Raw genomic sequence first — 288,358 nt, forward strand, 5'->3', positions numbered from 1 at the left:
GCCTTGGTGGGGCCGAAGTGCCGCCGATCAAGATCAAGTGTAGTATGCCTGGCCTTGCTTTCACCTATGTATGTCAAGCATTGTATTGCATTCAATATGCAATTAATTAATCAGTCAGTCAGTCAATCAATCAATTTGTCTTTACTGGTTGCAACAGGTGTGTTAAGATGTAGGCCTGTATTAGGCCTTTGTTACAGTGTTGCACATATACTGTGCCATCTACAAAATTAGGCCCCGTACTGTCAGCACTTGGTATTTAAATGGAAGTATCCAAAGAGTTGTTCTGTTCCAGCATACATACCACATTTGTGACCACATGAATTATTTTGTAAAACATTGTCTCCCTCTTGTGGACCACTGACTTTTAAATGTGTTGTATTATATGTATTTTTTTTTAAAAAAAGGAAAAATGGTGCCTATGCTGATGTAGAATATGCTTGTCTTGTCCATCTACACCTGTTTGAGTTTTCTAATGCTTTTGACCAATCAGGTGCGCTGCCTGCAGTAGATAGAATCTGGGCACGGAACCTTCACTTGCAGTCACAATGGGCTCCGGAACTCTCATGTGTCACAATGGGCCGGAACTCTCACGTCTCACAATGGGATCCGGAACTCTCCCATGTCACAATGGGCTCTTGGCCTATATCAGGCAGTGCAAAATGGCGCTGTCTTCAGTCTGCTGCTGGAGCAGCAGCAGACCACATGGTAGGGGGGGGTCTGTGCCCAGCTTCAGGAGAGCCAGGAAGACAACTGCTCGCCTGTCTGTTTTTTGAATTTCCCTCTCTTTCTAGCAGTCAATTGCACACTTTAGAGCAAAAGGGGGATGGAGGGTGTGTTAAAATAGGTGGCGATATGCAGATTCAAAACACGTTGTGCACAGCTTGAACGCACACACACAGCAGAACTGTCATTGTGAATGCACCCAGAGTTCCTAGAAATGTCTTCCCCATGGCAATCTTTTGCTCTGTCTCCACAATAGGTGTCGGTTTTTGGCCTTGGTGGGGCCGAAGTGCCGCCGATCAAGATCAAGTGTAGTATGCCTGGCCTTGCTTTCACCTATGTATGTCAAGCATTGTATTGCATTCAATATGCAATTAATTAATCAGTCAGTTAGTCAGTCAATCAATCAATTTGTCTTTACTGGTTGCAACAGGTGTGTTAAGATGTAGGCCTGTATTAGGCCTTTGTTACAGTGTTGCAAATATACTGTGCCATCTACAAAATTAGGCCCCGTACTGTCAGCACTTGGTATTTAAATGGAAGTATCCAAAGAGTTGTTCTGTTCTACCATTCATACCACATTTGTGACCACATGAATTATTTTGTAAAACATTGTCTCCCTCTTGTGGACCACTGACTTTTAAATGTGTTGTATTATATGTATTTTTTTTTTAAAAGAAGGAAAAATGGTGCCTATGCTGATGTAGAATATGCTTGTCTTGTCCATCTACACCTGTTTGAGTATTCTAATGCTTTTGACCAATCAGGTGCGCTGCCTGCAGTAGATAGAATCTGGGCACAGAACCTTCACGTGCAGTCACAATGGGCTCCGGAACTCTCATGTGTCACAATGGGCCGGAACTCTCACGTCTCACAATGGGATCCGGAACTCCCACATGTCACAATGGGCTCTTGGCCTATATCAGGCAGTGTAAAATGGCGCTGTCTTCAGTCTGCTGCTGGAGCAGCAGCAGACCACATGGTAGGGGGGGTCTGTGCCCAGCTTCAGGAGAGCCAGGAAGACAACTGCTCGCCTGTCTGTTTTTTGAATTTCCCTCTCTTTCTAGCAGTCAATTGCACACTTTAGAGCAAAAGGGGGATGGAGGGTGTGTTAAAATAGGTGGAGATATGCAGATTCAAAACACGTTGTGCACAGCTTCAACGCACACACACAGCAGAACTGTCATTGCGAATGCACCCAGAGTTCCTAGAAATGTCTTCCCCATGGCAATCTTTTGCTCTGTCTCCACAATAGGTGTCGATTTTTGGCCTTGGTGGGGCCGAAGTGCCGCCGATCAAGATCAAGTGTAGTATGCCTGGCCTTGCTTTCACCTATGTATGCCAAGCATTGTATTGCATTCAATATGCAATTAATCAGTCAGTCAGTCAATCAATCAATTTGTCTTTACTGGTTGCAACAGGTGTGTTAAGATGTAGGCCTGTATTAGGCCTTTGTTACAGTGTTGCAAATATACTGTGCCATCTACAAAATTAGGCCCCGTACTGTCAGCACTTGGTATTTAAATGGAAGTATCCAAAGAGTTGTTCTGTTCTACCATACATACCACATTTGTGACCACATGAATTATTTTGTAAAACATTGTCTCCCTCTTGTGGACCACTGACTTTTAAATGTGTTGTATTATATGTATTTTTTTAAAAAAAAAAGGAAAAATGGTGCCTATGCTGATGTAGAATATGCTTGTCTTGTCCATCTACACCTGTTTGAGTATTCTAATGCTTTTGACCAATCAGGAGCGCTGCCTGCAGTAGATAGAATCTGGGCACGGAACCTTCACGTGCAGTCACAATGGGCTCCGGAACTCTAATGTGTCACAATGGGCCGGAACTCTCACGTCTCACAATGGGATCCGGAACTCTCCCATGTCACAATGGGCTCTTGGCCTATATCAGGCAGTGCAAAATGGCGCTGTCTTCAGTCTGCCACATGGTAGGGGGGGCTCTGTGCCCAGCTTCAGGAGAGAAAGGAAGACAACTGCTCGCCTGTCTGTTTTTTGAATTTCCGTCTCTTTCTAGCAGTCAATTGCACACTTTAGAGCAAAAGGGGGATGGAGGGTGTGTTAAAATAGGTGGAGATATGCAGATTCAAAACACGTTGTGCACAGCTTGAACGAACACACACAGCAGAACTGTCATTGCGAATGCACCCAGAGTTCCTAGAAATGTCTTCCCCATGGCAATCTTTTGCTCTGTCTCCACAATAGGTGTCGGTTTTTGGCCTTGGTGGGGCCGAAGTGCCGCCGATCAAGATCAAGTGTAGTATGCCTGGCCTTGCTTTCACCTATGTATGCCAAGCATTGTATTGCATTCAATATGCAATTAATCAGTCAGTCAGTCTGTCAATCAATCAATTTGTCTTTACTGGTTGCAACAGGTGTGTTAAGATGTAGGCCTGTATTAGGCCTTTGTTACAGTGTTGCAAATATACTGTGCCATCTACAAAATTAGGCCCCGTACTGTCAGCACTTGGTATTTAAATGGAAGTATCCAAAGAGTTGTTCTGTTCTACCATACATACCACATTTGTGACCACATGAATTATTTTGTAAAACATTGTCTCCCTCTTGTGGACCACTGACTTTTAAATGTGTTGTATTATATGTATTTTTTTTTAAAAAAAGGAAAAATGGTGCCTATGCTGATGTAGAATATGCTTGTCTTGTCCATCTACACCTGTTTGAGTATTCTAATGCTTTTGACCAATCGGGTGCGCTGCCTGCAGTAGATAGAATCTGGGCACGGAACCTTCACGTGCAGTCACAATGGGCTCCGGAACTCTCACGTCTCACAATGGGATCCGGAACTCTCCCATGTCACAATGGGCTCTTGGTCTATATCAGGCAGTGTAAAATGGCGCTGTCTTCAGTCTGCTGCTGGAGCAGCAGCAGACCACATGGTAGTGGGGGGGGGTCTGTGACCAGCTTCAGGAGAGCCAGGAAGACAACTGCTCGCCTGTCTGTTTTTTGAATTTCCCTCTCTTTCTAGCAGTCAATTGCACACTTTAGAGCAAAAGGGGGATGGAGGGTGTGTTAAAATAGGTGGAGATATGCAGATTCAAAACACGTTGTGCACAGCTTGAACGCACACACACAGCAGAACTGTCATTGCGAATGCACCCAGAGTTCCTAGAAATGTCTTCCCCATGGCAATATTTTGCTCTGTCTCCACAATAAGTGTCGGTTTTTGGCCTTGGTGGGGCCGAAGTGCCGCCGATCAAGATCAAGTGTAGTATGCCTGGCCTTGCTTTCACCTATGTATGTCAAGCATTGTATTGCATTCAATATGCAATTAATTAATCAGTCAGTCAGTCAGTCAATCAATCAATTTGTCTTTACTGGTTGCAACAGGTGTGTTAAGATGTAGGCCTGTATTAGGCCTTTGTTACAGTGTTGCAAATATACTGTGCCATCTACAAAATTAGGCCCCGTACTGTCAGCACTTGGTATTTAAATGGAAGTATCCAAAGAGTTGTTCTGTTCTACCATACATACCACATTTGTGACCACATGAATTATTTTGTAAAACATTGTCTCCCTCTTGTGGACCACTGACTTTTAAATGTGTTGTATTATATGTATTTTTTAAAAAAAAAAGGAAAAATGGTGCCTATGCTGATGTAGAATATGCTTGTCTTGTCCATCTACACCTGTTTGAGTATTCTAATGCTTTTGACCAATCAGGAGCGCTGCCTGCAGTAGATAGAATCTGGGCACGGAACCTTCACGTGCAATCACAATGGGCTCCGGAACTCTCATGTGTCACAATGGGCCGGAACTCTCACGTCTCACAATGGGATCCGGAACTCTCCCATGTCACAATGAGCTCTTGGTCTATATCAGGCAGTGTAAAATGGCGCTGTCTTCAGTCTGCTGCTGGAGCAGCAGCAGACCACATGGTAGGGGGGGTCTGTGCCCAGCTTCAGGAGAGCCAGGAAGACAACTGCTCGCCTGTCTGTTTTTTGAATTTCCCTCTCTTTCTAGCAGTCAATTGCACACTTTAGAGCAAAAGGGGGATGGAGGGTGTGTTAAAATAGGTGGAGATATGCAGATTCAAAACACGTTGTGCACAGCTTGAACGCACACACACAGCAGAACCGTCATTGCGAATGCACCCAGAGTTCCTAGAAATGTCTTCCCCATGGCAATCTTTTGCTCTGTCTCCACAATAGGTGTCGGTTTTTGGCCTTGGTGGGGCCGAAGTGCCGCCGCTCAAGATCAAGTGTAGTATGCCTGGCCTTGCTTTCACCTATGTATGTCAAGCATTGTATTGCATTCAATATGCAATCAATCAATCAATCACAGTCGGTCAATCAATCAATCAATTTGTCTTTAGTGGTTGCAACAGGTGTGTTAAGATGTAGGCCTGTATTAGGCCTTTGTTACAGTGTTGCAAATATACTGTGCCATCTACAAAATTAGGCCTTGTGCTGTCAGCACTTGGTATTTAAATGGAAGTATCCAAAGAGTTGTTCTGTTCTACCATACATACAACATTTGTGACCACATGAATTATTTTGTAAAACATTGTCTCCCTCTTGTGGACCACTGACTTTTAAATATGTTGTATTATATGTATTTTTTTTAAAAGAAAAAAGGAAAAATGGTGCCTGTGCTGATGTAGAATATGCTTGTCTTGTCCATCTACACCTGTTTGAGTATTCTAATGCTTTTGACCAATCAGGTGCGCTGCCTGCAGTAGATAGAATCTGGGCACGGAACCTTCACGTGCAGTCACAATGGGCTCCGGAACTCTCATGTGTCACAATGGGCTCTGAAACTCTCACATGTCTCAATGGGCTCTTGGCCTATATCAGGCAGTGTAAAATGGCGCTGTCTTCAGTCTGCTGCTGGAGCAGCAGCAGACCACATGATAGGGGGGTGGTCTGTGCCCAGCTTCAGGAGAGCCAGGAAGACAACTGCTCGCCTGTCTGTTTTTTGACTTTCCCTCTCTTTCTCGCAGTCACTTGCACATTTTAGAGCAAAAGGGGGATGGAGGGTGTGTTAAAATTGGTGGAGATATGCAGATTCAAAACACGTTGTGCACAGCTTGAACACACACACACACAGCAGAACTGTCATTGCGAATGCACCCAGAGTTCCTAGAAATGTCTTCCCCATGGCAATCTTTTGCTCTGTCTCCACAATGGGTATCGGTTTAAGGCCTTGGTGCGGCCGAAGTGCCGCCGCTCAAGATCAAGTGTAGTATGCCTGGACTTGCTTTCACCTATGTATGTCAAGCATTGTATTGCATTCAATATGCAATCAATCAATCAATCAATCAGTCAATCAGTCAGTCAATCAATTTGTCTTTACTGGTTGCAACAGGTGTGTTAAGATGTAGGCCTGTATTAGGCCTTTGTTACAGTGTTGCAAATATACTGGGCCATCTACAAAATTAGGCCCCGTGCTGTCAGCACTTGGTATTTAAATGGAAGTATCCAAAGAGTTGTTCTGTTCTACCATGCACACAACATTTGTGACCACATGAATTATTTTGTAAAACATGGTCTCCCTCTTTTGGACCACTGACTTTTAAATGTGTTGTATTATATGTATTTAAAAAAAAAAAAAAAAAAAAAAAGGAAAAATGGTGCCTGTGCTGATGTAGAATATGCTTGTCTTGTCCATCTACACCTGTTTGAGTATTCTCATGCTTTTGACCAATCAGGTGCGCTGCCTGCAGTTGATAGAATCTGGGCACGGAACCTTCACGTGCAGTCACAATGGGCTCCGGAACTCTCATGTGTCAAAATCGGCCGGAACTCTCACATGTCACAATGGGCTCTTGGCCTATATCAGGCAGTGTAAAATGGCGCTGTCTTCAGTCTGCTGCTGGAGCAGCAGCAGACCACATGGTAGGGGGGGGGGTCTGTGCCCAGCTTCAGGAGAGCCAGGAAGACAACTGCTCGCCTGTCTGTATTTTTAATTTCCCTCTCTTTCTCGCAGTCACTTGCCAAGCAAATTACAGCCCAATACAACTCTAGCGCTCCAACTAATGCACAACTCGTCATTCCAAAGCACAGATGGGCTAGACAGAGCAACTGATGGCCAGTTTGGCTCTCAAACAGGACAGTAAAACTACAATGATTAAGTTACCAGCTGTGTCTGCCGCAGGGGCACCAGGTATCAAACCCTCACCTATGCGATATCGAGGACCTATGGATAAATGACAAACCCCTTTAATCTTTCCTGTCATGTTTTCAATACTGCTATTCAGTCTTCCCTGTGTTGAGGAGAGCCATAAGATTAAATACTTAATTAACCTCAAGACATAACAGATTGAGAGAAGCAACCCATAACGTGTATTGTTTAACCTTACATAAGCTTTCTCAGATCAAAAGTGAGACCCTAAAGATGGCTGCCATTTCCTGTTTCAGCACACCATGTGCTGGTATTCATGACGACGCTCACCCTGATGACCTAATGGATCCACCCACAGTGACGCCCACCTTGATGACCTCGTGAACCAACCCACCCTGATGACCTCATGGATCCGCCCACGGACTTGCTCATTGCCCAACCCACTAACCAATGGAATACATCCGATCATTCCCATTTTAGAGCTAACTGAGCCCCGCTTACAGGGGTTATATAAACATGTGTTCTGACTAAATAAAGCCCTTGGAGCGGAGCCATAGATTGATCAAGGAGAGTTTACATCTGACTGTGTGTCTGTCTGATGTTATTTCTTTAGTGCGCACCTGATCAATATCCATTAGGCCAGGAGTAGGCAACTGGAGTGAACATTTGTTAATTGTTCAACCTAAGATATTTGGTGCCCAACGTGGGGCCAGCAGAGGAAGAGCCCTGAACTCTGAGGACCGGCAGGACGTGCTGAATACCCTAAACAAGGAGACTGATCACCTCCTTATCAGAATACGGTAAGTCTGCTGATTTATTATAATCTGTAGTCTTTACCTGTGTCCTTCGGCGTATCCTGTGCAGATTGCCTGACCGTGTCCGGTTTTCTTGGTATCTGTAAGACATCAGAAGGGTCTCTCCGCTGCTGGTCATTTAATTGCAAGAACCGTCACATGTTTTAGTTGCCTACTGCCTTTTACGTGTTGTGAAGAAGGGAGATGACTGGTAGTTAAGAGAGGAAGTGGATTTTTCAGCATTTAAAAAAAAAAAATAAAAAAAAATAATATTGTCTGTGGTACAGTACCCGGTTGTCGCCTGTGATACGATTTTCAGTTCTGTATAGGGGACACTAGGACCTGGAGTGAATTGAGTCGGCCTAGTAGGGGCCCGTTAACTGGGAGTGAGATGACTCAGTTCGGCGCCTAATAAATTGTGTAGCGGCCCATTAACTTGGAGTGAGGTGACTCGGTTTGAGCCTAATAAATTTAGTTTTGCCTTGTGACTTGGGGTGAATTGACTCAGCACGGGGCCTGGCAATTTAGGAGTAATTTGATTAAGTAGGGAATAATTGGTTTGTAAAGTACGGAAAACGGAAGTCAGACAGGGACCACGTGACAAGAAGGAATAGGAGGTGTGTGCTGCAGACTCGGTTCTCTTTAGAATCTCAGGTTTGAGTCATCTCCCCCGTCCTATTGTTTGTTTGGTGTCTGTTATCTTGATAGAGAAATATATATATATATAATCTCTAGAAAGATGGAGAAATTAATGCAGTTCTGCCATATTGGCACTAAGCCAAATTCAGATGGCAAGTTAGACCCGTGTACATTAGTGGCGATTGGTGAAGGGAAGAGTCATGTTAAATAATGCAAAAAGTTTATGAAGTTGTGTGGAATGCCAGAAGGGGGGAGGTTACAGCCCCTGGAGTGGACGGTTGTCTTGGAAAAAAAAAAGGTACCCTAGAAGATAATGGATTGTTGTCTACTGCTAGGACATGGGAAAGCAGCAGCCATTTTGTAGATGGGCCATGTGCTTATTCTGATGGCAGCAGCCATTTTGTGGATGGCAAATTTAATTCTGGCAGCAGCCATTTTGTGGATGGCAAATGTAATTCTGACGGCAGCCATTTTGTGGATGGCAAATGTAATTCTGACGGCAGCCATTCTGTGGATGGCAAATGTGCTAATTCTGGCAGCAGCCATTTTGTGGATGGTAAATGTGCTGCTCCTGGTGGTGAACATCTTAGACTAAGGCTACACACCACATCACCAAATCCTTGTTACCCAGTAATGACCACTAACGGCCAATACTATATTCCTTTGGGAAGTGAACAGGCTTTACCCATGTTTCCCGTCTCAGTGGTTTCCAATGGGGCACCGACCCTTTCCCCTATCTAGCAATCCTTCCACCTGGATCATCCATGGCACCGACCCTTTCTACTGTCACTTCCACTGCCAATTTAGCCGCACACCCACACGAGATGCTTCAAGCAACGGCCTCTCCTCTCAACACTTCCGCTACAACAGCACTCTCACACAGTCTACCTAACCCTATACCTGGTACCTCACAGGCTCTCTCGCAGCAAAGCGCTCACCTGTATTGGAAGGTGGCAACTGTACCAAGGGGGGGCTCAATTGGGGAGGGGGATACCAATAGCACAGGAAGCACAAAGGGGAGGGAATGTTGGCAACCTATTTTTGAACAAGAACTTCCTGAGGGACCCTTATTAGTGGTGAGAAAGGGTGACATAATGGAAACAGACGCAATTGTTAATGGCGCCAATTCTCAGTTAGAGCACAATGGAGGTGTAGCTAGAGCTATAGCAGAAGCAGGAGGAGCGACTATTCAAGCTGACAGTCGAATCATTGTTGAGTCACGTGGTCCGATAGTTGTTGGGGACATAGCGGTGACTAAATCTGGCAATATTCCGTGTAGAATGATCATACGTGCTGTGACCCCTACTTTTGACCCTATTCATCCAGACGTTAGTACTCAACAACTTCGTGCAGCAATAACTCGCATTTTAGAGTATGCGAATATTAGTGAGCAGATTGAGACATTGACAATTCCCGCTCCCAGTGCCATCTCTACTACCGCCTCAGGTGCCACCACCAACAGTGCCAATGCTTATGTCTGAGCCCACCCTCTATGTCAAGTTTACACCCCAGCAAGCTGCTACTTTGTTGAACCAAGTTCCAGATCCATAAAAACAGCCTTTCTACAGAAGCATGCTTCAAATTCAAAGTAATTACCCAGCCACGTGGCAACATCTCATTTCCCTGGCAAATCTTAATTCAGGCGATGCATATTGGCCTGTTATGGAAATCGCGTTCAATGATGCCTCACTTGCCAGTGACACTACAAGGGATTCTGGTGTTGAGTTCTGCCAACAACTTATGACATGGGCCTCTGATGAGTTGGCTGACCTATCACATATTGTCGCCAATGGATTCCAGATGCCTCCAAGCTGATGCAGCCATTGTACGATGACCTCAAGACGTCAGCGTTTCCATTATGTACCAAATCCGTGGAAGCTTTCTACGCTCTTAAACAGGCCATACAGTCTGCACCAGCTTTTGGAATCCCAAATTCTGATATCATCTTAAGACATCCAGTTCTCTTAATGGCTCCACACAACATAAAAGCTATTTTTGAAACCTAAACGTCAGTCGCTGCAGCATCATTTGAGACTCCAATGTTCCCTCTGGGTCCGGATAATGTCACTCTTGTCAGCTGCACCATCCTCAACCAGTCCATTCTGCTTCCTCTTTCCAGGGATGTGGATGATGATGCTGATGCTCTCGGTGAAGAAGCTTCTACACACTCAGAGGAGGATCATGACTGTCTTGAACAAATGCAGGAAGAAGTAGCCTCCAAAAAAAACGTGTCTGAAGACCCATTCCCACATGCTGACCTGACGTTCTTCACTGATGGTTCCAGATTTGCAGATGAAACAGGAAGGTTCCATACGGGATATGCCATGGTTACACATGACCAGGTCATCTCAGCTGGATCCCTACCACCGCACATGTCTGCAAAAGAAGCGGAACTTAAGGCTTTGATGTTGGCTTGTCAGGAAGCGAGGGAGAAGGTGGTCAACATCTACACGGATTCAAGATATGCTTTCGGAGTGCCTCATGACTTCAGCAGTATCTGGGCAGCCAGAGGATACCTAACGTCCAGTGGAACTCCTGTAAAACATGCTGCTACCATACAAGAACTTGTGGCCGCTCTAGATCTACTTTCGGAGGTTGCAGTGATCAAGATCAAAGCTCATGGGAGATTGGATTCTCCAGAAGCAAGGGGGAACTTCTTTGCTGACAAAACAGCAAAAACTTATGCTGTGGATCCATTTGGGAAAGAGAAAGCAGTGATGTACGTGTCATAAGACACTGAAGGACCTCAAAGCTCTTATGAGGTTTATCCATCTACCTCAAGACACCAGATGATGAAAAGAAGTCATGGCAAGAAGGAGGAGCTAAAAACGATGAAGATGGAGTCTGGAGGATAAACAAAGAGGTCTGTTTACCCAGTAATCTGTACCCCTCGGTGACAGAATGGGCACACGGTATCACCCACAGAGGCAAGAAAAAGATGAATGACCTGATTTGGAAGACTTATATGGCACCTGGGATCTCTACGGTCACCCAAAAATATTGCAAGTCCTGCCTTGTGTGTGCAACATGCAATCCAGCACCGCCTCAGAAAGTTACTCAGAAACATTTGGCTAAACTACTCTATCCCTTTCAGAGAGTTCAGATTGATCACATTCAAATGCCAAAAGTAGGGAAGTACGAGTACGTACAGGTAGCGACTGACATGTTCTCAGGATGGCCCGAAGCCTATCCAGTAACAAACATGACTGCCAGAGTGACTTAAGAGACTGATGACTGAAGTAGTATGCAGATATGGGGTCCCAGAGGTAATTGAGAGTGACCAAGGACCTGCGTTCATTGCAGCATTAAGGAACTATGGACATTGGTCAGAGCTGATTTTGGTTGACATACTCCCACACAGAGCAGTGGGAAAGTAGAAAGATTGAATGGCACCTTGAAAAATAATACTGAAAGCCAGTCAGGAAGTCAGACTTCCTTGGACAGATATTTTGCCCATTGCCTTATTCTGTCAGAAACACTCCAAGGGGTCCCATTAAACTCACACCATTCGAGATTCTTTTTGGGGGGCCTCCAAGGTTGGGTCAATATTTTCCACAACAGCTAGCCTTAGGAAGTGATACTCTTGTAAATTATGTAATTGTCCTTACTAAAGAACTGTCAGTAACACATGTACAAGTTTTATCATTCATTCCAGGTCCAGATTCCAGTGAAGGTACCCATGCTTTCCAACCTGGTGACTATGTGCTGGTAAAGAAGTTCATCAGAAAGACATCCCTGGAGTCGAGATTTGAGGGTCCCTACCAAGTACTCCTGACTACTCCTACTATGGTCAGGGTTGCTGAGCGGTTCCTGGATCCATCTCTCACATTGTAAACGTGTTAGACAGTTAGGGACAGAGTAGGATCTGACCTGCTTGTCAAAGTCCAGCTACAAATAGGTTTTTCACAAGGGAAAACTTGTCTCAAACTGGTGAAAACTCCAATTCCCCCCCCTCCTGGGCGAGACGGTCAGATCTAGGATGTGTACATCAGGGTGAGTCACATGTGTATTTTATGTAACCATGGAGATGGGAGATTGGAGAGTAATAGATTCAGCAGGTAGGAAAGTCCCAAGGACATGGGTAATGCGCTCCGATATACCCATAATTGGTCACACATTCTCTGGTGTCAATAGCATCCGTATTGTCATGAAGCCTCTGATGTCATAGTGACACTTAACTCTGGTGAGTTAGGGAACCACGGTGGGATCAAGAAAAAAAAAAAGGTTAATAAAGTATTTGGGGGGGGGACTGTTGAGGAGAGCCATAAGATCAAATACTTAATTAACCTCAAGACATAACCGATTGAGAGAAGCAACCCATAACGTGTATTGTTTAACCTTACATAAGCTTTCTCAGATCAAAAGTGAGACCCTAAAGATGGCTGCCATTTCCTGTTTCAGCACACCATGTGCTGGTATCCAAGATGACGTCCACCCTGATGACCTCATGGATCCACCCACAGTGACGCCCACCTTGATGACCTCGTGGACCAACCCACCCTGATGACCTCGGATCCGCCCACAGACTTGCTCATTGCCCAACCCAGTAACCCATGGAATACATCTGATCACCCCCATTTTAGAGCTAACCGAGCCCCCCTTACAGGGGTTATATAAACCTGTGTTCTGACTAAATAAAGCCCTTGGAGCTGGGCCATAGATTGATCAAGGAGAGTTTACATCTGACTGTGTGTCTGTCTGATGTCATTTCCTTAGTGCGCACCTGATCAATCAATATCCATTAGGCCAGGAGTAGGCAACTGGAGTGAACATTTAATAATTGTTCAACCTAACACCTGTATAGCTACAGGCAGCGATAGCCGTCAGTCACCGAATAGCGCCGCCTACTGGACTCATATGCATGAATAAAACAAGTTATACGGAATATGTTCCCATAAACCTATATAACATACCGCTCAGCGTCTCCTTCTCTCACCATGCTGTCCACAGATTGAACTGCATGGACAAAGTGACAGGTTCCCTTTAATAAACGGGGAATGAAGTGACTGTTCACAGGATGTCAGTACCCAGGGGTGTAACTACAACAGGTGCAGGGGTTGCAATCGCACCCGGGCCCTGGAGCCATAGTCCCTTTAGCCTATTAAAAAAAAAGTTTAAAATATTTGGGGGCCCCGTTGGAGCTTTCGCATCGGGACCCATGAGTTTCAAGTTATGCCACTATCAGTACCTCCATCTAATTTGAGACAACTGTAGGCAGCGCTAATGTCTGAATGGACAGATAATCCTGCAGAACCATTTTAACATCTCGTGAAATTTGTGCCATGACAAATCTCTGCAATTCTGAGAGCCAAAAGATATTATAAATGCCCATCTAGTAGCACAATAGTGTGGCAGGCGAGTGTATTTGTGACCAAGACGCTATGTCAGAGCCCTGTGTTTAGTGGGTGTGCTGGGAAAGCTCCTAGTGAGTATCTTCAAGAGAGCTGATGAGCAGTTTTCACCCAAGAGGCCAAAAGATTATTCTTTTGCGCAAAGTTGGAGTGGCACATGTCAGATTAATTATTTTTCAACTGTAAAATAAATTATATTATGATATATACATTTACCATGAGATTTATTTGTGCAATGTTTGCAAATGCACGCCTAAACAGTGGCATACACTGGAAGGTTTATCTTTTAAGTATACTGCCAATAAAATTTTTAGGATGCAGTGTTCAGAGATTAAAGGGGTGGTCCAGTACCTAAAATGTCCTTTCTAAATACCCATCTTTACACCCTAATCACTTTATTTTACCCTACACTTTTCCCTATCTATTTGAATACCTAAATTTGTTTTCTTCTTTACTTTACTACCTGTGACTTATCGTTTGAGAGGAGTCTCAAACAAGACGTTATATGAGGCTGGGGGTGGCATTCAATTCTCTGCAGCTTCGATCAGCCCTTCTAGAACACAACATCATCAGGAAGCAGAGCTGCAGTTACTCATTACAGTTTCTTGTGTCGCTGTCCCCTGAAGATGTCCTGGTTCCATGGTAATGGTGATAGAAGCTGTAGGAGAGGTGAGTGCAGCACTCGCTCTATGCTTGTATTTCTGCTGCTTCTACCTGTGAAAGAAGAAGATGTCGCCAAGTGGCAGAGATAGAAGCAGTGAAGGATCACTCCACAGCTTCTAGCTACACCCTCAAATAAATTATCATCGGGGGGCAGTGATAGAAGCAATGAAGGACACCAGGGCTGCCCCCTGATGGATCCTGTAAATTTATTTTGAGATATAGTCCTGAATCTAGTGCTACTATTATACCCTCTTTGTCTACCGGACATATAACTTCATTTTTTTTTTAAAGTTTCCCAATTAGAAATATTATTAGTTATATATTCTGATTTGTACTCATCTAATGTTAGTTTTCTACTAGTTTTAAAAATTGGTCCAATACTGCAGGTCATGACTAAAGTGTGTAGAAATAAGGGTTTCCAGTAATGAAACTGTAATTTAAAGAAGCGCATCAACAATTTGTATCACCTTAATATACTGCAATCATATTATATGGCACTGTGTACTTACAATTGCTCATTTTGCCTTTCTATGCATCTAGTTCTTATGTTTTCCATATGACATCACTTGATTAAAAATTGAGTAAATGAATCCTTCTGAGCTTTATGTAGAAACAGGAGGTCAATTTGTGTGACTTATCAATCACTGCAAAAGTCAATGGCAGGGCAGAGCAGCTGGGTCAGGAGTTGAAGACAGGAATGCTAAATGCGGGGACAAGAGACTTCCTGTTTCTATATAGAGCTGAGAACACAGAAGAATTAACTGGGTAGAAAGGCAAAATGAGCAATTGTAAGTGCATGGTGCTATATAATGTGATTGCAGTATAATAAGATAAAAACTGATGGGAGTGCTTCGTTAAGTTAGTTTCTGTTGGACATGGGGCAACAGGGACATGCTGCAAACCAACCTTCATGTATGTTAGCATTGTATGAAAATTTCTTTACTCCCGACTTGTACGATATAGATTTCATTTAAGGAACATTTACCCGGTACAATTAGCATATCTATCATGCGGTTCACGCTCTTGATAAATACATGAATTTGATCCAGTTTTCCCATATAATGATTCAGTTATTGCATAACACCTTATTACCGTTTTATATTTTATGATGTACTAGTTTTATCACTAAAGTATTTATGGGCATGCATAATATACTTGTTTTCCTGGGCTTTTTTATGTTTCATATGTTATTTTGAGTTTGATAGCCCTCTGGATCACTTAGTGATTTTTATGGTGAGACTATTTTTGTATTATTTAGGGAAGATCAGTAGATAGCAAAATTGTCAAAGTAATATACGAGATATACGGTACTTGGTGTGCTTGTCAATGAAATGCCATGTTTCTCTCTGATGCACTATTTTGGCCATCAGAATTCACTGGGATTTATCAGCTGTCATTGCTACAAAATGACCAGCATACTGTGCTACTGGGAACAGATCCATGGTATGTTAATATGGAGGTAACATGTCGTGCAAGAAAATCATCTCTCCTAATAACGAGGATGAAGTGTTGATTCTTATAAATGTGAAGAAGGTTTTATATAACAAAGAACAATTACACATATCCATAGGATAAATGGTACATGTCTGATCACGGGGGGGAGCCAACGATTGCTAGATCCAGTTTCTATTCACTGAATGATCACAGTGAGGATTCTGAAAGCAGCAGAGGTTGTGTATCCCCCTGCTGAACTACCACTACAGATAAGCCTTTTAAAATATTACTACACCCTTAGCAATTCTAATATTTGTAATGTGAAGAATATTTGATTTACAATTTCTTACATTTCATCTTCTGAGGAATATCGCGCAGCGCTCCCCGTATACTTACCTACTGCTGGCGCGGTCCCTGCTTCTTCCACCGCTGCATCTTCTTCCTGTATTGAGCGGTCACAGTTACTGATCATTACAGTCATGAATATGCGGCTCCACCTCTATGGGAGGTGGAGCCGCATATTCATGACTGTAATGAGCGGTACCATGTGACCGCTCAATACAGGAAGAATCTGCATCGCTGGAAGAAGCAGGGACCGCAGGGACCGCGCCGGAAGTAGGTAAGTATAACTAGACAGCGCAAAAAAAGGGGAGAAGCCAGCGCAGCCTAAGGTTAAGGGCTGCTGTATGTGAACAGGAGGCCTTTATGGCACAGCGAATATAAAAAACGTAGTGTAGGACTGCCCCAATATGAGATTGCCATGAAGAGGCGGGGTGGCTCAAAGAATTGATCAATTGTTTGCTAAATGTCTCATTTTGAAAATACAGTTAGAAATTAATATGTGCATTTGCACTTTATGTATTGCGTCTTAACCTTAGGCTGCGCTGGCTTCTCCCCTTTTTTTGCTCTGTTATTGGTAAGTGGCTGACCACCACTGTTGCCGTGCGCCGCGCCTGGTTATGTGCGCCATTCTTTCTGTGTCTCAGTGATTGATAGGCTGCTGTTCACACACAGCAGCCCTGCCCTGCACCAGGCTTTGTATAATTATGCACCTGTGCCTCAGCCTGTTTCACTCTTCATCTGTGGCTCTAGATGGGCAGTGTGGAGGTTGGATCCGAAATGTCTGTCTGGACCTGGTCAACCTTTATCCTCGCTTGCCTACTCTGGCGCCATGGGGGTGACTCAGTATATGCTCCAGGTACAGCATGTTTTTAATGTGGTCTTGCATTTAGTTCATTTAGGAGGCCTTTATGGCACAGCGAATATAAAAAACGTAGTGTAGGACTGCCCCAATATGAGATTGCCGTGAAGAGGCGGGGTGGCTCAAAGAATTGATCAATTGTTTGCTAAATGTCTCATTTTGAAAATACAGTTAGAAATTAATATGTGCATTTGCACTTCATGTATTGCGTCTTAACCTTAGGCTGCGCTGGCTTCTCCCCTTTTTTTGCTCTATAACTAGACAGCCCCCGCTCCGCTTCCGACCGCCGGGTATGACTCGAGTATAAGCCGAGAGGGGGACTTTCAGCCTAAAAAAATGGGCTGAAAATCTCGGCTTATACTCGAGTATATACGGTAAATCAGTAAATAAAACAGAACATATCCTCAAAAAAATTTATTTATTAAGTTAATACAGCCTTTTTAGCCAATTACAAATGTATCCATGGAAAGCCAGGTACAGAATTCTCAATATAAGAAAACTCACTTAAGAACATACATATTACATGAACAATAAATATGTACTGGATTATTAATACATTATATGAATAGAAAGAATTTAATCACCTCTTAATTTGGAGAGAATATGTATATTTACATTCATCCATTCTTACATCTACTATACAATTAATAGGCAACAGTCACGTTCATATACATATTCTGAGAAATTCCCTGTCCAATTTATTAAGTTAACAACGTACTCTATAAACAAACTTTACACAGTTATATAACAAGGTGTCAAGTACAACATTGGTAGAATGAATTTTGAGAATTTCATCTTCTTACAAGTTGGGAAGGGGCAGGGGATGAGGGTTAAAATTAATTCAAGAATAAGCAGGCACAGGAAAGGGAAATACTGAAGTCATCTCTACTATTCCAGGGACGCTTACAATACAAAATGCAATCCTCATTGGTGAATGTTAAAATTAGATCCTGGAATATTTGTAAAGATGTTAGAGGCACAAAATGAACCAGATTGAGGGTTTTATTATCTTATAGACAGTGTCAGCTGTTTTACCCTGTAATAATTCCCTAGCAGGTTGGACTGCAGTCACAGGCCGGCATATCTGTGATGCTCTAATAAAAGTCATGGCTTGAATATTTTGGGAAAATATATGTAAAAAGATTCTCCACCTAATCTTTTTCCCTAAAAAAGTCTGAGATGGGGCTTTTTTATTTTTATTTTTTAAAGAAAATAAATGGGAGAATTGGAAGGCAATGCATTAAAACAACCATTACTTACCTGCTGAATCCATTTGCCGCTCAAGCATCACCTCCCCACTGGTCTTCTTTACAGGACTATAGTAGTGACATCCAATCTACAACATGTGACCACTACAGCCAATCACTGGCCTCAGTGGTCATACAGAGATGGACATCACAAGATTGCGGAGGTCAGTGACTGGCTACAGAGGTTAAGTTTTGTGAATGGGCTGTACCGGATATAATTCTGTGAAAATGGTCCACCAAGGAGTGGCTGCAGTGGAGAAACAGCGGCATCAATAGAACGTTCATTTGTCATTTTAAAACATTACATTCCCGTTTTACAATTTTGTTGAACTCAGACAACGCCGAATATACGAGCTAGACTGTTTACGATACACTGTGTTAATACATTTTTAATGGATTTCTTAGGTAGCACATTACTATCAACAAGTCTGACTCAACTAAATTATAGAGGTTATCCAGGATTCCGATAAACAGGTCATCCAAGATTGTGTGGGTTGTTTTTTTTTTTTTTTAATAAAACTTGTCCCCCCCCCATAAACGGCTCCACTTTTTCAATGGCTGTATCTGGTATTGCACCTCATTTCTATTCAAGTAAATCGGGTTGAGCTGCAACACCAGTCGCATCTCACAGACAGAAGTGGCATTGGCAATGGGCAGAAACCAAGCCCATTTTTCTAATTTTGGACTAACTTTGTTCTCTCCTCTATTCTTAGCTCAATAGCAATTCTAGGAAAGGGGGGACATCGGCTAGCCAGGCCCAACATTGTTTTCTTTACCTTCGGATATGGGCAGGCATGGTTGTCAAGGGTCAAAATGTTCTAACGTTTTACACTAAAAGAAAAATTAGGTGGAGAATCTCTTGTGCTCCAAATTCATTTGCATGTTTCAGCTAAGAGTACTGTACCTTTGTAATGCACACTCTCTATCAAATATCACCTGGAGGGCTACACTGTATAGACGCATGTATGTTTCGTTATACATACATGCAAATCATAATCTATGGATTGGTTGCAAACACAGTACCAGAATATATGTGTTGCATGCATAGATTTCTGTGATGTGTAGAGCAGCATGTAGGACTCCACCGTACAGTACAGACCCCATGGTATTAAAGACACACAGTGTGCATTAGTACGCAACATATTGAACCAAAAGCAGCTTGTAGTCTGATCTATATTACTATAAAGAAACACGACAGAAGAATGAACAACCTACCTTCACCTCTAGGGTCATAATCTATGAAGATACAGTATATAGTAGGTGCGGAGATAGAATCCCCAGTGGTTAGCTCCACAGTTACCTGGCTGAGAAAGGTCAGCAGCACATGATGTTAACATGAAAAAGTTGACACATCAAAGTAGCCTGATCGAATAAAATGCAGTAAAATACAATAAAACTATTGATATTTGTTTTCAGACCCTGAATGCAGCAGTCATATCTCATACAGGTGGTAGAGATCTCACACAGGACAAAGGTATATAGCACTTGTTGTTACCAAACATAACGTGACAGCGATGTTTCCACAATCCCTGGGGGGGAATATGTGAAAGTCACTTAACTGATCTGAAGCAGTAAAACCAACATGTTCCTCATCTGTGTATGGAGTCTTCAGTATAGATGATCCCACTAAATCCTACACCCTTGAATAAAAGTTTACAAAACAGTTTTAACAGCTCACCATACCTGCAAGTCTTCATCATCTGGAGCCTGGTAGCTAAAGCCATAGCCACAAATCCAAATGGTAAAAAAAGCCGGCATGTGATCCTCCTGGATCTATTTCTTCACAAAAATCATTAAAAGATCATAGAAATCCATTAGATCTTTTAAAGATTTATTGGCAGAAATAAAGTGGCTATTTTGTGTTCTTTTTTTAACAAGGAAGATAGAGTGGAAGCTTTTTACATAATATCTGAATAAAAGCGGAGCTAGGAAAGAGGACAGACAAGCGCTATTCTCACCTTAACATACACGCTCACCCATTCAGGTTATATGTGCAACTGTCGGCATTTTCAGTACTGGTAATCACAGAAAACCAGTGTTATCTTTCATCTGTTCACCATACTTGAGACTGGTGAAAGAAAAGTCCGATATGTAGTTTACATCCAGTGTCACGTTAAAGGCATTAAAAATGTTCAAATGTAGATACGATAGTGCAAATATGAAAACAAAAGCTTCCGATAAATGTAATGACATATGGTGAATGTTAGAACACGCATAGATTACATGAGGTCTTATTCTCATTAGCTCTAATACCTTTGCAAGCCCTTAAATGGTATAATGAAGCAATGATTTCATTGGTAGACAATAGCAGCCCCTTTTCAGCCAGTGCAGGGAAGCGATATGCATAATTGTAACTGAAAAAGTAATAACGTTCTTCTGCAGACAGTTCCCAGAAGCCTGTGCACATGAATGCTGGTGCGGTCGGTATACTTCCAAGGATAAAGTGAATATTTCCAAGGATACAATGAGGCAGAGGTGTCCTATTAAAAAGTCTCATCGTCATTGCAGCTGCTTGTCCAGTGGCCAAAAACCTCACAGATATCGCAATATGGACGCTCTTCTTTTCTGTTACCGTGGAAGTTGGAATGAGGTGGAGAGTCAGGCATCTGAGTCTGTGTAGGACAGTCTTCCGTGTCATGGAGATCAAAACAGTCACAAATATCGCAGAACAGACGAGGGGGAACTTTCTTTTTGGCTTGGGTACCATTCAAACTGAAAGACAGCAAGACAAAATATGTACTTTCAGTAAATAGAGAGATGGGAATTTGTAACAAATGCTCAAGCATGTTGAAATCCAACGTGTACTTCTGGTCTCACTGATTTCTGCAGGTTCGGACATCTAATGTCACCTCAAGGCTGGAGCTAGACGGCAACTTTAGCCACAACATCAGTTTCACAGCCAAAGATTGCCAGGTGTCGCCGCTACATCTCAGCAAATGGGATCGCATTGCAATCCTGGTGTTTTCACGTCAGTTTCCACCAGTTAAGCTAAAACGGGTAGAGGGAGGAAGTGACGCCACAGCTTGTAAAATTCTTGACGAGCTGTGGCATTCCTTACACCAAAAATCTTATTCCAATCCCTGACTGGAGTAAGATTTGTTGCGAGATGCATTCATGAACCTCCTAATGAATCAGGAGCTTCCTACCTCAAAACACCCCTCATCAAGACTGACGGGAACAAGATATTGATAAAGGGCCAAAGTGACTAAGAGAACTAGCCAAGGTGGCACGTCAACAACCAGGTTTTGCTTGACTGACAGGTATCTCCCTGTGTATGTATATGGAGAGACTGGTCAGTGAATTGATACCAAAGGAGGAAGCAAGCAGGACCTGCCCTTCTTTAAGTAGTCGTCTTAGTCATCTTGTGCCAGGCTTCAAAGTACAGTTGTGCTCAAAGGTTTACATACCCCGGCAGAATTTTTGCTTTCTTGGTTAGTGGTTGGGTGAAGCCATTTATTATCAAACTACTGTGTTTTCTTTTTTTTAAATAATAATGACAACCCAAAACATCCAAATGACCCTGATCAAAAGTTCATATACCCTGGTGATTTGGGCCTGATAATATAAACAGAAGTTGACACAAGTGGGTTTGAATGGCTACTAAAGGTAACATCCTCACCTGTGACCTGTTTGCTTGTAATCAGTGTGTGCATAAAAACTAAGTGAGTTTCTCGGATCCAGACAGACTCTTGCATCTTTCATCCAGCCACTGACGTTTCTGGATTGTGAGTCATGGGGAAAGCAAAAGAATTGTCAATGGATCTACGGGAAAAGGTAGTTGAACTGTATAAAACAGGAAAGGGATACAAAAAGATATCCAAGGAATTTATAATGCCAGTCAGCAGAGTTCAAACTGTGATTAACAAATGGAAAATCAGGGGCTCTGTAAAAACAGAACCACGGTCAGGTAGACCAACAAAAATGTCGTCCACAACTGCCAGGAAAATTGTTCGGGATGCAAAGAAAAACCCACAAATAACATCAGCTGAAACTAGCGGCGTGGCTGTTTCAAGATGTACAATAAGGAGGCACTTGAAGAAAAATGGACTGCATGGTCGAGTTGCCAGAAGAGAGCCATTACTGAGCAAATGCCACAAAGCATCTCGCCTACAATACGCAAAACAGCAGAGACCAGCCTCAAAACGTCTGGAACAAGGTAATTTGGAGTGATAAGACCAACATTGAACTTTTTGGCCACAACCATAAACGTTACATTTGGAGAGAGGTCAACAAGGCCTACAATGAAAGGAACACCATTCCTACTGTAAAGCACAGAGGTGGATCGCTGATGTTTTGGGGATATGTGAGCTACAAAGGCACAGGAAACTTGGTCAAAGTTTAAGGAAAGATGAATGTTATCAGCAAACACTGGATGCAAATTTGCACTCATCAGCCCGGAAGCTGCGCATGGGACGTACTTGGTAGTTCCAACATGAAAACGATCCAAAACACAAGGCCAAGTCGACATGTCATTGGCTACAGCAGAACAAAGTAAAGGTTCTGGAGTGGCCAGGTCAGTCTCCTGACCTCAATAACATTGAGTCACTCTGGGGAGATCTCAAGCGCACAGTTCATGCTTGACAGCCCAGGAATTTACAGGAACTGGAGGCTTTTTGCAGAGGAGAGTGGGCAGCTTTACCATCTCAGAAAATAAAGAACCTCATCCACAACTACCACGAAAGACTTCAAGCTGTTATTGATGTTAGAGGGGGCAATACATGGTATTAATAAATGGGGCATGTGAACTTTTGATCATGGTCATTTGGATGTTTTGGGCTGTCATTATGATTTAAAAAGAAAACACAGTAGTTTGACAATAAATGGCTTCACCCAACTACTAACCAAGAGTGGAGAAAAAGTTTTGGTGTCATCATTCATATTCTCTGAAAAAAGGTGAAGAAAGCAAAAATTCTGCCGGGGTATGCAAACTTTTGAGCACAACTGTATGTTTTCTATAAAACTCTGCATCACTTCAGATCAAAACATAGATATTTGTAATGATGAAACCTGTCTCCGATTCTTGTGGACTGTGGTTAGGGCAGCTGGAGTTACCTGGCAGAATCTTTTTATCCTCCAATATTCACTTTTTATGCAATCCTAAAAATACTAACCGAAGAGTTAAAGACCCTTTCACACTGCGGGGCTTATGTCTGAACCCCCCATTCCCTTGCCCCCAGCAAAAAACGATTTGGGCATATGTGCTGACAGGGCCATAAACTGTAATGGTGCCAACAGAGTCAACGCGTGCTCTTTAATGTTTAATTTTCCTGCCTATACCCCTACCAGAGGCGGACACTCAGTCAGACATACTAGACTGAGTGTGGGGATGAACGCAATGTAAAAGGGGCCCTTACTAGTCAAGGTATTAAAAACTACGGATACCTGTCATGGTTATCCATATCTTCCACATTGTTTCCATTCAGCGACGCTTCGACCATTTTGTCAATCTTTTGTTTTAGATCATCATTTTTTCTTTGAAGTTCAATGATGACAGAATTGAGAAAATCGATCTTGGAGGAAAAAAACAAGCACATCAAAATACAAATTTCATGCTCTCTCACACATACCGTAATACAAATACTTCAGGATCATAAAATAATGCAATATTTTAATCTAATGGTTAATAAATCCTAAAAATTATACACAAGATTATTGTTTAAATATCTCTTCTCAGTTGATAGTGTCAGTGTTTGAAAGCGCACCATCGATACAACGATTAATAGTCCCTTGTGATCACTGTACACAATAAGTTCCAATTGGGCTGTGAAAAGTACTATTGTGATTCAAGAGAACAAGCACAGGCAACTCCTCTGCAGATCCGGCAGCATCTCCTGTGAGTACATACACTTTATCAATATACACTATTGGATAAGCATGATTATGGGGTACCATCTATGCAGTTAAATGAATTCTGGATCCCCACTCTTATGACAGTATGATTGAATCTCTAGTTGGAGTATTACGGATGCAGTATTCATAGGAATGCTGCGGGTATCAAGGACTTTTCTTGTATATGAGGATGTTAGCACTGGTAACAGTAATTGCAACTGCTTTTAGAAGAACCATCTGAAATATCTACACAGTTTGGTGCATCTGTAAAAGCAACTCAATTGCTTTCTTGACCCTAATATTCAGCAAAAAAAAATATTTTTACAACTACAAACCATTTTTATGGCTCTAATCTCTCACAACTATGTGCGGCTCTGCAACTCTTTCAGTGCAATCCAGATAGGAGACGTCTCTGTAAAGTAACCCATCGTGCTCCTGAGCCCGGGTTACTTATTGAATCCTGCATCCACAGATGTAAGAGACATCAATTTGCCAATATCACATACCTGGCTTTCCATGGATGACTTCTCTTCCAGGTATTGGCTATTGAATGAGGCATCACCTAATTTACATAGAAAATAAGGATTAATAAATTAAAACAAGGAAATGGAAAAATGACATCAGATGGCAAATACATTTCTTCTTTTCTGATGAAAAATCCTAAACAGAGGTTTGAATCGAAAAATAAAAGTCCCTAAAATATAAATTCACAGCAATATTATAATGTCTCTCCGCAGTGGGAGGAGGGGGCAATTCTTCTTTGTTTTGAGAATGAATTTAAAGTTTCACGCTTTCACGCTGTGTTACATGTTGTCATGTGTTTATAAAACATAAAAGGTTTAAGGAAAAAAAAAAGGCATAAACAAAATTATTTTCTTAGTAACAAAAATCAAAATCGATATTAAGAAATTATCTATCCATAACAGGAGTAGCCAGGCTCTTTGTGATGTGTTCATACAAATTAGATGAATATCAGCAGAACCACCCGACCATCTAATGTGTATTAGTGTGATCCATGTGACTCAGACAGCAGATGTCGAGGGAAAAAGATGGGGCATGTTGTATTTCAACATGCTTGACCTTTACTTCTCAGGGGGTGTAAGCTACCACCAGCAGGGCCTGACAGCAGCTTGCGCCTCTCTCCACATTGATAACTTGTGCATATACGGATTTGTATAGGGTGTGAATTGTTTGAGTAATAGCAGCAGCTACAGACTCATGCTGGAGGGACTGTGGAACAGAGAGTGCTGCTAACGGTTAGGTTTTTTTCATGTTTGCACTTTCTCTAGATTGTAGTGTATGACCTTAGGTTTGTGCATGCCAGTTCTCTCCGGTTATTAAACATGTGATGATGAATATAATTATGGTTGCTATATGTCCCAATTAAAGAGTAACCATCATTTTATTTCATAAATCTATAATACACATAAAATAAGAAACTGTGTAATATAGATTATTCGAGAAATGTGCTTCTTTCTCCTCCTGGATTGATCTTTCACTCTCAATTCAAGAGTACACAGACTTTACCAATACTTTTTTTTTTTTTTTTTTTCAACAGCAGAAAAAAAGGCAGCAACACTAAACCTGCCCAGATCTTCGAACAAATGCACTGCAGGGTGCAGCCAGCCCATAAAGCAAGATGTTCGCAACACAGGTGCAAAACACCAGATCAACAGCCACTCTCCACAAGACTTTACCAATACCCAGATATGAGAAGACCGTTAGTGCTTATAAAATTCCATGGAGGGGGCAGGGTGAGGAGAGAGGAGCTAGAGGCAGACACACATTCTGCTGCAAATTCTCCTGAAACATCAGTTATACTTCTCCACAGAACTTTATGAGCACCACCTGTCATCTATCTCAGTAATGGGGAAAGTCACTGAAGACAGACTTTGCCCATGAATTGAGAATTTTGAGAAAGAAACAGCAGTTCAGGAGGGGGAAAAAAGCAGAATTCTCTGATAAAGATATATTACAAAGCTTTTTATTTTCAAGTGTGCTAAATATAAATTAAAATGATGGTTACTCTTAATGGTTGAAATTTCTCTTGCAGAGACTCGCGTCTCCGCAAGAGAAATTGACTTGTTGTGGTCTGGAGAGACGCGCCGCATGTCTTTCCGCGGGTGTGTCTGTACGCATAGTAGGCATGGGATTTCTTAACATCACATCCACTATGCTGTAACATCTGGACGCTGCGGGTTGGACGTTGCACAACCTGAAGCGTTTACGGATCATCTGCACATACCCTTATTCTTCCCAAATTCCTGAAGCCTGAATAATTCTGCTGAAATGAGATGTCTCACCAATGCGGCTTCCCCTCATGGTATGTCACAATCACTCAGTGAGAAGTAGCATTCTCCTGCTCCTCATCTTTACAAAAAGGCTGTAAACACTAACAAACCATAGACTTTCGGAACATGAGGAAAACACATAACATCTATTATCAAGCTCCAGAGATTCACACGTGCTAAGGATTTTTGAAAAAGGCTTTGGTCTGAATCCCTTTGACAGAGTATCGTACATCAGGCGACCACATAGTTGTAGCAATGGGAGTAACAATGCCGAAACCATATCATTAAAGGTTTCTACTACCAGAAGTTCAGAGAAGGAATAAAGCAATTAAAGTTATACTTTAACCCCTTCATGACCCAGCCTATTTTGACCTTAAAGACCTTGCCGTTTTTTGCAATTCTGACCAGTGTCCCTTTATGAGGTAATAACTCAGGAACGCTTCAACGGATCCTAGCGGTTCTGAGATTGTTTTTTCATGACATATTGGGCTTCATGTTAGTGGTAAATTTAGGTCAATAAATTATGCGTTTATTTGTGATAAAAACGGAAATTTGGCGAAAATTTTGAAAATTTCGCAATTTTCACATTTTGAATTTTTATTCTGTTAAACCAGAGAGTTATGTGACACAAAATAGTTAATAAATAACATTTCCCACATGTTTACTTTACATCAGCACAATTTTGGAAACAAAATTTTTTTTTGCTAGGAAGTTATAAGGGTTAAAATTTGACCAGCGATTTCTCATTTTTACAACGAAATTTACAAAACCATTTTTCTAGGGACCACCTCACATTTGAAGTCAGTTTGAGGGGTCTATATGGCTGAATATACCCAAAAGTGACACCATTCTAAAAACTGCACCCCTCAAGGTACTCAAAACCACATTCCAGAAGTTTATTAACCCTTCAGGTGCTTCACAGCAGCAGAAGCAACATGGAAGGAAAAAATGAACATTTAACTTTTTAGTCACAAAAATTATCTTTTAGCAACAATTTTTTTATTTTCCCAATGGTAAAAGGAGAAACTGAACCATGTAAGTTGTTGTCCAATTTGTCCTGAGTACGCTGATATCTCACATGTGGGAGTAAACCACTGTTTGGGCGCACGGCAGGGCTTGGAAGGGAAGGAGCGCCATTTGACTTTTTGAATCAAAAATTGGCTCCACTTTTTAGCGGACACCATGTCACGTTTGGAGAGCCCCCGTGTGCCTCAAAATTGGATCTCCCCCACAAGTGACCATATTTTGGAAACTAGACGCCCCAGGGAACTTATCTAGATGCATAGTGAGCACTTTGAACCCCCAGATGCTTCACAAATTGATCCGTAAAAATGGAAAAGTACTTTTTTTTCACAAAAAAATTCTTTTCGCCTCTATTTTTTAATTATCACATGGGCAATAGGATAAAATGGATCATAAAATTTGTTGGGCAATTTCTCCCGAGTACGCCGATACCTCATATGTGGGGGTAAACCACTGTTTGGGTACTCGGCAGGGCTCGGAAGGGAAGGCGTGCCATTTGACTTTTTGAATGGAAAATTAGCTCCAATTGTTAGCGGACACCATGTCGCGTTTGGAGAGCCCCTGTGTGCCTAAACATTGGAGCTCCCCCACAAGTGACCCCATTTTGGAAACTAGACCCCCCAAGGAACTTATCTAGATGAATATTGAGCACTTTAAACCCCCAGGTGCTTCACAGAAGTTTATAACGCAGAGCCATGAAAATAAAAAATAATTTTTCTTTCCTCAAAAATGATTTTTTAGCCTGGAATTTCCTATTTTGCCAAGGGTAATAGGAGAAATTGGACCCCAAATGTTGTTGTCCAGTTTGTCCTGAGTACGCTGATACCCCATATGTGGGGGTAAACCACTGTTTGGGCGCACGGCAGGGCTCGGAAGGGAAGGCACGCCATTTGGCTTTTTAAATGGAAAATTAGCTCCAATCATTAGCGGACACCATGTCACGTTTGGAGAGCCCCTGTGTGCCTAAACATTGGAGATCCCCCAGAAATGACCCCATTTTGGAAACTAGTCCACAAAAGGAACTAATCTAGATGTGTGGTGAGGACTTTGAACCCCCAAGTGCTTCACAGAAGTTTATAACGCAGAGCCATGAAAATAAAAAAAAAAATTATTTTCTCAAAAATGATCTTTTAGCCTGCAATTTTTTATTTTCCCAAGGGTATCAGGAGAAATTTGACCCCAATATTTGTTGTCCAGTTTCTCCTGAGTATGGTGATACCCCATATGTGGGGGTAAACTACTGTTTGGGCACATGCCGGGCCTCGGAATTGAAGTAGTGACGTTTTGAAATGCAGACTTTGATGGAATGCTCTGCGGGCGTCACGTTGCGTTTGCAGAGCCCCTGATGTGGCTAAACAGTAGAAACCCCCCACAAGTGACCCCATTTTGGAAACTAGACCCCGAAAGGAACTTATCTAGATGTGTGGTGAGCACTTTGAACCCCCAAGTGCTTCACAGAAGTTTATAATGCAGAGCCGTGAAAATAATAAATACGTTTTCTTTCCTCAAAAATAATTATTTAGCCCAGAATTTTTTAATTTTCCCAAGGGTAACAGGAGAAATTTGACCCCAATATTTGTTGTCCAGTTTCTCCTGAGTACGCTGATACCCCATGTGTGGAGGTAAACCACTGTTTGGGCACACGTCGGGGCTCAGAAGGGAAGTAGTGACTTTTGAAATGCAGACTTTGATGGAATGGTCTGCGGGCGTCGCGTTGCGTTTGCAGAGCCCCTGGTGTGCCTAAACAGTAGAAACCCCCCACAAGTGACCCCATTTTAGAAACTAGACCCCCCAAGAAACTTATCTAGATATGTGGTGAGCACTTTGAACCCCCAGGTGCTTCACAGACGTTTACAACGTAGAGCCGTGAAAATAATAAATCATTTTTCTTTCCTCAAAAATGATGTTTTAGCAAGCATTTTTTTATTTTCACAAGGGTAACAGGAGAAATTGGACCCCAGTAATTGTTGCGCAGTTTATCCTGAGTATGCTGGTACCCCATATGTGGGGGTAAACCACTGTTTGGGCACACGTCGGGGCTCGGAAGTGAGGGAGCACCATTTGACTTTTTGAATACGAGATTCGCTGGAATCAATGGTGGCGCCATGTTGCGTTTGGAGACCCCTGATGTGCCTAAACAGTGGTAACCCCTCAATTCTACCTCCAACACTAACCCCCCCACACCCCTAACCCTAATCCCAACTGTAGCCATAACCCTAATCACAACCCTAACCGCAACACACCCCTAACCACAACCCTAACCACAACACACCCCTAACCACAACCCTAATTCCAACCCTAACCCTAAGGCTATGTGCCCACGTTGCGGATTCGTGTGAGATTTTTCAGCATCATTTTTGAAAAATCCGCGGGTAAAAGGCACTGCGTTTTACCTGCGGATTTTCCGCGGATTTCCAGTATTTTTTGTGCGGATTTCACCTGCGGATTCCTATTGAGGAACAGGTGTAAAACGCTGCGGAATCCGCACAAAGAATTGACATGCTGCGGAAAATACAATGCAGCGTTTCCGCGCGGTATTTTCCGCACCATGGGCACAGCGGATTTGGTTTCCATATGTTTACATGGTACTGTAAACCTGATGGAACACTGCTGCGAATCCGCAGCCAAATCCGCACCGTGTGCACATAGCCTAATTCTAAAGGTATGTGCACACGCTGCGGAAAACGCTGCGGATCCGCAGCAGTTTCCCATGAGTTTACAGTTCAATGTAAACCTATGGGAAACAAAAATCGCTGTACACATGCTGCGGAAGAACTGCACGGAAACGCAGCGGTTTACATTCCGCAGCATGTCACTTCTTTGTGCGGATTCCGCAGCGGTTTTACAACTGCTCCAATAGAAAATCGCAGTTGTAAAACCGCAGTGAAATGCGCAGAAAAAACGCGGTAAATCCGCGATAAATCCGCAGTGGTTTAGCACTGCGGATTTATCAAATCCGCTGCGGAAAAATCCACAGAGGACCAGAATACGTGTGCACATACCGAAACCCTAACCCTACCCCTAACCCTAACCCTACCCCTAACCCTACCCCTAACCCTAACCCTACCCCTAACCCTATTCTAACATTAGTGGAAAAAAAAATTTCTTTATTTTTTTATTGTCCCTACCTATGGGGGTGACAAAGGGGGGGGGAGGGTCATTTATTATTTTTTTTATTTTGATCACTGAGATAGATTATATCTCAGTGATCAAAATGCACTTTGGAACGAATCTGCCGGCCGGCAGATTCGGCCGGCGCACTGCGCATGCGCCCGCCATTTTGGAAGATGGCGGTGCCCGGGAGAAGACGGACGGACCCCGGCAGGATCGGTAAGTATGATGGGGTGGGGGGGAAGCACGGGGGGGGGGGGGATCGGAGCATGGGGGGTGAATCGGAGCGCGGGAGGGGTGGAACGGAGCACGGGAGGGGTGGAACGGAGCACGGGAGGGGTGGAACGGAGCACGGGGGGAGCGGACAAGAGCACGGGGGGGAGCGGAGCACAGGACGGAGGGGAGCCGGAGCAGTGTACCGGACAGATCGGGGGGCTGGGGGGGCGATCGGTGGGGTGGGGGCACATTAGTATTTCCAGCCATGGCCGATGATATTGCAGCATCGGCCATGGCTGGATTGTAATATTTCACCAGTTATAATAGGTGAAATATTACAAATCGCTCTGATTGGCTGTTGAAAGTGAAACTGCCAATCAGAGCGATCGTAGCCACGGGGGGGGGGGGGGTGAAGCCACCTCCCCTGGGCTAAACTACCACTCCCCCTGTCCCTGCAGATCGGGTGAAATGGGAGTTAACCCTTTCACCCGATCTGCAGGGACGCGATCTTTCTGTGATACAGCATATGCGTCACAGGTCGGATTGGCACCGACTTTCATGACGCATACGCTGTGTCACAGGTCGGGAAGGGGTTAAGTCATAACAAACCAAGGTAACATGCTTCCCATTGCTAAATGCAGCATGTTGATATGACTGAAGGATTTGGGGACAATAGTGTCATAAACCAACAACCCCATTTCGCTCTCACCGGATGAGTTTGACAGGTTGCTGAGTTGTGTTTTGTTCTCATCCAGTTCTTTCTCCAGGCTTTGCACTTTTTTCTCCAGCTTGACTTTTTCAGACTCCAGTGACTTTACTGCTGACTGTAAGGTTTTTGTAGATTCATTCTCTCCCCGAAGCAATATAATCTAGAATAAAATACAATAAAATATGGAATGAGTCCTTATGCATTTTAATGGTACAACTGTTTAATTAGACACAACGATATACAAATATTGCCACCACGTGAATATTTGAAGTCTTCAGTAGAATATTTGACGTAGTCGGACACTCATTTTCAAGTGCAAAACACAAAATTAACACCACAATAGTAATTATGCCACGTTCCAATAAAGCCAGAAGAGAAAAAAAAAAAAAAAAAAGATCTATATTGGCTAACCCATTATATAACAAAACTTACAATTCTCAGGATACTAACCTTTGCGTTCATAGTACTGAAAGACTGAAATATTAGGGCTACAAAGCTTGAATCCTTCTTTCTCTCTATGCAGTACTTCAATAGTCTGCAATCACTGCTGTATATGGTGCCGCCTACAGCTCCTAATGATGGGTCTCTATTGATTCAAGCATAAAAAAGCTATTGTGCCATTGGCATGTCAGCTGCACTGATGGCTTCAGACACACTATTCTCTTTTTCCAAAATGACAACTCTATATTTACTCAGACTCTGAATATCAAGCTCACAAGTCTGCACTTGTTAATTTTGGGCCTGGTAGGAGTAAAAATATTTTTCTACAGTTTATTTATTAAGAAGCCACCACAATTATACAGTGTTAGGCAACAGTATTTTCATACGTGTTTTAACATGGCTTTTCAGGATTGTATGGCAAAAAAAAAATGCCTATCCTATTGTCTGCTTCTGCGGATGAGGCTCCGGACCAAGCAAAACACAAAGTAGAGGTAGAGTATAAAAATAAAAAAACCTGTGTGTACATGGTAGCACAATGAGGTGAACAGCAAAGGATAAAGTAAGAGAATCTGTCTGTATATTGGGGTACGGATAAGATTTAAATTCTAATGACCGTAGTAAAATCGCAGTGGCTTCAAATGTATAAGGCACGAAAGGTGATCTCCAGTATCTACGATCTAGGAATTTATAAATAAAATAAATTGGATGCCGAATTTGGAAAGATGTATTTATTTTGAGAGAAATGTAATAGCTAAATTTCAGAAACCATGGGCATCTCAATTTACAAATGGAGCATGGCTTCAAGAGAATTGTTAAGATACCACTTGGAGCTGTTTGAGGAAGAAGGAGTGAAATTATTTTAGCTGGACTTCAGTGTTGGCACTGTGTTTTATGGTATAGGAGTCTAAAATGAGTGTGGGGAGGGCTGGAAGGAGCAGTGTATCTGTCAGAAGACTCGCCGTATTTGTTGTCTGAAGTAAATACTGAACAGGTCCTAATTAGTGATGAGCGAATATACTCGTTACTCGGGATTTCCCGAGCACGCTCGGGGGTCCTCCGAGTATTTTTTAGTGCTCGGCGATTTAGTTTTTCTTGCCGCAGCTGAATGATTTACATCTGTTAGCCAGCATAAGTACATGTGGGGGTTGCCTGGTTGCTAGGGAATCCCCACATGTACTTATGCTGGCTAACAGATGTAAATCATTCAGCTGCAGCAAGAAAAACTAAATTGCCGAGCACTAAAAAATACTCGGAGGACCACCGAGCGTGCTCGGGAAATCTCGAGTAACGAGTATATTCGCTCATCACTAGTCCTAATTTTTACCTTTGGCATGTTTTCTTCTTTCTGTACCTGTCATTATACGGATTTGCATTGGGGAAGAAGGTAAAGGGCTTGCTTTTTTATGTTTGTATGGTTCTAGGTAACAAAAAAATATATAAAAAAAGCCACCTGATGTAAACGTAAATAAATAATGTAAAAATATTAGTAGAAACTGAAGATGAAGGAACAGGATATTGCATGTAGTGCAGTAGGAAAGAGGCTGGAGAGAGCTGTACAAAGGACCTGAAAACAGATTTTTACCCCAGAATTGGGAATTTTGATAATGACTAGTGATAAGCGAGTGTCCTCGTTGCTCAGGTTTTCCCGAGCACACTCGGGTGACCTCCGAGTATTTTTTAGTGCTCGGAGATTTAGTTTTCATCCCCGGCAGCTGAATGATTTACAGCTGTTAGACAGCTTGATTACATGTGGGGATTCCCTAGCAACCAGGCAGCACCCACATGTACTCAGCCTGGCTAACAGGTGTAAATCATTCAGCTGCGGCGATGAAAACAATCTCCGAGCAGTCATAAATACTCGGAGGTCACCCGAGCCTAAATCAATAGTACACATGAAAGTAAGGAACTAATAAAATATATATATATATATATATATATATATATATATATATATATTTGTCTAAGGGGTACTTCTGTATCTGTCCTTCTGTCACGGTTATTCATTCGCTCATTGGTCTCGGTAGCTGCCTGTCATGGCTGCCGCGACCAATCAGCAACAGCCACAGTCCGATTAGTCCCTCCCCTACTCCTCTGCACTCAATGCCCGGCGCCCGCTCCGTAATCCCCTCCACTCACACAGGGTTAATGGCAGCAGTAACGGCCCGCGGTGTAACGCACTCCGTTACCGCTGCTATTAACCCTGTGTATCCCCAACTATTTACTAGTGATGCTGCCTACGCGGCATCAATAGTAAAAATATGTCATGTTAAAAATAATAAAAAAAACAAAAAACCTGCTATACTCACCCTCCGCTGCCTTTCTCGCTCCTCGCCACGCTCCCGGGACCGCTCCATTGCAAGCGGCAGCTTCCGCTCCCATCCCAGGGCTGGTGTGCGACAAGGACCTGCCGTGACGTTGCTGCCTCTTGCAATGGAGCGAACCCAGGAGCATGGCGAGAAGCGGGAAAAGCGGCGGATGGTAAGCATAGCAGGACTTCAACGGGCCTTCGGAAGGTGAGTATATGTTTATTTTTAAGTCTCTATACTACGTGGCTCTGTGCTGGCCAATATACTACGTGACTGGGCAATATACTACGTGGCTCTGCTATATACTACGTGGCTGGGCAATATACTACGTGGACATGCATATTCTAGAACAGAGGTCCCCAACTCCAGTCCTCAAGGCCCACCAACAGGTCATGTTTTCAGGATTTCCTTTGCATTGCACAGGTGATGCAATTATTACCTGGGCAAGACTAAGGAAATCCTGAAAACATGACATGTTGGTGGGCCTTGAGGACTGGAGTTGGGGACCCCTGTTCTAGAATACCCGATGCGTTAGAATCGGGCCACCATCTAGTGTGTGTGTGTGTGTGTGTGTGTGTGTGTGTGTGTGTGTGTGTGTGTGTGTGTGTGTGTATGTATGTGTGTGTATGTATATATATATATATATATATATATATATATATATATCCTTACTTTCAGGTGTACCATTGATTTATTAAATAAGAATTAAAAGATGGTTACACTAAGTATTTTTCATTTTTTTTTTTACTCTGCCTTTATTATACTCTGTGGTATAGAAAGATAAACATTCTATTTGCGTCATATAAATTTGATGGAAATTGAATTTTCAGACCAAAATTAAGTAAGCTGCTGAATTCAAGTTTCAGCAGGTTCACTCATTACTAATGTAAATCTATTGAGTACCGTAAATTATATTAGAAGTTCTGAAAGTTAGGGAATGTGAAAAGTAGGGTATGAAGATGAAAAAGATTATGGGCTTCAGAAAATGTAAATAAATAAAACTATAGCAAAAGTACATTCACAAGAAAGTGTAAATCCACATTTACCTCTTTTCTAAGTTTTTCAAGTTCTTTGTCCTTCTCTGTGACCAAGGCACTGGTACTGGTGAGAGATTTCTGTATAGAGGTTTTCTCTTCATCAAACTCTTTCTTAAGAATAGATTCCCTGCACAAAATAAAAGTCAGAAACCAAACAAGGAGGAAATAACTAGAGAAAACATATAGGGTTTACTTGTAGTTATTTGAAACATAGGATTGTTAACTTCCATTATAAGGGTATCCTCATCTGTGAATGTAATTTTACAGCTACATAACATATACCTGCATTACTTATTTTGCCCTGATCATTAGTAAATACTGGGATCACACAGCTTGGGTGTCAGAAGACAAAAGGAATAGAAAATACAGGACACACACAAAAGTATTGGGACACACCTCTTGACGATTGAATTTAGGTTTTTCATTCAGTCCCGTTGCCACAGGTTTATAAAATGCAGTTAATGACCATGCCGCCTTTACTAACATTTGTGAAAGAATGACTTGTTCTAAAGATCAATGATTAGGAGAATGGTCCTGTAATAGGACGCTATCGTTGTAACAAGTCCGTTAATTAAATTTCTTCCCTCCTAAATATTCCAGAGTCAACTGTAACAAATGTTATGGAAATGTGGAAGCATTTATGATCCTCAGCAACTCAGTGTTAGAGCGGTGTTACCGAGTGCTGAAGTGCATAAAAATCACCACCTCTCTGCAAACGCTCTCCCCTGTGTTGTGACAAAATACTCTTCGCTCTCTGGCAGTCTGATGGACGAGTTTGGTTTGGCTAATGCCAAGAGAACGTAACCAGTCTGACATCATTCACCAACTATAAAGATTGGTGGATGATGGATAATGCTATGGGGTTGGTTTTCAAGGGTCAGCATACGCCCTTTAGTTCTAATGAAGGGAAATGTTAATGTTTGAGCATACCAAGATATAATGGACAATTGTATGCTTCCAACTTAGTGGGAACAGCCTAGGGAAAGACCTTTTCTTTTCCAGTATGACTTTGCCCCATTGCACAAAGCAAGATCCATAAAGGCATGGTCGGGAGAGTTTGATGTGAAAAAGGTAGATAGGGTTGATGTCACGGCTCTGTGCAACCAATCAAACACTTTTGGGAGGAGTTAGAAAAAAAAAAAACATTGCATACCAGGCCATATCTTTTAATATCAGTGTCTGACCTCACAAATGCTCTTCTGGATGAATGGGTACACATTCGTAAAATCTTGTAGAAAGCTTTCCCAGAAAAGTGGAAGTTGTTAAACTGGCAGAAGGGGGACCAACTCTATATAAAGATCTATGGATTTCGAATATGATGCCATAAAAGCTCCTATAAGTGTAATGTGTAAGTGTCCCAATACTTTTATTTATAAATAAAGGACTGATATGTTCCCTTTCTGCTGGATCCACTTGCTTTGCAACAGATTACTGCATGGTGCCTGGTATATATACTACACCACTAAGATTCAGATTTCCAAAGCAAACTGTGAGCAGACATTGAGCCAGCAAGGAATCCTGGAAAATCACAGCTGCATTCATAATTCTGCAAACTGTAGAGCTGAAGAGGAGTTTCCATGCGGTTACTCAGGATCAGTACAATATCAGTAATGCAGGGTATTTATCAAGTGATTCAAATATTATATCTATGTAAAGTGAAGTTCAAAGGTGAACATACCCGTTAAATATTGGATTGTGGGAAGAATTTTGGTAAGATTTTCCATTAAATGGAATATAAATCCTAGCAAATATTAAATACAGGCATCCTATACAACCTCTGGACTGTTTTAGAAAGCATATGAAATAGTTCCATGACAGACAAATTACCAGGTAAATGGCACAGCATTATATAGCATATTTGGTCCTCCTTGGGAATAAGGTATTATAAACCCATTAGTTTAAAATTAGAAGTGATTCAGTCAGGCAGTATGTTTCATTAGTGTGGCTAACGTAACACAGCATATTTAATTTAAAGGGGTTTTCTGGGACTATTTAAAGGGAACCTGTCACCCTGTTTTTTCAGTAGGAGATAAAAATACCGTTAAATAGGGCCTGAGCTGTGCTTTACAATTGGGTATTTTTTTGTCCCCTGATTCCCTACCTATGCTGCCGAAATAACTTACAAAAGTATCCTTTTTCGCCTGTCAATCAGGCTGGTCAGGTCAGATGGGCGTGGTCACAGCGCTGTTTCTCCCCCACATCTTGCTTATGTTCCCGTTGGTGGCGTAGTGCTTCTCGCATGCGCAAGTGCCGAATGCACTGCGCAGCTATAGAAAAAGATTCGAACTGGGTTTCAAGAAAATGGCCGCCGCGATGTCCATCTGCGCATGCGCGGCATCCCGCGGCCATTTTCCTGAAGCCCCGGGAAGCAGGAGACTCCATCTGCGCACGCGCGGCCTCAGGAAGATGGCCGCGCCCACCGAGAAACCGCTGAATAGCGGCGAGCGTGCTCTTTTTCTACAGCTGCGCAGTGCATTCGGCACTTGCGCATGCGAGAAGCACTACGCCACCAACGGGAACATAAGCAAGATGTGGGGGAGAAACAGCGCTGTGACCACGCCCATCTGACCTGACCAGCCTGATTGACAAGCGAAAAAGGACACTTTTGTAAGGTATTTCGGCAGCATAGGTAGGGAATCAGGTGACAAAAAATACCCTATTGTAAAGCACAGCTCAGGCCCTATTTAACGGTATTTTTATCTCCTACTGAAAAAACGGGGTGACAGGTTCCCTTTAATATTTCTACTATGGGTCCCAGAACTAAAAAGTAGGTAGTTGCTAACTACCTGCCTGTTGTGCCCGGCACCAGTATCTATAGTCACAGACCGCTCCTGCTGGTGATACAGCGGCTTCTGCTAACATAACGGTGACAGGGCAGTGGCTTCTCTTCCTCTCTGCTCTGTGCACTGTGCGTGACGGCTGTCAATCATCATAGCATTGGAAGTCATGCCCCATCAACAAAGATGACCAGAAGAAGAAGAGCTGCTGTTAACATGGAGCACATGTATCGCCGGCAGGAGCTTGTGACCACTGAGCCAGAGCTGGGTAGAACAGGCAGATAGTTGCATCTGTTAGCAACTAACTTGCTGTTCGGTTTTAAGACCATAATAAAAAAAAAGTCCTGGACAACCCCTTTAAAGAGATCTTGGCTCCAGGATAAAAAGAATCCAGTTTCTGCTCTCGCTTTATTCCCACTACTCCTTCGAGTATTCAATTATTTTTTCTTTACACCACATGGTTCCAGAGATGTGGGCCTCTTTATTTAGTGCTGATTTTTAGTCTTTTCCAAAGGGGTGTAAGCTCTCAGGATTCTCTGGGAACGTACCCTTTGGTTGCTCTTCATTATAACACCGTTAGCACCACCCACTTTTAAAGACCATAAAAATTAGCCCTACATAAAAAGGCTAACGTCTGGAACTGTATGATGCATTAAAAAAAAAAAAAAAAGAAGAAGAAGATGGAATATACCAGGAAGCAGGGGGAGTAAAAGAAGCCAAAATATACCCACTTTTGACCTGGAGAAATATCCTTTTTAAGTTGTCAATGATACAGCACTGCTGCCATCCAGAATAGTGCTGCAAAGTGCTGGACTGAAAATTAGATGCTAGCAAAGACCTTCTGCTGATGTTCATTGGTACAACAATTAAAGGGATTTTCAGGTAATAAGATACTTCACTCCTGTACTATGAACAGCTGATTCTCTCCCATCTCCTCCTCCCCTATGTACAGGACATTTCTCTCATCTCCACTGTCTATGAAGGGATTGGGTTTCACATGCTGGGCAGCAGATAGTGCAGTGTCTCATGAGCAACAGAAAAGTAGAAAGGTCTCCTTAAGGCCCCGTCACACATAGCGACGCTTGAGCGATTCAGACAACGATACGACCTGTCTGGGATCGCTCAAGCGTCGCTATGTGGTCGCTGGTGAGATGTCAAACAGTGAGATCTCACCAACGACGCAGCAGCGATGCAGCCACCTGTACAACGATGCTATTTCATGACTATTCAATGGGACGTCCTGTCAGCGAGGTCGTTGGTATGGTGTCAAACACAGCGATGTGTGCTACCCAGCGGGACCTCAACGATCAAAAAATGGCCCAGGCCATTCCGACACGACCAGCGATCTCACAGCAGGGGCCTGGTCGCTGCTACGTGTCACACATAGCGAGATCGCTACTGAGATCGCTGTTGCGTCACAAAACTTGTGACTCAGCAGCGATCTCGCTAGCGATCTCGCTGTGTGTGACGGGGGCTTTAGAAGCAGATCGGTGTTGTCTGAAGACAGTAATTCCAACAATAAATTAGATCTCACAACTGAGGAACATGAAGGCAGATGTAAATAGGGACAGTCTGTAAGAGAGAACAGGAATCTCATTGGTTGTCACCCACTTTTCAGCTCTAATCATTTAGGGAGATTTCAGAAAAACGTATGTACATTTCTGGGGCTCATAAAATCCCTTTAAAAATTGTAATCAATATAGTAGCCCATGAAATAATGAGATTCCTGATTTGTCAGGAAAATCACAAGTCTGAAGGGTGGCAACAGCATTAATGAATATGACACCACAGCCAAGTCACATTGTCACAAGTAATGCTATACTGCTTGATTAGAGATTGGGATTACGGTCTCCGGGTAATACTCAATAACGGGAATAGGTCTATTTCATATAGCTCGAGAACAGCCCATGCATTCTACAGAATGCCTTGTTTATGTAAAAAATGCCTGAATTTTAAAACATTTACTTTTTTTTTTGACTCAGCTTTGTTTTGGTGGAAGTCTATCAGAAGTTACCAGGCCACATTTAACATGCACAGCTTTACGGCACAATAGGCATGCAAAGCATTGGGTATGATGATGGAAGGATCTGATGGTCCTATACAGTGGTGTAATAAACCACTGCACCCTACAACAGTCACAGGTTACAAGTCTACAACAACATGTTTTACTAAGTAATTCCCAAGTATCTTATTGTCAGAGGAAGGTCTCTGTTTGGCTAGTTATATGGCATACATTTATTTTAATTATACTATCTGCTACTTGAAAAGAAAATTCAGCATGATGAGAACATGAACATTTACTAATTGTGCATAAGAAGAGTCTGATCTTCACAATTTTTCCTCTAGAAACTATAAATTAGGATTCTTCATGTGCCTAGATGCCTTTACTATTGGGATTACCAAATCTGAACAGACATCTCAAGACCTTCGGCTTCCAACACAGAAACACAATGCCGTTTCAAACAAAGCTAAAAGAAGCAGAACATACTAATGACTCGTTAACACACAAAACCAAGGGCAGTATCTAAAACTAAAACGGAAGAAAAGAGTGAAGCACTACGCAGTGTTTTATGCGAATATAGGATACAGCGCACTTCCCAGGGAAAGGCGCACACAACTATTAATATGCGCATCTGGTTAATTCGATTTTTGAAGGTTTTCTGTCACCAGATAAAACCTTTCACTTTATAAAATCTGTAAGGTAAAACTAACAAGGAAATGACTGGTGCCTGCGGATGCCAACTGAGGTCTCTGATTATAGGATCCCAAAACATGTTGCCATAAACCACAGACTTTATAAGGAGAGGCAGTACGCTTCAAACTGCAAACCGTGGTTGTGCGGTGAGAAGGAATAGAAGACTTGGGGGACCCCATTTTAGTGGTGCAATCCCTATCAACTATCCGTTAATCACCTATGGATAATTAATAAAGGTCTTTTGCTAGGAAACCCCTTTAAATGAATCCATACACAACATTAGCCACTTGGGGTCCCTAAGGCATCTATTAAGGTGGTCCACAAACCACCACATCCATGAGGAAATTGAATGCGGAGATGTCCGAATAGCTCTCCAGTCTAGTGTAGGGCTGTTGCAGAAATAACCAATACATATTGCATAGTATTTTCCATAATTCCTGTAGACAGGAAAGGCTAGAGACAGACACCATCTCACTAGGTGGATTGAAGGATTTTTCCAATATGCAAGTGTCCCAGAAGATCTTATAGATGTGCCATAAAACGTCTTTAACAGACAAAACATTAAGCATATAAAAATTATATATTATATACACATATATATTATTTTAACTACTGTTGATAAATTTCCTTCATTATGTTCTATGTTTTGCCATTTTGCTTAAGAGGAGGTAGCTCAGTAGCTTATTGCAGCTGAGTAATTCTCAAAATGTGACTTTTTACCATGGCTATAATCCCTCAAGGACTCTTATAATTACTTAATTTCCACTATATTAATGACAGCATCTTTGAGGGAACTCATAGGGTCTTACGATCGCTCCCCTGCTGTCAGCTTGCCTATTGGTGGTGCATTCCAGATAATTGTCACAGATTAGACCAGTGGCATGGCTGAACCACTGGCCTGAACTGGGTGGACCAGGTGGCAAGCTGAGGTTCTTTTTGCCTCTTCAGTACAAGAGGAGTACAAGGAAACTGAAGCTGGCAGAATACAGATAGTTTCAGAACAGCATTAGCAAGACTGCAGATGTGGCCAATAACCTGGGCAATGGGCAGTATACTACAGAATTACAAAATCTACATATTCTAGATGCACTAAAGGTAAAGTGTTTATCTGGTGATAGATACAATCAGCTTTCCAAGAGACTCAGTTTACTCTGTTTTTATATTTGGCTGTAATAAAAAAAACACGTTTGCCTTAAGGAGAAAATTATTGTATATACGCCGGTATTCCTAAGAAAATTAAGGGCTTATATGAAAAGAATTTTCAAGTAGAAAGCATTCACATGGTTTTCATAAATTTATATTTTAAATTTTACATTGCAGTGTAGTCAAACATCTTATCACTATTTAAAGGGTCATTCCCATCTTCATAAATGTGTATTGCCAGACAGTGCTTCTAAATACAAGAAATTTACTGGTTATTAACATTTTCAGAAGTTTTTGAAAATTTTCTTTTCTTTACAACTTGTTGCCTTGGAGACCGACCAACACTGCCAGGCAGTAAAACATGCACTGTGCTGACAACTATTGGTTATTAAGCATGTAAGCACTGTTGTGAAGCTGACCAGCTATAGTGTGTCGTTACCTCCTGATCTTGGTCAGCTTACAAGCTAGAGAGCAGTGGTGGTCGGTCTCCTAGATAGCTGTAATCAAAAGAAGAGTGTTCAATATACAGGTGTATCTCACAAAATTAGAATATCATCAAAAAGTTTAACCCTAAACCATCACTGATTGTGGAAACTTCACACTAGACCTCAAGCAGCTTGGATTGTGGCCTCTCCACTCTTAATCCAGACTCTGGGACCTTGATTTCCAAGGTCTAATGTGAAGTATCCACATTCAATGATGATTTCAGGAGCCATGTCATCTGCTGGTGTAGGTCCACTGTGCTGGTGTAGGTCCACTGTGTTTTATCAAGACCAAAGTCAGCGCTGCCGTCTATCAGGAAATTTCAGAGCACTTCATGCTTCCCTCTGCCGTCAAGCTTTTTGGAGATGGAAATTTCATTCTCCAGCAGGACTTGGCACCTGTCCACACTGCCGAATGTACCAATACCTGGTTTAAAAACAACAGTATCACTGTGCTTGATTGGCCAGCAAACTCGTCTGACCTTAATCCCATAGAGAATCTATGGGGTATTGTCAAGAAGAACATGAGAGACAACCATCAATGCAAACAACCTCAAGGCTGCTATCAAAACAACCTGGGCTTCCATAACACATCAGTAGTGCCACAGGCTGATCACGTCCATGCCGCACTGATGAAGTAATTGATGCAAAAGGAGCCCCGACCAAGTATTGAGGGCATTTACTGAACGTACATATCAGCAGGCAAACATTTTAAAATCCCCTTTCAAGCTGGTGTTATGAAGTATTATAATTTACTGAGATAATGACTTTTGGGTTTTCATTGGCTGTAAGCCATAATCATCAACTAACAGAAATAAATACTTGAAATAGATCACTCTTTGTAATGACTTTATATAATATGAGTTTCACTTTTTGTATGGAAGAACTGAAATAAATTAAATTGATAATTTTGTGAGATGCACCTGTATATAAAAAGGCTGCAAAGTTCAATTAGGCATTAAATTGCAAAATACTTGGTTTTACAAGCACCCGCTCACAAGTTCTATGAAGGGTAACCCTTTAAGTATGCAACTTAGTCTTAAGACTACAACATGCTTTCAATAGCATAAACCTACTCTAATAGATCACGGATCCTTCTCATTTTACTCAAACATTCAGTATTGAAACATGTACCTTACTACTGTATTACTGGGTAAGCTTAAAAATGCAAGATAACAAAGACCACGTGTTAGAAACATGAAAGTAGAAAAAAAATGTGATATACAGGAAGAAAAAGTGAAATTTTCCCATTTTGTTGAAAAAATAATTTAAGTTTAATTTTCTTTTTACAAAAACAAAAGCAAGACACTTTAGGACATATGCAGCCAAAATACGTACAACAATGCTGTACTAAAAAAAAAAATATATGAAATTAAAAAAAATTCAAAATAAGACTATTTGTTGTAACGTGGATAGACTTTCTTCAGTCTTACCATTAAAGACACACAGATATAGCAAAGGAAGCAAAAGTAGAAAGGGAGAAAGGAATGGGATGAGCATTGATTAGCAGCGCAAGCTGGAACACAGCAGGACAGTTTGCAATCCACAAAGATTTAATTTCAGGAATAGGAAAGACTTGGCAAGAGGAGGATATCTGCGCCACAAAACGTGAGAATTCATATGTTTAAAGGAATCATACATAGCTTTACATTGATCGGTAAATACTCCGTTACACATCAATACACACCATTTACAAATCCCTAAATGAGGGTATAAGTGTAATGCCACAATACAGATATACTGGTAAGTGTAACTGCATAATTTTTCATTTTATTTATATTTTTATTTATTTTTAAGACAACCTGCCACTGGATTCATGCTGCCCAAACCACCAACAAAAAAGAATCAGAAATGGGCTGCATGATTCCAGCCAGGCATGTTGACAGGGTGCAGCCTTCCAGAATAAAACAGATTTTATTGTCCATGTATCTTGGCGGATTAATCCAATGTTGTCCACGGTTGGCTTCCCGCTGCAGTTGACTGACCAGTCTCGCCCTTTGTGTGTACATATGGAAAGACCCATTAGCCACAGGGAGCAAAACGAGAAGCTGGCTAGGGACTGAGTCGGACTAATCAGCCAAGATACATTGTCCCCGGATGAAACGTGCCTGGATGTAATCATGCAGCCAGACAGATGCGCTCTGCCAGTGGTTTGGGCAGCATGAATCTGATGATCGATTCTCTTTAGAGCATACTTGTTTACTTTTAGGACTCACCCTCAGGGAGACATACATTGGGGTGCCCATAAGTATAGGCTATGTCACCATAATGACAGCATCATCACAATCACCCCACTAACAAAATGGTCCACTAAAGTTGTGCTCCCAACAATATTGCCAAACAAAAGCCTGAAATAACAATACTGCAAGCGCGGCGCTTTCCTTCACATACCCAGGTTTCATTACAAAATTCTGCTTCCTGTGGGAGACTTGCAAAACACATTGAAGTTAATGTGAAATATTAGTACTTAGTTTGCATTCTGGGTAAGGGATTTGTCTGTTCTGCAGAGTCCAAGAGACCACTCCAATTGTGTGTTACTCTTGGACAATCCAGGATAGCAGGCAAGGATGATTTAAACAGTTATCAGTATTTTATTAAAGCTGATAGACCAGCAGGTTAAACAATTACGTTAAATAGATCTCCTAGGCCAGATGACAATCCATCTCAGAATAACCGTAGAATCCTGATATTCAGATGAGCCTTTTAGGAGTCTAGCTGTACCCAGCCTGACTGACAGCTGCAGCTTGTACATTATGTGCTGTGAAATCTGCTGACAGATCTGCTTTGAAGAGGACTTACAATTCTCCGAGTGCAGGCCAACAGTGAAAAGAAGGCATAGCAGGGGTTACTTGGAAGTGCCGATAGTGGTGTAAGAGCAACACATGATCTATATGGCTTCTCTTTTATTATTATTATTATTATTATATGAAGGGCTGGTAGCTGAAACAGGAGCAGTATCCTCTTTATATTTTAATAGGAATGGCTCTGAACTATTAGTAAAGGTTTTGCCTAGTATTAAAAGTTAAGTCCGTTGCACGTAAATGAGAGAGGAAAACAATTTAGGAAACAGTGCTCACTAGAGACCCGAGGCCCCTTCAATCGGCTGATTGGTAGGTGCCTCCCATGTTTCACCTCCCACTAATATAGTAATGGCCATCCAAAACATGGAACAAATATTTAAAGGTAAAATAAAGAGATTTTTTTTTCTCTAGCAAATACTTCCTTTTCACCACTGTACAACCTGTGTATCTAGAGGCATTGGTTCATATAGAAACTCTGACTTAATGGGAGTATTTACAAGTTATAAATTAGTGAGCCACTGATTGTTCCCTTTTCTCATGGACTGGAAGGATCGGCATCTATAAGCATGCTTCCGTGTAACTGGCATCTGGTCAAGTGTGACCAACTTATAAGTGTTGTCTTACTATTGCTGCTCTGCACCACCCCGTTCCCTTGAATCCCGATTTCTGGCTTGCCGGGGGTTGGTGTGCTCTTGAGTGGCAGTTTGGAAGAGCAGCATTCTCACGGTGATCTCGCCCATCCTGCATGCAGAGCCATCCTCGCCTCTACAGCATAGTTGGAACGTAGAGGAAGTATAGCTTCAGAGCAGCGCTTACAAGCGCTATACCACAAAGCTTGTAAGCACTATGTGCCTTGCCTAGGATAAACTGCAGAGGTGGCCACTAACCTAGACAACAGTACTTCTTGAGAATGGAGGGGATTTTTAATAAGTATATTGCAAAGTTTCTTGTTTCAGCAAACACTTTGCAATCTTAGCAGTAATCATCTTGAGAATACCCAAGAGAACAAGGTACAGTAAAGGGCATCTGTCAGTAAGCTTTTGCTACCTCATCTGAGAGCAGCAAGATGTAGCCAAAGAAACCCTGAATCCAACAATGTATTAATTAAATGACTGGGTTCAGCAGTTCTGACACAGAGTTTTTAGACTTAGCAATGCCGTAGAGTGGAGAAAGCTGACCCTGCCACACCAGGATATGTACATTGTCTATAGACAGGAAGCAGCTTATCACAGGAGAGGGCTGAATTGGACGAGTGCCTGTGTGCCAGATAGTCACAGCAATGATAATCTCCTAGTGATAAAACCTTCACTGTAAGTAAACAAGAGCACACAACTTTGAATTCTGTATTTTAACTCCTATCTCCTGCTGTCCTCAGATTACATAGCAAAAACCAGCTGACATATTCCCTTTAATAGAACAAGGTAAAGCAGAGTTCAGGAAAAAACGTTGACTATAGGGACAAGAATTCTATGCACTAGGAATAAACTAGACTGTTTGAAACATATTTTTTAACTTCAAACGTCAAACTACTGAAGGGTTTAAGGTCCATTTCAACTTGCCACACTATAAAGTTAACCGGTTATTCCAACAGTGGTTAATTCATGGATATGCCAACTGTAAAATGAAGCTGGCATTATCCATCATAACTGAGGCTTATTAAGGTAGCTTACACTCAGCCTTCGCTCTTCTTGATTGGAGACATAAGAAAATATGGGCCAGCTACAATAGAGGTAGAGCATGAAGGGAATTTTACACCTATAGCAAGAGCATTGGTATTATTTCAATAGAGATTAGCTGCATAAGTGTTGCCTCTGCTTTGCTGGATGACAACAGCCCCATTCCTGGGGTACCTCAAAAGCAGCAGCAAGGAACCAACAAAGCCAAACCACGTGGATGGTGTGGTGTTTGGAAGTGCTGCAATGTTTTTAAGGGAGCCCATCGAAACCTCATCTTTCCTATTGAAAGGCCATTGATCATAAAATCTAGAAAACATTTTCAATAACGGTTGAAGTGAAAACAATGACTTGAGGCAAATCTGAATATTTTAAGCAAATCCAAAATATTTAAAGGGGTTGTACCACATTAACAAATAGGGATCTACTGTAAAGCACAGTACCATACCATGGGCCGTTTCAGTGATTGGAAGTTGACAAAGGTATCAAGAAGCCTTTATTCAATGATAGCAAGCTACAGAAATCAAAGTCAATCTTCCGCCTGAGCTTGCTGTATTTCTATTCCAAATGTGCCATGGAAAAAGGATTATATTTAGTGTAAGGCTATTCAATGAAAATGAAAGCGCAAACAAATTTAAAATGTAAAAAAAAAAAAAAAAGAATTAGCAGCTAACAAAACAGCAAAATCGGTGTCTCAGTACGTTCAACATATTGAGCTCGGCTGATTTATGTACTTAGCCAATTTACCATGCACAGTTTTCTATTCAGTAGATTCTGAATGTAAAGGTTTGTGTCTCACTGGCAAGGTGCACCAGAAACAGTAAAAATCTGACATTTTGTCATTCGGCAAAATGATTGTCACTAGGTAATTTTCACTTTGATGCAAAATTTCTAGTGGCCGTTTCCCCTTGTATCTTCAGGACAATTGGAGTGAACGTACACAGTAGTTTAAATGAAGTTTTTAAAAGGGGTTTTCCAAGCACAGAGCCATTAAAAGAAGAAAAAAGTCTTCTGAATTTACTTGCAGTCAGAATTTTTCTGAGCCGTCACAGACCATCATGTAGCCTCAATCTTCCCACTTCTGTTTCCGTACAAGCGCAGAGTACAGCTGTTTACTGCAGTCTGATCGGGACAGGACTTATCAATCATGCACAGCCCTGACTGCAGGAGGCAGGACTCAACCACAACTGATAGCTAGAAGGCTTATGCTGACTAAACTGGTTGATAACCCCCAGCAGGACTAAAGATGCTGCAAGAGGGGCGTGGGAGGTATGACTAAAGTATCCGACCAAAAGCCACCTTAAGGGGTTGTGCGGTTTAGTAAGCTCATTTTCAGATACCCTTTAATGGAATTCTGAGTTAACACTCCTGGCACTTTTAGACAGTGGTTATGAAGCTGGCCTCTTAATCTGGAGCATCTATACTATTTATTCTACATTACACAGGAGACCTATTAAAAACAGACACCTTACAAAGCGTCTTCACTTTCCCTGTGGTGGCACTGTAGGGAAATAAACACTTCCTGGCTGATTTTCCTGCACATTACAGGTGATCACTGCGAGTCTAGGTTTGGCAGTACTTTGTGATCAGTTTAACGTTAAGGGATCCTTCTGAGGCCGGTTTCACACGTCAGTGGCTCCGGTACGTGAGGTGACAGTTTTCTCACGTACCGGAGACACTGACACACGTAGACACATTGAAATCAATGTGTCTCTGCACGTCAGCGTATTTTCACGGACCGTGTGTCCGTTTGGAAAACACGGAGACATGTCAGTGTTCGTGGGAGCGCACGTATTACACGGACCCATTAAAGTCAATGGGTCCATGTAAAACACGTACCGCACACGGATGTTGTCAGTGTGCAGTCCGTGTGCCGTGCAGGAGACAGCGCTACAGTAAGCGCTGTCCTCCCAGCGTGGTGCTGAAGCCGCTGTTCATTTCTTCCCTCCAGCATCGTTCGCTGGAGATAAGATATGATTTTTTTTTTGTTTGGGGGGGGGGGGAGGGACTTAAAAAAAAAAATAGAATTATTCTTACCGTTAATTCGGTTTCTAGGAACCTTCCACGACGGCATATGGAGGTTGTCTCTTTGCCCTAATGGGGAACAGGAAACACAGAGAGGTTTAAAAGGACCTCCCACCTCCCAGTGACTTACAACTGAAACCATAGCACCGGTTTACCTTCTGAATCCCAGAACTAGTCCAGGAATATGTATCGGGTGGGAAATTAGTGCCGTCGTGGAAGGTTCCTAGAAACCGAATTAACGGTAAGAATAATTCTATTTTCTCTAGTCACCTTCCACGACGGCATATGGAGGAATACCAACTAATTTGGCACTAGGGAGGGACAACGGCCTGCAGAACTTTACGGCCGAAGACTAAGTCCTTATTGGACAATACATCTAATCTGTAATGTTTAGAGAAAGTATGAAGTGAAGACCACGTTGCTGCCCTGCAGATCTGCTCTGGGGATGCACCTGCTCTTTCTGCCCAGGAGACTGACGTAGATCTTGTTGAATGGGCCTTGATCCCTACTGGAGGTATTTTGTTTTGAGCAAGGTAGGCTTCCGTTATAGCCTTTTTGATCCATGTAGCAATGGTACTTTTAGCTACTTTTTTACCCTTATTTTGCCCAGAGGGATGGACAAAGAGGTTATGATCGATTCTGAAAGCACGGGTCTGATCTAAGTATTGCAGCACAATACGTCGGACGTCCAGAGTGTTGAATCTTCTTTCTTCCGAATTTGCAGGATTATGGCAAAAGGTTGGTAGAACAATCTCTTGGGAACGATGAAAATCAGAGACTACCTTCGGAAGAAAAGAAGGATCTAGACGAAGTACTATTGAGTCATCTCTCACTAGAAGATACGGCTCTCTTATAGATAAGGCTTGTAGTTCACCCACTCTTCTAGCCGAAGTTATGGCTACCAAAAACACAGTTTTATAGGCAAGATTTTGAAGAGAGCAGGAGGACAAAGGTTCAAAAGGCGGGCCTGTAAGACCTTGAAGCACCACATTAAGATCCCATGGGGGAACTATTATCTGTTTTCTAGGATTCATCCTAGTTGCTGATGTTAAGAATCTTTTGATCCAGCGATGACCTGCTAGATCTTGATCAAAAAAGGAGCTAAGTGCCGAGACCTGGACTTTGAGAGTACTGGGCCTAAGACCCATTTCTAAGCCTTTTTGTAAAAAATCTAAGATGTTAGGTATATTAGGCTTGAGAGGGTCTGGAAGGTTAGGTAAACAAAAAGACGATAACTTTTTCCATATTTTGTTGTATATAGCGTTGGTTACTGGCTTTCTCGACTTTTAGAGAGTAGCTATGATGGGGTCCGATAGACCTTTTGCTTTCAACACGTGGGCTTCAGTAACCACGCTGCTAAGTTCCATTTCTGAGGGTCTGCGTGGAGAATAGGACCCTGAGAGAGGAGATTGTTCTTTTGAGGTAATATTACCGGTCCATCCACTTGTAGTTGGATGACCAAGTTGAACCAACTTCTCTTGGGCCAAAAAGGAGCTATCAAGATAGTCGGAGTCCCTTCTGATCGTATCTTCCTTAGAACCTTTGCCAGGATTGGGATTGGCGGAAATGCGTAGGCAAGCTGGAAGTGCCAATCTTGGACTAGGGCATCCAGACCTCTGGGATTGCCTCTTGGGTTCAAGGAAAAGAAGGTTTTGACTTTTGTGTTCTGGTAAGAGGCAAAGAGGTCGACCTCTGGAAGACCCCACTTTTGAACTAGCATATTGAACGTCTGAAGATCCAGGCTCCATTCGCCAGGATGAATGTCCTGGCGACTCAGGTAATCTGCTTGAATATTTGCAGTCCCTTTTAGGTGAATTGCCGTCAGGGACAGCAAGTGTTTTTCGGCCCAATAAAAAATTCGAGCGGAGATCTTTTTCAGACTGAGGATTTTTGTACTGCCCTGGTGCTTGATATGAGCCACCGTGGTCATATTGTCTGAATAGATCTGGACATGTTGACCAGAAATCTGACGGCTTGCTGCCAACAGGGCCTCTTCCACAGCTTTGAGTTCTCTGAAATTTGACGATTTGTTGCTGATTGACTGGTTCCAAAGACCTTGGTAAGGAACATGATTTATTATGGCTCCCCAGCCCCTCCTGCTGGCATCTGTCTTGATTGTGACTAGCGGAAGCTGAATCCAACTTACACCTTTCAGGAGGTTTGTGGAATTCATCCACCATGTTAAGGATGCTTTCACTCGACCGGGTGTGTGAATCCTTTTTATTAGAGTGCCAGGACGACCATCCCATCTGTCTAGAATGTGGGTTTGAAGAATTCTCGAGTGAGCTTGAGCCCAAGCCACTGATTGTATGCAGGCTGTCATGGAGCCTAAGAGAGACATTCCCTCCCGAAGAGTAGGAAATCTCGTCTCCTTGAATCTTCTGACTTTTGCTACTAATGGTAGCCTGTGATCGTCTGGGAGAAAGGACATCTGTTTTGCTGAGTCCAGAACCACACCCAAGAACTTTCTGGTTTTTGAGGGTTGAAGCTGTGATTTCTTCATATTTGGAATCCAACCCAGAGACTTCAATATCTCCAAAGTGGTTGACACATGGGACATCAGGGTCGTCTCGGTGGGGGCTACTATCAGGAGATCGTCCAGGTAGGGCACTATGCAGACACCTTGACTCCGGATAAATGACACTGCTTCTGCCATGATTTTAGAGAATACTCTTGGTGCTGAGGAAATGCCGAAGGGAAGGACTCCAAACTGATAGTGCTCCACACGATGACTCCCCTGTACCGCAAACCTGAGGTATTTTCTGTGTCTCGGGTGGATAGGGATGTGAAAATATGCATCCTTTAGGTCGATGGTTGCCATACAGGAGTGATGTCCTATCAGAGGAATTGCAGATCTTACAGACTCCATCTTGAACTTGCGATATTTCACATGTTGGTTTAGACCCTTTAGGTTTATAATAATTCTTACATCCCCTGAGGGTTTGGGTACTAAGAACAGCCGGGAATAATGTCCTTTTCCCTGTTCCAAAAGTGGAACTGGGGAGATCACATTTGATTTCATAAGATCCCTGAGACCTAGAGTCAATAAACTGTGATCTCTTGAAGTCGGCAGAGTAGTAATTTTTAGACCCTGAGGGGGGGAAGAAATTAACTCTATTAATAGGCCCTCCTTGATGACATTGAGGACCCAGTGGGAACTGGTGATATTTTCCCACTGACCCACATATTTCGAGAGTCTCCCCCCTACCGGGTCGGAGTCATTGCTTGTCCTGTTGGGACTGTTGCTGCTGCTGCTGGGGACAAAAATATTTTTCCCTCTACCTTTTGCGTAACTCCACCTGCCGATTTTGCCTTTCCCTCTTTGAGGGGGCTGAGACTGTGGGGCACGAAAAAACCGTTTTCTCGGTTGTTTTTGCTCCGGGAGTGCCTTTTTCTTGTCAGTAGCCTTGTCAAGAATATCGTCTAAGGCCGGACCGAAAACATAATCTCCCTTAAAGGGTATAGCACACAACTTGGCCTTTGAGGTGATATCACCGCTCCATATTTTAAGCCAGAGGGCTCTTCTAGCAGAGTTGGAGAGTACGAGAGATCTGGCAGCCACTCTAACAGATTCTAGAGAAGCGTCAGCCAGAAACCCAGAGGCTCTATGCAGGATGGGAAGTGAATCTAATAACTCACCTCTCGGGGTACCCTGAGATATATGAGACTCTAATTTCTCCAACCAGCAGGAGAGGGCCCTGGCAACACAAGTGGAAGCGACATTGGCCTTAAGGATAGACGTAGAAGTTTCCCAAGATTTCTTTAGGAGACTTTCAATCTTTCTGTCCATAGGATCCTTTAATTGTGAAGAATCCTCAAAAGGGAGTGCTGTTCTTTTGGCGACTCTAGCCACCTGCACATCAACCTTTGGAATGTCCAATTTGATTACTTCACCCTCTAGAGGAAATCTATGCTTCATTTCTGCAGGGGTAGTGAGGCGTTTCTCAGGCTGTTCCCATTCCTGATTAATCATACTAACGATGTTAGCGTGCACCGGGAACCCCACTCTCTTCTCCGATCTGAGTCCACCAAACATCTGATCCTGTACGGACTGTGGTTCATATTCCTCTTCTAGGCCCATAGTATTACGGACAGCAGATACTAAATCCTCAATATAATCTGAGGAAAAGAGGTATTTCCTGACCTCAGCTTTAGGTGATACAGGATCTTCCCAGCCCACAGATGAAGTATGGGAGAGGTCTGAATCAGAGTCCGATTCGACCACCTGAATTTTTCTCTTTTTAGCTGGGGAATGTGGTGGCGGAGGTGGAGGAGTAGTAAAAGCTGCTAACGAAGATTGCACCTCCTGTTTTACTAAGGAGCGAATTTCATCCAGCAGAGATGGTTGCTCAGCTTTTACAATCTTGTCAGTACATGGCTGGCAGAGTCTTTTGTCCCAGTTAAGAGGGAATTTAGTAGAACAGACTGGGCACTTCTTTTTAATAGCGGCTTTAGGGGCAGACTTCTCTCCCTGAAATGACAAGGGAGAGGGGAGTGAGGACATTAAACCCCCTATAGGTACTACCTCCCGGATCCTATCCCTGCAAAACACTTACTGTAGCAGGGGTAGCGCTGGGCTCCGCAGATGCAGGGCACAAGGAACCATCCATACTGGGAAAAATAGTCTTACCTCAGTGGTGGTTCAGCAGGGTTTAAGAACGTTGTCCGCACCTGCCTCCAGCAATCAACAGTTCCCCCTCCCCCTCCGGGATCCATGTGAGGGGACGCCATCAGTCCGACACGCCGGCCGGCGAACCCGGAAGAAGCGGCCTCCAGGAGAACGAAGGACCGGAAGTGACGCGCGAGACCGCCGACGTCACATCCGGAACGCCGAGCCGGCAATGGAGGGGGAGAACGCCGAGCAGCTCATGGAGGAGCCCGGCGAGGGATCCCAGGCCTGCTTTGCCCTCGTGGGGGAGCGGGAAGGCCGGGAGGGGGTCCCTGAGGCACCTGCATAGCAGGACGACGGGAGCAGCAGGGGAGGAGGCGGAGCGCGACCATCAGCTGCCCGGCTATAACAGGCAGAGCCTGCACAAAGGTACCGCAGTCGCCGGCCACAACAGCACCTGGAGACCTCTCCCTGTCCCATGGGGAACAGGAAAGACACTGGCAGGTGGGAGGTGGGAGGTCCTTTTAAACCTCTCTGTGTTTCCTGTTCCCCATTAGGGCAAAGAGACAACCTCCATATGCCGTCGTGGAAGGTGACTAGAGAAAAAAAAGATCCCGGCCCCCAACACCCTCCCATCCCCTGTGCGCCCCCTATGGGAGGTGGAGCCGCATATTCATCACTGTAATAGGCGGCACCACGTGACCGCGCATACAGGAGAAGCTGCGGCGAGGACAGGAAGCAGCGAGGGAGCCGGGTAAGTATTCTACTAACAGCAGGGGGGAGCGCACAGGGGGTGGGAGGGGGTTGTGGACAGGGATCTTTTTTTTTTTTTTAACCCCCTTTCCCCCTCTCCCCCCCCCCCAAAAAAAAAAAAAAAGATTTTTCATTTCCTCTCTCCAGCGAACGATGCTGGAGAGAAGAAATGAATGGCGGCTTCAGCACCAGATGCAGGGGACAGCGCTTAACTGTAGCGCTGTCTCCTGCACAGTGCGTGTGGTCCTCAGTCGGCACACGGATGCCGCACGTGTGCCACACTGATGTGCCACATAAACGCACGGACACGGATAATTCCGGTACCGGAATTATCTGGACGTGTGAGACTGGCCTAACAAGTAGGCGCTTGGCAAACCAGAGAACCTATTTAACAAAAAGAGCAGGATTTAGAGTAATGAGAGACGACAGACATGATTAATCGGTTCCGATTTTTAGTGATCTGTAATGACCTCGCTGTTATGATCCATTCCTTGTTCCCCATCTCTCTTATTTTGGATTGTATAGCTTTTCATGAATATGATAGCACTACGATACTCTGTATGTAGAAAAAAGTCATTTAATGGAACCGGTCGCATGAAAAAACGCTATTATCTAGCACATGGGCATAAAACTCATCTGAACAAGCCCTTACACAATTTTCTCCTTTAATACAGCACCTGCATACAATTTACCTAAAAAAGAAAACAGATAATTTCTAAAAGGCCTGTAAAGTGGTTAACATTTGCCAGTGAGACAGTTTCCACCCACCCGAAGATATGGATGTGCACCCTCATTCTGTCACAATTTTATTCAGGCAAGCTGTACAGGATAATCTGACATAACTAGAATAATGGGAACATTAAAAATACCTTTTTTTCATCTCTAGCAGCTGATTATTTAATACGGATCTCTCCTCTTCAAGCTGAAAAAAACAAAAACAAATTAGTATCCCACTCACCTTTCTCTATCGCTTTATTGGGGGACACAGGAAGTTATCAAAGTTTCAGGACATTTGCCATTAAGTGTATGAAATAAAATTTCGTCACACATAATGAGGGAATATTTTCATGTGCATATAGCGACTGCTGTATATATCAATAAATCTGGAACAAATTACATCACAGAAAAGCAGAAAACCATTTTTTTTAACAAACCCTTAAAAGTGGGGAGACTTTGTTGCTAACACCAGAGGCATATTTGCAGATTTATTCCTCATACAGGAGGCTTTTATGTGCCTCACCGTACAGTCAGGCGGTGGTATAGGTTATAAAAGGGATCTCATTTTAAGAATATATTACTTTTTTATGGAATAAGTCTACTACTACTACACTACTTCATGGTGTGCCAAATAGTTAGGAATGGTGCCACTGCAGACTCAAAAAGTATGTAAAAGTAGCCCAACACACCAGTGTGGACAAAGCTTAAAGTATTTGTTATTTGTCCCAAGTGTTGAAGTTCTTCCCAATCCAGAAGATAGAGGATAACTTTGTGATAGCTAGGACCCCAGTAATCTAGAGACCGGAGATGGGAAGAGCCTTGTCTGACAGGAGTGTAGGTCAGGCAAGTCATCATATGACTCCTTCAGGCAGGGTTTTGAGAGTTCTGTTCTCCTGATTGCTGGGGGGGGGGTTTCAATCACTATGGACAGGAGTTAACTTCTAAACCTGCCACTAACACCAAGATTCAATAGCTATCTTGTCCATATTCTTAAAAATAAAAGCAGTAATAATATATACTTTATACTGATGTGTATTTAATGGGGTTTACAGAGAATGATTTTTACAATATGTTAAATCTGTCATAAATGCAAGTCTGGTGGGTGTTTTTCTAGAGGGCCCCTTCTAATCTGGAGAGTGAGATGGTTGCATTCTTCATTCTCAATGGACTGTCCACACTCAACCAAAATGTATGTACCATATTTTTCGGATTATAAGACGCATCCCAAATTTTGAGGAGAAAAAAAGATTTTTTTTTTTTAAATAAAACGGTGGTGCTTATTATAATCCATGCATCTTATTGCTTGCCGGGGGTGGTGGCTGCACTTAGACGGGGTCCCAGGGTTGCTGTTGGAGGAGGCAGGAGTGGGGTGATGCTGCAGGCCGCAGGATGGGATGAGGGGGTGTTCCGATGTGTAGCACACCGTTGTGGGTGTCCGGTGCTGCTGCGAGTGCCTGGCGGTGCTGTAGGGGTGTTCGGCGCTGCAGCGCATGACTCTGGTGCTGCAGTTCCATGGTTTCCTGTGCGGTGGACTCTGGGAAAATGGCCGCCGGGGGGAAAGCGCATGCGCAGATTGAGATCTCGGCACCAAGATCTCGGGAGATGAGCACTGACACCCCATCATCCCAGCCTGCAGCAGCGGTACCGGTAAGGTAACCAAATTTGGGGGGGGGGGGAGGAGGGGTGCATCTTATAATCCAAAAAACGCGATATATTATAAAAACCTACAATTTAGGAACAGGACTATATCAGGTGTTCAATATCAGCCTGGCTCTTATGATAAGAGTTTATTTTTATGAATTCTGATTGACAATAAGTGTCTGCTGTTGGAAGCCGTGCAGAAAGAAAACATGAATGTATGTGGGCCAACAAAACAAACATGAAAAACCTTTGCAAAGCCATCAAGCTTTTCACAGTGAGCCGAGTTAGAGCTGACAAAGCTCAATTATCCCAAAAATGTATTTCACTTAATTTTTATAAAATACAAAATTTAATGACTGCCTGCATTTTATGAAAACTAATAGTCTGGTGGTGGGACCAATATGCAAAAAGACCTGATGGCTGCACCCTAATCCTGCCCTGTCTGGCTTAATGTCCCTGAGAATAGGGCACATCCTCCCCAACCCTCTCATTAGTGTGATTAGGCCATGGCTATCGTGACTTCCTTGAACAGCTTCTTCCCCTCCTTCACTGCAGACAGGTAAATGTTGTATACTATGCAAGCATAATTTGAGAATTAGACATCTTTTTGAGATACTGTACACAGCTTTAGAAAGTACCAGCATGGCAGTGGTGGCAGCTTGAGGGTAAAAACCATCTGACAGATTTGGTTATAAATAAATAAATAAATAAATCACATTAATTTATGAAAGAAATCCTGAAAATGTTTTTTTGTAAAACACTCAGATCTGTGCAAATTGCTGTTGTCACCTTTGTAGAACCTATAATACACTAAAAATAGCAATCCCATTCTACACGCCAACTGCAGACGCCCACACACAGGCACACTGTTCCTTCAGAGATCAGAAGAAGCAGATCACAGTTAGGAAGGAATAGAAGTCTCTGAATATCACATTTGCAATGTGTGATGCCATGCATTTCTTTGTCGCTGACCGTTTGCATTAACCAGTAATGACCCGTATATCACCTGTGCTATTAGGCACAGTCATTTTCTAGCAGCACTTGCAATACTACAACTTTAGATAAAAATACATAGTACTTATTGCTGGACGACCTAACGTTTGCAGAATTTTTTTTTTTTTTTTTAGAGAACTATTCTCTATGTCACTAGTTCAGATATGTTTAACAATGCAAGGCCTGCTGGAGACGCCATTGCTGAGCGCCTCAATGTGTGACTGACAGCGTCATGGAATATAATGATGTGTATTCCGCCACATATATAAGGCACTTCAAAAAGGAATTCTATGTACTTTGGAGCAATCGAGTGACAGTTTCCATAGTGACAAATCACTATACTTTGAAATCTCTACCTGTTATACATAAATAACACAAACATCTATTCAACCGCAGAAGCTACATTTCATTTTCCAGCAAAACCACAAGAAATATTTAGAAAATGAAAACTATTTGAGGGTTTTAAGTAAAAATCCATAACTGAAAATTAAAGGCGATGTCCAAAATTCATAGATTTCTACCTTCCAACAAGGTCTTCTTAAAACCCAACTTTCAACCCCTTTAATACAACAATGTGATAATAGCAAATATTTGGGTAGCATTAATAATACTATACAGAAAGTAATTTCCTATTAGAAACAATTAACATGGTTAAAGGAGACGCAGCATTTCAGGCATGAAGACAAAGCTAGAATACATAGGTCTTTACCAACCTTCTGGTTACTGGATACTTCTTCTTTGCTTCTTCCAAGCTCCTCTGTAAGTTTGAGGTTCTCCTCCTGCAGAGTCGCCAACTGCTGGGACTTGTGCTCAGCCGCCTGCCTTAGCGCTTCCCTGCAAGGACAATGAGAGCATGGTTACCATGGAAACACGACAGGCAAGGAAACTGTGGGATCGAGTCATGTTCACAGCTCACAGTACACCCTTATCATGTGATTTATATCATCTAGAACATATTACAGAGGCATTAAATACCATCCGCAACGTTACAGAGCCAGGCCTAGAATAATAAAGGAGTACAAGGCCAAAATCACAAACGATGGTGTAGCCCGGCTTGACTTGTCATTAAATTATCGTCGATTATAGATAATTAGTGTCTCATGGTTTGTCGTTTCATATGTTGTTGTATCAGGACATCTTCAGCCACTACAAAAAATATTTCAGCATTATATTCTCCCTCTCTCTATATATGCGCAATTTAAAAGACAACCTCTGACTATCAGTTTTCACCACCGAGTCTACAGAGAAGTTCCAACTATGAACCAGTTGGCTTGAAACGTGTAAGGCCATGAGTTTCCAGGGTTACTTGCCTTTTTTTCTAAATTAATGGATTTATGCCATAATTTTAACCTGGTTACATATGAAAGATTTTTGTTTTTAAATAATTTTTCACCGATGGATCTGCTGCCTTGATACCTTTCCTTCTTAGGGCAAGTGCACACGTTGCGGATTTGGCTGCATTTCCGCAGCGCATTTGGCCCTGCGGATCTGTAGCAGTTTTCCATGCGTTTTACATTAGCATGTTAACCTATGGAAAACCAAATCCGCTGTTCACATGCTGCGGAAAATTCTGCGCAGAAACGCTGCGGTTTATTTTTCGCAGCATGTCAATTCTTTGTGCGGATTCCGCAGCATTTTACACCTATTTCTTAATAAGAATCCGCAGGTGTAAAAATGCAGGTGAAATCCGCACAAAAACTGCACTAAATCCGCAGGTAAAACGCCCTGCAGAATCCGCGCAGAAAAATCTGCAATGGAATTCACAACGTGTGCACATACCCTTAGAGAAGTTCCAAGGTATACGCCCAGTTGGTCGAAGTGTGAGTTTTCCCATCTGAGAGAAACGGACAGATTTTTCTCCCAGGAGTCTTTTTAGTTGCTTCACAGGTGGACTGTCTGGACTTTTATATATCCACTGACAATGTATCAGTTAGAAACGAACAAAAAAAAATGTGATGTAGCACAACAGTATGAAGACTATTTCCCAGTTACATAAGTGTCTCATGGATTCCCATAGACTTGAAGGACAGTCTGATCTGCAAAACGGACGAAAATAGGACATGCTCGGAGTATCACAGACAGGACAGCGCTGGGACGTGAATATAGACCAAGGCGCTATTTACATCACTGTGTAATGTAGCACTATGGACATGATAAATGTACATTACAACCGAGGCCAGTACACATTTGACTACATTTCACTTTACATTTGATTGTTGAGGTTTTAAACCAAAAAATTAAAATGACTAAAGTTTTCTATCTGTAAGGTGTCTTTTTTTTTTATTATTATTTTTTTTAGCAAGGAACAATCTTGAAAAAAAAAAAGTGTATGTTATATTCTGGAGGCAGCTTTCTCTGATGAAGAGTTCAAGGACAGAACTATGACGAGGCACAATTCTATCTGATCAGGGAAGACAGAAGAAGAAGCTGAACAGGACCTGCACATGACTGAAGCTGGACTGCATACTCCTAACCATGCTGCAGGTTAGGACTGGACTCCACTGAACACTGGAGCTGAAGGACCTTCAGGAATATTAGTCCCATGCTTTGAGGAAGCTAGAAACTTTATAAGCCTATAAACTACTTAAAATCTGTGTAGATTGCCTGTAGTGGAGAGGTGTGTGTATGCAGCAATGTTACGTGTGCTGCAGAGTTGCGTGTATCATTGCTGCTCGTGCAGCAGAGATATGTGTGCATGTAGCAGAGCTGTGTGCATGTAGCAGAGTTGTGAGCATAATGTGAATGCTTCAGATTGACACTAACAGGAGCTGACTGCTAACCTAATAAACTTACCTCCCTATAGCGCTTTTTAAACCCCTAGTGGCATTGACAGCCATATTTACACCACCAGAGAAGTAGGAAATATATTTTCCTATTTTACAATTTCTCTTATAGCAAACGTAATCATGGAGAAAAAAACAGCTCACCCATGGAGTAAGTGCATGGACAAGGAGTTGCATTTCATATATTAAAGTACAAGGAGGTCCAGTACTCTCCTGAATATAAAAGATTTTAGGTTTTAGCGTGCACAAATCCAGGTCAGACCAGCAAGACATTCATCTCACGTGTTTCGAACAAATGACCTTTATCATAAGATTAAGATGCTATGATTAAGATTATTTGATTGAAATGCATCAGATGAATCTTAAGCTGGCCTGAGCTGGATTTTAAATACTGGTTAATAAAGCCATAAATCTCATCTTCGCAAGAGTGCTGGCCCTCCTTTTCTTGTGGTACAAGGTAACACGGTGCAGTAATTGAAGAGCTACGCCTACAGTTTTGCCATTATACAGTAATAAAATTTGGAGCATATCTGGTATCTCCCTGGGTGAGGCCAGTGTTTGGTGATATGGGTCTTAAGACAGTGTTTTAGTTATCAGTATGGTGGTAATGCATGGTCACATGTGGTGTGGGTGTATTACTTGTCCCTTATATTGCAATAAGTAAGCAACAAGCAGGTGCAGGTGGGTAGGCTGGCCAATGTCGGAAAGTTGCCATGGGGGCTTACCTGGGGTTACACCCCTGCTCTCAGCTTAATGCAGGAGAAAAGTGGAGGAAACAAAGCTGCATATGGGTGCATTTTGTGTATCGCAGGATGAGGTGATCAACAGAGAGGATGATGAAAATCTGCTCCCTCCGCTGCACAGAAAAAGTAGGTTTAAGTAGTTCAGACCCCTCACTCCAGTGTTGGATCGGTTATCCCTTGCTCATATAATTCAGCACCAAGGGTCAGCTGGCACTTAGTTACCATAACTCATTTTACGGTCATGAAAACACTACTGCAAATCATTATCCTATCCTGTACTACTATGGAAGAAGAGGGAACTGTAGGGACAAAGCCCAAATCATTTAAACTTAAATCACACTATATAACATTGCCAGTCATGTATGTAGTGATATACACAGGAGCATGTGTCACAGCAGGAGGTCACAATCATCTGTCCGTATATAACCCCTTCAAGCACGGATTTTGCCATCTCCCATCTGTGAGGTCTTTATGACCTTTATGATCTCCCTGGTTCCCACCTGTCATTCTGGCACCTCAAATAATGTACCTGCAGAAATTATCCACCTTGCACAACTGTCTGTATGCTACAGAGACACTATGAAGCTATGTATAAGCGATTCAGTGCAGCAGTGAAGCCTAACTTATTGCAAGCCCCATCCATTAACTGAACTTTTCACTAAAGATCAAGCTCATACGACTGTATTTTCGGTCCAAGTGCTGTCCGCGTAGACAGTCATGTGAACTTAGCCCAAGAAAGATTGGGATGCTGCTGACTGGAGAAGAACAGCTCGCGGACAGGACCCAGCTAACACAGCGCTACCCAGCCACTTAATTAGATGAATAGTGGATGCTCTGCACAGTACTGTTCCCCTTAAAATTTCAGGTTTATATTTTGAGTGGAATTTATTAGACTAGTGTACATTAATATGAAACAAAAATTCTCTCTAGGAATAGAGGTTTCATCTGTATCTACAAATGAAAGTATGGTGACCCAGTGGTTAGGATTGCTGCCCAGTGTACTAACTTCTTGCATTCACTGATGGGATGATTGGTTTCTTATGAAAATTGCCTAGTGGGCCACAGATCGGCACAATAAGTTTGCAAGTGCCACTGGGTACAAGGACTAGTGTGTAACCATGATTGACACGAGGGCGCTAAATAAACAACATGAAATTATGAAGTGAACTGTGCATACCCAATATATGTGTAACTTGTACATGTAAAAAATATATATATTAGTACGAAAAATACTTACAGTTCTTTCTTGAGAGACTCTGTTTTCTTGCATTCACCTTTCAACTGTTCGTTAGTCTTTGTCGTTTGTTCTGCAGCGGATTTATGCTGCTCTTTCAGGCTACTCAACTAAGAGAAATATAATTCCATTAAAACAAATTCATTCCAAGAGCACGAAACACAGAAGTGACTTAAAATGTGAAAGAAAGGTAGGGTACTACTCTTCACTTGTGGGGACTGTACAGGAATATATGCTGCTTTTGTTTTTGTGTGTTTATCAGCCTGAAGATTTATTCTTTGGGTTAATCCCTGGGTAATGCAGAGGATTACTACGTAACCGTTAATCCTACAGTATTTTAATGTTATTACTGTGTTTGGTATGCACTTTGGTGAGCCTAAAATTTCTGAATAGCACTTACATTATTTAAACTACCCTGGTAGCAACTAGGATCACAAGGCATTATTCATAAAAAATGTCTGGTATTTAATCTGCAGCTGCTCGATATTTCCACAATGTAACGATAGGATGTACAACAAGTGCAAATGTTTGAGATTAACTTGAGACAGGAAGCAAACAATGGGATTTGAATTTAAAAATTAGGTACTCACTTCTTTCTCTAGTTCGCCGAGATGTTTCTTCAGCTCTTCCATCGCACTTATAGTTTCGGCTCTTTCTTTGAGCAGTGCATTTTTTTCTACAGTCATCTGTTCAACTTTTTGACAGGCTTCTTCTGCAAGCTGAGAAGTCTGTATTTAATGATAGAGGGTTAATTATAATATTTGGAAATACTGTTTTACTAACCACGAATGACTACTGGAATGAAATATTACGTAAAACAACATTTTCATAAGTGAAAAACAAAAAAAGTATCACATGGTCACTCAAGGCACTTGGAAAATTTGGGGCTTTAATTTTTTTCCCTCCATCTGTTAACAAAATGCAGTAGGGCTGCAGATCAATCTATAACCTGTGAGCCTATAATCTCCCCTGCAATGATTAACCATTTCAGAGATAGAGCTTTGTTGCCTAAAACAGGATTTTTGGAATCCCTTCAATCTGGTGTTCCAAAAAACGTAACCTATAAAGTAGTACATTACTTTCAATGTACTGATATATTTTTTTCTCATTTCATATATACATGTACATTCATACACACACACACACTATAGTCCATGTACAGCTTGTATAACTGTAAATTTGGTGTGCCTCTTAATGATTCATCAGAATGGCATTAATGTCTAGACCACAAATAAATAATCTTTATTTTGATATAGCGCTAACATATTCCGCAGCGCTTTACATTTTGCACACATTATCATCACTGTCCCTGTTGGGGCTCACAATCTAAATTCCCTATCAGTATGTCTTTGGAATGTGGGAGGAAACCGGAGTACCCGGAGGAAACCCACGCAAACACGGAGAGAACATACAAACTCTTTGCAGATGTTGTCCTTCGTTAGATTTGAACCAGGACTCCAGCGCTGCAAGGCTGCTATGCTAACCACTGCGCCACCGTGCTGCCCTGGCAACAAAAGGCGAGTACACCCCTAGAGAATATGGCCAATTTAGCCATTTTTCCTCCTGGTGTCAAGTGACTCTTACTGTTACAAGGTCTCAGGTGTGAATTGGGACCAGGTGTGTTTAATTTGATGTCACCCTCACACTCTCTCATACTGGTCACTGAAGTTTATCATGACACCTCGTGGCAAAGTAGTCTCTGAAAAAAAAAATCATTGCTGCTCTACATAAAAATGGCCTAGTCTATAAGAAAATTGCCAAGACCATGAAACTGACCTGCAGTACAGTGAAGACCATACAGCGGTTTAACAAGACAGGTTCCACACAGCACAGGTCTCACCATGGTCGATCAAAGCAGTTGAGTGCACGTGCTCAGCGTCATATCCAGAGGTTGTCTTTTCAGAATAGCCGTATGAGTGGTGCCAGCATTACGGAAGATGTTAAAGGGTTGGGGGTCAGCCTGTCACTGCTCAGACCATACGCCGTATACTGCATCAAATTGGTCTGTATTGCTGTCGTCTATGAATGAGGCCTCTTCTAAAGATGATGCACAAGAAAGCCGGCAAACAGTTTGGTGACCACAAGCAGACTAAAAGCATGGCTTACTGGAATCATGTCCTGTGATCTGATGAGACCAAGACAAACATATATGGTTCAGAAGGTGTCAAACGTGTGTGGCGGCAACCAAGTGAGGAGTATAAAGAAAGTGTGTTTTGCCTACAGTCAAGCATGGTGGTAGGAGAATCATGGTTTGGGGCTGGATGAGTGAGGCCAGCTGTGGGGAGCTACAGTTCATTGAGGGAACCATGAATACCAACATACACTGTGACATATAGAAGCAAAGCATGATCCCCTTCCTTCAGAAACTGGGCCAGAGGGCAGTATAACAACATGATAACCCCGAACACACCTCCAAGACGACCACTACCTTGCTAAAGAAACTGAGGATAAAGGTGCTGGATAGGCCAAGCATGTCTCCAGACTTAAACCCTACTGCACTTCTGTGGGGCATCATCAAAACGCAAGATGGAGGTGCACAAGGTCTCCAACATCCACCAGCTCAGTGACAACATCGTCATGAAAGAGGATTCCAGTGGCAACTTGTGAAGCTCTAGTGACCTTCATGCCCAAGAAAGTTAAGACAGTACTGGAAAAGAATGGTGGCCATACAACAAATTTACACTATTATACAAGCTATACACTGACAATTTTACATCGCAGAAAATTATATCCTAAGTGAGGTCCAATAAAAGCATAATAAAAAGGTAGAATACAATATTTACCATAATAAAAAAAATATATATATATATCTTTAAATGAGAAGGTGTGTCCAAACTTTTGGTCTGTACTGTATACACATACATACATACATACACACATTGTTTCACAGATTTGACGAGGGGACAAATTGGCTATAAACTTTTGATTGGCCCTAAACCATGCTCGAAGCCAATTTCAGGTAGGTTATTCGGGGTTGTGAAAAACATTTACAGTCAAAAGGGAAGTGTGAATAAAAATTGCATCTCTAAAAATATACTCCGTTTGAAAACACAGCTCTATATGTCTACAATGCTATTTCAAATGTGTTCAGCTAAAAAAATATATATATATATATATAATTTTTTTTATATTATATATATCTCGAGAAAACCAGACAACTGGCGTAATTAAAGCATAAGCATATGGTATTTAATTTTTATTTTTTCATTTTAATGCTGGATATGTAATTTGCATAAAGAAAAATTGTAATAGGGTTTTGGTTATCTTATTTTGCTGCCTTCTTACAGGAAACGTGCTGAACTGTGCTGTTACAACTGCTTAGATCTTTACGCCATATCTGGTGTATGGATCCACCATCATGGAGTGTCGGAGGAGCATAGCATGTGTGCTCTGCCCCCTAGCAGGCTGAATGGCAGGAGTGCAGGAGCGGAGTTTGCAATCATAGTAAAAGAGAGCGCTTTGCATAAGTGGCCCCAATGACAGGGACACTGAGTTGTGTTGACAGTTCTCACAGTGTGGGCTGCCTTCTTTATAGCAGGCACAGAGTGCAGAAGCGGAGCCTGCACAACGTTCTCACGGTCACTATAATGACTATAGTGACACTGCTGCTATTAAGAAGGTAGAGCACATTGTGAGAACGCTCAACCTCCACTCCCTTTCTGTGCACCTGTGACTGCACTCACCATTTCCCTATAGTTTTGGTATCATTCTAAATCAGAGTGTTGTGCAGACTCCATTCTTGCACTCGTCACTGAGCCTGCTACTTGGCAGCTAGCACTGTGCTCCCCAGTACTCAAAGTTGGTATATTCATACAACTGATATTGCATACGTATCTACGCAGTTGTTATCGCATAGTTCAACGCCTGTTTTCTGCTGCAAGGGCACAAAATAGGGTAATTAACCTGTTAGAATATTTTTGCAGATTACTCTTCAGCATTTATTAAAAAAAAAATAATAATTACTCTGTAAAAGCTACTTGTTGAACTACTTATTCAAGCAATGCTTTAAGGTTTAGTTCTCCTTAGCAGCAATTTCTTTTACTGATCCAACGCAACTGAATTAAAAAATTAAAGCAATCTTGCAAATAATCTTGATTTCTGGGGCCTATGTTCCATGGTTACAGACTACAAACAAATCCTGTGTAATCTGTTTCCGCAGGCATAAGCCTTTGATCATTGCAAGATGAAGTGGATAGACAGAAGGCATTAGGACTTCAGGAACAGAACGACCTTGAAAAGTGCCTATTAGAGTCAATTCACTCCTCCTTACTGTCTGATTTTGAACATTTATAGATTGCAATGGGAAAACGAAATACATATATAGACCAATTTTTATTCACAGTTTCCTTCAAAATAAAACAAGGGAAAAATTAACAAAAATTACCGTTCCTCCGAAATTTATACTTAAGTGATGTGAAACATGCATGTGCAGGTGAATAACTAGATTTCCCTTTTAAATAGTGCTCGAAGTGTTAGTAGTTTTAGTTCACTTAACATGTCGGGTACCTCATTTATTTTTGCTTCTTTCTTGTTCTGTTGACCTTGAAGTTCGTTAAATCTGAACATTAATTCTTCTTTTTCATTCATCAACGACCGGCATTGAATTTCCAACTGCTCGGCGAGGCATGTAGCTTGAGATTTGCTCTTAGTTAGTGCTGCCATTTCCCCTGACATTTTATTACAGTTGTTTATGGTGGCCTCCTTTTCAGCTAACACAGTTACATTTGCTTTCTCCAAGGATTCTTGGGCCAGCAAAAGGCGAGACTTTTCTTCTTGTAAATTTACAATTTCTCTTTCTTTAATACCAAGTTGATCATGGAGCTCTTCCAATGTTTTTGAGAGATTACGATACAGGTCTTGAAGTTCTTCTTTTGAGTTTTTCAAGGAAGCTAAATCTTCATTGAGCTCGTTCAACTTGGAACACAGGCTATTTTTCTCCAGTTCTAAGCTCTCTTTTTCCTGTAGAAGGGTGTTTACTGAATTATCTACATTTTCTTTCTGCTCCAGAAGTGCCTCATACTTACACTGAAGCTCTTTACTCAATAGAATTATCTGCTCCTTTTCTTCAGTTACATCAACTAAGCTCTTCTGAAAGTCTACACACTTTAGCTCTAAAGAATCCTTCTCATTTCTAAAAGTTTCTTTTTCTTCGGCTAACCTTTGCTCAAAGCTTTTAAAACCTGACTCAAGTTCAAGTATTTGTTTTTGTAATTCATCTCTATGTTTTATCAACAAATCTTTGTCCAGGCAACATTTATTATAATCCTCAAGCAAAGACTGTTTTTCTACTAAGGTACAACCATGTTGTTCTTCTAGAGCAGACTTGTCTCTTTGAGTTTGCTCCTGTATCAGCTTTAGACTTTCAATAGTTTGCTTCAAATTATCACTCAGTTTTTCTGCATCAACAATTCTAAAATTTAAGGATTCAGTGTCTTGTAATAGTCTGCCCTTCTCCTGAGACAACAGAAGATTTGATGCTTCTGCATCTTCTAACCTGGTCTTAAAACATTCTAGTTCTGCAATAACCAATTGCTCTCTGGACTGCAATTCTATATTCAAGGACTGTAATTCCATTTTTTCTTTAGATACAGATTCAAGCTGCTTTTCCACATCATTCAGCTGAAAAGAAATATGATCTTTTGTATTCTTTAAGTTATTAATCTCATCTATCATTTGATCCTGCACACATTTTGCCTCTTTTACAGCAGTCTGATATTTCCCTGCAAGTTCTTCTTTTTGTTTTAGAAGATTATCTCTTTCAGTAGTAAGCTTCCGCTCAGATGAAAGAAGACTCTCCTTTTCTTGAAGCAAATTAAAACGTTCTGAGTCAGATACACTATTACTGGTCTTTATCTCTTCAAGCAACTTGGTTAAACTTTCATTGGTGATCTGAAGCTCCACTTTGGCTTTTTCTGAATGGTCAAGCGCATTCTCCATCACTGCGACTTTAGTTGTCATCTCACTGTGATCTGCAGCCAACTTATTTTTTTCTTTTGTCAGTTCCATAACTTTTATATTTAATTCATTTTCTTGTGAAGCAAAATTATTTCTTTCTGAAGACAATGCATCTGTTGTCTTCAGTAACTCGTCGTGTTTACCAACTATCTGGGACAGCTTATCCTCAAGTTCAAGGTTCCTAACTAGAGCGGTCTCATTTTCTGCCTTGAGTCCAGACATTTCCTTGACCAGATCAGTGTATTTTCCTTCTACATCATCTTTTGAACCTTTGAGATTGTGAATTATTTCATCATTTTCCTTGATAATAGAGACTTTTTCATCTATTATTTTGCTCTGACATTCTTGCAACTTCTGCTTGTCCTCTTCAAGGATAGCAAGTGCTTCAAGCAGTTCATCTCTTCTTCCTGCAAGTGTCACATTTTCTTGGACCGAAGCATCCAGTTGTGATTTTATACTAGTCAGTTCAGCTGCAATAGAGCAATGTTCTTTGGCCAAGCTTTCTTTTTCTTTAAACAGATTCTCAATTTCTGTATTTAACTGATTTTGCTTTACAACAAGATCTTCTCTCTCAGATGTGACCTCTGCAATAGTTTTGGTCAACATTTTCTTCTCTTCCATTATGGCATCCATCTTCTTCTCCAGATCCACACATTTATTGGAAAACAGAGCTTTGTCAGCTTCTAAACTATCCACTTCTTTTTCTAGAGCTGTGTGTCTGACCATCAAATCCTCTGTATTTTTCTTGAGCATATCAATAATTTCATCTTTTTCCCTACTAAGATGTACCTTCTCTTCTCCAAGCCTCATCTGTTCTTCCATAATTACCTGATTGTTGTTTTGTAGTTCTGTGTAATTTGTAAGTAGGGCATCTTTGCCTAACTGAAGTTCTTTCATAGCAGCATCCATAGCTGTAATAGAAGTCTGCAAGTCTTCACACACCAAACTGATTTTTAGAAGTTCCTGTTTGGCATTATTAAGTTCAGCTATCAATTTTTCTTTGTCAGAGGCCAGTGCTTGAGAGGAACTATTTAATATGTTATATTGTTTTTCCAGCTCCTGCTTTTCATGCACAATGTTGCCTTTTTCAGCTTTTACTTCGTCAAAGAGAGCTAAATGCTCCATTTTCTCTTGCTGAAGCACATTAATACAAGATTCAAGCTCTATAATCTTTGAAAGTAGAGATTCCTTTCCTAGCTTTAAAGCATCGGCCTCCTTGAACAGTGTGTCTTTTTCCACTTTCAAACCCCTCATCTCTTCTGTCATAAGTTCAACCTCTTTGTTTTTGGATTCTAACACACAGGTTAAAGACTAAAGGGATAAAGTTGGGGAAAAGGAAGAAAAAAAATGAAAATAAAGCAAGCTAATGGGAGTCATGAAGTAAGCAGCTTGTATGTATGAAGTGACACACTAAAATATTAAATATCAGGGTAATTTCACCATCTTAACGTTTTATCTGTTTCATTACCTTTATAAAAAGGCTGCATGTTTTTAATCGACAACAGATCCCTTATGTACACAACCATAGGGAAAGAGCCAATGGGGAGAGACCTGATTAGAGTCTGTCCCAATTTACATACATGGGAGAGACCAGTCTGTCCACTGGAGCAAAGCGGCGAGAAGCTGGCCAGGGACTCCATCGGACTACTCCGGTCTCTCCCTATGGTCCTGATCATGTTTTCTCTAAAAACAGCATTCCGGAGTAAACATACATGGCTGCAATTGTGCAGTCAGGCTCTGATTCATGCTGCCCATGGATCAGGCAGCAAGAATGTAAGCACAGGTTCCCCTTAAGTACTCGATATCACATTTTTTCAGCAATGATGCTGGTGATGGTGTCTCACTTTATGCATACAGTTATTAAAGCATTGCAAAAAATGTAAATCTTGTTCGAAGCACCAAAAGAAAAGTCAAATGAAAACAATGAAGTTATGGAAATGAGTAAAATAAAAGGTTAGAATTGCTGTAATAGAAAAGTTATTTTTCTGTGAACATGCCAGATGTTTAGAAGCATTATTAAAAAGTATATAAAAAGGAAGCCCAGTACATATCAAATCAAATTTAACAGAAGCCCTGAACGTTAGCTCCTTACCACCCAACAGAACAGACTGTGCAGGGAAAACTTTACATGTAGGAGCAGAATTGCCAACACAGGACTTCTTCTGTGATGTGGACACCAATTTAAACTTCCTTCCATAGAAGGTGACATTAGCTAAGCCCTGGAGGCTAGAAGGGTAAGTGCGCACTTATGTTTGTTTTTTTAGGAGAGTTTTTCAATTGTAAGCAACTTCAGGAAATGAACTTTGTATTTGGAGTTCTCTGAGTGGGTTTTTGTTTTGAAGCTTTTTTTTGGGAGCATTTTGCTTCCAGAAGGGTTTTGTTTTCTTGTAATATTTTCTGTAAATGTTTTGTAAACGTTTCTTAAGCTTTTTGTGTGAGCTATTTTTGCATGTTTTTTTCAATCCATTAAACAATGAATAAAAAAAGCCAGCACAGAGGCCTCAAAACCACTTGGTGCTCAAAAAGATACCCAGGTGTTTTTGTAGCTTTCCTATTGACTTCTATTGAAATGTATGGCGCAGCTTTATAGTGCTAAATGTCTAAACTTCAAAGAATGGTCAGGTCATCTGTTTTATGTGTGGTTTTGTATTAAAAAATGAAGCAAAAGCAAAACAAATACAAAAAAAAAGAAAATAAATAAGAAGAGTTACTTAACAGTGATTCAGAGCAGATCTATACCTAAAATGACTCCTCAAAAAACTGTGTAAATACAGTTTACGCTTAGTTCACACGGCAGTATTTTGGTTAGTATTTTACATAAGTATGAGGGGAAAACATAACTATGTCCGGCCCAACAAATTGACATCAGAAATTGGCATAAATTAAGGTGCAAATCTATAACAATCCCTAACAGGGGTAGAATTGCCCTACTGGTGCACAAAAAGGCCTAAGCATTTTAATATATTTGTTGCCTTTGACTCTAGTGCATTTATCATTAAAACAGATTATAAATGCCAATCTTAAAGTTAACCTGTCAGCAGGATTGTGCAGTCAACTAGAGAAAGTGTCAGGTCGGCGCTGTTATCTTTATTTTCAATTTTCAGTTAATTATATGCCTGTGCTCCGGGGCGGCCTGTGGGGGTCTTCATGTGGTGTTCTGATTAGCTATTCATAATGCAGACTGCTGACAGGTCACTGATCCCTCACTGACCTGCCCCCTAGTTTGCATAATGAATATCTATACATCCGTAAAATAAAAAAAAAAAATCTTCTGCAAGCAGGTGCTGGCTGTGGCACCTGCTCTGCAGCAAAATTGCATGTTTTATGTTCCAATAATACGTTTTATTCAAGTTATTCAGCTAGAGGAAAGGGAAAAAAAAACAAACTCAATTTGAAAATGGTGCCCACCGTGCCTGCACAGTGGCAGCTATCGGTGTAGCTGTGATCCGAGAGTTGCTACTGCACATGCGCCAGCGGCATCTTACTTGAGAAGAAAAAAAAATCCTCTTCCAAGATGGCGCTGCCCACGCCTGCACAGTAGCAGCTCTCGGCTATCTCCAAGAGCTGCTACTGCACCGTCGGCGCCATCTTGGAAGAGGAATTATTTTTCTTCTCCAGAAAGATAGCGCCGCCGGCGCATGCGCAGTAGCAGGCGGCACCATCTTGGAGAATTTTTTTTGTTCTCCAGTAAGATGGAGCTCATCTTACTAAATGGGTAAAATTGCAACTTTACAACTTAAAGGGAACCTGTCACCCCCCTCAGGCGTTTGTAACTAAAAGAGCCACCTTGTGCAGCACAAATACTGCATTCTGACAAGGTGGCTCTTTAGTTACAAATACCTGCACACGCTAAAATAAACCCTTTATAAAATTTGCCCCCACATACCCTGAATCCGTCTGGGAGGCGGGACTTTCCTTTCTAATGAGACGCAGCACAGCCGTCACTCCTGGCTTGTGCGCACCGGGCGCCGCCTCCTCTACCTGCATTATAGTTCCTGACGCCTGCGCTGTAAGTACGAAGGGCAGCGCAACTGCGCATGCCCGGAAAAAAAACTTACAGAGCAGGCGCCAGGAACGATAATGCAGGAAGAGGCGGCGCCCGGCGCGCACAAGCCAGGAGTGACGGCTATGCTGCGTCGCATTAGAAAGGAAAGTCCCGCCTTTCGGACGGATTCAGGGTATGTGGGGGCAAATTATATAAAGGGTTTATTTTAGCGTGTGCAGGCGTTTGTAACTAAAGAGCCACCTTGTCAGAATGCAGCATTAGTGCTGCACAAGGTGGCTCTTTTAGTTACAAACGCCTGAGGGGGGGTGACAGGTTCCCTTTAACTCTTATTAAAAATGCTTAATATTCTCAAGAAAAGAGTGATATATCATTCTGTAACGACTGCTGGTTGCCAAAGTTATCGACCACCTCAAAGGTTGCCAGTGTCCTAGGCAAAATGCACAAGCTTGCAAGCGGTTTGCTAAATTGCTTATAATCGCTGACTTGAAGCTGGCCAGATAGATAGATCGGGCTAGTCTCAGTTTACTCGTGCTTCTCCATTGCTGCACAGGAGTGAACAATTTGGACCGACAGCTCAACCATGCTGTCGGCTCAAACTATCTCTAACATTGCACAAATCCCCAACAAGCAGGAAGCAAGGAGCCAGGAGTGGTGCACCCCGACGATAGGAAAATTAGTCAACACCTTTAGGTAAATGAATATTTCAAAACCAGTTTTTAAGTTCCCTAGATGTGTTCTGCAATGTGCAAATATATATTTCCTTTACAGCTTACGTTGCCCTATAATGGAAGCTGGTTTTGCGTTTAAATAGTTCTGGATTCCCCGATAAGTTCAGCTTTAAAAATAAATACTTTAAAACTTTATCTTCTCAACTCATACATAAAATAAAGCCAAATAAGATTAGAGATAGATTAGGTGATAGTGAGGTTTCTAAGCAAATCGGTTAATAGTATTAATTACAAAAGCAATTTGTACATATTAAATTCTATATGAAGACAGGTGTGTGACGAACCAATAGGAAATAATGAATCATTAGTAATGCCTCTGGGTTTCCTTGTGTCTGATGTGCCAGAAGTCATATAGAAATGATGTACAGTAATATTAGCAAACCGCAGTAGCACATATGTGAAGGTATTAGTCTTAGTAATTACTGTTGACTATATGATTCTGTGACCACCTTGGATTGATGTATTTATAGCATCTCATATGTGCATCTGTGATGGAGTTACGGTAATGTACGTTCCATCACAGTAAAGAATGGAGTGCGATTTTGCTTGCATAGAGAATTTCTTAAGAGCAAAAAACCTTGAATAAAACTTTATAAAGAGCCACAGAAAATATTTAACACTATGTAAACTTCCCAGAACCACAGAGAAAAATACCTTGGCCTTTTCCACTTGCTGTTGGAGCTCTTCTGTTTGTTTGACCTGGGCCACCTTCCACATTTCCTCTTTAACCTGTAGATTTTGCTTCAGCTCATTGATTGTAGATTGATGTTGGGAAACTAAATCAGAGATACATTTTTCTTTCAAAGCTTGCAGCTCTTTATTCTCAAGGTGAAGATTTTCAATTGTAAGTTTCTAAGGGAAACCAAAGAAAAGTTTTCAATACAAATTACCTAAGTCTACCAATAGTAAAATGTATTCCCAGAGTCTGGGTGTCATTTGTCACATCACATAATATGATTCGATGCATAAATGGTGGACCTTAATGAGGTATTTTGAATTCAATTTTTTTGCATTGATGGGAATCAACAGGTTTATGTTCTACAATCTGAAGGCAGTAGAAAATAGTCAGAGACCCCGATTCCAGCTCTGTGTCACTTTGTGGACTTCTGGAAGTACGGTAGTTTTGATAAAAACGTTGTTATATTTGCTGCAGCTCTTCTTGTCCTCATCTTATGAGGTGTGCCTAACTACACCACTGCCATTGATTGACTGTTTTCTACTCATTCGCAATGTAGGCAGAAAACGGTCATACCGTAGTGAGGGCAAGGGTAGTTGAAGGTTTTGAATATCCTTTACTATATAGCAGGAAATCCTCACCGAGTGGACTATTAGAGCTCAAGCAAATGATCAGGGGATTTACATTACTTTACATTATTTTCTGACTGGTGATATTCTCTTTAAACAGAGGATATTGCTTTAAATGTCTGACAGGTGGAAGTCTGTATTCCACACCTCCTAGGAGCACATGGGGTGCGTTGGGCTAACCTCCATTGTACCATACCATCAAGTAAACGGATTGGAGAGGTGTCTGCGCCTTTTAAGTGTTATATTCAAGTTCTTGTTTAGTTAAAATTGCAAAGTGCTCGTAAAAACAGCAACTTTGCAACTTACATTTTAGTAATAATCCATTCTGTACTCAAGAATGATGCTTAGGTTATCAGCCAAAGTATTAGAGATGGCAGATATCTTAGGCAAGGAGGGCAGTGCTTACAAGCTGCTTGCTGTAGAGCTTGTAAGCATGCCACTGCACTCCTCTAATTCTGCGTCTGCTTCCAGCATGGTAGAGGCGCTCAGTTTGGGACAGCTGGAGCTGTCAGTTAAACAGGAATCGGGAGGCAGGTGAGCGATGAACTCCTGTTCATGTAACATGAGACAGCTTTTTTTTTTTTTTTTTTTTTTTTAAACTTATAGTAGTTAAGAAAATACTCCCTATCTTCCAATATTTTGGGGTCCAAGAGGTTGTAAATAGTGATGAGCGAATATACTCGTTACACGAGATTTCCCGAGCACACTCGGGGGTCCTCCGAGTATTTTTTAGTGCTCGGAGTTTTAGTTTTTAGCGCCGCAGCTGAATGATTTACATCTGTTAGCCAGCATAAGTACATGTGGGGATTCCCTAGCAACCAGGCAACCCCCATATGTATTTATGCTGGCTATCAGATGTAAATCATTCAGCTGCGGCGCTAAAAACTAAAACTCCGAGCACTAAAAAACACTCGGAGGACACCCAAATGTGCTCGGGAAATCTCGAGTAACGAGTATATTCACTCATCACTAGTTGTAAACCTCAAGCTACACCATGTTCCAATTATGCAAATTACATTTTTCTCGGATTTTCCTAAATGGTCGGTGCAAATGACAGTCTAATAAAGGTCATCACCCATTAGAGTATACATCGAATTTTATTGACGAAACCTCCCAATGATAACAGTATAATCTCCAAAATGAATAAAACCTCAAAATGGAACTGTTCCAAATTATTAGGCACAGTAGAATTTCTAAACATTTGATGTTTAAAAGAAATGAAAATACTCATTTGTGGAATTTACAGCATTAGGAGGTCACATTCACTGAACAAGAAAGCTATTTAACACCAAAACATCCTAACAGGCCAAGTTACATGTTAACATAGGGGCCCTTCTTTGATATCACCTTCACAATTCTTGCATCCATTGAACTTGTGGGTTTTTGGAGAGTTTCTGCTTGTATTTCTTTGCATGAAGTCAGAATAGCCTTCCAGAGCTGCTGTTTTGATGTGAACTGCCTCCCACCCTCATAGATCTTTTGCTGGATGATACTTCAAAGGTTCTCTATAGGGTTGAGGTCAGTGGAAGATGGTGGCCACACCATGAGTTTATCTCCTTTTATGCCCATAGCAGCCAATGACTCAGAGGTATTCTTTGCAGCATGAGATGGTGCATTGTCATGCATGAAGATGATTTTGCTCCTGAAGGCATGTTTCTGCTTTTTATACCATGAAAGAAAGTTCTCAGTCAAAAATTTTATATACTTTGCAGAGGTCATTTTCACACCTTCTGGAACATTAAAGGGCCCTACCAGCTGTTTCCCCATGATTCCGACCCAAAACATGACTCCTCCACCTCCTTGCTGACGTCGCAGCCTTGTTGGGACATGGTGGCCATCCACCAACCATCCACTACTCCATCCATCTGGACCATCCAGGGTTGCTCGACACTCATCAGTAAACAAGACTGTTTGAAAATTAGTCTTCATGTATGTCTGGGCCCACTGCAACCATTTCTGCTTGTGAACACTGTTTAAGGGTGGCCGAATAGTAGGTTTATGCACCACAGCAAGCCTTTGAAGGATCCTACACCTTGAGGTTCGAGGGACTCCAGAGGCACCAGCAGCTTCAAATAACTGTTTGCTGCTTTGTAACGGTATTTTGGCAGCTGCTCTCTAAGGCTATGTGCCCACGTTGCGGATTAAGCTTAGGAATTTTTGGTGCGAATTCTGCATCTCTTGACAGAAAACGCAGGTGCGGATTTGACATGGTTTTTGTGCGGATTTGCTGCAGATTTACTGCGTTTTTTACCCCTGCGGATTTCTATAATGGAATGGGTACAAACACTGCAGATCCGCAAAAAGAAGTGACATGCTCCTTCTTTTAATCCGCAGCATTTTGACATGGAATTTTCCGCACCATGAGCACAGCATTTTTTTCCCTATTGATTTACATTGTACTGTAAATCACTTGCAGAGCTGCAGCGTTTCCGCAGGAAATCCGCAACGTAGATCCAATCCAATGTTGATCCAATGTCGGTGCTCTGTTTCAGTCACAAATCTCTTCACAGTATGATGATCTCTCTTAAGTTTTCGTGAAATATCTAATGTTTTCATACCTTGTCCAAGGCATTGCACTATTTAACGCTTTTCAGCAGCAGAGAGATCCTTTTTATTTCCCACTAGATGGTGGCCCGATTCGAACGCATCGCGTATTCTAGAATATGTATGTAGTTTATTTATGAAGATTTAAGAATAATGCAATGAATACACAAGATTTTCCGGGTAAAATATATATATTATCAGTGAAGCGGTGTTTATTCTCTCCCTCACAGACTGTTCTCCATGTTATTCTCTCCCTCACACACTGTCCTTCATGTTATTCTCGTTCTAGTATATGTATATAGTTTATTTATGAACACTGATTGGTCGAGGCCGGCCGGGCACAACCAATCAGCGACGTGGGATTTCGGTTACAGACAAACAGACCCTTAGGCAAATAAAAAAAAAATATATATATATTGGAGCCTGTGGCCTGCTTAATAATGTATAACATTTTTTAAGTAGTTTTCCTTTAATTAGAATCACCTGGAAAACTAATTATATGTGTTTAAGATTGATTTCAGTGATCCATTGAGCCCTGAGACACAATACCATCCACGAATTTATTTGAAAAAAAAAAAAAAAAAAAAAAAAACACAATTAAATCTTTAATCTTTATGACACGAATCCAATTTGCATAATAAATTGGAACACAGTGTATACATGTTCTATAAATATCGGAGATCTGAAAACCATTTAAAGAGTTTTTCCCAAAATATATAGGGGTTCTCATATTTACAATGTCTCAGTAAGTTTTCAAAATGTAAAACACTTTTCTTACCAAGCTGTCTATTTCAGAAGTCATTGCCTTTATTGCTTGGCGATGTGACTCTTGTGCTTCTTCAGTGCAACGCTTAGCTTCAGATGTTAACAGCTCAATATTGTCTTGCAGTTGTTTTACAGTCTGTCCTGATTTTGACAATTCTGTTTGGAGATCAGCTAAATTCCTGCAATGCGTAAGGAGTAAAATGCATGATAAATTGGCTTCAAAATTACAAAGATATATAGAGCAAAAAATAATTTTAACTATATATATATATAAAAAAAAATCAAATATTATGTAAGGTAATTAAAAAATTGTTGCTGCGAATTACTAACACTTTCAAAACGTTGGGGTTCAAGCGCTTGGACCCTGACAGATATTGTGAATAAATAAAGTTGTAGTTGCTGATTAGGTGGCGCATCTCTTTCATAGAATATTCCCTGTATATTGACACTGACACTTCTGGCCACACACTGTATGGGCAACTGCAGCAGAGCGTCATTTAATGCCACAGTGCAAGAAAAAACAGGGAGCCAGTGCTCCCATTACAGAATACCAAGCAAAAACCAATCAGACAGCGCCAAACCAATATGGATCTGTCTTCACACTCTGGATGAAAGGGGGGTAAAGTTAGTCGGATTCCACCAATCAAAAAAGATGTCAGATCTGAGCAACACTTTACGAGATTGGAAAAACATTTAAGGCCATTTTCATGCAATGAATTTTGTGTCACAATTTTCTGATGTTGTGATAAGTATGTGACAATTTCACAGGAACTTTGCAAAATTAAGGGGAAAAAACTGCACAATTGCATCGTATGAATATGGCCTAAGAGATGTAGGTCATAGGAACTACCTCATTTTTCGGACTATAAGACGTACTTTTTCCCCCAAAATTTCTTTGGGGGAAAATAGTGGTGCGTCTTAAAATCCGAATGTACTTACCAGGAGTGTGGCGCGCGGCAGCAGGAGTCGGGTGATTCTGCCAGCGACGGGCTGGGGAGAGGGGGTGTTTGGTAGTCCGACACTGCAGGGTGATGATCTGACTCCCATACCAGGCTGGTGCGGCAGTATTTGGTGGTGCTCCGGGGGCTCCACCAACATTTTGTGAGAGCCCGGAGCCCCCACACTTCCATTTCTGCAATGAGGCCACCGCACTGAAGCAATGAATGTGCGGAAGCTCCAGGCTTTCACAAAATCAAAAAAGTCCCCGCACCTTTGAGCAACATCAAACCTGACGCACCAGCCTGGGATGGGAGTCAGATCATCGCCGGGCCACCAAACACCTCCTGCGCTGCTGCTTTCCCCCTGGTAAGCTGAATTAGGACTGTAGGACGGACCCCTATTTGACGCATTAATTTTTTTCCCCATTTTCCTTCTGAAAATTTGGGGTGCATCTTATAGTCTGAAAAATACGGTACATATGCTCCTAAAGCATGAGTGCATAAGATAAAACTGTAAGCAGCTTTTCTGATAAGGATTTTATGTGTACCTTTCCCTAGACTGTAGTTCCTCATTCAGAGTTGAGAGTTGAGCAGAGCTGTCACCTGATGACTTAATCATTTCCGCTATTTGATTTTCTAGTTTTTCTTTTGCCCTCAGCAAGCTCTCCTTCTTCTCTTCCCCTTCTTTTACCTTCCTTTCAAACTCTGAAAAGGATAAAACATAGTATGAGGGCCACAAAGCTGATGAAGTAAAAGAAAGCTTGGTAGGTTATTAGGGGACTACTTACCAGCACACTGGGGTTGCAACAATTCCAATTTTTTGGTTATTTCTACACATTGTAGTTCTCGCTCATTTAATTTACCCATGGTTTCTAAAGGGGAGAAAGAAAACCACCTTTGATTTTTGGATACTTTTATCACTATACACTTGCTAATAGTTAATGCTATTCTTTCCATCAGAAATGTAGCTATTTTACACATATTAAGCCACAACACATCACATTTCTTATATCTGTGGTAGAGAACAGTCCTAAATGACACCTACATTTAAAGGTTATGGTCACCTTTAGCACAAAATAAAATTATGTATTCGACTGAATGGCAATGCCTTCTTCTCTTAGGACATAAAGAACCCAGAGAGGTAAAACCCTGACCTTTTCTCCCATCTCCACAGCATAATGATAAAACACCAGAAGAATGGTTACTGCAAACTCAACTATTTCTTCAAAATACTAGAGGGTTATAATGGGTGGAAAAACAAAGGCGTTGCCATGGAGATTTTGGAGAGCTGCTCTTTTAAAATACCCAATATCTTCTCTTGATTACTTTTGGGTTTGGCATACAAAGAAGGCCCAATGGGCTAGTGGAATGAAGACACTAATCTGGATAGAAAGCATGTCCTAGCACAGATTTTAGTTCCAATTCCCCTTCTACAGACCATGTGCTGACAAACACTGATGCTACACGTACTCAAATTCAAAACAATTTGACCGATCCCTCCCCCAAAAAGTGGTTAACCGCACAGGAAATCGTATGTGCAAACACTTGCTGACGCAATACACAATTGACTGTTATTGCCCAACAGGACACATGAACAATACCAGCAGATAACCGATCAGCTAGTCTTGCCATTGTGCGTTTGGTCCTGTGCTCAACACAGTGCAGGGTTATTTGGGTAAGCATTTGACTGGAGAAGTGAGTAAAGGGGGCAGTTGACTGCCAAGTTTAATAGGTAAACTAGGTTCCTAGCTCAGCATAAGCATCTGAAGAGACGGTCAAAGTAGCCATCAAAATATGCGGCCACCAGACCCACCTTCACCTATTGCCCCAGTCATGTTTAAACACTGACACAGGAAACGTTGCTCTATGTAAAATGACAAAGGCAGAAGGACAGTAACAGGACCTATGACCTAGGAACAGGGCCCTGGAGCCAATAGAAATATATTAGTAAGTTATCTAACTTACTGATGTTTATTTAGCCAACATTTTTATACGCTAGAAAAACCCTTTAACGGGAATCTGTCACCCCTAGACGCTTTCAAGCTATTAGTATGGGCATGCAGATAATAGAATGGCTAAAATAGTGTTACCTGTATGCCTCATAGCTGCGGTCTATTTGTGGAGAAATAGAGTTTTAAATGTTTTATGTTAATGATTTATTCCAGGCTCCGATGCCTGGAAGAAATCTCTGCCTCCTGACTTCATTATAACACCACCCCCCTCCGATGCACATCACACTGCCCTGTGACGTGCAGTTGCAGCGCCGTAATCCTGCGCATGCGCCATGCACTCACGCAGTTCTGGGTACTTTACCTGCCCTTCTATGGGCAGTGTTTTCATCCTGCTTCTGCGTAGGTGACAGAGTCCAAATGGGACATGTTGAAAGGGATTGATACAGCAGATGATACTCTTACCTTGCATAGCTATGTGAAGGACTTTAGTTTCTTCAGAAGAGGTGTTCAATAATTTTTTCTAGAAACCCCGCAAATAAAGGAAAATTATAAATTGTGAATACTCAAAAGTTTATAATACAATGATGTTAAATAAGCTAACAATTATGGTTTGTGGAATTATAGGTGGTCACTCTAGCTCGGTTGTCTCCTTAAAATCAAAGAACTGTATTCTCTGTAAGCTCTGTCACTCCTAGTTAAAGCGGTTGTTCAGTCAAAACAGATAAGTCTGTAGTCTCTCTGTGCGACTGCAGACATATGAATCCCCACATTGCCCATATACATCTAGTGACGTGGATGGTCAGTAGGTGCGCCTGACTAGAGGGGACGGTCTCGCTCCACACAAGTGTATGCAGCTCTGTATAAAACCCTAATTGATTTTATAGGGATGATCTTATAGGGATTTTCAGAGTATGCTTGAAATATAAGTCCTACTCCAAAAGAAGTCCTAGTTACAGTCAGGGCCGGTGTTGGGGGCAGTCAAACTGGGCAAGTCTCTAAGGGGCCCCCAGCATTTCAATTTAGAGGTTAAGACTGCTTCAGGACCTTTGGTGACATCACAGTCATGCAAACACAATGTCACCAAAGGTCTCTTAACTGTAAGAGTCTAGAGGAACTGAAAAGGAGACAAGCTGGTATGCACGGCCAGCGTTAGTGGGTAGGGAAAGAAAACTGGGCAATTTCTCAGGGGCTCCCAGTGTTTCTATACCAAGGTCAAGACTGCTTAAGGACCTTTGGTGACATTACAGTCATGTGACCATGATGTCACCAAAGGTTTCTTAACTGTAGAATTCTAAAGCTGAAGAGGAGAGTGTGTGTGTGTGTGTGTGTGTGTGTGTGCGCGCGTGCGTGCGTGCGTGCGCGTGCGTGCATTTCTATCATATGAGCAAGACACCTGTAAGATTCCTAATTTATTAAGTGGTGTGCGCCTTTTGATGAATTACGGTAAGTGCATCTTACGCCAATTGTCCCATTCATTAAGACTGGCCTGAACAATACCAGTCTTAATGCCTCATAGCTATTCTTGTTAGCACATTGCCTGGTGTAAATAAAAGATGCGCTGCTGATAACAAATGTGGGACAGAATGATCTATTAGTGATCGTTCTAACCCATTATTGGTCAGCATTTGTAAAGAGTAGATTGTTGTAGATGGAAAAAGGAAATAGAAATGCACAAATTGCATGGTGGAATTCAGGGTTTGTTGAAGTTTCAGGATGTGATTACATGATTATTTGAATAAGCTTTCTTTTTTTTTGTTCAAGAATAAATGTGGATTGTTGTGCATGGAAAAAAAATACGACATCCCCTGAACAGAAGCCATAAGCCATCATTCGGAGCCACAAACATAAGACCCGGTATTATTTTTGAAGAAACATGGTACTTAATTAAGAGAGCAAGAAAAAGCACAATGCAAAGAAATCTCTTATCTACTATAAAAAACAAACAAACTTCATTTTACCAAATCTTCAATTTCCTTTTCAAAACTTTCTTTGACCTGAACCAGTGACTGCATTTTGCTGTCAAGGGTAGTAAACTTTTCATTACGCTCCACCAAATCTCTTTGTAAGTCATTGGCCTAGCAGAGTTGAATGGGGAAAAAAATGAATGGATACAAGACAAAAAAATTAAAAGCAAAAGTAACAAATAACAAAATTTTGAAAATACAAAAATAAAGAAAAAACAAAAAGAAATGAACAGATTTTAACTACATTATCTCATATATTGAAGTCAAATTGTGGTCATTAAATCCCAATTAATATCAGCGTAAATATAATATTTCTATTTTTATAAGGTGGCTTTGGTGTCTGCACACATGTAACATGATAATTTAATTACCTATTTGTATCAAAGAGTTGACACACTTATAATTAATTTGCAGTACAATAATGGTTTAGAGGAAGGAACGGTGTTAAAAGGAGTTTAAGGCTTAAACAGGTTGTTCCCTACTGATGTAACTCGGACATCAGCCACTGATTGTTATACCATGTGAGCGATTAAGCCAATGTCCCACTGGCAGATCTCGTGCCATTAAATAGCTGGAACGATGACTGTGCTGGATATATTATTTTTAGTTTATATGGAGGAATACAGCATTTAAGAAGTGGCTGTGCACTACTTTTGTTAAACTGTTAAGATATTGCAGCACTTATAATCTCAAATTGGGCAGTGTTTATAAATTACAATTTTTCATAGCTACAAATATGGTATTTTTACAAATCGTTGTGACAATCATAAGATGCAATTGAAAATGTGGATTGAATATTTCAAGCAAGCAGCATACTTTCAAACATATACTTTATTCTGAAGCACGACTAGTATTTGTGAGTTTTGGTTCAAGGTCACAACCAATGTCTTGCTCTCATATAATGGTAGTCATACAGACAGATGAACGTTGGCTGAACCCTCAAACTCTGGTAAGATCAGCCGACCGTTTCACGTATGTTGGGCTGGCAACCCACTCTCACTCAACAGCAAAAATTAAAAGGAGGATTCCCTTTGATCTTAAGGGAGATTAGCTGCCACCAGAGGGGTCTTAAAGGGAACCTGTCACCCCGTTTTTTCAGATTGAGCTATAAATACTGTTAAATAGGGCCTGCGCTGTGCGTTACTATAGTGTATGTAGTGTACCCTGATTCCCCATGTATGCTGAGAAATACATTACCAAAGTCGCCGTTTTCGCCTGTCAATCAGGCTGGTCTGGTCAGGTGGGCGTGTTCACAGCGCTCTTTTCTTCCCCAGCTTTCCGTTGGTGGCGTAGTGGTGTGCGCATGTCCAGAGTTCCGAATTCCCTGCGCCCACGTGAAGACACAGCGCGCGATCTGCGCTGTAATCCCTTGCATCGAGATGCAAACTCGGCTTTGGGAAAATGGCCGCCGCGATCTCTAATGCGCACGCGCGGCATCCCGCGGCCATTTTCCTGAAGTCCCATGCAGCAGAGCACTCCATCTGCGCACGCGCGGCCCCAGGAAGATAGCCGCCCCCACCGATGCAAGGGATTACAGCGCAGATCGCGCGCTGTGTCTTCACGTGGGCGCAGGGAATTCGGAACTCTGGACATGCGCACACCACTACGCCACCAACGGAAAGCTGGGGAAGAAAAGAGCGCTGTGAACACGCCCACCTGACCAGACCAGCCTGATTGACAGGCGAAAACGGCGACTTTGGTAATATATTTCTCAGCATACATGGGGAATCAGGGTACACTACATACACTATAGTAACGCACAGCGCAGGCCCTATTTAACAGTATTTATAGCTCAATCTGAAAAAACGGGGTGACAGGTTCCCTTTAACTTTCATGTCCCCCCTACGCTAAGTTTACATCTGTAGGTTTGTTGGGTCAATATTATTGAGAAGCAATAAAATCAAATTTAAAAGAAAAAATAAAAACAAACTTAAAAAGATGATGGATGGCACTATCCCTATTTTCTGCAAGCAATTTACAATCAAGGTTTTTGCCCTTCAGCTGGCTTAAGTCTGTCTTTAATGTGGTTGTCTCATTTTACTTATTTTATGCCCACGGTGCTGCATCTCTGCCACTGCCCGATTCGACTGACTGGTTGCGGTGGTGATATTATGCCAACACTGCAGCCAATCGCATTGCTCAACTGCATGTGCTGTCTACAATGGCTGAGCAATTGGACTCAGTGATTGGCTGCAGCACTGTCTACTTGATGCCACTGCTACAGACCATCAACAGAAGCCGGGCAGTGGTGAGACATCGTGCCGATCCCAGGAAAGGCACCTAAAAGCTCAGCTTGTTATTTTTACATATCCCGAGCCAGTGGGTAAAAACAGTTGATATGGACATCAAAAAGCACATTTAGCTCATGTTATGTCTGTTGCAGTATATCACTAAATCCTTTACTTGGGATCTTAGCATATATATATATATATATATATATATATATATATATATATATATATATATATATATATATATATATATATATATATATATATATATATATATATATATATATATATATATATATATTCGTCTAAGGGGCACTTCCGTCTGTTTGTTTAGCAAGGAAATCCCAAGTCGCCGATTGGCCGCGGCAACGAGCACATTCCGGCCGTGTATTGGACGCTCCCCTACTCCCCTGCAGTCAGTGCCCGCTCCATACATAGGTCCCCCCCCCCCCAGTCACCGCCCGTAAAGTGTTTTAGCAGTCCGTTAGACTGCGTTACACCGTGGCATAACGCTGTGTAACGCAGTCTGTTAACGCTGCTATTAACACTGTATGACAAACTTTTTACTATTGATGCTGCCTATGCCACTATGTGACTGTGCTATATAGTACATACTACGCGGCTGTGCTATATACTACATACTACGCGGCTGTGCTATATACTACATACTACGCGGCTGTGCTATATACTACATACTACGCGGCTGTGCTATATACTACATACTACGTGGCTGTGCTATATACTACGTGGCTGTGCTGTATACTACGTGGCTGTGCTATATCCTGCACCCCGAGCCCCCAACATCCAGTGCCCCGAACCCCTGACATCCTGCGACCAATCAGTGACAGACACAGTCCAGCCGCGAATTGACGCGGGATTTAAACCATGCTTCGCTGATTGGTCACGGCTGGCGATATTGGCGATAATCAGCGATATTGGCGTGGGATTTAAACACCGCTTCAGTGATTGGTAGTTCACGGCCGGCCGCGACCAATCAGCGATATTGGCGCGGTATTTAAACACCGCTTCGGTCATTGGTCGTGCCTGGCCGGCCACAACCAATCAGCGACAGGCGCAGCCCCGCCGCGAATTGGCGCCAGATTTGAACCATGTTTCGCTGATCGGCCAGCCGGGCGCGACCAATCAGCGATATTCGCGCGGAATTTTACCCCCACTCACAGCGCGACATACATATTCTAGAATACCCAATGCGTTAGAATCGGACCACCATCTAGTCAATTATATGCTCTTGCTCTATAAACTGTTAAATTCTCTAGCTCCTTTACCTTTATCTCAGCATCATGGAGCTTATTTAACGTGTCCTCCATTTCTATTAAGTGTTGCTCCTCTGCAGCATCCAGTTTAGATTTTAGGCTCTCATATTTCGATTCTCTTTCGTCAGAATATGATTGCAGTTTGGACTTTAAAGCTTCTATTTCTTTAAAGTGATCAGCGTGCTCTGCTTCATGTCTAGATTTTAGAAATTCAGTCTCTTTTTGATGTTCTAACTTGAGGTTCTCAATGTGGGCCTTCAGTTCAATCAAAGCAGAGGTTTCCAGGTTTGCGCCTTTACTGAAGGAAACAGTCAGTTCTTCCATGGTTTGCTGATGCGAACTGATGGCAGAGTCTAGTCTCAACTTCCACAGTTCTATTACGTCTGCATTCTCCTTGTTGGCATGACTGAGCTTTACTTTTAAAGTTTCATTGTCTTTGGATAGCTTTTCTACAGATGCTTTCAGTGAGCCCAATTCTCTCTCGTAATCAATCTCCGTACTTTCAAATTTGACTTTCAGAGACTGAATTTCTTGCTCATGTTTTTTGCCTAGTGTGGATATATTCTCCTGCAAAGAACTGATTTCTTGCAGCAGTGAAAGTGATGAATCTACATCACTAGACTGCTTGCTTGACTCTATGAGCTTCTGACGCATGTTTGCGACTTCTTTTGTTTTCAGGGCCAAATCCTTCTCTAGTTCCATAATGCGAGACTTTTCAGAAACAGTTGCTACCTGCGGTCATAAACCAACATAGGGAGAGACCATAAGAAAATAAAAATACCTATAAATTGGAAATAAGTCAAAATAGAGAAAAAAATAAATTTTGATTGACTAGAAATACAGTAACTATTAATGAAATGCAACCCCCTCCACTCCAATAAACTTAAATATGTACCTAAAAAAAAAAAAAAGTTAAATGTTAACTTTTTTTTTATATATTTATATCAGATATAAAGATAATTATTATTATCTTATACTTCTAAGCTTTGGTTTGATCGGCTCTAGTTTATGAGCCAAGAAAAAAATAAATCTGTAGGATAGCAGAAGAACCTTTAAGAAACTGAAACTATATTCTACAGTCAAACCTGAAAACAGAAGAGCACACTTCTCACAAGTTTGCCATAACCATATGCAATTTCAGTGGTACACCACACTAGGAAAACATGCTATTCCAATCACTTAAGACTGAACCAAGGCACGACAAGTTATAGCACTTTATTCCAGACACCAAGTACATAAGTCCAAGAACCAGAAACACTGCAGAGAAAAGTGATATTTCATGTTGCACTGAGCATTTACACTTTGCAAAAACATATCCAAGTATGATCTCACATCCTACAGTAAACCAACATCATAAATAATGTCCTAAAATAAAAGCCAATTCTTAAAGAGGACTTGTCACTTGCCCAAAATAAAAATAAAACAAAAACAGTTAAATATCTTGTAAAAATCTCCATTCTCCCCCAATTTTGCCACACTTTTCTGCTTTGCGCTTTTCAGATTTATTGCTTTTTCGGCGCAGTATGTGAAATCTCTGCTTGCATGCCAACTCAGCGTTAGCGATGGAGTCTTCTTTGAGAGCATGTTCTTTAAGCCCTCCCTCAAAGATGCCGCCAATCACATCTCATCTCCCGACAAGACTCTGAAGAAATTTCACCCAATGCGCTCCAAAACCAAAAAAAAAAAAAAAAAGTGAATATGTTTGCAATGGAATTATGCAGTGCAAAATAGAGACAACAGCAAAGTCAAGAGAGATCAGAGGTTCTTACAAAGTATGTAACCCAATTTTTTTTGAGCAAGAGACAGATTGTTTTAAACTCGTCATAAGGTGTACCCGACATAACCATTAGTATTACAAACAGCTACAAACAGACACTTGCATGCATCATTAATAGTCCTGCCCTTATGAATATCGCCGGAGCCAAGATTGTTAAGAATAAATATTAGCATTTCCTACCACCATAAGCAAGGTCAGCAGTTCCAGCAAACAAAAGACATCAACAAAACCCCTTGCTTTTTACAGGAATACTTACTTTTAAGGAATCTGGCCTTGTTTTGGCCTGTAAATAACAAGAAATGTCAGATCTTTTTACTTCCCCATCACCAGAATTACATTTTGTATTCCCAGCAGTTCATGTTTCCAGGCTTTCTTTCGGGTTACAGGAATATTTTAACAACCCAGCATGTAAGACTTTCTCTTTATCTACAACTCAGTCTAGGCTGTTAATACTGCACTCTCAGAGCATTAACGTTGGAAACATTCATTGTAATGCAGAAAAATAAAACTGACCTATCCACTGCCATCTGAAATAACCACCAAAATCCTCTAATAACGCAGAACGAAAAAAAAAAAAAAAAAAGAAGAGCATAAACAGTAGAGTTACACTACCTCGTTCTCAATAAACAGAAAGTAGCTCGATCCACCACAGTAAATAAAAGCCAAATATTAGAAATTAGTAAAATCTGAGCTGCATTCAGCCATTATGGGGTGAAAAAGCAAGATGTCTAAAATACGCACAAGCACAGAATAGCAACTAAGGAAACACTCACAGAATCACATATACTGCTGTAGATCAAGTCACATTCAACAAGCAAAAAGATTCTGGCTGCGATTGTACGCTTCGGCGGCCAGCATCCTGTATCTAGTAAATGGAAGAGGTACCCAAGAAGCCGAGTGCAGAAGTGAACACTGCCCTGGTCCAGCTGCCATGAAGGATCAGACTGAACAACCAGGGCAGCACTATTCTTTTCACTCATCTCTACTTATCAGCTTTATTCATACAAAGCAAGTATTGGATTGGCACAAGACCAAACCTTCATATTAAATAAGTCTTTTCAATATTTGTGACTATTAAAAGGGAGCCACAAGGCTTCTAAATAATTATACTTAAGAAATGTATAGTTTAAAAAAAAAGTATACAATTTTTAATTGGCAAAATATAACTCTAACCTACAATGAAATCAAACTTTACATTCATCTGTAAAACCATTAAAGGGAACCTGTCAGCAGGATTGTGCACAGTATCCTACAGACAGTGTCAGGTAGGCGCCGTTATACTGATTACAATGATACCTGGTTGATGAGATCCATCTTGTGGTTGTTGTTTAATCTTTATTTTCAGTTTTGAGTTAATTATATGCTCGTGCTTCTGGGGCGGGCCATCTTGCTTGAGAAAAAAAAATTGCCTCCTCCAAGTCACAAGTCAACTGCTACTGCGCAGACGCCGCCATTTTAAGGCTGATTTTTTTTTTTTTTTATGAATTAATGTTTACTATCAAAAAAAATTATTAAACACATTATAGATGCGATCATGCCGCAGCGCTGGCACCGCCGCTGGTTTCTGCTTGCAGAAGAGGATTTAAAAAAAAAAATAATAATTATATATATATATATATAGCCGAGACCCCTAATTTTGCACAAAAAAACTGGGAAAACTTAATTACTCGAGTATAATCCTAGGGTGGGACATGCAGCAGCTACCGGTAAATGTCAAAAATAAAAATGGATACCAATAAAAGTAAAATTGATTGAGACATCAGTAGGGTAAGTGTTTTTGAATATCCATATTGAATCAGGAGCCCCATATAATGCTCCATACAGTTCAAGATGGGCCCCATAAGATGCTCCATACAAAATATGCCCAATATAATACTCCATACAGTTAATGATGGGCCCCATAAGATGCTCCATATTAAAATATGCCCGATATAATGCTGCACAAATGTTGATTAGGACCCCATAAGATGCTCCATACAGACATTTGCCCCATATAATGCTGCACAAATGCCGATTATGGCCCCATAAGATGCTCCATAGAGACATTTGCCCCATATAATGCTGCACAAATGCTGATTATGGCCCCATAAGATGCTCCATAGACACATTTGCCCCATATGCTATTGCTGCGATTAAAAAAAAAAAAATAAAAAAAAAAATAAAAAATCACATACTCCCCTCTCGTCGCTCAGGCCCCCGGCACTTGCTATAGTCCATCGCTGGGCACACTAATCGCGTCATCGCGCCCTCTGACCTGAGCGTTACTGCAGAGGAAGACGTAGAAGCGCCCAGCGGTGGAACGCGGACAGGTGAAAATCATGCAATGCCCCCATGCTCACCTGCTCCTGGCGCGGTCCCTGCTCGTCCCTGGTTCTCTGGGCGCCGGCAGCTTCTTCCTGTGTTAAGTGGTCACATGGTACCGCTCATTACAGTAATGAATATGTGGCTCCACCCATATGGGAGTGGAGTCGGGTCCATATTCATTACTGTAATGAGCGGTACCATGTGACCACTCAACGCTGGAAGAAGCTGCCAGCGCCCGGAGAACCAGGGACGTGCTGGGACCACACCAGGAGCAGATGAGTATGATTGGACAGCTGTCGCTCCCCCTCCCCTGCCGACCCCTGGGAATGACTCGAGTATAAGAGGAGCAATTTCAGCCTTAAAAAATGGACTGAAATTCTCGGCTTATACTCGAGTATATACGGTAATTATAAATACATAATATTCATTATGTAAAATAGGGGGCAGGTCAGGGGGGGGGGGGGGGGAAATCAGTGACCTGTCAGATGCAATACTGGTGAACAGACCGCCCTGGAGCACAAGCATATCATTAACTCAAATCTGGAAATGAATATTAAACAACCACAAAACGGATTTCATCAACCAAGGTATCATTGTAATCAGTATCACTGTGCCAACCTAACACTGTGTGTAGGTTACTGTGCACAATCCTGCCGACAGGATCCCTTTACCTAGAGATTAATTTGATTTTTTTCATTTTAATGATGATCTGTAATATACAGTTAATAGGACATAATGAGAGATTATAGGTATGACACATGAAAGTTAAATTATCCATTTTCTTGGTAAAGTGAAATACATTTTTGTAGCAATGTATCTATAGTTTACAATCCTTTACTATGCGCATACCCGAGAAAGCAACACAGGTTCCTTTGCATTATGTAAAGACCAAAAGCTAAAATGGTGTCTTCTCACTCGGTTTTTACTGCAGATGGACATATCCAATAAAGTGTAGTGTACTGGGAGAGTTTCCATGAAATATTGAAAACCATTACCCTAGTATCTTCTAACTCTCTTTGAAGTTTGTCAGCTTTGGTCTTTTCAAAGAGCAGGCTCTGTTCAAGCTCCTTAATGCGGGCATGCTCCAGTTTGGTCTGCGTCTGTTAGTAAAAAGGGAGAGGAAGAGAACACAACAGTGCCACCATCACATGCCAGCACGAGAGGAAGGAGCCACATGCAGGCCGTGCTCCGGCACCATCGGACCATTGAAAAGCAAAGAAGATGCAGTGGGAAAAATAACAGGAGAGGAGGGGATGACAAGATGAGGCTTGGATGATGGTGAATGACACGAAAGTTGGAAGAGATTGATGGTGAAAGACAAAAAAAGAAAGGCAATAAGTAGAAATGTAAGATAGGTGCATGCAGCAAGTAGAATTACGGTTTTCAGGAACATAAAAGCATTAATGTAATTTAGAAAGTTAGCAATTCTGCAATGGTTAAAAGTAATCCTTTATTGAAATTCTTCAGAGATTAGTGTGTTTTTTTAATCTTTCATAAGGGGGAAATAATTAATAAAGACCGTTTTATTGTATTAATTTAGGGTTTTCTTTTTTATTCGTTTTGTTTTGAGTACATATTGATCTCCCATCAGACCATATGGCATGGGGAGATGCTCATGCATGCCAAGCCATTGCAACTGTACTGTGAACTTTTAACTCTGTAGGAGTGTCTTACCATGCTAAGTGCTCAGTGGGGCGGAAGGTAGAGACTGGATTTTAAGAGGGCTATACATGGGAAATAGTCAATGACAAGATCTTTCTGTCTTAGGTGACGGAGTACTTGGTTAAGCGATGTTGGTTGAGGCAGCTATCTGCCAGATCTTTTTGGCGTCCAATAGAACGTGTGTAATGTATAAAGAGCATTATGAGAAGTACTCTTAAAAGATTTATATATAGTGGACTTTGGAACAGTTTCTACGGTTTAAGTACTTAAAATGGTTTCAAACCACAATTAAATGTATTTTATTTTTTATTTCAAGAGGGGTAAATCTAACGCGCTGGCTAGCAATATTTTAATGAAAATTGAAGGGGACCTGTCAGTTTAATTTTCCATATTCCTTTCTACCAAAAGGAAACTTTTACAAACACAGGGAGAACATGAACTCCTTGCACATGTTGTCCTTGGTGGAATTTGAACCCAGGACTCTAGGACTGCAAGTCTACAGTGCTAACCACTGAGCCATTAGGCTACCCATATTGTAGGTTAAACTATATGGACGTATGTCTACTTTCGACCTTACAGTGAATCTGTCAGCAGTTTTTTGCTATGTATTCTGAGGACAGCAGGAGATATAGGCTGAAACGCAGAAATCAGGGATGTGTCGTTTGTCAAAGTGCACGCTGTTTACTAACTGTGGAAAACTTACCACTAAGGAGATTAACATTGCCATACTAGTCCAGCAATGCCCCCGCCCCTGTGATAAGCAGCTCACTGTCTATGGACTATTTACATGGCGAGCCTGGGGTGGGTGGGGGTCAGCTTTCTTAGCTCCGCTTCATTCTAAATCTAAAAGCTCCGACTGCGTCAGAATAGCTTCATCCAGTAATCCGAGTGATACAGGGTTGGATCCAGTATATATATACTATATAATATTATATATCTATATATCTACACACAGAAATATGGTTTTTTTTTTAGCAGTATCTTTGACTGACTATGGAAAATTATTTTTATTAGACTGACTATGGAAAATTAAGTTGACAGGTTCCCATTAATCAAATAGAGCTGGTGGTGTTTGTAGACAAGGAAGGAAAAGAAACAGCTCTGGTTTGTTAGGCTTATACCAAAATATGTTACTACATTTAATATATACATATTTCAATTAATTTGAAAATAAAATGTTGACGCATTTTCTAATGATTTCTTGGTACTTTTTTGAATATCAATATAATTCAAAGTTGAGGCTCTCTCTCATATCTAAAATTAGTGAATATGCTGGCTTAAAATGTAACTTAAGGTGCTCCTTGTTTTACTACTACAGTAGACCAATATTTTAATATATACAAGTTATGGGCACATTCTAACAACATATATTTAGCTGTCAAATACACTGTGCTAGAATAATTTTTAAGTATATTTTAGTATATTACCAAGACTTTTTACTTTAAAAAAGCAGCATGCACCAGTGAATTAAAGCTCGAGTTTTAAAAAGCAGTTATTAGTGTTTAGGGTTATATATGTAAAATAGTCTTCCTCAGTTTACTTGCTCTGACCAAAATGTTTGACGAATATTTTCACAATTTACTCCTAGTCCTTTCCACTTAACTGAATTGTGAAGACAATTAAACAAAGGGGAAAACATGATACATGAGATTTCAACATGTAAAAAAAGAAAATAAAAATGTGAACTTAAATGTTGAAATGTAAATTCATGGAATTGATAAATACAAGCAATTAACATGGTCATAAACAGTTTTATAATAAAAACTGGCTAATTTAGCATTTGATAGAGTAAGGCTACATTTCATCTGACTTTGGTTAACTAAATTAGCATTTCTCAAAGAAGGCAAAAAGGAAAAGAAAATAGTCATATTTTCAAATTCAATGCTGTATTCATGCTTCGAAAACTGGAGAGGACTTGAAAGCCAGAAAATCTAATTGGGGGTTATCTGAAATTAACCACTTTTACTTCACCTCAAGTTTTGCAAGCATCAAAAATTTTATTGAGTTTGATTTCAGATTGTGAAAAAGCAACAGCAAGCAAGAGGCATTACCAAGATGATGGAACTATTGAGTTTATATTTTTGGAAGGTTTTGGACTGCTCTAATGTAGAAAACCACATTATTATTAAATATAGTTTTCTCCATCACAATCTACTTCACGTGCCCTGTATTTGTGTCACACTACTTCTAAACTGTACGAAAGATACATTTAAAGAAGTAATTGTTTCTATATAAAATCCTAAAAGTATTCTTTTTTTTTTACCTCCAAATCTCCCTTGGTAATGGATTCTTCTTCAACACGGAATTGTAGATCTTCTACTTTTCTGAAAGATTAAAATAGATTTATGGGACTTTAACAGTTGTACAATTATGATAAAAGCATAAGAATGCTGAACTTAGCTTTTGACATGAATGGAGAATAAAACCCTATGCAATTTAATTAATTTTTTGATAAGTTAAGTAATTTTGTGAGTCATGTTCACATAGTTAGTATTTGGTCAGTACTTTACATCTGTATTTGTAAACCTTAAGCAAAAGTGGAATAATCAAAGGAAAAGTATCATAGAAACACGTCACTTCTGCATTTATCACCCACTCCTGGTTTTGGCCTACAAAGTACGGACATAAAAAAAAACCTCACCAAATACTCAACGTGTGCACGTGGTGTAGCATATCATTAAATGGCCAGTGTCTGAGAATAGTTTTAGTTACATAGTTTTCATCTATCCTTCTAGGAGAAACTAAACATGTTTTAGCTCTACAGAAGCTTTTTTTCCCAAACTAAATAAGTCCAAAATGTTCACACATTGTTTTCCACCTCACAGCCCATTTACTAAGCTAAGTGCTAACCTCTGAATCATTCATGAAAACAGTCTTAACAGAAATCCTGTTTTTTTGCCTGCAGCACATAGAGAGAGAGAGAGAGAGAGAGAGAGAGAGAGAGAGAGATATCAAGAGTTACTAAGCCAAGCTCTTACATTTTTAATTTAGGCTAGGGTTACTTGTCTGACACTTGCTGTCACGCAACCACTTTTCGGCTGCAATTTTGCTGTGTAGAGGTTGCAAGTCGCTATGTGCCACCAAAGGAAATCATTAGATGCAATATTGCAATTAGACACTGCAAACTCAATGTCCCACAACACTTGTCACCATGCAGCCCTTGCCTTTAACATTACATCGATCTAGCAAGATGGACCTGCATTGACCTCTTCCTGCTATTCAGTAAGTAGTACACAGAAAATAGATGCAGAAAAGCAGGTACACAAATAAAATATAGATATTTTTATACTAAGTACAAATACTTTTTTTTTTTTTTTTTTTTTAAAGGGCCAAATTCATCAAAGCTTTTATGACAATATTCAGGCATAAAAAAAACTTTAAAAAGTCACAAAATTTTGGCGCAACTTGAGGTTGCAGTAAGATTTTGTGAATTTTGCTATTCTCACACCATCTCTGGCAAAATGGGTGGAGCTGGGGCAGGGACATAGTGACCAATATCTGTCAAATTCATGATGAGCAGGGACGTCCACAATGCAACAAACTTTGCTCCAGAAGTGACTGGAGTAGAATTTGTGGGGAGGTGCACATCTCGTCATGAATCAGGAGCATCTGACTTCATCACATCATATGAAGATTGGAGTGAATAACACAGATATTCATGAATCGGACCAAAAGTATTTAAAATGTCAGCAGCTAGACAGTAAACGAACATGTAAATGATACCTCTTTTCTTCCTCTAGTTGGTTTAGAAGTTCAACTTTTTCTCGGTCGGCAGCTTCTACCATAGCACGTAACTGATCCATTTTTCCCTCCATTTCCATCACATACTGAAGAAAAATTGTAGAAAATGAAATACATGATCGCAAGAACAGAATACATAAATCCACATAAAAAAAAAAAAAAACTAAACCCCTACCTAATGGGGAGATTTTCCATTTTTGCCCTCTCCCCCCTTTCTTCTTCCATGAGCCATAACTTAAAATTTTCTATACACAGAAATATTTGGGTTTGTTTTTTGTAGAACAAGTCGTGGTTCTGCATACACATCCACTTGTTTAGAAAGAATCAACGGAGGGTATTTGGAACTTAGTTACAAATTGCTGGTGGCAAGTAGATCCTAAAGATTCTGTGATAATAAAAACAGGATTTTTGGTTGCTTACCGTAAAATCTGTTTCTTGAAGCCTCCATTGGGGGACACAGGAACCATGGGGTGTATGCTGCTGCCACTAGGAGGCTGACACTATGCAAATAAAAAAGTTAGCTCCTCCTCTGCAGTGTACACCCCACCGACTGGCATTATACTCTTCAGTTAGTGAGAAAGCAGTAGGAGATAATGAAACAAGGTTGAAAAACCATAACCACAAACTTGAGAACTGTAACGTGAGAACAGTCATAGAACAGATAACAACAGAAAACATTGGGAGGGTGCTGTGTCCCCCAATGGAGGCTTCAAGAAACAGATTTTACGGTAAGCAACCAAAAATCCTGTTTTCTTTATCGCCTCTCATTGGGGGACACAGGAACCATGGGACGTCCCAAAGCAGTCCCAAGGGCGGGAAAACGGACTTCCATCAGGTCAGAGGACTCACCACTGCCGCCTGCAGGATCCTTCTGCCTAGGCTGGCGTCCGCCGATGCGTAGGTATGGACCTTGTAAAATTTGGCGAACGTGTGGATGGAAGACCAAGTTGCCGCTTTGCAAAGCTGTAGGGCGGAAGCCCTGTGGTGCACCGCCCAGGAGGCGCCGACTGCCCGGGTAGAGTGAGCCTTAATCCCAGGAGGGGGCACTCTGTTCTTGACCCTGTAAGCCTCTAAAATTGCCGTTCTGATCCAGCGAGCAATAGTCGCTTTAGAATCCGGCTGGCCTCTGCGTGTGCCATCAGGAATGACGAAAAAAGAATCCGTCTTCCGGAAAGAGGATGTTCTATCCAGATAAATCCTCACTGCCCTGACTAGGTCTAGCTTGTTCAACGATCGCTCCAGAGGATGAGTCGGAGCTGGACAAAAGGAAGGTAGAACGATGTCCTCGTTGAGGTGGAAGGTGGAAACCACCTTAGGAAGAAAAGAAGGTGGAGGTCGGAAGACCACCTTGTCCTGGTGAATGACCAAAAACGGAGGGCGGCAAGACAGTGCCGCCAGCTCGGAAACGCGGCGAATGGACGTGATGGCCACAAGAAAGGCCACCTTCCAAGATAAAACTGATAGAGGAATCTCCCTAAGAGGTTCAAAGGGAGAAACCTTCAAAACGTCCAGTACCAGGTTTAGGTCCCAAGCCTCCACAGGGGCCCTGAACGGCGGGACGGCGTGGGCTACCCCCTGAAAGAAGGTCTTAACCTGTGGCCGAGAGGCCAAGGTCTTCTGAAAGAGGATGGAAAGAGCAGAGACCTGACCCTTCAGGGAACTAAGAGCCAGGCCCGAATCCAGTCCTGCCTGAAGGAAGGCCAAAAGAGAAGGCAGAGAAAAAACCATAGGCGGCACGCGGTTGGACTCGCACCAACGGAAGTAGGCCTTCCAGGTGCGGTAGTAGATCCTGGAAGACGAAGGCTTCAGAGCCTGAATCATGGTGTGAATCACCCGGTCCGAAAGGCCGGACGCTCTTAGAACCGCGGTCTCAACAGCCACGCCGTTAAACTGAGCGACCGAGAATTCGGGTGGCAGATCGGACCCTGGGACAGCAGATCGGGCCTGTCTGGAAGGCACCAGGGAGCGTCCGCGAGAAGGTTGACGAGCTCCGCGAACCAAGCTCTCCTGGGCCAATCCGGGGCGATCAGGATGACCGTCACCCCTTCCGCTTTGATCTTCTTCAACAGTTTGGGAAGTAATGGAAGGGGTGGGAACAGGTAGGGCAGCTCGAACTGTGACCAAGGAATGGCCAGAGCATCGACGCCCACTGCGAGAGGATCGCGTGACCTGGAGACGAATTGCGGAACCTTCCTGTTGATTCGAGACGCCGTGAGATCCACATCCGGAGTTCCCCATCGAAGACAAATCTGATGGAAGACCTCCGGATGCAGGGACCATTCCCCTGCCGCGAGACCCTCGCGGCTGAGGAAGTCGGCGGCCCAGTTTTCTACGCCGGGGATATGCACCGCGGATATCACCGGAACCGTTGCCTCTGCCCAAAGGAGGATCTTGGATACCTCGGCAAGGGCCAAGGAGCTCCGAGTCCCCCCCTGATGGTTGACATATGCCACAGCCGTGGCGTTGTCCGTCTGGATCCGGACTGGAAGGCCCCTGAGGATCCTTTCCCAATGGCGGAGGGACAGAAAGATGGCCCGAATTTCGAGGACGTTGATCGGCAGCGCAGACTCCTGCGGCGACCAACGGCCCTGAACCGTCAGGTGGCGAAAAACCGCACCCCAGCCGATCAGGCTGGCATCCGTTGTCACCACCTGCCAGTGAACCGGAAGGAAGGACCTGCCCTGGGAGATGAGAGGAGACGTCAGCCACCAGTTGAGAGACCGCTTGACCCGAAAGGAGAGTCTGATCGGCCGATCCAGGGAGAAGACCGACCTGTCCCACTGAGACAGAATGGCTTGCTGAAGGGGTCGAGAATGGAATTGGGCAAAGGGAATCGCTTCCAAGGTAGCTACCATCCTCCCCAGAACCTTCATGGCCGATCGGAGGGAGGGAGGCCGAGGACCCTGGAACAAGAGTATGTCCCGACAAAGGGTGGATCTCTTGTCTTTGGGAAGGAAGACTCTGGACTTACGAGTGTCGAAGAGCATGCCCAGAAAGATGATGCGCTGAGAAGGAATAAGGCAGGACTTCTTCCGGTTGACCAGCCATCCGAAACGGGATAAGGTGTCGAGAACAATGGACAAGCTTTCGTGGGCCTGAGCAAAGGACGGAGCCTTGATGAGGATGTCGTCGAGGTATGGGAACAGGACCAAGCCTCTGACCCTCAAAATGGCCATCAGCGCCGCCATGATTTTCGTGAACACCCTTGGCGCGGTTGCGAGACCGAACGGCAGGGCGACGAACTGAAAATGATCTTGTTGCACTGCAAAGCGCAGGAAACGGTGATGTCTGGGAAATATTGGAACATGTAGGTAGGCGTCCTGGATATCTATAGAGCATAGAAATTCCTGAGCCTCCATGGAAGCAATTACTGAACGAAGGGATTCCATCCTGAAGTGTCTCAGGCGAACCCTCCTGTTCAGCAATTTGAGGTCCAGAATGGGACGAACCTTGCCGTCTTTTTTCGGTACCACAAAGAGGTTCGAGTAGAAACCCGTGTACCGTTCCTTTTCTGGGACGGGAACAATTACCCCGGATTTTAGCAGAGAAGCGATGGCTGCGAAGAAGCCCGGAAACAAAGCGGGATCTTTTGGAGGACGAGATTGGAAGAAACGATCCCTGGGTCGGGAGGTGAACTCTATTTTGTATCCCGAGGATACAACTTCCCTGACCCATGCATCCTCTACTGCGGAAATCCAGACGTCCCTGAAACGGAGAAGACGGCCCCCCAACCTGGGAGTTGGGCTGGAGTCTTGCCGAGAGTCATGCGGAAGTGGATCTTCCAGTCCTGGGCCTGGACGATCTACCCTGGGAATAGCGAGGACGCCAGGAAGGAGTGGGCCTGAAGGACACCGCCTTCTTCTCTTGACGTGCCTGTGGCCTCTGTTGCTGCTGGGAAAAGGAGTTTGATGCAGCGAAGCGACGAAAAGGCCGAAACGAGCGAAACTGCCGTCTAGGGGGAGGGCGACGAGGTTTAGCCTGGGGGAGAAGGGAACTTGTGCCCCCAGTGGCGTCCTTAATGATCTGGTCCAGCTGGGAACCAAAGAGACGAGAGCCCTGGAAGGGCAGACTAGTGAGGGACTTTTTGGAGGACAAGTCCGCCTGCCAGGCCTTGAGCCAAACGGTCCGGCGGATGGCAACGGCATTGCTGGAAGCCTGAGCCGCACAAGAGGCGACATCCAGGGAGGCGGAAACCAGGTATTCACCCGCGTGGGAAATCTGGTTGGCAAGTTCCGCTAATTGCGCGGGAGGAGCCCCATCCAGGATACCTCGCCGTAGATCCTTGGCCCATTTTGAGATGGATTTTGAAGCCCAAGTGGAAGCAAAGGCTGGGCATAGCGCTGCTGAAGCCGCTTCAAAGGCAGATTTCGCGAAGGATTCTATAACTCTGTCGTTAGAATCCTTCAGAGACGCTCCGCCGGACAGTGGAAGCACCGTGTTGGTGGACAGCCTGGAAACCGGGGGATCCACCGAGGGAGAGACCGTCCAATTGGCGGTAAGATCTGGTGAAAAAGGATATAACACCCCCAGGCGTTTTCCCCTCTGAAAACGTCTGGTCGGATTCTCTCTCTCTCTGGCCAGGATTTCCTCGAATTCAGGATGAGGAGCAAAAAATTTTGAAGGTGGTTTGGCCCGTCTAAACGAAACCGCCTGATCTGCGGGTTCCGTAGAGGGATCCTTAATGCCACAGGTTTGGTTTATAGCCCGAATGAGGTTCTGGACCGACTCACTCATGGTGGTGATTTGGCTAGGATCCAGCTCCGAAATCTCCTCTGAGGGCGCATCAGATAAAGCCTCGCCTGACTCAGGGGAGGAGGAACGGTGCGACACCAACCGCGGGGGAGGGCCGGGCGGCGAGATGGAACGCGAAGAGGACTCAGACCGACGTTCCTGTCTGGACCTTTTGTAGCTTGGCAAGGAGGTCTCGGGTGGCGGTTCCTGCGACCCGCTGGCCACGGCAGGGGTCTGCAGGGGTAACCGATCCAGCGCGGACACCAAGGTTTGAGATACCCGTGTTAAATCGGCCACCGATTGTGACAGAGGCGGCCCAGCCTGGGATGGGGGGATCACTCTCGGGCGGAACAGTCGGGGGATCCTGGGCGGTGGGAACAATCGGGTTGCTGCAGGACTGACACAGCGGAGAGGACTGACCTGAGGGAAGTTTGCCGTTACAGGACGAACATGCAAAGTACGTGACTAAGGCAGAAGATGAAGAGGTAGGGGGGCGAGAGCGGCCCCCTTTAGAAGACATTTTGAGAGATCCCTGAAGATGCCAGTGGGTTAGGGGACAGTGGGGCAGAGAAGGGTGTCAGTCTGCAGTGCAGCTACTCACGGACCCGGTCCTGGAAGATGTCCCACTTGTTGCTGTATTCTTGCGATGCTGAGCCCACAGAAGATGCGGGCGAAGGAGCGTGGCGCGCTGCGTGAGGTGCTGCGAGGGCTGCTTGCTGTGTGAAGCGGCGCACACCAGCTGAGAGTCCCACGAGGAAGGGAGGCGGAGCCAGACGCAGAGGCGCCGGTGGGCAGGGCGCAGTATGTCGGGCGGGAAAAAGCTCGCCCGCAGGAGCGGAAAAGAAGAGGCCGAAAACCGGAAGTAGGCCCCGGCCGAAGCCGGGGCCTAAATTTGGAACCGGCGGCCGAGAAAAAGAGCCGCGGCGCCGAAATAAAGCGCCGGAACAACGCGGCGTGAGGAAGGCTGGCGCCGCAGCCTGCTTAGGCTGCGCCGCTGAAGGGCGCCGCAGAAAAAAACACCCACCTGCGGCACCAGCAATGTGCCGCAGGGAGACGCGGCGCGACAGCCTGCAGGGCTGCGACGCTGAAGGGCGCCGCAGAACACCACCTCCTGCGGCGCCAGAGCAATGCGCCGCAGGGAGACGCGGCGCGACAGCCTGCAGGGCGCCGCAGAACACCACCTCCTGCGGCGCCAGAGCAATGCGCCGCAGGGAGACGCGGCACGACAGCCCGCAGGGCTGCCGCGCTGAGGAAGCTGAGCTGCGGCGCCAGAAGATGTGCCCAGAGTAAGAACCGCAGCGCTGGTAATGCGCCGCGGAAAGTGCTGGGGGGATAGAGCGCGGTGGCCTAAAAGGGGGGCCCCTCGCTGAAGACAGAAGGCCCTTGGTAAAAGGGAAGAAGAAAGGCGACAGGGAGCCCCTAACAAGAACCCCCCCTAACAAAGATCCGGGATGGGAAGGGGGAAAATACTCACCCAAACATCCCACGCTGGTACTAACCTTGAAAGGGTTTGAGACGTCCAGGGAGCTGATGGACGTCCTCGTCTCCTCCGACCGACAGGCTCTGGTAGGCGAGTGGGTGGGGGACGGAGCCAGGACCGGACTTCTGAGCACGCTTGTGTGCTAGGATCTTGGTCTGGTGAAGGATCTATGAGGATACGGGGTGGCAGTACACGCCGTACTCATAGTCCGCTTTGTGGGACTACAGGTGTGACTGTTCACCCTGTATCCCATCCGGAAAAAACCTGTAAAGGAAACGACGCACATTGAGGTAGATAAGGGTCTAATGAAAGACCCGTGTCCACCTCCTACTGACACTAAGCTAAACTGAAGAGTATAATGCCAGTCGGTGGGGTGTACACTGCAGAGGAGGAGCTAACTTTTTTATTTGCATAGTGTCAGCCTCCTAGTGGCAGCAGCATACACCCATGGTTCCTGTGTCCCCCAATGAGAGGCGATAAAGAAATATAGCTTTTATCTGTCAACTTAATATAAATTGTGTGCTAATTAAAACCACATTGTTTGTACTGGTCATTAGGAAGATATCCATTAGTCATGGGTTGGTATTTTCCTTCCAGTCAGGGGATCCGTTTAACCCCTTAGTGAGAGCCAATTTGGTACTTAATGACAGGGCCAATTTTTACAATTCTGACCAGTGTCACTTTATGAGGTTATAACTCTGGAACGCTTCAACGGATCCCGCTGATTCAGAGACTGTTTTTTCGTGACATATTGTACTTCATGTTAGTGGTAACATTTCTTCGATATTACTTGCGATTATTTATGAAAAAAACGGAAATATGGCGAAAATTTTTAAAATTTAGCAGTTTTCAAACTTTGTATTTTTATGCCCTTAAATCAGAGAGATATGTAACACAAAATAGTTAATAAACAACATTTCCCACATGTCTACTTTACATCAGCACAATTTTGGAAAAAAATTTTTTTATTAGGGAGTTAAGGGTTAAAAGTTGACCAGCGATTTCTCATTTTTACAACATTTTTTTTTTTTTTTTTTTTTTTTTAGGGACCACATCACATTTGAAGTCATTTTGAGGGGTCTATATGATAGAAAATAGCCAAGTGTGACACCATTCTAAAAACCGCACCCCCTCAAGGTGCTGAAAACCACATTCAAGAAGTTTATTAACCCTTTACGTGCTTCACAGGAACTGAAACAATGTGGAAGGAAAAAAATGAACATTTAACTTTTTTTTTTTGCCTGCCACAGGGGACTTACGGCTACTGTGGGGACTACATGACACCAACAAGTGAGGGCTTGAGTGCAGTGGAGCCCGGGAGATGCACATAAGAGGTATACTCTATGGGCTCGCCATCTTACAGGGGGGGAGATCGGGACCGTATAGGAACCGTCGCCCTAGTGTAGATTAGGCGTGCCCCAGTCATCGCAGGAGAGGTACGGGGAGGTTTACTCGCCTGTTGATGGTTCGGGGGAGCGGACCCTAGAAAGGAATCCGTCGCCCCCTTCACTCCATTAAATTAACCCCTTCCCGACCTTTGACGCCACGTAGGCGTCATGAAACTCGGTGCCAATCCGACCCATGACGCCTATGTGGCGTCATGGAAAGATCGCGTCCCTGCAGATCGGGTGAAAGGGTTAACTCCAATTTCACCCGATCTGCAGGGACAGGGGGAGTGGTAGTACAGCCCGTGGCTACGATCGCTCTGATTGGCTGTTGAAAGTGAAACTGCCAATCAGAGCGATTTGTAATATTTCACCTATTATAACTGGTGAAATATTACAATCCAGCCATGGCCGATGCTGCAATATCATTGGTCATGGCTGGAAACACTGATGTGCCCCCCCCCCCCCCCAAGCCACCGATCAGTCCTGCACACTGCCCCGCTCCCCTCCGTCCTATGCTCCGTTCCCCCCGTGCTCTTGTCCCCCCCCCCCCCCCCGTGCACTCCGATCCAGCCCCCCTGCACTCCGATCAACCCCACCATGCTCCCCCCCACCCCATCATACTTACCGATCCTCCCGGAGTCCGTCCGTCTTCTCCATGGGCGCCGCCATCTTCCAAAATGGCGGGCGCATGCGCAGTGCGCCCGCCGAATCTGCCGGCCGGCAGATTCGTTACAAAGTGCATTTTGATCACTGAGATATAACCTATCACAGTGATCAAAATAAAAAAAAAATCATAAATGACCCCCCCCACCCCCCTTTGTCACCCCCATAGATAGGGACAATAATAAAATAAAGAATTTTTTTTTTTCCCACTAAGGTTGGGGTTAGAATTAGGGTTTCGATATGTGCACATGTATTCTGGTCCTCTGCGGATTTTTCCGCAGCGGATTTGATAAATCCGCAGTGCTAAACCGCTGCGGATTTACCGCGGTTTTTCTGCGCATTTCACTGCGGTTTTACAACTGCGGTTTTCTATTGGAGCAGTTGTAAAACCGCTGCGGAATCCTCAGAAAGAAGTGACATGCTGCGGAATGTAAACCGCTGCGCTTCCGTGCAGTTTTTCTGCAGCATGTGTACAGCGATTTTTGTTTCCCATAGGTTTACATTGAACTGTAAACTCATGGGAAACTGCTGCGGATCCGCAGTGTTTTCCGCAGCGTGTGCACATACCTTTAGAATTAGGCTATGTGCACACGGTGCGGATTTGGCTGCGGATCCGCAGCGGATTGGCCGCTGCGGATTCGCAGCAGTGTTCCATCACGTTTACAGTACCATATAAGCCTATGGAAAACCAAATCCGCTGTGCCCATGGTGCGGAAAATACAGCGCGGAAACGCTGCGTTGTATTTTCCGCAGCATGTTAATGCTTAGTGAAGATTCCGCAGCGTTTTACACCTGTTCCTCAATAGGAATCCGCAGGTGAAATCCGCACAAAAAACACTGGAAATCCGCGGTAAATCCGCAGGTAAAAAACGTAGTGCCTTTTACCCGCGGATTTTTCAAAAATGGTGCGGAAAAATCTCACACGAATCCGCAATGTGGGCACATAGCCTTAGGGTTAGGGTTGGAATTAGGGTTGTGGCTAGGGTTGTGATTAGGGTTATGGCTACAGTTGGGATTAGGGTTAGGGGTGTGTTGGGGTTAGTGTTGGAGGTAGAATTGAGGGGTTTCCACTGTTTAGGCACATCAGGGGTCTCCAAACGCAACATGGCGCCACCATTGATTCCAGCCAATCTTGTATTCAAAAAGTCAAATGGTGCTCCCTCACTTCCGAGCCCCGACGTGTGCCCAAACAGGGGTTTACCCCCACATATGGGGTATCAGTGTACTCAGGACAAACTGCGCAACAATTACTGGGGTCAAATTTCTCCTGTTACCCTTGCGAAAATAAAAAATTGCTTGCTAAAACATCATTTTTGAGGAAAGAAAAATGATTTTTTATTTTCACGGCTCTGCGTTGTAAACATCTGTGAAGCACTTTGAACCCCCAAGTTCTCACCACATATCTAGATAAGTTCCTTGGGGGGGGGGGGTCTAGTTTCCAAAATGGGGTCACTTGTGGGGGGTTTCTACTGTTTAGGCACACCAGGGGCTCTGCAAACGCAACGTGACACCCGCAGACCATTCCATCAAAGTCTGCATTTCAAAAGTCACTACTTCCCTTCTGCCCAAACAGTGGTTTACCCCCACATGAGGTATCGGCGTACTCGGGAGAAATTGCCCAACAAATTTTAGGTTCCATTTTATCCTATTGCCCATGTGAAAATGAAAAAATTGAGGCGAAAAGAAGTTTTTGTGATAAAAAAGTACTTTTTCATTTTTACGGATCAATTTGTGAAGCACCTGAGGGTTTAAAGTGCTCACTAGGCATCTAGATATGTTCCTTGGGGGGTCCAGTTTCCAAAATGGGGTCACTTGTGGGGGAGCTCCAATGTTTAGGCACACAGGGGCTCTCCAAACGCGACATGGTGTCCGCTAAAGTGGAGCCAATTTTTCATTCAAAAAGTCAAATGGCGCTCCTTCCCTTCCAAGCCCTGCGCCCAGTGGTTTACCCCCACATATGAGGTATCAGCGTACTCAGGACAAATTGGACAACAACTTTCGTGGTTCAGTTTCTCCTTTTACCATTGGGAAAATAAAAAATTTGTTGCTAAAAGATCATTTTTGTGACTAAAGTTAAATGTTCATTTTTTCCTTCCATGTTGCTTCTGCTGCTGTGAAGCACCTGAAGGGTTAATAAACTTCTTGAATGTGGTTTTGAGCACCTTGAGGGGTGCAGTTTTTAGACCCCTCAAACTGACTTCAAATGTGAGGGGGTCCCTAAAAAAAAAAAAAAAAAAAGGTTTTGTAAATTTTGTTGTAAAAATGAGAAATCGCTGGTCAAATTTTAACCCTTATAACTTCCTAGCAAAAAAAAAAATTTGTTTCCAAAATTGTGCTGATGTAAAGTAGACATGTGGGAAATGTTATTTATTAACTATTTTGTGTCACATAACTCTCTGGTTTAACCCCTTCATGACCGGGGGATTTTTCGTTTTTCCGTGTTCGTTTTTCGCTCCCCTCCTTCCCAGAGCCATAACTTTTTTATTTTTCCGTCAATTTGGCCATGTGAGGGCTTATTTTTTGCGGGACGAGTTGTACTTTTGAACGACATCATTGGTTTTAGCATGTCGTGTACTAGAAAACGGGAAAAAAATTCCAAGTGCGGTGAAATTGCAAAAAAAGTGCAATCCCACATTGGTTTTTTGTTTGGCTTTTTTGCTAGGTTCACTAAATGCTAAAAATGACCTGCCAGTTTGATTCTCCAGGTCATTACGAGTTCATAGACACCGAACATGACTAGGTTATTTTTTATCTAAGTGGTGAAAAAAAATTCCAAACTTTGCTAAAAAAAAAAAAAAAAAAAAAAAATTGCGCCATTTTCCGATACTCGTAGCGTCTCCATTTTTCGTGCTCTGGGGTTGGTTGAGGGCTTATTTTTTGCGTGCCGAGATGACGTTTTTAATGATAGCATTTCGGTGCAGATACGTTCTTTTGATCGCCCGTTATTGCATTTTAATGCAATGTCGCGGCGACCAAAAAAACTTAATTCTGGCGTTTCGAGTTTTTTTCCCGCTACGCTGTTTAGCGATCAGGTTAATACTTTTTTTTATTTGATAGATCGGGCGATTCTGAGCGCGGCGATACCAAATATGCGTAGATTTGATTTTTTTTTATTGATTTATTTTGATTGGGGCGAAAGGGGGGTGATTTAAACTTTTATGTTTTTTTTATTTTTTTCACATTTTTTTTAAACTTTTTTTTTTTTTAACTTTTGCCATGCTTCAATAGCCTCCATGAGAGGCTAGAAGCAGGCACAACCCGATCGGCTCTGCTACATAGCAGCGATCTGCTGATCGCTGCTATGTAGCAGAATTGCACGTGTGCTGTGAGCGCCGACCACAGGGTGGCGCTCACAGCGACGGGCAATCAGTAACCATAGAGGTCTCAAGGACCTCTATGGTTACAATATACAAGCATCGCCGACCCCCGATCATGTGACGGGGGTCGGCGATGACGTCATTTCCGGACGCCCGGCCGGAAGCGGTAGTTAAATGCCGCTGTCTGCGTTTGACAGCGGCATTTAACTAGTTAATAGGTGCGGGCAGATCGCGATTCTGCCCGCGCCTATTACGGGCACATGTCAGCTGTTCAAAACAGCTGACATGTCCCGGCTTTGGTGCGGGCTCACCGCGGAGCCCTGCATCAAAGCAGGGGAGCCGGCATCGGACGGTATAGTACGTCCGATGCCGGTAAGGGGTTAACAGAATAAAAATTCAAAATGTGAAAATTGCGAAATTTTCAAAATTTACGCCAAATTTCCGTTTTTATCACAAATAAACACAGAATTTATTGACCTAAATTTACCACTAACATGAAGCCCAATATGTCACGAAAAAACAATCTCAGAACCGCTAGGATCCGTTGAAGCGTTCCCGAGTTACCTCATAAAGGGACACTGGTCAAAATTGCAAAAAACGGCCAGGTCATTAAGGTCAAAATAGGCTGGGTCATGAAGGGGTTAAAAAATAAAAATTTACAGAAAAGTAAAAAGTAAAATAAAAACGTTGGGGTCTGAACCAGACCCGTGTGCCTCCTACAGACACTGAGCAAGAACTGGTTAGCCGAGAGCCAGCAGGAGGGTGTATACTGCAGGGGAGGAGCTAACTTTCTTTGTATTACTTAGTGTCAGCCTCCTAGTGGCAGCAGCATACACCCACGGTCTGTGTCCCCCAATGAGGCGAAGGAGAAATGTTGTTTTAAATAAAGGTGAATGGTCTACCAGACGAGGTTTTGAATGACAACATAAAAAAAACAAAAAAAGATTCCAAGTCTGGTAAAATTGCCCCCCAAAAATGCCATTTTATAGTTGTTCATTGGCAACAGAATTCCACAGTTCAGAACGCGTACAGCGATACCAAACTCGTGCGTGTAAATTATACATATTACCGTATATACTCAAGTATTAGCCGAGTTTTTCAGCACTTTTTTTTTGTGTGCTGAAAACGCCCCCCCTTCCCACCCCCCTCGGCTCAAGCCATTGTCCCAGATGATGGCAGGGGAGGTTGAGCGGCAAAGCAGCAGGTCACAGGAGGCAGGAACCGGCAGCTGCGGTTAAGTCCTCCTGTGCCTGCCGCTAAAGAGAAATGAATATTCACTGCACCGACAGTGAATATTCATGTCTCTTATAGCGCGCACAGTGTCAGCTGTAGCTTCCAGCAGCTGCTGGGCGATCACAGGGGCTACTTAAAGAGTTATGAATATTCACCTCTCTCCACCCCCATAGGCATGGAGTGCAGTGAACATTCATTCCCTTAATGAGCGGGGAAACGTGATCGCCCGGCCACTGGAGCTGCTGGCACTGGAACAAGATGCTGCGAGGGCGTGCAGGGAAGGTAAGCAGGAGGTTTCTTTTTTTGTGTGTTTATGCTTCTCTCAAGGAGGCCATGCATACCAGGACAGGGAGGAACCATGCATACAAGGATGGAGAGGAGATGGCCAAGAATACAAGATACAAAGATGGGGATGAGGATGCCATGCATCCCAGGATAGGGGATGAGGGGGCCATGCATCCCAGGATAGGGGATGAGGGGACAATGCATCCGACGAAAGGGATGAGACGACAATGCTTCCCAGGACAGGGATGAGGGGACAATTCATCCCAGGACAGGGATGAGGGGACAATTCATCCCAGGATAGGGATGAGGGGGCAATGCATCCCAGGATAGGGATGAGGGGGCAATGCATCCCAGGATAGGGATGAGGGGGCAATGCATCCCAGGATAGGGATGAGGGGGCAATGCATCCCAGGATAGGGATGAGGGGGCAATGCATACCCGGCTTATACTCAAGTCAATACGCTTTCCCAGTTTTTCGTGGCAAAATTAGGTGCCTTGGCTTATACTCGGGTCAGCTTATACACGAGTATATACATGGTAAAAAAAATTGTTATTTTTTAGGTGATGGAAAAACAAATGGAAAAATTTGTAGAAAAAAATGTAACTTTTTAAAGTTTTCATCTTTTGGTCAACGGAGCTCTGCAAACTTGTTTTTTGCACCTAAACTGATGTTTTTCTTTATATCATTTGGGAAGATACAATATTTTGATCCCCAGTGGAATTTTTTGCAGTATTGTGGCGACAGAAAAAACGCAATTCGCGCATTATTTTTTCCACATTATGCTGTTTACAGATCAAATTAATTTTGTATTTATATTTTGATAGGCCAGACTTTTATAGATGTAGGCATACCAAATATTTCATACAATATAGTTAGAACGAGGAAGAAGAAAAAAAAAAAAAAAACTCAATACATTTAGGAACCACTCCAATACATTTAATCCCACTCTGGATATAATATACAATATCAAGCAAAGCACAATCAAGCAAATAGTATCCATAGAAGTAGAAAAAAAGTGTTGATTTGGGGATTATGGCTATTGCCTGTGCTTGTCTACATGTTTTGTATGTGGATTAAAGGTTGTATTTTAAACTTAAGGCGAGTACCTTTTTCTACTTCTATGGATATATGGTAGGAAATATGTTCGTAGGAAAGGAGAAGGTGATTGGCACTTGGAATGACACATTGTTAATGCCGCCATCAGTGATTGACAGCAGCATTTAAGGAGTTAGCAGCATGAGAAATGAAGCTCTACTGAACTCAATGCTGTTAAAGATAGTTGATGGCTGAATAACACAGCCATCATCTGCCAGTAGTAATGCAGGCTCAATTTGTGGGCCTGCTTGATGACATGGATCTGACCCATGGTGCACCACAAGCGGGTGTACTCCTAGGTGGAGGACAATTATACAGTTCAACAAATTAAAGACACCATTCACATTTCTGTACCCTTAACACATATTTTATACCCTTGTGAATTAAACACAGATCTACGGTTCTATAGGGCTTCTACCTGATCTATTTTTACAAGCTTGAATCTGACTTCTATAGACCTTTATTGGTAGAGATTGCATTATTTTTCTTGGCTGGTATAGGTGGAATTACATTTTACAGTGACATCACAAGGATTCCTTATCCATATGCATTTTATAGTGTATGTCTTTAACATATAGGTGCTATTTTCACTGTGATGGGGGTGTAATTTTTACTAATAAAACAAATTTAAAGTAGGGTATTTTTGGTGTGCAAGCTTGTCGGTCTTTGAATACCCCTCATAAATTGATTACCATTTAAAATAACAGTGAGTTCACCTATAAACATAACCTGCTTAAAAAGAGGATCTGTCTCCAAAATATGGTAAGTGTTCAGATCATTCTGAGTATTGTGGAGCGATAGTGAAAGATTGTTATAAGCCATAAATGAAGCTTTTTTTCATAGAAAAATATTTAGAATTGAGAGTCCTCAGTGGTTGATACCTTTTAATGGCTAACTGAAAAGATAGCAACCATCTTTTCAGTTAGCCATTAAAAGGTATCAACCACTGAGGACTCTCAATTCTAAATATTTTTCTATCTACTGGCTAACACGGTACCAAGATATATAGCTTTTTTCATAAACCAATATTGCATACGTATTGTATACACAATTGTCAACATGCTAGTTTGAGTAAAATCAACTCTATTGTATTACCTTTTTTAACTCCAAACATTAGAAAGATTACAAGCGCTCTAGAAACCACTCACATTATATACCGTGCATATGATTAATCCATAAAATATCCTAATTATATTCTCATTCTCTGTTCACTTTAACATCACGTTCAACCCTCTGAATCCGGTGAAAGCAGCACCTAATTGAAGATCAGTATTATATACTTAAACTCCTTAAAGAGGATAAACACACTCTTGACAAATGCAGCTGCCACTAAGTGCATTGAAGAAATGATACCTGGTCATGTCCATCTCGTATTACAGCTAACTCCTGCTCCACTTCTCCAACATGGCTAGTAGCTTTAGCCACTTCAGCCCTCTCCATGTCCCTTTCAGCCAGAAGCTGCTCTATATGTTGCTGCTTCTCTTTCAGAGCCTCCTGGAGAGCTGTGGTACCGGATATTTTTCTTGCATATCTTGAGGAGGTTTCTGTTAACTGTATATTTTAAGTACAAAAAGTAATAGATTAAGGTTACCAGAATCAATTTATAAAGAGTAAAACATACGTAAAAAGTTGCACCCAAAAAAAAAAAAAAAAATTACAACAAAAAAAAAAAAAAGGACCAACTGGAATGCTTTATAACAAATGACAAAAATTGTTCATTTCCAAAAGAAGTGTGTTAAATTGGTTGTTGGGGACTTTATAAAGATGGCCTATCCTTAAGAGAAGTTATCAATATCTGAACGGTGCAGGTGCAACACTGCATGTACAGATTGGGGAGCTGCTCAGCACAGTTCCATCTACTGCATAGTGGCCGCGGAAGGGTTCTGCATATCTGCCCCCTATTGAATCAAATAGGGGGCGGATGTGCAGTAGTACCCAGCTGCAACCACTATACCGTTAACAAAAAGGTGCTGTGTAGTGATGAGCAAGTGTACTCGTTGCTCGGGTTTTCCCAAGCACGCTCGGGTGACCTCCAAGTATTTATGACTGCTCGGAGATTTCGTTTTCATCTTCGCAGCTGAATGATTTACAGCTAGTAGCCAGGCTGAGTACATGTGGGTGTTGCCTGGTTGCTAGGGAATCCCCACATGTAATCAAGCAGGCTAGTAGCTGTAAATCATTCAGCTGCTGCGATGAAAACTAAATCTCCGAGCAGTCAAATACTCTGAGGTCACCTGAGCGTGCTCGGGAAAACCCGAACGAGTACACTCGCTCATCACTAGTGCTGTGTAGTTCGGAAACTAAGACTATCCGGCTGCCGCTGGCACAAGGTACAGCTAATCGGTGGGAGTGCCGGGTGTCACACCCCCAACGATCAGATATTGATGACTTACCCTAAGGTTATGCCCATCAATATAAAATTCCGGACAACCCTTTTAAAGAAGTATTCCCATAAAGTGATAACTCTAGAATCAATAGGTGACTTGGTGGCGTGCTATGGCTCTTCACAGTGCTCCTTCTGGACACTCAGCCATGTAGAAAACCACAGCTGACCCCATTCAATTCCATGGCGCTGCAGTTCCACTGCACAGTGAGTGGCTAGAATTGCTGCTGTGCAAATAAAAGACTTAAATCCGTGTTGTAGCCCCTTCATTCTCAGAACTGGTGTGAGTCTCAGAAGTATAACTCCACTGATTATCAAGTCATAACATATCCTAGGCTAGTAATATGCTTAGGTTTGGATAATAAAATAACTGTTTCCCCCCCACTTACCAGTCCAGTGCGACTTGGTTTGTTGCTCACTGATGATGAAATTGAGCTCATGGAGCTTATAGAGGATGCACTTGGACTGCGTTTTAGGGATGCTGGTGTTGTAGGAGTTACGGGTACTTTTCTTACGGTGGTTTTCGCCTTAGCTGGTGTAGTTGATGGAAAACCGATCCGTGTAACCTTATGTACAGGTGCAAACAAGCCATACTTCGGCTGACACTGAAAATACCTAAATAAAATAAAGACGACATAATATGTGGTATTTTTCTTAAATGTAGGTACCAGCTCCAAAACACATTCATCCACAAGGTCAAGAAAAATGAGGGTCTATAAAATAAAAAATGGTTGCTTCTAACACTGCATTATCAGGTGGATATAATTTTTAGGATTCAGTACTAAGGAGAAAAACAAAACACTGGATTAGTTTTAATTAATAGATCACAGGGATTGATGACAAATGGATCCAAAGTTGTAGTGGTAACACGTGGGAAATTTTTCATTGGCTTTACTGCAGTTTTTGGTGAATGCCATTTTTTTGCAGCTAAAGCTACTACTCCTGTTTTCTGCCGTTTTCAGAAACTTTTAAAAAAAAAGTGGGTGAGGATTATCAGGAGGAACAAAGCATCCCCCACAAAGAAAACGTTCAATAATTTACATCAGGAATTGGCCCAAATACTAGCTGGCATAGAATTCTAATGAGATGACTGCTGAGAAGTCATATAGACAGAATTGAAAGTGTCAGTTTATCGTAAGGCTCAGTGACCAGTGAGAGAATGACAAGACTTCAGGATTAAGATAGGAAAAGTAGGTGAAACATTATAAGGGTATGTTCACACGTTCCTGATTTCCCTCCTTTTTTTTCAGGACTAAAAACCGCAGCTCTTGGCAGAAAACGTAGGTCCTTTTTTTGGTGCTTTTTTGATGCGTTTTTTGATGCAGTTTTCTATGCAGAGTCTGTGTGTTTTCTAGGTTTTTTAGGGTTAAAATGGCTGAAAATACCCTAACCCTACCCCTACCCCTATTCTAACCTTAGTGGGAAAAAAAAAAAAAAAATTCTTAATTTTTTTATTGTCCCTACCTATGGGGGTGACAAAGGGGGGGGGGTCATTTACTATTTTTTTTATTTTGATCACTGAGATATAACCTATCTCAGTGATCAAAATGCACTTTGGAACTAATCTGCCGGCAGATTCGGCGGGCGCACTGCGCATGCGCCCGCCATTTTACAAGATGGCGGTGCCCAGGGAGAAGACGGCTGGACGGACACCGGGAGGCCGGGTAAGTATAAGGGGGGGAGATTAGGGCACGGGGGGGCAGCCACACTGCAGCGGTTCTGCACCACAAACCGCAGTAAAACCCGCAGATATTTTTCATCTGCGGGTTTTACTGCGGGTTTGACCTCACAATGGAGGTCTATGGGTGCAGAACCGCTGCAGTTCCGCAAAAAGAAGTGACATGGTACTTCTTTTTTACCGCGGCAATTCAGTGCAGCTTTTTTCGCGATTTTCCACAATGTGGGCACAGCAGTTCCTGTTTTCCATAGGGTTCATTGTAATGTACCCTGCATGGAAAACAGCTGCGGACCAGCAGCGGGAAAATCGCGGCGTTTCCGCATGAAAAAAAGGATGGTGTGAACATGGCCTAAGAAAGTAAGAGGCAGGTGAAAAACCTGTCTGGTAGCAGCTTGTCGCCTGTAGGAACAACATATATGGCATATTGAAATCTAACCATCAATCTTGCTCACCCTTCCCCTGAATATCTGTTGTATGGGAACAGTCAAGTGGCCAAAATACACAAGATCATTGGCCATTCCAGGTTTATGCAAACATTATTTCTAAGTATATGATCAGCTTTAGGCTTTGCTTGTGTAACTTACCTTGTGCCAGCTACTGCACCATCATTTTTCCCTAGAGGTTCATCTAGTTCTACGCCACACCACTCTCCTTTGGCAAAATCTGTCTCCCCCAGAAACCGTATAACTCCAGCTTTTGAACCGCTTACCTAAAAATTAAGTAAGAACTATTAAGTAGAAACAACACATTTAGTGCCCCCCACAAAACCCCAGTGATAGACTGGCCAGCACAGAGCAACAAACCAATGTGAGCAATGCTTAAAAAGGAGTCAACAAGGATAACAAAAACCATGACTGGTTCATTGCAAAAACAGCACAGCACCTGCCTTTTGGTTATGTCTCATGCAGCAATCAGCTCCACTCAACTGCATGGTGCCGAGCTACAATGCTACACACAAACTGTGCATAGGTGTGGCACTAACGGCTCTCCAGCCTCTCTCACTTTTTCCCTGCCCACTGATGGGCTCCTGGCATGTAACTCTTTTCTGTAAGGTCCCACCCCAGTTATCCGGTCTGACATCCCAAATAAATGCCATCATTCCAGTTGTAGGCTCATGTTCAGACCAATAGTAGGACGTTTGAACAAAATATGGTCCTTATGGTGCATGCGCCTCCCCTGGGAATAACAGCGCTTGCGAGAGATCTCGGGCATAGAAGTGTGAACTGTCAATCACTAACAGGAGGCTGGAGGTGGGTGGGGAAAGAGGCTATGTGGGTGGACATATAAAAAAAAAATGTTATGGGTCTTGGAACAAAGTAAATGAAAGGGCAAAAATGAAAAATTTCCCGGGTCTTAAAGGGGGAAAACACATACACCATAAATATCTCAAACGCAGGTTAAAGTGAATGTGTAGTTATATCTTCACCTTATTTTTCCACTAGGATCAGGTGGTCATTCTTCACACACCATATACATTCTAGTATAAGCTGAGATTCTCAGCCCATTCTTTTAGGCTGAAAGTGCCCCTTCTCTGCTTATACTCGAGTCATTGTCCCAGGGGGTCGGCGGGGGAGCGGCAGGAGTGGCAGCTGTCACATACTCACCTGCTCCCGGCGCGGTCCCTGCTTCTCCGATGGTCTCCGGGCGCCGCCAATTCTTCCTGTGTTCAGCGGTCACATGGTACCGCTCAATAAAGTAACGAATATGGACGCGACTCCACTCCCATAGACGTGGAGCGCATATTCATTAATGAGCGGCATCACTGACCGCTTAACACAGGAACAATCTGCCGGCGCCCGGAGACCATCACAACAGACAAGCTGCCAGGAACTGCGCCAGGAGGGCGAGTATGAAGGGGAGGGTGAGCATTGCATGATATTCACCTGTCCCCGTTCCACCGCCAGGCTCCGTCTTCCATGTCCTCTGGCTGTGCTCTGCGGGGCCCGGCGGTGGAACGGGGACAGGTGAATATCGCAAGTGTCAGGGGCCTGAGCGACGAGAAGGGAGTGTCATTTTTTCTTTTTTAATCGCTGCAGCAGCATATGGGGCAAATGTTTCTATGGAGCACCTTCTCTACTATATAATTGTCTAAGGGTCACTTCCGTCTGTCTGTCCTTCTGTCACGGTTATTCATTCGCTGATTGGTCTCGGCAGCTGCCTGTCATAGCTGCCGCGACCAATCAGCGACGGCCACAGTCCGGAAAAAAATGGCCGCTCCTTCCTCCCTGTAGTCCGTGCCCGGCGTCCGCATACTCCCCTCCTGTCAGCGCTCACACAGGGTTAATGGCAGCGTTGACCGCGGTGCAACGCACTCAGTTAACGCTGCTATTAACCCTGTGTGACCACCTTTTTACTATTCATGCTGCCTATGCAGCATGAATAGTAAAACTATCTAATGTTAAAAATAATAAAAAATAGTTACATACTCACCCTCCGGTGGCTCCCCGGAGCAGGAACCGGCCTTTTCCGCTCCGTGCGACGTCTCGGTGACCACTGCATGCATTGCTGTCTCGCGAGATGATGACGTACGGTCTTGCGAGACCGCAATGCACTCTTGGGACCGGACAGGGATATGGTGCATACTACGTGGCTCTGTGCTGTCTACTACGTGGCGCTGTGCTGTATACTATGTGGCTCTGCTGTATACTACGTGGCTCTGTGCGTAGCTGGGCAATATACTATGTGACTGGGCAATAAACTACATGAACTACGTGGCTGGCCAATATACTACGTGGCTGGCCAATATACTACGTGGCTGGCCAATATACTACGTGGACATACATATTCTAGAATACCCGATGCGTTAGAATCGGGCCACCATCTAGTCTACTATATAATTGTCTAAAGGTCACTTCCGTCTTTCTGTCTGTCCTGCTGTCTGTCTTTCTGTCACGGATATTCATTGGTCGCGGCCTCTGTCTGTCATGGAAATCCAAGTCGCTGATTGGTCACGGCAAAACAGCCACCACCAATCAGCGACGGGCACAGTCCGGAAGAAAATGGCCGCTCCTTACTCCCCGCAGTCCGTGCACGGCGCCCGCATACTCCCCTCCGGTCATCGCTCACACAGAGTTAATGCCGGTAGTAACGGACCGCGTTATGCCGCGGGTAACGCACTCCGTAACCGCTGCTATTAACCCTGTGTGTCCCCAACTTTTTACTATTGATGCTGCCTATGCGTGGCCTGTATTAACGCATCGGGTATTCTACAATATGTATGTATATAGCAGCCACACAGTATATAGCACAGGCAAGATAGTATTTGTCTGCTATATACTACATGGCTCCTATATACTACGTGGCCTGTGATATATACACTATGTGGCTGCTATATACATACATAAATACATATTCTAGAATACCCGATGCGTTAGAATCGGGCCACCATCTAGTGGGGCCATAATCAACCTTTATGTTGCATTGTATGGGGCAAATGTTTCTATGGAGCATCTTATGGGGCCCAACAAACTTTATGGAGAATTATATGGGGTGTATTTTGTATGGAGCATTATATGGGGCTCCTGATTCAATACAGATATTCAAAAACACTAAACCTACTGATGTCTCAATTAATTTTACTTTTATTGGTATCTTTTTATTTTTGAAATTTACCAGTAGCTGCTGCATTTCCCACCCTAGGCTTATACTCGAGTCATTATGTTTTCCCAGTTTTGTGTGGCAAAATTAGGGGTCTTGGCTTATACTTAGGATGGCTTATATTCGAATATATACGGTAGGGTGTGCAGCCCAAAGGTGGTACCCACTTCTCTCAGACATTTAAGGGATACCCTGTTATAATGTGATAACCAAATGTCTGTAAGCCTTACATAAATTTAAAAAGCTGAGAAATAAGGTAGTTTAGAAGCTAAGAAAAATAATAATAAAAAAAAAAAAAAACTTACCAAAACTCTATCCCCCAGCTTGAGCTCTCGCTCTCCTTTTTTGACTGACCCAGCCTCAGAAAGATTTGATATAGATTCACTTGTGGTTCGGGTGAGGTTACTTAATTGTGCAGGGGTATTATATTCCTTGGAGGTTGTAGTACTTTTTAGAGGAGTTGCCATGGATGCTGGCATAGAAGACACAACATTTGAAGAAGACATAGATGTTGGTGAGGTAGCTCTTGATGCAGTTTGGTCACCATTGGTTTCATCTTCCAATGGTTTCCGTGACAACTTTGAAGGCCTTGTAAAAATTCCCCTTAAGGCTTCACATTGGAAATAACGAACACCGCCAACAGATCCATCGTTTTTACCAATTGATTCGTCCAAAACAATCCCCGCCCACTGTCCAGGAGCAAACTGAGTCTCTCCAAGAAACTGAATGAACCCCGGTTTATTACCATTAACCCAAACATGCTCTCCTACTCGAAAATCATCCACAAACCCTTCAGGCGCTTCTACAGCTGGTGCACTCGCTGCCTTTTCTACCGGTTTTGTGGAAGTAACTGCAAATTAAAAAAAATAAATAAATATCAACAATACTGTGTGTGCACATTATCAGGCTTTGCTTTTTCTTGTAGCATTTTTTACGTTTTATTACACTACTGCCAACAAGATGATTTAATACATAAAATGATTTTATGAACATCACACTTCAAATCACATAGAATAGAGTGTGCAGCAGTAACTAGATCTGGAATTCTTACACATATCCATTATGATTTCATTTGTCAGTTATACAAGGGCAGCGCATACTTGACCTCTGCCCGCCATCAAAACTCCAACAGCCCGACATACAGCGGCGGGGCCATGTGTCAGCTATCAGGATCAGCTAAAGGAATATAGTTTAGTGATTGGTGATCAGAAATGACAACTCACATGCTTAACCCCTTAATCCCATATGACGTACTATACCGTCCAGGTGACCTGGGACTTAATTCCCAGTGACGGGATAGTACGTCATATGCGATCGGCCGCGCTCACGAGGGGAGCGCGGCCGATCGTGGCCGGGTGTCAGCTGCCTATCGCAGCTGACATCCGGCACTATGTGCCAGGAGCGGTCATGGACCGCTCCCGGCACATTAACCCCCGGCACACCGCGATCAAAGATGATCGCGGTGTGCCGGCGGTGCAGGGAAGCATCGCGCAGGGAGGGGGCTCCCTGCGGGCTTCCCTGAGACGATCGGTACACGGTGATGTACTCACCGTGTACCGAGCGTCTTCTCCCTGCAGTCCCCGGATCCAAAATGGCCGCCGGGCTGCATCCGGGTCCTGCAGGGAGTATTTCCGGGTCAGGATCAGGCTGCAGCTGCAGCTCTAATCCTGCCCGGCTGTATGTCAGATCACCGATCTAACAGAGTGCTGTGCACACTGTCAGATCGGTGATCTGTGATGTCCCCCCCTGGGACAAAGTGAAAAAGTAAAAAAAAAAAAATTTCCACACTTGTAAAAAAAAAAAAAAAAAAAAAAAATTCCTAAATAAAGCAGAAAAAAAAAAATATTCCCATAAATACATTTCTTTACCTAGAAAAAAAAAAAAACAATAAAAGTACACATATTTAGTATTGCCGCGTCCGTAACGACCCGACCTATAAAACTGGCCCACTAGTTAACCCCTTCAGTGAACACCGTAAGAAAAAAAAAAAAAAAAACGAGTCAAAAAACAACGCTTTATTATCATAACGCTGAACAAAAAGTGGAATAACACGCGATCAAAAAGACGGATATAAATAACCATGGTACCTCTGAAAACGTCATCTTGTCCCGCAAAAAACGAGCCGCCATATAGCATCATAACCAAAAAAATAAAAAAGTTATAGTCCTCAGAATAAAGCGATGCCAAAATAATTATTTTTTCTATAAAATAGCTTTTATCGTATAAAAGCGCCAAAACATAAAAAAAATGATATAAATGAGGTATCGCTGTAATCGTACTGACCCGAAGAATAAAACTGCTTCATCAATTTTACCAAACGCGGAACGGTATAAACGCCTCCCCCAAAAGAAATTCATGAATAGCTGGTTTTTGGTCATTCTGCCTCACAAAAAATCGGAATAAAAAGCGATCAAAAACTGTCACGTGTCCGAAAATGTAACCGATAAAAACGTCAACTCGTCCCGCAAAAAACAAGACCCCGCATGACTCTGTGGACCAAAGTATGGAAAAATTATAGGTCTCAAAATGTGGAGACGCAAAAACTTTTTTGCTATAAAAAGCGTCTTTTAGTGTGTGACGGCTGCCAATCATAAAAATCCGATATAAAAAACGCTATAAAAGTAAATCAAACCCCTCTTCATCACCCCCTTAGTTAGGCTAGGTTCACATTGCGTTAATGGGTTAACGCTAACGGACAGCGTTGCACGGCGAAAATGTCACAATTAACGCCGTGCAACGGGTCCGTTAGCACAACCATTGACAGCAATGTGATTTTCGGGTGTAGCGCATCGCTAGAGCGTGCCATTTTCGGCTCGCGCTAGCAAGGTGCCATTCTTTTGTGGCCTCGGCGCGCCCGAGATCCGATCCCCGATCTTCCAGAGCGGGGACGTTAACGCGACCACTAAACACGACACCTAAAAAGACATTGCGTTAGCGCAATCCGCTAGTGCTAAACGGATTTCCCTAACGCAATGTGAACCTAGCCTTAGGGAAAAATAATAAAATTAAAAAAAATGTATTTATTTCCATTTTCCCATTAGGGTTAGGGCTAGGGTTAGGGTTTGGATTACATTAACGGTTGGGATTAGGGTTGGGATTAGAATTAGGGGTGTGTCAGGGTTAGGTGTGTGGTTAGGGTTACAGTTGGGATTAGGGTTAGGGGTGCGTTTGGATTAGGGTTTCATTTATAATTGGGGGGTTTCCACTGTTTAGGCACATCAGGGGCTCTCCAAACGCGACATGGCGTCCGATCTCAATTCCAGCCAATTCTGCATTGAAAAAGTAAAAACAGTGCTCCTTCACTTCCGAGCTCTCCCGTGCGCCCAAACAGGGGTTTACCCCAACATATGGGGTATCATCGTACTCGAGACAAATTGGACAACAACTTTTTGGGTCCAAGTTCTCTTGTTATCCTTGGGAAAATAAAAATTTGGGGGGCTAAAAATCATTTTTGTGGGAAAAAAAAGGATTTTTTATTTTCACGGCTCTGCGTTGTAAACTGTAGTGAAACACTTGGGGGTTCAAAGTTTTCACAACACATCTAGATAAGTTCCGTGGGAGGTCTAGTTTCCAATATGAGGTCACTTGTGGGTGGTTTCTACTGTTTGGGTACATCAGGGGCTCTGCAAATGCAAAGTGACACCTGCAGACCAATCCATCTAAGTCTGCATTCCAAATGGCGCTCCTTCCCTTCCGAGCTCTGCCATGCGCCCAAACAGTGGTTCCCCCCCACATATGGGGTATCAGCGTACTCAGGACAAATTGAACAACAACTTTTGGGGTCCAATTTATTTTGTTACCCTTGTAAAAATACAAAGCTGGGGGCTAAAAAATCATTTTTGTGAAAAAAAAAAAAAAGAATTTTTATTTTCACGGTTCTGCGTTATAAACTGTAGTGAAACACTTAGGGGTTCAAAGTTCTCACAACACATCTAGATAAGTTCCTTGGGAGGTCTAGTTTCTAATATGGGGTCAGTTGTGGGGGGTTTGTACTGTTTGGGTACATCAGGGGCTCTGCAAATGCAACGTGACTCCTGCAGACCAATCCATCTAAGTCTGCATTCCAAATGGCGCTCCTTCCCTTCCGAGCTCTGCCATGCGCCCCCAAACAATGGTTCCCCCCCACATATGGGGTATCAGCGTACTCAGGACAAATTGGACAACAACTTTTGGGGTCCAATTTATTCTGTTACCCTTGTGAAAATACAAAACTGGGGGCTAAAAAATAATTTTTGCGAAAAAAAAAAAAATTATTTTAACGGCTCTGCGTTATAAACTGTAGTGAAACACTTGGGGGTTCAAAGCTCTCAAAACACATCTAGATAAGTTCCTTAGGGGGTCTAGTTTCCAAAATGGTGTCACTTGTGGGGGGTTTTAATGTTTAGGCACATCAGGGGCTCTCCAAACCAACATGGCGTCCCATCTTAATTCCAGTCAATTTTGCATTGAAAAGTCAAATGGCGCTCCTTCCCTTCCGAGCTCTGCTATGCACCCAAAAAGTGGTTTACCCCCACATATGGGGTATCGTCGCACTCAGGACAAATTGCACAACAACTTTTGTGGTCTAATTTCTTCTCTTACCCTTGGGAAAATAAAAAATTGGGGGCGAAAAGATTATTTTTGTGAAAAAATATGATTTTTTATTTTTACGGCTCTGCATTATAAACTTCTGTGAAGCACTTGTTGGGTCAAAGTGCTCACCACACCTCTAGATAAGTTCCTTAGGGTGTCTACTTTCCAAAATGGTGTCACTTGTGGGGGGTTTCAATGTTTAGGCACGAGGGGCTCTCCAAACGCAACATGGCGTCCCATCTCAATTCCAGTCAATTTTGCATTGAAAAGTCAAATGGCGCTCCTTTCCTTCCGAGCTCTGCCATGCGCCCAAACAGTGGTTTACCCCCACATATGGGGTATCAGCGTACTCAGTACAGATTGTACAACAATGTTTGGCATCCATTTTATCCTGTTACCCTTGGTAAAATAAAATAAATTGGAGCTGAAATAAATTTTGTGTGAAAAAAAGTTAAATATTCATTTTTATTTAAACATTCCAAAAATTCCTGAAGGGTTAATAAACTTCTTGAATGTGGTTTTGAGCACCTTGAGGGGTGCAGTTTTTAGAATGGTGTCACACTTGGGTATTTTCTATCATATAGACCCCTCAAAATGACATCAAATGAGATGTGGTCCCTAAAAAAAAATGGTGTTGTAAAAATGAGAAATTGCTGGTCAACTTTTAACCCTTATAACTCCCTAACAAAAAAAAATTTTGGTTCCAAAATTGTGCTGATGTAAAGTAGACATGTGGGAAATGTTACTTATTAAGTATTTTGCGTGACATATCTCTGTGATTTAAGGGCATAAAAATTTAAAGTTGGAAAATTGCGAAATTTTCTAAATTTTCGCCAAATTTCCGTTTTTTTCACAAATAAACGCAAGTTATATCGAATAAATGTTACCACTAAAATGAAGTACAATATGTCACGAGAAAACCATGTCAGAATCGCCAAGATCCGTTGAAGCGTTCCAGAGTTATAACCTCATAAAGGGACAGTGGTCAGAATTGTAAAAATTGGCCCGGTCATTAACGTGCAAACCACCCTCGGGGCTTAAGGGGTTAATATAGCAATAACTAGACCAGATCCTGAAACGGGTGACTAATGGCAATTCGTTTCTGGGTGGTGACAGAAGCTGGGACACCAATCGCAGCACCAGCCTCCTGATGACATCCCGTTTGAGAATCCCAAGTGCCGGCTGGGTTACCAAAACATCAATGGAAATAAAGAAAAATGAAAATAGAAAAAAAAACAAAAAAAAAACACACACCCCACTCCCCCAGACAGAAGTCAGTAGAGAGGGATCAGTAGGGAACTTTTAATTGAAATGTTAGAAAAGTAGTTAGTTACCGTATATACTCGAGTATAAGCCAAGATTTTCAGCCCACTTTTTTGGGCTGAAAGTCCCCCTCTCGGCTTATACTCGAGTCATACACAGGGGTCGGCAAGGGAGGGGGAGCGGGGGCTGTGAAATTATACTCACCTGGTCCTGGCGCGGTCCCTGCAGGTCCCTGGCTTCCCCGACGCCGGCAGCAGCAGCGGTCACACGGTACCGCTCATTACAGTAATGAATATGTGGCTCCACCTCCCATAGAGGTTGAACCGCATATTAATTACTGTAATGAGCGGTAACTGTGACCGCTCACTACAGGAAGAAGCTGCGGCGTCGGGGAAGCAGGGACCTGCACAGCGCCAGGTGAGTATATCGGGAAGGGGGAGGGGGAGCGCTGCGCGATAGTCACCTTTCTTCGTTCCGGGTGTCGCTCTGTCTTCAGCAGTGACGCTCAGGTCAGAAAGCACAGTGACGTGATTAGTGCGCGCCCTCTGCTGAACGTCAGTGCTGAAGATGGAGTGGCGCCGAAACAAGGAGCAGGTAACTATTTAAAGTGCTGGGTGCCTGAGCGATGGAGAGGTGAGTATGTGATTTTTTTTTTTATCGCAGCAACAGCAAATGGGGCAAGTGTTTGTATGGAGCATCTATGGGGCCATAACGTTTGTGCAGCACTATATGGGGCCATAACATTTGTGCAGCACTATATGGGGCCATAACATCCTGCCTGAACATCAGTGCAGAAGACGCTGGAGATGAATACTGAAAGTGTCGGGTGCCTGAGCGACGGAGAGGCGAGTATGTGATTTTTTTTTTGTTTTATTGCAGCAACAGCAAATGGGGCAAGTGTCTGTATGGAGCATCTTATGAGGCCATAACGTTTGTGCAGCACTACATAGGGCAAGTGTCTGTATGGGGCCATAACTAACGTTTGTGGAGCATTACGGTATATGGGGCAAATATCTTTATGGAGCATCTTATGGGGCCATAATCAGCATTTGTGCAGCATTATATTGGGCAAATGTGTCTATGGAGCATCTTATGGGGCCATTATTAACCTTTATGCAGGATTATATGGGGAATATGTTAATATGGAGCATCTTATGGGGCCCATCATAAACTTTATGGAGCATTACATGGGGCTCCTGATTCAATATGGATATTCATACATATACATGCATATACACTAGATGGTGGCCCGATTCTAACGCATCGGGTATTCTAGAATATGCATGTCCACGTAGTATATTGCCCAGCTACCTAGTATATTGCCCAGCTACGTATGCAACAGGTTAAAAAATAAAAAAGAAACATATACCCTCCGAGGGCCCCTTGTAGTCCTGTCGCCTGTGTGCGGTGCACGTGGCAGCTTCCGGTCCCAGGATTGGTATGAGCGCAGGGCCTATGATGACGTCGCGGTCACGTGACGTCATGGAAGGTCCCTCTCGCATAGCACCTTTGGAACCGAAACCTGCCGCTTGCACTGCAGAGGACAGGACACACGTCGGAGTGTGAGAATAACCTTTTTTTCACCATTATTATTTTTAATGTGTGTGTGTGTGTGTGTGTGTGTGTGTGTGTGTGTGTGTGTGTGTGTGTGTGTGTGTGTGTGTGTGTGTATATATATGTGTGTGTGTGTGTATATATATATATATATGTGTGTGTGTGTGTGTGTGTGTGTGTGTGTGTGTGTGTGTGTGTGTGTGTGTGTGTGTGTGTGTGTGTGTGTGTGTGTGTGTGTACACATATATACACACACACACACACATATATATATATTTTGGGGCTGAAAGTGCCCCTCGGCTTATACTCGAGTCACGGTCGGCAGTGGGGTCGCGGGTGAGGGGGAGAGAGGTCTGAGACATACTTGCCTGCTCCCGATGCTCCTGGGGCCCCCCCGCCCGTCCCACGGTCTTCGGTGCTGCAGCTCTTCCCCTGTTTAGCGGTCACGTGGGACCGCACATTAAACTTATGAACATGGCCTCCACTCCCACAGGGGTGGAGCCGCATATTCATTCCTCTAATGAGCGGTGCCAGTGACCGCTGACAGAGGAAGAAGCTGCGGCACCCGAAGACCAGCTGTCCGGGAGAAGGAGCGGGACGCCGGGAGCAGGTAAGTATTACATATTCACCTGTCCACGTTCCACACACCGGGCGCCGCTCCATCTTCCCGTCCTCTGGCTCTTACTGTGCAGGTCAGAGGGTGCGATGACGTATAGTGTGCGCGCCGCCCTCTGCCTGAACAGTCAGTGTGGAGAGACGCCGGGACGGGACGCTGAGGAGCTGCAAGCAAGAGAGGCGAGTATGGCATTTTTAAAAAAAATTTTTTATTGCAGCAGCCGCAGCATTATATATACCGGTAGCACAGTTTTCTATGGCACATCTATGGGGCAACAATGAACGGTGCAGAGCACTATATGGCACAGTTTTATATGGCACATATATGGGGCAATAATGAACAGTATGGAGCATTATATATGGCACAGCTTTATATGGAGCATCTATGGGGCAATAATGAACAATATGGAGCATTATATGTGGCACAGCTTAATATGGAGCATCTTATGGGGCAATAATGAACGGTATTGGAGCATCTATTTTTATTTTTGAAATTCACCAGTAGCTGCTGCAATTCCTACCCTAGGCTTATAATCGACTCAATAAGTTTTCCCAGTTTTTTTGTGGCAAAATTAAGGGGGGAGGGGGGGGGTTTCGGCTTATACTCGAGTATATGCGGTGATATATATATATATATAATCTTTTTTTTTTTTCAGCGTTCTCTAACTGTACTTTGTAGACTACAGAGTTTATATGTAGGACTGCCTTTGTATAATTCTACTTTGGTTATTTATTCGGGTATCCACTCCCTTTATATTAGGTGTTGGTATGGCATGCGTGGATTTTTTTTTTTTTTTGCACTTCTGTGGCAATCACCACATTATTGTGATGACACTTTATGGCCGGAGACTAGCAGGAACGCCAAAGAAGTGTCAGGGGAGGAAAGTAGAGTTCTTGTTTTCTTCTTGTTTGGTTTTCAACTTAGGCTGCTTTCACACATCAGGTTTTAGGTTTCAGGCGAAATCCGGCAAATTTGCTTAAAAAAACGGATCCGTAAATTGTGAAAAACTGATGTACCTAATCCGTTTTTTAGCTGGATCCGGCTCTCTGTACTGCGCATGGTGAGAGAGTGAGAGAGCGAGAGAGAGCGAGAGAGAGCGAGAGAGAGCGAGATTAATTTTCTATGCCAGACTCGAAAACAAAGCTTCTGGGCATGCTCAATGTGTAAAAAAACGGATTTGGTCGCCGGAAACGTTAATTCACATATCCGTTCCATGCGTTTATTGCCGCAAACGTCCCTTCAGGCTTTTTCGCCAGACACAAAAAACGTTGCAGGAGACTTTTTTTTGTGTCCGGCAAAAAAGCCTGAAGGGACGGATCCGGCACAAAACGGATGAAACGCATGTCCTTCAGGCACAATCCGGCGCTAATACAACTCTATGGGAAAAAAACGGAACCAGCATAAGAAAATAGGGATTTTTGTGTTACTCACCGTATAATCCTTTTCTCCGAGACGCTCATTGGGGGACACAGGACTGTGGGTGTATGCTTCTGCCGCCAGGAGGCTGACACTAAGTAAACTTGAAAAAAAGTTAGCTCCTCCTCCATCGTATACACCCTGACACCGGCTACCAGAGACTCCAGTTTGGTGCAAAAAGCAGTAGGAGAACAAAACACAAAAAAATAATGTAACAGCATAAATACAGAAACTTTATGTCTAGAAAAGATCCTACTGACTAATGTAATCAGATATAACCAAAGCAGCCATAAGGCTACCAGGGAGGGAGTTGTGTCCCCCAATGAGCGTCTCGGAGAAAAGGATTTTACGGTGAGTAACACAAAAATCCCTATTTCTCCTTCGCCTCATTGGGGGACACAGGACTGTGGGATGTCCTAAAGCAGTCCCTGGGTGGGAAAAATAACTCACCAGTCAAAGACATCCAGATGATGGTTGTCTATAAATGCGCCACTGCCGCTTGAAGAATCCTTCTACCCAGACTTGCATCTGCAGAAGTCTGGGAGTGGACATTATAATGTTTGACAAACGTATGCAGACTAGACCAGGTCGCAGCTTTGCAAACCTGTTCTGCTGAGGCCTGGTGCCGAACGGCCCAGGAAGCCCCCACCGCTCTTGTTGAATGAGCCTTGATTTCGGCCGGAACCGTCATGCCCATGGTGCGATAAGCCTCCTGAATGGTCGCCCTTATCCACCTGGCCAGGGTAGATTTTGAAGCAGCGCATCCCCTCCTGCGACCCTGCGGAAGGACAAATAGAGCATCTGTCTGGCGAAAAGGAGCCGTACGGGAAATATACCTCCTCAGAGCCCTCACCAGATCCAACGTATGGAGAGCTTTTTCTACACGGTGCGTAGGTGCCGGACAAAAAGAGGGCAGAACAATATCTTCATTGATGTGAAAAGATGAAACAACCTTTGGCAAAAATGACGGTGCCGGTCTGAGAACTACCTTGTCCTGATGAAATTGCAGAAAAGGGGGACGACAAGAAAGAGCTGCCAGCTCCGATACCCATCTAATGGATGTTATAGCCACTAAAAATACAACTTTCCAGGAAAGAAACATCAAAGAAACATCTTGCAGGGGCTCAAAAGGAGCGTTCTGTAAAGCCCTTAAGACCAGATTAAGGTCCCAAGCTTCCAAAGGAGTCTTATAAGGAGGGACCTTATGAGCGACTCCCTGGAAAAAAATCCTGACCTGACGATTAGTAGCAATCTTGCGCTGAAAAAGGACAGATAAAGCCGAAATCTGCCTTTTAAGGGTACTTGGAGCAAGCCCAGAATCAAGGCCTGCTTGAAGGAAGGCTAGAATGTTAGGAATGGAAAAACGCAGAGGAGGCAGCCCGCGCAATCTACACCAGGAAAGGAAAACCTTCCAAGTGTGATAGTAAATCCTGGCCGAGATGGGCTTACGTGCACTGATCATGGTATCAGCTACTTTTTGAGAAAACCCTGCCTGAGTTAAAACCCAAGATTCAACGGCCAGGCCGTCAAACGTAGGACCCCTGAGTTCTGGTGGTAGATCGGCCCTTGAGATAGAAGATCCGGCCGATCAGGGAGCCGCCATGGAACTCCGGCGAGAAGTTGTACCAGGTCTGCATACCAGGTACGTCGTGGCCAATCCGGAGCGATCAGGATGGCCGGCACTCTCTCCGATTTGATCTTCTTGATTACCCTCGGGAGCAGTGCCAGAGGAGGGAACAGATGAGAGATGAAATTGGTTCCAAGACAGTACCAGCGCATCCACGGCGATAGCCTGGGGATCTCGGTACCGAGAGACAAAACTGGGCACCTTGGCATTCACCTTGGACGCCATTAGATCCACGTCTGGAGTTCCCCAAAGATGGCATATCTGCAAAAAAACCTCGGGATGGAGAAACCATTCCCCGGAGGCTAGACCCTGACGGCTTAGGAAATCTGCCGCCCAGTTTTCTTCGCCCGGAATGTGGACCGCTGAGATCACAGAGTGATTTCTCTCCGCCCAGAGTAGAATCTGTTTTACCTCCTGCATGGCTGCCTTGCTGCGGGTGCCCCCCTGGTGATTTATGTAAGCTACCGCTGTGGCATTGTCCGATTGAATTCGGACAGGGCGACCCGCCAGAAGATGGTGAAAACGTAACAAGGCTAGCCGAACTGCTCGAATCTCTAAGATATTGATGGGGAGATCTGATTCCCGAGGAGACCAGCGTCCCTGAGCTGTGTGATGGAAGAACACTGCTCCCCAACCCAGGAGACTGGCATCTGTTGTGACCACTAGCCAATTGATTGGAGGAAAGGGCTTCCCCCTGAGTAGAGATGGGCTGTTTAGCCACCAAGAGAGCCTGCTTGATCTGGAAAGACAACCGAAATCTGCGGTTGAGAGAGAGAGGATTTCTGTTCCACACTGACAGGATTGCTCGTTGGAGGGGTCGAAGATGAAGCTGTGCAAACGGAACTGCCTCTATGGTTGCAACCATCTTTCCTAACACCCTCATCCCGGACCGAATCGTATGAGGGTATGGTTGTAGAAGATTCCTCACTTCCCGCCGAAGGGCTAGGACCTTGTCCTGGGGAAGGATTGATAGGGCTTGAGAGGTGTCGAAAATCATGCCTAAAAAAGAGATTTTCCGAGACGGCTGTAGGGATGACTTCCTTAAATTTACCAACCAACCTAGACCGGAAAGGGTGTCCAGAGTGATGCCGACATTTTCCCTGCAAGACTGAAATGTCGGTCCCTTGATCAGCAGATCGTCTAGGTATGGCAAGACGACTATACCTCGGGAGTGCAGAATGGACACTACAGTCGACATGACTTTTGTGAACACCCTGGGAGCGGAGGCCAGTCCGAAAGGTAATGCCGTGAACTGGAAGTGTAGATTGTTTACGGCAAACCGGAGAAATCTTTGATGAGGCGGAAAGATGGGAATATGAAGATAAGCATCCTGAATGTCTACTGAGGCCAAAAATTCTCCCTTTTCCAGAGAGGCGATGACCGACCGCAGAGACTCCATCCGAAAGTGTCGAACGCGGACAAACCTGTTTAAGAGTTTGAGATCTAGGATAGGCCTCACTGCTCCGTCCTTTTTGGGCACTACAAAAAGATTGGAATAAAAGCCCTGAAACCTTTCTTCCTTTGGAACAGGAGAAATGACACCGCTGATACGGAGAGACTCTATGGAATTGAACAAGCTTTGACGGAGAGATTTGCACCTGGGAAGAACCGGGAAGGAGGAAGACGGACCAGCTCTATCTTGTAACCTGAAGATACGAGCTCTGCCACCCACTGGTCGTGAATTACCTGAAGCCAGACCTGGCGAAATAAAAGCAGATGTCCGCCTACTTTTTTGGAGACACCCGGAGGAGGCCTCCAGTCACTTGGCCGAAAATCTTTGAGTCCTAGATCCTCTGGATCTAGAAGACTGGGGACGCATTCTTCCCCCTTGGCTGGCCGTATAAGAGATCCGACCGTCTCGGTCCTGATTGGGCCGACCCTGCGCAGGAGAGCCTGATGCTGGGGCCCATCTGACATAGCGAAAGGTTCTAAAACGGGCCTGAAATTGGCGCCGAAAAGGCTGTCTAGCCTTCTGCTGAGGAAGAAACTTGCTTTTCCCTCCTGTGGAGTCGGAAATGAGCTGATCCAGCTTTTCTCCGAACAAACGACCACCCTGAAACGGCAGGGATGTAAGAGATTTTTTAGAGGTAGAATCAGCCCGCCAGAACCTTAACCAAAGGGCCCTTCTGATGGCAATAGCATTAGACGCAGCCGAAGAAGCACAATCTGCCGCATCCAGAGATGCGTTAATCAGATAGCTACCAGCCATAGCTACTTGAGACGACATTTCAGCCAATTCCGCTGACACATTACCTTCTTGGAGAGCCTTAGATAACGAATCTGACCAAGATATCATAGCCCTGGCAACCCAAGTTGCTGCAAAGGAAGGAAAAAGTGCTGAGCTTGAGGCCTCAAAGACGGAACGAGCCAAACTCTCTATAAGACGATCCGTAGGATCCTTAATCGATGAGCCATTAGGGAGAGATAGCAACGTGTTAGAGGCTAAACGGGACACTGGAGGATCTACAGAAGGATTTTCTGCCCAATCACTACAAAGTTCCGAAGCAAAAGGATACCTAGCCTTCAGAGCTCTTTGCCCTGAAAAACGTTTGTGCGGGTGCTCCCGATTGCGTCGAATCAGGTCCTCGAACTCAGGGTGAGAGGAAAAGACCCTATGGGCCCGTTTAGTCCGCTTAAATGAGACCTTATGATCAGAGGAAGAGGTGAGCTCGTCTTCTATCCCCAAAGACTGATTGACAGCTTCAATTAGGCGGTCTACTGACTCCTGAAACCCAGGTTTATCAAAATTAAGAGACCCTTCCGACTCGTAGTCAGTCTCAACTTCCCCGCTTTGTGCAGGGGAAGGAGAGCGGGATGCGGAACTCCAGGATGCGGAAGCACCTGAGTGCCTGGGCGACGCTTTGCGATTCCGCTTTCCATGCGTCTGTCGAGTGAGAGCGCAGCCCCTGCAGGCCGAAGACTCCTGAGACCCCGAGGCCCTCTCTGAGACAGGTGGATTACCGGTCCCGACCGCCGGGGTCTGCAGAGATTTGATCGCTTCAGTAAGGGACGCCATGGATTGTGACAAGGACGTGACCCATTCCGGTGGAGCTACCCCAGCATCTGCTTGAGGGACCGGAGCCGGAGAGACTACTGGAGAACTGGCAGGGGGGGGGGCTCCTGGACGCGTTCAGAGTCACAGGCCTCGCAGAGGCGATTACTTTGGGCGTGCGGAAAAAGGGCACTACAAGATACACAACTGGTAAAAAGAACCGTGTGAGTCTTAACCCTTCTAGACAGAACGATCCGTAATGCTATACCCAGGGCCAGAGACTGGGAAAAAAGGAATGCTTCAGCCAGATGGAGGGAGAAGCACTTACCCCAGTCCTGTGTCCCCACGAGTACCGTGATGGATCCTGAAAGCACGATGCGGAGCCCAAAAGCGCTGTCTTATATGCACAGCAGGCCTTAGGGGGGAGGGACCGCCAAACGATGCTGCGGCCTGGAGCAGGCCCGAAGCCGGGGCCTCAATTTTTCCCCCCTTAGAGCGAGGAGAGCCGGAACCGGAAGTGACGCGCCGGAGGGGGCGGAGCCTCACAGCGCGGTCCGATGGCCGGAAGTCCCGGCTCCAGGAAGCTGCTCCACGCCCGAAGCGGCCAGGCAGGGCCGAAGCCTCTGGGGGGACAGCGGCGCTGATCATACCCGCAGCGCCGCTCCTAACGCCGCGTGCCGCCGGACCACGCTGCAGCGTAGCTGCGCCACAGCGTCGCCGACATAACGCCACAGCGCCGGACAACGCTGCAGCGCCGCCGACCCAACGCCGCAGCGCCGGATCACGCTGCAGCGCAGCAGTCCTAACGCTGCAGCGCCGGATCACGCCGCAGCGCTGCTGTCCCAACGCCGCAGCGCCGGACCATGCCACAGCGCCGCCACACCATGACGCCGGCCTCAGCAGCGCTGAAAAAAGGCACCGCACTCCCGAAGCGCAGGTAATGCCAGGAGCCCCCCTTGTCATACCGCACTATCGAGGCGTAGAACTAATGACGGTGCAGGAACCCTATCTCCATTATCCCCAGGATAAGGAGAGGGACCGTCCACCACCCCAGCTAACACCGCAGGGGTGTAGAAATCAGGGGGGAACACACGGACATCTTATGGGCACCTGTACAGCCTGGAGTCTAGCTACCTCAGGGTGGTCAGGGCTAGTCCGGTGAAGAATCCCACGTAGCGGGGAAGGATACGTGGAGAAACATCGCACGTACTTGCCCGTTGATGGTTTGGAGAGATCGGACCCTCAAAAAGGTCCGTCGCCCCTTCAATCCAAAGATGTTGAAAAAAAAAAAAAAATCGGGTCCAACGATCTAGGACCCAGAGATGTGCCTCCTTGAGACACTAAGCATAAACTGGAGTCTCTGGTAGCCGGTGTCAGGGTGTATACGATGGAGGAGGAGCTAACTTTTTTTCAAGTTTACTTAGTGTCAGCCTCCTGGCGGCAGAAGCATACACCCACAGTCCACAGTCCTGTGTCCCCCAATGAGGCGAAGGAGAAAAAACGGATCCGGATTGTGCCTGAAAGAAAAACCTGATGTGTGAAAGCAGCCTCATCTGGATTAAGTTTAGCAAAAACACTAAAGATTTAAGTTATCGGCTTAGCCCTCGTTTATATCTTTGACCAAAACTGCCACCAGATTTCACAATAGATACTGCATACATTATTAAATAGATCTCTTAAAGGGAATTTGTCAGCAGGTTAACCTGAGGACCGCATGAGCTGGGGTTAGAACACAGAATTTTAGCGATGTATCTTTTATTAACCCCTTAAGCCCCAAGGGTGGTTTGCACGTTAATGACCGGGCCAATTTTTACAATTCTGACCACTGTCCCTTTATGAGGTTATAACTTTGGAACGCTTCAACGGATCCCAGTGATTCTGACATTGTTTTCTCGTGACATATTGTACTTCATGATAGTGGTAAAATTTATTCAATATAACTTGTGTTTATTTGTGAAAAAAAAAGGAAATTTGGCGCAAATTTTGAAAATTTAGCAATTTTCCAACTTTGAATTTTTATGCCCTTAAATCACAGAGATGTCATGTAAAATAATTAATAAGTAACATTTCCCACATGTCTACTTTACATCAGCAGTTATAAGGGTTAAAAGTTGACCAGCAATTTCTCATTTTTATAACACCAATATTTTTTAGGGACCACATCACATTTGAAGTCATTTTGAGGGGTCTATATGAAAGAAAATTACCAAGTGTGATACCATTCTAAAAACTGCACCCCTCAAGGTGCTGAAAACCACATTCAAGAAGTTTATTAAACCTTCAGGTGTTATACAGGAATTTTTGGAATGTTTGAAAAAAAAATTAACATTTAACTTTTTTTTCACATAAAATTTACTTCTGCCCCAATTTGTTTTATTTTACCAAAGGGTAAGAAGAAATTGGACCCCAGAAGTTGTTGTGCCATTTGTTCCGAGTACGCCAATACCCTACATGTGGGGGTAAACCACTGTTTGGGCGCATGGCAGAGCTCGGAAGGGAAGGAGCGCCGTTTGACTTTTCAATGCAAAATTGACTGGAATTGAGATGGGACACCATGTCACGTTTAGAGAGCCCCTGATGTGTCTAAACATTAAAACCCCCCACAAGTGACACCATTTTGGAAAATAGACCCCCCAAGGAACTTATCTAGATGTGTTTTGACAGCTTTGAACCCCGAAGTGTTTCACTACAGTTTATAACGCAGAGTCGTGAAAATAAAAATTAATTTTTTTCCCACAAAAATGTTTTTTAGCCCCCCAAATTTTTATTTTCCCAAGGGTAACAAGAGAAATTGGACCCCAATAGTTGTCCAATTTGTCCTGAGTATGCTGATACCCCATATGTTGGGGTAAACCCCTGTTTGGGCGCACGGGAGAGCTCGGAAGGGAAGGAGCACTGTTTTACTTTTTCAATGCAGAATTGGCTGGAATTGAGATCGGACGCCATGTCGCGTTTGGAGAGCCCTTGATGTGCCTAAACAGTGGAAACCCCCAATTCTAACTGAAACCCTATCCCAAACACACTCCTAACCGCACCCCTAACACCCCCCTAAATGTAATCCCAGCCCTAACTTTAGTCCCAACCCTAACCCTAACTTTAGCCCCAACCCTAACTGTAGCCCCAACCCTAACTGTAGCCCCAACCCCAGCCCTAACCCTAATGGGAAAATGGAAATACTTTTTTTAATTTTTTTATGTTTCCCTAACTAAGGGGGTGATGAAGGGGGGTTTGATTTACTTTTCTAGCGGGTTTTCTAGCGGATTTTTATATTTTTATTGCAAAAAATATTTTTTGAGTTACCACATTTTGAGACCTAGAATTTTTCCATATTTTGGTCCACAGAATCATGTGAGGTCTTGTTTTTTGCGGGACGAGTTGACGTTTTTATTGGTAACATTTTCAGGCACGTGACCTTTTTTGATCGCTATTTATTCTGATTTTTGTGAGGCAGAATGACCAAAAACCAGCTATTCATGAATTTCTTTTTTTTTTTAGTTTATACCGTTCCGTGTTTGGTAAAATTGATAAAGCAGTTTTATTCTTCGGGTCAGTACGATTACAGCAATGCCTCATTTACATCATTTTTTTTATGTTTTGGCGCTTTTTATACTATAAAAACTATTTTATAGAAAAAATAACTATTTTTGCATCGCTTTATTCTGAGGACTAAGTTTTATTTTTTCGCTGATTATGCTGTATGGCGGCTCATTTTTTGCAGGACAAGATGTCGTTTTCAGCGGTACCATGGTTATTTATATCCGTCTTTTTGATTGCGTGTTATTCCACTTTTTGTTCGGCGCCATGATAAAAGCGTTTTTTTGCCTCTTTTTTTACAGTGTTCACTGAAGGGGTTAACTAGTGGGACAGTTTTATAGGTCGGGTCGTTATGGATGCGGCGATACTAAATATGTGTACTTTTACTGTTTTTTTTATTTAGATAAAGAAATGTATTTATGGGAACAAAATATTTTTTTTTCTTTATTTAGGAATTTTTTTTTTTTTTTTTTAAACACCTCTAAAAAATTTTTTTTTTACTTTGTCCCAGGGGGGACATCACTGTATATTGACAGATCGACGATCTGACACTTTGCAGAGCACTGTGTCAGATCAGCGATCTGGTGTGCCCTACTCCTTGCTTACTAACGCCTGCTCTGAACCCGGAAGTAGTCCCTGCAGGACCCAGAAGTAGCCCCGTGGCCATTTTGGATCCGGGGCCTGCAGGGAGGAGACGCTCGGTACAAGGTGAGCACATCGCCTTGTACCGATCGTCTCAGGGAAGCACGCAGGGAGCCCCCTCCCTGCGCGATGCTTCCCTATGCCCCCGGAACACTGCGATCATGTTTGATCGCGGTGTAGCGGGGGTTAATGTGACGGGAGCGGTCCGTAACCGCTCCTGGCACATAGTGCCGGATGTCAGCTGCAATCGTGGACGGGTGTCAGCTGACTATCGGCCCCGCTCCCCCCGTGAGCGCGGCGGATCGCATATGACATACTATCCCGTCACTGGGAATTAAGTCCCAGGTCACCTTGACGGGATAGTACGTCATATGGGATTAAGGAGTTAAGCTATGTGCCATTTACTTACACAGAAGGTTATATTACTAGCACATCATTGCTGTGAATAATTCCTATTCCCCCCCTTTCCCCCCTCCTGTGGTAAGCCGGTCACTCAACAATGTAAATACGGAGCCCGATGTGGGCGGGGTTAGCTTTCTCAGGTATGCTGTATGCTTAATCTAAAAACTCTAATCTGATACATTGTTGGATTCAGGGTCTCATTTTCTACATGATGTTGCTCTCAGATGAGGTAGCAAAAACTTGCTGACAGATTCCCTTTAAACTTAATAAGAATGTTGCATTTACTTTAAAAATCCACATCAGAATTGTAATATTCTTACCAGCAGCAGTAACAGCAGCAGAAGTAGTAGCGGATGACTTTGTCGTTACAGCTCCTGGCTTCGCTATTCTGGAAGGAGCTTTAAGCCCACTTGGCTTTAGTGAACTCATTCTCATTCAAAATCCAAAGTTGTCCCAAACTGTTATCTTAATAAAACCATTGATAGTGCTTGAACTCCTTTATCAAAAGGACAAATATTAAATCTGCAAAGAAAAACAGAATAGTAAAGTGATATAGGCTGAAATACTTAACAAATCCCAAAGTTACATTGGATATATGCTGTAGGATACTTTTCATTGGCTTAACACCAGTTTTTGTGAATGTCACATTTGCTACTAAAGCTCCTTACTCCTTACCAATGCTTTCGATTTTTTATTTTCTTTTTTTTTTTTTTTTTTAAAAAAAAAAGGGTATCGCTTAGGCCGGTGTCACACTTGCAACTGCAATGCAAGAAACTCGCCAAGTCTCTCGCCTCAATACCCGGCAGCTGCTGCCGGCGGTTCAGACCGAAGCGTTCAGCTGCATAGAAATACATGCAGCCGCATACTCCGGTCCCAAGTGCTGGCGGCAGTGCCAGGTATTGAGTTGCGAGTTTCTCACGTTGCATTTGCAAGTGTGACACCGGCCTTAGTCGGAGAGGCAGGATATCCCCCATACAGAAAAATGTACATATAACTTACACCGTGAATAACTGGTGACATATGGCAAAAACTGAATTCTATGATCGGCAAAAGATCTCTCACATTTATTAAGAGGCAAGTGCTTCTTAGTAAATTTACAAGTTTCATCCTGCAGATAGCTTCATGTTAACACTGGCATATGGAACAATATATACAGTCTACCAAAGTTCGCTGTCATTTTATCATAAGCATATTTGTTTTATAGGGCAAAAAAAACAGTAATTAGACCTACTGGTAATTGTATTTCCAGGAATCCATCCTGACAGTACACTGGAGGACGTCCTTATCCTTGATGGGACAGGAAACACGTGAGGTTAAAAGGACCCTCCCCCTACCACCCTTCAGTGCTTTTCCAAAGTGAGGCCATGTGCACGTTGCGTTTTTTCACGCTAAAACCGCTATAAAAACTCATTAAAAACGCATACATTATGCATTCTATCATTTAGAATGCATTCTGCATGTTTTGTGCACATGGATGCTTTATTTCCCGCGAAAAAAACACATCGCGGTAAAAAAAATGAGCATGTTCATTATTTTTGCGGATTTTCTGCGTTTTTCCCGAAATTCTATGCATTTGGGAAAAACGCACCAAAAACGCATCAAAACGCGTCAAAATCGCGGTAAAAACGCATGCGGATTTCTGGCAGAAATGTCCGGTTTTTGTCAGGAAAATTTCTGCAAGAAATCCTGACGTGTGCACATACCCTGACACATCTAGATGGATGCAAAAACAAAGGTTTATTCCAACAAAATAATCAGTCATACAAATGTTACATCACATGAGTATAAAGATCATACAATAGGGAGGGAACTAATAGTGCTGTCAGGATGGATTCCTGGAAATACAATTACCAGTAGGTCTAATTACTGTTTTCCAGGTCACCACCTGACAGCACACTGGAGAAATACCAAAGAAGAATGGTATTTAGGGTGGGACCACTGCTTGAAGTACCTTTCTACCAAAGGCCAACTGAGGCGATACTACATCTAACATAGTGTTTAGAAAAGGTACTAAGGCTAGACCATGATGCAGCCCTGCAGATCTGATCTGCAGTTGCCCCCCCTTTCTCTGCCCATGACGTGGCCATGGCCCTAGATGAATGGGCTTTGATGTTGACCGTGGAACTCTGCCCTTTAGCTTTATCGGCTAAACTGATTGTAGATTTTATCCACCGTGCGATAGTCGCTTTAGACGCTTTTTTCCCCTTGTTTGGACCCCTGAACTGAACGAACGAATTGTTGTCCTGTCTCCAGGGTCTAGATAAATCGAGGTACCTGAGTACAGTGTCTCTTACATCTAGGTTGTGGTAAAATCTTTCCTTTTGTTTTTTAGGGAACTGGCAAAACGACGGTAACACAATCTCCTGATTCATATTAGTATCAAACTACTTTAGGGAGAAAAGCCGGATCGAGTCTAAGTACTAATTTATCTTCGAAGATTTGTAAATACGGGTTCTGTACCGATAGAGCCTGTAGTTCCCCCAATCTTTTTGCCGACGTGATTGCAACTAAAAATGCGGTTTTAAGGGAGAGTTTGTTAATTTCTATATCCCCTGATATATCCCACGCCTGATCACATAGGAAATTCAGAACCAAATTCAGATCCCACGGAGGGACTGATCTTCTAATTAATGGTTTTAGTCTCTGGACTGCCCTAGAGAATAGACTAATCCAGGGATGGGCACATAGGGCCGCTATTTGGACCCTTAATGTACTCTGTAAGACATTTTTGAAATCCTGACTGCAAGAAGTCAAGAATTTTTGGGATATTTGGATGGTCAGTATCAACTGTCATCTCCCCGCAAAACCCACAAAATCACTTCCATATCTTTGTATAGATAGCTGATGTCACCGGCTTCCTGCTGGCTTGAAGGGTAGAAATGACGTCATCTGAAAGACCTGTCGCCCTCAAGACCTTCCGTTCAGGATCCAGGCCGCCAACTGAAGTGCTCCTGGATTCTGGTGTAGAACTGGACCCTGTAGAAGAAGATCCTCTCTTTCTGGTAACAGGAGGGGTTTTCCTACTGACAGTTTCCTTAACAATGGTAACCAACTTTGTTTCAGCCAGTGAGGAGCTATGAGGATGACCTTGGCCCCGTCCTCGCAGATTTTCCTGAGTGTTCTTGGGATCATTGCTAGAGGAGGAAACGCATACAGAAGACCGTGGTTCCAGGGCTGTGAGAAGGCATCGATCGCGGCTGGGCTTTCCCAGGGGTATAGGGAGTAGAAGATCTTGACCTTTGCATTTTTCTTTGCAGCAAATAGATCGACCGTCGGCTTCCCCCAACGTTGACAAAGATCTCCGAATACCTCACTGTTCAGTTCCCACTCTGTAGGGGATACACTTTTCCTGCTGAGGAAATCCGCCAACTGGTTCTTGGAACCTTCCAGGTGTACCGCCGAGATTGACAGAACCGACCTTTCTGCCCACCTGAAGATCTGTTCCGCCAGATCCTGTAATGCCATATGTCTTGGGCCCCCTTGATGCCGAAGGAAGGCTACCGTTGTCGTGTTGTCTGAGAAGACCTTTACATGTTTGTTCTGCAGAAGATGTTACGCCGCCGTTAAGACCTTCCAAACCGCATGTAGTTCTCTGTGGTTCGATTAGTTGCTGTCTCTTCTTTCACAGCGACCTTGGAAATATCTTCCTTGGATATGACCTCCCCAACCATGCTGACTTGCATCTGTCGTAACCGATACGCTTGGTGTTTGAAGCCATGGTACCCCCAGACGGAGGTTTCTGGAGAGAGTCCACCACACCAGGGATCTTTTGACCTGAAAAGGTAAGATTCAGAGTCCGGTTTAGTGAGTTCTGTTTTCTGTTCCAGCTCCTCAGAACTCCTTGCTGAAGCTGTCGAGAATGAAACTGACTCCATCTCACGCAAGGGATGCAGGCTGTCATTAATCCCAGCACTTTCATCCCGTCTCTGATCGTATTTCGGCCTCGAGCAAAGTGACAGTTCTTCTCTATTATGCCCTTTAGCCTGTCTTCTGGTAGAAAGGACATCCTTGTTTGTGAATCGAGCATGACTCCCAGGAATTTTATTCTGGATTTTGGAATTGAAATCTGATTTTTCCCAATTTATAATCCACCCCAGACTTTCTAGTGTTGAAATGAGGAATTGACAGTTGATCCTGAGCTGGTCTGCTGAGTCTGCCGCTACTAAAAAGTCGTCTAAATAGGGAATCACCATTATATTCCGATTCCTCAGATAGGCGACCACCTCTACCATAAGTTTTGTAAAAACTCTGGGAGCGGATGCCAGGCCGAAGGGGAGACAGCGAAATTGGAAATGGTAGACCTTTGTTTCCATGTTTACCGCGAATCGCAGGAACCTCTGGTGATTTAGGTAAATGGGTACATGGTAATATGCACTTTTTAAATCTAGAATGCACATCACCATACCTCTTCCCAATAGAGGGATGGTAGACCGAATCGACTCCATTTTGAATCTCTTGTATAGGACCCAATTGTTTAGGTGTTTCAAATTTATTATTGTCCTTGATTCTCCCGACGGTTTTGTTATTGAGAAGAGATTGGAGTAAAGACCTCTGCACTCTTCCCGAGGGGGTACCGGAACAATAGCCGCCATTTTTAAGAGGTCTTGAATATCTCACCACATGGGGGATGACGATTTTAGATGGGAGCTGGACACCAGGAACCTTTCGGGAGGAAGAGATGTAAATTCTATTTTGTATCCCTGGGACACTATCTGTAAGACCCATGGACTCGTTATCTCCCTCCATCCTCCCAGGAATCCAGCCAGATGACCCCCTACTCTGATGGCGTCATTTCCTGCGGTAGCTAGACCCTGACCCCGAGTAGTTCGAGTCTTTGGTCTGGGGCCTGCTATCCCCTCCTTTCTGGTAACTCCATCTACCTTGTCTTCCCTTACCCCTGTAATCGGGTTTTTGATTATAGCGGGGTCTCCGGAAGGGCTGGAACTTTTAAGGTTTTTCTTCCGGGAACACTTTCTTTACGTCTGCGGCCTTTTCTAAAATATCATCGAGGACCAGTCCGAAGACCCTGCCCCCGGAAAAGGGTATAGAACACAATTTGTTCTTGGAATGCATATCACCCGACCAGCTTTTGAGCCAAATAGCTCTTCGGGCTGCATTAGATAGGGATTGACCCCTAGCCGCGAACCTAACAGACTCTGCGGACGCGTCTGCCAAAAAGGTGGTTGCTAATTTTAGCAAAGGTAGGGATTTCAGGATAGTTTCCCTGGGAGTTTTGGCTGTTAGTTGATCCTGAAGATCATCTAACCAAAGATCCATGGAGCAAGCCACTGATGTCGCTGCAATATTTGCTCCAATAATCGCCGAAGAACTTTCCCAGACCCTTTTTAAAAGGCAGTCTGCTTTCCTATCCATGGGTTCTTTTAGATTGGAAGAGTCCTCAAAAGGAATTGCAGTCCTTTTGGATACTTTAGCCAATGGTATGTCTATCTTAGGTATATCGACCCACTCTTTGACTTCGTCTGGATCAAACGGCAAACGAAGTCTGAAGTCCTTAGGGATAGTCAGTCTCTTCTCCGCTTCCTCCCATTCCTCCAGAATCATGGATCGGATATGGGAGTTAACAGGGAAGACCTTAGAGGTCTGCGAGCGCAAGCCCCCGAACATCTCATCCTGAACAGAACAAGACGGCTGTGGCTCCTCGATCTGCATAGTATGCCGAACCGCCTCCAACAGTTCTCCTGTGTCTGCGGCAGAGAACAAATATCTTCTCCCTTTCTCCGGAGGATCTCTACTCTCTTCTTCCTCCTCTAACTCCGACCCGAAAGATGACGAGTCTTCAGAAGAGTAATCGACCCTCGGCCTTTTCCTCGGTCTCTCTGAAGGTGAAGGGGAGGCTTGAGGGAGTACCAGACTTGAAACCGAAGCCCTCTTATCATGGCTCTCATTTGTCATAAGAGAAGCCTGTTCCTCTCCTATGATTCTGCAGGTGCATGCTTCACATAGGGGTTTCTGCCAGGTATCCTTCAGTTTAACTGCACAGATAGGGCACTTCTTGTTTTTACCGGGCTTCTTTACTGATTTCTCGGACAAGGAGGCTGCCTATAAAAAAATGATATAGCAAACACTAGCATCCCTTTTTTTTTTATTCTGTTCCTTTGTTCATCTGTTTAGCGCTCCCGCGCTCTCCACCACTCTCTTCCTGTTTCAGAGACGCCGTCCGCCCCCTCAGCCGCAAACCGGAAGTGACGCGCGGCCGGAAAGAGAGGATGGTGCAGCGAGGATCTGCTTCCCCCAGCGGCTGCATGGAGACGCCGGCATCAGCAGAGGCCGCCGCTGGGATCGCTCGCACCAGGGGGCGCGACGGAAGGATCAAGAGCTCCCGCCAGGGAGAAGCGATCCCCATACCAGGAGTAGCGCTACACTGGTAGGCTGAGGGACCCTTGGGCAGGTGTCAGCCAGCGGGTGCCTCATGGAGGGAAGGGTGAGGCAGAGCCCTCCCGATCCAAATCCCCCCGCAGAGAACGGTAGATTTTCCTCTCGTCCGTTCCTATCCATGATGGGACAGGAAAAACACTGAAGGGTGGTGGGGGGAGGGTCCTTTTAACCTCTCGTGTTTCCTGTCCCATCAAGGATAAGAAGGACGTCCTCCAGTGTGCTGTCAGGTGGTGACCTGGAAAAGCTATTTAATGCATGCAGCCAACAGTCTTTAGGAACAACGTACAGTAAAACAGGAACCTCTAACAATAAAAGTTATACAATGTTACGTGTCATTTATCTGCTATACAAGTTTTACTGTTGTCAAGTTTCAAATCATAGCAACATGGCATCAATTCCGGCAGAGTGAAAACTACTTTATCATGTTGTATACTATCTGCTGTATCTACAACACCATCTACTCTTATTTCTCCTGAAGTGCACATCAGATCCTCTGCCTCCCATCTTCCTGCCAACTGGGTCGGGATCATGTGCCCCTGGAGATTGACAGCTCAGACCAGTGACTAGCAGTGCGCAGGTGATGGGAAAGGTCAGAGAGGCTCAGGCACTGAAGTACTTTACTCTGCCCTCAACAGGGCAGAGAAGTAAGCATGCGCAGGAGCGAGATACCAGGGAGCGTTGAAGAAGCAGGAGGGCGGCATCACAAGAAGATGGGAGGCCCCGGACCTGCGACACCCATCGGACCAGACCGCCCTCTGGGTGAGTATAATATAACTTATATTTCTTCACTTCCAGGTCGGACCAGGGGCGTATCTACAGCATTATAGAATGCTGTATATAAGCCCTGAAAGTCGGTGGCCGCATCCTATAGCGGCAAAGTCTGCTGACAGGCTCCCTTTAAATGCCAACTGTGTAGCCGATCAGCAGTCGTTAATAATCCTTGCAGACCGGCCTACCACACTTCCATGTACACAGAACAATGACTGATATGATCTTTCTATGCACACAGTATATCCTTTATTGTTCTCAACAGCACATAGTTCATCTAGTGTACACAAACTACTGAGAACTATGGTTATAACCCCTTAGTGACCAAGCCAATTTTTACAATTCTGACCACTGTCGCTTTACGAGAATATAACTCTGGAACGCCTCAACGGATCCCACTGATTCGGAGACGGTTTTTCCGTGACATATTGTACTTCAGGTTAGTGGAAACAACTCTTAAAAATGACTTGCTTTTATTTATGGGGGGAAAAAAAATTTGGTAAAAATAAAATTTTTTTTTTGCTATTTACTAACTTTATTTTTTGACAGCACTCCAATTTAAGGGCACAAAAATTGTTTATAAATAACATTTCCCACTAGTCAAGTTTACATCAGCACAATGTTAGAAGTTGTTTTTTGTTAGGAAGTTATAAGGGTTAAAAGTTTCAGCGATTTCTTATTTTTACAACAAAATTTACCAATTTTGTTTTTAAGGGACACCACATTTGATGTGACTTTCGAGTGGTCAATATGACAAAATACCCAAAAGTGACAACATTCTAAAAACTGCCCCCCTCAAGGTGCTCAAAACCCCATTCAAGAAGTTTATTAACCCTTTGGGTGCTTCATGAGAACTAAAGCAATGTGGAAGGAAAACATTAAAATTTAACTTTTTTCACAAAAAATTAACTTTAGACGCAAACTTTTATTTTCACAAGGGTAACAAGAGAAAATGGATGACAAAATTTGTTGTGCAAATTCTCCTCAGTACACAGATACCTCATATGCAGGGGAACTCCACTGTTTGGGCACATGGTAGGGCTCAGAAGGGAGGGAGCACCATTTGGCTTTTTGAACGCAAAATTGTCTGGAATCAATGGCGGGCACCATGTCACATTTGGAGAACCCCTGATGTGCCTAAACAGTGAAGAAAAAAAAAAAAAAGTAACCCCCCTCAAGGATATTATCCAGGGGTGAGCATTTTTAACCCACAATGACGTCACAGAATTTGATAACGTTAGGTTGTCATATTGAAAATGTTGTCATTTGTGTAGAGCACAAGCGCTCGCTACTCAGTTTGCATCGAATATCGCGAGGGCTGGAGTGACATGCTCGAGTCCTTGCCCCTCATGTTTCATGGCTGTTAGACAACAGAAAAAAAAACATGCAGGGATCTGCGATACTCGGTACAGTACATATCTGAGCACTTGATGCAAACTCGAGTAGCGAGCTCTTGAACTCAACACTAGCCATATTTATTTATTTTTTTAACTTTGAAAAACCCTTAATTCTTAACAGCAACCCCAACCCGGATGGCTCAGTGGATAGCACTGCAGCACTGAGGTCCTGGGTTCAAATTCCACCAAGGACAACATCTGCAAGGAGTTTGTATGTTCTTCCTGTGCGTGCATGGGTTTCATCCCACACTCCAACAACATACTGAAAGGGAATTTAGATAGTGAGACACACTGGGGAAAGCGATGATATTATATGTAAAACGCTGCGCAATAAGATAGCGCTATATAAGCAAAAGCCTAATAAATAACCCCAACACAACCCTAACCACAGCCCTAAAGGCAAACTATGGAAAAAAAATGTTTATTTTATTATCTAGCTAAGGTGTTACAAAGGGGGTTTGATTTACTATTTGATTTATTTTCATCACTGCGATAGACCCTATCACAGTGATCAAAAGGAACCAATAGGAAAAATGTCCTATTGTTGTAGGGTACCAGTTGGCAGATCTCGGCAGGGCGCACTGTGCATACGCCAGCCATTTTCTTCCAGGAAGATGACGCAGAGGGCCGCTGGACTCTCTCTTCTTTGATATGCTAGATCATAGCAGAAAAGAGAAATAAATTGTAAATCGGATTTTATTTTTTTTGTGATTGCCTTTATTTGGTGAATATTGTTGATCACGTGACAGGGGACCGTAAAAACCAGCCCTGATCATATTCATCCGAAGATTTTCTGATGCTGAAGGGAACTATACCCTTATGTCTATGCACCGTTAAAAAGCGGCGCTGGGGAATAAGTACCCATAACTGCTGCCGTTAAAAGGCGTATCGGCACTCGTTAAGGGTTAATGCTAGCTTAAAAATCATTTTACCCCCAAAAAACAAACATTTTGGGGGTTATTGACAGTCTATTTAGCCAGACCAATAGGGAAAGCATTCCCTAATAACCCAGTATAAACTCACCTTTTTTAGAAGATCTATGAGTCCATACATCGTTCTGTGCGCTCTTATCCCCTACTGTTTGGCAGCACGTTTAAACCCCTTCACCCGAAGCCTGCTTTAACCTTCATGACCCGGCCAATTTTTTTAATTCTCACCACTGTCACTTTATGAGGCAACACTGGAACGCTTCAACGGATCCCACTGATTCTGAGACTCTTTTCGTGACATATTGTACTTTATGATAGTGGTAAAATTTGTTCGATACGATTTGAGTTTATTTGTGGAAATATCGGAAGCTTGGCGAAAATTTTTAAAAGCTTGCAATTTTCAAACTTAATTTTTATGCCCTTAAATCAGTGTTATGACCTACAAAGTAGTTTCTAAACAATATTTCCAACATGTCTACTTTAAATCAGCACAATTTGAAACTTTTTTTTTTGGCTAGGAAATTATAAGGGTTAAAAGTTGACCAGTGCGTTCTCATTTTTCTTTAAAAAAAAAAATAAAAATTTCTTTAGGGATCACATCATATTTGAAGTGACTTGGACGGGTCTATGTGACAGAAAAGCATTAAGCTACTTACCAGTAGCTGCATTTTTCGGAGGCCCATTACAGCACCACGAAAGAGGGGATCCGCCCCTTAGGAGCAGAAAACCCACAGATACAAAAGGGTGGCACCTCTCCCACGTATCAGTTGTATTACAGAGCCTGAGAGGACTACCACAGTTAATGACAAGCAAACATTATATACAGTTAAAAACAATATCTTTAATAAAGTAACAATCCAGATATTACACATGAGACACTTTTTTTTTTTTTTTACATTCTATGGAAGTGCAACCCCCATGTGAATAGGGAGGGAACTAAGGGTGCTGTTATTGGCCTCCGAAAAATGCCGCTACCGGTAAGTAGCTTAATGCTTTATTCGGACTCCCATGACAGCACCACGAGAGATTTATAGAGATGTAAGCCATTTTAGGGAGGGACCACAGCTTGCAGCACCCCTAACCCGAAGGTGAGATCTGAGGAGAACCCCAAGTCCAACCGATGCTTAAAAAAGTGCTTAAAAAAGGTGGAAGGGGATGACCATGTGGCCGCCTTACATATCTGGTTGATTGACACTCCAGACCTTTCCGCCCAGGATGATTCCATGGCTCGGGTGGAATGCGCCCTCAGATTCTGCAGAGCCAGACCCCCACCTGCCATGTAAGCCAGAGAGATAGCATCCCTAATCCATTTAGCTAGTGTGTATTTTGACGCTCTAACCCCCTTCCTAGGACCTTGAAAGGATCGGAATAGTGCATTATCTTTCTTCCAGTTATCAGTAACGGATATATATTGTAAAAGGCATCTCCTGACATCTAATGTATGGAGTTCATTTTCTTTAGGGTTAGAAGGATTAGGGATAAATGAAGGTAAAACTATCTCCTGTGATCTGTGAAACTGCTAAGCTACCTTTGGTAAGTAGGCTGGGTGTGGCCTGAGGAGAACTCTATCCTGTAAAAATTCCATATACGGGGGAAGTCTAGAAAGCACCTGGATGTCTCCTATTCTGCGAGCCGATGTTATAGCTATCAGAAAAGCTGTTTTGAGAGATAAAATTTTGATTGAGGCTTCATTTAAGGGCTCAAAGGGGTCTTTTGTTAGAGAAGAAAGGACTAGATTTAAGTCCGAAGGTACCATTTTATTTTTATGTAACGGTCTAGCTCTACCGACTGCCTTAACGAATCTCGACACCCAATAATTATTGGCAATATTACACGAGAACAGGGCACCAAGTGCTGACACTTGTACTTGTCAGAGTGCTTCTAGAGAGATTTAACTAACCCCCGCTGCAGAAATTCTAATATTTGGCGTATCGGTACTCCTTCATTGATGTTAAAATCTGAAGAAGTCAGGAACTTTCTCCAGGTTCTAGAGTAAATTCTTGTTGTCATCTGCTTCCTACTTTTTAAAAGAGTATCTACCAAATTAGAGGAGAAGCCTTTATTTTTTAATAATGATCGCTCAAGCTCCAAGCCGTTAAATGGAGTCCCTTCACTTGTGGATGGAATACCGGCCCCTGGAAAAGTAAATTCGGAATGTCTGGCAGCACCTAGGGATCACCTACCGACATTGTTCTGAGCCATGCAAACCAGGTTCTCCTGGGCCAGAAAGGAGCAATCAGAATGACCTTCGCACGATCTTCTTTGATTTTATTCACCACTAGAGGTAACAGGATCAATGGTGGGAAGGCGTAAACCAGAGTAAAATCCCATTTTATGAGGAATGCATCCACTGCCAGCGGATTTTCCCTGGGATTCAGAGAACAAAAGTTTTTTACTTTCTTGTTGTCTCTTGTAGCAAATAGGTCCACCACTGGCCGACCCTATCGGCTGACAATCTGATTGAAGATGTCTCCATTTAGAGACCATTCCCCTTGTCTTAGTATATTGTGGCTGAGAAAGTCCGCTTTTATATTTTCCTTTCCTCTGATGTGGAGAGCAGTCAAAGATTGAAAATTCGCCTCTACCATCTGGAGCAGGCGATCTGTGACCTGCATCAGAGTATCGGAACGCGTTCCACCTTGATGATTTATATAGGCGACTGCCACCTGGTTGTCAGAGAGGATCCTGATGTGGTGGCTCTGCAGATACATGAGGAGTTTTTTTAACTGCCAACTCAGTTACCAATAATTCCCTCTGATTGGATGAAGACGTTGTGTATGGTTCCCATTGTCCCTGAACCACAATTCATTCATGTAAGCCCCCCACCCTGAGGAGCTAGCATCCGTAGTTATCACACGGGATATATCTGTTACCCAGGGAACCCCTGCCGATAAATTATCCCGACCCAGCCACCACTTTAGGGATTCAAGAGTTGTTGATTTCAAAGTAATTTTTTCCCCTAATACACCCCTCAAGATTTTGTAATTAATCAAAACATCTTTCTGAAGGGGTCTAGAATGAAACTGTGCCCATCTTACCGCTGGGATGCATGATGTGACGGACCCCAGCAGGGACATAGCTTGTCGAAGGGTCATAGAGGAGGTATTAATCGCCTTTAATACCTGATGCTGAATCTGATTTAATTTATTTTCTGGAAGGAGACACTTGTGTAGTTGAATCTAATAACAACCCTAAAAACTTTTAAATTTTTAGGGGCTGCAACCGGGATTTTTCATAATTAATTATCCAGCCCAGGTGTTCCCTCTAGTTACCTCTAATTGAGTCAGTGTTCCACCGAGTTCCCTGCTATGAGGAAATCATCAAGGTAGGGGACAATAAGAATATTAGATTCCCGCAAATGTGCTATAACCTCCGCAATTATTTTTCTAAATACCCTAGGGGCAGAAGTTATACCGAAGGGAAGTGCTCTGTACTGAAAATGGTGAACTACTCCCCCCATTAATACTGCTACCCTCAGGAATTGTTGGAAATCTTCATGAATGGGCACATGATAATAGGCATCTTTTAAATCGACTACTACCATAAAACAATTTTTGAACAGCATCTTTATTGTTGAGTTGATTGACTCCATCTTAAAGGTATGTTTAACCAGGTAACTTAAGAGGTCTGAGATTTATAATGGTCCTATAAGTCTTATCAGGCTTCTGAATAAGAAAAGGGGAGAATAAAATCCCTTTCCTCTATCAGATGGAACCTCTATAAGGACATTTTTAGAACACTACTCCTGTCGCGTTCCTTTCCTTTGGGCTTCTGAGATACCTCTTCCATCAGCTGAGGCTGCTGTTCCTGCTCGTCCTCCATGCTCACAATATGAGGCCAGAAGCAAGGAAACACGATCCAGAGTTCGTTATATAACCCCTCCTCCGGTCAGAAGATATGACAAGCGCTCCCCTGATTTGCTGCCCGCCTCCCCCTAGGTGCAGGAGGTAGTCTCCGGGGTCTGACAAAGCGGCGTGCAATTACCGGTGGGCGCCGCCATCTTGGATGCACCGCGCATGTGCGGGACCCCGAAAACCCGGAAGTGACTGCCGGCTCTGCCCCCGACGTCACCCCAGCTCCCAGCGCTTCCTGTCAGCGCCTAGAGCAGCGTGGGACGCCGGGCTAACCCGCAGAACACTGGGTGGCGCCACCAAATGTCGCAGCCGCTGCAGACCGAGCCCCCAGCCACACCATCCTACCGGGAGGAGACCCAGGGCACATACTCACCTAGCGCTGGTCTCAGAGACAGGACACCACCGGCAACTGCTCCCTGCCGAAATGTCACCGCCGTGCAGCCCTGCCAGGACCACCGTGACATATCCAGGATCTCCGCACCGGCCGAGGTAGGAGACCCCCCCGCTACATGAGTCGGCCGGCCGGTCTGGGATCCTTTTGTAAATTCTGTAGGATCCCGTCCCTTTAGGAACAAGAAGCCAACTGATACGTGGGAGAGGTGCCGCCCTTTTGGATCTGTGGGTTTCCTGTTCCTAAGGGGCGGATCCCCTCTCTCGTGGTGCTGTCATGGGAGTCCGAATAAATGCTCAAAAGTGACCCTATTGTAAAAATTGTACCCCTCAAGGTGCTAAAAACGACATTCAAGAAGTTTAATAACCCTTCAGGTGCTTCACAGGAATTAAATCAATGTGGAAGGAAAAAAAATACCATTTAATTTTTTCACAAAAATTTTCATTCAGACCCAATTTTTGTTTTATTTTCACAAAGGTAACAGGAGAAAATGGACCTCAAAAATTGTTGAGCAATTTCTACTGAGCACGCTGATACCCAATAAGTGGGAAAAGTACTGTTTTGGGCGCACGGCAGGGTACAAAAGGGATAGAGGGACATTTGACTTTTTGAATGCAAAATTTGCTGGAATAATTAGCGAATGCCATGTCACGTTTTGAAATGCCCTGATGTGCCTAAATAGTAGAAACCCCCACAAGTGATGCCATTTTGGAAACTAGACCCGTCTGCTTACTTATCAAGATGTGTGCTGAGCACACCTGGCTCAGCAGGTGATCCAGCTCCACCAGATAGTATCCAGGCTCATACAGGAGGACTACCTGTGACACCCACGCTGTGTAAAGGTACCGTCACACATAACGATATCGTTAACGATATTGTTGCTTTTTGTGACGTAGCAACGATATCGTTAAGGAAATCGTTATGTGTGATAGCGACCAACGATCAGGCCCCTGCTGGGAGATCGTTGGTCGCTGGGGAAAGTCCAAAACTTTATTTTGTCGCTGGACCTCCCGCAGACATCGCTGAGTCTGCATGTGTGACGCCGATCCAGCGATGTCTTTACTGGTAACCAGGGTAAACATCGGGTTACTAAGCGCAGGGCCGCGCTTAGTAACCCGATGTTTACCCTGGTTACCAGCGTAAACTTAAAAAAAAAAAAAAACACTACATACTTACCTTCCGTGTCTGTCCCCGGAACTCTGCTGCCCTGCACTGGCTGTGAGCGCCGGACAGCCGGAAAGCACAGCGGTGACGTCACCGCTCTGCTTTCTGGCTGGCCGGCGCTGACAGTGCAGAGGAAAGCACAGCGCCGGAGGACAGACACGGAAGGTAAGTATGTAGTGTTTGTTTTTTTTACGTTTACGCTGGTAACCAGGGTAAACATCGGGTTACTAAGCGCGGCCCTGCGCTTAGTAACCCGATGTTTACCCTGGTTACGCGGGGACTTTGGGATCGTTGGTCGCTGGAGAGCTGTCTGTGTGACAGCTCTCCAGCGACGCTGCAGCGATCGACATAGTTGTCGGTATCGCTGCAGCGTCGCTTAGTGTGACGGTACCTTAACTGCTTCATTCAAACTTCTTCCAGTCAGACATAGGATTTCATAAGGAGTTTAAAGGAGATTATGAAGCTATAATACGTCCTAGCAACACAGCAATTACATTTTTGAGATCTCTGGAACGGTCTGAATGCCTTCCAGGGTCTCGATCTGTCCTAGAACACCAGAGTGGAGAGTTACACAGAATAGCTAGTAGAAGGCAGGTAGGAAAGACATGTTTGGTCTCCAAGCATAACGGGGACCTGGCCGTATCAGATGGTGCCAGAACAGCGCCCCATGACCTTTTGTTGGGAAGTTACCGTATATACTCGAGTATAAGCCGACCCGAGTATAAGCCGACCCCCCTAATTTTGCCACAAAAAACTGGTAAAACTTAATGACTCGAATATAATCCTAGGCAGCAGCTACCGGTAAATGTCAAAAGTAAAAATAGATACCAATAAAAGTAAAATTAATTGAGACATCAGTAGGTTAAGTGTTTTTGAATATCCATATTAAATCAGGAGCCCCAAATAATGCTCCATAAAGTTTATAATGGCCCCATAAGATGCTCCATATTAAAATATGCCCCATATAATCCTGCATAAAGGTTAATAATGGCCCCATAAGATGCTCCATAGACACATTTGCCCAATATAATGCTGCACAAATGTTAATTATGGCCCTATAAGATGCTCCATAAAGATATTTGCCCCATATAGTACTGCACAAACGTTGATTATGGCCCCATACAGACACTTGCCCTATGTAGTGCTGCACAAACGTTATGGCCCCATAAGATGCTCCATACAGACACTTGCCCCATTTGCTGTTGCTGCAATAAAACAAAAACAAAACAAAAAAAAAAAAAAAATCACATACTCACCTCTCCGTCGCTCAGGCGCCGGGTACTTTCAGTATTCACCTGACTTCGTTCCGGCGCCGCTCCATCTTCAGCGTCTTTTGCACTGATGTTCAGGAAGAGGGCGCACACTAGCCACGTCATTGCGCCCTTTGACCTCAGCGTCACTGCAGAAGACGCTGAAGACGGAGCGGCGCCCGGAACGAGGAGCAGGTGAATATCGCGCAGCTCTGCGCTCCCCTCGCCGTTATACTCACCTACTCCTGGCGCTGTGCAGTCCCTGGCGCAGCAGCTTCTTCCTGTACTGAGCGGTCACCGTTACACCTCATTACAGTAATTAAAATGCGGCTCCACCCCTATGGGAGGTGGATCAGCATATTCATTACTGTAATGAGCGGTACCATGTGACCACTCAGTACAGGAAGAAGCTGGGGCGCCGGGGAGCCAGGGACCGCGCCAGGAGCAGGTGAGCATAATTAGACAGCCCCCGCTCCCCCCCTCTCTTGCCGACCCCTGGGTATGACTCAAGTATAAGCCTAGAGGGGGACTTTCAGCCCCCAAAAATGGGCTGAAAATCTCAGCTTCTACACGAGTATATATGGTATGATCTTTCATTAATTTTGGGAGATTTAGCTACAACCCCCCAGAGGAGGGGGGATAAGGACCATCCCAAAGGCATTAAAGGGTGTGATCAACCAAGGGGATAAAGGCTTGTGTAAGGTCATGTCCTCTCTTTGTCATGCTTACTTTTCACTTCTAAAGGGGTTGCCACGTTGAGTAACGTGCTGGAAGGAACGGGAACCAGCTGGCAGCCCCATGCGGCCAAGCACACATGGTCGATCAAACGGGAATTTGACATGTTCATCTGCTTATATTTTTAGACTACCTGCAGTATTTGCATATCTGACCATTGTATATGTATAACCATTGTGTATATAGAGTATTGTCTATTGTGCCTTTTAAGGCGATGAAATATATAATTTAACCTTGGGCTCTTATCTCAATCCATGAATCCACAAGTCTGTGTACTCAGTTTTAACTTCACATGCTTCCGGGGCTAGTCTCTGGCCCAATATAATCCTGTTAACAAACAAGGCTTATATCTAAAGAGGAACTGATGGCAGTCCTACCGGGCTGGCAGGGCTCTGTTTCACTGGTGCTAGTGAAAGGGGCCTCTCAGCCTGTCAGGATTTGTGAGTTAGTTTGGTGCCACTTCAGAAGCTGCGTGGGCCACCTTCACTCACTCGTCATGACTCCCTGGGCCCGTGTGGACAGGGAGGTGTTTGTGTATAACTGTGCCAAGCTGACAAATACATGTCTCCAGAGGGTGCAGAATGTCACGTTGGTGCAAGTGAGGAGACCGTACCACGTGATCTCTCTGACGTAATAGTGACGTCAGACGGGGTGGTAAGGTGCGGGTTCATCACGTGGTGGCAGCAGTGGGATAAGGCATTATCTCTCCAGTGCCATCCTTCACAGCCATGAAAATAAAAATGTAAAAAAAAATCTAATTTTTCACACAAAAATGTTCTAGCTCCAAATGTTTTATTTTTACAAGCCTAACAGGAGAAAATGGACCCCAAAATTTGTTGGTCAATTTTTCTTGAGTACGCAGATACTCCATATGTGGAGGAAAACTACTGTCTGAGGGCATGGCAGGGCTCAGAATTGATGGAGTGAGGTTTTCGACCAAAGATTGTGATGGCATGTTTTGTGGGTGCCATGTTGCGTTTGGAGAACCCCAGATGTGCCTAAACAGTGGGAAATGCCCACAAGTCACCCCATTTTGGAACCTAGACCACTCAAGGAATTTATCCCGATGTGTGGTGAGCACTTTGAAACTAAGTGCTTCACAGAATTTTAATGTTTATCTGTGAAAATAAAAAAAAATATATATATTTCTCCCACAAAAATGTTGTTTTAGCCCCCATTTTTTTTTTTCATTTTCACAAGGCTGGAAGGAGAAATATAGACATCAAAATTTGCTGTGCAATTTTGTCTTGAGTACCTTGATACCCCCTTGTGTGGTCAAAAACTACTTTTGAGGCACAGTGCAAAAGCTCAGAAGGGAAGAAGTGCCATATTGGAGTTCAGATTTTGCTGGACAGGTTTGAAGGTGCCATGTCACATTGGAAGAGCCCCTGAATGCCACAACAGGACCCCCATAAGTGACACCATTTTACAAACTACACCTCCCAATTAATCTAGGGGTGCAATGACCATATTGACACCACAGGTGTGTCATAGAATTTTATACCATTGGGCAGGGAAGAAAAAAATACATTTTTACCACCAAAATTTTGCTGTAGCCCCGGATTTTTACATTTTCACACTGGGAAATGGGTAAAAATGGCACAAAAAGGTGTCCAACAATTTCTGCTTAATGTAGAACTACCCTATATGTGGCTGTACAGTATTGCTTAGTCACACGGTGAGACTCGGGAGGGATGGAACACGGTGAGACTCGGGAGGGACGGAGCACTACTTGCCTCCTGAGGTGCAGATTTTCCTAGAATAGTTTGCACTAGGCACTGCACCATTGCGGGCAGAGCTGAAAAAATAAGTGTGCATGTGCCGTTATGATTTAGGGCAAAGCATAGTGAGCACACGCGAGACGGCAATTTGTCTGCATAGGTGCGCGATTTCGCGCGGCTATGAGGATGACGCAGAAGGCGTCATCCACGTCAATTACAGCAGGAGGACGGATATCAGCAGCCAGGATGAGGGATGGAGACTACAAAAACCACACCCATTGGACCGGACAAAAAGGATTAACATACAAAACGGGAGAACTTCAAAAGGATTTTTGGGAGGCATACAGGGGGACTCAGGGGGTTATATGACCATTGATGGACTGCAGCACAGACGTTGATTAAGGTCATAGTTTTAATTGACACAGGACAAAAAAAAATGGTGACAGGTTCCCTTTATGTCTGTATAACATACGGTATTTAAAAAAAAAATCATTACAGATGGTAGGAACACTAATTACTTTTTTTTTAGAATATTAAACTCTCTCTTTAATCTCTCAGTTTTAGAACACTTATAATAGCGTTACAGTGATACGTGAAAGAGCATAGAAGCAAGTTCTACAGAGTGCCGTAGGCCTAGGTGGTTCCTGCTGAGCTAGCACAGCCGGGTTTTGCTTGGGAGTACCATAGAAGCTCAGCTACAGGTAAGAAAACAAAACTTTCAAGTAATGCTACAAAAGGATGCTATAAAGGGCGTGCAGTCAGCAATAAAAGTTAATGAATACATTGTGCCTCACCCTTGGAAAATAATAGATTGGCAGCATGAAACTGTCTGTAGTGCAGACGTCTGCTTTCAATTAAGGCAAGAGAGAAGAATAAAACATTATCTTCGGAGTGCTCAGGGTACTTATAACTAGTGCAATGTCATAACAGGAGATATTCTAACCTCTCCTTGATTAACATTAATCACATCATTAGAATATAGTTTTCAAATAAAACAATATAATTAAAGGCTGCAAAGGAATGCATCATTATTTAAATGCTCTGCATGGACAGCGCAAAGATTTCACCAGAGGTGACCAAACAAAAAAAAAAAAAACTCGCTCCATACAATACAAATGTGATTTTCCTTTGGAATCTCTAGTTTACAAAAGCTGACTGTGGCCAAAAAAAAAAAGGATGTTCAGTCAGATTACCGGTGGAGTAATCTGAGCCCAAAATATCTGTGAAAAACTCTTTATGAATATACCCTAAGGCCTTGGTTTTTATTTTACCACAAACTATTTTATGTGTTTAGTATTTTTATACAAACGTTTTTTTCCTCATTTTTTTTTTCTACAGAGAAAAAAAACCACAACCAAAAACATACGGTACATGAAAAAGAAAACCGCTAAACTTAACCCATGCTGGGTTTTGGGGGGAATAAAAACATCAAGTCTGCGATTACTGCACTAATGAACTTATAATTAAAAACATGATTTGTAATGACAACTGGAAACTAAGGACATAAGAGGTGCGAAACATTATAGTATATCAAGTCATTCAAGCCCCTGTGAGAGTTATTCATAGCCACGTTACACAAGACAACATGTGATTCATCTGGATGAGTAGCCAAATGTATTTAGAAAGGCAAACAATGCCGTAACCCAGTAGTCAGAGGAGACTAGTATTGAAAGTATACAAACAGCAAATTACAGACACGACAAAGCTCAGCTAATAACTATTTAGATTAACGTTGGAAATCCCACCAACCATCTAGTATATGTGGGAATGTCCAGACATCAAATGTCAGTGAAGAGAAGGAAGGGGCTATTGTATCCATTATCCTCACAGCAGATAAGCCACTTCCATTACCTTTTCCAGATAGGGAACACAAGTACATGAAAAAGAGGGTGCATGTGTATGGCTGATTGGAACTTGTGGTCAGGGATGGACATTGTTCCCCACTACTGCATCGCACACTTCCACTGAAGTGACTTAACTTCTTACCCTTCATTCAGATAAGTGATTTTTCTAGTATGTCTCCTGATGAACCGACCTCGGAGAAACACGTCGATATGAACATACTAAAATGAGCATATTTATTGTGTTGTGTTTATGTATTATCTAAGATACTGGGGATTTATGTATATTACTAGGGCTTACTAGGGCCAGACGACGGGAGCGGGGGCGCCAATTGTGCAGGATATATAGGGTGCCAACCCCCGCAAGCAGGCAGTGCGCATCTAGGTACAGTGCAATAGGCTATAGGCCAAATGGAGATATGTGCAATTATATGTTGAGTGTGCGCTATTGAAAATCTATTACAGCACATTTGCACTTTATCGTTATTCTGTGCCCCTACTATATAGCACACTGGTCAATTTCATTTGTTTGTCTGTCTGTATGGTCTGCTGTTTGTCTATTTTTCCCCACACTTGAGGGTTGTTCAGGGTGAGTCAGGGCGAGTCTATGTTGAGCGGGGGCGCCATTGCGCAGGATTTATAGGGTGCCAGCCTCCGCTGCAAGGTAGGGCATAGATAGTCAGTATATTAGGGACTGAGTGCACCCTGTATCTTTTTTCAGCCAAACATTGGACCTTTTTTAGGTCGTGAATGTTGTCATTTTTTATCCTTATCAATAGTAAATGTTACGTTTTATTGTGTATTGGATTTATTTGGTTATTTAGTGCTGCTTCTCGGTGAATTGCATGTGTATGGGGGTTGAGAGGAACAATTAGCGAAAGTGTATGAGCACATAACAGTTTTGGGGGCAGGCTGAGGACCATTTTCCAGCGTTTTAATATTGTCTTTTTTTTAATGCCATTTTTCAGACTCCTTCATTAAAGGGATGGTCCAAAATTAACACTGATTTAATCCGAAATGCCTGCAATTCCCTCTCCACTCAAACTGCTTTTCTTTTTCCCGACTGTGTTTGATGAAGCTTTGTTTGAGAGCCCCCACTGCATGCTGGGATACTCAAAACGGGACGTTTCAGTGGCTGGGCTAGTCTGTGCTCTACAGTGCATGCGTTTGTTGTCAATTTCGACCTAAGCTCAGTAGGATCTTTTCACTGTGCACTATTCTTTTTTTCGTGTTTTATAGCGAAAAAAACGCGAAAAATACTGTACGTGTGCACATGGCCTCAATGCACAGTCAGTGTGCACCCTAACTAGCAGTGATAAAGGTACCTTCACACTGAGCAACTTACCAACGAGAACGACAACGATCCGTGATGTTGCAGCATCCTGGATAGCGATCTCGTTGTGTTTGACACGCAGCAGCGAACTGGATCCCGCTGTGACATCGCTGGTCGTTGCTAGAAGTCCGGAACTTTATTTGGTCGTCAGGTCGGAGAGATTCGTCATGTTTGACAGAAAAAGCAACGATGCCAGCAATGTTTTACATGGAGCGAACAACCAGCGAGAACGATAAGTACGTCACTGGATCGCTCCTGTATCGTTCTGCTGTTACAGTGTTTGACGTCTCCTAGCGATCTAAACAGCGACGCTGCAGCGAACGGCATCGTTGTCTATATCGCTGCAGCGTAGCTAAATGTTACGGTACCTTAAGTGACAAGCTGGAAAGAGTGCACTGTCTGTGTGCACTGGAAGGTGATAAGCCGACAAACAGGAAGTGTAGATACCAGCCCAGTAGATACCAGACATTTTTAAAGTATATTAGAAAAACAATTAGATTATTACACTAAATAGACAATTAGGATTAAATCTGTGTAAGTTGTGGACCACCTGTTCAATGAAGAGCCCACTAGCTCTCAGACGCCCGCCATCTTCTGACCCTGCCATTGATTTTTATTGTAAAGTATAGAGAGCCTTCAGAACAGGAAACCCTTAAGGGTATGTGCAGACATTGTGGATTCCATTGCGGATTTTTCTGCACGGATTCTGCAGAATCCGCAGGTAAAACGCCCTGCGTTTTACCCACAGATTCCCCGTGGATTTTGCCTGCGTTTTTACACCTGCGGATTCCTATAATGGAATAGGTGTAAAACGCTGTGGAATCTGCACAAAGAATTAGCATGCTGTAGAAAATAAACCGCAAACTTTTCCGCAGCATGTGCACTGTGAATTTGGTTTTCCATAGGTTTACATGGTACTGTACAAGGCATGGAAAACTGCTGTGAATCCGCAGGGCCAAATCCGCTGGGGATCCGCAGCCAAATCCGCAACATGTGCACATAACCTTAAAAATGGTCAGTTCACTTCTTTTAAACCACTTAGTCTTTGGAAACCAGAAGCAGTTATTAAGTAAAAAAATTATTTTGTTATTAAGTTAAATGACTGAACATATTAACAGCAACTCTCTTTTATTACATATAAATGCATATGAGCTTTCTTTTTATCATTTTTGGAGTGCTTTTTCGGGTGGGTTTTAGAGCAGACCCTGTGAAAAAAACATCAGCATGCACAAGAGAAATGTATCATGACTATAGCGCAGAAAAAAAGTAGCGAAAACTAAGTAAAACCTGGTTTTTTTAAGCAACTTTCTTACTGCCAAAGGAGCGGGTTTTGAACGCGGGAAAAAAATGCATCAAAACGCAACGTGTGACCATAGCCTTACAGTCCCAAAGTGCAGTAATGTTTACAATACATATAAAGAGGATGCATCTTTCTAAAGGTAACAATGTCAGGCAGCACATAGCATGGGCACAGTCACCAAGTCATCACGCTATATGTCTCTAAAGCAAAGCCAATATCTCTGATGGATTAGCACTATCTTTGAAATGTAATCTGACAATGAGTAGTATTTTTTTATGGTAGCAATGGCTCCCATTTACCACGACTCCGTGCAACTACATAGATTTCTCCCCTCTCTGCACTATAAAAAAAAATCTTGACCAATCTGCGCATGGATGTACATGACAGATAGGTTAAAAAAAAAAAAAAAAAAACTTGATTGACAGCCATCAACATCCAGAGTGGCAGAGCGCCGCAGCGGTTGATTGCCTGCAGTGTTCACATTTTGGCTGAGCTAAGCAAGTAGTATCAGTTTATACCAAGGAATGGTATTGGTACATAGGTATCAATTTTATTTATTTTTCACATTTTTATCACCTCCCTGGGATGACTGCTGGACAACTCCTTTAATGGGAACCTGTCATGTCCTTTGTAGCATGTGAAGTGTCCCAAGTGCATCTTTTCAGATCCGTTGCAATGCGTCGTTTTGGGAAAAAAAACGGATCCTGCAAATGTGCCCGCAGGATCTGTTTTTTTCCCATAGACTTGTATCAGCGACGGATCGCGATGGATGGCCACACGTCGCATCCGTCGTGTGACGGATCCGTCTTGTTTTGGCGGACCGTCGTCTGGAAAAAACGTTCAATGTAACTTTTTTGTCTCCGTCGGGAAAACGTGTCGCGGCATACATCGTTGACTAGAATGGAAGCCTATGGATGCAGGATCCGTCGTGACACGTCGAATTACGGAATCCAGCGCTGGAATCAGTTTTTTTTTTCTTTACACTGAGCATGCTCAGAATTAGGAATTTGTAGCCAATTGGCCAGACAGGCCCCAAATCTATATAAACCTGGCCTGGGGCATCACCCCCAAATGTGCCAGCAAGACTCCTGCCAGCCTGAAGACAGCCAGCCAGTCAATATATAGGTTTCCCTATTTTCCAGTAGCCAATCACATTTGGGAGACTCCCATTTTTAGGCATGGAAAACGGATCCGTCAAAAAAATGGATGGTAAAAACGGACAAAACGGATCCAGTTTTTCTCCGGAACTGTCTAGCGGATCCGTCGAAATACTCGATGCGTTGCATCCGTTTTTCACTATTTTTGATGCATCAGTCGATACGTCGCGCCGACGCATTGTGATCGATTAAAAAAAACAGAAGTGTGAAAGTAGCCTTAGTGATGCAATGTGCAAGACTAAGGCTACTTTCACACTAGCGTCGTGTGACGGACATCGCAATGAGTCGTTTTGGAGAAAAAACACATCCTGCAAAGTTGCCCGCAGGATGCGTTTTTTTTCTCCATAGACTTGCATTAGCGACACATTGCGACGTATGGCCACACATCGCATCCGTCGTACGACGGATGAGTCGTGTTTTGGCAGACCGTCGGCACAAAAAAACGTTACATGTAACATTTTTTTGTGCTTCGGGTCCGGCATTTTCGACCGCGCATGCGTGGCCCGAAACTCCGCCCCCTCCTCCCCAAAACTCACAACGGGCAGCGGATGCGTTGTAAAACTGCATCCGCTGCCCATGTTGTGTTACATTAACACACTGTCCGTTGGTACGTCGGGCCGACGGTTTGCGACGGCCCGTACCGACGGACTTGTGTGAAAGTAGCCTAAGGATGCTTTCACACATCAGTTTTTTGCAGTCAGTCTCAATCCAGTGAATTTTGAAAAAAACGGATCAGTTTTTTCCCCACAGACTTGTATTAGTGACGGATTGCAGCGGATGGCCACACGTTTCATCCGCCATTCGCCGGTGAAAATTGTTGATCCGGTGGCGGGAAAAAAAAAAAAACTTACAAAGTTATGTTCTTTTGTCTCCAGCAAAAAAAAACGGACAGCGCCGGATCCGTCGACTGCTACAATGGAAGCCTATCGCGCTGGATCCGTCAAATGACGAAATCCGCCGACGGATTCCTTTAGATTTTCATCAATAACTCAGATCAAAAACAAAACATATCTCCATAATTATTTCACACACATGATAAATATCCCTAAAGTACTATCAGTGAAAAACATGGATTTAACACGTGCATAAGAAAAACAAACATCTGAAAAAGGACTCTCAGTGGTGCCGGCTCCGCCACTTTTCAACTGTACTTGGCATGGGAAACATTTTCCTGTGTTGGCGCATTATGATTGCTATGTGTGGAGGGCACTGGCTCACTGTCATATTTCAACAAGTAAGCCAGGCCCTTAACCTGTATCAGCCGAAGTGAGAAAGGGGTTAATGGTGTAAGTACTGAAATGAGCCAGTCAGACAGCCCCCTTCACACACACACACCGAGATGAGCCAGTCAGACAGCCCCCTTCACACACACACACATCGAGATGAGCCAGTCAGACAGCCCCCTTCACACACACACACATCGAGATGAGCCAGTCAGACAGCCCCCTTCACACACACACACATCGAGATGAGCCAGTCAGACAGCCCCCTTCACACACACACATCGAGATGAGCCAGTCAGACAGCCCCCTTCACACACACACACCGAGATGAGCCAGACAGCCCCCTTCACACACACACACCGAGATGAGCCAGACAGCCCCCTTCACACACACACACCGAGATGAGCCAGTCAGACAGCCCCTTTCACACACACATCGAGATGAGCCAGACAGCCCCCTTCACACACACACCGAGATAAGCCAGTCAGACTGCCCCCTTCACACACACATCGAGATGAGCCAGTCAGACAGCCCCCTTCACACGCACATCGAGATGAGCCAGTCAGACAGCCCCCTTCACACGCACATCGAGATGAGCCAGTCAGACAGCCCCCTTCACACGCACATCGAGATGAGCCATTCAGACAGCCCCCTTCACACGCACATTGAGATGAGCCAGTCAGACAGCCCCCTTCACACGCACATCGAGATGAGCCATTCAGACAGCCCCCTTCACACGCACATCGAGATGAGCCAGTCAGTCCCCTACAGACACACAAACATTGAGATGAGCCAGTCAGTCAGCCCCCTAGAGACACACACATATTGAGATGAGCCAGCCAGTCAGCCAGCCCCCTTCACACACACATCGAGATGAGCCAGTCAGTCCCCTACACACACATTGAGATGAGCCAACCAGTCAGACAGCCCCCTTCACACACACATTGACATGAGCCAGCCAGACAGCCCTCTTCACACATAGGAAATGCTATCCCAGGTCAAGCATGAGCAGAAAGTGGAGCTGTAGAAACTGCAGTCATATTCTCAGATTTGGACAACCCCTATAAGGCATCTACTTATATGGTCCCTATCTGAAGGTGCCCGAGGTCAGACTCCCCGGCTATACAGACTGAATATCTCTTCTACCTCCATCCCGGGGTCCACAGTTTCCAGTCATGTAAAATCCTACTATAAATCCGGCATCAGGGAATCAAGAAAGCTCCCAGCATTAATGATGGAAACACTTGTGTCAAAATCAGCACAACAGGAAGGGAAAGTGACATGATAGGAAACGTGTCATCCTGCGCACACACCACGGCTTATTCCAGGGCTGCAGGCAGTGGCAGGACTACAACTCCTAGCATTCTGGCCGGGCATGCCGGGAGCTGGAGAGCCACACCACCGATCCCACTAACGTACGCCCGGGCCTCGGCCAGGTAAGCAGGTCTGTTGCCAGCGCTTCCCGTGACGTGCGGTGTGTGCCCCCACTGGTGTCTGCGCTATGACCGCCATGATACAGGCGGGAGAAGGAGGTGTCTGTAGGTGACAGGGCTCCGGTACCGCGGTGCACTCTGGGTGTGCGGTAATATATGGCCTGTCCTCCTAGCCCCGGAGCGGAGGAGGCAGCTGAGCCTCCAGGACCTAGCGAGCTGTGCAGAGGCGAAAAGACAAGGCGGCCACTCACCGTCTCCCCGGTCGGGTCCCCCGTCACACGCCGCCGCTGCGCGCTCACCTCACACAGTTACCAGCTGGGCAGCGCGAGGCGAGCCTCTGTGTCAGCAGGCGAGGGGCGGGGCACGTGACGTCATTGGGCGCCGGGGATTGGTGATGGGAACCGAGACGGCTCCGTGTGACTGGTGTGGGCGGAGGTGGAGCGTACACCGGGAAGGACTCGGGGTAGTGCGGCCGGTACAGGCGGCTTGTGTGGTCACGGTGTGAGGGTGGACAGGACGGGCACCTGATGGTGCAATGAGGAGTCCTGCAACTTTCTGCTCAGGAAGCTGATGAACCAGCTCCGGTCTCCTAGGATTTCACCCAGACGTGCCTCATGTAGACTATTCATATGTGCTCTGGAGCCTCCACCACAGACGTGCCTCATGTAGACTATTCATATGTGCTCTGGAGCCTCCACCACAGATGCCTCATGTAGACGCTTCATATGTGCTCTGGAGCCTCCACCACAGATGCCTCATGTAGACGCTTCATATGTGCTCTGGAGCCTCCACCACAGATGCCTCATGTAGACTATTCATATGTGCTCTGGAGCCTCCACCACAGATGCCTCATGTAGACGCTTCATATGTGCTCTGGAGCCTCCACCACAGATGCCTCATGTAGACGCTTCATATGTGCTCTGGAGCCTCCACCACAGATGCCTCATGTAGACGCTTCATATGTGCTCTGGAGCCTCCACCACAGATGTCTCATGTAGACTATTCATATGTGCTCTGGAGCCTCCACCACAGAGGTGTCTCATGTAGACTATTAATATGTGCTCTGGAGCCTCCACCACCGATGTCTCATGTAGACTATTCATATGTGCTCTGGAGCCTCCACCACAGATGTGCCTCATGTAGACTATTCATATGTGCTCTGGAGCCTCCACCACAGATGTGCCTCATGTAGACTATTCATATGTGCTCTGGAGCCTCCACCACAGATGTGCCTCATGTAGACTATTCATATGTGCTCTGGAGCCTCCACCACAGATGTGCCTCATGTAGACTATTCATATGTGCTCTGGAGCCTCCACCACAGATGTCTCATGTAGAGTATTCATATGTGCTCTGGAGCCTCCACCACAGATGTGCCTCATGTAGACTATTCATATGTGCTCTGGAGCCTCCACCACAGATGTGCCTCATGTAGACTATTCATATGTGCTCTGGAGCCTCCACCACAGATGTGCCTCATGTAGACTATTCATATGTGCTCTGGAGCCTCCACCACAGATGTGCCTCATGTAGACTATTCATATGTGCTCTGGAGCCTCCACCACAGATGCCTCATGTAGACTATTCATATGTGCTCTGGAGCCTCCACCACAGATGTGTCTCATGTAGACTATTCATATGTGCTCTGGAGCCTCCACCACAGATGTGCCTCATGTAGACTATTCATATGTGCTCTGGAGCCTCCACCACAGATGTGCCTCATGTAGACTATTCATATGTGCTCTGGAGCCTCCACCACAGATGCCTCATGTAGACTATTCATATGTGCTCTGGAGCCTCCACCACAGATGTGTCTCATGTAGACTATTCATATGTGCTCTGGAGCCTCCACCACAGATGCCTCATGTAGACTATTCATATGTGCTCTGGAGCCTCCACCACAGATGCCTCATGTAGACTATTCATATGTGCTCTGGAGCCTCCACCACAGATGCCTCATGTAGACGCTTCATATGTGCTCTGGAGCCTCCACCACAGATGCCTCATGTAGACTATTCATATGTGCTCTGGAGCCTCCACCACAGATGTGTCTCATGTAGACTATTCATATGTGCTCTGGAGCCTCCACCACAGATGCCTCATGTAGACTATTCATATGTGTTCTGGAGCCTCCACCACAGATGCCTCATGTAGACTGTTCATATGTGCTCTGGAGCCTCCACCACAGATGCCTCATGTAGACGCTTCATATGTGCTCTGGAGCCTCCACCACAGATGTGCCTCATGTAGACTATTCATATGTGCTCTGGAGCCTCCACCACAGATGTGTCTCATGTAGACTATTCATATGTGCTCTGGAGCCTCCACCACAGATGCCTCATGTAGACTATTCATATGTGCTCTGGAGCCTCCACCACAGATGCCTCATGTAGACTATTCATATGTGCTCTGGAGCCTCCACCACAGATGCCTCATGTAGACTATTCATATGTGCTCTGGAGCCTCCACCACAGATGTGCCTCATGTAGACTATTCATATGTGCTCTGGAGCCTCCACCACAGATGTGCCTCATGTAGACTATTCATATGTGCTCTGGAGCCTCCACCACAGATGTGCCTCATGTAGACTATTCATATGTGCTCTGGAGCCTCCACCACAGATGTGTCTCATGTAGACTATTCATATGTGCTCTGGAGCCTCCACCACCGATGTGCCTCATGTAGACTATTCATATGTGCACTGGAGCCTCCACCACAGATGCCTCATGTAGACTATTCATATGTGCTCTGGAGCCTCCACCACAGATGTGCCTCATGTAGACTATTCATATGTGCTCTGGAGCCTCCACCACAGATGTGCCTCATGTAGACTATTCATATGTGCTCTGGAGCCTCCACCACAGATGTCTCATGTAGACTATTCATATGTGCTCTGGAGCCTCCACCACAGATGTCTCATGTAGACTATTCATATGTGCTCTGGAGCCTCCACCACAGATGCCTCATGTAGACGCTTCATATGTGCTCTGGAGCCTCCACCACAGATGCCTCATGTAGACGCTTCATATGTGCTCTGGAGCCTCCACCACAGATGCCTCATGTAGACTATTCATATGTGCTCTGGAGCCTCCACCACAGATGCCTCATGTAGACGCTTCATATGTGCTCTGGAGCCTCCACCACAGATGCCTCATGTAGATGCTTCATATGTGCTCTGGAGCCTCCACCACAGATGCCTCATGTAGACGCTTCATATGTGCTCTGGAGCCTCCACCACAGATGCCTCATGTAGACTATTCATATGTGCTCTGGAGCCTCCACCACAGATGTGCCTCATGTAGACTATTCATATGTGCTCTGGAGCCTCCACCACAGATGTGCCTCATGTAGACTATTCATATGTGCTCTGGAGCCTCCACCACAGATGTGTCTCATGTAGACTATTCATATGTGCTCTTGAGCCTCCACCACAGATGCCTCATGTAGACTATTCATATGTGCTCTGGAGCCTCCACCACAGATGCCTCATGTAGACTATTCATATGTGCTCTGGAGCCTCCACCACAGATGCCTCATGTAGACGCTTCATATGTGCTCTGGAGCCTCCACCACAGATGTGCCTCATGTAGACTATTCATATGTGCTCTGGAGCCTCCACCACAGATGTGTCTCATGTAGACTATTCATATGTGCTCTGGAGCCTCCACCACAGATGCCTCATGTAGACTATTCATATGTGCTCTGGAGCCTCCACCACAGATGCCTCATGTAGACTATTCATATGTGCTCTGGAGCCTCCACCACAGATGCCTCATGTAGACTATTCATATGTGCGCTGGAGCCTCCACCACAGATGTCTCATGTAGACTATTCATATGTGCTCTGGAGCCTCCACCACAGATGTCTCATGTAGACTATTCATATGTGCTCTGGAGCCTCCACCACAGATGTGCCTCATGTAGACTATTCATATGTGCTCTGGAGCCTCCACCACAGATGTCTCATGTAGACTATTCATATGTGCTCTGGAGCCTCCACCACAGATGTCTCATGTAGACTATTCATATGTGCTCTGGAGCCTCCACCACAGATGCCTCATGTAGACGCTTCATATGTGCTCTGGAGCCTCCACCACAGATGCCTCATGTAGACGCTTCATATGTGCTCTGGAGCCTCCACCACAGATGCCTCATGTAGACTATTCATATGTGCTCTGGAGCCTCCACCACAGATGCCTCATGTAGACGCTTCATATGTGCTCTGGAGCCTCCACCACAGATGCCTCATGTAGACGCTTCATATGTGCTCTGGAGCCTCCACCACAGATGCCTCATGTAGACGCTTCATATGTGCTCTGGAGCCTCCACCACAGATGCCTCATGTAGACTATTCATATGTGCTCTGGAGCCTCCACCACAGATGTGCCTCATGTAGACTATTCATATGTGCTCTGGAGCCTCCACCACAGATGTCTCATGTAGACTATTCATATGTGCTCTGGAGCCTCCACCACAGATGCCTCATGTAGACTATTCATATGTGCTCTGGAGCCTCCACCACAGATGCCTCATGTAGACTATTCATATGTGCTCTGGAGCCTCCACCACAGATGCCTCATGTAGACGCTTCATATGTGCTCTGGAGCCCCCACCACAGATGTGCCTCATGTAGACTATTCATATGTGCTCTGGAGCCTCCACCACAGATGTGTCTCATGTAGACTATTCATATGTGCTCTGGAGCCTCCACCACAGATGCCTCATGTAGACTATTCATATGTGCTCTGGAGCCTCCACCACAGATGCCTCATGTAGACTATTCATATGTGCTCTGGAGCCTCCACCACAGATGCCTCATGTAGACTATTCATATGTGCTCTGGAGCCTCCACCACAGATGTGCCTCATGTAGACTATTCATATGTGCTCTGGAGCCTCCACCACAGATGTGCCTCATGTAGACTATTCATATGTGCTCTGGAGCCTCCACCACAGATGTGCCTCATGTAGACTATTCATATGTGCTCTGGAGCCTCCACCACAGATGTGTCTCATGTAGACTATTCATATGTGCTCTGGAGCCTCCACCACAGATGCCTCATGTAGACTATTCATATGTGCTCTGGAGCCTCCACCACAGATGCCTCATGTAGACTATTCATATGTGCTCTGGAGCCTCCACCACAGATGTGCCTCATGTAGACTATTTATATGTGCTCTGGAGCCTCCACCACAGATGTCTCATGTAGACTATTCATATGTGCTCTGGAGCCTCCACCACAGACGTGCCTCATGTAGACTATTCATATGTGCTCTGGAGCCTCCACCACAGATGTGCCTCATGTAGACTATTCATATGTGCTCTGGAGCCTCCACCACAGATGTGCCTCATGTAGACTATTCATATGTGCGCTGGAGCCTCCACCACAGATGCCTCATGTAGACTATTCATATGTGCTCTGGAGCCTCCACCACAGATGTCTCATGTAGACTATTCATATGTGCTCTGGAGCCTCCACCACAGATGTCTCATGTAGACTATTCATATGTGCTCTGGAGCCTCCACCACAGATGCCTCATGTAGACGCTTCATATGTGCTCTGGAGCCTCCACCACAGATGCCTCATGTAGACGCTTCATATGTGCTCTGGAGCCTCCACCACAGATGCCTCATGTAGACTATTCATATGTGCTCTGGAGCCTCCACCACAGATGCCTCATGTAGACGCTTCATATGTGCTCTGGAGCCTCCACCACAGATGCCTCATGTAGACGCTTCATATGTGCTCTGGAGCCTCCACCACAGATGCCTCATGTAGACGCTTCATATGTGCTCTGGAGCCTCCACCACAGATGCCTCATGTAGACTATTCATATGTGCTCTGGAGCCTCCACCACAGATGTGCCTCATGTAGACTATTCATATGTGCTCTGGAGCCTCCACCACAGATGTCTCATGTAGACTATTCATATGTGCTCTGGAGCCTCCACCACAGATGCCTCATGTAGACTATTCATATGTGCTCTGGAGCCTCCACCACAGATGCCTCATGTAGACTATTCATATGTGCTCTGGAGCCTCCACCACAGATGCCTCATGTAGACGCTTCATATGTGCTCTGGAGCCCCCACCACAGATGTGCCTCATGTAGACTATTCATATGTGCTCTGGAGCCTCCACCACAGATGTGTCTCATGTAGACTATTCATATGTGCTCTGGAGCCTCCACCACAGATGCCTCATGTAGACTATTCATATGTGCTCTGGAGCCTCCACCACAGATGCCTCATGTAGACTATTCATATGTGCTCTGGAGCCTCCACCACAGATGCCTCATGTAGACTATTCATATGTGCTCTGGAGCCTCCACCACAGATGTGCCTCATGTAGACTATTCATATGTGCTCTGGAGCCTCCACCACAGATGTGCCTCATGTAGACTATTCATATGTGCTCTGGAGCCTCCACCACAGATGTGCCTCATGTAGACTATTCATATGTGCTCTGGAGCCTCCACCACAGATGTGTCTCATGTAGACTATTCATATGTGCTCTGGAGCCTCCACCACAGATGCCTCATGTAGACTATTCATATGTGCTCTGGAGCCTCCACCACAGATGCCTCATGTAGACTATTCATATGTGCTCTGGAGCCTCCACCACAGATGTGCCTCATGTAGACTATTTATATGTGCTCTGGAGCCTCCACCACAGATGTCTCATGTAGACTATTCATATGTGCTCTGGAGCCTCCACCACAGACGTGCCTCATGTAGACTATTCATATGTGCTCTGGAGCCTCCACCACAGATGTGCCTCATGTAGACTATTCATATGTGCTCTGGAGCCTCCACCACAGATGTGCCTCATGTAGACTATTCATATGTGCGCTGGAGCCTCCACCACAGATGCCTCATGTAGACTATTCATATGTGCTCTGGAGCCTCCACCACAGATGTGCCTCATGTAGACTATTCATATGTGCTCTGGAGCCTCCACCACAGATGTGCCTCATGTAGACTATTCATATGTGCTCTGGAGCCTCCACCACAGATGCCTCATGTAGACTATTCATATGTGCTCTGGAGCCTCCACCACAGATGTGCCTCATGTAGACTATTCATATGTGCTCTGGAGCCTCCACCACAGATGTGTCTCATGTAGACTATTCATATGTGCTCTGGAGCCTCCACCACAGATGCCTCATGTAGACTATTCATATGTGCTCTGGAGCCTCCACCACAGATGCCTCATGTAGACTATTCATATGTGCTCTGGAGCCTCCACCACAGATGTGCCTCATGTAGACTATTCATATGTGCTCTGGAGCCTCCACCACAGATGTGCCTCATGTAGACTATTCATATGTGCTCTGGAGCCTCCACCACAGATGCCTCATGTAGATTATTCATATGTGCTCTGGAGCCTCCACCACAGATGTGCCTCATGTAGACTATTCATATGTGCTCTGGAGCCTCCACCACAGATGCCTCATGTACACGCTTCATATGTGCTCTGGAGCCTCCACCACAGATGCCTCATGTAGACTATTCATATGTGCTCTGGAGCCTCCACCACAGATGTGCCTCATGTAGACTATTCATATGTGCTCTGGAGCCTCCACCACAGATGTGCCTCATGTAGACTATTCATATGTGCTCTGGAGCCTCCACCACAGATGTGCCTCATGTAGACTATTCATATGTGCTCTGGAGCCTCCACCACAGATGTGCCTCATGTAGACTATTCATATGTGCTCTGGAGCCTCCACCACAGATGTGCCTCATGTAGACTATTCATATGTGCTCTGGAGCTTCCACCACAGATGCCTCATGTAGACTATTCATATGTGCTCTGGAGCCTCCACCACAGAGGTGCCTCATGTAGACTATTCATATGTGCTCTGGAGCCTCCACCACAGACGTGCCTCATGTAGACTATTCATATGTGCTCTGGAGCCTCCACCACAGATGCCTCATGTAGACTATTCATATGTGCTCTGGAGCCTCCACCACAGATGCCTCATGTAGACGCTTCATATGTGCTCTGGAGCCTCCACCACAGATGCCTCATGTAGACGCTTCATATGTGCTCTGGAGCCTCCACCACAGATGCCTCATGTAGACGCTTCATATGTGCTCTGGAGCCTCCACCACAGATGCCTCATGTAGACGCTTCATATGTGCTCTGGAGCCTCCACCACAGATGTCTCATGTAGACTATTCATATGTGCTCTGGAGCCTCCACCACAGAGGTGTCTCATGTAGACTATTAATATGTGCTCTGGAGCCTCCACCACCGATGTCTCATGTAGACTATTCATATGTGCTCTGGAGCCTCCACCACAGAGGTGTCTCATGTAGACTATTCATATGTGCTCTGGAGCCTCCACCACAGATGTGCCTCATGTAGACTATTCATATGTGCTCTGGAGCCTCCACCACAGATGTGCCTCATGTAGACTATTCATATGTGCTCTGGAGCCTCCACCACAGATGTGCCTCATGTAGACTATTCATATGTGCTCTGGAGCCTCCACCACAGATGTGCCTCATGTAGACTATTCATATGTGCTCTGGAGCCTCCACCACAGATGTGCCTCATGTAGACTATTCATATGTGCTCTGGAGCCTCCACCACAGATGTGCCTCATGTAGACTATTCATATGTGCTCTGGAGCCTCCACCACAGATGCCTCATGTAGACTATTCATATGTGCTCTGGAGCCTCCACCACAGATGTGTCTCATGTAGACTATTCATATGTGCTCTGGAGCCTCCACCACAGATGTGCCTCATGTAGACTATTCATATGTGCTCTGGAGCCTCCACCACAGATGTGCCTCATGTAGACTATTCATATGTGCTCTGGAGCCTCCACCACAGATGCCTCATGTAGACTATTCATATGTGCTCTGGAGCCTCCACCACAGATGTGTCTCATGTAGACTATTCATTTGTGCTCTGGAGCCTCCACCACAGATGCCTCATGTAGACTATTCATATGTGCTCTGGAGCCTCCACCACAGATGCCTCATGTAGACTATTCATATGTGCTCTGGAGCCTCCACCACAGATGCCTCATGTAGACGCTTCATATGTGCTCTGGAGCCTCCACCACAGATGCCTCATGTAGACTATTCATATGTGCTCTGGAGCCTCCACCACAGATGTGTCTCATGTAGACTATTCATATGTGCTCTGGAGCCTCCACCACAGATGCCTCATGTAGACTATTCATATGTGTTCTGGAGCCTCCACCACAGATGCCTCATGTAGACTGTTCATATGTGCTCTGGAGCCTCCACCACAGATGCCTCATGTAGACGCTTCATATGTGCTCTGGAGCCTCCACCACAGATGTGCCTCATGTAGACTATTCATATGTGCTCTGGAGCCTCCACCACAGATGTGTCTCATGTAGACTATTCATATGTGCTCTGGAGCCTCCACCACAGATGCCTCATGTAGACTATTCATATGTGCTCTGGAGCCTCCACCACAGATGCCTCATGTAGACTATTCATATGTGCTCTGGAGCCTCCACCACAGATGCCTCATGTAGACTATTCATATGTGCTCTGGAGCCTCCACCACAGATGTGCCTCATGTAGACTATTCATATGTGCTCTGGAGCCTCCACCACAGATGTGCCTCATGTAGACTATTCATATGTGCTCTGGAGCCTCCACCACAGATGTGCCTCATGTAGACTATTCATATGTGCTCTGGAGCCTCCACCACAGATGTGTCTCATGTAGACTATTCATATGTGCTCTGGAGCCTCCACCACCGATGTGCCTCATGTAGACTATTCATATGTGCACTGGAGCCTCCACCACAGATGCCTCATGTAGACTATTCATATGTGCTCTGGAGCCTCCACCACAGATGTGCCTCATGTAGACTATTCATATGTGCTCTGGAGCCTCCACCACAGATGTGCCTCATGTAGACTATTCATATGTGCTCTGGAGCCTCCACCACAGATGTCTCATGTAGACTATTCATATGTGCTGTGGAGCCTCCACCACAGATGTCTCATGTAGACTATTCATATGTGCTCTGGAGCCTCCACCACAGATGCCTCATGTAGACGCTTCATATGTGCTCTGGAGCCTCCACCACAGATGTCTCATGTAGACTATTCATATGTGCTCTGGAGCCTCCACCACAGATGTCTCATGTAGACTATTCATATGTGCTCTGGAGCCTCCACCACAGATGTGCCTCATGTAGACTATTCATATGTGCTCTGGAGCCTCCACCACAGATGTGCCTCATGTAGCCTATTCATATGTGCGCTGGAGCCTCCACCACAGATGTGTCTCATGTAGACTATTCATATGTGCGCTGGAGCCTCCACCACAGATGTGTCTCATGTAGACTATTCATATGTGCTCTGGAGCCTCCACCACAGATGTGTCTCATGTAGACTATTCATATGTGCTCTGGAGCCTCCACCACAGATGTGTCTCATGTAGACTATTCATATGTGCTCTGGAGCCTCCACCACAGATGTGTCTCATGTAGACTATTCATATGTGCTCTTGAGCCTCCACCACAGATGCCTCATGTAGACTATTCATATGTGCTCTGGAGCCTCCACCACAGATGCCTCATGTAGACTATTCATATGTGCTCTGGAGCCTCCACCACAGATGTCTCATGTAGACTATTCATATGTGCTCTGGAGCCTCCACCACAGATGTCTCATGTAGACTATTCATATGTGCTCTGGAGCCTCCACCACAGATGCCTCATGTAGACGCTTCATATGTGCTCTGGAGCCTCCACCACAGATGCCTCATGTAGACGCTTCATATGTGCTCTGGAGCCTCCACCACAGATGCCTCATGTAGACTATTCATATGTGCTCTGGAGCCTCCACCACAGATGCCTCATGTAGACGCTTCATATGTGCTCTGGAGCCTCCACCACAGATGCCTCATGTAGATGCTTCATATGTGCTCTGGAGCCTCCACCACAGATGCCTCATGTAGACGCTTCATATGTGCTCTGGAGCCTCCACCACAGATGCCTCATGTAGACTATTCATATGTGCTCTGGAGCCTCCACCACAGATGTGCCTCATGTAGACTATTCATATGTGCTCTGGAGCCTCCACCACAGATGTGCCTCATGTAGACTATTCATATGTGCTCTGGAGCCTCCACCACAGATGTGTCTCATGTAGACTATTCATATGTGCTCTTGAGCCTCCACCACAGATGCCTCATGTAGACTATTCATATGTGCTCTGGAGCCTCCACCACAGATGCCTCATGTAGACTATTCATATGTGCTCTGGAGCCTCCACCACAGATGCCTCATGTAGACGCTTCATATGTGCTCTGGAGCCTCCACCACAGATGTGCCTCATGTAGACTATTCATATGTGCTCTGGAGCCTCCACCACAGATGTGTCTCATGTAGACTATTCATATGTGCTCTGGAGCCTCCACCACAGATGCCTCATGTAGACTATTCATATGTGCTCTGGAGCCTCCACCACAGATGCCTCATGTAGACTATTCATATGTGCTCTGGAGCCTCCACCACAGATGCCTCATGTAGACTATTCATATGTGCGCTGGAGCCTCCACCACAGATGTCTCATGTAGACTATTCATATGTGCTCTGGAGCCTCCACCACAGATGTCTCATGTAGACTATTCATATGTGCTCTGGAGCCTCCACCACAGATGTGCCTCATGTAGACTATTCATATGTGCTCTGGAGCCTCCACCACAGATGTCTCATGTAGACTATTCATATGTGCTCTGGAGCCTCCACCACAGATGTCTCATGTAGACTATTCATATGTGCTCTGGAGCCTCCACCACAGATGCCTCATGTAGACGCTTCATATGTGCTCTGGAGCCTCCACCACAGATGCCTCATGTAGACGCTTCATATGTGCTCTGGAGCCTCCACCACAGATGCCTCATGTAGACTATTCATATGTGCTCTGGAGCCTCCACCACAGATGCCTCATGTAGACGCTTCATATGTGCTCTGGAGCCTCCACCACAGATGCCTCATGTAGACGCTTCATATGTGCTCTGGAGCCTCCACCACAGATGCCTCATGTAGACGCTTCATATGTGCTCTGGAGCCTCCACCACAGATGCCTCATGTAGACTATTCATATGTGCTCTGGAGCCTCCACCACAGATGTGCCTCATGTAGACTATTCATATGTGCTCTGGAGCCTCCACCACAGATGTCTCATGTAGACTATTCATATGTGCTCTGGAGCCTCCACCACAGATGCCTCATGTAGACTATTCATATGTGCTCTGGAGCCTCCACCACAGATGCCTCATGTAGACTATTCATATGTGCTCTGGAGCCTCCACCACAGATGCCTCATGTAGACGCTTCATATGTGCTCTGGAGCCCCCACCACAGATGTGCCTCATGTAGACTATTCATATGTGCTCTGGAGCCTCCACCACAGATGTGTCTCATGTAGACTATTCATATGTGCTCTGGAGCCTCCACCACAGATGCCTCATGTAGACTATTCATATGTGCTCTGGAGCCTCCACCACAGATGCCTCATGTAGACTATTCATATGTGCTCTGGAGCCTCCACCACAGATGCCTCATGTAGACTATTCATATGTGCTCTGGAGCCTCCACCACAGATGTGCCTCATGTAGACTATTCATATGTGCTCTGGAGCCTCCACCACAGATGTGCCTCATGTAGACTATTCATATGTGCTCTGGAGCCTCCACCACAGATGTGCCTCATGTAGACTATTCATATGTGCTCTGGAGCCTCCACCACAGATGTGTCTCATGTAGACTATTCATATGTGCTCTGGAGCCTCCACCACAGATGCCTCATGTAGACTATTCATATGTGCTCTGGAGCCTCCACCACAGATGCCTCATGTAGACTATTCATATGTGCTCTGGAGCCTCCACCACAGATGTGCCTCATGTAGACTATTTATATGTGCTCTGGAGCCTCCACCACAGATGTCTCATGTAGACTATTCATATGTGCTCTGGAGCCTCCACCACAGACGTGCCTCATGTAGACTATTCATATGTGCTCTGGAGCCTCCACCACAGATGTGCCTCATGTAGACTATTCATATGTGCTCTGGAGCCTCCACCACAGATGTGCCTCATGTAGACTATTCATATGTGCGCTGGAGCCTCCACCACAGATGCCTCATGTAGACTATTCATATGTGCTCTGGAGCCTCCACCACAGATGTCTCATGTAGACTATTCATATGTGCTCTGGAGCCTCCACCACAGATGTCTCATGTAGACTATTCATATGTGCTCTGGAGCCTCCACCACAGATGCCTCATGTAGACGCTTCATATGTGCTCTGGAGCCTCCACCACAGATGCCTCATGTAGACGCTTCATATGTGCTCTGGAGCCTCCACCACAGATGCCTCATGTAGACTATTCATATGTGCTCTGGAGCCTCCACCACAGATGCCTCATGTAGACGCTTCATATGTGCTCTGGAGCCTCCACCACAGATGCCTCATGTAGACGCTTCATATGTGCTCTGGAGCCTCCACCACAGATGCCTCATGTAGACGCTTCATATGTGCTCTGGAGCCTCCACCACAGATGCCTCATGTAGACTATTCATATGTGCTCTGGAGCCTCCACCACAGATGTGCCTCATGTAGACTATTCATATGTGCTCTGGAGCCTCCACCACAGATGTCTCATGTAGACTATTCATATGTGCTCTGGAGCCTCCACCACAGATGCCTCATGTAGACTATTCATATGTGCTCTGGAGCCTCCACCACAGATGCCTCATGTAGACTATTCATATGTGCTCTGGAGCCTCCACCACAGATGCCTCATGTAGACGCTTCATATGTGCTCTGGAGCCCCCACCACAGATGTGCCTCATGTAGACTATTCATATGTGCTCTGGAGCCTCCACCACAGATGTGTCTCATGTAGACTATTCATATGTGCTCTGGAGCCTCCACCACAGATGCCTCATGTAGACTATTCATATGTGCTCTGGAGCCTCCACCACAGATGCCTCATGTAGACTATTCATATGTGCTCTGGAGCCTCCACCACAGATGCCTCATGTAGACTATTCATATGTGCTCTGGAGCCTCCACCACAGATGTGCCTCATGTAGACTATTCATATGTGCTCTGGAGCCTCCACCACAGATGTGCCTCATGTAGACTATTCATATGTGCTCTGGAGCCTCCACCACAGATGTGCCTCATGTAGACTATTCATATGTGCTCTGGAGCCTCCACCACAGATGTGTCTCATGTAGACTATTCATATGTGCTCTGGAGCCTCCACCACAGATGCCTCATGTAGACTATTCATATGTGCTCTGGAGCCTCCACCACAGATGCCTCATGTAGACTATTCATATGTGCTCTGGAGCCTCCACCACAGATGTGCCTCATGTAGACTATTTATATGTGCTCTGGAGCCTCCACCACAGATGTCTCATGTAGACTATTCATATGTGCTCTGGAGCCTCCACCACAGACGTGCCTCATGTAGACTATTCATATGTGCTCTGGAGCCTCCACCACAGATGTGCCTCATGTAGACTATTCATATGTGCTCTGGAGCCTCCACCACAGATGTGCCTCATGTAGACTATTCATATGTGCGCTGGAGCCTCCACCACAGATGCCTCATGTAGACTATTCATATGTGCTCTGGAGCCTCCACCACAGATGTGCCTCATGTAGACTATTCATATGTGCTCTGGAGCCTCCACCACAGATGTGCCTCATGTAGACTATTCATATGTGCTCTGGAGCCTCCACCACAGATGCCTCATGTAGACTATTCATATGTGCTCTGGAGCCTCCACCACAGATGTGCCTCATGTAGACTATTCATATGTGCTCTGGAGCCTCCACCACAGATGTGTCTCATGTAGACTATTCATATGTGCTCTGGAGCCTCCACCACAGATGCCTCATGTAGACTATTCATATGTGCTCTGGAGCCTCCACCACAGATGCCTCATGTAGACTATTCATATGTGCTCTGGAGCCTCCACCACAGATGTGCCTCATGTAGACTATTCATATGTGCTCTGGAGCCTCCACCACAGATGTGCCTCATGTAGACTATTCATATGTGCTCTGGAGCCTCCACCACAGATGCCTCATGTAGATTATTCATATGTGCTCTGGAGCCTCCACCACAGATGTGCCTCATGTAGACTATTCATATGTGCTCTGGAGCCTCCACCACAGATGCCTCATGTACACGCTTCATATGTGCTCTGGAGCCTCCACCACAGATGCCTCATGTAGACTATTCATATGTGCTCTGGAGCCTCCACCACAGATGTGCCTCATGTAGACTATTCATATGTGCTCTGGAGCCTCCACCACAGATGTGCCTCATGTAGACTATTCATATGTGCTCTGGAGCCTCCACCACAGATGTGCCTCATGTAGACTATTCATATGTGCTCTGGAGCCTCCACCACAGATGTGCCTCATGTAGACTATTCATATGTGCTCTGGAGCCTCCACCACAGATGTGCCTCATGTAGACTATTCATATGTGCTCTGGAGCTTCCACCACAGATGCCTCATGTAGACTATTCATATGTGCTCTGGAGCCTCCACCACAGAGGTGCCTCATGTAGACTATTCATATGTGCTCTGGAGCCTCCACCACAGACGTGCCTCATGTAGACTATTCATATGTGCTCTGGAGCCTCCACCACAGATGCCTCATGTAGACTATTCATATGTGCTCTGGAGCCTCCACCACAGATGCCTCATGTAGACGCTTCATATGTGCTCTGGAGCCTCCACCACAGATGCCTCATGTAGACGCTTCATATGTGCTCTGGAGCCTCCACCACAGATGCCTCATGTAGACGCTTCATATGTGCTCTGGAGCCTCCACCACAGATGCCTCATGTAGACGCTTCATATGTGCTCTGGAGCCTCCACCACAGATGTCTCATGTAGACTATTCATATGTGCTCTGGAGCCTCCACCACAGAGGTGTCTCATGTAGACTATTAATATGTGCTCTGGAGCCTCCACCACCGATGTCTCATGTAGACTATTCATATGTGCTCTGGAGCCTCCACCACAGAGGTGTCTCATGTAGACTATTCATATGTGCTCTGGAGCCTCCACCACAGATGTGCCTCATGTAGACTATTCATATGTGCTCTGGAGCCTCCACCACAGATGTGCCTCATGTAGACTATTCATATGTGCTCTGGAGCCTCCACCACAGATGTGCCTCATGTAGACTATTCATATGTGCTCTGGAGCCTCCACCACAGATGTGCCTCATGTAGACTATTCATATGTGCTCTGGAGCCTCCACCACAGATGTGCCTCATGTAGACTATTCATATGTGCTCTGGAGCCTCCACCACAGATGTGCCTCATGTAGACTATTCATATGTGCTCTGGAGCCTCCACCACAGATGCCTCATGTAGACTATTCATATGTGCTCTGGAGCCTCCACCACAGATGTGTCTCATGTAGACTATTCATATGTGCTCTGGAGCCTCCACCACAGATGTGCCTCATGTAGACTATTCATATGTGCTCTGGAGCCTCCACCACAGATGTGCCTCATGTAGACTATTCATATGTGCTCTGGAGCCTCCACCACAGATGCCTCATGTAGACTATTCATATGTGCTCTGGAGCCTCCACCACAGATGTGTCTCATGTAGACTATTCATTTGTGCTCTGGAGCCTCCACCACAGATGCCTCATGTAGACTATTCATATGTGCTCTGGAGCCTCCACCACAGATGCCTCATGTAGACTATTCATATGTGCTCTGGAGCCTCCACCACAGATGCCTCATGTAGACGCTTCATATGTGCTCTGGAGCCTCCACCACAGATGCCTCATGTAGACTATTCATATGTGCTCTGGAGCCTCCACCACAGATGTGTCTCATGTAGACTATTCATATGTGCTCTGGAGCCTCCACCACAGATGCCTCATGTAGACTATTCATATGTGTTCTGGAGCCTCCACCACAGATGCCTCATGTAGACTGTTCATATGTGCTCTGGAGCCTCCACCACAGATGCCTCATGTAGACGCTTCATATGTGCTCTGGAGCCTCCACCACAGATGTGCCTCATGTAGACTATTCATATGTGCTCTGGAGCCTCCACCACAGATGTGTCTCATGTAGACTATTCATATGTGCTCTGGAGCCTCCACCACAGATGCCTCATGTAGACTATTCATATGTGCTCTGGAGCCTCCACCACAGATGCCTCATGTAGACTATTCATATGTGCTCTGGAGCCTCCACCACAGATGCCTCATGTAGACTATTCATATGTGCTCTGGAGCCTCCACCACAGATGTGCCTCATGTAGACTATTCATATGTGCTCTGGAGCCTCCACCACAGATGTGCCTCATGTAGACTATTCATATGTGCTCTGGAGCCTCCACCACAGATGTGCCTCATGTAGACTATTCATATGTGCTCTGGAGCCTCCACCACAGATGTGTCTCATGTAGACTATTCATATGTGCTCTGGAGCCTCCACCACCGATGTGCCTCATGTAGACTATTCATATGTGCACTGGAGCCTCCACCACAGATGCCTCATGTAGACTATTCATATGTGCTCTGGAGCCTCCACCACAGATGTGCCTCATGTAGACTATTCATATGTGCTCTGGAGCCTCCACCACAGATGTGCCTCATGTAGACTATTCATATGTGCTCTGGAGCCTCCACCACAGATGTCTCATGTAGACTATTCATATGTGCTGTGGAGCCTCCACCACAGATGTCTCATGTAGACTATTCATATGTGCTCTGGAGCCTCCACCACAGATGCCTCATGTAGACGCTTCATATGTGCTCTGGAGCCTCCACCACAGATGTCTCATGTAGACTATTCATATGTGCTCTGGAGCCTCCACCACAGATGTCTCATGTAGACTATTCATATGTGCTCTGGAGCCTCCACCACAGATGTGCCTCATGTAGACTATTCATATGTGCTCTGGAGCCTCCACCACAGATGTGCCTCATGTAGCCTATTCATATGTGCGCTGGAGCCTCCACCACAGATGTGTCTCATGTAGACTATTCATATGTGCGCTGGAGCCTCCACCACAGATGTGTCTCATGTAGACTATTCATATGTGCTCTGGAGCCTCCACCACAGATGTGTCTCATGTAGACTATTCATATGTGCTCTGGAGCCTCCACCACAGACGTCTCATGTAGACTATTCATATGTGCTCTGGAGCCTCCACCACAGATGTGCCTCGTGTAGACTATTCATATGTGCTCTGGAGCCTCCACCACAGATGTGTCTCGTGTACACTATTCATATGTGCTCTGGAGCCTCCACCACAGATGCCTCATGTGGACTATTCATATGTGCTCTGGAGCCTCCACCACAGACGTGCCTCATGTAGACTATTGATATGTGCTCTGGAGCCTCCACCACAGACGTCTCATGTAGACTATTCATATGTGCTCTGGAGCCTCCACCACAGATGTGTCTCATGTAGACTATTCATATGTGCTCTGGAGCCTCCACCACAGACGTGCCTCATGTAGACTATTCATATGTGCTCTGGAGCCTCCACCACAGATGTCTCATGTAGACTATTCATATGTGCGCTGGAGCCTCCACCACAGATGTGCCTCATGTAGACTATTCATATGTGCGCTGGAGCCTCCACCACAGATGTCTCATGTAGACTATTCATATGTGCTCTGGAGCCTCCACCACATTTGTTCCTCATGTAGACTATTCATATGTGCTCTGGAGCCTCCACCACAGACGTCTCATGTAGACTATTCATATGTGCGCTGGAGCCTCCACCACAGATGTGTCATGTACACTATTCATATGTGCTCTGGAGCCTCCACCACAGATGCCTCATGTAGACTATTCATATGTGCTCTGGAGCCTCCACCACAGATGCCTCATGTAGACTATTCATATGTGCTCTGGAGCCTCCACCACAGAGGTGTCTCATGTAGACTATTCATATGTGCTCTGGAGCCTCCACCACAGACGTCTCATGTAGACTATTCATATGTGCTCTGGAGCCTCCACCACAGACGTGCCTCATGTAGACTATTCATATGTGCTCTGGAGCCTCCACCACAGACGTCTCATGTAGACTATTCATATGTGCGCTGGAGCCTCCACCACAGATGTCTCATGTAGACTATTCATATGTGCTCTGGAGCCTCCACCACAGATGCCTCATGTAGACTATTCATATGTGCTCTGGAGCCTCCACCACAGATGCCTCATGTAGACTATTCATATGTGCTCTGGAGCCTCCACCACAGATGCCTCATGTAGACTATTCATATGTGCTCTGGAGCCTCCACCACAGATGTGTCTCATGTAGACTATTCATATGTGCTCTGGAGCCTCCACCACACACGTGTCTCATGTAGACTATTCATATGTGCTCAGGAGCCTCCACCACAGATGCCTCATGTAGACTATTCATATGTGCTCTGGAGCCTCCACCACAGAGATGCCTCATGTAGACTATTCATATGTGCTCTGGAGCCTCCACCACACACGTGTCTCATGTAGACTATTCATATGTGCTCTGGAGCCTCCACCACAGATGTGCCCCATGTAGACTATTCATATGTGCTCTGGAGCCTCCACCACAGATGTCTCATGTAGACTATTCATATGTGCTCTGGAGCCTCCACCACAGATGCCTCATGTAGACTATTCATATGTGCTCTGGAGCCTCCACCACAGACGTGCCTCATGTAGACTATTCATATGTGCTCTGGAGCCTCCACCACAGATGTGTCTCATATAGACTATTCATATGTGCTCTGGAGCCTCCACCACAGATGTGCCTCATGTAGACTATTCATATGTGCTCTGGAGCCTCCACCACAGATGCCTCATGTAGACTATTCATATGTGCTCTGGAGCCTCCACCACAGACGTGCCTCATGTAGACTATTCATATGTGCTCTGGAGCCTCCACCACAGACGTGCCTCATGTAGACTATTCATAAGTGCTCTGGAGCCTCCACCACAGATGTCTCATGTAGACTATTCATATGTGCTCCGGAGCCTCCACCACAGATGCCTCATGTAGACTATTCATATGTGCTCTGGAGCCTCCACCACAGATGTCTCATGTAGACTATTCATATGTGCTCTGGAGCCTCCACCACAGATGTGCCTCATGTAGACTATTCATATGTGCTCTGGAGCCCCCACCACAGATGTGTCTCATGTAGACTATTCATATGTGCTCTGGAGCCTCCACCACAGATGTGCCTCATGTAGACTATTCATATGTGCTCTGGAGCCCCCACCACAGATGTGCCTCATGTAGACTATTCATATGTGCTCTGGAGCCTCCACCACAGATGTGTCTCATGTAGACTATTCATATGTGCTCAGGAGCCTCCACCACAGATGTGCCTCATGTAGACTATTCATATGTGCTCTGGAGCCCCCACCACAGATGTGCCTCATGTAGACTATTCATATGTGCTCTGGAGCCTCCACCACAGATGTGCCTCATGTAGACTATTCATATGTGCTCTGGAGCCTCCACCACAGATGTGCCTCATGTAGACTATTCATATGTGCTCTGGAGCCTCCACCACAGATGTGTCTCATGTAGACTATTCATATGTGCTCTGGAGCCTCCACCACAGATGTCTCATGTAGACTATTCATATGTGCGCTGGAGCCTCCACCACAGATGCCTCATGTAGACTATTCATATGTGCTCTGGAGCCTCCACCACAGATGTGTCTCATGTAGACTATTCATATGTGCTCTGGAGCCTCCACCACAGATGTGTCTCATGTAGACTATTCATATGTGCTCTGGAGCCTCCACCACAGACGTGCCTCATGTAGACTATTCATATGTGCTCTGGAGCCTCCACCAGAGATGTGCCTCATGTAGACTATTCATATGTGCTCTGGAGCCTCCACCACAGATGTCTCATGTAGACTATTCATATGTGCTCTGGAGCCTCCACCACAGACGTGCCTCATGTAGACTATTCATATGTGCTCTGGAGCCTCCACCACAGATGTGTCTCATGTAGACTATTCATATGTGCTCTGGAGCCTCCACCACAGATGTGTCTCATGTAGACTATTCATATGTGCTCTGGAGCCTCCACCACAGACGTGCCTCATGTAGACTATTCATATGTGCTCTGGAGCCTCCACCAGAGATGTGCCTCATGTAGACTATTCATATGTGCTCTGGAGCCTCCACCACAGATGCTTCATGTAGACTATTCATATGTGCTCTGGAGCCTCCACCACAGACGTGCCTCATGTAGACTATTCATATGTGCTCTGGAGCCTCCACCACAGACGTGCCTCATGTAGACTATTCATATGTGCTCTGGAGCCTCCACCACAGATGTGCCTCATGTAGACTATTCATATGTGCGCTGGAGCCTCCACCACAGATGTGCCTCATGTAGACTATTCATATGTGCGCTGGAGCCTCCACCACAGATGTCTCATGTACACTATTCATATGTGCTCTGGAGCCTCCACCACATATGTTCCTCATGTAGACTATTCATATGTGCTCTGGAGCCTCCACCACAGACGTCTCATGTAGACTATTCATATGTGCGCTGGAGCCTCCACCACAGATGTCTCATGTAGACTATTCATATGTGCTCTGGAGCCTCCACCACAGATGCCTCATGTAGACTATTCATATGTGCTCTGGAGCCTCCACCACAGATGCCTCATGTAGACTATTCATATGTGCTCTGGAGCCTCCACCACAGAGGTGTCTCATGTAGACTATTCATATGTGCTCTGGAGCCTCCGCCACAGACGTCTCATGTACACTATTCATATGTGCTCTGGAGCCTCCACCACAGATGTCTCATGTAGACTATTCATATGTGCTCTGGAGCCTCCACCACAGACGTGCCTCATGTAGACTATTCATATGTGCTCTGGAGCCTCCACCACAGACGTCTCATGTAGACTATTCATATGTGCGCTGGAGCCTCCACCACAGATGTCTCATGTAGACTATTCATATGTGCTCTGGAGCCTCCACCACAGATGCCTCATGTAGACTATTCATATGTGCTCTGGAGCCTCCACCACAGATGCCTTATGTAGACTATTCATATGTGCTCTGGAGCCTCCACCACAGATGCCTCATGTAGACTATTCATATGTGCTCTGGAGCCTCCACCACAGATGTGTCTCATGTAGACTATTCATATGTGCTCTGGAGCCTCCACCACAGATGTGTCTCATGTAGACTATTCATATGTGCTCTGGAGCCTCCACCACACACGTGTCTCATGTAGACTATTCATATGTGCTCTGGAGCCTCCACCACAGATGTGCCTCATGTAGACTATTCATATGTGCTCTGGAGCCTCCACCACAGATGTCTCATGTAGACTATTCATATGTGCTCTGGAGCCTCCACCACAGACGTGCCTCATGTAGACTATTCATATGTGCTCTGGAGCCTCCACCACAGACGTCTCATGTAGACTTTATATGTGCGCTGGAGCCTCCACCACAGATGTCTCATGTAGACTATTCATATGTGCTCTGGAGCCTCCACCACAGATGCCTCATGTAGACTATTCATATGTGCTCTGGAGCCTCCACCACAGATGCCTCATGTAGACTATTCATATGTGCTCTGGAGCCTCCACCACAGATGCCTCATGTAGACTATTCATATGTGCTCTGGAGCCTCCACCACAGATGTGTATCATGTAGACTATTCATATGTGCTCTGGAGCCTCCACCACACAGATGCCTCATGTAGACTATTCATATGTGCTCTGGAGCCTCCACCACAGATGTCTCATGTAGACTATTCATATGTGCTCTGGAGCCTCCACCACAGATGTGTCTCATGTAGACTATTCATATGTGCTCTGGAGCCTCCACCACAGACGTGCCTCATGTAGACTATTCATATGTGCTCTGGAGCCTCCACCACAGATGTGCCTCATGTAGACTATTCATATGTGCTCTGGAGCCTCCACCACAGATGCCTCATGTAGACTATTCATATGTGCTCTGGAGCCTCCTCCACATATGTTCCTCATGTAGACTATTCATATGTGCTCTGGAGCCTCCACCACAGACGTCTCATGTAGACTATTCATATGTGCGCTGGAGCCTCCACCACAGATGTCTCATGTAGACTATTCATATGTGCTCTGGAGCCTCCACCACAGATGCCTCATGTAGACTATTCATATGTGCTCTGGAGCCTCCACCACAGATGCCTCATGTAGACTATTCATATGTGCTCTGGAGCCTCCACCACAGAGGTGTCTCATGTAGACTATTCATATGTGCTCTGGAGCCTCCGCCACAGACGTCTCATGTAGACTATTCATATGTGCTCTGGAGCCTCCACCACAGATGTCTCATGTAGACTATTCATATGTGCTCTGGAGCCTCCACCACAAACGTGCCTCATGTAGACTATTCATATGTGCTCTGGAGCCTCCACTACAGACGTCTCATGTAGACTATTCATATGTGCGCTGGAGCCTCCACCACAGATGTCTCATGTAGACTATTCATATGTGCTCTGGAGCCTCCACCACAGATGCCTCATGTAGACTATTCATATGTGCTCTGGAGCCTCCACCACAGATGCCTCATGTAGACTATTCATATGTGCTCTGGAGCCTCCACCACAGATGTGTCTCATGTAGACTATTCATATGTGCTCTGGAGCCTCCACCACAGATGTGTCTCATGTAGACTATTCATATGTGCTCTGGAGCCTCCACCACACACGTGTCTCATGTAGACTATTCATATGTGCTCTGGAGCCTCCACCACAGATGTGCCTCATGTAGACTATTCATATGTGCTCTGGAGCCTCCACCACAGATGCCTCATGTAGACTATTCATATGTGCTCTGGAGCCTCCACCACAGATGTCTCATGTAGACTATTCATATGTGCTCTGGAGCCTCCACCACAGATGCCTCATGTAGACTATTCATATGTGCTCTGGAGCCTCCACCACAGATGTGCCTCATGTAGACTATTCATATGTGCTCTGGAGCCCCCACCACAGATGTGTCTCATGTAGACTATTCATATGTGCTCTGGAGCCTCCACCACAGATGCCTCATGTAGACTTTTCATATGTGCGCTGGAGCCTCCACCACAGATGTCTCATGTAGACTATTCATATGTGCTCTGGAGCCTCCACCACAGAGGTGCCTCATGTAGACTATTCATATGTGCTCTGGAGCCTCCACCACAGAGGTGCCTCATGTAGACTATTCATATGTGCTCTGGAGCCTCCACCACAGACGTCTCATGTAGACTATTCATATGTGCTCTGGAGCCTCCACCACAGATGCCTCATGTTGACTATTCATATGTGCTCTGGAGCCTCCACCACAGATGTCTCATGTAGACTGTTCATATGTGCTCTGGAGCCTCCACCACACACGTGTCTCATGTAGACTATTCATATGTGCTCTGGAGCCTCCACCACAGATGCCTCATGTAGACTATTCATATGTGCTCTGGAGCCTCCACCACACACGTGTCTCATGTAGACTATTCATATGTGCTCTGGAGCCTCCACCACAGATGTGCCTCATGTAGACTATTCATATGTGCTCTGGAGCCTCCACCACAGATGCCTCATGTAGACTATTCATATGTGCTCTGGAGCCTCCACCACAGATGTGTCTCATGTAGACTATTCATATGTGCTCTAGAGCCTCCACCACAGATGTGTCTCATGTAGACTATTCATATGTGCTCTGGAGCCTCCACCACAGATGTCTCATGTAGACTATTCATATGTGCTCTGGAGCCTCCACCACAGATGTGTCTCATGTAGACTATTCATATGTGTTCTGGAGCCTCCACCACAGATGTCTCATGTAGACTATTCATATGTGCTCTGGAGCCTTCATCACAGATGTGTCTCATGTAGACTATTCATATGTGCTCTGGAGCCTCCACCACAGATGTCTCATGTAGACGCTTCATATGTGCTCTGGAGCCTCCACCACAGATGTGTCACATGTAGACGCTTCATATGTGCTCTGGAGCCTCCACCACAGATGTGCCTCATGTAGACTATTCATATGTGCTCTGGAGCCTCCACCACAGGTGTGTCTCATGTAGACTATTCATATGTGCTCTGGAGCCTCCACCACAGATTTGTCTCATGTAGACTATTCATATGTGCGCTGGAGCCTCCACCACAGATGTGTCTCATGTAGACTATTCATATGTGCGCTGGAGCCTCCACCACAGATGTGTCTCATGTAGACTATTCATATGTGCTCTGGAGCCACCACCACAGATGTGTCTCATGTAGACTATTCATATGTGCGCTGAAGCCTCCACCACAGATGTGTCTCATGTAGACTATTCATATGTGCGCTGGAGCCTCCACCACAGATTTGTCTCATGTAGACTATTCATATGTGCTCTGGAGCTTCCATCACAGATGTCTCATGTAGACTATTCATATGTGCGCTGGAGCCTCCACCACAGATGTGCCTCATGTAGACTATTCATATGTGCGCTGGAGCCTCCACCACAGATGTGTCTCATGTAGACTATTCATATGTGCTCTGGAACCTCCACCACAGATGTGTCTCATGTAGACTATTCATATGTGCTCTGGAGCCTCCACCACAGAGGTGTCTCATGTAGACTATTCATATGTGCTCTGGAGCCTCCACCACAGATGTCTCATGTAGACTATTCATATGTGCTCTGGAGCCTCCACCACAGAGGTGTCTCATGTAGACTATTCATATGTGCTCTGGAGCCTCCACCACAGACGTCTCATGTAGACTATTCATATGTGCTCTGGAGCCTCCACCACAGATGTCTCATGTAGACTATTCATATGTGCTCTGGAGCCTCCACCACAGATGCCTCATGTAGACTATTCATATGTGCTCTGGAGCCTCCACCACACACGTGTCTCATGTAGACTATTCATATGTGCTCTGGAGCCTCCACCACAGATGTGCCTCATGTAGACTATTCATATGTGCTCTGGAGCCTCCACCACAGACGTCTCATGTAGACTATTCATATGTGCTCTGGAGCCTCCACCACAGATGCCTCATGTAGACTATTCATATGTGCGCTGGAGCCTCCACCACAGATGTCTCATGTAGACTATTCATATGTGCTCTGGAGCCTCCACCACAGATGTGTCTCATGTAGACTATTCATATGTGCTCTGGAGCCTCCACCACACACGTGTCTCATGTAGACTATTCATATGTGCTCTGGAGCCTCCACCACAGATGTGCCTCATGTAGACTATTCATATGTGCTCTGGAGCCCCCACCACAGATGTCTCATGTAGACTATTCATATGTGCTCTGGAGCCTCCACCACAGATGCCTCATGTAGACTATTCATATGTGCGCTGGAGCCTCCACCACAGATGTCTCATGTAGACTATTCATATGTGCTCTGGAGCCTCCACCACAGAGGTGCCTCATGTAGACTATTCATATGTGCTCTGGAGCCTCCACCACAGAGGTGCCTCATGTAGACTATTCATATGTGCTCTGGAGCCTCCACCACAGACGTCTCATGTAGACTATTCATATGTGCTCTGGAGCCTCCACCACAGATGCCTCATGTTGACTATTCATATGTGCTCTGGAGCCTCCACCACAGATGTGTCTCATGTAGACTGTTCATATGTGCTCTGGAGCCTCCACCACACACGTGTCTCATGTAGACTATTCATATGTGCTCTGGAGCCTCCACCACAGATGCCTCATGTAGACTATTCATATGTGCTCTGGAGCCTCCACCACACACGTGTCTCATGTAGACTATTCATATGTGCTCTGGAGCCTCCACCACAGATGTGCCTCATGTAGACTATTCATATGTGCTCTGGAGCCTCCACCACAGATGCCTCATGTAGACTATTCATATGTGCTCTGGAGCCTCCACCACAGATGTGTCTCATGTAGACTATTCATATGTGCTCTAGAGCCTCCACCACAGATGTGTCTCATGTAGACTATTCATATGTGCTCTGGAGCCTCCACCACAGATGTCTCATGTAGACTATTCATATGTGCTCTGGAGCCTCCACCACAGATGTGTCTCATGTAGACTATTCATATGTGTTCTGGAGCCTCCACCACAGATGTCTCATGTAGACTATTCATATGTGCTCTGGAGCCTTCATCACAGATGTGTCTCATGTAGACTATTCATATGTGCTCTGGAGCCTCCACCACACACGTGTCTCATGTAGACTATTCATATGTGCTCTGGAGCCTCCACCACAGATGCCTCATGTAGACTATTCATATGTGCTCTGGAGCCTCCACCACAGATGTGCCTCATGTAGACTATTCATATGTGCTCTGGAGCCTCCACCACAGATGCCTCATGTAGACTATTCATATGTGCTCTGGAGCCTCCACCACAGATGTGTCTCATGTAGACTATTCATATGTGCTCTAGAGCCTCCACCACAGATGTGTCTCATGTAGACTATTCATATGTGCTCTGGAGCCTCTACCACAGATGTCTCATGTAGACTATTCATATGTGCTCTGGAGCCTCCACCACAGATGTGTCTCATGTAGACTATTCATATGTGTTCTGGAGCCTCCACCACAGATGTCTCATGTAGACTATTCATATGTGCTCTGGAGCCTTCATCACAGATGTGTCTCATGTAGACTATTCATATGTGCTCTGGAGCCTCCACCACAGATGTCTCATGTAGACGCTTCATATGTGCTCTGGAGCCTCCACCACAGATGTGTCACATGTAGACGCTTCATATGTGCTCTGGAGCCTCCACCACAGATGTGCCTCATGTAGACTATTCATATGTGCTCTGGAGCCTCCACCACAGGTGTGTCTCATGTAGACTATTCATATGTGCGCTGGAGCCTCCACCACAGATTTGTCTCATGTAGACTATTCATATGTGCTCTGGAGCCTCCACCACAGATGTGTCTCATGTAGACTATTCATATGTGCGCTGGAGCCTCCACCACAGATGTGTCTCATGTAGACTATTCATATGTGCGCTGGAGCCTCCACCACAGATGTGTCTCATGTAGACTATTCATATGTGCTCTGGAGCCTCCACCACAGATGTGCCTCATGTAGACTATTCATATGTGCTCTGGAGCCTCCACCACAGATGTGTCTCATGTAGACTATTCATATGTGCGCTGGAGCCTCCACCACAGATTTGTCTCATGTAGACTATTCATATGTGCTCTGGAGCTTCCATCACAGATGTCTCTTGTAGACTATTCATATGTGCGCTGGAGCCTCCACCACAGATGTGCCTCATGTAGACTATTCATATGTGCGCTGGAGCCTCCACCACAGATGTGTCTCATGTAGACTATTCATATGTGCGCTGGAGCCTCCACCACAGATGTGTCTCATGTAGACTATTCATATGTGCTCTGGAGCCACCACCACAGATGTGTCTCATGTAGACTATTCATATGTGCGCTGAAGCCTCCACCACAGATGTGTCTCATGTAGACTATTCATATGTGCTCTGGAGCCTCCACCACAGATGTGTCTCATGTAGACTATTCATATGTGCTCTGGAGCCTCCACCACAGATGTGTCTCATGTAGACTATTCATATGTGCTCTGGAGCCTCCACCACAGATGTGTCTCATGTAGACTATTCATATGTGCTCTGGAGCCTCCACCACAGATGTCTCATGTAGACTATTCATATGTGCTCTGGAGCCTCCACCACAGATGTGTCTCATGTAGACTATTCATATGTGCTCTGGAGCCTCCACCACAGATGTGTCTCATGTAGACTATTCATACGTGCTCTGGAGCCTTCATCACAGATGTGTCTCATGTAGACTATTCATATGTGCTCTGGAGCCTCCACCACAGATGTCTCATGTAGACTATTCATATGTGCTCTGGAGCCTCCACCACAGATGTGTCATATGTAGACGCTTCATATGTGCTCTGGAGCCTCCACCACAGATGTGCCTCATGTAGACTATTCATATGTGCTCTGGAGCCTCCACCACAGATGTGTCTCATGTAGCCTATTCATAAGTGCGCTGGAGCCTCCACCACAGATGTGTCTCATGTAGACTATTCATATGTGCTCTGGAGCCTTCACCACAGATGTGTCTCATGTAGACTATTCATATGTGCTCTGGAGCCTCCACCACAGATGTGCCTCATGTAGACTATTCATATGTGCTCTGGAGCCTCCACCACAGATGTGTCTCATGTAGACTATTCATATGTGCGCTGGAGCCTCCACCACAGATGTGTCTCATGTAGACTATTCATATGTGCGCTGGAGCCTCCACCACAGATGTCTCATGTAGACTATTCATATGTGCTCTGGAGCCTCCACCACAGATGTGCCTCATGTAGACTATTCATATGTGCTCTGGAGCCTCCACCACAGATGTCTCATGTAGACTATTCATATGTGCTCTGGAGCCTCCACCACAGATGTGTCTCATGTAGAGTATTCATATGTGCTCTGGAGCCACCACCACAGATGTGTCTCATGTAGACTATTCATATGTGCGCTGAAGCCTCCACCACAGATGTGTCTCATGTAGACTATTCATATGTGCGCTGGAGCCTCCACCACAGATGTGCCTCATGTAGACTATTCATATGTGCTCTGGAGCCTCCACCACAGATGTGTCTCATGTAGACTATTCATATGTGCTCTGGAGCCTCCACCACAGATGTGTCTCATGTAGACTATTCATATGTGCGCTGGAGCCTCCACCACAGATGTGTCTCATGTAGACTATTCATATGTGCTCTGGAGCCTCCACCACACACGTGTCTCATGTAGACTATTCATATGTGCTCTGGAGCCTCCACCACAGATGTGCCTCATGTAGACTATTCATATGTGCTCTGGAGCCCCCACCACAGATGTCTCATGTAGACTATTCATATGTGCTCTGGAGCCTCCACCACAGATGCCTCATGTAGACTATTCATATGTGCGCTGGAGCCTCCACCACAGATGTCTCATGTAGACTATTCATATGTGCTCTGGAGCCTCCACGACAGAGGTGCCTCATGTAGACTATTCATATGTGCTCTGGAGCCTCCACCACAGATGTCTCATGTAGACTATTCATATGTGCTCTGGAGCCTTCATCACAGATGTGTCTCATGTAGACTATTCATATGTGCTCTGGAGCCTCCACCACACACGTGTCTCATGTAGACTATTCATATGTGCTCTGGAGCCTCCACCACAGATGCCTCATGTAGACTATTCATATGTGCTCTGGAGCCTCCACCACAGATGTGCCTCATGTAGACTATTCATATGTGCTCTGGAGCCTCCACCACAGATGCCTCATGTAGACTATTCATATGTGCTCTGGAGCCTCCACCACAGATGTGTCTCATGTAGACTATTCATATGTGCTCTAGAGCCTCCACCACAGATGTGTCTCATGTAGACTATTCATATGTGCTCTGGAGCCTCTACCACAGATGTCTCATGTAGACTATTCATATGTGCTCTGGAGCCTCCACCACAGATGTGTCTCATGTAGACTATTCATATGTGTTCTGGAGCCTCCACCACAGATGTCTCATGTAGACTATTCATATGTGCTCTGGAGCCTTCATCACAGATGTGTCTCATGTAGACTATTCATATGTGCTCTGGAGCCTCCACCACAGATGTCTCATGTAGACGCTTCATATGTGCTCTGGAGCCTCCACCACAGATGTGTCACATGTAGACGCTTCATATGTGCTCTGGAGCCTCCACCACAGATGTGCCTCATGTAGACTATTCATATGTGCTCTGGAGCCTCCACCACAGGTGTGTCTCATGTAGACTATTCATATGTGCGCTGGAGCCTCCACCACAGATTTGTCTCATGTAGACTATTCATATGTGCTCTGGAGCCTCCACCACAGATGTGTCTCATGTAGACTATTCATATGTGCGCTGGAGCCTCCACCACAGATGTGTCTCATGTAGACTATTCATATGTGCGCTGGAGCCTCCACCACAGATGTGTCTCATGTAGACTATTCATATGTGCTCTGGAGCCTCCACCACAGATGTGCCTCATGTAGACTATTCATATGTGCTCTGGAGCCTCCACCACAGATGTGTCTCATGTAGACTATTCATATGTGCGCTGGAGCCTCCACCACAGATTTGTCTCATGTAGACTATTCATATGTGCTCTGGAGCTTCCATCACAGATGTCTCTTGTAGACTATTCATATGTGCGCTGGAGCCTCCACCACAGATGTGCCTCATGTAGACTATTCATATGTGCGCTGGAGCCTCCACCACAGATGTGTCTCATGTAGACTATTCATATGTGCGCTGGAGCCTCCACCACAGATGTGTCTCATGTAGACTATTCATATGTGCTCTGGAGCCACCACCACAGATGTGTCTCATGTAGACTATTCATATGTGCGCTGAAGCCTCCACCACAGATGTGTCTCATGTAGACTATTCATATGTGCTCTGGAGCCTCCACCACAGATGTGTCTCATGTAGACTATTCATATGTGCTCTGGAGCCTCCACCACAGATGTGTCTCATGTAGACTATTCATATGTGCTCTGGAGCCTCCACCACAGATGTGTCTCATGTAGACTATTCATATGTGCTCTGGAGCCTCCACCACAGATGTCTCATGTAGACTATTCATATGTGCTCTGGAGCCTCCACCACAGATGTGTCTCATGTAGACTATTCATATGTGCTCTGGAGCCTCCACCACAGATGTGTCTCATGTAGACTATTCATATGTGCTCTGGAGCCTTCATCACAGATGTGTCTCATGTAGACTATTCATATGTGCTCTGGAGCCTCCACCACAGATGTCTCATGTAGACTATTCATATGTGCTCTGGAGCCTCCACCACAGATGTGTCATATGTAGACGCTTCATATGTGCTCTGGAGCCTCCACCACAGATGTGCCTCATGTAGACTATTCATATGTGCTCTGGAGCCTCCACCACAGATGTGTCTCATGTAGCCTATTCATAAGTGCGCTGGAGCCTCCACCACAGATGTGTCTCATGTAGACTATTCATATGTGCTCTGGAGCCTTCACCACAGATGTGTCTCATGTAGACTATTCATATGTGCTCTGGAGCCTCCACCACAGATGTGCCTCATGTAGACTATTCATATGTGCTCTGGAGCCTCCACCACAGATGTGTCTCATGTAGACTATTCATATGTGCGCTGGAGCCTCCACCACAGATGTCTCATGTAGACTATTCATATGTGCGCTGGAGCCTCCACCACAGATGTCTCATGTAGACTATTCATATGTGCTCTGGAGCCTCCACCACAGATGTGTCTCATGTAGACTATTCATATGTGCTCTGGAGCCTCCACCACAGATGTGTCTCATGTAGACTATTCATATGTGCGCTGGAGCCTCCACCACAGATGTGTCTCATGTAGACTATTCATATGTGCTCTGGAGCCTCCACCACACACGTGTCTCATGTAGACTATTCATATGTGCTCTGGAGCCTCCACCACAGATGTGCCTCATGTAGACTATTCATATGTGCTCTGGAGCCCCCACCACAGATGTCTCATGTAGACTATTCATATGTGCTCTGGAGCCTCCACCACAGATGCCTCATGTAGACTATTCATATGTGCGCTGGAGCCTCCACCACAGATGTCTCATGTAGACTATTCATATGTGCTCTGGAGCCTCCACCACAGAGGTGCCTCATGTAGACTATTCATATGTGCTCTGGAGCCTCCACCACAGAGGTGCCTCATGTAGACTATTCATATGTGCTCTGGAGCCTCCACCACAGACGTCTCATGTAGACTATTCATATGTGCTCTGGAGCCTCCACCACAGATGTGTCTCATGTAGACTATTCATATGTGTTCTGGAGCCTCCACCACAGATGTCTCATGTAGACTATTCATATGTGCTCTGGAGCCTTCATCACAGATGTGTCTCATGTAGACTATTCATATGTGCTCTGGAGCCTCCACCACAGATGTCTCATGTAGACGCTTCATATGTGCTCTGGAGCCTCCACCACAGATGTGTCACATGTAGACGCTTCATATGTGCTCTGGAGCCTCCACCACAGATGTGCCTCATGTAGACTATTCATATGTGCTCTGGAGCCTCCAGCACAGGTGTGTCTCATGTAGACTATTCATATGTGCGCTGGAGCCTCCACCACAGATTTGTCTCATGTAGACTATTAATATGTGCTCTGGAGCCTCCACCACAGATGTGTCTCATGTAGACTATTCATATGTGCGCTGGAGCCTCCACCACAGATGTCTCATGTAGACTATTCATATGTGCGCTGGAGCCTCCACCACAGATGTCTCATGTAGACTATTCATATGTGCTCTGGAGCCTCCACCACAGATGTGCCTCATGTAGACTATTCATATGTGCTCTGGAGCCTCCACCACAGATGGCTCATGTAGACTATTCATATGTGCTCTGGAGCCTCCACCACATATGTGTCTCATGTAGAGTATTCATATGTGCTCTGGAGCCACCACCACAGATGTGTCTCATGTAGACTATTCATATGTGCGCTGAAGCCTCCACCACAGATGTGTCTCATGTAGACTATTCATATGTGCGTTGGAGCCTCCACCACAGATTTGTCTCATGTAGACTATTCATATGTGCTCTGGAGCTTCCATCACAGATGTCTCATGTAGACTATTCATATGTGCGCTGGAGCCTCCACCACAGATGTGCCTCATGTAGACTATTCATATGTGCGCTGGAGCCTCCACCACAGATGTGTCTCATGTAGACTATTCATATGTGCTCTGGAACCTCCACCACAGATGTGTCTCATGTAGACTATTCATATGTGCTCTGGAGCCTCCACCACAGAGGTGTCTCATGTAGACTATTCATATGTGTGCTGGAGCCTCCACCACAGATGTCTCATGTAGACTATTCATATGTGCGCTGGAGCCTCCACCACAGAGGTGCCTCATGTAGACTATTCATATGTGCTCTGGAGCCTCCACCACAGAGGTGCCTCATGTAGACTATTCATATGTGCGCTGGAGCCTCCACCACAGATGTGCCTCATGTAGACTATTCATATGTGCTCTGGAGCCTCCACCACAGATGTCTCATCTAGACTATTCATATGTGCGCTGGAGCCTCCACCACAGATGTGTCTCATGTAGACTATTCATATGTGCTCTGGAGCCTCCACCACAGATGTGTCTCATGTAGACTATTCATATGTGCTCTGGAGCCTCCACCACAGATGTGTCTCATGTAGACTATTCATATGTGCTCTGGAGCCTCCACCACAGATGTGTCTCATGTAGACTATTCATATGTGCTCTGGAGCCTCCACCACAGATGTCTCATGTAGACTATTCATATGTGCTCTGGAGCCTCCACCACAGATGTGTCTCATGTAGACTATTCATATGTGCTCTGGAGCCTCCACCACAGATGTGTCTCATGTAGACTATTCATATGTGCTCTGGAGCCTCCACCACAGATGTCTCATGTAGACGCTTCATATGTGCTCTGGAGCCTCCACCACAGATGTGTCATATGTAGACGCTTCATATGTGCTCTGGAGCCTCCACCACAGATGTGCCTCATGTAGACTATTCATATGTGCTCTGGAGCCTCCACCACAGATGTGTCTCATGTAGCCTATTCATATGTGCGCTGGAGCCTCCACCACAGAGGTGCCTCATGTAGACTATTCATATGTGCTCTGGAGCCTCCACCACAGAGTTGCCTCATGTAGACTATTCATATGTGCGCTGGAGCCTCCACCACAGATGTGTCTCATGTAGACTATTCATATGTGCTCTGGAGCCTCCACCACAGATGTCTCATGTAGACTATTCATATGTGCGCTGGAGCCTCCACCACAGATGTGTCTCATGTAGACTATTCATATGTGCGCTGGAGCCTCCACCACAGATGTGCCTCATGTCGACTATTCATATGTGCTCTGGAGCCTCCACCACAGATGTCTCATGTAGACTATTCATATGTGCGCTGGAGCCTCCACCACAGATGTGCCTCATGTAGACTATTCATATGTGCTCTGGAGCCTCCACCACAGATGTGTCTCATGTAGACTATTCATATGTGCTCTGGAGCCTCCACCACAGATGTGCCTCATGTAGACTCTATTCATATGTGCTCTGGAGCCTCCACCACAGATGTGCCTCATGTAGACTCTATTCATATGTGCTCTGGAGCCTCCACCACAGATGTGCCTCATGTAGACTATTCACATGTGCTCTGGAGCCTCCACCACAGATGTGCCTCATGTAGACTATTCATATGTGCTCTGGAGCCTCCACCACAGATGTCTCATGTAGACTATTCATATGTGCTCTGGAGCCTCCACCACAGATGTGCCTCATGTAGACTATTCATATGTGCTCTGGAGCCTCCACCACAGATGTGCCTCATGTAGACTATTCATATGTGCTCTGGAGCCTCCACCACAGATGTCTCATGTAGACTATTCATATGTGCTCTGGAGCCTCCACCACAGATGTGCCTCATGTAGACTATTCATATGTGCTCTGGAGCCTCCACCACAGATGAGCCTCATGTAGACTATTCATATGTGCTCTGGAGCCTCCACCACAGATGTCTCATGTAGACTATTCATATGTGCTCTGGAGCCTCCACCACAGATGTCTCATGTAGACTATTCATATGTGCTCTGGAGCCTCCACCACAGATGTGTCTCATGTAGACTATTCATATGTGCTCTGGAGCCTTCATCACAGATGTGTCTCATGTAGACTATTCATATGTGCTCTGGAGCCTCCACCACAGATGTCTCATGTAGACTATTCATATGTGCTCTGGAGCCTCCACCACAGATGTGTCATATGTAGACGCTTCATATGTGCTCTGGAGCCTCCACCACAGATGTGCCTCATGTAGACTATTCATATGTGCTCTGGAGCCTCCACCACAGATGTGTCTCATGTAGCCTATTCATAAGTGCGCTGGAGCCTCCACCACAGATGTGTCTCATGTAGACTATTCATATGTGCTCTGGAGCCTTCACCACAGATGTGTCTCATGTAGACTATTCATATGTGCTCTGGAGCCTCCACCACAGATGTGCCTCATGTAGACTATTCATATGTGCTCTGGAGCCTCCACCACAGATGTGTCTCATGTAGACTATTCATATGTGCGCTGGAGCCTCCACCACAGATGTGTCTCATGTAGACTATTCATATGTGCGCTGGAGCCTCCACCACAGATGTCTCATGTAGACTATTCATATGTGCTCTGGAGCCTCCACCACAGATGTGCCTCATGTAGACTATTCATATGTGCTCTGGAGCCTCCACCACAGATGTCTCATGTAGACTATTCATATGTGCTCTGGAGCCTCCACCACAGATGTGCCTCATGTAGACTATTCATATGTGCTCTGGAGCCTCCACCACAGATGAGCCTCATGTAGACTATTCATATGTGCTCTGGAGCCTCCACCACAGACGTCTCATGTAGACTATTCATACGTGCTCTGGAGCCTCCACCACAGATGTCTCATGTAGACTATTCATATGTGCTCTGGAGCCTCCACCACAGAGGTGTCTCATGTAGACTATTCATATGTGCTCTGGAGCCTCCACCACAGACGTCTCATGTAGACTATTCATATGTGCTCTGGAGCCTCCACCACAGATGTCTCATGTAGACTATTCATATGTGCGCTGGAGCCTCCACCACCGATGTCTCATGTAGACTATTCATATGTGCTCTGGAGCCTCCACCACAGAGGTGTCTCATGTAGACTATTCATATGTGCTCTGGAGCCTCCACCACAGACGTCTCATGTAGACTATTCATATGTGCTCTGGAGCCTCCACCACAGATGCCTCATGTAGACTATTCATATGTGCGCTGGAGCCTCCACCACAGATGTCTCATGTAGACTATTCATATGTGCTCTGGAGCCTCCACCACAGACGTCTCATGTAGACTATTCATATGTGCTCTGGAGCCTCCACCACAGATGTGCCTCATGTAGACTATTCATATGTGCTCTGGAGCCTCCACCACACACGTGTCTCATGTAGACTATTCATATGTGCTCTGGAGCCTCCACCACAGATGTGCCTCATGTAGACTATTCATATGTGCTCTGGAGCCTCCACCACACACGTGTCTCATGTAGACTATTCATATGTGCTCTGGAGCCTCCACCACACACGTGTCTCATGTAGACTATTCATATGTGCTCTGGAGCCTCCACCACAGATGTCTCATGTAGACTATTCATATGTGCTCTGGAGCCTCCACCACAGAGGTGTCTCATGTAGACTATTGATATGTGCTCTGGAGCCTCCACCACAGACGTCTCATGTAGACTATTCATATGTGCTCTGGAGCCTCCACCACAGATGTCTCATGTAGACTATTCATATGTGCTCTGGAGCCTCCACCACAGATGCCTCATGTAGACTATTCATATGTGCTCTGGAGCCTCCACCACACACGTGTCTCATGTAGACTATTCATATGTGCTCTGGAGCCTCCACCACAGATGCCTCATGTAGACTATTCATATGTGCTCTGGAGCCTCCACCACAGATGTGCCTCATGTAGACTATTCATATGTGCTCTGGAGCCTCCACCACAGATGCCTCATGTAGACTATTCATATGTGCTCTGGAGCCTCCACCACAGAGGTGTCTCATGTAGACTATTCATATGTGCTCTGGAGCCTCCACCACATATGTGCCTCATGTAGACTCTATTCATATGTGCTCTGGAGCCTCCACCACAGATGTGCCTCATGTAGACTCTATTCATATGTGCTCTGGAGCCTCCACCACAGATGTGCCTCATGTAGACTATTCATATGTGCTCTGGAGCCTCCACCACAGATGTGCCTCATGTAGACTATTCATATGTGCTCTGGAGCCTCCACCACAGATGTCTCATGTAGACTATTCATATGTGCTCTGGAGCCTCCACCACAGATGTGCCTCATGTAGACTATTAATATGTGCTCTGGAGCCTCCACCACAGATGTGCCTCATGTAGACTATTCATATGTGCTCTGGAGCCTCCACCACAGATGTCTCATGTTGACTATTCATATGTGCTCTGGAGCCTCCACCACAGATGTGCCTCATGTAGACTATTCATATGTGCTCTGGAGCCTCCACCACAGATGTGCCTCATGTAGACTATTAATATGTGCTCTGGAGCCTCCACCACAGACGTCTCATGTAGACTATTCATATGTGCTCTGGAGCCTCCACCACAGATGTGTCTCATGTAGACTATTCATATGTGCGCTGGAGCCTCCACCACAGAGGTGTCTCATGTAGACTATTCATATGTGCGCTGGAGCCTCCACCACAGAGGTGTCTCATGTAGACTATTCATATGTGCTCTGGAGCCTCCACCACAGACGTCTCATGTAGACTATTCATATGTGCTCTGGAGCCTCCACCACAGATGCCTCATGTAGACTATTCATATGTGCTCTGAAGCCTCCACCACAGATGTGTCTCGTAGACTATTCATATGTGCTCTGGAGCCTCCACCACAGATGTGTCTCATGTAGACTATTTATATGTGCTCTGGAGCCTCCACCACAGATGCCTCATGTAGACTATTCATATGTGCTCTGAAGCCTCCACCACAGATGTGCCTCATGTAGACTATTCATATGTGCTCTGGAGCCTCCACCACAGACGTCTCATGTAGACTATTCATATGTGCTCTGGAGCCTCCACCACAGATGTGCCTCTTGTAGACTATTCATATGTGCTCTGGAGCCTCCACCACACACGTGTCTCATGTAGACTATTCATATGTGCTCTGGAGCCTCCACCACAGATGTGCCTCATGTAGACTATTCATATGTGCTCTGGAGCCTCCACCACACACGTGTCTCATGTAGACTATTCATATGTGCTCTGGAGCCTCCACCACACACGTGTCTCATGTAGACTATTCATATGTGCTCTGGAGCCTCCACCACAGATGTCTCATGTAGACTATTCATATGTGCTCTGGAGCCTCCACCACAGAGGTGTCTCATGTAGACTATTCATATGTGCTCTGGAGCCTCCACCACAGACGTCTCATGTAGACTATTCATATGTGCTCTGGAGCCTCCACCACAGATGTCTCATGTAGACTATTCATATGTGCTCTGGAGCCTCCACCACAGATGCCTCATGTAGACTATTCATATGTGCTCTGGAGCCTCCACCACACACGTGTCTCATGTAGACTATTCATATGTGCTCTGGAGCCTCCACCACAGACGTCTCATGTAGACTATTCATATGTGCTCTGGAGCCTCCACCACAGATGCCTCATGTAGACTATTCATATGTGCGCTGGAGCCTCCACCACAGATGTCTCATGTAGACTATTCATATGTGCTCTGGAGCCTCCACCACAGACGTCTCATGTAGACTATTCATATGTGCTCTGGAGCCTCCACCACAGATGTGCCTCATGTAGACTATTCATATGTGCTCTGGAGCCTCCACCACACACGTGTCTCATGTAGACTATTCATATGTGCTCTGGAGCCTCCACCACAGATGTGCCTCATGTAGACTATTCATATGTGCTCTGGAGCCTCCACCACACACGTGTCTCATGTAGACTATTCATATGTGCTCTGGAGCCTCCACCACACACGTGTCTCATGTAGACTATTCATATGTGCTCTGGAGCCTCCACCACAGATGTCTCATGTAGACTATTCATATGTGCTCTGGAGCCTCCACCACAAAGGTGTCTCATGTAGACTATTCATATGTGCTCTGGAGCCTCCACCACAGACGTCTCATGTAGACTATTCATATGTGCTCTGGAGCCTCCACCACAGATGTCTCATGTAGACTATTCATATGTGCTCTGGAGCCTCCACCACAGATGCCTCATGTAGACTATTCATATGTGCTCTGGAGCCTCCACCACACACGTGTCTCATGTAGACTATTCATATGTGCTCTGGAGCCTCCACCACAGATGCCTCATGTAGACTATTCATATGTGCTCTGGAGCCTCCACCACAGATGTGCCTCATGTAGACTATTCATATGTGCTCTGGAGCCTCCACCACAGATGCCTCATGTAGACTATTCATATGTGCTCTGGAGCCTCCACCACAGAGGTATCTCATGTAGACTATTCATATGTGCTCTGGAGCCTCCACCACATATGTGCCTCATGTAGACTCTATTCATATGTGCTCTGGAGCCTCCACCACAGATGTGCCTCATGTAGACTCTATTCATATGTGCTCTGGAGCCTCCACCACAGATGTGCCTCATGTAGACTATTCATATGTGCTCTGGAGCCTCCACCACAGATGTGCCTCATGTAGACTATTCATATGTGCTCTGGAGCCTCCACCACAGATGTCTCATGTAGACTATTCATATGTGCTCTGGAGCCTCCACCACAGATGTGCCTCATGTAGACTATTAATATGTGCTCTGGAGCCTCCACCACAGATGTGCCTCATGTAGACTATTCATATGTGCTCTGGAGCCTCCACCACAGATGTCTCATGTAGACTATTCATATGTGCTCTGGAGCCTCCACCACAGATGTGCCTCATGTAGACTATTCATATGTGCTCTGGAGCCTCCACCACAGATGCCTCATGTAGACTATTCATATGTGCGCTGGAGCCTCCACCACAGATGTCTCATGTAGACTATTCATATGTGCTCTGGAGCCTCCACCACAGACGTCTCATGTAGACTATTCATATGTGCTCTGGAGCCTCCACCACAGATGTGCCTCATGTAGACTATTCATATGTGCTCTGGAGCCTCCACCACACACGTGTCTCATGTAGACTATTCATATGTGCTCTGGAGCCTCCACCACAGATGTGCCTCATGTAGACTATTCATATGTGCTCTGGAGCCTCCACCACACACGTGTCTCATGTAGACTATTCATATGTGCTCTGGAGCCTCCACCACACACGTGTCTCATGTAGACTATTCATATGTGCTCTGGAGCCTCCACCACAGATGTCTCATGTAGACTATTCATATGTGCTCTGGAGCCTCCACCACAGAGGTGTCTCATGTAGACTATTCATATGTGCTCTGGAGCCTCCACCACAGACGTCTCATGTAGACTATTCATATGTGCTCTGGAGCCTCCACCACAGATGTCTCATGTAGACTATTCATATGTGCTCTGGAGCCTCCACCACAGATGCCTCATGTAGACTATTCATATGTGCTCTGGAGCCTCCACCACACACGTGTCTCATGTAGACTATTCATATGTGCTCTGGAGCCTCCACCACAGATGCCTCATGTAGACTATTCATATGTGCTCTGGAGCCTCCACCACAGATGTGCCTCATGTAGACTATTCATATGTGCTCTGGAGCCTCCACCACAGATGCCTCATGTAGACTATTCATATGTGCTCTGGAGCCTCCACCACAGAGGTGTCTCATGTAGACTATTCATATGTGCTCTGGAGCCTCCACCACATATGTGCCTCATGTAGACTCTATTCATATGTGCTCTGGAGCCTCCACCACAGATGTGCCTCATGTAGACTCTATTCATATGTGCTCTGGAGCCTCCACCACAGATGTGCCTCATGTACACTATTCATATGTGCTCTGGAGCCTCCACCACAGATGTGCCTCATGTAGACTATTCATATGTGCTCTGGAGCCTCCACCACAGATGTCTCATGTAGACTATTCATATGTGCTCTGGAGCCTCCACCACAGATGTGCCTCATGTAGACTATTCATATGTGCTCTGGAGCCTCCACCACAGATGTGCCTCATGTAGACTATTCATATGTGCTCTGGAGCCTCCACCACAGATGTCTCATGTAGACTATTCATATGTGCTCTGGAGCCTCCACCACAGATGTGCCTCATGTAGACTATTCATATGTGCTCTGGAGCCTCCACCACAGATGTGCCTCATGTAGACTATTAATATGTGCTCTGGAGCCTCCAACACAGACGTCTCATGTAGACTATTCATATGTGCTCTGGAGCCTCCACCACAGATGTCTCATGTAGACTATTCATATGTGCTCTGGAGCCTCCACCACAGATGTCTCATGTAGACTATTCATATGTGCTCTGGAGCCTCCACCACAGATGTCTCATGTAGACTATTCATATGTGCTCTGGAGCCTCCACCACAGATGTCTCATGTAGACTATTCATATGTGCTCTGGAGCCTCCACCACAGATGTGTCTCATGTAGACTATTCATATGTGCGCTGGAGCCTCCACCACAGATGTGTCTCATGTAGACTATTCATATGTGCGCTGGAGCCTCCACCACAGATGTGTCTCATGTAGACTATTCATATGTGCTCTGGAGCCTCCACCACAGATGTGCCTCATGTAGACTATTCATATGTGCTCTGGAGCCTCCACCACAGATGTCTCATGTAGACTATTTATATGTGCTCTGGAGCCTCCACCACAGATGTGTCTCATGTAGACTATTCATATGTGCGCTGAAGCCTCCACCACAGATGTGTCTCATGTAGACTATTCATATGTGCGCTGGAGCCTCCACCAAAGATGTGCCTCATGTAGACTATTCATATGTGCTCTGGAGCCTCCACCACAGATGTGTCTCATGTAGACTATTCATATGTGCTCTGGAGCCTCCATCACAGATGTCTCATGTAGACTATTCATATGTGCGCTGGAGCCTCCACCACAGATGTGCCTCATGTAGACTATTCATATGTGCGCTGGAGCCTCCACCACAGATGTGTCTCATGTAGACTATTCATATGTGCTCTGGAACCTCCACCACAGATGTGTCTCATGTAGACTATTCATATGTGCTCTGGAGCCTCCACCACAGAGGTGTCTCATGTAGACTATTCATATGTGCGCTGGAGCCTCCACCACAGAGGTGCCTCATGTAGACTATTCATATGTGCTCTGGAGCCTCCACCACAAAGGTGCCTCATGTAGACTATTCATATGTGCGCTGGAGCCTCCACCACAGATGTGCCTCATGTAGACTATTCATATGTGCTCTGGAGCCTCCACCACAGATGTCTCATGTAGACTATTCATATGTGCGCTGGAGCCTCCACCACAGATTTGTCTCATGTAGACTATTCATATGTGCGCTGGAGCCTCCACCACAGATGTGCCTCATGTAGACTATTCATATGTGCTCTGGAGCCTCCACCACAGATGCCTCATGTAGACTATTCATATGTGCTCTGAAGCCTCCACCACAGATGTGTCTCGTAGACTATTCATATGTGCTCTGGAGCCTCCACCACAGATGTGTCTCATGTAGACTATTCATATGTGCTCTGGAGCCTCCACCACAGATGCCTCATGTAGACTATTCATATGTGCTCTGAAGCCTCCACCACAGATGTGCCTCATGTAGACTATTCATATGTGCTCTGGAGCCTCCACCACAGAGGTGTCTCATGTAGACTATTCATATGTGCTCTGAAGCCTCCACCACAGAGGTGCCTCATGTAGACTATTCATATGTGCTCTGGAGCCTCCACCACAGATGTGTCTCATGTAGACTATTCATATGTGCGCTGGAGCCTCCACCACAGATGTCTCATGTAGAGTATTCATATGTGCTCTGGAGCCTCCATCACAGAGGTGTCTCATGTAGACTATTCATATGTGCTCTGGAGCCTCCACCACAGATGTGCCTCATGTAGACTATTCATATGTGCGCTGGAGCCTCCACCACAGATGTGTCTCATGTAGACTTTTCATATGTGCTCTGGAGCCTCCACCACAGATATGTCTCATGTAGACGCTTCATATGTGCTCTGGAGCCTCCACCACAGATGTGTCTCATGTAGACTATTCATATGTGCTCTGGAGCCTCCACCACAGATGTGTCTCATGTAGACTATTCATATGTGCGCTGGAGCCTCCACCACAGAGGTGTCTCATGTAGACTATTCATATGTGCTCTGGAGCCTCCACCACAGAGGTGTCTCATGTAGACTATTCATATGTGCTCTGGAGCCTCCACCACAGAGGTGTCTCATGTAGACTATTCATATGTGCTCTGGAGCCTCCACCACAGGTGTGCCTCATGTAGACTATTCATATGTGCTCTGGAGCCTCCACCACAGAGGTGTCTCATGTAGACTATTCATATGTGCTCTGGAGCCTCCACCACAGATGTCTCATGTAGACTATTCATATGTGCTCTGGAGCCTCCACCACAGAGGTGCCTCATGTAGACTATTCATATGTGCTCTGGAGCCTCCACCACAGACGTGCCTCATGTAGACTATTCATATGTGCTCTGGAGCCTCCACCACAGAGGTGTCTCATGTAGACTATTCATATGTTCTCTGGAGCCTCCACCACAGAGGTGTCTCATGTAGACTATTCATATGTGCTCTGGAACCTCCACCACAGAGGTGCCTCATGTAGATTATTCATATGTGCTCTGGAGCCTCCACCACATATGTTCCTCATGTAGACTATTCATATGTGCACTGGAGCCTCCACCACAGAGGTGCCTCATGTAGACTATTCATATGTGCTCTGGAGCCTCCACCACAGATGTGTCTCATGTAGACGCTTCATATGTGCTCTGGAGCCTCCACCACAGGTGTGTCTCATGTAGACGCTTCATATGTGCTCTGGAGCCTCCACCACAGGTGTGCCTCATGTAGACTATTCATATGTGCTCTGGAGCCTCCACCACAGATGTGCCTCATGTAGACTATTCATATGTGCACTGGAGCCTCCACCACAGATGTGTCTCATGTAGACTTTTCATATGTGCTCTGGAGCCTCCACCACAGATGTGTCTCATGTAGACGCTTCATATGTGCTCTGGAGCCTTCACCACAGATGTGTCTCATGTAGACTATTCATATGTGCTCTGGATCCTCCACCACAGATGTGTCTCATGTAGACTATTCATATGTGCGCTGGAGCCTCCACCACAGAGGTGTCTCATGTAGACTATTCATATGTGCGCTGGAGCCTCCACCACAGAGGTGTCTCATGTAGACTATTCATATGTGCTCTGGAGCCTCCACCACAGAGGTGTCTCATGTAGACTATTCATATGTGCTCTGGAGCCTCCACCACAGATGTGCCTCATGTAGACTTTTCATATGTGCTCTGGAGCCTCCACCACAGAGGTGCCTCATGTAGACTATTCATATGTGCTCTGGAGCCTCCACCACAGACGTGCCTCATGTAGACTATTCATATGTGCTCTGGAGCCTCCACCACAGAGGTGTCTCATGTAGACTATTCATATGTGCTCTGGAGCCTCCACCACAGAGGTGTCTCATGTAGACTATTCATATGTTCTCTGGAGCCTCCACCACAGAGGTGCCTCATGTAGACTATTCTTATGTGCGCTGGAGCCTCCACCACAGATGTGTCTCATGTAGATGCTTCATATGTGCTCTGGAGCCTCCACCACAGAGGTATCATGTAGACTATTCATATGTGCTCTGGAGCCTCCACCACAGAGGTGCCTCATGTAGACTATTCATATGTGCTCTGAAGCCTCCACCACAGATGTGCCTCATGTAGACTATTCATATGTGCTCTGGAGCCTCCACCACAGATGTCTCATGTAGACTATTCATATGTGCTCTGGAGCCTCCACCACAGATGTGCCTCATGTAGACTATTCATATGTGCTCTGGAGCCTCCACCACAGATGTGCCTCATGTAGACTATTCATATGTGCTCTGGAGCCTCCTCCACAGGTGTGCCTCATGTAGACTATTCATATGTGCTCTGGAGCCTCCACCACAGATGTCTCATGTAGACTATTCATATGTGCTCTGGAGCCTCCACCACAGATGTGCCTCATGTAGACTATTCATATGTGCTCTGGAGCCTCCACCACAGATGTGCCTCATGTAGACTATTCATATGTGCTCTGGAGCCTCTTCCACAGGTGTGCCTCATGTAGACTATTCATATGTGCTCTGGAGCCTCCACCACAGATGTGCCTCATGTAGACTATTCATATATTCTCTGGAGCCTCCACCACAGACGTGCCTCATGTAGACTATTCATATGTGCTCTGGAGCCTCCACCACAGACGTGCCTCATGTAGACTATTCATATGTGCGCTGGAGCCTCCACCACAGATGTGCCTCATGTAGACTATTCATATGTGCGCTGGAGCCTCCACCACAGATGTGTCTCATGTAGACTATTCATATGTGCTCTGGAGCCTCCACCACAGATGTGCCTCATGTAGATTATTCATATGTGCGCTGGAGCCTCCACTACAGAGGTGCCTCATGTAGACTATTCATATGTGCTCTGTAGCCTCCACCACAGATGTCTCATGTAGACTATTCATATGTGCTCTGGAGCCTCCACCACAGATGTGCCTCATGTAGACTATTCATATGTGCTCTGGAGCCTCCACCACATATGTGTCTCATGTAGACTATTCATATGTGCTCTGGAGCCTCCACCACATATGTGTCTCATGTAGACTATTCATATGTGCTCTGGAGCCTCCACCACAGATGTCTCATGTAGACTATTCATATGTGTGCTGGAGCCTCCACCACGGATGTGCCTCATGTAGACTATTCATATGTGCTCTGGAGCCTCCACCACAGATGTCTCATGTAGACTATTCATATGTGTGCTGGAGCCTCCACCACAGATGTGTCTCATGTAGACTATTCATATGTGCTCTGGAGCCTCCACCACAGATGTCTCATGTAGACTTCATATGTGCTCTGGAGCCTACACCACAGATGTGTCTCATGTAGACTATTCATATGTGCTCTGGAGCCTCCACCACAGATGTGCCTCATGTAGACTATTCATATGTGCTCTGGAGCCTCCACCACAGATGTGCCTTATGTAAACTATTCATATGTGCGCTGGAGCCTCCACCACAGAGGTGTCTGATGTAGACTATTCATATGTGCTCTGGAGCCTCCACCACAGATGTGCCTCATGTAGACTATTCATATGTGCGCTGGAGCCTCCACCACAGATGTACCTCATGTAGACTATTCATATGTGCTCTGGAGCCTCCACCACAGAGGTGTCTCATGTAGACTATTCATATGTGCTCTGGAGCCTCCACCACAGATGTCTCATGTAGACTATTCATATGTGCGCTGGAGCCTCCACCACAGATGTCTCATGTAGACTATTCATATGTGCGCTGGAGCCTCCACCACAGATGTCTCATGTAGACTATTCATATGTGCTCTGGAACCTCCACCACAGATGTGCCTCATGTAGACTATTCATATGTGCTCTGGAGCCTCCACCACAGATGTCTCATGTAGACTATTCATATGTGCTCTGGAGCCTCCACCACAGATGTCTCATGTAGACTATTCATATGTGCTCTGTAGCCTCCACCACAGATGCCTCATGTAGACTATTCATATGTGCTCTGGAGCCTCCACCACAGAGGTGCCTCATGTAGACTATTCATATGGGCTCTGGAGCCTCCACCACAGATGTCTCATGTAGACTATTCATATGTGCTCTGGAGCCTCCACCACAGATGTCTCATGTAGACTATTCATATGTGCTCTGGAGCCTCCACCACAGATGCCTCATGTAGACTATTCATATGTGCTCTGGAGCCTCCACCACAGAGGTGCCTCATGTAGACTATTCATATGTGCTCTGGAGCCTCCACCACAGAGGTGTCTCATGTAGACTATTCATATGTGCGCTGGAGCCTCCACCACCCACGTGTCTCATGTAGACTATTCATATGTGCTCTGGAGCCTCCACCACAGATGTGCCTCATGTAGACTATACATATGTGCTCTGGAGTCTCCACCACAGACGTCTCATGTAGACTATTCATATGTGCTCTGGAGCCTCCACCACAGATGTCTCATGTAGACTATTCATATGTGCTCTTGAGCCTCCACCACAGATGTCTCATGTAGACTATTCATATGTGCTCTGGAGCCTCCACCACAGATGCCTCATGTAGACTATTCATATGTGCTCTGGAGCCTCCACCACAGAGGTGCCTCATGTAGACAATTCATATGTTCTCTGGAGCCTCCACCACAGAGGTGTCTCATGTAGACTATTCATATGTGCTCTGGAGCCTCCACCACAGATGTGCCTCATGTAGACTCTATTCATATGTGCTCTGGAGCCTCCACCACAGATGTGCCTCATGTAGACTCTATTCATATGTGCTCTGGAGCCTCCACCACAGATGTGCCTCATGTAGACTATTCATATGTGCTCTGGAGCCTCCACCACAGATGTGCCTCATGTAGACTATTCATATGTGCTCTGGAGCCTCCACCACAGATGTCTCATGTAGACTGTTCATATGTGCTCTGGAGCCTCCACCACAGATGTGCCTCATGTAGACTATTCATATGTGCTCTGGAGCCTCCACCACAGATGTGCCTCATGTAGACTATTCATATGTGCTCTGGAGCCCCCACCACAGACGTCTCATGTAGACTATTCATATGTGCTCTGGAGCCTCCACCACAGATGCCTCATGTAGACTATTCATATGTGCTCTGGAGCCTCCACCACAGATGTCTCATGTAGACTATTCATATGTGCTCTGGAGCCTCCACCACAGATGCCTCATGTAGACTATTCATATGTGCTCTGGAGCCTCCACCACAGAGGTGCCTCATGTAGACTATTCATATGTGCTCTGGAGCCTCCACCACAGAGGTGTCTCATGTAGACTATTCATATGTGCGCTGGAGCCTCCACCACAGATGTCTCATGTAGACTATTCATATGTGCGCTGGAGCCTCCACCACAGAGGTGCCTCATGTAGACTATTCATATGTGCTCTGGAGCCTCCACCACAGAGGTGCCTCATGTAGACTATTCATATGTGCGCTGGAGCCTCCACCACAGATGTGCCTCATGTAGACTATTCATATGTGCTCTGGAGCCTCCACCACAGATGTCTCATGTAGACTATTCATATGTGCGCTGGAGCCTCCACCACAGATGTGCCTCATGTAGACTATTCATATGTGCGCTGGAGCCTCCACCACAGATGTGTCTCATGTAGACTATTCATATGTGCTCTGGAGCCTCCACCACAGATGTGTCTCATGTAGACTATTCATATGTGCTCTGGAGCCTCCACCACAGAGGTGCCTCATGTAGACTATTCATATGTGCTCTGGAGCCTCCACCACAGAGGTGTCTCATGTAGACTATTCATATGTGCGCTGGAGCCTCCACCACAGATGTCTCATGTAGACTATTCATATGTGCGCTGGAGCCTCCACCACAGATGTGTCTCATGTATACTATTCATATGTGCTCTGGAGCCTCCACCACAGATGTGTCTCATGTAGACTATTCATATGTGCTCTGGAGCCTCCACCACAGATGCCTCATGTAGACTATTCATATGTGCTCTGAAGCCTCCACCACAGATGTGCCTCATGTAGACTATTCATATGTGCTCTGGAGCCTCCACCACAGATGTGTCTCATGTAGACTATTCATATGTGCTCTAAAGCCTCCACCACTGAGGTGCCTCATGTAGACTATTCATATGTGCTCTGGAGCCTCCACCACAGATGTGACTCATGTAGACTATTCATATGTGCGCTGGAGCCTCCACCACAGATGTCTCATGTAGACTATTCATATGTGCTCTGGAGCCTCCATCACAGAGGTGTCTCATGTAGACTATTCATATGTGCGCTGGAGCCTCCACCACAGATGTGTCTCATGTAGACTATTCATATGTGCTCTGGTGCCTCCACCACAGACGTGTCTCATGTAGACTATTCATATGTGCTCTGGAGCCTCCACCACAGACGTGCCTCATGTAGACTATTCATATGTGCTCTGGAGCCTCCACCACAGACGTGCCTCATGTAGATTATTCATATGTGCGCTGGAGCCTCCACCACAGAGGTGTCTCATGTAGACTATTCATATGTGCTCTGTAGCCTCCACCACCAATGTGCCTCATGTAGACTATTCATATGTGTGCTGGAGCCTCCACCACAGATGTGTCTCATATAGACTATTCATATGTGCTCTGGAGCCTCCACCACAAATGTGTCTCATATAGACTATTCATATGTGCTCTGGAGCCTCCACCACGGATGTGTCTCATGTAGACTATTCATATGTGCTCTGGAGCCTCCACCACAAACGTGTCTCATGTCGACTATTCATATGTGCGCTGGAGCCTCCACCACAAATGTGTCTCATGTAGACTAATCATATGTGCTCTGGAGCCTCCACCACAGATGCCTCATGTAGACTATTCATATGTGCTCTGAAGCCTCCACCACAGATGTGCCTCATGTAGACTATTCATATGTGCTCTGGAGCCTCCACCACAGAGGTGTCTCATGTAGACTATTCATATGTGCTCTGAAGCCTCCACCACAGCGGTGCCTCATGTAGACTATTCATATGTGCTCTGGAGCCTCCACCACAGATGTGTCTCATGTAGACTATTCATATGTGCGCTGGAGCCTCCACCACAGATGTCTCATGTAGACTATTCATATGTGCTCTGGAGCCTCCACCACAGACGTGCCTCATGTAGACTATTCATATGTGCGCTGGAGCCTCCACCACAGATGTGTCTCATGTAGACTATTCATATGTGCTCTGGAGCCTCCACCACAGATGCCTCATGTAGACTATTCATATGTGCTCTGGAGCCTCCACCACAGACGTGCCTCATGTAGACTATTCATATGTGCTCTGGAGCCTCCACCACAGACGTGCCTCATGTAGACTATTCATATGTGCTCTGGAGCCTCCACCACAGATGTGCCTCATGTAGACTATTCATATGTGCTCTGAAGCCTCCACCACAGATGTGCCTCATGTAGACTATTCATATGTGCTCTGGAGCCTCCACCACAGAGGTGTCTCATGTAGACTATTCATATGTGCTCTGAAGCCTCCACCACAGAGGTGCCTCATGTAGACTATTCATATGTGCTCTGGAGCCTCCACCACAGATGTGTCTCATGTAGACTATTCATATGTGCGCTGGAGCCTCCACCACATATGTCTCATGTAGAGTATTCATATGTGCTCTGGAGCCTCCATCACAGAGGTGTCTCATGTAGACTATTCATATGTGCGCTGGAGCCTCCACCACAGATGTGTCTCATGTAGACTATTCATATGTGCTCTGGAGCCTCCACCACAGATGCCTCATGTAGACTATTCATATGTGCTCTGGAGCCTCCACCACAGACGTGCCTCATGTAGACTATTCATATGTGCTCTGGAGCCTACACCACAGACGTGCCTCATGTAGACTATTCATATGTGCTCTGGAGCCTCCACCACAGATGTGTCTCATGTAGACTATTCATATGTGCTCTGGAGCCTCCACCACAGATGTGTCTCATGTAGACTATTCATATGTGCTCTGGAGCCTCCACCACAGATGTGCCTCATGTAGACTATTCATATGTGCGCTGGAGCCTCCACCACAGATGTGTCTCATGTAGACTATTCATATGTGCTCTGGAGCCTCCACCACAGATGTGTCTCATGTAGACTAATCATATGAGCTCTGGAGCCTCCACCACAGAGGTGTCTCATGTAGACTATTCATATGTGCGCTGGAGCCTCCACCACAGATGCCTCATGTAGACTATTCATATGTGCTCTGAAGCCTCCACCACAGATGTGTCTCATGTAGACTATTCATATGTGCTCTGGAGCCTCCACCACAGATGTGCCTCATGTAGACTATTCATATGTGCGCTGGAGCCTCCACCACAGATGTGTCTCATGTAGACGCTTCATATGTGCTCTGGAGCCTCCACCACAGAGGTCTCATGTAGACTATTCATATGTGCTCTGGAGCGTCCACCACAGAGATGCCTCATGTAGACTATTCATATGTGCTCTGGAGCCTCCACCACAGATGTGCCTCATGTAGACTATTCATATGTTCTCTGGAGCCTCCACCACAGAGGTGTCTCATGTAGACTATTCATATGTGCTCTGGAACCTCCACCACAGAGGTGCCTCATGTAGATTATTCATATGTGATCTGGAGCCTCCACCACAGATGCCTCATGTAGACTATTCATATGTGCTCTGAAGCCTCCACCACAGATGTGCCTCATGTAGACTATTCATATGTGCTCTGGAGCCTCCACCACAGAGGTGTCTCATGTAGACTATTCATATGTGCTCTGAAGCCTCCACCACAGAGGTGCCTCATGTAGACTATTCATATGTGCTCTGGAGCCTCCACCACAGATGTGTCTCATGTAGACTATTCATATGTGCGCTGGAGCCTCCACCACAGATGTCTCATGTAGAGTATTCATATGTGCTCTGGAGCCTCCATCACAGAGGTGTCTCATGTAGACTATTCATATGTGCGCTGGAGCCTCCACCACAGATGTGTCTCATGTAGACTATTCATATGTGCTCTGGAGCCTCCACCACAGATGCCTCATGTAGACTATTCATATGTGCTCTGGAGCCTCCACCACAGACGTGCCTCATGTAGACTATTCATATGTGCTCTGGAGCCTCCACCACAGACGTGCCTCATGTAGACTATTCATATGTGCTCTGGAGCCTCCACCACAGATGTGTCTCATGTAGACTATTCATATGTGCTCTGGAGCCTCCACCACAGATGTCTCATGTAGACTATTCATATGTGCTCTGGAGCCTCCACCACAGATGTGCCTCATGTAGACTATTCATATGTTCGCTGGAGCCTCCACCACAGATGTGTCTCATGTAGACTATTCATATGTGCTCTGGAGCCTCCACCACAGATGTGTCTCATGTAGACTATTCATATGTGCTCTGGAGCCTCCACCACAGAGGTGTCTCATGTAGACTATTCATATGTGCGCTGGAGCCTCCACCACAGATGTCTCATGTAGACTATTCATATGTGCTCTGGAGCCTCCACCACAGATGCCTCATGTAGACTATTCATATGTGCTCTGAAGCCTCCACCACAGATGTGTCTCATGTAGACTATTCATATGTGCTCTGGAGCCTCCACCACAGACGTGCCTCATGTAGACTATTCATATGTGCTCTGGAGCCTCCACCACAGACGTCTCATGTAGACTTTATATGTGCGCTGGAGCCTCCACCACAGATGTCTCATGTAGACTATTCATATGTGCTCTGGAGCCTCCACCACAGATGCCTCATGTAGACTATTCATATGTGCTCTGGAGCCTCCACCACAGATGCCTCATGTAGACTATTCATATGTGCTCTGGAGCCTCCACCACAGATGCCTCATGTAGACTATTCATATGTGCTCTGGAGCCTCCACCACAGATGTGTATCATGTAGACTATTCATATGTGCTCTGGAGCCTCCACCACACAGATGCCTCATGTAGACTATTCATATGTGCTCTGGAGCCTCCACCACAGATGTCTCATGTAGACTATTCATATGTGCTCTGGAGCCTCCACCACAGATGTGTCTCATGTAGACTATTCATATGTGCTCTGGAGCCTCCACCACAGACGTGCCTCATGTAGACTATTCATATGTGCTCTGGAGCCTCCACCACAGATGTGCCTCATGTAGACTATTCATATGTGCTCTGGAGCCTCCACCACAGATGCCTCATGTAGACTATTCATATGTGCTCTGGAGCCTCCTCCACATATGTTCCTCATGTAGACTATTCATATGTGCTCTGGAGCCTCCACCACAGACGTCTCATGTAGACTATTCATATGTGCGCTGGAGCCTCCACCACAGATGTCTCATGTAGACTATTCATATGTGCTCTGGAGCCTCCACCACAGATGCCTCATGTAGACTATTCATATGTGCTCTGGAGCCTCCACCACAGATGCCTCATGTAGACTATTCATATGTGCTCTGGAGCCTCCACCACAGAGGTGTCTCATGTAGACTATTCATATGTGCTCTGGAGCCTCCGCCACAGACGTCTCATGTAGACTATTCATATGTGCTCTGGAGCCTCCACCACAGATGTCTCATGTAGACTATTCATATGTGCTCTGGAGCCTCCACCACAAACGTGCCTCATGTAGACTATTCATATGTGCTCTGGAGCCTCCACCACAGATGCCTCATGTAGACTATTCATATGTGCTCTGGAGCCTCCACCACAGATGTGTCTCATGTAGACTATTCATATGTGCTCTGGAGCCTCCACCACAGACGTGCCTCATGTAGACTATTCATATGTGCTCTGGAGCCTCCACCACAGATGTGCCTCATGTAGACTATTCATATGTGCTCTGGAGCCTCCACCACAGAGGTGCCTCATGTAGACTATTCATATGTGCTCTGGAGCCTCCACCACAGAGGTGCCTCATGTAGACTATTCATATGTGCTCTGGAGCCTCCACCACAGACGTCTCATGTAGACTATTCATATGTGCTCTGGAGCCTCCACCACAGATGCCTCATGTTGACTATTCATATGTGCTCTGGAGCCTCCACCACAGATGTGTCTCATGTAGACTGTTCATATGTGCTCTGGAGCCTCCACCACACAAGTGTCTCATGTAGACTATTCATATGTGCTCTGGAGCCTCCACCACAGATGCCTCATGTAGACTATTCATATGTGCTCTGGAGCCTCCACCACACACGTGTCTCATGTAGACTATTCATATGTGCTCTGGAGCCTCCACCACAGATGTGCCTCATGTAGACTATTCATATGTGCTCTGGAGCCTCCACCACAGATGCCTCATGTAGACTATTCATATGTGCTCTGGAGCCTCCACCACAGATGTGTCTCATGTAGACTATTCATATGTGCTCTAGAGCCTCCACCACAGATGTGTCTCATGTAGACTATTCATATGTGCTCTGGAGCCTCCACCACAGATGTCTCATGTAGACTATTCATATGTGCTCTGGAGCCTCCACCACAGATGTGTCTCATGTAGACTATTCATATGTGTTCTGGAGCCTCCACCACAGATGTCTCATGTAGACTATTCATATGTGCTCTGGAGCCTTCATCACAGATGTGTCTCATGTAGACTATTCATATGTGCTCTGGAGCCTCCACCACAGATGTCTCATGTAGACGCTTCATATGTGCTCTGGAGCCTCCACCACAGATGTGTCACATGTAGACGCTTCATATGTGCTCTGGAGCCTCCACCACAGATGTGCCTCATGTAGACTATTCATATGTGCTCTGGAGCCTCCACCACAGATGTGTCTCATGTAGACTATTCATATGTGCGCTGGAGCCTCCACCACAGATTTGTCTCATGTAGACTATTCATATGTGCTCTGGAGCCTCCACCACAGATGTGTCTTATGTAGACTATTCATATGTGCGCTGGAGCCTCCACCACAGATGTGTCTCATGTAGACTATTCATATGTGCGCTGGAGCCTCCACCACAGATGTGTCTCATGTAGACTATTCATATGTGCTCTGGAGCCACCACCACAGATGTGTCTCATGTAGACTATTCATATGTGCGCTGAAGCCTCCACCACAGATGTGTCTCATGTAGACTATTCATATGTGCGCTGGAGCCTCCACCACAGATTTGTCTCATGTAGACTATTCATATGTGCTCTGGAGCTTCCATCACAGATGTCTCATGTAGACTATTCATATGTGCGCTGGAGCCTCCACCACAGATGTGCCTCATGTAGACTATTCATATGTGCGCTGGAGCCTCCACCACAGATGTGTCTCATGTAGACTATTCATATGTGCTCTGGAACCTCCACCACAGATGTGTCTCATGTAGACTATTCATATGTGCTCTGGAGCCTCCACCACAGAGGTGTCTCATGTAGACTATTCATATGTGCTCTGGAGCCTCCACCACAGATGTCTCATGTAGACTATTCATATGTGCTCTGGAGCCTCCACCACAGAGGTGTCTCATGTAGACTATTCATATGTGCTCTGGAGCCTCCACCACAGACGTCTCATGTAGACTATTCATATGTGCTCTGGAGCCTCCACCACAGATGTCTCATGTAGACTATTCATATGTGCTCTGGAGCCTCCACCACAGATGCCTCATGTAGACTATTCATATGTGCTCTGGAGCCTCCACCACACACGTGTCTCATGTAGACTATTCATATGTGCTCTGGAGCCTCCACCACAGATGTGCCTCATGTAGACTATTCATATGTGCTCTGGAGCCTCCACCACAGACGTCTCATGTAGACTATTCATATGTGCTCTGGAGCCTCCACCACAGATGCCTCATGTAGACTATTCATATGTGCGCTGTAGCCTCCACCACAGATGTCTCATGTAGACTATTCATATGTGCTCTGGAGCCTCCACCACAGATGTGTCTCATGTAGACTATTCATATGTGCTCTGGAGCCTCCACCACACACGTGTCTCATGTAGACTATTCATATGTGCTCTGGAGCCTCCACCACAGATGTGCCTCATGTAGACTATTCATATGTGCTCTGGAGCCCCCACCACAGATGTCTCATGTAGACTATTCATATGTGCTCTGGAGCCTCCACCACAGATGCCTCATGTAGACTATTCATATGTGCGCTGGAGCCTCCACCACAGATGTCTCATGTAGACTATTCATATGTGCTCTGGAGCCTCCACCACAGAGGTGCCTCATGTAGACTATTCATATGTGCTCTGGAGCCTCCACCACAGAGGTGCCTCATGTAGACTATTCATATGTGCTCTGGAGCCTCCACCACAGACGTCTCATGTAGACTATTCATATGTGCTCTGGAGCCTCCACCACAGATGCCTCATGTTGACTATTCATATGTGCTCTGGAGCCTCCACCACAGATGTGTCTCATGTAGACTGTTCATATGTGCTCTGGAGCCTCCACCACACACGTGTCTCATGTAGACTATTCATATGTGCTCTGGAGCCTCCACCACAGATGCCTCATGTAGACTATTCATATGTGCTCTGGAGCCTCCACCACACACGTGTCTCATGTAGACTATTCATATGTGCTCTGGAGCCTCCACCACAGATGTGCCTCATGTAGACTATTCATATGTGCTCTGGAGCCTCCACCACAGATGCCTCATGTAGACTATTCATATGTGCTCTGGAGCCTCCACCACAGATGTGTCTCATGTAGACTATTCATATGTGCTCTAGAGCCTCCACCACAGATGTGTCTCATGTAGACTATTCATATGTGCTCTGGAGCCTCCACCACAGATGTCTCATGTAGACTATTCATATGTGCTCTGGAGCCTCCACCACAGATGTGTCTCATGTAGACTATTCATATGTGTTCTGGAGCCTCCACCACAGATGTCTCATGTAGACTATTCATATGTGCTCTGGAGCCTTCATCACAGATGTGTCTCATGTAGACTATTCATATGTGCTCTGGAGCCTCCACCACACACGTGTCTCATGTAGACTATTCATATGTGCTCTGGAGCCTCCACCACAGATGCCTCATGTAGACTATTCATATGTGCTCTGGAGCCTCCACCACAGATGTGCCTCATGTAGACTATTCATATGTGCTCTGGAGCCTCCACCACAGATGCCTCATGTAGACTATTCATATGTGCTCTGGAGCCTCCACCACAGATGTGTCTCATGTAGACTATTCATATGTGCTCTAGAGCCTCCACCACAGATGTGTCTCATGTAGACTATTCATATGTGCTCTGGAGCCTCTACCACAGATGTCTCATGTAGACTATTCATATGTGCTCTGGAGCCTCCACCACAGATGTGTCTCATGTAGACTATTCATATGTGTTCTGGAGCCTCCACCACAGATGTCTCATGTAGACTATTCATATGTGCTCTGGAGCCTTCATCACAGATGTGTCTCATGTAGACTATTCATATGTGCTCTGGAGCCTCCACCACAGATGTCTCATGTAGACGCTTCATATGTGCTCTGGAGCCTCCACCACAGATGTGTCACATGTAGACGCTTCATATGTGCTCTGGAGCCTCCACCACAGATGTGCCTCATGTAGACTATTCATATGTGCTCTGGAGCCTCCACCACAGGTGTGTCTCATGTAGACTATTCATATGTGCGCTGGAGCCTCCACCACAGATTTGTCTCATGTAGACTATTCATATGTGCTCTGGAGCCTCCACCACAGATGTGTCTCATGTAGACTATTCATATGTGCGCTGGAGCCTCCACCACAGATGTGTCTCATGTAGACTATTCATATGTGCGCTGGAGCCTCCACCACAGATGTGTCTCATGTAGACTATTCATATGTGCTCTGGAGCCTCCACCACAGATGTGCCTCATGTAGACTATTCATATGTGCTCTGGAGCCTCCACCACAGATGTGTCTCATGTAGACTATTCATATGTGCGCTGGAGCCTCCACCACAGATTTGTCTCATGTAGACTATTCATATGTGCTCTGGAGCTTCCATCACAGATGTCTCTTGTAGACTATTCATATGTGCGCTGGAGCCTCCACCACAGATGTGCCTCATGTAGACTATTCATATGTGCGCTGGAGCCTCCACCACAGATGTGTCTCATGTAGACTATTCATATGTGCGCTGGAGCCTCCACCACAGATGTGTCTCATGTAGACTATTCATATGTGCTCTGGAGCCACCACCACAGATGTGTCTCATGTAGACTATTCATATGTGCGCTGAAGCCTCCACCACAGATGTGTCTCATGTAGACTATTCATATGTGCTCTGGAGCCTCCACCACAGATGTGTCTCATGTAGACTATTCATATGTGCTCTGGAGCCTCCACCACAGATGTGTCTCATGTAGACTATTCATATGTGCTCTGGAGCCTCCACCACAGATGTGTCTCATGTAGACTATTCATATGTGCTCTGGAGCCTCCACCACAGATGTCTCATGTAGACTATTCATATGTGCTCTGGAGCCTCCACCACAGATGTGTCTCATGTAGACTATTCATATGTGCTCTGGAGCCTCCACCACAGATGTGTCTCATGTAGACTATTCATATGTGCTCTGGAGCCTTCATCACAGATGTGTCTCATGTAGACTATTCATATGTGCTCTGGAGCCTCCACCACAGATGTCTCATGTAGACTATTCATATGTGCTCTGGAGCCTCCACCACAGATGTGTCATATGTAGACGCTTCATATGTGCTCTGGAGCCTCCACCACAGATGTGCCTCATGTAGACTATTCATATGTGCTCTGGAGCCTCCACCACAGATGTGTCTCATGTAGCCTATTCATAAGTGCGCTGGAGCCTCCACCACAGATGTGTCTCATGTAGACTATTCATATGTGCTCTGGAGCCTTCACCACAGATGTGTCTCATGTAGACTATTCATATGTGCTCTGGAGCCTCCACCACAGATGTGCCTCATGTAGACTATTCATATGTGCTCTGGAGCCTCCACCACAGATGTGTCTCATGTAGACTATTCATATGTGCGCTGGAGCCTCCACCACAGATGTGTCTCATGTAGACTATTCATATGTGCGCTGGAGCCTCCACCACAGATGTCTCATGTAGACTATTCATATGTGCTCTGGAGCCTCCACCACAGATGTGCCTCATGTAGACTATTCATATGTGCTCTGGAGCCTCCACCACAGATGTGTCTCATGTAGACTATTCATATGTGCGCTGGAGCCTCCACCACAGATGTGTCTCATGTAGACTATTCATATGTGCTCTGGAGCCTCCACCACACACGTGTCTCATGTAGACTATTCATATGTGCTCTGGAGCCTCCACCACAGATGTGCCTCATGTAGACTATTCATATGTGCTCTGGAGCCCCCACCACAGATGTCTCATGTAGACTATTCATATGTGCTCTGGAGCCTCCACCACAGATGCCTCATGTAGACTATTCATATGTGCGCTGGAGCCTCCACCACAGATGTCTCATGTAGACTATTCATATGTGCTCTGGAGCCTCCACCACAGAGGTGCCTCATGTAGACTATTCATATGTGCTCTGGAGCCTCCACCACAGATGTCTCATGTAGACTATTCATATGTGCTCTGGAGCCTTCATCACAGATGTGTCTCATGTAGACTATTCATATGTGCTCTGGAGCCTCCACCACACACGTGTCTCATGTAGACTATTCATATGTGCTCTGGAGCCTCCACCACAGATGCCTCATGTAGACTATTCATATGTGCTCTGGAGCCTCCACCACAGATGTGCCTCATGTAGACTATTCATATGTGCTCTGGAGCCTCCACCACAGATGCCTCATGTAGACTATTCATATGTGCTCTGGAGCCTCCACCACAGATGTGTCTCATGTAGACTATTCATATGTGCTCTAGAGCCTCCACCACAGATGTGTCTCATGTAGACTATTCATATGTGCTCTGGAGCCTCTACCACAGATGTCTCATGTAGACTATTCATATGTGCTCTGGAGCCTCCACCACAGATGTGTCTCATGTAGACTATTCATATGTGTTCTGGAGCCTCCACCACAGATGTCTCATGTAGACTATTCATATGTGCTCTGGAGCCTTCATCACAGATGTGTCTCATGTAGACTATTCATATGTGCTCTGGAGCCTCCACCACAGATGTCTCATGTAGACGCTTCATATGTGCTCTGGAGCCTCCACCACAGATGTGTCACATGTAGACGCTTCATATGTGCTCTGGAGCCTCCACCACAGATGTGCCTCATGTAGACTATTCATATGTGCTCTGGAGCCTCCACCACAGGTGTGTCTCATGTAGACTATTCATATGTGCGCTGGAGCCTCCACCACAGATTTGTCTCATGTAGACTATTCATATGTGCTCTGGAGCCTCCACCACAGATGTGTCTCATGTAGACTATTCATATGTGCGCTGGAGCCTCCACCACAGATGTGTCTCATGTAGACTATTCATATGTGCGCTGGAGCCTCCACCACAGATGTGTCTCATGTAGACTATTCATATGTGCTCTGGAGCCTCCACCACAGATGTGCCTCATGTAGACTATTCATATGTGCTCTGGAGCCTCCACCACAGATGTGTCTCATGTAGACTATTCATATGTGCGCTGGAGCCTCCACCACAGATTTGTCTCATGTAGACTATTCATATGTGCTCTGGAGCTTCCATCACAGATGTCTCTTGTAGACTATTCATATGTGCGCTGGAGCCTCCACCACAGATGTGCCTCATGTAGACTATTCATATGTGCGCTGGAGCCTCCACCACAGATGTGTCTCATGTAGACTATTCATATGTGCGCTGGAGCCTCCACCACAGATGTGTCTCATGTAGACTATTCATATGTGCTCTGGAGCCACCACCACAGATGTGTCTCATGTAGACTATTCATATGTGCGCTGAAGCCTCCACCACAGATGTGTCTCATGTAGACTATTCATATGTGCTCTGGAGCCTCCACCACAGATGTGTCTCATGTAGACTATTCATATGTGCTCTGGAGCCTCCACCACAGATGTGTCTCATGTAGACTATTCATATGTGCTCTGGAGCCTCCACCACAGATGTGTCTCATGTAGACTATTCATATGTGCTCTGGAGCCTCCACCACAGATGTCTCATGTAGACTATTCATATGTGCTCTGGAGCCTCCACCACAGATGTGTCTCATGTAGACTATTCATATGTGCTCTGGAGCCTCCACCACAGATGTGTCTCATGTAGACTATTCATATGTGCTCTGGAGCCTTCATCACAGATGTGTCTCATGTAGACTATTCATATGTGCTCTGGAGCCTCCACCACAGATGTCTCATGTAGACTATTCATATGTGCTCTGGAGCCTCCACCACAGATGTGTCATATGTAGACGCTTCATATGTGCTCTGGAGCCTCCACCACAGATGTGCCTCATGTAGACTATTCATATGTGCTCTGGAGCCTCCACCACAGATGTGTCTCATGTAGCCTATTCATAAGTGCGCTGGAGCCTCCACCACAGATGTGTCTCATGTAGACTATTCATATGTGCTCTGGAGCCTTCACCACAGATGTGTCTCATGTAGACTATTCATATGTGCTCTGGAGCCTCCACCACAGATGTGCCTCATGTAGACTATTCATATGTGCTCTGGAGCCTCCACCACAGATGTGTCTCATGTAGACTATTCATATGTGCGCTGGAGCCTCCACCACAGATGTGTCTCATGTAGACTATTCATATGTGCCCTGGAGCCTCCACCACAGATGTCTCATGTAGACTATTCATATGTGCTCTGGAGCCTCCACCACAGATGTGCCTCATGTAGACTATTCATATGTGCTCTGGAGCCTCCACCACAGATGTCTCATGTAGACTATTCATATGTGCTCTGGAGCCTCCACCACAGATGTGTCTCATGTAGAGTATTCATATGTGCTCTGGAGCCACCACCACAGATGTGTCTCATGTAGACTATTCATATGTGCGCTGAAGCCTCCACCACAGATGTGTCTCATGTAGACTATTCATATGTGCGCTGGAGCCTCCACCACAGATGTGCCTCATGTAGACTATTCATATGTGCTCTGGAGCCTCCACCACAGATGTGTCTCATGTAGACTATTCATATGTGCTCTGGAGCCTCCACCACAGATGTGTCTCATGTAGACTATTCATATGTGCGCTGGAGCCTCCACCACAGATGTGTCTCATGTAGACTATTCATATGTGCTCTGGAGCCTCCACCACACACGTGTCTCATGTAGACTATTCATATGTGCTCTGGAGCCTCCACCACAGATGTGCCTCATGTAGACTATTCATATGTGCTCTGGAGCCCCCACCACAGATGTCTCATGTAGACTATTCATATGTGCTCTGGAGCCTCCACCACAGATGCCTCATGTAGACTATTCATATGTGCGCTGGAGCCTCCACCACAGATGTCTCATGTAGACTATTCATATGTGCTCTGGAGCCTCCACCACAGAGGTGCCTCATGTAGACTATTCATATGTGCTCTGGAGCCTCCACCACAGAGGTGCCTCATGTAGACTATTCATATGTGCTCTGGAGCCTCCACCACAGACGTCTCATGTAGACTATTCATATGTGCTCTGGAGCCTCCACCACAGATGCCTCATGTTGACTATTCATATGTGCTCTGGAGCCTCCACCACAGATGTGTCTCATGTAGACTGTTCATATGTGCTCTGGAGCCTCCACCACAGATGTGTCTCATGTAGACTGTTCATATGTGCTCTGGAGCCTCCACCACACACGTGTCTCATGTAGACTATTCATATGTGCTCTGGAGCCTCCACCACAGATGCCTCATGTAGGCTATTCATATGTGCTCTGGAGCCTCCACCACACACGTGTCTCATGTAGACTATTCATATGTGCTCTGGAGCCTCCACCACAGATGTGCCTCATGTAGACTATTCATATGTGCTCTGGAGCCTCCACCACAGATGCCTCATGTAGACTATTCATATGTGCTCTGGAGCCTCCACCACAGATGTGTCTCATGTAGACTATTCATATGTGCTCTAGAGCCTCCACCACAGATGTGTCTCATGTAGACTATTCATATGTGCTCTGGAGCCTCCACCACAGATGTCTCATGTAGACTATTCATATGTGCTCTGGAGCCTCCACCACAGATGTGTCTCATGTAGACTATTCATATGTGTTCTGGAGCCTCCACCACAGATGTCTCATGTAGACTATTCATATGTGCTCTGGAGCCTTCATCACAGATGTGTCTCATGTAGACTATTCATATGTGCTCTGGAGCCTCCACCACAGATGTCTCATGTAGACGCTTCATATGTGCTCTGGAGCCTCCACCACAGATGTGTCACATGTAGACGCTTCATATGTGCTCTGGAGCCTCCACCACAGATGTGCCTCATGTAGACTATTCATATGTGCTCTGGAGCCTCCAGCACAGGTGTGTCTCATGTAGACTATTCATATGTGCGCTGGAGCCTCCACCACAGATTTGTCTCATGTAGACTATTCATATGTGCTCTGGAGCCTCCACCACAGATGTGTCTCATGTAGACTATTCATATGTGCGCTGGAGCCTCCACCACAGATGTGTCTCATGTAGACTATTCATATGTGCGCTGGAGCCTCCACCACAGATGTCTCATGTAGACTATTCATATGTGCTCTGGAGCCTCCACCACAGATGTGCCTCATGTAGACTATTCATATGTGCTCTGGAGCCTCCACCACAGATGGCTCATGTAGACTATTCATATGTGCTCTGGAGCCTCCACCACATATGTGTCTCATGTAGAGTATTCATATGTGCTCTGGAGCCACCACCACAGATGTGTCTCATGTAGACTATTCATATGTGCGCTGAAGCCTCCACCACAGATGTGTCTCATGTAGACTATTCATATGTGCGTTGGAGCCTCCACCACAGATTTGTCTCATGTAGACTATTCATATGTGCTCTGGAGCTTCCATCACAGATGTCTCATGTAGACTATTCATATGTGCGCTGGAGCCTCCACCACAGATGTGCCTCATGTAGACTATTCATATGTGCGCTGGAGCCTCCACCACAGATGTGTCTCATGTAGACTATTCATATGTGCTCTGGAACCTCCACCACAGATGTGTCTCATGTAGACTATTCATATGTGCTCTGGAGCCTCCACCACAGAGGTGTCTCATGTAGACTATTCATATGTGTGCTGGAGCCTCCACCACAGATGTCTCATGTAGACTATTCATATGTGCGCTGGAGCCTCCACCACAGAGGTGCCTCATGTAGACTATTCATATGTGCTCTGGAGCCTCCACCACAGAGGTGCCTCATGTAGACTATTCATATGTGCGCTGGAGCCTCCACCACAGATGTGCCTCATGTAGACTATTCATATGTGCTCTGGAGCCTCCACCACAGATGTCTCATCTAGACTATTCATATGTGCGCTGGAGCCTCCACCACAGATGTGTCTCATGTAGACTATTCATATGTGCTCTGGAGCCTCCACCACAGATGTGTCTCATGTAGACTATTCATATGTGCTCTGGAGCCTCCACCACAGATGTGTCTCATGTAGACTATTCATATGTGCTCTGGAGCCTCCACCACAGATGTGTCTCATGTAGACTATTCATATGTGCTCTGGAGCCTCCACCACAGATGTCTCATGTAGACTATTCATATGTGCTCTGGAGCCTCCACCACAGATGTGTCTCATGTAGACTATTCATATGTGCTCTGGAGCCTCCACCACAGATGTGTCTCATGTAGACTATTCATATGTGCTCTGGAGCCTCCACCACAGATGTCTCATGTAGACGCTTCATATGTGCTCTGGAGCCTCCACCACAGATGTGTCATATGTAGACGCTTCATATGTGCTCTGGAGCCTCCACCACAGATGTGCCTCATGTAGACTATTCATATGTGCTCTGGAGCCTCCACCACAGATGTGTCTCATGTAGCCTATTCATATCTGCGCTGGAGCCTCCACCACAGATGTGTCTCATGTAGACTATTCATATGTGCTCTGGAGCCTTCACCACAGATGTGTCTCATGTAGACTATTCATATGTGCTCTGGAGCCTCCACCACAGATGTGCCTCATGTAGACTATTCATATGTGCTCTGGAGCCTCCACCACAGATGTGTCTCATGTAAACTATTCATATGTGCGCTGGAGCCTCCACCACAGATGTGTCTCATGTAGACTATTCATATGTGCGCTGGAGCCTCCACCACAGATGTGTCTCGTGTAGACTATTCATATGTGCTCTGGAGCCTCCACCACAGATGTGCCTCATGTAGACTATTCATATGTGCTCTGGAGCCTCCACCACAGATGTCTCATGTAGACTATTCATATGTGCTCTGGAGCCTCCACCACAGATGTGTCTCATGTAGAGTATTCATATGTGCTCTGGAGCCACCACCACAGATGTGTCTCATGTAGACTATTCATATGTGCGCTGAAGCCTCCACCACAGATGTGTCTCATGTAGACTATTCATATGTGCGCTGGAGCCTCCACCACAGATGTGCCTCATGTAGACTATTCATATGTGCTCTGGAGCCTCCACCACAGATGTGTCTCATGTAGACTATTCATATGTGCTCTGGAGCCTCCATCACAGATGTCTCATGTAGACTATTCATATGTGCGCTGGAGCCTCCACCACAGATGTGCCTCATGTAGACTATTCAGATGTGCGCTGGAGCCTCCACCACAGATGTGTCTCATGTAGACTATTCATATGTGCTCTGGAACCTCCACCACAGATGTGTCTCATGTAGACTATTCATATGTGCTCTGGAGCCTCCACCACAGAGGTGTCTCATGTAGACTATTCATATGTGTGCTGGAGCCTCCACCACAGATGTCTCATGTAGACTATTCATATGTGCGCTGGAGCCTCCACCACAGAGGTGCCTCATGTAGACTATTCATATGTGCTCTGGAGCCTCCACCACAGAGTTGCCTCATGTAGACTATTCATATGTGCGCTGGAGCCTCCACCACAGATGTGTCTCATGTAGACTATTCATATGTGCTCTGGAGCCTCCACCACAGATGTCTCATGTAGACTATTCATATGTGCGCTGGAGCCTCCACCACAGATGTGTCTCATGTAGACTATTCATATGTGCGCTGGAGCCTCCACCACAGATGTGCCTCATGTCGACTATTCATATGTGCTCTGGAGCCTCCACCACAGATGTCTCATGTAGACTATTCATATGTGCGCTGGAGCCTCCACTACAGATGTGCCTCATGTAGACTATTCATATGTGCTCTGGAGCCTCCACCACAGATGTGTCTCATGTAGACTATTCATATGTGCTCTAGAGCCTCCACCACAGATGTGTCTCATGTAGACTATTCATATGTGCTCTGGAGCCTCCACCACAGATGTCTCATGTAGACTATTCATATGTGCTCTGGAGCCTCCACCACAGATGTGTCTCATGTAGACTATTCATATGTGTTCTGGAGCCTCCACCACAGATGTCTCATGTAGACTATTCATATGTGCTCTGGAGCCTTCATCACAGATGTGTCTCATGTAGACTATTCATATGTGCTCTGGAGCCTCCACCACAGATGTCTCATGTAGACGCTTCATATGTGCTCTGGAGCCTCCACCACAGATGTGTCACATGTAGACGCTTCATATGTGCTCTGGAGCCTCCACCACAGATGTGCCTCATGTAGACTATTCATATGTGCTCTGGAGACTCCACCACAGGTGTGTCTCATGTAGACTATTCATATGTGCGCTGAAGCCTCCACCACAGATGTGTCTCATGTAGACTATTCATATGTGCGCTGGAGCCTCCACCACAGATTTGTCTCATGTAGACTATTCATATGTGCTCTGGAGCTTCCATCACAGATGTCTCATGTAGACTATTCATATGTGCGCTGGAGCCTCCACCACAGATGTGCCTCATGTAGACTATTCATATGTGCGCTGGAGCCTCCACCACAGATGTGTCTCATGTAGACTATTCATATGTGCTCTGGAACCTCCACCACAGATGTGTCTCATGTAGACTATTCATATGTGCTCTGGAGCCTCCACCACAGAGGTGTCTCATGTAGACTATTCATATGTGTGCTGGAGCCTCCACCACAGATGTCTCATGTAGACTATTCATATGTGCGCTGGAGCCTCCACCACAGAGGTGCCTCATGTAGACTATTCATATGTGCTCTGGAGCCTCCACCACAGAGGTGCCTCATGTAGACTATTCATATGTGCGCTGGAGCCTCCACCACAGATGTGCCTCATGTAGACTATTCATATGTGCTCTGGAGCCTCCACCACAGATGTCTCATCTAGACTATTCATATGTGTGCTGGAGCCTCCACCACAGATGTGTCTCATGTAGACTATTCATATGTGCTCTGGAGCCTCCACCACAGATGTGTCTCATGTAGACTATTCATATGTGCTCTGGAGCCTCCACCACAGATGTGTCTCATGTAGACTATTCATATGTGCTCTGGAGCCTCCACCACAGATGTCTCATGTAGACTATTCATATGTGCTCTGGAGCCTCCACCACAGATGTGTCTCATGTAGACTATTCATATGTGCTCTGGAGCCTCCACCACAGATGTGTCTCATGTAGACTATTCATATGTGCTCTGGAGCCTCCACCACAGATGTCTCATGTAGACGCTTCATATGTGCTCTGGAGCCTCCACCACAGATGTGTCATATGTAGACGCTTCATATGTGCTCTGGAGCCTCCACCACAGATGTGCCTCATGTAGACTTTTCATATGTGCTCTGGAGCCTCCACCACAGATGTGTCTCATGTAGCCTATTCATATGTGCGCTGGAGCCTCCACCACAGATGTGTCTCATGTAGACTATTCATATGTGCTCTGGAGCCTTCACCACAGATGTGTCTCATGTAGACTATTCATATGTGCTCTGGAGCCTCCACCACAGATGTGCCTCATGTAGACTATTCATATGTGCTCTGGAGCCTCCACCACAGATGTGTCTCATGTAAACTATTCATATGTGCGCTGGAGCCTCCACCACAGATGTGTCTCATGTAGACTATTCATATGTGCGCTGGAGCCTCCACCACAGATGTGTCTCATGTAGACTATTCATATGTGCTCTGGAGCCTCCACCACAGATGTGCCTCATGTAGACTATTCATATGTGCTCTGGAGCCTCCACCACAGATGTCTCATGTAGACTATTCATATGTGCTCTGGAGCCTCCACCACAGATGTGTCTCATGTAGAGTATTCATATGTGCTCTGGAGCCACCACCACAGATGTGTCTCATGTAGACTATTCATATGTGCGCTGAAGCCTCCACCACAGATGTGTCTCATGTAGACTATTCATATGTGCGCTGGAGCCTCCACCACAGATGTGCCTCATGTAGACTATTCATATGTGCTCTGGAGCCTCCACCACAGATGTGTCTCATGTAGACTATTCATATGTGCTCTGGAGCCTCCATCACAGATGTCTCATGTAGACTATTCATATGTGCGCTGGAGCCTCCACCACAGATGTGCCTCATGTAGACTATTCAGATGTGCGCTGGAGCCTCCACCACAGATGTGTCTCATGTAGACTATTCATATGTGCTCTGGAACCTCCACCACAGATGTCTCATGTAGACTATTCATATGTGCTCTGGAGCCTCCACCACAGAGGTGTCTCATGTAGACTATTCATATGTGTGCTGGAGCCTCCACCACAGAGGTGCCTCATGTAGACTATTCATATGTGCTCTGGAGCCTCCACCACAGAGTTGCCTCATGTAGACTATTCATATGTGCGCTGGAGCCTCCACCACAGATGTGTCTCATGTAGACTATTCATATGTGCTCTGGAGCCTCCACCACAGATGTCTCATGTAGACTATTCATATGTGCGCTGGAGCCTCCACCACAGATGTGTCTCATGTAGACTATTCATATGTGCGCTGGAGCCTCCACCACAGATGTGTCTCATGGAGACTATTCATATGTGCTCTGGAGCCTCCACCACAGATGTGTCTCATGGAGACTATTCATATGTGCTCTGGAGCCTCCACCACAGATGTGCCTCATGTAGACTATTCATATGTGCTCTGGAGCCTCCACCACAGATGCCTCATGTAGACTATTCATATGTGCTCTGAAGCCTCCACCACAGATGTGTCTCATGTAGACTATTCATATGTGCTCTGGAGCCTCCACCACAGATGTGTCTCATGTAGACTATTAATATGTGCTCTGGAGCCTCCACCACAGATGCCTCATGTAGACTATTCATATGTGCGCTGGAGCCTCCACCACAGATGTCTCATGTAAACTATTCATATGTGCTCTGGAGCCTCCATCACAGAGGTGTCTCATGTAGACTATTTATATGTGCGCTGGAGCCTCCACCACAGATGTGTCTCATGTAGACTATTCATATGTGCTCTGGAGCCTCCACCACAGATGTCTCATGTAGACTATTCATATGTGCTCTGGAGCCTCCACCACAGATGCCTCATGTAGACTATTCATATGTGCGCTGGAGCCTCCACCACAGATGTCTCATGTAGACTATTCAAATGTGCTCTGGAGCCTCCACCACAGATGTCTCATGTAGACTATTCATATGTGCTCTGGAGCCTCCACCACAGATGCCTCATGTAGACTATTCATATGTGCTCTGGAGCCTCCACCACAGATGCCTCATGTAGACTATTCATATGTGCTCTGGAGCCTCCACCACAGAGGTGTCTCATGTAGACTATTCATATGTGCTCTGGAGCCTCCACCACAGACGTCTCATGTAGACTATTCATATGTGCTCTTGAGCCTCCACCACAGATGTCTCATGTAAACTATTCATATGTGCTCTGGAGCCTCCACCACAGGTGCCTCATGTAGACTATTCATATGTGCTCTGGAGCCTCCACCACACATGTGTCTCATGTAGACTATTCATATGTGCTCTGGAGCCTCCACCACAGATGTGCCTCATGTAGACTATTCATATGTGCTCTGGAGCCTCCACCACAGAGGTGCCTCATGTAGACTATTCATATGTGCTCTGGAGCCTCCACCACACACGTCTCTCATGTAGACTATTCATATGTGCTCTGAAGCTTCCACCACAGATGTGCCTCATGTAGACTATTCATATGTGCTCTGGAGCCTCCACCACAGATGTCTCATGTAGATTATTCATATGTGCTCTGGAGCCTCCACCACAGATGCCTCATGTAGACTATTCATATGTGCGCTGGAGCCTCCACCACAGATGCCTCATGTAGACGATTCATATGTGCTCTGGAGCCTCCACCACAGATGCCTCATGTAGACTATTCATATGTGCTCTGGAGCCTCCACCACACACGTGTCTCATGTAGACTATTCATATGTGCTCTGGAGCCTCCACCACAGATGTGCCTCATGTAGACTATTCATATGTGCTCTGGAGACTCCACCACAGATGCCTCATGTAGACTATTCATATGTGCTCTGGAGCCTCCACTACAGAGGTGCCTCATGTAGACTATTCATATGTGCTCTGGAGCCTCCACCACACACGTGTCTCATGTAGACTATTCATATGTGCTCTGGAGCCTCCACCACAGATGTGCCTCATGTAGACTATTCATATGTGCTCTGGAGCCTCCACCACAGATGTCTCATGTAGACTGTTCATATGTGCTCTGGAGCCTCCACCACAGATGCCTCATGTAGACTATTCATATGTGCTCTGGAGCCTCCACCACAGAGGTGCCTCATGTAGACTATTCATATGTGCTCTGGAGCCTCCACCACAGAGGTGTCTCATGTAGACTATTCATATGTGCTCTGGAACCTCCACCACAGATGTGCCTCATGTAGACTCTATTCATATGTGCTCTGGAGCCTCCACCACAGATGTGCCTCATGTAGACTCTATTCATATGTGCTCTGGAGCCTCCACCACAGATGTGCCTCATGTAGACTATTCACATGTGCTCTGGAGCCTCCACCACAGATGTGCCTCATGTAGACTATTCATATGTGCTCTGGAGCCTCCACCACAGATGTCTCATGTAGACTATTCATATGTGCTCTGGAGCCTCCACCACAGATGTGCCTCATGTAGACTATTCATATGTGCTCTGGAGCCTCCACCACAGATGTCTCATGTAGACTATTCATATGTGCTCTGGAGCCTCCACCACAGATGTGCCTCATGTAGAGTATTCATATGTGCTCTGGAGCCTCCACCACAGATGAGCCTCATGTAGACTATTCATATGTGCTCTGGAGCCTCCACCACAGATGTCTCATGTAGACTATTCATATGTGCTCTGGAGCCTCCACCACAGATGTCTCATGTAGACTATTCATATGTGCTCTGGAGCCTCCACCACAGAGGTGTCTCATGTAGACTATTCATATGTGCTCTGGAGCCTCCACCACAGACGTCTCATGTAGACTATTCATATGTGCTCTGGAGCCTCCACCACAGATGTCTCATGTAGACTATTCATATGTGCGCTGGAGCCTCCACCACCGATGTCTCATGTAGACTATTCATATGTGCTCTGGAGCCTCCACCACAGAGGTGTCTCATGTAGACTATTCATATGTGCTCTGGAGCCTCCACCACAGACGTCTCATGTAGACTATTCATATGTGCTCTGGAGCCTCCACCACAGATGCCTCATGTAGACTATTCATATGTGCGCTGGAGCCTCCACCACAGATGTCTCATGTAGACTATTCATATGTGCTCTGGAGCCTCCACCACAGACGTCTCATGTAGACTATTCATATGTGCTCTGGAGCCTCCACCACACACGTGTCTCATGTAGACTATTCATATGTGCTCTGGAGCCTCCACCACAGATGTCTCATGTAGACTATTCATATGTGCTCTGGAGCCTCCACCACAGATGTGCCTCATGTAGACTCTATTCATATGTGCTCTGGAGCCTCCACCACAGATGTGCCTCATGTAGACTATTCATATGTGCTCTGGAGCCTCCACCACAGATGTGCCTCATGTAGACTATTCATATGTGCTCTGGAGCCTCCACCACAGATGTGCCTCATGTAGACTATTCATATGTGCTCTGGAGCCTCCAACACAGATGTGCCTCATGTAGACTATTCATATGTGCTCTGGAGCCTCCACCACAGATGTCTCATGTAGACTATTCATATGTGCTCTGGAGCCTCCACCACAGATGTGCCTCATGTAGACTATTCATATGTGCTCTGGAGCCTCCACCACAGATGAGCCTCATGTAGACTATTCATATGTGCTCTGGAGCCTCCACCACAGACGTCTCATGTAGACTATTCATATGTGCTCTGGAGCCTCCACCACAGATGTCTCATGTAGACTATTCATATGTGCTCTGGAGCCTCCACCACAGAGGTGTCTCATGTAGACTATTCATATGTGCTCTGGAGCCTCCACCACAGACGTCTCATGTAGACTATTTATATGTGCTCTGGAGCCTCCACCACAGATGTCTCATGTAGACTATTCATATGTGCGCTGGAGCCTCCACCACCGATGTCTCATGTAGACTATTCATATGTGCTCTGGAGCCTCCACCACAGAGGTGTCTCATGTAGACTATTCATATGTGCTCTGGAGCCTCCACCACAGACGTCTCATGTAGACTATTCATATGTGCTCTGGAGCCTCCACCACAGATGCCTCATGTAGACTATTCATATGTGCGCTGGAGCCTCCACCACAGATGTCTCATGTAGACTATTCATATGTGCTCTGGAGCCTCCACCACAGACGTCTCATGTAGACTATTCATATGTGCTCTGGAGCCTCCACCACAGATGTGCCTCATGTAGACTATTCATATGTGCTCTGGAGCCTCCACCACACACGTGTCTCATGTAGACTATTCATATGTGCTCTGGAGCCTCCACCACAGATGTGCCTCATGTAGACTATTCATATGTGCTCTGGAGCCTCCACCACACACGTGTCTCATGTAGACTATTCATATGTGCTCTGGAGCCTCCACCACACACGTGTCTCATGTAGACTATTCATATGTGCTCTGGAGCCTCCACCACAGATGTCTCATGTAGACTATTCATATGTGCTCTGGAGCCTCCACCACAGAGGTGTCTCATGTAGACTATTGATATGTGCTCTGGAGCCTCCACCACAGACGTCTCATGTAGACTATTCATATGTGCTCTGGAGCCTCCACCACAGATGTCTCATGTAGACTATTCATATGTGCTCTGGAGCCTCCACCACAGATGCCTCATGTAGACTATTCATATGTGCTCTGGAGCCTCCACCACACACGTGTCTCATGTAGACTATTCATATGTGCTCTGGAGCCTCCACCACAGATGCCTCATGTAGACTATTCATATGTGCTCTGGAGCCTCCACCACAGATGTGCCTCATGTAGACTATTCATATGTGCTCTGGAGCCTCCACCACAGATGCCTCATGTAGACTATTCATATGTGCTCTGGAGCCTCCACCACAGAGGTGTCTCATGTAGACTATTCATATGTGCTCTGGAGCCTCCACCACATATGTGCCTCATGTAGACTCTATTCATATGTGCTCTGGAGCCTCCACCACAGATGTGCCTCATGTAGACTCTATTCATATGTGCTCTGGAGCCTCCACCACAGATGTGCCTCATGTAGACTATTCATATGTGCTCTGGAGCCTCCACCACAGATGTGCCTCATGTAGACTATTCATATGTGCTCTGGAGCCTCCACCACAGATGTCTCATGTAGACTATTCATATGTGCTCTGGAGCCTCCACCACAGATGTGCCTCATGTAGACTATTAATATGTGCTCTGGAGCCTCCACCACAGATGTGCCTCATGTAGACTATTCATATGTGCTCTGGAGCCTCCACCACAGATGTCTCATGTTGACTATTCATATGTGCTCTGGAGCCTCCACCACAGATGTGCCTCATGTAGACTATTCATATGTGCTCTGGAGCCTCCACCACAGATGTGCCTCATGTAGACTATTAATATGTGCTCTGGAGCCTCCACCACAGACGTCTCATGTAGACTATTCATATGTGCTCTGGAGCCTCCACCACAGATGTGTCTCATGTAGACTATTCATATGTGCGCTGGAGCCTCCACCACAGAGGTGTCTCATGTAGACTATTCATATGTGCGCTGGAGCCTCCACCACAGAGGTGTCTCATGTAGACTATTCATATGTGCTCTGGAGCCTCCACCACAGACGTCTCATGTAGACTATTCATATGTGCTCTGGAGCCTCCACCACAGATGCCTCATGTAGACTATTCATATGTGCTCTGAAGCCTCCACCACAGATGTGTCTCGTAGACTATTCATATGTGCTCTGGAGCCTCCACCACAGATGTGTCTCATGTAGACTATTCATATGTGCTCTGGAGCCTCCACCACAGATGCCTCATGTAGACTATTCATATGTGCTCTGAAGCCTCCACCACAGATGTGCCTCATGTAGACTATTCATATGTGCTCTGGAGCCTCCACCACAGACGTCTCATGTAGACTATTCATATGTGCTCTGGAGCCTCCACCACAGATGTGCCTCATGTAGACTATTCATATGTGCTCTGGAGCCTCCACCACACACGTGTCTCATGTAGACTATTCATATGTGCTCTGGAGCCTCCACCACAGATGTCTCATGTAGACTATTCATATGTGCTCTGGAGCCTCCACCACAGGTGTCTCATGTAGACTATTCATATGTGCTCTGGAGCCTCCACCACAGATGTCTCATGTAGACTATTCATATGTGCTCTGGAGCCTCCACCACAGAGGTGTCTCATGTAGACTATTCATATGTGCTCTGGAGCCTCCACCACAGACGTCTCATGTAGACTATTCATATGTGCTCTGGAGCCTCCACCACAGATGTCTCATGTAGACTATTCATATGTGCTCTGGAGCCTCCACCACAGATGCCTCATGTAGACTATTCATATGTGCTCTGGAGCCTCCACCACACACGTGTCTCATGTAGACTATTCATATGTGCTCTGGAGCCTCCACCACAGACGTCTCATGTAGACTATTCATATGTGCTCTGGAGCCTCCACCACAGATGCCTCATGTAGACTATTCATATGTGCGCTGGAGCCTCCACCACAGATGTCTCATGTAGACTATTCATATGTGCTCTGGAGCCTCCACCACAGACGTCTCATGTAGACTATTCATATGTGCTCTGGAGCCTCCACCACAGATGTGCCTCATGTAGACTATTCATATGTGCTCTGGAGCCTCCACCACACACGTGTCTCATGTAGACTATTCATATGTGCTCTGGAGCCTCCACCACAGATGTGCCTCATGTAGACTATTCATATGTGCTCTGGAGCCTCCACCACACACGTGTCTCATGTAGACTATTCATATGTGCTCTGGAGCCTCCACCACACACGTGTCTCATGTAGACTATTCATATGTGCTCTGGAGCCTCCACCACAGATGTCTCATGTAGACTATTCATATGTGCTCTGGAGCCTCCACCACAGAGGTGTCTCATGTAGACTATTCATATGTGCTCTGGAGCCTCCACCACAGACGTCTCATGTAGACTATTCATATGTGCTCTGGAGCCTCCACCACAGATGTCTCATGTAGACTATTCATATGTGCTCTGGAGCCTCCACCACAGATGCCTCATGTAGACTATTCATATGTGCTCTGGAGCCTCCACCACACACGTGTCTCATGTAGACTATTCATATGTGCTCTGGAGCCTCCACCACAGATGCCTCATGTAGACTATTCATATGTGCTCTGGAGCCTCCACCACAGATGTGCCTCATGTAGACTATTCATATGTGCTCTGGAGCCTCCACCACAGATGCCTCATGTAGACTATTCATATGTGCTCTGGAGCCTCCACCACAGAGGTATCTCATGTAGACTATTCATATGTGCTCTGGAGCCTCCACCACATATGTGCCTCATGTAGACTCTATTCATATGTGCTCTGGAGCCTCCACCACAGATGTGCCTCATGTAGACTCTATTCATATGTGCTCTGGAGCCTCCACCACAGATGTGCCTCATGTAGACTATTCATATGTGCTCTGGAGCCTCCACCACAGATGTGCCTCATGTAGACTATTCATATGTGCTCTGGAGCCTCCACCACAGATGTCTCATGTAGACTATTCATATGTGCTCTGGAGCCTCCACCACAGATGTGCCTCATGTAGACTATTAATATGTGCTCTGGAGCCTCCACCACAGATGTGCCTCATGTAGACTATTCATATGTGCTCTGGAGCCTCCACCACAGATGTCTCATGTAGACTATTCATATGTGCTCTGGAGCCTCCACCACAGATGTGCCTCATGTAGACTATTCATATGTGCTCTGGAGCCTCCACCACAGATGCCTCATGTAGACTATTCATATGTGCGCTGGAGCCTCCACCACAGATGTCTCATTTAGACTATTCATATGTGCTCTGGAGCCTCCACCACAGACGTCTCATGTAGACTATTCATATGTGCTCTGGAGCCTCCACCACAGATGTGCCTCATGTAGACTATTCATATGTGCTCTGGAGCCTCCACCACACACGTGTCTCATGTAGACTATTCATATGTGCTCTGGAGCCTCCACCACAGATGTGCCTCATGTAGACTATTCATATGTGCTCTGGAGCCTCCACCACACACGTGTCTCATGTAGACTATTCATATGTGCTCTGGAGCCTCCACCACACACGTGTCTCATGTAGACTATTCATATGTGCTCTGGAGCCTCCACCACAGATGTCTCATGTAGACTATTCATATGTGCTCTGGAGCATCCACCACAGAGGTGTCTCATGTAGACTATTCATATGTGCTCTGGAGCCTCCACCACAGACGTCTCATGTAGACTATTCATATGTGCTCTGGAGCCTCCACCACAGATGTCTCATGTAGACTATTCATATGTGCTCTGGAGCCTCCACCACAGATGCCTCATGTAGACTATTCATATGTGCTCTGGAGCCTCCACCACACACGTGTCTCATGTAGACTATTCATATGTGCTCTGGAGCCTCCACCACAGATGCCTCATGTAGACTATTCATATGTGCTCTGGAGCCTCCACCACAGATGTGCCTCATGTAGACTATTCATATGTGCTCTGGAGCCTCCACCACAGATGCCTCATGTAGACTATTCATATGTGCTCTGGAGCCTCCACCACAGAGGTGTCTCATGTAGACTATTCATATGTGCTCTGGAGCCTCCACCACATATGTGCCTCATGTAGACTCTATTCATATGTGCTCTGGAGCCTCCACCACAGATGTGCCTCATGTAGACTCTATTCATATGTGCTCTGGAGCCTCCACCACAGATGTGCCTCATGTACACTATTCATATGTGCTCTGGAGCCTCCACCACAGATGTGCCTCATGTAGACTATTCATATGTGCTCTGGAGCCTCCACCACAGATGTCTCATGTAGACTATTCATATGTGCTCTGGAGCCTCCACCACAGATGTGCCTCATGTAGACTATTCATATGTGCTCTGGAGCCTCCACCACAGATGTGCCTCATGTAGACTATTCATATGTGCTCTGGAGCCTCCACCACAGATGTCTCATGTAGACTATTCATATGTGCTCTGGAGCCTCCACCACAGATGTCTCATGTAGACTATTCATATGTGCTCTGGAGCCTCCACCACAGATGTCTCATGTAGACTATTCATATGTGCTCTGGAGCCTCCACCACAGATGTCTCATGTAGACTATTCATATGTGCTCTGGAGCCTCCACCACAGAGGTGCCTCATGTAGACTATTCATATGTGCTCTGGAGCCTTCACCACAGATGTGTCTCATGTAGACTATTCATATGTGCTCTGGAGCCTCCACCACAGATGTCTCATGTAGACTATTCATATGTGCTCTGGAGCCTCCACCACAGATGTGTCTCATGTAGACTATTCATATGTGCGCTGGAGCCTCCACCACAGATGTGTCTCATGTAGACTATTCATATGTGCGCTGGAGCCTCCACCACAGATGTGTCTCATGTAGACTATTCATATGTGCTCTGGAGCCTCCACCACAGATGTGCCTCATGTAGACTATTCATATGTGCTCTGGAGCCTCCACCACAGATGTCTCATGTAGACTATTTATATGTGCTCTGGAGCCTCCACCACAGATGTGTCTCATGTAGACTATTCATATGTGCGCTGAAGCCTCCACCACAGATGTGTCTCATGTAGACTATTCATATGTGCGCTGGAGCCTCCACCACAGATGTGCCTCATGTAGACTATTCATATGTGCTCTGGAGCCTCCACCACAGATGTGTCTCATGTAGACTATTCATATGTGCTCTGGAGCCTCCATCACAGATGTCTCATGTAGACTATTCATATGTGCGCTGGAGCCTCCACCACAGATGTGCCTCATGTAGACTATTCATATGTGCGCTGGAGCCTCCACCACAGATGTGTCTCATGTAGACTATTCATATGTGCTCTGGAACCTCCACCACAGATGTGTCTCATGTAGACTATTCATATGTGCTCTGGAGCCTCCACCACAGAGGTGTCTCATGTAGACTATTCATATGTGCGCTGGAGCCTCCACCACAGAGGTGCCTCATGTAGACTATTCATATGTGCTCTGGAGCCTCCACCACAAAGGTGCCTCATGTAGACTATTCATATGTGCGCTGGAGCCTCCACCACAGATGTGCCTCATGTAGACTATTCATATGTGCTCTGGAGCCTCCACCACAGATGTCTCATGTAGACTATTCATATGTGCGCTGGAGCCTCTACCACAGATTTGTCTCATGTAGACTATTCATATGTGCGCTGGAGCCTCCACCACAGATGTGCCTCATGTAGACTATTCATATGTGCTCTGGAGCCTCCACCACAGATGCCTCATGTAGACTATTCATATGTGCTCTGAAGCCTCCACCACAGATGTGTCTCGTAGACTATTCATATGTGCTCTGGAGCCTCCACCACAGATGTGTCTCATGTAGACTATTCATATGTGCTCTGGAGCCTCCACCACAGATGCCTCATGTAGACTATTCATATGTGCTCTGAAGCCTCCACCACAGATGTGCCTCATGTAGACTATTCATATGTGCTCTGGAGCCTCCACCACAGAGGTGTCTCATGTAGACTATTCATATGTGCTCTGAAGCCTCCACCACAGAGGTGCCTCATGTAGACTATTCATATGTGCTCTGGAGCCTCCACCACAGATGTGTCTCATGTAGACTATTCATATGTGCGCTGGAGCCTCCACCACAGATGTCTCATGTAGAGTATTCATATGTGCTCTGGAGCCTCCATCACAGAGGTGTCTCATGTAGACTATTCATATGTGCTCTGGAGCCTCCACCACAGATGTGCCTCATGTAGACTATTCATATGTGCGCTGGAGCCTCCACCACAGATGTGTCTCATGTAGACTTTTCATATGTGCTCTGGAGCCTCCACCACAGATATGTCTCATGTAGACGCTTCATATGTGCTCTGGAGCCTCCACCACAGAGGTGTCTCATGTAGACTATTCATATGTGCTCTGGAGCCTCCACCACAGATGTGTCTCATGTAGACTATTCATATGTGCTCTGGAGCCTCCACCACAGAGGTGCCTCATGTAGACTATTCATATGTGCTCTGGAGCCTCCACCACAGACGTGCCTCATGTAGACTATTCATATGTGCTCTGGAGCCTCCACCACAGAGGTGTCTCATGTAGACTATTCATATGTTCTCTGGAGCCTCCACCACAGAGGTGTCTCATGTAGACTATTCATATGTGCTCTGGAACCTCCACCACAGAGGTGCCTCATGTAGATTATTCATATGTGCTCTGGAGCCTCCACCACATATGTTCCTCATGTAGACTATTCATATGTGCACTGGAGCCTCCACCACAGAGGTGCCTCATGTAGACTATTCATATGTGCTCTGGAGCCTCCACCACAGATGTGTCTCATGTAGACGCTTCATATGTGCTCTGGAGCCTCCACCACAGGTGTGTCTCATGTAGACGCTTCATATGTGCTCTGGAGCCTCCACCACAGGTGTGCCTCATGTAGACTATTCATATGTGCTCTGGAGCCTCCACCACAGATGTGCCTCATGTAGACTATTCATATGTGCACTGGAGCCTCCACCACAGATGTGTCTCATGTAGACTTTTCATATGTGCTCTGGAGCCTCCACCACAGATGTGTCTCATGTAGACGCTTCATATGTGCTCTGGAGCCTTCACCACAGATGTGTCTCATGTAGACTATTCATATGTGCTCTGGATCCTCCACCACAGATGTGTCTCATGTAGACTATTCATATGTGCGCTGGAGCCTCCACCACAGAGGTGTCTCATGTAGACTATTCATATGTGCGCTGGAGCCTCCTCCACAGAGGTGTCTCATGTAGACTATTCATATGTGCTCTGGAGCCTCCACCACAGAGGTGTCTCATGTAGACTATTCATATGTGCTCTGGAGCCTCCACCACAGATGTGCCTCATGTAGACTTTTCATATGTGCTCTGGAGCCTCCACCACAGAGGTGCCTCATGTAGACTATTCATATGTGCTCTGGAGCCTCCACCACAGACGTGCCTCATGTAGACTATTCATATGTGCTCTGGAGCCTCCACCACAGAGGTGTCTCATGTAGACTATTCATATGTGCTCTGGAGCCTCCACCACAGAGGTGTCTCATGTAGACTATTCATATGTTCTCTGGAGCCTCCACCACAGAGGTGCCTCATGTAGACTATTCTTATGTGCGCTGGAGCCTCCACCACAGATGTGTCTCATGTAGATGCTTCATATGTGCTCTGGAGCCTCCACCACAGAGGTATCATGTAGACTATTCATATGTGCTCTGGAGCCTCCACCACAGAGGTGCCTCATGTAGACTATTCATATGTGCTCTGAAGCCTCCACCACAGATGTGCCTCATGTAGACTATTCATATGTGCTCTGGAGCCTCCACCACAGATGTCTCATGTAGACTATTCATATGTGCTCTGGAGCCTCCACCACAGATGTGCCTCATGTAGACTATTCATATGTGCTCTGGAGCCTCCACCACAGATGTGCCTCATGTAGACTATTCATATGTGCTCTGGAGCCTCCTCCACAGGTGTGCCTCATGTAGACTATTCATATGTGCTCTGGAGCCTCCACCACAGATGTCTCATGTAGACTATTCATATGTGCTCTGGAGCCTCCACCACAGATGTGCCTCATGTAGACTATTCATATGTGCTCTGGAGCCTCCACCACAGATGTGCCTCATGTAGACTATTCATATGTGCTCTGGAGCCTCTTCCACAGGTGTGCCTCATGTAGACTATTCATATGTGCTCTGGAGCCTCCACCACAGATGTGCCTCATGTAGACTATTCATATATTCTCTGGAGCCTCCACCACAGACGTGCCTCATGTAGACTATTCATATGTGCTCTGGAGCCTCCACCACAGACGTGCCTCATGTAGACTATTCATATGTGCGCTGGAGCCTCCACCACAGATGTGCCTCATGTAGACTATTCATATGTGCGCTGGAGCCTCCACCACAGATGTGTCTCATGTAGACTATTCATATGTGCTCTGGAGCCTCCACCACAGATGTGCCTCATGTAGATTATTCATATGTGCGCTGGAGCCTCCACTACAGAGGTGCCTCATGTAGACTATTCATATGTGCTCTGTAGCCTCCACCACAGATGTCTCATGTAGACTATTCATATGTGCTCTGGAGCCTCCACCACAGATGTGCCTCATGTAGACTATTCATATGTGCTCTGGAGCCTCCACCACATATGTGTCTCATGTAGACTATTCATATGTGCTCTGGAGCCTCCACCACATATGTGTCTCATGTAGACTATTCATATGTGCTCTGGAGCCTCCACCACAGATGTCTCATGTAGACTATTCATATGTGTGCTGGAGCCTCCACCACGGATGTGCCTCATGTAGACTATTCATATGTGCTCTGGAGCCTCCACCACAGATGTCTCATGTAGACTATTCATATGTGTGCTGGAGCCTCCACCACAGATGTGTCTCATGTAGACTATTCATATGTGCTCTGGAGCCTCCACCACAGATGTCTCATGTAGACTTCATATGTGCTCTGGAGCCTACACCACAGATGTGTCTCATGTAGACTATTCATATGTGCTCTGGAGCCTCCACCACAGATGTGCCTCATGTAGACTATTCATATGTGCTCTGGAGCCTCCACCACAGATGTGCCTTATGTAAACTATTCATATGTGCGCTGGAGCCTCCACCACAGAGGTGTCTGATGTAGACTATTCATATGTGCTCTGGAGCCTCCACCACAGATGTGCCTCATGTAGACTATTCATATGTGCGCTGGAGCCTCCACCACAGATGTACCTCATGTAGACTATTCATATGTGCTCTGGAGCCTCCACCACAGAGGTGTCTCATGTAGACTATTCATATGTGCTCTGGAGCCTCCACCACAGATGTCTCATGTAGACTATTCATATGTGCGCTGGAGCCTCCACCACAGATGTCTCATGTAGACTATTCATATGTGCGCTGGAGCCTTCACCACAGATGTCTCATGTAGACTATTCATATGTGCTCTGGAGCCTCCACCACAGATGTGCCTCATGTAGACTATTCATATGTGCTCTGGAGCCTCCACCACAGATGTCTCATGTAGACTATTCATATGTGCTCTGGAGCCTCCACCACAGATGTGCCTCATGTAGACTATACATATGTGCTCTGGAGTCTCCACCACAGACGTCTCATGTAGACTATTCATATGTGCTCTGGAGCCTCCACCACAGATGTCTCATGTAGACTATTCATATGTGCTCTTGAGCCTCCACCACAGATGTCTCATGTAGACTATTCATATGTGCTCTGGAGCCTCCACCACAGATGCCTCATGTAGACTATTCATATGTGCTCTGGAGCCTCCACCACAGAGGTGCCTCATGTAGACAATTCATATGTTCTCTGGAGCCTCCACCACAGAGGTGTCTCATGTAGACTATTCATATGTGCTCTGGAGCCTCCACCACAGATGTGCCTCATGTAGACTCTATTCATATGTGCTCTGGAGCCTCCACCACAGATGTGCCTCATGTAGACTCTATTCATATGTGCTCTGGAGCCTCCACCACAGATGTGTCTCATGTAGACTATTCATATGTGCTCTGGAGCCTCCACCACAGATGTGCCTCATGTAGACTATTCATATGTGCTCTGGAGCCTCCACCACAGATGTCTCATGTAGACTGTTCATATGTGCTCTGGAGCCTCCACCACAGATGTGCCTCATGTAGACTATTCATATGTGCTCTGGAGCCTCCACCACAGATGTGCCTCATGTAGACTATTCATATGTGCTCTGGAGCCCCCACCACAGACGTCTCATGTAGACTATTCATATGTGCTCTGGAGCCTCCACCACAGATGCCTCATGTAGACTATTCATATGTGCTCTGGAGCCTCCACCACAGATGTCTCATGTAGACTATTCATATGTGCTCTGGAGCCTCCACCACAGATGCCTCATGTAGACTATTCATATGTGCTCTGGAGCCTCCACCACAGAGGTGCCTCATGTAGACTATTCATATGTGCTCTGGAGCCTCCACCACAGAGGTGTCTCATGTAGACTATTCATATGTGCGCTGGAGCCTCCACCACAGATGTCTCATGTAGACTATTCATATGTGCGCTGGAGCCTCCACCACAGAGGTGCCTCATGTAGACTATTCATATGTGCTCTGGAGCCTCCACCACAGAGGTGCCTCATGTAGACTATTCATATGTGCGCTGGAGCCTCCACCACAGATGTGCCTCATGTAGACTATTCATATGTGCTCTGGAGCCTCCACCACAGATGTCTCATGTAGACTATTCATATGTGCGCTGGAGCCTCCACCACAGATGTGCCTCATGTAGACTATTCATATGTGCGCTGGAGCCTCCACCACAGATGTGTCTCATGTAGACTATTCATATGTGCTCTGGAGCCTCCACCACAGATGTGTCTCATGTAGACTATTCATATGTGCTCTGGAGCCTCCACCACAGAGGTGCCTCATGTAGACTATTCATATGTGCTCTGGAGCCTCCACCACAGAGGTGTCTCATGTAGACTATTCATATGTGCGCTGGAGCCTCCACCACAGATGTCTCATGTAGACTATTCATATGTGCGCTGGAGCCTCCACCACAGATGTGTCTCATGTATACTATTCATATGTGCTCTGGAGCCTCCACCACAGATGTGTCTCATGTAGACTATTCATATGTGCTCTGGAGCCTCCACCACAGATGCCTCATGTAGACTATTCATATGTGCTCTGAAGCCTCCACCACAGATGTGCCTCATGTAGACTATTCATATGTGCTCTGGAGCCTCCACCACAGATGTGTCTCATGTAGACTATTCATATGTGCTCTGGAGCCTCCATCACAGAGGTGTCTCATGTAGACTATTCATATGTGCGCTGGAGCCTCCACCACAGATGTGTCTCATGTAGACTATTCATATGTGCTCTGGAGCCTCCACCACAGACGTGTCTCATGTAGACTATTCATATGTGCTCTGGAGCCTCCACCACAGACGTGCCTCATGTAGACTATTCATATGTGCTCTGGAGCCTCCACCACAGACGTGCCTCATGTAGATTATTCATATGTGCGCTGGAGCCTCCACCACAGAGGTGTCTCATGTAGACTATTCATATGTGCTCTGTAGCCTCCACCACCGATGTGCCTCATGTAGACTATTCATATGTGTGCTGGAGCCTCCACCACAGATGTGTCTCATATAGACTATTCATATGTGCTCTGGAGCCTCCACCACAAATGTGTCTCATATAGACTATTCATATGTGCTCTGGAGCCTCCACCACGGATGTGTCTCATGTAGACTATTCATATGTGCTCTGGAGCCTCCACCACAAACGTGTCTCATGTCGACTATTCATATGTGCGCTGGAGCCTCCACCACAAATGTGTCTCATGTAGACTAATCATATGTGCTCTGGAGCCTCCACCACAGATGCCTCATGTAGACTATTCATATGTGCTCTGAAGCCTCCACCACAGATGTGCCTCATGTAGACTATTCATATATGCTCTGGAGCCTCCACCACAGATGCCTCATGTAGACTATTCATATGTGCTCTGGAGCCTCCACCACAGACGTGCCTCATGTAGACTATTCATATGTGCTCTGGAGCCTCCACCACAGACGTGCCTCATGTAGACTATTCATATGTGCTCTGGAGCCTCCACCACAGATGTGCCTCATGTAGACTATTCATATGTGCTCTGAAGCCTCCACCACAGATGTGCCTCATGTAGACTATTCATATGTGCTCTGGAGCCTCCACCACAGAGGTGTCTCATGTAGACTATTCATATTTGCTCTGAAGCCTCCACCACAGAGGTGCCTCATGTAGACTATTCATATGTGCTCTGGAGCCTCCACCACAGATGTGTCTCATGTAGACTATTCATATGTGCGCTGGAGCCTCCACCACATATGTCTCATGTAGAGTATTCATATGTGCTCTGGAGCCTCCATCACAGAGGTGTCTCATGTAGACTATTCATATGTGCGCTGGAGCCTCCACCACAGATGTGTCTCATGTAGACTATTCATATGTGCTCTGGAGCCTCCACCACAGATGCCTCATGTAGACTATTCATATGTGCTCTGGAGCCTCCACCACAGACGTGCCTCATGTAGACTATTCATATGTGCTCTGGAGCCTCCACCACAGATGTGTCTCATGTAGACTATTCATATGTGCTCTGGAGCCTCCACCACAGATGTGTCTCATGTAGACTATTCATTTGTGCTCTGGAGCCTCCACCACAGATGTGCCTCATGTAGACTATTCATATGTGCGCTGGAGCCTCCACCACAGATGTGTCTCATGTAGACTATTCATATGTGCTCTGGAGCCTCCACCACAGATGTGTCTCATGTAGACTATTCATATGAGCTCTGGAGCCTCCACCACAGAGGTGTCTCATGTAGACTATTCATATGTGCGCTGGAGCCTCCACCACAGATGCCTCATGTAGACTATTCATATGTGCTCTGAAGCCTCCACCACAGATGTGTCTCATGTAGACTATTCATATGTGCTCTGGAGCCTCCACCACAGATGTGCCTCATGTAGACTATTCATATGTGCGCTGGAGCCTCCACCACAGATGTGTCTCATGTAGACGCTTCATATGTGCTCTGGAGCCTCCACCACAGAGGTCTCATGTAGACTATTCATATGTGCTCTGGAGCGTCCACCACAGAGATGCCTCATGTAGACTATTCATATGTGCTCTGGAGCCTCCACCACAGATGTGCCTCATGTAGACTATTCATATGTTCTCTGGAGCCTCCACCACAGAGGTGTCTCATGTAGACTATTCATATGTGCTCTGGAACCTCCACCACAGAGGTGCCTCATGTAGATTATTCATATGTGCTCTGGAGCCTCCACCACAGATGCCTCATGTAGACTATTCATATGTGCTCTGAAGCCTCCACCACAGATGTGCCTCATGTAGACTATTCATATGTGCTCTGGAGCCTCCACCACAGAGGTGTCTCATGTAGACTATTCATATGTGCTCTGAAGCCTCCACCACAGAGGTGCCTCATGTAGACTATTCATATGTGCTCTGGAGCCTCCACCACAGATGTGTCTCATGTAGACTATTCATATGTGCGCTGGAGCCTCCACCACAGATGTCTCATGTAGAGTATTCATATGTGCTCTGGAGCCTCCATCACAGAGGTGTCTCATGTAGACTATTCATATGTGCGCTGGAGCCTCCACCACAGATGTGTCTCATGTAGACTATTCATATGTGCTCTGGAGCCTCCACCACAGATGCCTCATGTAGACTATTCATATGTGCTCTGGAGCCTCCACCACAGACGTGCCTCATGTAGACTATTCATATGTGCTCTGGAGCCTCCACCACAGACGTGCCTCATGTAGACTATTCATATGTGCTCTGGAGCCTCCACCACAGATGTGTCTCATGTAGACTATTCATATGTGCTCTGGAGCCTCCACCACAGATGTCTCATGTAGACTATTCATATGTGCTCTGGAGCCTCCACCACAGATGTGCCTCATGTAGACTATTCATATGTTCGCTGGAGCCTCCACCACAGATGTGTCTCATGTAGACTATTCATATGTGCTCTGGAGCCTCCACCACAGATGTGTCTCATGTAGACTATTCATATGTGCTCTGGAGCCTCCACCACAGAGGTGTCTCATGTAGACTATTCATATGTGCGCTGGAGCCTCCACCACAGATGTCTCATGTAGACTATTCATATGTGCTCTGGAGCCTCCACCACAGATGCCTCATGTAGACTATTCATATGTGCTCTGAAGCCTCCACCACAGATGTGTCTCATGTAGACTATTCATATGTGCTCTGGAGCCTCCACCACAGATGTGCCTCATGTAGACTATTCATATGTGCGCTGGAGCCTCCACCACAGATGTGTCTCATGTAGACGCTTCATATGTGCTCTGGAGCCTCCACCACAGAGGTCTCATGTAGACTATTCATATGTGCTCTGGAGCCTCCACCACAGAGATGCCTCATGTAGACTATTCATATGTGCTCTGGAGCCTCCACCACAGATGTGCCTCATGTAGACTATTCATATGTTCTCTGGAGCCTCCACCACAGAGGTGTCTCATGTAGACTATTCATATGTGCTCTGGAACCTCCACCACAGAGGTGCCTCATGTAGATTATTCATATGTGCTCTGGAGCCTCCACCACAGATGTTCCTCATGTAGACTATTCATATGTGCACTGGAGCCTCCACCACAGAGGTGCCTCATGTAGACTATTCATATGTGCTCTGGAGCCTCCACCACAGATGCCTCATGTAGACTATTCATATGTGCTCTGAAGCCTCCACCACAGATGTGTCTCATGTAGACTATTCATATGTGCTCTGGAGCCTCCACCACAGATGTGCCTCATGTAGACTATTCATATGTGCGCTGGAGCCTCCACCACAGATGTGTCTCATGTAGACGCTTCATATGTGCTCTGGAGCCTTCACCACAGAGGTCTCATGTAGACTATTCATATGTGCTCTGGAGCCTCCACCACAGAGGTGTCTCATGTAGACTATTCATATGTGCTCTGGAGCCTCCACCACAGATGTCTCATGTAGACTATTCATATGTGCTCTGGAGCCTCCACCACAGATGTGCCTCATGTAGACTATTCATATGTGCGCTGGAGCCTCCACCACAGATGTGTCTCATGTAGACTATTCATATGTGCTCTGGAGCCTCCACCACAGATGTGTCTCATGTAGACTATTCATATGTGCGCTGGAGCCTCCACCACAGAGGTGTCTCATGTAGACTATTCATATGTGCGCTGGAGCCTCCACCACAGAGGTGTCTCATGTAGACTATTCATATGTGCTCTGGAGCCTCCACCACAGAGGTGTCTCATGTAGACTATTCATATGTGCTCTGGAGCCTCCACCACAGAGGTGTCTCATGTAGACTATTCATATGTGCTCTGGAGCCTCCACCACAGGTGTGCCTCATGTAGACTATTCATATGTGCTCTGGAGCCTCCACCACAGAGGTGTCTCATGTAGACTATTCATATGTGCTCTGGAGCCTCCACCACAGATGTCTCATGTAGACTATTCATATGTGCTCTGGAGCCTCCACCACAGAAGTGCCTCATGTAGACTATTCATATGTGCTCTGGAGCCTCCACCACAGACGTGCCTCATGTAGACTATTCATATGTGCTCTGGAGCCTCCACCACAGAGGTGTCTCATGTAGACTATTCATATGTGCTCTGGAGCCTCCACCACAGAGGTGTCTCATGTAGACTATTCATATGTGCTCTGGAGCCTCCACCACAGAGGTGCCTCATGTAGACTATTCATATGTTCTCTGGAGCCTCCACCACAGAGGTGTCTCATGTAGACTATTCATATGTGCTCTGGAACCTCCACCACAGAGGTGCCTCATGTAGATTATTCATATGTGCTCTGGAGCCTCCACCACAGATGTGCCTCATGTAGACTATTCTTATGTGCGCTGGAGCCTCCACCACAGATGTGTCTCATGTAGATGCTTCATATGTGCTCTGGAGCCTCCACCACAGAGGTATCATGTAGACTATTCATATGTGCTCTGGAGCCTCCACCACAGAGGTGCCTCATGTAGACTATTCATATGTGCTCTGAAGCCTCCACCACAGATGTGCCTCATGTAGACTATTCATATGTTCTCTGGAGCCTCCACCACAGATGTCTCATGTAGACTATTCATATGTGCTCTGGAGCCTCCACCACAGATGTGCCTCATGTAGACTATTCATATGTGCTCTGGAGCCTCCACCACAGATGTGCCTCATGTAGACTATTCATATGTGCTCTGGAGCCTCCTCCACAGGTGTGCCTCATGTAGACTATTCATATGTGCTCTGGAGCCTCCACCACAGATGTGCCTCATGTAGACTATTCATATCTGCTCTGGAGCCTCCACCACAGACGTGCATCATGTAGACTATTCATATGTGCTCTGGAGCCTCCACCACAGACGTGCCTCATGTAGACTATTCATATGTGCGCTGGATCCTCCACCACAGATGTGCCTCATGTAGACTATTCATATGTGCGCTGGAGCCTCCACCACAGATGTGTCTCATGTAGACTATTTATATGTGCTCTGGAGCCTCCACCACAGATGTGCCTCATGTAGATTATTCATATGTGCGCTGGAGCCTCCACTACAGAGGTGCCTCATGTAGACTATTCATATGTGCTCTGTAGCCTCCACCACAGATGTCTCATGTAGACTATTCATATGTGCTCTGGAGCCTCCACCACAGATGTGCCTCATGTAGACTATTCATATGTGCGCTGGAGCCTCCACCACAGATGTGTCTCATGTAGACTATTCATATGTGCTCTGGAGCCTCCACCACAGATGTGTCTCATGTAGACTATTCATATGTGCTCTGGAGCCTCCACCACAGATGTGTCTCATGTAGACTATTCATATATGGTCTGGAGCCTCCACCACAGATGTGCCTCATGTAAACTATTCATATGTGCTCTGTAGCCTCCACCACAGATGTCTCATGTAGACTATTCATATGTGCTCTGGAGCCTCCACCACATATGTGTCTCATGTAGACTATTCATATGTGCTCTGGAGCCTCCACCACATATGTGTCTCATGTAGACTATTCATATGTGCTCTGGAGCCTCCACCACAGATGTCTCATGTAGACTATTCATATGTGTGCTGGAGCCTCCACCACGGATGTGCCTCATGTAGACTATTCATATGTGCTCTGGAGCCTCCACCACAGATGTCTCATGTAGACTATTCATATGTGTGCTGGAGCCTCCACCACAGATGTGTCTCATGTAGACTATTCATATGTGCTCTGGAGCCTCCACCACAGATGTCTCATGTAGACTTCATATGTGCTCTGGAGCCTCCACCACAGATGTGTCTCATGTAGACTATTCATATGTGCTCTGGAGCCTCCACCACAGATGTGCCTCATGTAGACTATTCATATGTGCTCTGGAGCCTCCACCACAGATGTGCCTTATGTAGACTATTCATATGTGCGCTGGAGCCTCCACCACAGAGGTGTCTAATGTAGACTATTCATATGTGCTCTGGAGCCTCCACCACAGATGTGCCTCATGTAGACTATTCATATGTGCGCTGGAGCCTCCACCACAGATGTACCTCATGTAGACTATTCATATGTTCTCTGGAGCCTCCACCACAGAGGTGTCTCATGTAGACTATTCATATGTGCTCTGGAGCCTCCACCACAGATGTCTCATGTAGACTATTCATATGTGCGCTGGAGCCTCCACCACAGATGTCTCATGTAGACTATTCATATGTGCTCTGGAGCCTCCACCACAGAGGTGCCTCATGTAGACTATTCATATGTGCTCTGGAGCCTCCACCACAGATGTCTCATGTAGACTATTCATATGTGCTCTGGAGCCTCCACCACAGATGTCTCATGTAGACTATTCATATGTGCTCTGGAGCCTCCACCACAGATGCCTCATGTAGACTATTCATATGTGCTCTGGAGCCTCCACCACAGATGTGTCTCATGTAGACTATTCATATGTGCTCTGGAGCCTCCACCACAGAGGTGCCTCATGTAGACTATTCATATGTGCTCTGGAGCCTCCACCACAGAGGTGTCTCATGTAGACTATTCATATGTGCGCTGGAGCCTCCACCACAGATGTCTCATGTAGACTATTCATATGTGCGCTGGAGCCTCCACCACAGATGTGTCTCATGTATACTATTCATATGTGCTCTGGAGCCTCCACCACAGAGGTGCCTCATGTAGACTATTCATATGTGCGCTGGAGCCTCCACCACAGATGTGCCTCATGTAGACTATTCATATGTGCTCTGGAGCCTCCACCACAGATGTCTCATGTAGACTATTCATATGTGCTCTGGAGCCTCCATCACAGAGGTGTCTCATGTAGACTATTCATATGTGCGCTGGAGCCTCCACCACAGATGTGTCTCATGTAGACTATTCATATGTGCTCTGGAGCCTCCACCACAGATGCCTCATGTAGACTATTCATATGTGCTCTGGAGCCTCCACCACAGACGTGCCTCATGTAGACTATTCATATGTGCTCTGGAGCCTCCACCACAGATGTGTCTCATGTAGACTATTCATATGTGCGCTGGAGCCTCCACCACAGATGTCTCATGTAGACTATTCATATGTGCGCTGGAGCCTCCACCACAGATGTGCCTCATGTAGACTATTCATATGTGCGCTGGAGCCTCCACCACAGATGTGTCTCATGTAGACTATTCATATGTGCTCTGGAGCCTCCACCACAGATGTGTCTCATGTAGACTATTCATATGTGCTCTGGAGCCTCCACCACAGAGGTGCCTCATGTAGACTATTCATATGTGCTCTGGAGCCTCCACCACAGAGGTGTCTCATGTAGACTATTCATATGTGCGCTGGAGCCTCCACCACAGATGTCTCATGTAGACTATTCATATGTGCGCTGGAGCCTCCACCACAGATGTGTCTCATGTATACTATTCATATGTGCTCTGGAGCCTCCACCACAGAGGTGCCTCATGTAGACTATTCATATGTGCGCTGGAGCCTCCACCACAGATGTGCCTCATGTAGACTATTCATATGTGCTCTGGAGCCTCCACCACAGATGTCTCATGTAGACTATTCATATGTGCTCTGGAGCCTCCATCACAGAGGTGTCTCATGTAGACTATTCATATGTGCGCTGGAGCCTCCACCACAGATGTGTCTCATGTAGACTATTCATATGTGCTCTGGAGCCTCCACCACAGATGCCTCATGTAGACTATTCATATGTGCTCTGGAGCCTCCACCACAGACGTGCCTCATGTAGACTATTCATATGTGCTCTGGAGCCTCCACCACAGATGTGTCTCATGTAGACTATTCATATGTGCGCTGGAGCCTCCACCACAGATGTCTCATGTAGACTATTAATATGTGCTCTGGAGCCTCCACCACAGATGCCTCATGTAGACTATTCATATGTGCTCTGGAGCCTCCACCACAGATGCCTCATGTAGACTATTCATATGTGCTCTGGAGCCTCCACCACAGAGGTGCCTCATGTAGACTATTCATATGTTCTCTGGAGCCTCCACCACAGAGGTGTCTCATGTAGACTATTCATATGTGCTCTGGAGCCTCCACCACAGATGTGCCTCATGTAGACTCTATTCATATGTGCTCTGGAGCCTCCACCACAGATGTGCCTCATGTAGACTCTATTCATATGTGCTCTGGAGCCTCCACCACAGATGTGCCTCATGTAGAATATTCATATGTGCTCTGGAGCCTCCACCACAGATGTGCCTCATGTAGACTATTCATATGTGCTCTGGAGCCTCCACCACAGATGTCTCATGTAGACTATTCATATGTGCTCTGGAGCCTCCACCACAGATGTGCCTCATGTAGACTATTCATATGTGCTCTGGAGCCCCCACCACAGACGTCTCATGTAGACTATTCATATGTGCTCTGGAGCCTCCACCACAGATGCCTCATGTAGACTATTCATATGTGCTCTGGAGCCTCCACCACAGATGTCTCATGTAGACTATTCATATGTGCTCTGGAGCCTCCACCACAGATGCCTCATGTAGACTATTCATATGTGCTCTGGAGCCTCCACCACAGAGGTGCCTCATGTAGACTATTCATATGTGCTCTGGAGCCTCCACCACAGAGGTGTCTCATGTAGACTATTCATATGTGCGCTGGAGCCTCCACCACAGATGTCTCATGTAGACTATTCATATGTGCGCTGGAGCCTCCACCACAGAGGTGCCTCATGTAGACTATTCATATGTGCTCTGGAGCCTCCACCACAGAGGTGCCTCATGTAGACTATTCATATGTGCGCTGGAGCCTCCACCACAGATGTGCCTCATGTAGACTATTCATATGTGCTCTGGAGCCTCCACCACAGATGTCTCATGTAGACTATTCATATGTGCGCTGGAGCCTCCACCACAGATGTGCCTCATGTAGACTATTCATATGTGCGCTGGAGCCTCCACCACAGATGTGTCTCATGTAGACTATTCATATGTGCTCTGGAGCCTCCACCACAGATGTGTCTCATGTAGACTATTCATATGTGCTCTGGAGCCTCCACCACAGAGGTGCCTCATGTAGACTATTCATATGTGCTCTGGAGCCTCCACCACAGAGGTGTCTCATGTAGACTATTCATATGTGCGCTGGAGCCTCCACCACAGATGTCTCATGTAGACTATTCATATGTGCGCTGGAGCCTCCACCACAGATGTGTCTCATGTATACTATTCATATGTGCTCTGGAGCCTCCACCACAGATGTGTCTCATGTAGACTATTCATATGTGCTCTGGAGCCTCCACCACAGATGCCTCATGTAGACTATTCATATGTGCTCTGGAGCCTCCACCACAGAGGTGTCTCATGTAGACTATTCATATGTGCTCTGAAGCCTCCACCACAGAGGTGCCTCATGTAGACTATTCATATGTGCTCTGGAGCCTCCACCACAGATGTGACTCATGTAGACTATTCATATGTGCGCTGGAGCCTCCACCACAGATGTCTCATGTAGACTATTCATATGTGCTCTGGAGCCTCCATCACAGAGGTGTCTCATGTAGACTATTCATATGTGCGCTGGAGCCTCCACCACAGATGTGTCTCATGTAGACTATTCATATGTGCTCTGGAGCCTCCACCACAGATGCCTCATGTAGACTATTCATATGTGCTCTGGAGCCTCCACCACAGACGTGCCTCATGTAGACTATTCATATGTGCTCTGGAGCCTCCACCACAGATGTGTCTCATGTAGACTATTCATATGTGCGCTGGAGCCTCCACCACAGATGTCTCATGTAGACTATTAATATGTGCTCTGGAGCCTCCACCACAGATGCCTCATGTAGACTATTCATATGTGCTCTGAAGCCTCCACCACTGATGTGTCTCATGTAGACTATTCATATGTGCGCTGGAGCCTCCACCACAGATGTGTCTCATGTAGACGCTTCATATGTGCTCTGGAGCCTCCACCACAGAGGTCTCATGTAGACTATTCATATGTGTTCTGGAGCCTCCACCACAGAGGTGCCTCATGTAGAATATTCATATGTGCTCTGGAGCCTCCACCACAGAGGTGCCTCATGTAGACTATTCATATATGCTCTGGAGCCTCCACCACAGATGCCTCATGTAGACTATTCATATGTGCTCTGGAGCCTCCACCACAGACGTGCTTCATGTAGACTATTCATATGTGCTCTGGAGCCTCCACCACAGACGTGCCTCATGTAGACTATTCATATGTGCTCTGGAGCCTCCACCACAGATGTGCCTCATGTAGACTATTCATATGTGCGCTGGAGCCTCCACCACAGATGTGTCTCATGTAGACTATTCATATGTGCTCTGGAGCCTCCACCACAGATGTGTCTCATGTAGACTATTCATATGTGCGCTGGAGCCTCCACCACAGATGTCTCATGTAGACTATTCATATGTGCGCTGGAGCCTCCACCACAGATGTGCCTCATGTAGACTATTCATATGTGCGCTGGAGCCTCCACCACAGATGTGTCTCATGTAGACTATTCATATGTGCTCTGGAGCCTCCACCACAGATGTGTCTCATGTAGACTATTCATATGTGCTCTGGAGCCTCCACCACAGAGGTGCCTCATGTAGACTATTCATATGTGCTCTGGAGCCTCCACCACAGAGGTGTCTCATGTAGACTATTCATATGTGCGCTGGAGCCTCCACCACAGATGTCTCATGTAGACTATTCATATGTGCGCTGGAGCCTCCACCACAGATGTGTCTCATGTATACTATTCATATGTGCTCTGGAGCCTCCACCACAGAGGTGCCTCATGTAGACTATTCATATGTGCGCTGGAGCCTCCACCACAGATGTGCCTCATGTAGACTATTCATATGTGCTCTGGAGCCTCCACCACAGATGTCTCATGTAGACTATTCATATGTGCTCTGGAGCCTCCATCACAGAGGTGTCTCATGTAGACTATTCATATGTGCGCTGGAGCCTCCACCACAGATGTGTCTCATGTAGACTATTCATATGTGCTCTGGAGCCTCCACCACAGATGCCTCATGTAGACTATTCATATGTGCTCTGGAGCCTCCACCACAGACGTGCCTCATGTAGACTATTCATATGTGCTCTGGAGCCTCCACCACAGATGTGTCTCATGTAGACTATTCATATGTGCGCTGGAGCCTCCACCACAGATGTCTCATGTAGACTATTAATATGTGCTCTGGAGCCTCCACCACAGATGCCTCATGTAGACTATTCATATGTGCTCTGGAGCCTCCACCACAGATGCCTCATGTAGACTATTCATATGTGCTCTGGAGCCTCCACCACAGAGGTGCCTCATGTAGACTATTCATATGTTCTCTGGAGCCTCCACCACAGAGGTGTCTCATGTAGACTATTCATATGTGCTCTGGAGCCTCCACCACAGATGTGCCTCATGTAGACTCTATTCATATGTGCTCTGGAGCCTCCACCACAGATGTGCCTCATGTAGACTCTATTCATATGTGCTCTGGAGCCTCCACCACAGATGTGCCTCATGTAGAATATTCATATGTGCTCTGGAGCCTCCACCACAGATGTGCCTCATGTAGACTATTCATATGTGCTCTGGAGCCTCCACCACAGATGTCTCATGTAGACTATTCATATGTGCTCTGGAGCCTCCACCACAGATGTGCCTCATGTAGACTATTCATATGTGCTCTGGAGCCCCCACCACAGACGTCTCATGTAGACTATTCATATGTGCTCTGGAGCCTCCACCACAGATGCCTCATGTAGACTATTCATATGTGCTCTGGAGCCTCCACCACAGATGTCTCATGTAGACTATTCATATGTGCTCTGGAGCCTCCACCACAGATGCCTCATGTAGACTATTCATATGTGCTCTGGAGCCTCCACCACAGAGGTGCCTCATGTAGACTATTCATATGTGCTCTGGAGCCTCCACCACAGAGGTGTCTCATGTAGACTATTCATATGTGCGCTGGAGCCTCCACCACAGATGTCTCATGTAGACTATTCATATGTGCGCTGGAGCCTCCACCACAGAGGTGCCTCATGTAGACTATTCATATGTGCTCTGGAGCCTCCACCACAGAGGTGCCTCATGTAGACTATTCATATGTGCGCTGGAGCCTCCACCACAGATGTGCCTCATGTAGACTATTCATATGTGCTCTGGAGCCTCCACCACAGATGTCTCATGTAGACTATTCATATGTGCGCTGGAGCCTCCACCACAGATGTGCCTCATGTAGACTATTCATATGTGCGCTGGAGCCTCCACCACAGATGTGTCTCATGTAGACTATTCATATGTGCTCTGGAGCCTCCACCACAGATGTGTCTCATGTAGACTATTCATATGTGCTCTGGAGCCTCCACCACAGAGGTGCCTCATGTAGACTATTCATATGTGCTCTGGAGCCTCCACCACAGAGGTGTCTCATGTAGACTATTCATATGTGCGCTGGAGCCTCCACCACAGATGTCTCATGTAGACTATTCATATGTGCGCTGGAGCCTCCACCACAGATGTGTCTCATGTATACTATTCATATGTGCTCTGGAGCCTCCACCACAGATGTGTCTCATGTAGACTATTCATATGTGCTCTGGAGCCTCCACCACAGATGCCTCATGTAGACTATTCATATGTGCTCTGGAGCCTCCACCACAGAGGTGTCTCATGTAGACTATTCATATGTGCTCTGAAGCCTCCACCACAGAGGTGCCTCATGTAGACTATTCATATGTGCTCTGGAGCCTCCACCACAGATGTGACTCATGTAGACTATTCATATGTGCGCTGGAGCCTCCACCACAGATGTCTCATGTAGACTATTCATATGTGCTCTGGAGCCTCCATCACAGAGGTGTCTCATGTAGACTATTCATATGTGCGCTGGAGCCTCCACCACAGATGTGTCTCATGTAGACTATTCATATGTGCTCTGGAGCCTCCACCACAGATGCCTCATGTAGACTATTCATATGTGCTCTGGAGCCTCCACCACAGACGTGCCTCATGTAGACTATTCATATGTGCTCTGGAGCCTCCACCACAGATGTGTCTCATGTAGACTATTCATATGTGCGCTGGAGCCTCCACCACAGATGTCTCATGTAGACTATTAATATGTGCTCTGGAGCCTCCACCACAGATGCCTCATGTAGACTATTCATATGTGCTCTGAAGCCTCCACCACTGATGTGTCTCATGTAGACTATTCATATGTGCGCTGGAGCCTCCACCACAGATGTGTCTCATGTAGACGCTTCATATGTGCTCTGGAGCCTCCACCACAGAGGTCTCATGTAGACTATTCATATGTGTTCTGGAGCCTCCACCACAGAGGTGCCTCATGTAGAATATTCATATGTGCTCTGGAGCCTCCACCACAGAGGTGCCTCATGTAGACTATTCATATATGCTCTGGAGCCTCCACCACAGATGCCTCATGTAGACTATTCATATGTGCTCTGGAGCCTCCACCACAGACGTGCTTCATGTAGACTATTCATATGTGCTCTGGAGCCTCCACCACAGACGTGCCTCATGTAGACTATTCATATGTGCTCTGGAGCCTCCACCACAGATGTGCCTCATGTAGACTATTCATATGTGCGCTGGAGCCTCCACCACAGATGTGTCTCATGTAGACTATTCATATGTGCTCTGGAGCCTCCACCACAGATGTGTCTCATGTAGACTATTCATATGTGCTCTGGAGCCTCCACCACAGAGGTGTCTCATGTAGACTATTCATATGTGCGCTGGAGCCTCCACCACAGATGTCTCATGTAGACTATTCATATGTGCTCTGGAGCCTCCACCACAGATGCCTCATGTAGACTATTCATATGTGCTCTGAAGCCTCCACCACTGATATGTCTCATGTAGACTATTCATATGTGCGTTGGAGCCTCCACCACAGATGTGTCTCATGTAGACGCTTCATATGTGCTCTGGAGCCTCCACCATAGAGGTCTCATGTAGACTATTCATATGTGCTCTGGAGCCTCCACCACAGAGGTGCCTCATGTAGAATATTCATATGTTCTCTGGAGCCTCCACCACAGAGGTGTCTCATGTAGACTATTCATATGTGCTCTGGAGCCTCCACCACAGAGGTGCCTCATGTAGACTATTCATATGTGCTCTGGAGCCTCCACCACAGACGTGCATCATGTAGACTATTCATATGTGCTCTGAAGCCTCCACCACAGACGTGCCTCATGTAGACTATTCATATGTGCTCTGGAGCCTCCACCACATATGTTCCTCATGTAGACTATTCATATGTGCTCTGGAGCCTCCACCACAGAGGTGCCTCATGTAGACTATTCATATGTGCTCTGGAGCCTCCACCACAGACGTGCATCATGTAGACTATTCATATGTGCTCTGAAGCCTCCACCACAGAGGTGCCTCATGTAGACTATTCATATGTGCTCTGGAGCCTCCACCACAGACGTGCATCATGTAGACTATTCATATGTGCTCTGAAGCCTCCACCACAGACGTGCATCATGTAGACTATTCATATGTGCTCTGGAGCCTCCACCACAGATGTGCCTCATGTAGACTATTCATATGTGCTCTGGAACCTCCACCACAGATGTGCCTCATGTAGACTATTCATATGTCCTCTGGAGCCTCCACCACAGATGTGCCTCATGTAGACTATTCATATGTGCGCTGGAGCCTCCGCCACAGAGGTGTCTCATGTAGACTATTCATATGTGCTCTGGAGCCTCCACCACAGATGTGCCTCATGTAGATTATTCATATGTGCGCTGGAGCCTCCACTACAGAGGTGCCTCATGTAGACTATTCATATGTGCTCTGGAGCCTCCACCACAGATGTCTCATGTAGACTATTCATATGTGCTCTGGAGCCTCCACCACAGATGTGCCTCATGTAGACTATTCATATGTGCGCTGGAGCCTCCACCACAGAGGTGTCTCATGTAGACTATTCATATGTGCTCTGGAGCCTCCACCACAGATGTGTCTCATGTAGACTATTCATATGTGCGCTGGAGCCTCCACCACAGATGTGTCTCATGTAGACAATTCATATGTGCTCTGGAGCCTCCACCACAGATGTGCCTCATGTAGACTATTCATATGTGCTCTGGAGCCTCCACCACAGATGTGTCTCATGTAGACTATTCATATGTGCTCTGGAGCCTCCACCACAGATGTGTCTCATGTAGACTATTCATATGTGCTCTGGAGCCTCCACCACAGATGTGTCTCATGTAGACTATTCATATGTGCTCTGGAGCCTCCACCACAGATGTGCCTCATGTAGACTATTCATATGTGCTCTGGAGCCTCCACCACAGATGTCTCATGTAGACTATTCATATGTGCTCTGGAGTCTCCACCACATATGTGTCTCATGTAGACTATTCATATGTGCTCTGGAGCCTCCACCACAAATGTGTCATGTAGACTATTCATATGTGTGCTGGAGCCTCCACCACGGATGTGCCTCATGTAGACTATTCATATGTGCTCTGGAGCCTCCACCACAGATGTCTCATGTAGACTATTCATATGTGTGCTGGAGCCTCCACCACAGATCTGTCTCATGTAGACTATTCATATGTGCTCTGGAGCCTCCACCACAGATGTGCCTCATGTAGACTATTCATATGTGCGCTGGAGCCTCCACCACAGAGGTGTCTGATGAAGACTATTCATATGTGCTCTGGAGCCTCCACCACAGATGTGCCTCATGTAGACTATTCATATGTGTGCTGGAGCCTCCACCACAGATCTGTCTCATGTAGACTATTCATATGTGCTCTGGAGCCTCCACCACAGATGTCTCATGTAGACTTCATATGTGCTCTGGAGCCTCCACCACAGATGTGTCTCATGTAGACTATTCATATGTGCTCTGGATCCTCCACCACAGATGTGCCTCATGTAGACTATTCATATGTGCTCTGGAGCCTCCACCACAGATGTGCCTCATGTAGACTATTCATATGTGCGCTGGAGCCTCCACCACAGAGGTGTCTGATGAAGACTATTCATATGTGCTCTGGAGCCTCCACCACAGATGTGCCTCATGTAGACTATTCATATGTGCTCTGGAGCCTCCACCACAGATGTGTCTCATGTAGACTATTCATATGTCCTCTGGAGCCTCCACCACAGGTGTGTCTCATGTAGACTATTCATATGTGCTCTTGAGCCTCCACCACACACGTGTCTCATGTAGACTATTCATATGTGCGCTGGAGCCTCCACCACAGATGTACCTCATGTAGACTATTCATATGTGCTCTGGAGCCTCCACCACAGAGGTGTCTCATGTAGACTATTCATATGTGCTCTGGAGCCTCCACCACAGATGTCTCATGTAGACTATTCATATGTGCGCTGGAGCCTCCACCACAGATGTCTCATGTAGACTATTCATATGTGCTCTGGAGCCTCCACCACAGAGGTGTCTCATGTAGACTATTCATATGTGCTCTGGAGCCTCCACCACAGATGTGTCTCATGTAGACTATTCATATGTGCTCTGGAGCCTCCACCACAGATGTGTCTCATGTAGACTATTCATATGTGCTCTGGAGCCTCCACCACAGATGTGCCTCATGTAGACTATTCATATGTGCTCTGGAGCCTCCACCACAGGCGTGCCTCATGTAGAATATTCATATGTGCGCTGGAGCCTCCACCACAGAGTTGTCTCATGTAGACTATTCATATGTGCTCTGGAGCCTCCACCACAGATGTGCCTCATGTAGAGTATTCATATCTGTTCTGGAGCCTCCACCACAGATGTGCCTCATGTAGACTATTCATATGTGCTCTGGAGCCTCCACCACAGACGTGTCTCATGTCGACTATTCATATGTGCGCTGGAGCCTCCACCACAAATGTGCCTCATGTAGACTATTCATATGTGCTCTGGAGCCTCCACCACAGACGTGTCTCATGTAGACTATTCATATGTGCTCTGGAGCCTCCACCACAGACGTGCCTCATGTAGACTATTCATATGTGCTCTGGAGCCTCCACCACAGACGTGCCTCATGTAGATTATTCATAAGTGCGCTGGAGCCTCCACCACAGAGGTGTCTCATGTAGACTATTCATATGTGCTCTGTAGCCTCCACCACCGATGTGCCTCATGTAGACTATTCATATGTGTGCTGGAGCCTCCACCACAGATGTGTCTCATATAGACTATTCATATGTGCTCTGGAGCCTCCACCACAGATGTCTCATGTAGACTATTCATATGTGCTCTGGAGCCTCCACCACAGATGCCTCATGTAGACTATTCATATGTGCTCTGGAGCCTCCACCACAGAGGTGCCTCATGTAGACTATTCATATGTTCTCTGGAGCCTCCACCACAGAGGTGTCTCATGTAGACTATTCATATGTGCTCTGGAGCCTCCACCACAGATGTGCCTCATGTAGACTCTATTCATATGTGCTCTGGAGCCTCCACCACAGATGTGCCTCATGTAGACTCTATTCATATGTGCTCTGGAGCCTCCACCACAGATGTGCCTCATGTAGAATATTCATATGTGCTCTGGAGCCTCCACCACAGATGTGTCTCATGTAGACTATTCATATGTGCTCTGGAGCCTCCACCACAGATGTCTCATGTAGACTATTCATATGTGCTCTGGAGCCTCCACCACAGATGTGCCTCATGTAGACTATTCATATGTGCTCTGGAGCCTCCACCACAGATGTGCCTCATGTAGACTATTCATATGTGCTCTGGAGCCCCCACCACAGACGTCTCATGTAGACTATTCATATGTGCTCTGGAGCCTCCACCACAGATGCCTCATGTAGACTATTCATATGTGCTCTGGAGCCTCCACCACAGATGTCTCATGTAGACTATTCATATGTGCTCTGGAGCCTCCACCACAGATGCCTCATGTAGACTATTCATATGTGCTCTGGAGCCTCCACCACAGAGGTGCCTCATGTAGACTATTCATATGTGCTCTGGAGCCTCCACCACAGAGGTGTCTCATGTAGACTATTCATATGTGCGCTGGAGCCTCCACCACAGATGTCTCATGTAGACTATTCATATGTGCGCTGGAGCCTCCACCACAGAGGTGCCTCATGTAGACTATTCATATGTGCTCTGGAGCCTCCACCACAGAGGTGCCTCATGTAGACTATTCATATGTGCGCTGGAGCCTCCACCACAGATGTGCCTCATGTAGACTATTCATATGTGCTCTGGAGCCTCCACCACAGATGTCTCATGTAGACTATTCATATGTGCGCTGGAGCCTCCACCACAGATGTGCCTCATGTAGACTATTCATATGTGCGCTGGAGCCTCCACCACAGATGTGTCTCATGTAGACTATTCATATGTGCTCTGGAGCCTCCACCACAGATGTGTCTCATGTAGACTATTCATATGTGCTCTGGAGCCTCCACCACAGAGGTGCCTCATGTAGACTATTCATATGTGCTCTGGAGCCTCCACCACAGAGGTGTCTCATGTAGACTATTCATATGTGCGCTGGAGCCTCCACCACAGATGTCTCATGTAGACTATTCATATGTGCGCTGGAGCCTCCACCACAGATGTGTCTCATGTATACTATTCATATGTGCTCTGGAGCCTCCACCACAGATGTGTCTCATGTAGACTATTCATATGTGCTCTGGAGCCTCCACCACAGATGCCTCATGTAGACTATTCATATGTGCTCTGGAGCCTCCACCACAGAGGTGTCTCATGTAGACTATTCATATGTGCTCTGAAGCCTCCACCACAGAGGTGCCTCATGTAGACTATTCATATGTGCTCTGGAGCCTCCACCACAGATGTGACTCATGTAGACTATTCATATGTGCGCTGGAGCCTCCACCACAGATGTCTCATGTAGACTATTCATATGTGCTCTGGAGCCTCCATCACAGAGGTGTCTCATGTAGACTATTCATATGTGCGCTGGAGCCTCCACCACAGATGTGTCTCATGTAGACTATTCATATGTGCTCTGGAGCCTCCACCACAGATGCCTCATGTAGACTATTCATATGTGCTCTGGAGCCTCCACCACAGACGTGCCTCATGTAGACTATTCATATGTGCGCTGGAGCCTCCACCACAGATGTCTCATGTAGACTATTAATATGTGCTCTGGAGCCTCCACCACAGATGCCTCATGTAGACTATTCATATGTGCTCTGAAGCCTCCACCACTGATGTGTCTCATGTAGACTATTCATATGTGCGCTGGAGCCTCCACCACAGATGTGTCTCATGTAGACGCTTCATATGTGCTCTGGAGCCTCCACCACAGAGGTCTCATGTAGACTATTCATATGTGTTCTGGAGCCTCCACCACAGAGGTGCCTCATGTAGAATATTCATATGTGCTCTGGAGCCTCCACCACAGTGGTGCCTCATGTAGACTATTCATATATGCTCTGGAGCCTCCACCACAGATGCCTCATGTAGACTATTCATATGTGCTCTGGAGCCTCCACCACAGACGTGCTTCATGTAGACTATTCATATGTGCTCTGGAGCCTCCACCACAGACGTGCCTCATGTAGACTATTCATATGTGCTCTGGAGCCTCCACCACAGATGTGCCTCATGTAGACTATTCATATGTGCGCTGGAGCCTCCACCACAGATGTGTCTCATGTAGACTATTCATATGTGCTCTGGAGCCTCCACCACAGATGTGTCTCATGTAGACTATTCATATGTGCTCTGGAGCCTCCACCACAGAGGTGTCTCATGTAGACTATTCATATGTGCGCTGGAGCCTCCACCACAGATGTCTCATGTAGACTATTCATATGTGCTCTGGAGCCTCCACCACAGATGCCTCATGTAGACTATTCATATGTGCTCTGAAGCCTCCACCACTGATGTGTCTCATGTAGACTATTCATATGTGCTCTGGAGCCTCCACCACAGATGTGCCTCATGTAGACTATTCATATGTGCTTTGGAGCCTCCACCACAGATGTGTCTCATGTAGACGCTTCATATGTGCTCTGGAGCCTCCACCATAGAGGTCTCATGTAGACTATTCATATGTGCTCTGGAGCCTCCACCACAGAGGTGCCTCATGTAGAATATTCATATGTTCTCTGGAGCCTCCACCACAGAGGTGTCTCATGTAGACTATTCATATGTGCTCTGGAACCTCCACCACAGAGGTGCCTCATGTAGACTATTCATATGTGCTCTGGAGCCTCCACCACATATGTTCCTCATGTAGACTATTCATATGTGCTCTGGAGCCTCCACCACAGAGGTGCCTCATGTAGACTATTCATATGTGCTCTGGAGCCTCCACCACAGACGTGCATCATGTAGACTATTCATATGTGCTCTGAAGCCTCCACCACAGAGGTGCCTCATGTAGACTATTCATATGTGCTCTGGAGCCTCCACCACAGACGTGCATCATGTAGACTATTCATATGTGCTCTGAAGCCTCCACCACAGACGTGCATCATGTAGACTATTCATATGTGCTCTGGAGCCTCCACCACAGATGTGCCTCATGTAGACTATTCATATGTGCTCTGGAGCCTCCTCCACAGATGTGCCTCATGTAGACTATTCATATGTGCTCTGGAACCTCCACCACAGATGTGCCTCATGTAGACTATTCATATGTCCTCTGGAGCCTCCACCACAGATGTGCCTCATGTAGACTATTCATATGTGCGCTGGAGCCTCCACCACAGAGGTGTCTCATGTAGACTATTCATATGTGCTCTGGAGCCTCCACCACAGATGTGCCTCATGTAGATTATTCATATGTGCGCTGGAGCCTCCACTACAGAGGTGCCTCATGTAGACTATTCATATGTGCTCTGGAGCCTCCACCACAGATGTCTCATGTAGACTATTCATATGTGCTCTGGAGCCTCCACCACAGATGTGCCTCATGTAGACTATTCATATGTGCGCTGGAGCCTCCACCACAGAGGTGTCTCATGTAGACTATTCATATGTGCTCTGGAGCCTCCACCACAGATGTCTCATGTAGACTATTCATATGTGCGCTGGAGCCTCCACCACAGATGTGTCTCATGTAGACAATTCATATGTGCTCTGGAGCCTCCACCACAGATGTGCCTCATGTAGACTATTCATATGTGCTCTGGAGCCTCCACCACAGATGTGTCTCATGTAGACTATTCATATGTGCTCTGGAGCCTCCACCACAGATGTGTCTCATGTAGACTATTCATATGTGCTCTGGAGCCTCCACCACAGATGTGTCTCATGTAGACTATTCATATGTGCTCTGGAGCCTCCACCACAGATGTGCCTCATGTAGACTATTCATATGTGCTCTGGAGCCTCCACCACAGATGTCTCATGTAGACTATTCATATGTGCTCTGGAGTCTCCACCACATATGTGTCTCATGTAGACTATTCATATGTGCTCTGGAGCCTCCACCACAAATGTGTCATGTAGACTATTCATATGTGTGCTGGAGCCTCCACCACGGATGTGCCTCATGTAGACTATTCATATGTGCTCTGGAGCCTCCACCACAGATGTCTCATGTAGACTATTCATATGTGTGCTGGAGCCTCCACCACAGATCTGTCTCATGTAGACTATTCATATGTGCTCTGGAGCCTCCACCACAGATGTGCCTCATGTAGACTATTCATATGTGCGCTGGAGCCTCCACCACAGAGGTGTCTGATGAAGACTATTCATATGTGCTCTGGAGCCTCCACCACAGATGTGCCTCATGTAGACTATTCATATGTGTGCTGGAGCCTCCACCACAGATCTGTCTCATGTAGACTATTCATATGTGCTCTGGAGCCTCCACCACAGATGTCTCATGTAGACTTCATATGTGCTCTGGAGCCTCCACCACAGATGTGTCTCATGTAGACTATTCATATGTGCTCTGGATCCTCCACCACAGATGTGCCTCATGTAGACTATTCATATGTGCTCTGGAGCCTCCACCACAGATGTGCCTCATGTAGACTATTCATATGTGCGCTGGAGCCTCCACCACAGAGGTGTCTGATGAAGACTATTCATATGTGCTCTGGAGCCTCCACCACAGATGTGCCTCATGTAGACTATTCATATGTGCTCTGGAGCCTCCACCACAGATGTGTCTCATGTAGACTATTCATATGTCCTCTGGAGCCTCCACCACAGGTGTGTCTCATGTAGACTATTCATATGTGCTCTGGAGCCTCCACCCCACACGTGTCTCATGTAGACTATTCATATGTGCGCTGGAGCCTCCACCACAGATGTACCTCATGTAGACTATTCATATGTGCTCTGGAGCCTCCACCACAGAGGTGTCTCATGTAGACTATTCATATGTGCTCTGGAGCCTCCACCACAGATGTCTCATGTAGACTATTCATATGTGCGCTGGAGCCTCCACCACAGATGTCTCATGTAGACTATTCATATGTGCTCTGGAGCCTCCACCACAGACGTGCCTCATGTAGACTATTCATATGTGCGCTGGAGCCTCCACCACAGAGGTGTCTCATGTAGACTATTAATATGTGCTCTGGAGCCTCCACCACAGAGGTGTCTCATGTAGACTATTCATATGTGCTCTGGAGCCTCCACCACAGATGTGTCTCATGTAGACTATTCATATGTGCTCTGGAGCCTCCATCACAGATGTGCCTCATGTAGACTATTCATATGTGCTCTGGAGCCTCCACCACAGGCGTGCCTCATGTAGAATACTCATATGTGCGCTGGAGCCTCCACCACAGAGTTGTCTCATGTAGACTATTCATATGTGCTCTGGAGCCTCCACCACAGATGTGCCTCATGTAGACTATTCATATCTGTTCTGGAGCCTCCACCACAGATGTGCCTCATGTAGACTATTCATATGTGCTCTGGAGCCTCCACCACAGGTGTGTCTCATGTAGACGCTTCATATGTGCTCTGGAGCCTCCACCACAGGTGTGCCTCATGTAGACTATTCATATGTGCTCTGGAGCCTCCACCACAGATGTGCCTCATGTAGACTATTCATATGTGCGCTGGAGCCTCCACCACAGATGTGTCTCATGTAGACTTTTCATATGTGCTCTGGAGCCTCCACCACAGATGTGTCTCATGTAGAGGCTTCATATGTGCTCTGGAGCCTCCACCACAGATGTGTCTCATGTAGACTATTCATATGTGCTCTGGAGCCTCCACCACAGATGTGTCTCATGTAGACTATTCATATGTGCGCTGGAGCCTCCACCACAGAGGTGTCTCATGTAGACTATTCATATGTGCGCTGGAGCCTCCACCACAGAGGTGTCTCATGTAGACTATTCATATGTGCTCTGGAGCCTCCACCACAGAGGTGTCTCATGTAGACTATTCATATGTGCTCTGGAGCCTCCACCACAGAGGTGTCTCATGTAGACTATTCATATGTGCTCTGGAGCCTCCACCACAGAGGTGCCTCATGTAGACTTTTCATATGTGCTCTGGAGCCTCCACCACAGAGGTGCCTCATGTAGACTATTCATATGTGCTCTGGAGCCTCCACCACAGAGGTGCCTCATGTTGACTATTCATATGTGCTCTGGAGCCTCCACCACAGATGTGCCTCATGTAGACTATTCTTATGTGCGCTGGAGCCTCCACCACAGATGTGTCTCATGTAGATGCTTCATATGTGCTCTGGAGCCTCCACCACAGAGGTATCATGTAGACTATTCATATGTGCTCTGGAGCCTCCACCACAGAGGTGCCTCATGTAGACTATTCATATGTGCTCTGAAGCCTCCACCACAGATGTGCCTCATGTAGACTATTCATATGTGCTCTGGAGCCTCCACCACAGATGTGCCTCATGTAGACTATTCATATGTGCTCTGGAGCCTCCACCACAGATGTGCCTCATGTAGACTATTCATATGTGCTCTGGAGCCTCCTCCACAGGTGTGCCTCATGTAGACTATTCATATGTGCTCTGGAGCCTCCACCACAGATGTGCCTCATGTAGACTATTCATATATGCTCTGGAGCCTCCACCACAGACGTGCCTCATGTAGACTATTCATATGTGCTCTGGAGCCTCCACCACAGACGTGCCTCATGTAGACTATTCATATGTGCGCTGGAGCCTCCACCACAGATGTGCCTCATGTAGACTATTCATATGTGCGCTGGAGCCTCCACCACAGATGTGTCTCATGTAGACTATTCATATGTGCTCTGGAGCCTCCACCACAGATGTGCCTCATGTAGATTATTCATATGTGCGCTGGAGCCTCCACTACAGAGGTGCCTCATGTAGACTATTCATATGTGCTCTGTAGCCTCCACCACAGATGTCTCATGTAGACTATTCATATGTGCTCTGGAGCCTCCACCACAGATGTGCCTCATGTAGACTCTTCATATGTGCGCTGGAGCCTCCACCACAGATGTGTCTCATGTAGACTATTCATATGTGCTCTGGAGCCTCCACCACAGATGTGTCTCATGTAGACTATTCATATGTGCTCTGGAGCCTCCACCACATTTGTGTCTCATGTAGACTATTCATATGTGGTCTGGAGCCTCCACCACAGATGTGCCTCATGTAAACTATTCATATGTGCTCTGTAGCCTCCACCACAGATGTCTCATGTAGACTATTCATATGTGCTCTGGAGCCTCCACCACATATGTGTCTCATGTAGACTATTCATATGTGCTCTGGAGCCTCCACCACATATGTGTCTCATGTAGACTATTCATATGTGCTCTGGAGCCTCCACTACAGATGTCTCATGTAGACTATTCATATGTGTGCTGGAGCCTCCACCACGGATGTGCCTCATGTAGACTATTCATATGTGCTCTGGAGCCTCCACCACAGATGTCTCATGTAGACTATTCATATGTGTGCTGGAGCCTCCACCACAGATGTGTCTCATGTAGACTATTCATATGTGCTCTGGAGCCTCCACCACAGATGTCTCATGTAGACTTCATATGTGCTCTGGAGCCTCCACCACAGATGTGTCTCATGTAGACTATTCATATGTGCTCTGGAGCCTCCACCACAGATGTGCCTCATGTAGACTATTCATATGTGCTCTGGAGCCTCCACCACAGATGTGCCTTATGTAGATTATTCATATGTGCGCTGGAGCCTCCACCACAGAGGTGTCTGATGTAGACTATTCATATGTGCTCTGGAGCCTCCACCACAGATGTGCCTCATGTAGACTATTCATATGTGCGCTGGAGCCTCCACCACAGATGTACCTCATGTAGACTATTCATATGTGCGCTGGAGCCTCCACCACAGAGGTGTCTCATGTAGACTATTCATATGTGCTCTGGAGCCTCCACCACAGATGTCTCATGTAGACTATTCATATGTGCGCTGGAGCCTCCACCACAGATGTCTCATGTAGACTATTCATATGTGCGCTGGAGCCTCCACCACAGATGTCTCATGTAGACTATTCATATGTGCTCTGGAGCCTCCACCACAGATGTCTCATGTAGACTATTCATATGTGCTCTGTAGCCTCCACCACAGATGCCTCATGTAGACGATTCATATGTGCTCTGGAGCCTCCACCACAAAGGTGCCTCATGTAGACTATTCATATGTGCTCTGGAGCCTCCACCACAGATGTCTCATGTAGACTATTCATATGTGCTCTGGAGCCTCCACCACAGATGTCTCATGTAGACTATTCATATGTGCTCTGGAGCCTCCACCACAGATGCCTCATGTAGACTATTCATATGTGCTCTGGAGCCTCCACCACAGAGGTGCCTCATGTAGACTATTCATATGTGCTCTGGAGCCTCCACCACAGAGGTGTCTCATGTAGACTATTCATATGTGCGCTGGAGCCTCCACCACCCACGTGTCTCATGTAGACTATTCATATATGCTCTGGAGCCTCCACCACAGATGTGCCTCATGTAGACTATTCATATGTGCTCTGGAGTCTCCACCACAGACGTCTCATGTAGACTATTCATATGTGCTCTGGAGCCTCCACCACAGATGTCTCATGTAGACTATTCATATGTGCTCTTGAGCCTCCACCACAGATGTCTCATGTAGACTATTCATATGTGCTCTGGAGCCTCCACCACAGATGCCTCATGTAGACTATTCATATGTGCTCTGGAGCCTCCACCACAGAGGTGCCTCATGTAGACTATTCATATGTTCTCTGGAGCCTCCACCACAGAGGTGTCTCATGTAGACTATTCATATGTGCTCTGAAGCCTCCACCACAGATGTGCCTCATGTAGACTCTATTCATATGTGCTCTGGAGCCTCCACCACAGATGTGCCTCATGTAGACTCTATTCATATGTGCTCTGGAGCCTCCACCACAGATGTGCCTCATGTAGACTATTCATATGTGCTCTGGAGCCTCCACCACAGATGTGCCTCATGTAGACTATTCATATGTGCTCTGGAGCCTCCACCACAGATGTCTCATGTAGACTATTCATATGTGCTCTGGAGCCTCCACCACAGATGTGCCTCATGTAGACTATTCATATGTGCTCTGGAGCCTCCACCACAGATGTGCCTCATGTAGACTATTCATATGTGCTCTGGAGCCCCCACCACAGACGTCTCATGTAGACTATTCATATGTGCTCTGGAGCCTCCACCACAGATGCCTCATGTAGACTATTCATATGTGCTCTGGAGCCTCCACCACAGATGTCTCATGTAGACTATTCATATGTGCTCTGGAGCCTCCACCTCAGATGCCTCATGTAGACTATTCATATGTGCTCTGGAGCCTCCACCACAGAGGTGCCTCATGTAGACTATTCATATGTGCTCTGGAGCCTCCACCACAGAGGTGTCTCATGTAGACTATTCATATGTGCGCTGGAGCCTCCACCACAGATGTCTCATGTAGACTATTCATATGTGCGCTGGAGCCTCCACCACAGAGGTGCCTCATGTAGACTATTCATATGTGCTCTGGAGCCTCCACCACAGAGGTGCCTCATGTAGACTATTCATATGTGCGCTGGAGCCTCCACCACAGATGTGCCTCATGTAGACTATTCATATGTGCTCTGGAGCCTCCACCACAGATGTCTCATGTAGACTATTCATATGTGCGCTGGAGCCTCCACCACAGATTTGCCTCATGTAGACTATTCATATGTGCGCTGGAGCCTCCACCACAGATGTGTCTCATGTAGACTATTCATATGTGCTCTGGAGCCTCCACCACAGATGTGTCTCATGTAGACTATTCATATGTGCTCTGGAGCCTCCACCACAGAGGTGCCTCATGTAGACTATTCATATGTGCTCTGGAGCCTCCACCACAGAGGTGTCTCATGTAGACTATTCATATGTGCACTGGAGCCTCCACCACAGATGTGTCTCATGTAGACTATTCATATGTGCGCTGGAGCCTCCACCACAGATGTGTCTCATGTATACTATTCATATGTGCTCTGGAGCCTCCACCACAGATGTGTCTCATGTAGACTATTCATATGTGCTCTAACATAGTAACATAGTTAGTAAGGCCGAAAAAAGACATTTGTCCATCCAGTTCAGCCTATATTCCATCATAATAAATACCCAGATCTACGTCCTTCTACAGAACCTAATAATTGTATGATACAATATTATTCTGCTCCAGGAAGACATCCAGGCCTCTCTTGAACCCCTCGACTGAGTTCGCCATCACCACCTCCTCAGGCAAGCAATTCCAGATTCTCACTGCCCTAACAGTAAAGAATCCTCTTCTATGTTGGTGGAAAAACCTTCTCTCCTCCAGACGCAAAGAATGCCCCCTTGTGCCCGTCACCTTCCTTGGCATAAACAGATCCTCAGCGAGATATTTGTATTGTCCCCTTATATACTTATACATGGTTATTAGATCGCCCCTCAGTCGTCTTTTTTCTAGACTAAATAATCCTAATTTCGCTAATCTATCTGGGTATTGTAGTTCTCCCATCCCCTTTATTAATTTTGTTGCCCTCCTTTGTACTCTCTCTAGTTCCATTATATCCTTCCTGAGCACCGGTGCCCAAAACTGGACACAGTACTCCATGTGCGGTCTAACTAGGGATTTGTACAGAGGCAGTATAATGCTCTCATCATGTGTATCCAGACCTCTTTTAATGCACCCCATGATCCTGTTTGCCTTGGCAGCTGCTGCCTGGCACTGGCTGCTCCAGGTAAGTTTATCATTAACTAGGATCCCCAAGTCCTTCTCCCTGTCAGATTTACCCAGTGGTTTCCCGTTCAGTGTGTAATGGTGATATTGATTCCCTCTTCCCATGTGTATAACCTTATATTTATCATTGTTAAACCTCATCTGCCACCTTTCAGCCCAAGTTTCCAACTTATCCAGATCCATCTGTAGCAGAATACTATCTTCTCTTGTATTAACTGCTTTACATAGTTTTGTATCATCTGCAAATATCGATATTTTACTGTGTAAACCTTCTACCAGATCATTAATGAATATGTTGAAGAGAACAGGTCCCAATACTGACCCCGGCGGTACCCCACTGGTCACAGCGACCCAGTTAGAGACTATACCATTTATAACCACCCTCTGCTTTCTATCACTAAGCCAGTTACTAACCCATTTACACATATTTTCCCCCAGACCAAGCATTCTCATTTTGTGTACCAACCTCTTGTGCGGCACGGTATCAAACGCTTTGGAAAAATCGAGATATACCACGTCCAATGACTCACCGTGGTCCAGTCTATAGCTTACCTCTTCATAAAAACTGATTAGATTGGTTTGACAGGAGCGATTTCTCATAAACCCATGCTGATATGGAGTTAAACAGTTATTCTCATTGAGATAATCCAGAATAACATCCCTCAGAAACCCGTAAAATATTTTACCAACAATAGAGGTTAGACTTACTGGCCTATAATTTCCAGGTTCACTTTTAGAGCCCTTTTTGAATATTGGCACCACATTTGCTATGCGCCAGTCCTGCGGAACAGACCCTGTCGCTATAGAGTCACTAAAAATAAGAAATAATGGTTTATCTATTACATTACTTAGTTCTCTTAGTACTCGTGGGTGTATGCCATCCGGACCCGGAGATTTATCTATTTTAATCTTATTTAGCCGGTTTCGCACCTCTTCTTGGGTTAGATTGGTGACCCTTAATATAGGGTTTTCATTGTTTCTTGGGATTTCACCTAGCATTTCATTTTCCACCGTGAATACCGTGGAGAAGAAGGTGTTTAATATGTTAGCTTTTTCCTCGTCATCTACAACCATTCTTTCCTCACTATTTTTTAAGGGGCCTACATTTTCAGTTTTTATTCTTTTACTATTGATATAGTTGAAGAACAGTTTGGGATTAGTTTTACTCTCCTTAGCAATGTGCTTCTCTGTTTCCTTTTTGGCAGCTTTAATTAGTTTTTTAGATAAAGTATTTTTCTCCCTATAGTTTTTTAGAGCTTCAATGGTGCCATCCTGCTTTATTAGTGCAAATGCTTTCTTTTTACTGTTAATTGCCTGTCTTACTTCTTTGTTTAGCCACATTGGGTTTTTCCTATTTCTAGTCCTTTTATTCCCACAAGGTATAAACCGCTTACACTGCCTATTTAGGATGTTCTTAAACATTTCCCATTTATTATCTGTATTCTCATTTCTGAGGATATTGTCCCAGTCTACCAGATTAAGGGCATCTCTAAGCTGGTCAAACTTTGCCTTCCTAAAGTTCAATGTTTTTGTGACTCCCTGACAAGTCCCCCTAGTGAAAGACAGGTGAAACTGCACAATATTGTGGTCGCTATTTCCTAAATGCCCAACCACCTGCAGATTTGTTATTCTGTCAGGTCTATTAGATAGTATTAGGTCTAAAAGTGCTGCTCCTCTGGTTGGATTCTGCACCAATTGTGAAAGATAATTTTTCTTGGTTATTAGCAGAAACCTGTTGCCTTTATGGGTTTCACAGGTTTCTGTTTCCCAGTTAATATCCGGGTAGTTAAAGTCCCCCATAACCAGGACCTCATTATGGGTTGCAGCTTCATCTATGTGCTTTAGAAGTAGACTTTCCATGCTTTCTGTTATATTTGGGGGTTTGTAACAGACCCCAATGAGAATTTTGTTACCATTTTTCCCTCCATGAATTTCAACCCATATGGACTCGACATCCTCATTCCCTTCGCTAATATCCTCCCTTAAAGTGGACTTTAGACAAGACTTTACATAGAGACAAACCCCTCCTCCTCTCCGATTTTTACGATCCTTTCTAAACAGACTGTAACCCTGTAAGTTAACTGCCCAGTCATAGCTTTCATCTAACCATGTCTCGGTTATTCCCACTATGTCAAAGTTACCTGTAGATATTTCTGCTTCTAGTTCTTCCATCTTGTTTGTCAGGCTTCTGGCGTTTGCGAGCATGCAGTTTAGAGGATTTTGTTTTGTTCCAATCTCCTCACTGTGGATTGTTTTAGAAATGTTCTTACCTCCCTTCTGAGTATGTTTTCCTGGGTCGTCTTTGTTCGAGTCTAATGTTTTTCTTCCCGTCCCCTCTTCTTCTAGTTTAACGCCCTCCTGATGAGTGTAGCGAGTCTTCTGGCGAATGTGTGTTTCCCAGGTTTGTTGAGGTGTAGTCCGTCTCTGGCGAGGAGTCCATCATACCAGTAATTCACACCGTGGTCCAGGAATCCAAATCCTTGTTGTCTGCACCATCGTCTTAGCCAGTTGTTTGCATCAAGGATCCTGTTCCATCTCCTGGTGCCATGCCCGTCTACTGGAAGGATAGAAGAAAAAACTACCTGTGCATCCAGTTCCTTTACTTTCTTCCCCAACTCTTCAAAGTCCTTGCAGATTGTCGGTAGGTCCTTCCTTGCCGTGTCATTGGTGCCAACATGTATCAGAAGAAATGGGTGGACGTCCTTGGAGCTGAAGAGCTTTGGTATCCTATCGGTCACATCCTTGATCATCGCACCTGGAAGGCAGCATACTTCTCTTGCAGTTATGTCCGGTCTGCAGATGGCTGCTTCGGTGCCTCTCAGTAGTGAGTCTCCCACCACCACCACTCTTCGTTGCTTCTTGGCTGTACTTTTTGCTGTCACTTGTTGCTGTGTGCCCTTTTCTTTTTTGCTTGCTGGTATTGCTTCATTCTTAGGTGTGCCATCTTCATCCTCTACAAAGATTTGATATCGGTTCTTCAGTTGTGTGGTTGGTGATTTCTCCATGGTCTTCTTGCTTCTTTTGGTCACATGCTTCCACTCATCTGCTTTTGGAGGTTCTCTGACACTTTTTGCACCTTCTGTGACCAGTAGAGATGCTTCTGTTCTGTCTAGAAAGTCTTCATTCTCTTTGATGAGTTTCAAAGTTGCTATTCTTTCTTCCAGACCCCGCACCTTTTCTTCTAAAAGGGCCACTAGTCTACACTTCTGACAGGTGAAATTGGATTCTTCTTCTGGTCGATCTGTGAACATGTAGCACATGCTGCAGCTCACCATGTAGGTTGTCACATCTGCCATGTTGCTCCTAGATCCTGCTGACTTGCTGTGTGTTTTCCTTCTTGTGTAATCTACTCAGCCAAGCTCTCTTGCAATAATGTCCTACAGGCAAAAATTCAAAAAAAGGCACCTGGAATATGCAAATTAGCCTCCTGAAGCTTGAATCCCTGGTTTGGTGATGCTTTCGAAGCAGCTGGTCCCGGCTGTACCCAACGATCTTCTAGCTTAGGGAGACATCGCTTTTCCCAGAAGGCACCTGGAATATGCAAATTAGCCTCCTGAAGCTTGAATCCCTGGTTTGGTGATGCTTTCGAAGCAGCTGGTCCCGGCTGTACCCAACGATCTTCTAGCTTAGGGAGACTTCGCTTCTCCCAGAAGGCACCTGGAATATGCAAATTAGCCTCCTGAAGCTTCAATCCCTGGTTTGGTGATGCTTTCGAAGCAGCTGGTCCCGGCTGTACCCAACGATCTTCTAGCTTAGGGAGACTTCGCTTCTCCCAGAAGGCACCTGGAATATGCAAATTAGCCTCCTGAAGCTTGAATCCCTGGTTTGGTGATGCTTTCGAAGCAGCTGGTCCCGGCTGTACCCAACGATCTTCTAGCTTAGGGAGACTTCGCTTCTCCCAGAAGGCACCTGGAATATGCAAATTAGCCTCCTGAAGCTTGAATCCCTGGTTTGGTGATGCTTTCGAAGCAGCTGGTCCCGGCGGTACCCAACGATCTTCTAGCTTAGGGAGACATCGCTTTTCCCAGAAGGCACCTGGAATATGCAAATTAGCCTCCTGAAGCTTGATTCCCTGGTTTGGTGATGCTTTCGAAGCAGCTGGTCCCGGCTGTACCCAACGATCTTCTAGCTTAGGGAGACTTCGCTTCTCCCAGAAGGCACCTGGAATATGCAAATTAGCCTCCTGAAGCTTGAATCCCTAGTTTGGTGATGCTTTCGAAGCAGCTGGTCCCGGCTGTACCCAACGATCTTCTAGCTTAGGGAGACATCGCTTTTCCCAGAAGGCACCTGGAATATGCAAATTAGCCTCCTGAAGCTTGAATCCCTGGTTTGGTGATGCTTTCGAAGCAGCTGGTCCCGGCTGTACTCAACGATCTTCTAGCTTAGGGAGACTTCGCTTCTCCCAGAAGGCACCTGGAATATGCAAATTAGCCTCCTGAAGCTTGAATCCCTGGTTTGGTGATGCTTTCGAAGCAGCTGGTCCCGGCTGTACCCAACGATCTTCTAGCTTAGGGAGACTTCGCTTCTCCCAGAAGGCACCTGGAATATGCAAATTAGCCTCCTGAAGCTTGAATCCCTGGTTTGGTGATGCTTTCGAAGCAGCTGGTCCCGGCTGTACCCAACGATCTTCTAGCTTAGGGAGACTTCGCTTCTCCCAGAAGGCACCTGGAATATGCAAATTAGCCTCCTGAAGCTTGAATCCCTGGTGCTCTGGAGCCTCCACCACAGATGCCTCATGTAGACTATTCATATGTGCTCTGAAGCCTCCACCACAGATGTGCCTCATGTAGACTATTCATATGTGCTCTGGAGCCTCCACCACAGAGGTGTCTCATGTAGACTATTCATATGTGCTCTGAAGCCTCCACCACAGAGGTGCCTCATGTAGACTATTCATATGTGCTCTGGAGCCTCCACCACAGATGTGACTCATGTAGACTATTCATATGTGCGCTGGAGCCTCCACCACAGATGTCTCATGTAGACTATTCATATGTGCTCTGGAGCCTCCATCACAGAGGTGTCTCATGTAGACTATTCATATGTGCGCTGGAGCCTCCACCACAGATGTGTCTCATGTAGACTATTCATATGTGCTCTGGAGCCTCCACCACAGATGCCTCATGTAGACTATTCATATGTGCTCTGGAGCCTCCACCACAGACGTGCCTCATGTAGACTATTCATATGTGCTCTGGAGCCTCCACCACAGATGTGTCTCATGTAGACTATTCATATGTGCGCTGAAGCCTCCACCACAGATGTCTCATGTAGACTATTAATATGTGCTCTGGAGCCTCCACCACAGATACCTCATGTAGACTATTCATATGTGCTCTGAAGCCTCCACCACTGATGTGTCTCATGTAGACTATTCATATGTGCGCTGGAGCCTCCACCACAGATGTGTCTCATGTAGACGCTTCATATGTGCTCTGGAGCCTCCACCACAGAGGTGCCTCATGTAGAATATTCATATGTGCTCTGGAGCCTCCACCACAGAGGTGCCTCATGTAGACTATTCATATGTGCTCTGGAGCCTCCACCACAGATGCCTCATGTAGACTATTCATATGTGCTCTGGAGCCTCCACCACAGACGTGCTTCATGTAGACTATTCATATGTGCTCTGGAGCCTCCACCACAGACGTGCCTCATGTAGACTATTCATATGTGCTCTGGAGCCTCCACCACAGATGTGTCTCATGTAGACTATTCATATGTGCTCTGGAGCCTCCACCACAGATGTGTCTCATGTAGACTATTCATATGTGCTCTGGAGCCTCCACCACAGATGTGTCTCATGTAGACTATTCATATGTGCGCTGGAGCCTCCACCACAGATGTGTCTCATGTAGACTATTCATATGTGCTCTGGAGCCTCCACCACAGATGTGTCTCATGTAGACTATTCATATGTGCTCTGGAGCCTCCACCACAGAGGTGTCTCATGTAGACTATTCATATGTGCGCTGGAGCCTCCACCACAGATGTCTCATGTAGACTATTCATATGTGCTCTGGAGCCTCCACCACAGATGCCTCATGTAGACTATTCATATGTGCTCTGAAGCCTCCACCACTGATGTGTCTCATGTAGACTATTCATATGTGCTCTGGAGCCTCCACCACAGATGTGCCTCATGTAGACTATTCATATGTGCGTTGGAGCCTCCACCACAGATGTGTCTCATGTAGACGCTTCATATGTGCTCTGGAGCCTCCACCATAGAGGTCTCATGTAGACTATTCATATGTGCTCTGGAGCCTCCACCACAGAGGTGCCTCATGTAGAATATTCATGTTCTCTTTAGCCTCCACCACAGAGGTGTCTCATGTAGACTATTCATATGTGCTCTGGAACCTCCACCACAGAGGTGCCTCATGTAGACTATTCATATGTGCTCTGGAGCCTCCACCACATATGTTCCTCATGTAGACTGTTCATATGTGCTCTGGAGCCTCCACCACAGAGGTGCCTCATGTAGACTATTCATATGTGCTCTGGAGCCTCCACCACAGACGTGCATCATGTAGACTATTCATATGTGCTCTGAAGCCTCCACCACAGACGTGCATCATGTAGACTATTCATATGTGCTCTGGAGCCTCCACCACAGACGTGCCTCATGTAGACTATTCATATGTGCTCTGGAGCCTCCACCACAGATGTGCCTCATGTAGACTATTCATATGTGCTCTGGAGCCTCCTCCACAGATGTGCCTCATGTAGACTATTCATATGTGCTCTGGAGCCTCCACCACAGATGTGCCTCATGTAGACTATTCATATGTCCTCTGGAACCTCCACCACAGATGTGCCTCATGTAGACTATTCATATGTGCGCTGGAGCCTCCACCACAGAGGTGTCTCATGTAGACTATTCATATGTGCTCTGGAGCCTCCACCACAGATGTGCCTCATGTAGATTATTCATATGTGCGCTGGAGCCTCCACTACAGAGGTGCCTCATGTAGACTATTCATATGTGCTCTGGAGCCTCCACCACAGATGTCTCATGTAGACTATTCATATGTGCTCTGGAGCCTCCACCACAGATGTGCCTCATGTAGACTATTCATATGTGCGCTGGAGCCTCCACCACAGAGGTGTCTCATGTAGACTATTCATATGTGCTCTGGAGCCTCCACCACAGATGTCTCATGTAGACTATTCATATGTGCGCTGGAGCCTCCACCACAGATGTGTCTCATGTAGACTATTCATATGTGCTCTGGAGCCTCCACCACAGATGTGCCTCATGTAGACTATTCATATGTGCTCTGGAGCCTCCACCACAGATGTGTCTCATGTAGACTATTCATATGTGCTCTGGAGCCTCCACCACAGATGTGTCTCATGTAGACTATTCATATGTGCTCTGGAGCCTCCACCACAGATGTGTCTCATGTAGACTATTCATATGTGCTCTGGAGCCTCCACCACAGATGTGCCTCATGTAGACTATTCATATGTGCTCTGGAGCCTCCACCACAGATGTCTCATGTAGACTATTCATATGTGCTCTGGAGTCTCCACCACATATGTGTCTCATGTAGACTATTCATATGTGCTCTGGAGCCTCCACCACATATGTGTCTCATGTAGACTATTCATATGTGCTTTGGAGCATCCACCACAGATGTCTCATGTAGACTATTCATATGTGTGCTGGAGCCTCCACCACGGATGTGCCTCATGTAGACTATTCATATGTGCTCTGGAGCCTCCACCACAGATGTCTCATGTAGACTATTCATATGTGTGCTGGAGCCTCCACCACAGATCTGTATCATGTAGACTATTCATATGTGCTCTGGAGCCTCCACCACAGATGTCTCATGTAGACTTCATATGTGCTCTGGAGCCTCCACCACAGATGTGTCTCATGTAGACTATTCATATGTGCTCTGGATCCTCCACCACAGATGTGCCTCATGTAGACTATTCATATGTGCTCTGGAGCCTCCACCACAGATGTGCCTCATGTAGACTATTCATATGTGCGCTGGAGCCTCCACCACAGAGGTGTCTGATGAAGACTATTCATATGTGCTCTGGAGCCTCCACCACAGATGTGCCTCATGTAGACTATTCATATGTGCTCTGGAGCCTCCACCACAGATGTGTCTCATGTAGACTATTCATATGTCCTCTGGAGCCTCCACCACAGGTGTGTCTCATGTAGACTATTCATATGTGCTCTGGAGCCTCCACCACACACGTGTCTCACGTAAGACTATTCATATGTGCGCTGGAGCCTCCACCACAGATGTACCTCATGTAGACTATTCATATGTGCTCTGGAGCCTCCACCACAGAGGTGTCTCATGTAGACTATTCATATGTGCTCTGGAGCCTCCACCACAGATGTCTCATGTAGACTATTCATATGTGCGCTGGAGCCTCCACCACAGATGTCTCATGTAGACTATTCATATGTGCTCTGGAGCCTCCACCACAGACGTGCCTCATGTAGACTATTCATATGTGCGCTGGAGCCTCCACCACAGAGGTGTCTCATGTAGACTATTAATATGTGCTCTGGAGCCTCCACCACAGAGGTGTCTCATGTAGACTATTCATATGTGCTCTGGAGCCTCCACCACAGATGTGTCTCATGTAGACTATTCATATGTGCTCTGGAGCCTCCACCACAGATTTGCCTCATGTAGACTATTCATATGTGCTCTGGAGCCTCCACCACAGATGTGTCTCATGTAGACTATTCATATGTCCTCTGGAGCCTCCACCACAGGTGTGTCTCATGTAGACTATTCATATGTGCTCTGGAGCCTCCACCACACACGTGTCTCACGTAAGACTATTCATATGTGCGCTGGAGCCTCCACCACAGATGTACCTCATGTAGACTATTCATATGTGCTCTGGAGCCTCCACCACAGAGGTGTCTCATGTAGACTATTCATATGTGCTCTGGAGCCTCCACCACAGATGTCTCATGTAGACTATTCATATGTGCTCTGGAGCCTCCACCACATACGTGCCTCATGTAGACTATTCATATGTGCGCTGGAGCCTCCACCACAGAGGTGTCTCATGTAGACTATTAATATGTGCTCTGGAGCCTCCACCACAGAGGTGTCTCATGTAGACTATTAATATGTGCTCTGGAGCCTCCACCACAGAGTTGTCTCATGTAGACTATTCATATGTGCTCTGGAGCCTCCACCACAGATGTGCCTCATGTAGACTAATTATATCTGTTCTGGAGCCTCCACCACAGATGTGCCTCATGTAGACTATTCATATGTGCTCTGGAGCCTCCACCACAGACGTGTCTCATGTCGACTATTCATATGTGCGCTGGAGCCTCCACCACAAATGTGCCTCATGTAGACTATTCATATGTGCTCTGGAGCCTCCACCACAGACGTGTCTCATGTAGACTCTTCATGTGTGCTCTGGAGCCTCCACCACAGACGTGCCTCATGTAGACTATTCATATGTGCTCTGGAGCCTCCACCACAGACGTGCCTCATGTAGATTATTCATATGTGCGCTGGAGCCTCCACCACAGAGGTGTCTCATGTAGACTATTCATATGTGCTCTGTAGCCTCCACCACCGATGTGCCTCATGTAGACTATTCATATGTGTGCTGGAGCCTCCACCACAGATGTGTCTCATATAGACTATTCATATGTGCTCTGGAGCCTCCACCACAGATGTGTCTCATATAGACTATTCATATGTGCTCTGGAGCCTCCACCACGGATGTGTCTCATGTAGACTATTCATATGTGCTCTGGAGCCTCCACCACAGACGTGTCTCATGTCGACTATTCATATGTGCGCTGGAGCCTCCACCACAAATGTGTCTCATGTAGACTAATCATATGTGCTCTGGAGCCTCCACCACTGATGCCTCATGTAGACTATTCATATGTGCTCTGAAGCCTCCACCACAGATGTGCCTCATGTAGACTATTCATATGTGCTCTGGAGCCTCCACCACAGAGGTGTCTCATGTAGACTATTCATATGTGCTCTGAAGCCTCCACCACAGAGGTGCCTCATGTAGACTATTCATATGTGCTCTGGAGCCTCCACCACAGATGTGTCTCATGTAGACTATTCATATGTGCGCTGGAGCCTCCACCACAGATGTCTCATGTAGAGTATTCATATGTGCTCTGGAGCCTCCATCACAGAGGTGTCTCATGTAGACTATTCATATGTGCGCTGGAGCCTCCACCACAGATGTGTCTCATGTAGACTATTCATATGTGCTCTGGAGCCTCCACCACAGATGCCTCATGTAGACTATTCATATGTGCTCTGGAGCCTCCACCACAGACGTGCCTCATGTAGACTATTCATATGTGCTCTGGAGCCTCCACCACAGACGTGCCTCATGTAGACTATTCATATGTGCTCTGGAGCCTCCACCACAGATGTGTCTCATGTAGACTATTCATATGTGCTCTGGAGCCTCCACCACAGATGTGTCTCATGTAGACTATTCATATGTGCTCTGGAGCCTCCACCACAGATGTGCCTCATGTAGACTATTCATATGTGCGCTGGAGCCTCCACCACAGATGTGTCTCATGTAGACTATTCATATGTGCTCTGGAGCCTCCACCACAGATGTGTCTCATGTAGACTATTCATATGTGCTCTGGAGCCTCCACCACAGAGGTGTCTCATGTAGACTATTCATATGTGCGCTGGAGCCTCCACCACAGATGTCTCATGTAGACTATTCATATGTGCTCTGGAGCCTCCACCACAGAGGTGCCTCATGTAGAATATTCATATGTGCTCTGGAGCCTCCACCACAGAGGTGCCTTATGTAGACTATTCATATGTGCTCTGGAGCCTCCACCACAGATGCCTCATGTAGACTATTCATATGTGCTCTGGAGCCTCCACCACAGACGTGCTTCATGTAGACTATTCATATGTGCTCTGGAGCCTCCACCACTGACGTGCCTCATGTAGACTATTCATATGTGCTCTGGAGCCTCCACCACAGATGTGTCTCATGTAGACTATTCATATGTGCTCTGGAGCCTCCACCACAGATGTGTCTCATGTAGACTATTCATATGTGCTCTGGAGCCTCCACCACAGATGTGCCTCATGTAGACTATTCATATGTGCGCTGGAGCCTCCACCACAGATGTGTCTCATGTAGACTATTCATATGTGCTCTGGAGCCTCCACCACAGATGTGTCTCATGTAGACTATTCATATGTGCTCTGGAGCCTCCACCACAGAGGTGTCTCATGTAGACTATTCATGTGCGCTGGAGCCTCCACCACAGATGTCTCATGTAGACTATTCATATGTGCTCTGGAGCCTCCACCACAGATGCCTCATGTAGACTATTCATATGTGCTCTGAAGCCTCCACCACTGATGTGTCTCATGTAGACTATTCATATGTGCTCTGGAGCCTCCACCACAGATGTGCCTCATGTAGACTATTCATATGTGCGTTGGAGCCTCCACCACAGATGTGTCTCATGTAGACGCTTCATATGTGCTCTGGAGCCTCCACCATAGAGGTCTCATGTAGACTATTCATATGTGCTCTGGAGCCTCCACCACAGAGGTGCCTCATGTAGAATATTCATATGTTCTCTTTAGCCTCCACCACAGAGGTGTCTCATGTAGACTATTCATATGTGCTCTGGAACCTCCACCACAGAGGTGCCTCATGTAGACTATTCATATGTGCTCTGGAGCCTCCACCACATATGTTCCTCATGTAGACTATTCATATGTGCTCTGGAGCCTCCACCACAGAGGTGCCTCATGTAGACTATTCATATGTGCTCTGGAGCCTCCACCACAGACGTGCATCATGTAGACTATTCATATGTGCTCTGAAGCCTCCACCACAGACGTGCATCATGTAGACTATTCATATGTGCTCTGGAGCCTCCACCACAGACGTGCCTCATGTAGACTATTCATATGTGCTCTGGAGCCTCCACCACAGATGTGCCTCATGTAGACTATTCATATGTGCTCTGGAGCCTCCTCCACAGATGTGCCTCATGTAGACTATTCATATGTGCTCTGGAGCCTCCACCACAGATGTGCCTCATGTAGACTATTCATATGTCCTCTGGAGCCTCCACCACAGATGTGCCTCATGTAGACTATTCATATGTGCGCTGGAGCCTCCACCACAGAGGTGTCTCATGTAGACTATTCATATGTGCTCTGGAGCCTCCACCACAGATGTGCCTCATGTAGATTATTCATATGTGCGCTGGAGCCTCCACTACAGAGGTGCCTCATGTAGACTATTCATATGTGCTCTGGAGCCTCCACCACAGATGTCTCATGTAGACTATTCATATGTGCTCTGGAGCCTCCACCACAGA

At 45.6% G+C, this 288,358-nt stretch overlaps 1 protein-coding gene across 7 annotated transcripts; it reads right to left on the reverse strand.

Moving 5' to 3' along the window:
• Nucleotides 1-17,302: 17,302 nt before the first annotated feature.
• Nucleotides 17,303-163,069, reverse strand: CLIP1 (CAP-Gly domain containing linker protein 1). 7 transcript variants are annotated; one of them, XM_069755588.1, is made up of 27 exons: nucleotides 162,941-163,048; nucleotides 136,118-136,319; nucleotides 117,485-118,029; nucleotides 114,167-114,291; nucleotides 112,294-112,519; nucleotides 110,875-111,072; nucleotides 95,311-95,414; nucleotides 93,851-93,911; nucleotides 90,921-91,025; nucleotides 87,878-87,904; nucleotides 85,857-86,576; nucleotides 82,334-82,450; nucleotides 80,838-80,895; nucleotides 79,212-79,295; nucleotides 78,972-79,128; nucleotides 77,499-77,664; nucleotides 73,526-73,723; nucleotides 66,689-69,448; nucleotides 62,773-62,910; nucleotides 62,186-62,292; nucleotides 58,136-58,256; nucleotides 54,941-54,993; nucleotides 35,123-35,240; nucleotides 31,330-31,489; nucleotides 24,486-24,541; nucleotides 23,533-23,660; nucleotides 17,303-20,862 (listed from the first exon to the last, which is right to left on the reverse strand). In XM_069755588.1, exons 2-27 carry the CDS (start codon nucleotides 136,230-136,232, stop codon nucleotides 20,634-20,636), a joined length of 6,876 nt encoding a protein of 2,291 aa, XP_069611689.1. In that variant the 5' UTR covers nucleotides 136,233-136,319; nucleotides 162,941-163,048; the 3' UTR covers nucleotides 17,303-20,633. The 7 variants fall into 7 exon arrangements, with proteins under 7 accessions (XP_069611689.1, XP_069611704.1, XP_069611694.1 ...); XM_069755603.1 differs by lacking the exon at nucleotides 90,921-91,025 and having other exon boundaries at nucleotides 162,941-163,052; XM_069755593.1 differs by lacking the exon at nucleotides 87,878-87,904.
• Nucleotides 163,070-288,358: the final 125,289 nt, after the last annotated feature.

This window comes from Ranitomeya imitator, chromosome 1 (genome assembly GCF_032444005.1).
Source record: "Ranitomeya imitator isolate aRanImi1 chromosome 1, aRanImi1.pri, whole genome shotgun sequence".
Taxonomy (NCBI): Eukaryota; Metazoa; Chordata; class Amphibia; order Anura; family Dendrobatidae; genus Ranitomeya; species Ranitomeya imitator.

What these genes read in the sequence shown, in the direction of transcription:
- CLIP1 (XM_069755588.1), bottom strand. Translation starts at nt 136,232, where the DNA reads ATGAGAATGAGTTCACTAAAGCCAAGTGGGCTTAAAGCTCCTTCCAGA. An exon ending in GTTGCAACCCCAGTGTGCTG is followed by an intron (nt 79,129 to 79,211) that starts GTAAGTAGTCCC and finishes TATCCTTTTCAG; the next exon opens with AGTTTGAAAGGAAGGTAAAA. An exon ending in AGTCATCCATGGAAAGCCAG is followed by an intron (nt 23,661 to 24,485) that starts GTATGTGATATT and finishes TTTTCCTCCAAG; the next exon opens with ATCGATTTTCTCAATTCTGT.